The 235,631-nt window shown below is 36.5% G+C and overlaps 11 protein-coding genes and 1 pseudogene across 20 annotated transcripts; 6 read left to right on the top strand and 6 right to left on the bottom strand.

Moving 5' to 3' along the window:
* The first annotated feature begins 8,239 nt into the window (after positions 1–8,239).
* si:dkey-211g8.6 (uncharacterized protein LOC794045 homolog) lies at positions 8,240–9,658 on the top strand. Its single transcript, XM_007258296.3, has one exon. The coding sequence runs from the start codon at positions 8,244–8,246 to the stop codon at positions 9,267–9,269; it is 1,026 nt and encodes a 341-aa protein (XP_007258358.3). The 5' UTR covers positions 8,240–8,243; the 3' UTR covers positions 9,270–9,658.
* Positions 9,659–11,125: 1,467 nt separating this feature from the next.
* si:dkey-211g8.8 (uncharacterized protein LOC108004533 homolog) lies at positions 11,126–13,885 on the bottom strand. The gene is made up of 4 exons (XM_022666128.2): positions 13,756–13,885; positions 13,019–13,070; positions 12,627–12,702; positions 11,126–11,980 (listed from the first exon to the last, which is right to left on the bottom strand). The coding sequence occupies exons 1-4, from the start codon at positions 13,883–13,885 to the stop codon at positions 11,126–11,128; spliced, it is 1,113 nt and encodes a 370-aa protein (XP_022521849.2).
* Positions 13,886–26,112: 12,227 nt separating this feature from the next.
* usf2 (upstream transcription factor 2, c-fos interacting) lies at positions 26,113–41,922 on the bottom strand. The gene is made up of 12 exons (XM_007258266.4): positions 41,446–41,922; positions 38,596–38,639; positions 38,077–38,198; positions 36,370–36,489; positions 35,000–35,162; positions 34,678–34,765; positions 34,323–34,367; positions 32,707–32,765; positions 32,353–32,447; positions 32,059–32,187; positions 27,735–31,528; positions 26,113–26,878 (listed from the first exon to the last, which is right to left on the bottom strand). The coding sequence occupies exons 1-11, from the start codon at positions 41,481–41,483 to the stop codon at positions 31,439–31,441; spliced, it is 993 nt and encodes a 330-aa protein (XP_007258328.1). The 5' UTR covers positions 41,484–41,922; the 3' UTR covers positions 26,113–26,878; positions 27,735–31,438.
* Positions 41,923–46,284: 4,362 nt separating this feature from the next.
* Positions 46,285–50,910, top strand: lim2.4 (lens intrinsic membrane protein 2.4). 2 transcript variants are annotated; one of them, XM_022666150.2, is made up of 5 exons: positions 46,285–46,561; positions 47,045–47,230; positions 47,895–48,044; positions 49,274–49,408; positions 50,390–50,910. In XM_022666150.2, the coding sequence occupies exons 2-5, from the start codon at positions 47,056–47,058 to the stop codon at positions 50,449–50,451; spliced, it is 522 nt and encodes a 173-aa protein (XP_022521871.1). In that variant the 5' UTR covers positions 46,285–46,561; positions 47,045–47,055; the 3' UTR covers positions 50,452–50,910. The 2 variants fall into 2 exon arrangements, with proteins under 2 accessions (XP_022521871.1, XP_007258327.1); XM_007258265.4 differs by having other exon boundaries at positions 46,286–46,561; positions 47,021–47,230.
* A 2,211-nt stretch (positions 50,911–53,121) lies between these two features.
* Positions 53,122–62,937, bottom strand: LOC103032193 (C3a anaphylatoxin chemotactic receptor). 2 transcript variants are annotated; one of them, XM_007258262.4, is made up of 3 exons: positions 62,593–62,937; positions 56,657–57,220; positions 53,122–55,715 (listed from the first exon to the last, which is right to left on the bottom strand). In XM_007258262.4, the coding sequence occupies exons 2-3, from the start codon at positions 57,212–57,214 to the stop codon at positions 55,197–55,199; spliced, it is 1,077 nt and encodes a 358-aa protein (XP_007258324.1). In that variant the 5' UTR covers positions 57,215–57,220; positions 62,593–62,937; the 3' UTR covers positions 53,122–55,196. The 2 variants fall into 2 exon arrangements, with proteins under 2 accessions (XP_007258324.1, XP_007258325.1); XM_007258263.4 differs by having other exon boundaries at positions 56,657–57,215; positions 62,593–62,936.
* A 5,457-nt stretch (positions 62,938–68,394) lies between these two features.
* On the top strand, positions 68,395–71,638 carry LOC125799475 (gastrula zinc finger protein XlCGF49.1-like). Its single transcript, XM_049476310.1, has 2 exons — positions 68,395–68,582; positions 70,610–71,638. Exon 2 carries the CDS (start codon positions 70,650–70,652, stop codon positions 71,343–71,345), a length of 696 nt encoding a protein of 231 aa, XP_049332267.1. The 5' UTR covers positions 68,395–68,582; positions 70,610–70,649; the 3' UTR covers positions 71,346–71,638.
* A 1,103-nt stretch (positions 71,639–72,741) lies between these two features.
* epn1b (epsin 1b) lies at positions 72,742–87,746 on the bottom strand. The gene is made up of 10 exons (XM_007258261.3): positions 87,650–87,746; positions 84,093–84,229; positions 83,713–83,808; positions 82,880–83,035; positions 81,979–82,107; positions 80,938–81,049; positions 80,586–80,749; positions 78,222–78,861; positions 77,374–77,490; positions 72,742–76,696 (listed from the first exon to the last, which is right to left on the bottom strand). The coding sequence occupies exons 3-10, from the start codon at positions 83,779–83,781 to the stop codon at positions 76,542–76,544; spliced, it is 1,542 nt and encodes a 513-aa protein (XP_007258323.2). The 5' UTR covers positions 83,782–83,808; positions 84,093–84,229; positions 87,650–87,746; the 3' UTR covers positions 72,742–76,541.
* Positions 87,747–88,881: 1,135 nt separating this feature from the next.
* On the top strand, positions 88,882–97,901 carry necap1 (NECAP endocytosis associated 1). Its single transcript, XM_007258260.3, has 8 exons — positions 88,882–89,077; positions 92,118–92,218; positions 93,196–93,300; positions 94,968–95,049; positions 95,205–95,313; positions 95,432–95,576; positions 96,070–96,163; positions 97,149–97,901. Exons 1-8 carry the CDS (start codon positions 88,983–88,985, stop codon positions 97,207–97,209), a joined length of 792 nt encoding a protein of 263 aa, XP_007258322.3. The 5' UTR covers positions 88,882–88,982; the 3' UTR covers positions 97,210–97,901.
* Positions 97,902–98,682: 781 nt separating this feature from the next.
* styk1a (serine/threonine/tyrosine kinase 1a) lies at positions 98,683–114,291 on the bottom strand. 2 transcript variants are annotated; one of them, XM_049476304.1, is made up of 11 exons: positions 114,090–114,291; positions 111,230–111,385; positions 109,897–109,952; positions 107,912–108,244; positions 106,418–106,645; positions 103,804–103,985; positions 103,311–103,391; positions 102,083–102,297; positions 101,946–101,986; positions 101,592–101,688; positions 98,683–100,318 (listed from the first exon to the last, which is right to left on the bottom strand). In XM_049476304.1, the coding sequence occupies exons 3-11, from the start codon at positions 109,949–109,951 to the stop codon at positions 100,123–100,125; spliced, it is 1,428 nt and encodes a 475-aa protein (XP_049332261.1). In that variant the 5' UTR covers position 109,952; positions 111,230–111,385; positions 114,090–114,291; the 3' UTR covers positions 98,683–100,122. The 2 variants fall into 2 exon arrangements, with proteins under 2 accessions (XP_049332261.1, XP_007258321.3); XM_007258259.4 differs by lacking the exon at positions 111,230–111,385.
* Positions 114,292–119,448: 5,157 nt separating this feature from the next.
* On the top strand, positions 119,449–157,192 carry clcn1a (chloride channel, voltage-sensitive 1a). Of its 3 annotated transcripts, XM_049476302.1 has the most exons (24): positions 119,449–119,597; positions 120,446–120,567; positions 132,865–133,135; positions 136,377–136,508; positions 136,877–137,005; positions 138,763–138,896; positions 139,003–139,080; positions 139,809–139,887; positions 140,104–140,229; positions 141,275–141,359; positions 143,375–143,476; positions 143,659–143,743; positions 145,264–145,419; positions 146,008–146,077; positions 146,988–147,098; positions 148,967–149,180; positions 149,611–149,744; positions 150,551–150,738; positions 150,918–151,011; positions 151,222–151,307; positions 152,304–152,360; positions 152,472–152,576; positions 153,243–153,329; positions 153,843–157,192. In XM_049476302.1, exons 2-24 carry the CDS (start codon positions 120,517–120,519, stop codon positions 154,317–154,319), a joined length of 3,051 nt encoding a protein of 1,016 aa, XP_049332259.1. In that variant the 5' UTR covers positions 119,449–119,597; positions 120,446–120,516; the 3' UTR covers positions 154,320–157,192. The 3 variants fall into 3 exon arrangements, with proteins under 3 accessions (XP_049332259.1, XP_022521855.2, XP_015463603.3); XM_022666134.2 differs by lacking the exon at positions 136,877–137,005; XM_015608117.3 differs by lacking the exon at positions 119,449–119,597 and having other exon boundaries at positions 119,618–120,567; positions 152,316–152,360.
* A 1,530-nt stretch (positions 157,193–158,722) lies between these two features.
* fam131ba (family with sequence similarity 131 member Ba) lies at positions 158,723–224,823 on the bottom strand. Of its 5 annotated transcripts, none has more exons than XM_022666140.2 (9): positions 224,567–224,823; positions 192,741–192,778; positions 183,505–183,540; positions 178,959–179,061; positions 176,313–176,528; positions 172,915–173,055; positions 165,497–165,798; positions 164,085–164,339; positions 158,723–162,388 (listed from the first exon to the last, which is right to left on the bottom strand). In XM_022666140.2, the coding sequence occupies exons 1-9, from the start codon at positions 224,592–224,594 to the stop codon at positions 162,152–162,154; spliced, it is 1,356 nt and encodes a 451-aa protein (XP_022521861.2). In that variant the 5' UTR covers positions 224,595–224,823; the 3' UTR covers positions 158,723–162,151. The 5 variants fall into 5 exon arrangements, with proteins under 5 accessions (XP_022521861.2, XP_022521862.2, XP_022521863.2 ...); XM_022666141.2 differs by having other exon boundaries at positions 178,968–179,061; positions 224,567–224,822; XM_022666142.2 differs by lacking the exon at positions 183,505–183,540.
* Positions 224,824–228,472: 3,649 nt separating this feature from the next.
* LOC125799524 (U2 spliceosomal RNA) lies at positions 228,473–228,561 on the top strand (annotated as a pseudogene).
* The last annotated feature ends 7,070 nt before the right edge of the window (positions 228,562–235,631 follow it).

Below are 235,631 nucleotides of genomic sequence, written 5' to 3'. Positions count from 1 at the left end.
GAGTTGTATGAGCTGGGTGAAATCAAACATGAGAGAAATGAATTAGAAAATGTTAAAAATATTTATTTTTAGATTTGTCAGATTTTATAATGCAGTATTTTTGTATTTTCTTAATTGACTGAACTGCATAACAAGAAGTAGTCTATAAGTTGCTTGTAGTTTCAATTTGCTTTAATGTATTTATATTTCATTAAAAAACTTTCTTTTTCCTTTTTAATTTTTTTTTTACAGTGAATAGTAGAACATTTACAACAGCCAAGTATTATTTTCCTATTGTTATTACTTTTGTTCTGTAACAGTAGTACTATAGTATCAGTCAATATCAGCTGGGACACAACTTATAATGTAACTTAAGAATTAAAGTTTTAAAATCTGTACTTACAAAGGTAAACATTTGTAATCCTGTCTTTGTAGAAAATCAGGTTACACACCAAAAAGAATGTGTTAAAGAATATTTTAAAATCGTCTTCACTTAGCAGTAGCTGCAGAATGTGCTTCAGTTCTAATATACAGTCTACTCCTTAATAAACTGATAACATCTTATATTAATTATGTGATGGTCAGCTCTGGCGTAACACAGGGATGAAAGCATTCATTGTAGGCAGTGATGCGCAGGTGCGCTTGTGGCTTTCATATTAAAACATTATCCCTGAACTGAAACAAAACAACAAGGAAACATGGGGGGAGTGGGCAGGAAGGGAACAGTAATAATACAGAATTAGATGTGACATAAGTATTATTTTCATCGTGGATGAGAAATTATGTAGGTTTGGTCCTTGTTTTTGTTTTCTGCAGTCGTTTCTCACCCTTCCGGTCATATCTATGTATTTGTAAGTCTATATCTTTTGGGATTATGGCCAACAAAAAGTGATAAATGGGCTATATAAATTATTAACCCTTTTTTGGGAGATATCAGTTATTTTATTTGCCATTATTTGAAATGCCTTCATGAATGAAGTCACTGACATCTGAATAAAGCACAATTCATTTTGTGTAAGTAAAAAAAGGAAATATATATATGTGTATGTATACACATATATATATTTTCTTTCTCTCTTTCAAAAGGAAGAAAAGGCAAATATATTTTCTATAAAAATGTCTGTTATTTTTGATTCTTTACTGGTGATCTTGCTATTATTGTAACTGTTGTGAAACTTAACAACTGCAATGTACAGTGTCGTATAATCTTCTCATATTTTTTTCTGGTAGAAATTCACTTATAACTTACTAATAAATAGTGTAAAAACTTTACACCACACAAGTCTGTTATTATGCACAGGTGTACATAGTTAACCATAGTTGTGATTAGCAGTTGTAATAGTCATGCTAAACCTGCTTTATCGTACATCCACAGCTGTTCTGTGGAAAAGGAATTCATTTTCCTTTTTGTTTTAAAACAAATTGAACACAGGTGACATAAAAAAGCATATACAAATGGCCACTACATTTTATTTATGTAAAACCATTGTCATGTTGTTTATGAATCTATGAAATAAAGGTGTACTGTACTGTAACAATGGCTCCCCCTCCTAGCCTCAGCAGGTACTGCACATGAATGAACCTGCTAAATAAAGTTAGTTAAGGCTTATTCTGGACTGATAGATAGGTAGGTAGGTAGGGAAGGTACTCTATTGATCCCCGAGGGGAAATTTGGGAATTTGATTAAGACTATTTTTAAGCTTTAAAAATGCATAGTATTCCACAGGGTTCATGCTACATTTGTGCATGCAAAAATATATATTTATTTCTCAAAATATTGTAGTGTCATCTGAAATATAATAATAAGGCTAGGCCATAGTCGTATTGAGGAAACTTTACTAGGAGAGAGCCGAATTTGTACTTTTACTCCCATTATTCAAGCAAAACCCCTATCCAAATAAATTTCTCCATCCGGACAGAGTAAATTTGATTGTGGTTGGATGTAGAGAAGTGTAAACATATACCATTCCAACACCCTGTTTATACTCGATCCATCACACTTGCACACGTCACGCCCACACTCCAGCAAGGACATAGCAGACGTATGTAGTCTAGTATGAAGATGATTCGTGCAAAGACTCAACAGAACTCATGTGAAATATCCAAACTAAGCTTCTTTAATATATTTGCATTGTACTAAAATACATTTATTTTCAATAGGCAGATATGTGGCAGAATCAGGGAGCTTAGTTCTCGTTTTCAACATTAACATTTTAAAATAACATTATAGTCATTACAGCTGTTAGAAAAAAAAATTTGTAAAGGGGAGTAGTAAACTATAGTACATTTTGACCTAAGCTCTCAACTGTAATGGCATTTTCCCCTTACTTAAATTTTTTAACTTTTACACTTAAAGTAGTTTTAAAACCAGTACTTTTAAACTTTTACTCGAGTAAAAAGCTTGAGTTGATACTTTAACGTCTACAGAAATATTTTAAACCCTAGTATCTATACTTCTACCTGAGTAATGAATGTGAATACCCCCCCCCCCAATAACCCCAACAAACAGAAAAGGGTGGCACCCTGTCTGCATCACCCCAATATGGACGAAATAAACAAAACATTTGGTCATTGCCGTGACTTAAAATAATCAAACAAATAATTAAGTAAAAATAAGTCAGATCAGTGTATTTATTGTCATTCCAACCGAGTACAAGTGCACAGTGGAGGGAAATCACATTCCTCCAGGACCATGCTGCAACATGGAACCATCTATGTAATGGAACACAACAAAACAGTACTGACTATATAACGTCCAAATATGCAAACATAACATGAGAACAATACAATAAATCTGCTATATATGCCAGACATTAGATAAGGACAGTGCAGAACCAACACAGCACTTATTACTGAATAAGTGTGGTGAGATGTTATGATGTATGCGCAGTGATGCGTCACATTGTGTATGTAATACAAGGGTGAATGTGACTTTATGGACATACAACAGGTTTGTGTTGTGTTTACATTGTGTTATTGCTTGTGATGAGTGCACCATGTTTTAAACCCCTAGACATGCAATGACTGATGGAACTGATGTCAACATCCTGTGCAATGCTAGACTGTTACTCACTTCCTTCTGTACCAGGGGTTTTCAATCCTTTTCCTGGAGTACCACAGCCCTGCTCATCAAAATCTAGGCAGCAGTTGAGGTCAATTCCTCAATTCCTGAGGACTTCCCTATGAAGACTCCGGGCTCTATCATACATCCTGCACAAGGTTTGTTGCGATGCTTATCTTACACCCTGTCAACAGTTTATTTTCATGCCTTGGGCCTGTGCCATTAACATAGCGGTGGAGTGTAGGAATATATCTACGCCGTTGGGCGTGGTGGTCTGGAAGTGTGGTGTGTTCAGGTAAATATCTGGCTTGTTTCTATCAAGGAGGTGAGAAATAACCACTGACTGATTAAAACCCCGACAACAGTCAGCCACAGTCAGTCGTGTACACCCCCGCTCGTTACACACAAAAAAAACACGAATTTTACATAAACGATAATCAGAATAAAAATAAAACAACACAGCAGGTCAGTATCCTCTGCTGAGGCATGCAAAAGAGCCATGCAATCAAGAGATCAGTGTGCCAAAGTCAGAGGACACCTGGCTCTTAAAGGGAATGACAAGTTACATGCTGATTGGTTTATTTCTATTAGTGTCAATCGATTAAAAAAAATTATCTGATTAATCACAAGAATATTCTGTGATTAATTACATTGGTTCTTATTTTGTAGTTGAGGGGTACAATTTTGCATGTAGTTTCAGATTTCCAGGAGCTTTGGGTTGTTGGTTCATTCATCATTCTGGCCACTCTGTGAGAAGCTTAGTCTGTTTCCTTCACGTACTTCAGTTTTTCTCCCGGAAAGGATGGATAGATAAACTCATGGTGTTGCTACAAGGAAATATAAATCCAGGACCAAACTTGATCGAGTTGCAAGTTGGTATTAGGTTAATTTAGTTTTTATGTTGACTCACTGGTCATGCATATTGGGAAACAATGTTACCTCTAGTTTTTCTAGATTTATTTTTATTAGTTTTTTTATTTATAAATTTAATTTCTTGTAAATATAAATGTATCTTGCTGCAGACTGCATGTAATATAAACAGATAAAATTATTAAGTGTGTCTTTAAATGACTGCTTGTAATGAATGTTAATAAAATATTAAATGCATGCACATCTTCTGCCAACTCACAGGGCTGTGCACATAGACACGCACACAGATGATAATGGCATTGATGTTTAGTGGCAAGGTTTATCTCCTGTTTGGGTAAGCTGTTTGCTAAAAGTCATAAAAGAATGTAGATATCAGCTGATTTTCAGCAGAGCAAGACTTACATGTCATTTGCTGATAATTTTCCACAGGTTTGTGGATAAATCATAGTAGCCCTTTTTACACATACAGACATCAAGCATAACATGCATATGACACTCTCCATGTTTCTACATCTCTCATCCATTTTGTCTGCTCTGCAAACTATCAGAGGTGGAAAAAGTACTAAAAAATTGTAATTAAGTAAAAGTACCTTTACTTTGCTAAAAATCTACTCGAGTAAAAGTAAAAAAAAATATTTGAGTAAAAGTTGTATAGTTACTTTTAATTATCTGATATAAAAAAGTACAAATCATAAATTAAATAATTATTAAATTGAATAATTTGGACCTTTCAGGCAGTATTTATTCAGACCACGCCATAAAACATTTTTTAAGAACAAGTGGCATAGGTTTCAATGATCCATTTGTTTTCTTTACTGTTAAAAAGTTATGGTCATATGTGACGATAAAGCTTATTTTTATAGTTTTATAGTTCATTGTTTTTTTGTAACTTTTTCTTTGCTTTAACTGATATTTACATTTACATAGGAATTATCATGAAAAACATACAAAAAAGGGATGTTGGTCGGCGCATGTGCAGTGCTGTAAAGAAGCACATATCTATGGGTAGCATAACTCGACAGAACACCGGTTCCCCCGAGCTGCGCACACAGACCCCAGACTACACAGCTGATTCACACAGCGTCTCTCCCGCTAACCGTAATAAACACTGCATGGAGAAGTTCAGCTGCGCTGCCATGGAAAACAAAACTCTTTTTTTTTAATTCAGACAATTTATTTTTTACTCAGTAAAGGGGAATTTCCCAAAGTAGCGAAGTAAATTACTTGTTTCAAAATGAACTGGAGTAAAAGTAAAATGATCTAATTTAAAAACTACTTTAATTATATTACTCATAAAATTTACTCAATTACAGTAATGTGAGTAAATGTAATTAGTTACTTTCCACCTCTGCTAACTATACAGACTAGTCCTTCTGTATATTATCCTCCTTTTACTCAGATCTTCAATGGTCAGAATCCTACAGGATAGACCACCACAGAGCAGCTATTATTTGGGTGGTGGATTGTTCTCAGCACTGCAGTGACATTGACACTGGTGGTGATGTGCTAGTGTGTGTTGTTCTGGTATGACTGGATCAGACACAGCAGCAGTGCTGCTGGAGTTTTTAAACACTGTTTCCACTCTAATAGACACGCCTATGTAGCTGCTCCGCCTTGTAGATGTAAAGTCATACAGAAGCTTTGAACCTGTTGCTGCAAAGTTTGTTCCTCTAGTCTTTTATTAGTGCAGTCAGTCTAGCAGTGACACTGAGGTGTTTAAAAACTCCAGCAGCACTGCTGTCTCTGCTGTAACACACACTAAAGTTGACTTCCTTGTCTGAAATAAATACATTTTTTACATTGTTATTCTGCCTTTCTGTTGTTGCCTTTGTTGTAACATTTTATAGACAAATCATTTCCTGTGGACACAAGTGACCTTGGTGTCTGATTTACATGGTAGAACTATACGTCGAAGTTACAGCAGTTATTATGCTTACCTATAATATCTGAAATGAGTGCTCTTAGTTTGACCCTTAAATATAATTTCCTTCAATCTTCAATAGACTACTTAATATCCTATAATAACCCCTCAGTGCTACTGCTGTCACATATTTGTTTTTAATTAACACTCACATGCTGAAAAGAACAAACACAGACCTGTAATCTTAGATATATATTCTCTGTTAGCGGATGTGGCCTGTATCATCCCAGGGGTGATCCCATACATTAACAGCAGTTACAACATCCTCCGCTCCTCCTAACACGGACCGTTCTCGGGAGTTGCTGAGCAACTCTGTTTGGTGAGCATTGGACATGTAGATTGTGTCAGAACCTTATTAAATTTCCATGAACTGAAACACTGCATCCAGCATGAGATAACAAAAGCTAATCTGGATGCCAGAGGCAACACTGAGGCTACCGTGCTCCTGTATTTGGTCTCAGTCTGACAGCTGCAAAATGATAACACAAGCTTTTCAGGGTGAGTTTTCCCAAATGCTCTGATTGTCTTATTATCTTACTTTTTGATTGCATTTAAGCTGTAGGCAGACTTTTTCAAATGTTACAGGTTTCTTTGCATTAAGGTCCAGATAATGTATGCTATTTTTCTGTAAGCAAACTTATATTACTGTTATCCTTTATAAAATGACTTAAAAACTTAAAACAACTGTCCACTAACAGGCACTTTTTGGTGTGCTGTAAATGGTCTCAGATTTATAAGTGGTCATTGGGTCCTTTTCAACCAACAAAAAATGATGTTCCAATTCTTTCTAAATGCTTTCAAATCTCAAATCTTTAAAACAATCTTGGGAAAAGTTCCTTATAGTAGGTTTACAGGTTACATGGCTTTCAAAGTCATCAAATTGTTGTACTATTAACACTGTAGGAAAATAATTATTTTCGTTTACTTCTATTTTTCTGTTGCCAGCAGAGGTTAAAATATAGCTCTTGAAAAAAATAGGAGACCACTTAAAAATGATGATCTTTGATTTTACCAAACTGAAAGCCTCTGGGATATAATCAAGAGGAAGATGGATGGTCACAAGCCATTAAACCAAGCTGAACTGCTTGAATTTTTGCACCAGGAGTGGCATAAAGTTATCCAAAAGCAGTGTGTAAGACTGGTGGAGGAGAACATGCAAAGATGCATGAAAACTGTGATTCAAAACCAGGTTTATTCCACCAAATATTGATTTGTGAACTCTTCTGAACTTTATAAATATGAACTTTGCATTTTTTTTCCTTTGCATTATTTGAGGTCTGAAAACTCAGAAAAACTTTTTTGTTATTTTAGCCATTTCTCATTTTCTGCAAATAAATGCTTTAAATTACCATGCTTTTATTTGGAATTTAAGAGAAATGTTGCCTGTAGTTTATAGAATAAAATATCAATGTTAATTTTACTCAAACAAATACCAATAAATAGCAAAATCAGAGCAACTAATTCAGAAACTAAAGTGGTCTCTCAATTTTTTTTCCAGAGCTGTATATCTATGGTTACTACAAACAAAACAAACTCACAAAGAGAAATGTGTGAGCATTAGATGAATTATATTTTTTATGTATGTATCATCCATAAGGATAAGAGTAAACCATCATAAAATAGACTGCAGTTGCTCTCAATTCAATGTTGTTTTTTTATACATGCCCCCAACTCCAACAAAACCCCAACAAAAAGTCAGAGCTTAACAAAAAGGCGAGTCTCCCACCGGTAAATACGAGTTTGTGGTGGATTTCATGTGCAGTCATTTCGTCAATCTAACATTTTTGACATGACTTGAAGGTAGCATAAGTTTCAGTAGTGCTGGACGATATGGAAAAAAAATATATTGCAATATAGTTATTCATTTCGGTCGATAAGATAAATATTTGATATTTCGACACTTTGAAGGCCTCAGAAAACCTACAATGGAAATCTGGACCTACTACTGTCTGAAAATGTAATTTAAGTCTTTGAAGCCTCCTCTCACAAAAAACTATGTAATACTTTAAAAATAAAAATGGTCAAAATAAATCAATGCTCACTTTTATTTGCATAAAGCCTTTATATATAAACAAAAACATGACATCCCTGTCAAACATAAACCTATAACCTATATACATATTACCATAGATAACTTTAAATTACAACAGAGGCAGAGCTTCTTGTTCTTTTGTAAACAAACGTATGATATTAAAACATTAAATTAATAAATAAAAAGTGCTTTAACCAGGATAAAGAATACAAAAAGCCTTTATATACATAAAAGGAACATGATATCCCCAACTGTATAATAAGCCATAGGAAAGAATGCATTTGTAAAGATTGCAATTGACTAATCAATTGTCTTTAACTCTACTCTCTCAAAACAAATGAATGTGTTTGTGTAGATTTGCTGTGATCCACAGATGGTTTATGAAGGACGAGCCCATCATGACGGTACACAGCCAAATGCTCTTGCCTGTCTACATCTTTACCTTCCTAATCGGGCTGCCTGCCAACATCCTTGCGTTCTGCACCTTCTGCCGCAAGATTCACCACAAACCTGCACCCATTGACATCCTTCTGCTCAACCTCACCATCTCTGACCTCGTCTTTCTTGCCTTCTTACCCTTCAAGATGAAGGAGGCTTACGACGGCATGATTTGGCTGATGTTTGAATTCCTTTGTCCCCTTAGCAGCTTCATATTCTACTCTACTATCTACACCAGCACTTTCTTTCTGACGGGAATCGGCTTTGAGCGATATCTCGGCGTTGCTTTCCCGATCCGGTACGCGATGTACCGGCGACCTCGCTATGCGGTGATTGCTAGCGTCTTCTTCTGGCTGGTGGGTACAGGCAACCTGAGCATTGTGTATATTTTGCCACTGTTGCCTTTGAGCGGTGAAAGTGACAATGACCATAGTCAGAACAACAGTTCGACAGACCCTGCACTGATGCAGTGCTATGACAACTTCACCAAGGAGCAGCTGGAGATTCTGCTTCCAGTCCGCCTGGAGCTCTTCCTGGTGCTCTTCTGTGTCCCCTTCCTCATCTGCTGCTTCTGCTACATCAACTTCATACGGATCCTGTCCCGCTTGCCCCACATTGGCCGGCGTCGGAAGCTAAGGGCCATCGGACTGGCACTGGTAACTCTGATAGTGTTCGCAGTGTGTTTTGGGCCCTATAATGCCTCACACGTGGTAGGGTACATCCACGGAGGGAGCGAGGAATGGCGCCCATGGGCTTTAGCATTCAGCACCCTCAACGCCTGCCTGGACCCTATGATCTTCTACTTCTCATCGTCAGCTGTAAGAAAGGCACTCAGCTGCTTTACGAAGGGACTCGGGGAGAAAGTTCACGTCTTGAAATGTAAACAGTCACAGTGCTGTCCTCTGCTCATCCCCAAGACTGAGAAATACAGAGAAAGACCTCCACCTGATGAACTGAGAGGTCCTTAGCTTTGTGTCTGCTAATATAAAAATATGTCTAGCTATGCATCTGCCTACACAAATGTCTAATGCACTTCAAGCCCTAATGAAAAGTCCAGCTCAAGTCTAGCTTTGGCTGGTAATTTGGCTGATAGTTGGTTTCAGATGTTTTCTGTGGTATTTGATTGTCAATGTGGTTGAAAAGCTGGTCATCCAGGTAAAAACTTATATTCCTAATATAATAAGCTAGCTGGTTGATTCGCTATTTATCAGCGCAGTGTTTGTTTCATTTGATTTTGGCCATGCTAATCAATCAGGTCAGGCTGGTCAGGCTGGTTGAACAACATGTTTGTCAGATTGATCATTATTGTGGTCCAGCTACACCATCAAACTCAAACAAAAACATACTATTTTCTGGTCAGGGGCTAAGCTGGCCATATTGTTTTCTTTTTAGCAGGGAAGTGCTGAATCTCATATCGAATAATAATGTTTAATCAAATAAAGGAATGTGTAATTATATTTTATTTAATGCAGTCAGCTGTTTAAATTGTTTCTACAAATCTTTACATCTAAACAAAAACTCTCTGAATGTTGTTACCCACATTAGATTCAGTGCTTATTACAAGACTATAGTAGTAAAAAGACAAATACAAAACCATTAAATAACCTTGAGCTGTAAAATACTTCCCAAATAATTCCGTTTGTATGAAGAGACAATTGTCAAAAATTTTAAGAATTTCATATGATGACTATTAAACAAACAACTCACATGTCTTATGAGCTAGCATCTTATCAGATAATGCATTTGATTTATAATTAAGTGGAAAATGTAGCAATGATGATTTAAATGACTGCTAAAACAAATGTATTCTTTTGAATTCTTTGATCCTCTCTTTTTTCGCATATTGTTTCATTGACTTTACCCTTTGTTCTGTTAGCAAAAAATTTTTTTTTGTCAAACACCCCAATTCATTATGGATTCCAGTTATACAGTAGGTTGTCATAGGATGTACTAAAATACCCTAATTCAGGTTATCAAATGCCATGAGTAATATGTGAAGAGAGTGTGTAGAGAGCTTTATAAATGTGTTTCCATGACCGAGCAGTTTCATCCAAACCTTACATCACCAAACGCAATGCATGTGTGCTAAAACTTTTGGCAGTATAGTGTATCAATCATTGCACTAGCACTAATACATAAATCAATTTTAGATTCTACAACACGGTGTGATATTAGTAAATAAGACTCTGGTTTTACAGACAGGCATTAAGCTTATTTCTGGGCTACAGTGCATTCTGAGTCGAGATTCTTCCCACAAAAACATAGGAGGTGGAAGATGTGCTTTCTCAGTCTCTGCAGGAATTAGAGGCCCTAATGGGCTTGCTTGGTTATGGTGCCGGTGTCAAGTACTACAGGTGCTGGCCGTTTATAACTTTGCCACTGGTTAATAGGAAATAGTTTGATTTGTTTTTGTTATTGATGATTTGTTCTAACTTTATATTTGTTAGGTGACCTCTGGGACAATAGAATAATGAAAAAAGACAAATGTTATTTGCCAAAAATAAGAAATTTACTTAGGACAAGGCATGAATGACACAAGTCTAAATAATTAAAACAGTTGCTGTACACTCATACTGTAATGAAATAAAAACAAATTACACAGCACAATGTGATTTATTTTTTATTTTATAAAAAATGTCAGTATCAATAAATGACAAAATAAATAATATTGCATAGTTAATAAGTTACATAATATAAAATTATTTACATAATAATTACATAAATATAAAAAAATCAGTTAAAAATTGCACTGTACAAATACTATGTAACATGGTCTAAACTCTGATAGGCATCACTCAGCCAGGAATTGCGCTCAAGACTTTTTTCATGAACTCTTCAAGGTTTTTTGTGTTTTCTGTGTGACTTTTTTAGGAGGGTTTTCTCTACTGGCTTTGTCTTTCCAGGAGCCTCCTGTGAGCATAGGATGTTTATAATGAAAGTCATCCCATGATTTTAGTAAGTGCATCAGCACAAAGTTATGGAAAAACATCTCAGGGTTTCTGATGACCTCTGAGAACAGGACTGCTGCAACAGCTATAGCATCCTCTGGACTTCTCACAAAAGAGGACACTTTCTTTTGGTTACCCATGATGTAATTGAACAGTGTTTCACTGTATTTTTTGCTGAAATCTGTTGTTGGCCTTAATTTTGCATAAGACAGTTTCCTTTCATCGAATTGTATGATCTGATGATGCCCATCAGAGTATTCATACAGTGGAACCACATAGAAGTCTTTTTTCTGCAGTCTGAGTACATATTTCCCTATACTTATATGAACATCCTCCTTCTGTGGCCACGTTATTATGAGAAACATGATGTATTGGACGTAGTGATGAAAACCACTGTTTTGATAGACTTTTATACTGGGTCCAGACCGCGGAGTTATAGTTTCCGTAATCTGTCCATCATCTTTTTGGATCTCTTGTCCAAGATCAGCAATGCGCTTGATTTCTGGTATGGCTTTATCTTTCTGCCATGATGTGTACACTTCAGTTCCATCTTGCATGGTGATCGTGTGTGTTGTATTGCTGTCTTCTTGAGCATTTGAGGATCCATCAGATTTGTGTGAAAGTGTGAAAGTGTCTTTCCAATTAGGAGGCCAAAATTCTGTCTTCACCATTTCTTCAGCATTGAGTGACAGGCACATAAGCAGATTGCCTTTATTCTCCTCTTTTCTATCCTGTGGAAATAGTAAAAAAAATGGTTCAGGTTTACAGTTTGTAATTCAATCCCAGAACTCAATTATCAATTTAAGAATTCATTATTTAATTCTTCTGGTATTCTTTTTATTTATTTTCTATTTTCTATATATAACTACAAACAACTTTCATTAATTTGGTTAATGAAATCCCACAGCAAAAAGTTTTGTACATCTAAACATGTACTTCTGTGTTTTGATAAAAAAAAAGCAAAACAATATTTAATTTAAGAGTATGGGATGTTTTACTATATGAACTGAATCAAGGGCACCTTTATTACCTTTATTGTCCCAGATGTGCCACTGGATGCAGTTTTGGCACATTGTAAACTTTGTAAATACTTGATTTTTTTATTTTTAACGAGTCGTTTTAAAACAAGCTCAAAAAAAGGCTGGATGGTTGTGAGAAGTAAAAATTCTCACAACCATACAGCCTTTTTTTGAGCTTGTTTTAAAATGACTCTTTAAAATTAAAAATAAAAAATACTTGACAAAAGTATTAACTCACAAATTTAAATCATTGAACTCCACAGGTACCACAGGTGTATAAAAACAAGCACCTACACATACAGACTGCTTCTTCAGACATTAGTGAAAGAATCGGTCGATCTCAGGGGTACTTTCTCACCTTGTCAAACAAATCTGCAGCTTCAGATCCATTAATGCTGTCCTCAGAATTCTGGACCTTGAGCTCATCGCAGTCACTGTAAAATGTTTCATTTTGATTAATATTTTCTGTGAGCTGTAATTGCAATTATCATCCATACTATCATCAAGTGTGGATAAATGACTGAATAATGGTCTTTTTTAATTGAACAAAACAGTTCAGAGTGCAGTTGGTCTCTGTTTGTTTCATGTTGTTCATAAGCAAAATTATCCTCAGATAATTGCCACAGCTATATATAACAAACAATACTCTCAATGTACTTTTCATTCATTTGTATGTAATCAATAATTCATTTGTTCACATATCATGTATAGGTATGATGAAATTTAACAAAGCAGGTTCTGTCAACTTACTCTGAAAACGATGATGATGACTTAAATCTTTTCCGGCCATTCTCTTCAGTTGCTACAACAGAAAATAGCAAAAAGTATGTCAAGACAAAAAATTAAGTGGTGCACAGATGAATTTGTTGTTTAGGGAAAAGTTGGAGTATGGAGCCAAAAATATACTGTATACTGCATATCTTGCTGTCAAAAATATTTTTGTGTATACATACATTTATCATAAGGATTTAACACAATATTACAGGCAGTTTTATTCTGACAGTTTTGATATACCAATAAAAAGAACTTGTTTGACACAAAATAAGTCAGTAAAGTATAAATATGTTTCACATTAAATGCACTTGGGTGGCACAAGCTAACCACACCTAGCTGCAACCTTAGCCACATACTTCTAAACTATACACACACATTGTGCTATATTTGTATTTTACTTGAATCAATAGTTTTACTGCTTGTGTGCTGTGCACATGAAATTACATCTCTTGAATTTTGAATCTAGTGTCATAGCACATTCAACTTCATGTGTGGCAGCATACCCTTCAAAAAACAATTACTGAAATCAGTCACTGTCTCTGACCATTATGAGTTTCTTACATTTCTTCTATTGGAATTTTTAAAGAGACCACGCAACAACCACAATACCCATATACAATTGCTTAACTTATATGTCATTATGGATGGGTTTAATGTTCAGAACATCCTGCAACACTACTGCAAAATATATATTATATATATTTTTCTTTTACCTTTTGTTTTGCCACCAGTGTCAACATGCTTGTGCTTCTTCACCCACTTTGCATCATCTGTGGTGGTCTTGTTTTTCTGGAACTTTGATGTTTCCTGTAAGAGAGCACCAGTGTTTAGTGGAAGATACATCCAAAAGAACTGTAGGCTGATTTAACAAGTGATCATCATTCAAAGTGAATGTGAAAAGTAGAGCAAAAAAATTATCATAAGTATCTAAACCCTTGTCAAATAAAATGTCTATTTAAGTGTTTCTCTGAGATGGGAGCCCTTTAGATCATATTCTTTTATTTAAAAAATCTTTATCTTCTTATCTTTAATAATTTTGTATCATAGATAATTAAATTTAGTGCTCTGAATAAGTATTTTCCCCCTAACAGTTTTTTTTTGTTTTTGCAATACACACCAATCTTTCCCTATGTGAAAAAATAATTGCCCCATAACTTAATTGTGATTAATTTCATTTTTAAAAAGGTTAGTTTAATTTCACGACCGACAACCAGTTCTGGTTACAAAGTCTTTTCTAAGGTTTTGGGAACTACAGTGAGCTCCATTGTTCACAAATAAATGTAACTTGGAACACTTCATAGAAGTGACTTGCCTCCAATATTACTCCAAAAGGGCATGGACAACTCATCCAGGAGGTCAAAAACAACATCTATAGAACTGCAGGCCTCACTTGACTCAGTTAAGGTCAGTGTTAATAGTTTAATAATAAGAAAGAGACTGGGTCAAAATGGTATTCACTGGAGAGTTTCAAACACTGCTGACCAAAAAGAACAGGCCCATTTTACATTTGCCAACAAACATCTTAATAATCTCCAGTTACTCACATGTTACTCATAATTTGACTGCCAAGCAACTGACAGTTTTGTCTTCAGAATGTATTCAAAATTATGTTTTAACTTTAATATTTTATTAGACTTTATTTTTTTTGCACTGTCCTGTAAATTGCACATAGAGTCAAATAAACATAAACCTCTTATTTTCTCTAAGCATCAAAAAACTCAGCATGACAGGGTTAAAAATAGTAATCTTACTTTATCAAAAATCATGCATTAACTTAAAAATATTTTACTGGCTGTAAAATACACTTACAGTTTAACAAGCATTATCATATGTAAATGCACAGTGCAGAAAGTGACTGGGTTAAATTTTTAGCTTAAAGTTGTAGAAATTACATGTTTTGTAGACAGTAGCATCACATGTTTTTACTACATTATACAATTGTATTTTTGCTCAGAATTATTTTTTTTTTTTCTAAATAATTGTCTGTCCTTGTGTGTGTGGATTCATTTTCTCTTGTGTGGATTCATTTTCTCAATGATGATGTCAGAAGAGCAGATTATTACTATTTTTACAGGGGTACACTGAGTGCTGTGACAAGGTTGAAATAAAACTGGGGGATGTGTGGTAAACTGAAATTAAATATGTAAAAATCATCTTTCTTTTGATAAGAAATATATACATATATAGTAACTGATACTCATTAATGTAATGACAGTCAGTGGGGATATGCAATATGTTTGCTACTACTAGCCAACACATAAAAACTACTTTGTTTCACATCAAAGTTATTTAGTTATTAAATGGTGACTTTAAAAAGCACTTTGTGGTTGTGGTTGATAATCTTTTAAGTACGTTTAAGAGCCTTAATTGGCACCTGATTCAGAGAATCACAATTTTTTTTCACTTTAATTTCACTTTTCTCATTTGGTCTTTGAGAGGCAGAATTTCTACTGGTTGGTTGGTGATACTGATACTTATTTCATGCAATAAATCTCAAATTAATCGTTTTAAAAATTATGCGATTTAATTTAATGGATTTTGTTTTACAGATTTGGTCTTTCCATGCAGCTGCTGGAGCCCTAAGAAAGCACAATACGCTTTATTTAAATACATTACCAATGTCTACCAAAACAAGGCTGAGGGGTACGGAAGTAGCGTTGTATCGCAGGGTATTAGCAATGTCGCCTCATTGCTGCATTTCCAAATGATCAAAAAGAATAAAATCTTATGAAGGTAAAACCTTCCATAGTTTCCCCAAAAATCCCATTAATGAATTCACAGATCAGCCAATCTAGCCAGATGAACATTAACAAAGAGACAGCAAGCTAGTTAAACCCAGTGTTTCACCCTTTTCTAGGACCGTCGGGTTTTGTGACCACAGAGGGCGCTATTTCACAGTTTCTGTACATGAGCACGAGCGCGCTGTGTAGACTCCATAAGCTATGGGGACTTGCTTTATTTTCTCTTTCTGCTGCTGTCGGTCGGCCGGACGATGAGAAATGGTATTTATATTTTATTTTGTCTATAAATAAAATGTTTCATTATTAATTCTCTACATTTTCACTTCATATGAGTAAAGAAGGGGGATGTATCCACTGCAAAATACAAGCTTTTTCCGTAAAGAAACCAAAACGCCAGAACCAGTAAAAGATTAGATAAAACTCTACAAAAGAACTGAGTAAAACTTTTATCCAATTATTTTATGTTGAGGAGAATTGCAAAACAGAAGAAAAGGGATTTATTATCTCATACTCTACATCTGTTCTACCATGCTAAACATATTAAGATAATGTGTGTCATATTTAAACTGGTTTATAATTCATTCAAATGGCAGTTACCTGGTAGGTTCAGAAATGGTTTTGGTTATTTTACCATTGTTTCCTGTTATTGTGGAGGCACACTGGGATGATACATGATGCAACTGCAAAAATGTGCATTTGCCAGGTCCTATCTTAAACATAAGTTTCATATTACAGTTTTTTTGTGAGAGTGATGCAATCACTGGGCTTTACTTATATCTGATATCAGAATATGTGACTTCTTGTCATCTCCACATACAGTCATATAAAAAAAAATTGGGCACCCCTATTAATCTTAATCATTTTAAGTTCTAAATATTTGGGTGTTATGATATATCTAATAACTGATGGACACAGTAATATTTCAGGATTGAAATGTGGTTTATTGTACTAACAAAAAAAGTGCAACAAAAAGTTGTCTCAGAGATTTAACCTGTCAGTTTCCACTGTGAGGAACATAGTAAGGAAATGGAAGACCACAGGGACAGTTCTTGTTAAGCCCAGAAGTTCCAGGCCAAGAAAAATATTAGAAAAGCAGAGAAGAAGAATGGTGAGAACAGTTAAGGACAATCCACAGGTTGCAGGTGGTGTCACTGTGCATCCGTCAGCAATACAGCGCACTTTGCACAAGGAGAAGCTGTATGGGAGAGTGATGCGAAAGAAGCCATTTCTGCAAGCAGAGCCACAAACAGAGTCGCCTGAGGTGTGCAAAAGCACACCTCTTTTCTGCCTTTCTGATATCTTTCTTGGCCTGCCACTTCTGGGCTTAACAAGAACTGTCCCTGTGGTCTTCCATTTCCTTACTATGTTCCTCACAGTGGAAACTGACAGGTTAAATCTCTGAGACAACTTTTTGTATTCTTCCCCTGAACAACTATGTTGAACAATCTTTGTTTTTAGATCATTTGAGATTTGTTTTGATGAGCCCATGATGCCACTCTTCAGAGGAGATTCAAATAGGAGAACAACTTGCAATTGGCCACCTTAAATACCTTTGCTCATGATTGGATACACCTGGCTATGAAGTTCAAAGCTCAATGAGGATACCAAACCAATTTTGTGACCCCTATTCTTAGGCCTACCGGTAAAGTCCAGTAATAAATGTTTTGTAGCTGAAAATGTAAAGGGATGGTGAATAATCAGAGAAGATTTGGTTAGTTTTACACTATTCTATGTAGAGATGACATAGGGTCATATATTCTGATGCCTGCTGTCAGAATCCGTGACCCCTATTTTTAGGCCTACCGGTCAAGTAATAAATGTTTAGTTTGGCTGTAAAGGTGAAGGAATGGTAAATAATCTGAGATGATTTGGTTAGTTTTACACTATTGTATGTAGAGATGGCATAGGGTCACCTATTCTGATGCCAGCTGCCAGATTCAGTGACCCCCATGCCAAGGCTCGCCTGTAAATACTACTCTAGCTGAAAAGCTAAAGGAATGTCTAAGTAAAACCCAGTGATTGCATCACTCTCACAAAAAAAAAAAAATATATATATATATATAATTCATGTTTATGTGGGACCTGGCAAAGGTACATTTTTACGGAAAACAATGACATAATAAGATAAACCATTTATGAAACTACTATGTAACTACCATTTGAATGAATTTTAAATCAGTTCAAACATGACACACATTATCTTAATATGTTTTGCATGATAGAACATATTTAAAGTATGGAATAATCAATCCCTTTTCTTCTGTTTTGCAATTCTCCTTAACATAAAAGTAATTGGATAAACGTTTTACTCAGTTCTTTTGTAGGGTTTTATCTAATCTTTTCTGTTTTTTTTTTTTTTTTTTACAGAAAAGGCTTGTATTTTGCACTGGATACATCACCCTACTTTACTCATATGATGTAAAAATGTAGAGAATTAAGAATGAAACATTTTATTTATAGACAAAATAAAATATAAACACAATTTTTTATTGCCCGGGGACAGACAGCAGCAGAAGGAGAAAATAAAGCAAGTCCGCGTAGCTTACAGAGTCTACTCAGCACGCTCGTGCCCATGTACAGAAAGTGTGAAGTACACTTCATGCTTAGCTGGCTTGTATTTGGCATTTAATGGTGGTGTTTACATTAATTTTATGTCTGATTTGATATTAAAGATTAACATGGACACAAAAGTAAGTTATGGAGGACTGTAGTTAGATGATCTACAAGGTATTTTTCTACAGTCACTAAATTAGTTAGTAACTAACTAGCAAGCTAGCTAGCTAACATGCAAGTTTTCAATACAGCAAACAAAGGCAATTACCTAGCTAGCTACCTTTCATGTCATGCACATAACCCTCAATCCAGTTACTGTAGCATTTTAGTAAAAGCCAGGGAATCTTGACCTTATTTTCTGCTCATTTTTTGACTGCTTTCACCTTTAATTCAGGATGGTTAGGTGTCCACACAGGCGCTGCCATTTAAACTGGAGGATATTCTGCCGTCTCCCTCGCTGACTTGGAATTTCTGATTTAGGAGCCTAACCCCCAGCCTCACTTTCATTTCAAGATGGTCGCAGAGTGAATAAAATGCCTTGGCCTTGCTCTCTCTGGGTGGGTAGATGGCGCTCTCTCCCCACATCACTCCAAAGGGTGATGTCCATCAGCAGAAGGCATCTGTGAGCTGATGTATCAAGAACCAAGACGCTGCGCTTTCCTCCGAGTGCGCTGTGATGCTACCCGGCAATGCTCCATCAGCAACAGTTCAAAAAGAAGCGGAGGCTGACTTTACATGTATCAGGCTGTTCTTTCTATAAAACATTTGAATTATTGATCTCTCAACATTCAGCTGAACCCTTTGACCAGCCTCTGCCAGTGTAAGACCATGATTATTTTATCTAAAACAAGCCCATGAACTTCCCATCAATAACAAATGTCATGATTCACCTGACAGCTAATTATCAAGAGAAAATTATCAGTAAGGTCTAATAGATATGTATAAAACCTCTTTGCCAAACATTCACACAAAGCGATCCAGATTGTTCTCCTACCCAGTTTCCTAATGGTGGAACGAACTTCCATCTTCCACTACCAGAGCAGGAGCTTCTACTATTTTTAAGAAACTCCTAAACACTCAGCTCTTCAAAGAGCGCCTACTCTCCTAACACCCCTAACACACTAACTACTTCTAATCACTAACACTAATTTCCTTCTTCCTCTCCTTTACTACTCTGTCCAACTCTTTCCCTAGGACCTTTAGGCCCTGCCAAAAATGTTTTTGCCTTGAACTTTACTGTATGTACTTAATCCACTACTTTTGTTTTTATTTATTTATTTACTTACTGTGTTTCTGTAATTTCATGTATTTGTCTGCCAGACTGCCAAATACAATTTTCCATTTAATGTAATTTTCATGGACAATAAAGGTTTATCTTATCTTATCTAGCTGAATTTACTACCTCTCCAAAACTTCTAGGTATACGTCCTTACATTCAAATAACAACCAGCTGCCAAGACCTGTAAAACAGGTTTTATTACATTATTATTAACAGACGCTTCTATTCAAAGCAACTAGACACTAATGTGTCTAGATGATGTGCAAGTTCAACAAATTGTTTTGAGAAATGTATTTCTGATCTAAGAAACACTCGTAAAGACCTGTATTCTGGAATAATGTATTAGTATGATTTAGAGCATTCTTGGTGGGCTGTTAGTGTTTTGACCTGCCCACAACAGCCTATTACTGGAAGATAGGAACAGTATGTGCTTTGATTTGTTCTGTTTTTTTTTTTTTTTTGTATATTATTAAGACTCGACTGCTCTCTCTCAGCTGTTCTGTCATGTTATGTTACACTTCCCAAATAGACCAGATACTTTCCATTGGATGTGAGACAAGCTCTTAAGTTCTGAGAGTCTTGTCATGATACACTTTACAGTGGGGCTACATTAACATATGTCTGAAATGTCTAGCCTTCTAGTCTAGGTAATGATGACTTGTGAAATTAGAGAACAGAGTTATTCTTATGGTCTCTGCAGTCATGGCAGAGAGAAGCCAGAGAGAGACTTATAGAGAGATGGCAATACCTTTTGGAGTCTTGCAGGCAGATGAGAAGGTAGGCATGGTAATTGTACACTTAGCTGTTATTGTCTGTGGCTATCAGCATGTGTGTGGTGTTAATGTGCGAGGCTGAGCAGTAAATAGTTCCTTCAATAGTTCCTTCAATGCAGTGGTCTTGAATATGCTAAAAATGGCATCAATATTTCATTTTCACACCCAAATCCCCTTCTTTAACCCTTGTGTGGTGTTCGGGTCTGTGGGACCCGTTTTAATTTTTCATCAAATGATACTAAAAAAATTTTTTTCTAACCCAAACACATTGGCATTGGCTCATTTTTTGTGAAAAACATATATCAAAACACATTTCCGATAAACACACACTGTACACCCATCCCCCCCCCCCCCCAACCATTTATATTACATACAGTATGTTTGGCCAAGGGCTAATAAACATTGCTTTATTTGTAAACATTGCTTTATTTATTTGAAACTAAACAAATTTTCTACTCCTATCTTGAGTTAAATTCATTTTCTTTTACATTTTATTAAAAAACTAATAAAAAAAAGAGTAGCACTTTTTAAAAGAAATGTAACATAAGAAAGGTAAAGGGGAAATATTAACCATGTAAGCTGTTTATAATGCTTGCAATTTAGGTGAAGCAAGCATGTGTAAAGCATTTTAATGTAGAATTGCTTCATTTTGCTGAATTAAATACAAGTAACAAAGTAAACAAGTAACAAAAATATGAACACCACACAAGGGTTAACCACAGTCTGCTTTATAGTGGCAAAAAACTCGGGCATGATAACCTTGCATCCTACATTTTCATTTCAGAGTGTTGGCAACCTGTGTTTGTGTGTGTGTTTGTTGACACCAAAGCTATATTTATTATAGGTCCTGTCTGACTGGACAGGCTAGTGAGGAAAGCTGGTTCTGTGCTGGGAGTAGAGCTGGAGTCCTTAACAAAACTGGCAGAGCGGAGAGCCCTCATCATAGACCATGTTCACCATCACCAAGCAGAGGATCAATCACTCAATCAGTGGCAGACTGCTGTCCCAGACTCTGAAACTCTTTTGTCCTTCAGGCCATAAGGCTCTATCGTTCCTCTCAGCACAGCAAACTGAAGACTCTGTGACAATTTTTCATTCTGGCAGCATACCCTCTGAGATGCCATATTCTTATTATTTAAACCCATTCTGCACTATTAGTTTTTTTATTCATTATCCACTGTTTACATCTTTACAAATATACCTGTGTTCTTGCACTGTCTGTATGGCTGACGTCAGTCCTCTTCTCAATGTACACAGCAACTGGTGTACATTGTTGTTTTACTGTGTTTAACTGCACTTCCTCCATTACACACACACACTAAAAGACAATTCAGTTTGTACAATTCAAATTTTGATGACATCTGGTAGCTGAGATAAGATAAATGTCTTAAGTCTTCTGCATGCAGGTTCTTCTTTTGGATAGGTTTGCCATCAAAACAATGTCTGCAGTTTATTTCCATTTCTATTCTATTTCCATTGTATAGTTCTTTTTTCCCTCGGTCACTGATTCATTTCTCAAATCAACCTTAACATTTGCACAACATTGAGTGTATTTCTCACTTACAACCCTTAGTGAGCATAGCAGAGTCATCAGAATAAAGAGAACCTGTGCCACTGATAACGAACAAGGCAGTCAAAATGATTAGTTGTGTTCATGGATAAGTATACTATGTTTTTTTTTAATGTTAATGTTTTGATGACGTATTTAATCTGCTTTAAACATTATTTTTTTCTTAGTCACATTACTAGTAACAGCTCATCAAAAGCAATCACAGCAAATATTTATGAGATCAAATTAATATTGAGCCAAATTGAGGTGATTTTCTTCGCTTGGCCCAGTGTATTATGTGTTCCCTTCGGGAAATTAATTGCTTACCCCTGATGTAGAATATGATTAAAAAAATATTTACACTATACTTTCCAATTGTATCTGCTTGCCTTTCTTACATTTGGTGATGTGAGGCTTGCAGCAACTTGGCCATGGAAACCCATTCCATGAAGCTCTTTATACGTATTTAGTAGTGAGCAAATTTCATGACTGGGCTTGTTGCACAGGTGCTGCATCCTATCACTGTTCCATGCTAAAATTCACTGAGCTCCTGAAAGTGAATCATTCTTTTAGTGATGTTTGTAGCTGCTTAGTTTTTTCACTGTCTGTCTGTCTGCCTGTCTATCTATCTAGCTAGCTAGCTTTCAGGTAAATCATGACTTTTACTAGTGATTGGAAGTTATGGGCATGTCCACATGAAATAAGGGCAGCTGAATGTTGAAAGATCAATGATTCAAATGTTACATAGAGAGAACACATGTGTGAGCTAACAGTCTACTTTGTACTGTAAAAGTGTACACTTACTATAACATTTTATATCACAGTACAGATACAGAGATAGATACCTACAGTGGCTTGCAAAATTATTCATACATTTTTTCACCTTAAAACCACAAACTTAAATGTATTTTATTGAGAATTTAAGTGATAGATTGACACAAAGCACATAATTGTGAAGTGGAAGAAAAATGATGCATGATTTCCAAAAGTTTAATCCAATAAAAATCTGAAAAGTGTGATGTGCAAAAGTATACAGCCCCAATATTAATGCTTAGTAGAGCCACCTTTTGCAGTTACAGCTGCAGGTCTTTTAATGGGGTGCTTTGTGAAGAACACCACATTCCTCATCGTTCGCATTGCAGAGAACCTCTGCTTGTCCCTCAACACCAGCTCCATAACCAACCAATGCCTCTACCTCCAGCAGAGGCTGAGGAAACGCATCTTCCAACTCCCATTCTCACCATGTTCTACAGAGGGACTGTAGAGAGCATCTTGAGCACCTGCATTACTTTCTGGTTTTGGAACTGTAACATCTCAGATTGCAAGACCCTACAGCGACCCCACCTATCCCTCACATAGTCTCTTCACTTGGATGCCAGTCGGCAGAAGATACCTGACCATTCGAGCCTCCAGAAGAATCTAGGAACATCCGAGCCTCCAGGAAGCTGCAACAGCTTCTTCCACCGGGCAGTCAGACTCCTTAACTCACAGAGACGGAGCTGAACCCCCCGCTCCCACTCACCACACACCAAACACACTTACACAGAACTGAACCCCACCATTCTTTACACTCAAAGACTGTACTGAACCCACCCATCACTCTACACCCATCACTCTACCTACACACACTCTCAGCACACAGAGACTGAAATGTCTCTATTCCTATCAGCAATATTTGCTGCTTTATTCTATAAAAAAACTATAATCCTCCCACCTCAGTAACTGGTGTGATCATGTACTTTATATTCTATATGTTACAGTATGTTACATATTTCTGCACCTTCATTTCACTATGCACATTTCATTGTATCATATCAGTACTGCACTGTCCCATCTGTTAAATTGTCTCTTCTGCTGTGGTTATTGTAGTGTTATAGTTTTATGTTGCACCATGGTTCTGGAGGAACATAATTTTGTTACACCGTGTACCTGTACTCAGATGTAATGACAATAAACGCCTCTTGACTTGACTTGATATGCCTTGACTTGCTGAATACTTACAACATTTTTCTGTTTTTTATATGATTAAAAGTTTGAAAACCATGTATCCTTTTTGGGTAACACTTTGCTTGGATGGTCCATTTGATGGCCTTGTTGGTGCTCAACTGACATTCAACTAACATTTAACTGAATGTCTATTAAATGAAATTGAACTGAAAGCTGAAAGTAAAATAATTATCTATTGAATGTAACCCTACACTCTAAATAACAGAGGTACGATATGAGTACTTGTTTGTACTCAAGGGTACACTCTTCATTATTGTACCCTCAAAGGTACAATATTGGTCTTTACAGGGTCAGATTTGTTCCCTCTGAAGTACAAAGTCATTCCTAACAGCAATAAGTACAAAATTTTACCATTTAACCAGCCAAAAGCTATATTCAGTATTCTGTATCACTGTAATAATAAACAATATATATTTTAATTGCACATTTTTTTATTTGAAAGCCAGACAATTTTGGATCATCAAGTTCTTGACACATATTCAGTTGATGATAATGTTTATAATGTTTATAATGTTTATTGGCACAAAAACCATGTGTACAAAAAAGGACTTTCACTGAAAGGTACCTTTTGTACTTCAATATAAGGTACAGCCCCAGCGACAAGCTTTGTACTCTTTTAAGTACAAATCTGTACTTACTTTTCTTAGAGTGTACATTCATCTCTAACCCAAACTCTAATCTTAATATTTTAGGATTGCGTTTAGGGTTAGATTTTAAGCTTAGGTTAAGGTTAGGGTTAGGGTTAAGTGTACAGTTAGATTTTAGGGTTAATTCATGGTTAAGGTTAGGGTTAGGTGTGGGGTTAGGTTCTATTTTAAATTATTTACATTTAACATAGGGTTAAGTTACATTTAATGGACATTCAATTCAGTGTTAGTTGAATGTCAGTTGAGCATCAATAAGGCCATAAAATGGACCATCCAAGTAAAGTCTTACCCATTTTTGTTCCACTTCACAGTAATGTGCTACTTTGTGTTGTTTTGTCAGTTACAATCTCAATAAAATACATTTCAGTTTGTGGTTATAAGACAAAATATGACAAAATATAATATAATATAAATATAAAAAAATATGAATACTTTTGGAAGGCACACCTGATGGAGCAGCTGAGTATGAGTGTCTAATAAAGTGAATAGTGAGTAAACACAGTGTTTAAATCCTATTTTTGCTATAATTGACCGTGCCTGACGATGTGAAGAAGGGGGGTGAACTCAGATAATGCTTGTGCACAGTTCAGTACTGAGGGAGGGAATGGGGTGGTGGGGGGCACCAGGTTGTTCATCATAAAGGTGAGGTGCGACTGGGAGGTATATATAGGACTAAGAGGTGGAGCTCGTAATTGAGGCGTGCTTCATATCCCAACATTTTGTTAATACCTAACAACACTTTTTAAACTTTTAAAACTTTTAAAGAGTGCTACAGTGTGCTCAGTGGAGATGGAAAATGGATAATGAATGTAGCAGCAAGCAGGTGGTCATAATTTTAAGCTTTATAGGTGTATAATAAGTGACTTTAGAAAGGAACATGCAAAATGTGTACACATTTGTATCCTGTCCAGATTTAAAAATAAACATAATTCATTAAAGATATTTAGTATTCTGGGGTGTAGCACATAATTGAATCGAAATCAAGTGAACCATCTTGTAAATTCTTAAACCTGGAACAGGCTGTCTTCAACCTGACAGAGTGCACAGAGTGCAGTGTTCTAACAGTCTGGTCTGTCTTTTCTGTTACAATGACATGGCCTTTCAATACAACACTGTACAAACAGTAAAATCATAAACATTTCTTGCAGGCAGGCTCTCATAAATAGAATTGTGTAATTCTGTACAGCTGAAACCCATTTATGTAACACAGGAAATAGACTTTTCAAAGTGTCTGTCATGAAAACAGCAAATGAGAAAATCCTTACAGAGTAAACTGATATATGATAACACGGCTAATCATTCTGTCTGTCTCGTCCGTAAATCAGTGACAGTGACTCATACTGATATAAATACTTACCTTTAGAACACAGACTAAAGATTTTGAGTGAGAAATGAGCTTTAGCTGGTCTTCCTTTGTGCAGTTTGTATAAATTGTGAATGTGTGAAAAAAAACTGTAATCATTAAATAATCAAAGCAACAGAAAGAAAAGTGAGACTGCAATGACTGAAACAAAGAAAAGGTTCTGGTAACTGGGTTTTCTATTACTGCCTTTTATTGAGAAAAGTGTAGATTTTATCTAGCCTGCACTGTGGATCTTTAGTCAAGGTGCTTAAAAAACACGAGCTTTAGGTAGATTACAGTTCTTTACAGCTTTAATTAAGATCAAGTACCATCTTTTTTTCTCATTTCTTTTCTTTTCTTTTTTTCTTTTTTGTTGTCTTTTTTTACTTTCTTTTCTTTTTTTTTTTTTTTACTTTTTTCTTGTTTTTTCATTTGTATTTTCTTTTCTCTTTCTTTTTTACTTTCTTTTCTTTCTTTTTTCTTGTTTTTTTTTTTAGTTTTTTCTTTTCTCTTTCTTTTCTTTTTTTCTTTTCTTTTTTTATCTTTTTTTACTTATTTCTTTTTTTTCTTTTTTTCTTTTTTTTTCTTTTTTCTTGTTTTTTTTTGTTTTTTCTTTTCTCTTTCTTTTCTTTTTTTCTTTTCTTTTTTTATCTTTTTTTTACTTATTTCTTTTTTTTCTTTTTTTCTTTTTTTTTGTTTTCATTATTGCTGTGGCTTTAGAGAAGAACATGTAATATGTGTACAAAACTGTAATTGTATCTAAATGTTCTATGCATAACTCCAGTCATCTTCCTGTATTATGTTACTTTCTACGATGTTGCAGTAATGAAAGAGATGAGGACGAATTTGTACCATCAGGTCTTCAGCTTCCTCTCGTGGTGCAGAAATCGGGCCGTCTGAAGCCGCAGCTCTACCTCTCGTTTTGATTGGTTCCATACTCAGAAACTGAAAAGTAAAACATAAGCCCATACTGATTTCTTACTGTCTAACAAATGCACCAAATACACCAGTACAGTAGAGTTTTAAAAGTTAAGAAAGTTTTATCTCTCTCTGGTAAATTTGCTGATTTGGAGATACTTTTTTCACTGAACAGCGACGATAAGCAGGAAGTTGTGATGGCACTAGATCAGAGGCTCAGAATGGTTTAAAACAGGGTGGGGTCATGGGATTTCGATGGTTTAGAGAGAAAAGCTCATTTATTTAACTTACACAATGTACTGGAAGTTTAAATAAACACTGTTAATTATAAAATTACATAAAACATCTTTTAAAAAAAATATGAAAGTACAAAACTGCAATTTTAGTCTATGGTGGAGAACTTCCTGCTTTAAATAATCTAAAATCATCTGCAAGCCTCTTATAGCACTTATATAACTTTAATTGGCTTTAAAATATGTCTTATTCATACCTAGAATATGCAAAACCGTAAACTTCACAACCATTTATAAGCTTTCTTGTGCCCCTACTCCACTAATACGCCAATTATTCCAATAATACCATAATACTAGCACAGAAGTGATTATTGCTGTAATTATAGGCAAGCATGTTCAAAAATTCAACAAAATGAAAACTTTGTGTAGACACTGTAATAGCTAGCATTACTTCAAGTTTACCACCAACCCACATCAAAACTTACATATGTACGGATTTTTTTTTTCATAAAAAAGTACTCCATTAAATTTACATTACTTCATTATTTTTTTTTTACCTCTTTCACAATAATCTTGCCTTTTATTGGTTAAAAATATTACTATTGTAACAATAAAATAGTAATAAACTTTGTGGGATAGAATGCACTCACCTACTCGAAGTTCTACAGTAGAATCAGGAAGTTCTTTGTCAATCCCTCACTTTTTTAGCTCTAGGCACGTGATCCTGTGACGTGTACTGCATTATATACCTGTGCACCTGTATAACACAAACACTATAAGTAATACTACTAATAATAAGAAGAATAAAAAGAATAATAATAATCATCATCATCATTTTTGTTGCCGATAACATTAGTGGTACATTTATACATAAACACCCTCACATCAGACAAACGCTTAAGAAGATTGCATCACACAGGGCTTAAGTTTCTGTTTCTGTAGAAGTGATCATCAGTAACTGAGAAATAAAAGTGAAAGTAAGTTAAGAGATGTGTGAATGATAATCTTCAGGTTCATATACCTGTAGGTCATTTCTATGTTAGTGCATAGGGTATTACAGCCAAGAAACAAGGACTGTTAAAATGTGTGATCACTATAATATAAATGATATTGTATAAACTCCTGACTAAGATAGAGCACCAGCACTGTTTACAATACTATGGTGCTTTAAAATAAGGCTCCTTCGTAAAGGATTTATTCTTAATTAGGTTGTAAATACTTTAGAAACCCTTAATTAGCAGTTTAAACACAAATAGGAAGAGCAACGATGGTCTGTCATTTGCTAAATAGTGAATCGATATTTGTTAGCTGTAAAACAAAAGGAATAATAAGCCATGCCCAGGTCTTAATTATCTCGTTCCCATGCATTAGGAACTCTTTCCCATGCCCTAATTATCTCATTCACCTCAATAAATCGTCGCCACGCCTGACGAGCTCATTCCCATGCCTTAATAAGTTGTGGCCACGCCTAGATATATTCTGAGATATTACATTAATAGCTGAAATATGTTGCTCTGTAATAATAAAATACACCAGCCCCACCTAAAATGCTTTAAGTATTAAATATTAAAAAATCTAGATATTTACTGTATTTGAACAAAATATGGTCCAAATAAAATAAAATGTTCTTTATAGTTTTTAGGATACACTGCCTGGCCAAAAAAGGTTATCACCAAAACAACAAAAAAAAAGGTTTTGGACTTAGCTTTGACTGTGGCATGCATTCGCTGTGGCATTGTTTCAATAAGCTTCTGCAATGTCACAAGATTTAGTTCAATCCAGTGTTGCATTATTTTTTTTACCAAGATCTTGGGTTGATGATGGTAGAGTCTGACCACTGCTAAAAGCCTGCCTATTAATGTAGCTAAATGAATCTGTAAGAACTGAAGGCCACAATCATTAGGACATACAATGTATCTCCAAGTTGGGAGGGACTTCTGAAGAACTGTCTGTGCTGTACAAAAACTGCTGGAGGGCACATGTACATGCACATACTTGCAGAAGGATGCCAGGTAGTGAACATTACACATAACCAGTTAGACACCACATTACATAAAATGTACAAGCAATCAACCTCCAGTAAACACTAGTAATTTGTTCTGGTCAGTGGTATTTCTGAGCATGTTCAACTTAAGACTGTATTTACAGGGGAAAAAAGACTTTTTTTAACATTCTAGATGACAGGCTTTTATGGAGCACTCCAAAAACCCTGTTAATCTACTATTTGATCATTCACATTCGGCAGTTTGAGGTCTGTGTGCACCATATAGACATGTATAGATATATGAAGTGCAATAAGACAGTTACATATCAATGTCAAACATGATAGATTAAGACCCTAAACTAGTTTAAGCCCAATAATAGTTTTTTTGGCACGTGGCACTTTTAACCATGCTAAGACTAGAGCTAGATTAAGGTCAGCAGCGCGACAAGCTCCCTCTGTTGCTGCACACAGGTTACTCCACTTGATTTCACCGTTATTCAAGGCGTTATTGCAGTTCATGTGTTTATCGTAAAAACTCATATTGTGATAATGCAATTAATCATATGGCCCCAGTTTAAAAGAGAGTGAAAATACAGCTGATAGCAGTGAAATGAAAGGTCACACCACTTAGCAAGGAATAAAGTCGATAAACAGGACAAGAACTATAAAATCATAAATCTGATCACAAAAAGAAGCATAAATTGGGTTTGAAAATGAAAAGACTGTTTAGTTATTTTCCAAGGTGACCTAAGGTTTCCACTAAATTTATTAACTTCTATGATGTTACCATGCCAAAGAAATTCTTGCAGTCATTTTAAGGCAGGTACAGGCAGAGGAGGAGATGAGGAATCATTTCTATGCAGTCTAGGAAACAACTCATGGCCAACAATTCACATCCATCGTTTATGTTCTTTTGTAAGTAACGTAGAAGCTTTCACTGGCCCAGTCTCAATGGTTTCTCAAGTCTTTTTACACCGTTCCTCAATTCACTCCAAGAGCTGCACTCCACATGATGTCTGGACACTTGCAGGAAGACGTATTAGGAATAGTGTCAGTAAATAACAGAACACAGTCAGACTAAAAATACAAAAATAAAGTAAAACATTCTCCACTTGGTAAAATTTCAGAAACTCATAAGAATGATCAAAGACAGACCAGAGTGGATATAAATTAAAGACAGAGCAGGCAGGTGTCAACTTCATCACCCTCTGCAATATGAACTGGACTAGTGAACTTTTTTTTTCACATAGGGACTGGTGTCTTGCAGGGGATTGACTCAAGAAAGAGTAATGAGAACATACATTTTTCAGATTCTTATTATTTATCCAGCAGTACTGTGAGCTGTATGTGTGAAAATGTGGGGCAACACATATTACTTCCCTGCCTCTCTCTCTAACCCTGAGCTATTAATATATCTTTCCTTCATCACATACTGACCCTATACAATAAGTAGGCTTCAACTATATAACTTCTGCAGTTTCAAGGTAATTTTTTTTGCCATCTATATCCTACCCACACAGAGTAATAAACAAACAGGTAGTTAAAATTATAACCACATCAGTACTGCAAAAGCATTTGCCCTGATGTAAAACTACCCCTACACCGCAGCTCTCATCTACTTCTTATAACATATTCATCTCAGAAATTGCTAAAAACATCCATCAGATGGGCTCAGCCACACATTTTCTTTTTTAAAAAAATGCTGTCATTCATTTTGAAAATGAAAAAAAAACAACAACAAAAAAAAACAACTGAGCTTTACAACCAAGGTTTTACGTCCTCAGTTGTGCACTTTCATTTCTCTGTATGCTAATAAATAATGCAGACAAAAAGAAACCTCTCATCATGCTGGAAACAGTAGTAACATTTACAATGAAATGCCATAAAGAAAAAAAAAACAGAAAAATAGGAAAAAACAGGAAAAATAAATCTCATAGCTTCAACCAAAAATGATTATGAGGCATAGTTGAGCATTTCAATGGATCAATCTGAAAAAAAAAAACTGAAAGTACAACAAAGTCCTATGCAAGCGAGATTTACTTCAGGTAGCGGGGAGAGACTCCGTGCGTTGCTGAGTCCAGGTAGGTCAAGCTCTTGCAGATGGAAGAGATGATGAGATGAGGAAAGACGTGTGCTTTTTTTTTTTTCCTTTTTTTTCTTCTTCTTTTTTTTTTTTCTTTAAATACAGTGATTATTTTTAAACTACTGTCCAATAGTCTTTCTTGAGCAATGTGTGTTAATATCAAACAAGCATTCTTATTCTACCAAGTTACTTAACATCTCAAGTCTGTGATGGGAGCGTGAGAGTGTGTTTCACTGAGGTGTTCTTTCATCACACAGTTCAGCTGCACAAGTGTGTGTCTCCATCAGTCACTGCGAAGTAGCTTCTCCGCTGATTTCAAGGCCATGCTGTTGAAGTTGGGCTCTGAGCAGTGCATTGTCATTCTTCAGGTCTTCGATCTGTAGCACAAGGACATGCATGTTATGCTTTACAATAAGACAAAGTGTACTCCATTAACATATCCATTCATCACAATTCTATTACAGTTGTCAGAGTTACACGATTAAAATATTTAGAAAGACCAGTCTTTGTTATAAATTGTTTAGTCCCAATTACTCTATAATAGGGGTGTGACAGTTTAGTTTACACCACAGTATAACGCCCATAATTCGGCACAATTTCTACAGTGGGTGGAAAAAAACAAATACTTTAAAAAGTGCATCAAAATAGCTTACTTATAAAAAAAAAATGTAAACAAATGCAAATTGGTAAACCTGGACTGAATTAATGTTAGTTCTATTTTCGTACACGTGTGAGGTAGATAGCAGACTCACCTACAGAGCAAACAATTATGTTTGCTGTCATTTTTTTTTTAAAGCTTGCTGTCTGAATGAAACTTACAAAATTATTTCTCAATAGTTTAATGTCTGGGTCTGGTCAATGTTGTTATACTATACTTTTAGCTTTGCATTTCTCTTTGTTGTAGTACCTGTTGTCGTAGAAGTTCATTGTCGACCTGTATTCTCTCCACCTCCTTGAAACTCTCCTGCAGCCTCTGGTTGTTCTGCCTGAGTTCTCGAATGTAGTCACATGCTTTAGACAGGATACCTCCTTTACTCTGTGAAGGACAATAATAAAAAAACTTTTAACCACAGCATACCAAGCAAAAAGAAGGGAAACAACTTTACATATATCTGGTCTTAGAACTTAGAACTCTGGACTGTAGGGTACAGAGTGTTTTACGGAAAGAGAAACTCTGAAGCTGGCGTTTGTATGTACATACCGCTCCAGTTTTTGTGTTGTCCATGTTACAATCTGGAATGATCTTGGACAGTGTGACTATCCAGTTATTGATCTTGTCTCTTCTTCTTCTTTCCACTGCATAAAAAAACCAAATGTAGTTGTTATCCTTGACCAAAAAAAGAGACAACTACCAAAAAAAGGGGACAGGCAGACCTGTGCCTAATACTGCAACCAGCTAACAGTGGGGCTAGTATACCTAATATGTAACTGAAAGACTAAGCTAATGACTTTTACATCAGTAATAATTACATCAGCGTTATCATTCAGATCTATGACTTGTTGCATCTCTGCCATTTTTTTTATTAACATGTTGATTAAAAAAAAAAAAGTTCACCTTCATTGTGTTGCGCTCTCCTCCTCTCATCACGGGGCGCTCTTGGGCCATCCACCTTCCTGTTTGAGCAAAGAGAAACAGCAAAATGAAAAGTAGGTGATATTTAGCCATAACACGAATAATTTTAATAACACACAAACAAACAAACACACACACAAACTTGTCAATAGCTGAAGTGCCCAAACATAAAATACTGCACAATAGGGGTGGGGTGTAAAGATACGATTATTTGATTCAAATGGATCCTCTTTTAAATGACCCAATATTGTTTCTTACAAACCCGAGATCTGTCTTTAACTGGGTCACCAGTCTGAACTCGCTCTATTAACAGCTTTAAGATGACACAGTGCAGATATATGATTCAAACAGTTCCTGAACGAGTCTTTACCAGTACAGTCTGCATCAAATCAATAGACATAAATTGACTCACTGCTGGAGTCATGAGCCAATGAATAAAGGTGGAATAAGCACTGGTACTGCCTCTCACCTTGTCCGACTAGTGGATTCATGTGTGCATCATTAGCCTCTTCAGTGTAATTGGTGAATTCTGTCTATGTTTTATTTTAAACTTACCAATGGAAACTCAGGAAATCATTAAGGACACGCCCATCACCTCTAAATCTGTCAATCTTCATTAGAAAAATTTGTATAAAGTGCTGACAGCTCGCTGCTCAGGTTTCTGCAGTCTCTTAGAAGGGCAGTAACGAGCATAACAAAGCTTTAGATTCAGTTTGATTCATATGTTGAAGAAACTATAAAAAAAGGATCTATTTGAAAATGGGTAACTGCATTTAAAATAATTTGTTTTCTTATTTCTCAGTAATGTTGGACTAAATGAGACACTGGTTAATTGCTGGGTCTGCACAATTGGTTTGTGATGGACAATAAATATAATATAATATATTTATTTTTTACACATTTATATACTATATCATTACTGAAATATCTAAGATAATTTTTAAAATCTTAATATAAAACATATGGGTACTATACTGTTTATTTAGGCGACTTTTTAAAAGTGAGAAAATGACTTTGGACCCCAGAGGGTTAAAATGAAGCTATTCCTCGAGTACAAGGAATATTTTTAATAATGGTAGGTTTAGTGTTTCTTTTACAATTACCATATTAGTTCTTTGAAAATCGCTTTTCATATTTAAACAAAACCTGTAATTGTAAATAAAATGTCTTTAAATTAATCAATAACGAATCAAATAGGGACCATGCCAATCAGAATCTAATTGATTTGTGAAATCAGTGGTGACACCCAACCCTATTGCACAGTATTTTATGCATTAAGATTTTTTTGCAGAATATGCAGATCTTACTTAATCAGGGCTGATGTCAAATTCAAATTTACACTTTATTTTGTCTTAATTAAACAAAACAAAAAAACAAAAGAAACAAAACAAAAAAACACAACAACAAAGCAAAAAACTAACAAACAAACCAAAGATCACCAACATAAACATCAACCACAGGCTACAGTTGAAGGGCCTCTAGCAGCTAGCTTCTGACCAGAGGCTAGCAGGCTAGCACAGTGCCTACAGGAGAAAGGGTTGGCAGCTGTTTTTGGGTAGGATGAAAGTGAGGGTGGGGATGCAGAAGATGTTCCTCACCAGTTTGAACTGCCATGCTGAAGCATCTCGTTTTCGCCAAAGTCTCTGGGGACGGTAGGTAAGTGGGACACATTTTGGTTTTTCCTGTTTTCTTTGTACTCAATTCAACTAGGTAAAATGTCAATCAATAATGCTGCATATTTTCAAATAAAAATGAAAGTTTTGTAGCTTTTAACCATAATCCAACTTAACACACACACACACACACACACACACATTTTATGCAGTTCTATATAAAAAAATAATACTTCTGGTGGAATAAAACTATTCATGTATTTGAGCAGGGAGATGCAAAGGGTGGTGTGAGCCATCCAACCTTATATTTGACATATTTCAACATAAGGATCATACTCACGTGGAGTAAGTGTGAGTGCGGGGGGCAATAGTCCGTGGTGTGCCGGTTTGTAAAACATCAGGAGGACTCATCATCACGTAAAACTGACCTAGAGTGGGCGATAAAGACATATCATATGATCAATTCTGTTACATTTATTACTCAATAAACATTACAGTAAAGATTGATCTAAATGATTGATGCAGAAAGTCATAATTAATGCTGAGTCACTTTTTAAGGTCTGCACCTCTCATATATTCCCATGCTGAACTGAATGATACATGACCAAGCAATTAGATGAGATTTATTATTTTCATCTCAGTGACTTGGTATGTGAACTGACCTCCAGCTGGCGCGAGGGTGGTATCGGTAGCTGCCTGAACTGAAACAGCGGTAGCCGTACCATCGCTGACAGTCGCTGCTGGAAAATAAGCAAAACGCGTCTCTCCACCAACCGTCTCTCCTGCAGGACTGCCTCCATTACTGAAAGGGTTCTGGATAACTGCCTGAAAGTAAAAGACACATAGCTTGTTTACACTTCCTGCCCCTTTTGCCTCATTTCAAAATAATATCATGGCATTTTAATTGCTTATTAACTGCCTGTTACTTTTAACTTTATCCACAGAAAATTCTGACCTACCCACATAAATGCCTGTTAGACAAATAGAACTCCGTTCTGTGCAGTACAAGGGAGTCATTTACTTTACAAATCTTAAAGTGTAAAAGTTGATGAGCACTGTTTTATGATGCCTTTTTCACTATGATTCATCTTAAACCACTTGGTGAATGTGGCTTCCAGAAGTGTTTTTTGGCAAATCAATATTAATTTTTCTCTAATGCGTTTTGGTTGCCGATACACAGAAAATTATCTGAATTTACAGGACATTGAAATTGGCTGAGTGCAAACAAGCTTAGAGACTCTTAAGTGTTCAAAGTTTGGACTGTATTAAACAACACAGCACACTGTTTCCTAAAAAAGCACATGCAACTACTGTTACAAGTAATAGTGACAAATCTATTAGGCAGTATATGAAGTAAAAGCTAAATAATTTTGTAACTTAGTATTGCGTACATGTGTAACTATAGAGGACATATGTAGTATTTTACTATTGACCACTGGTTAAGGTAAATATTAACTAGAGACGTCCCGAGTCATTTTATTTTGAGTATCTGCCGATACAGTCCTGATCCAATAATTTGGCAATGCAGTAAAAAAAAAAAAGTGTTTGTAAAAGTTTTGTAAATAGCCTCGTCACTTCTTAAATAAAACAATATATTTAAGATTTTTTTTTTTACTTAATTTACTAATTCACTAACAAAAATCATTACATTCACAAACCACAGATAAAACTGCACATGTGTACAGCATGTGGCCTTCCAGATTTTAAGCTTTTAATAATGGGTGTTTTCATGTAAATAAAATAATCAGTGTTAGAAGGTTGACTGTGTTAGAGAGAGAGAGAGAGTGAGAGCGCACATCTGAGAATCTTTGCTGTTTCAACAGTTTGGAGGAAAATTAAGCGTGTATGAAAGTAGCAACTGGCTCGATAAGTAGCTTGCTATCTGCTTTTTAGCCTACCAGGCACCAGCTCACATCTCAGCTCATTGCCACTTAAAACACATAAACAGTACACCCACTCATAGAAATCACGTGATTGGATCAGGAACATCCCAATTAAATACCTCTGATAAAGGAAAGGAAAATACTCTTACCTGTGCAACTGCCTGCGGTGCCCCAGCAAAGGCAGCTGTGGACACCACACTGACTGCAGCACTTCCATCTCCAGCTGCCTCTAACTGGTCTTCTGTTACCTGGACAACACGATATGTCACCTGCAATAAAAGAATAAAACATTTAGATAAGCTGCAGAATCTCATCAAATTATAGTTTCCTTGAGTTTTAGAACAATGTGTAAATTAATTTAGAGGGTTGGAACCAATTTTGTAAAATATGCCTGCTTGGTTGTGTAGTATTGGAAGATCATTACAGGGTGCAAATGCAAAAAGCACAGCCTGTCTAGGGCCTGCAGGAGGAGATAAACATGAACCAGTTGGCACCAAGCCTAATGCCAGCATTTAGTTGTGGAGAAGTGGAACTGAGTTCTCTAAAATACTAGCTCTCCAGACAATATTCTAACCTCAAGAACACTAACTCTTGACACTGAATGCAATCAAATTTTCACAGCAATGCTCCCAGGGTCGGGATCACTACACAGAGGGATGGGTTCATATAGGAAAGTGTTTCCATAAATCCTACAGGTATAAAACCAAGTATAAACACACCCTGTATGACCCTTGGCCAGTCTTAAATGAAGACAAATGATAAGAAACAGAGCATTAGTTTGTAAACCTGAGTTTATAAACATTTCAGTAATTTGGTTCACATTTTCCAAACATGATATCTTGTTACATACTTGCTAAATTATATGCAACTTTTAACTACTGCAGCCACTGAATTGCATGAATGTCAAATTACAGCAGCAACTCATCTGCTTTACATTTTTTAAGCTACGCATCCCCCAGAAAACTATTATTCATAATTAATAGAGATCACACACTCAAACTAGCTTTACAAATATGTTTTTCACTAATTAAGTACAGACCCAAAAGACACATTATTAAAAAGTTTTATGTTACTAATTTAAGTACTTTATTCATTACCTTTCTTTTTTTGGGTATTCATATATAAATGAAAAACTTATTTTGGGGAGTGCTGCTATACTCACAAATGTTGCTTCGAATGTAAAAGCAACTGGACATAAAAGCGGTTAGTAGACACATACTTGTTGAAAGGCTTGCTACAAAGTTTGTAAAATAGCACCTAGCTAGAAAGGCAAACAAGGTCATTTGAAAAATGATGTCATTAGTACTGAGTCTTAAGGTGCTTTCATGGTATTATAAACTCATTTTTCTTCAATATGCTGTTTAATTGGGGGTTTTATCTTCATTTGAAATTCTCAGGTGCACGCATATATTATTTTCTGCAATGTGTTTTATGAAATTGTGACGTTAAGCACATCAGGGTTATATACGTTTCTTACCTAAGACACAAAACTGTGATAGTGTTTTTGTACGCAGAAACATGCTGTGTTGATTTCTCAGTGATTGTAAAATCTTTAGTTTTAACCCAGCTCTTACAGTGAATTTAGAAGCCAAAAGAATTTTATGTCCAAGAATCATCAGTTTTCAGTTATTTAGCTGGGGCTGCTATGATAGTATCTTCTACAAGAGTTAACTGGGTAACAATCAGGGCGTATTTAATTGAATTGCAGGAAAACTGTTCACAGTTAAACAATGCCACGCAAATCAAGCAAAAAAAGGCTAGACATCAAAGGTTTTTAAAGGCAGTGATTATTGATGACCTCTTTCTTGACCCCTGTAAACCTTGCCCCAACCCCCAACATTAAAAGCTGTGCTGACCTGGCCTCCACTGTTTTCTGTGCGGAATTGGTACTGGACATTGTGGTCAGTAGTAAATACTGCAGCTTGCTGGGCATTCGCTATGGTAACTGCTGTCTGCTCCTCCACCCCCACTCCCTCTCCTGAGGGATAGATAAACACACACAGACACACACATTATAAATAACATATTGGACTAACTTATTAACAATTCATTAAAATGGTGCATTGAAAGAGGAAAAGTCAGTGATTTATTAAACTCCAAGTGTGGGTATTGCAGCACTGGTACAAATCCCTCCATCTTTTGCTACCTCTTCCCCCATTATCTCAGGAAGCACAATATTTCTATACACATATTTTATATAATTTGTAAAGAAATATAGAGAAGGAGGGAGGGGTCCCTGGGAGCAACACTTAGTTAGGAATGCTGAGTGTATATATGAGTGCCCATTTATTTACATCAGTCATATTATAAGTGAATTTCATAACAACTGTATTTTGTCTGCAGTGAGGCATCAGGCCCAACATATTTAAACCTACCTTCCTGCAGCTGAACAACCTCCTCAGTTTCCTGTTTCTCGTGACTGAAATAGAAGAAGAAAGAGAAATATTACACCAACGTTAGCAAAGAAAAACTGTCATTGGAGCTGGGGAATGTGACAACATGCTCCTTCATGTAAAATACAATTTCAGGATTATTGTATCAGATTTCATGATATGGTAATTTTGCATGACCACATCTGTGTCGATATCATTACACTGGCATTAGATTAAAAAACAGCATCCTTACGATTGAGGGCTGTATTTTTATGAATTTTGATTTGATTTAAGTTGCTTTAACACCAAACAGATTGCATGTTGCATGCAAATTACATGATTATATTTAACAGGACTTTTTACACTTTTTGTAATGAAATGTACAGTTGGTTCAGTATTCAGGTTTCTTCCTCCTCCTGCAGCTCTGAGGGAGTTTTTCCTTGCCTCCGCGCTCACTGGGGATTCTGTATTCTGTATTTTCTATGTTTAATGTTTTGCCTGATTCTTTGTCCTGTAATCATGTTTCTGTAAAGCTGCTTTGTGCCAACACCTGTTGTAAAAAGCGCTATACAAATAAATTTGATTTGATTTGACTTTAAGCAGTGATGATAACCTTGATAGGCATATTGCCCATAAAATAAGAAAATAATAAAATTAAGCACAAAATACAATAAAATAGATATATTTTCTAGCTCTATCACAAACTAAGGAGTGTGTTCAACTATATCAAGTCACGGCAGCCTAAAAATGACAAAGTTAAGAAGTCAAATTATTACTAGTATTAATATCAAATCTACTGACTACATAGAATTTTGCCTAGCACAAATATTATTTCACACTATCTCTAACATTCTATGGCATGTTGTTGCACTTAAGTTTAGTTATGTCGTCCTGGTAGTTAATATGTCCACTTAGAATGTCTTCCTCTTTACTTAACATACTTTTTTTTTTTAATTAAAATGTGAAAATACTTTTAATGCTCTTAAGTATACGTCATTTTACAAGGGTTTACAGATCTGTTTAGGTTACTAATAAAAGTTCATACTTGTGAAACTACTTTACAAGTTATCCTGAATTTGAGGGTTTTATGTCTAAAAGAATAGAATTCGTTTTAGAATTCTACTGCTGTTGTGTAATTTAGGCATATACATACATACATGTGCTGATTTTTACAACATAGCTAGTTAGCTAACCGCTAGCAAACAGTCCTAAAAGTCCAACACGTCAACCTGCCTTCTGCTCTACAGGCGGAGGAAACTTGCTTGTGCTGATACAGTTAACTAAACTAATAACCTATTAGGTTAGTAAGCAACTTTTTTGCGCAAAATACACGTTTGCTAGGTTAGCTAATATAGATAATTAGCTTAGCTAAAGCTCTGGAAACAATTTCGACCACTTCAGTTTTCGAATCAGATTCTCTGATTTTACTATTTATAGGAAAGTTAACGTTATATGTTTGGGTAAAATGAACATTTCTCAATTTCCAGATAAAAATGTTGTTATTTAGAGCATTTATTTGCAGAAAATGAAAAAAGCTAAAATAACAAAAAATATGCAGAGCTTTCTCAAATAATGCTAAGAAAACAAGTTCATATTCATAAAGTTTTGACAGTTCAGAAATCAATATTTGGTGGAATAACCCTGGTTTGTAATCACTTCTCATGCATCTTGGCATTATCCTCCTCCTCTTACAGACTGTTTTTGGATAACTTTATGCCACTCCTGGTGCAAAAATTCAAGCAGTTTAGCTTGATTCATCTTCCTCCTAACTATATTCCAGAGGTTTTTAATTAGGTAAAATAAAAAAAACCTCATATTTGAAGTGGTCTCTTTTTTTCCAAAGCTGTACATTATGTAACGTTAGGTTAACTGGCTAATTGTTGTTTTTCCCCTCCAGGGTCAATAATCAGTGAACGCCCCTGTACACTGTACACAAACTGTCGGTCGACCTGAGTCGAACCGTTTCGGTTATTTTGCCACAGTTAGCTTAGCTTAGTTAGCAACGGCTAGCTAACTAACGATGAACAAAATAAGTGACTAATCTTTTAGGTTAATTTTTTTTGTAAATATGGGCCTGGAACAAAATTAACTAACTTTTTTACGCATTCAAAGCGTTAGCTATTTAAAGCTAGCAGAAATACACAGACTTAAACAGTTGTTAGCTATATGTAAGCTAGTTAGCTTGCTAACTCGGTACTTGTAGAGGTGGGTAACAAAGTAAAAATCCATCCCAGGGTTTTGTATCAACTGCCTGGGCGGATCTGCTGCAGCTAAGGCTGATCAGGCAGTTGGTACAAAACCCTGGAATGGGTTTAAACTTTCTGGACCTGGGTTACCCACCTCTACTCAGTAGCTAGCCAGATGCTCAGAATTTGCACCCCTTCTACTGCTTCACTCCGCTGGTTTAAGAGTAGCTACAAAATTGACCGCACAGTTAACCAGTAAAAATACATACATAACCCGCAGTGCAGGAGTGTCTGAGTAGCATCCCGCTTCTCTCTGGCAGTGAGAAGCTCTGAGAAAAGTCTGAGATATAACTAAAACACGATCAATGAAACACAGCGGAAAATAAAGCAGCTGGGTTAGTTAACTAGCACTAAAAAGTGTTTCAGCTGCCCGAGCAGAGAGACACACACTGAGACCCCGCCGTCTGTTTAAATATATAAAGACTGAAATAAGTGAGGCTCCAAAGTTGCTTAGCTAACCAAACAGTATCAGTGAGAATAAAGTTGTTGTGAAGTGTGTGCGAATTCCCGCTAAACAGAGTAAAAGAAAAAGAAGAAGAAGATGGTGGTGTTGTCCCAGGCCCGGGAGCCATTAAGCAGCGAGGAGCCGCGCGGGACGAGCTCTCACCTCGTCGGCGCGTCCAGGCTCTGTTCGAGCATATCCATGAAGGTAAGCGATTTAAAACGTGATATTCAGCGACACTGAAATACGGAGATGGAAGTGCTGATCACGGGGACAAACACGCGGGTCATGTGAGAAAGACAGTCCAGGACACGTGAGGCGCAGGCTGGGCGAGGAGTTAAAATGGAGACCGCTGTGGAGACGGAGGTCGCTCGCTCTTCTCCTCCACGCTCTGCTCTCTGGCGCTGTGCGAGCGGCGCTGCTGCCGCCGAATTACTCCCTTATCGAGGACTGCGAGTCAAGCCAGTCAAAACACTTTTTGAGTAGATTTTTGCGTTTGAACTACGAGATAACGCTTTGTTGGCGTCGCCTGTAATGTTGTTCGTGAGTTACAGAAGCGCTCGTGAATTTCCAGCTTCGGATTCTTTGTTTATTTCGACGTCGCCTTATTCAGCGCATTTTCGCTGAATGTATCCATCCGCACGCCTGAAACAAGCAGCCTGTTCACACACAGTGGATGCCGCTGATAAGATATGGAATGGAGTGTGTAGGCTGTGCGTATGCTTGTGGTGCGTTTGTTTACTTATTTAAAATTTGTTGTATATTTCATTATTAAAACGTGCTGAACCCGATGCATGTCTGGGATTATTATTTTTTTTTACAGTTCATGTTTGTTTTGCTTATCATTTGTACCGATTTGGAAGACTGTCGGTGAAGGGTAGTTAATCTAGTGTTACTATATCTGGGTTAGATATAGTTTCTGTATTTTCTTACAGTATTTAAACACAGGAGGAGTCTGAACTGTGTAAAATAATCCTGTTAATGCATAAACACGATTTTGGAGCCCCTCTCTACAACGCTTTAGGAATTACGAATAATGATGAGCTAGTTCTTCTCTCAGGTGACCGAGAAGATCCAATCCGGGATTTCGGTCAGACCACATGACACGGTCATGACTGCCTGCTGCTATGGCTTCTTCCTCTACAGTGTGCTGCTGTCAGAAACATAATGAAGAATATTTATACTATCTAGGTCCTTTATATGTTAATTTATCTGAGTGTTTAAGTGATAATCGTAAAAAGTAATTTAAGCTTCAAACGTTTAAAAAAAAAAAATAGACCCGGAGTTGCGTATGAATACCAGCGGACGCAGCCAGGGTGGAAATCAGGCTTCAGTACTCTAGAGAGCGTAGGCAAGAGCTATAGATTAGAGACTCCTTTTGTAACCTAATTTCATGAAGACGAGCTGACCTACACTTAAATTCAGTAGCTTAGCTAATAATGTAGAGTTTGAAGTTCTCTCAGACCGAGCCAGCCGCACAGAAATACTCAAAATGACGAAATATAGACGTCGTTCATAAATCTACTCACATGCTAACTACTGTAGACAGTCATACACTCTAGTGTTAAACAGTGTATTAACCTTTAACGTTAACTAACTTTACCTGTACAGAGCTTTTAAACTTAGCCACAGCGAATATTACTACTGTTTAGGGGCCATTTCACCGAGTCGGTGGCATTTCTGTCCTCAGGAAATAACATGTGCACACAAAATAACTTTAAAATACATTTTATTATTAAGCATGTCTTGAACATTGACCTAATTGAAAAGTTCGATGTCATTAAAAAACAAATAAAAACTACATAAACAAAAAACATTTGTTACCTGTCCCCACTTTATCTATAAACTTGAACCAAACATAACCATGAAATATAATTATTAAGATCCTTAAGAGATAAACAATTGTGTGTATCCAAATCCCATCTATGCCTTAACAATATTTTTTAGTTAAGTTAAAATACACATTTTAGTTGTGTCTTTGGGTTTTTACTCATTCCTTACCGTAAAACACTATCCCATCTAAAAACAAGAGTGATTTCTTTTTGTCATAAATATCAGTTATTTGAGCATGCAGTCAAACTTTTCTTTAACATAAAGACTTTCTTGAGAGAAAATAATAAAATAGTGAACTTGCTTTTAAACATGCTTTTAAATGCCACATGAGTTTTTTAAGCATCTTCATCTTAAAAACCTTGTAAAAAATTAAGTAAAGCTGCCTGAGATTGACCAGTACATGTTTTAAATAGTTAAATATGTGTTATTAGATTCAGAGTTAAAATCTGGCCCAGTAATTATTAGTACTTTTGGTGGTGTAAGATATTTTGAAACAATTGTTTTTATTAGGTACAACAAACAAGGCAATGATATATAGCTATAATCTGCATTTATAATCTTATCTGTATCTTTCTATCTGTATTATATATGTAGAAAGAATTTGCCATGTTGGGCTGAGCATTACTGAAAAAAATGGCATTGCAATATTTTGTTATTCTGCAATATGTTGCGATATCAAAATAGGCAAGTTTTTATATATATATATATATATATATATATATATATATATATATATATATATATACATATATATATATATATATACGTATATATATATATATATATATATATATATATACGTATATATATATATATATATATATATATATATGTATATATATATATATACATATATATATATATACCAGATTTCTCTAAAAGGTAATGATTCAACATGTTATGATATTCTTAATGCCCCATGGGTACCAAAGATCAAACTTAAATAAGTGAGTTGGACAGCCTCTGGAGGTTGTGAGAACAATGCAGATTTACCTTTTCATCAAGCAGCAAAATTCATGATGTGTGGTTTATTCTGCCCTATGTGTACATTGCAACTTCCTGTGACATGACTATTGCACTTACACAGATTGCGATGACAGTGCTGAAATTATAAATATTATACAACCTTTACACCATACATGTAACACTTTTGTTTGCATGTGGTTTGGGATGGTTTTTTTTGTTTTTGTAGAAATCAGTCTTGCCTTTCAATGTAATAAACTAAATTAATTTGTCATGTTGTGGAATAAAAAGCATATGAAATTATGTGTATAAGTCCCAGAACACATAAGGTGATGGAGAACTATAGACATTTTACATTTCTTTGATGTTTTATTTCACTGCACTTTCTTTATAAACAGGACTTAAGTTTTTTGTCTGTAAAACACTTATTTAATATTCTTTCCTGTTTTTTTTTTATCTTCCCTCCCCTGAGATTTTTAAACCCTTAATAAACCCATTCTTCATATGCAACCTGCCTCAAAGATATTCCTTATTACAGTCTCAAAAGGCTGTTTTTTATTAAATCAGTTGGATTGCTTAGTGTACTTACTAGTTTGGCTAAATTTACATGTTCTGTCATATTATTTTTGAATTGTTAAATAATATGAATTGATCGACCTGTATGTTTCAATAGCAGTATATCAATATTCTGGTGATTTTTCACTATTTCACTATTAAACATAAAACAATCACAGTTGTGCGGGACAGGATATGTGCATTATAAAAAAGTGATATAGCAAACATTCACCACTAGATGACGCCAAACACTCCACCATGGGATATTTGGTTAATTTAAGACAAATTAACATATTGTGGTAGTTTGACATTTAGATGTGATCTCTAAACCTTGAGGAGAAATATTTCTGTAATAGATCTCCAAAATAATGATACAAAGTTTTGGGTTTAATAATAATAAGGGTTGTACAACAAATATTATTTGCATAATAATGTGATAAATGTGTTGATTCACCGAAAGAACTAATGTTTTGGTCATTACGGTTTTGTGAAAAAGCCTCCTAATCATCATATTAAATAATTAAAGAATATACCTGTTATAGTGTCAGCAGGCCTCCATGTGTTTTATCTGATTGGGGAAAGTCACAGTTACAAACTGGGCCCTTAGAGGTCACAAGAACGTTGGTCTGTCCTTTATATCAAAACCACACTCTCACACACTGCACACACACTCACACATTATTTTTAATCATCCTGATCAGAAAGACAGAGCATTCTAGAACAGGGGATTCAAACCATGTCTGGAAAGCCCCGATGTGGCTTCAGGTTTTCAATCCAGCTAAGCAGAAGCACATGTCATCAGTTGTATGAAGACTGACTGAAAATTGGAATCAGGTGTGCTGTTGGATGTTTAGAACATAAATCTGCAGCCACTGCGGCCTGCTGAGGATACAATTTGACACCCGTTCTAGATATGATTATATGTAGACAACCCCAGCTGGCCAACAAGGTCAACAAATGTTAATATCAGGTTGAATGTTGATCATGATGTCAGATGACAAAAAAATTACATCAAGATAACGTCTAATACTGTTATGTGCCTGCAGGGGAACAAGAAGAGTATAGCAAAAGAGGAAACATTGTGATATTCAATGTATACAATCCTTTCTGTCAACAGAACGCTTAAAACCAGCCATGTTTTTTTTTTCAAAGATTTATTTGAGTTGAATAAACCTAGTTAAAGGGTTTTTTTTTTACCGCATTTGTACAGGTTAAACACAGTAATGTTGTATTTGTTTTACAAGTTGTTTTTTTATATTACAAAAAGAAGGTTGTCACTCATCCACTATGGAAATGGATACTTTAGTCTATGTTGGAAAGCCATGTTAAAACATTCTGCAGTTATTTTTTATTTTCACAAGTTTTAGCTATGTAAAACAACTTAATAATCCTGTAATTTACGTAATAGAGAATATGAATGAGATTACAACTTTGTGGATCACATTTAGTCATCAGTTATAACAGTGAGAGAGAGAAAAAAGAGAGAGAGGGGCATTTTAAAGTGTGTGTATGTGAGGGAGGCCTCATTCAAAGAAAGCATGCGCTTCAGCATTTTGCTTTGACGGCTCCATCACTGCAATCCTTTGAATAAGCACAGCTATGGAACCCGACACACTCCTAACAAACAAAAGAAGAACCTGCAGTGCCATATGCGCCCACAGCCACACACTGAAATGGCAGAGACACCAGGGCCCCTAACCTAGTCCACTAAGTGCATTTGTTTAGAGGGCAGGGGTAGCCTTTAAAGGATTTTGCCTCCATCAACAGAAACCAGAAACAGGGGGTAACTTTTTTGGAATTGTGCCGAGGGAGTCTCTCTGACCATTTCTCCTCTGCATCTGAACACCTCTCTCTTTCTCTCGTTCACTCTCTCACTCCCTCTTTACTCCAAAAGCGTAAATAAAGAGGGATTTACTTCAGAGAAAACAAGGTAAGAAATATATTATTAGAGTATAACATAAAGGTTACTTATTTTTTTATCAATTTTAAGTTTTTACATGTATAAACTTTACATGTTTAAGGAGTTCATCCTTTAGAAGTTACTAAGTTATAGTGTACTGTAGTTTAGTAAAACAAGCCATAAATTTGTATTAATCATATTTTGTTTAAGTAACAGATGATGTTTACAAATGTCCTTATATGCTTGATTTATTAAAAAACACCTTTTTTGATTTTTTTCCATGGGTTTATCTTTTAAACATTGCAAACTGAATAGCAGACTCAAACCAACTGATCCAAAAATAAATAATTATTAGCAATGTTGCTTGTCACCTGTTGAGTGGATTAAACATGAAATAAAGTAAATAATAATAATAATAATAGTATAGCAAACTGACATTAATATATCTATACTTGTTTAGATTCATATTTTTTTTTGTTCATTGTTCAGTGTGTATCCCTCTGCCGGCTGCAGTTTTTGTCAGGATGTACAGCTTTATGGGTGGCGGTCTATTCTGTGCCTTTGTGGCCAACATCCTGTTAGTGGTGTCCACCGCAACAGACTACTGGATGCAATACCGGCTGTCAGGCAGTTACGCCCATCAGGGCCTCTGGAGATACTGCATGGCCAACAAATGCTACATGCAGACTGCAAGCATTGGTGAGAAGTGTGAACATGCAGTGTATATATAAGCCCTCAACAAAAAAAAACATGTATTACCCATTTTAGAAATCATGAGAAATCTGTTTGTTTTTCTTTATTTACAATATAAATACTAGAATGTGCTTTATTTTAGATTTCCTAGTAGAATTTCTTATATAAGTCAAATTCACTTAACAAAAAACACTAACAGTAGTACAAAAAATAACAGATTTTACCCAAAAACTTTTATGATGAATAGGTCTATAGAAAACTACTTGAAATTGAATATTTTACATTTACGTTTTACATTAACAGTTTTTTTTTCTCTTCCTGTAAAGTTTACATTTTTGGAGATATATAAAAATATATATTTTTACAGTTTTGCAAGAGGGGTTACTTATGATTTATCCCATTATGGTTGTAATGTCTATTACATCCTAAAGAATACTATTCAGTAAGTACATTGCAAATTAATACAATCTGGCTGTTAAAGCTGTTTATAATTACCGGTAATAATAGTTGGATAAAAGTCATGAACCCCCCTAAAATTTTTTTAAAGGTTTTTTTCACAATTTCTATCTTTATATTTGTGTGAAACTGTGCTAAGGATTTCCTTAACAACCAACCACAAGACACATTTTAAATTATAAAAAGTTGTAAAAGGTTGTCACTATGTGTCCAGCATACTGGAATGCCACACGGGCATTCATGATCCTGTCGAGCATGGCATGTTTCGGGGGCATCATGGCAGGCATCTTGTCCTTTGCACAGTTTTCTGTGTTTGAGAGGTTCAACCGCTCCTTTGCTGCAGGCGTCATGTTCTTCATCTCCAGTGAGTCGCACACAAACAAATACACATTTATTTTTACTTTACACATGCTGTAACTACTAGGGGAGTAAATAGCCAGGGTGTGATTTGATGTACTACAGTATATACAGAAATAAATTCGTTACACATTTTTGTTTTATATTTAGCCCCAAGCTAATATCCTAGTCACAATATGTTAGTATGCGTTTTTTACAATATGATATACTGTATAGTTTTAGCCTTATTACCAATTTATAGATAATAACATTTTTATAAAAACGAAATTCCTTTTTTGTACATTAAACATTATAGAAGTAACCTACAGTATTCAAAACAAAAGCTCCTATGGTACTGCTAAGCTGTTACCCTACTCCTGTGTAACACAATAGCCACAAGCTAACATGCTAGTCACAATATGGAAATGTGCATATTCATACAATATTATATACTGTATTGTTCCATCCTTATTACCAACCTATATGTAATAGCACTTTCAAAGCCTAAATTTTAGTTTATATATTCTTTGAACATTATACACGTAGCTAACAACATATATATATATATATATAAAACTAAAGCTCCTCTGTTAGCCCCAAGCTAATATAATAGCTATAAGCTAACACAATGGCCACAAAGTAACATGCTAGTCACAATACAATAGTATGTGTTTTCATACAATGAAATACAATAATATACTGTATTGATTCATTCTTATCCCCAGACTATATGTAATAGCACTTCTCTAAGCCTAATCATAAAGCAAACACTAATGTTACTGTAAATAAACAAAACCCAAAAAACAGCCTTTTTATAAAAATAATTTTATAAATCCAGGGGCATTTGTTAGCTTTAACATTGTAAATTAGCTTCATTGTAATCAGGTTTTACCTCTGGACTAGTTTTAAGTCAAGACTAGTTATTGCAAAATTTTTAATGTGCATATTTAATTAATCAATCAAATAATATCAATTAATTTCAATCAATAAAAAAACAAAATAAACAAATGTATGAAGAGTTCATTTGCAAAATTCATTTTCTCATAGATTTTGATATCTGGTTTAGAGCAAAAACCTTGAGCATAAGCACACAGGCATGCATATTTTGTTAAATTCCTCTTTAAAAATAGAAACCCATTGACCTGGTTCACACAGTTGTAAACACATGCATTTCCTGCTGAACATCAGAAACTTAACCATTTGCTTTCCAAAAAGTATTTTAACACCATGTACTTTCTTATTTTCCTTGGACACTAGCATTTTTTGTGATGGTGGCTATGGCCATCTACACAGGAGTGACCCTGAGCTTCTTGGGCAAGCGCTTTGGGGACTGGCGTTTCTCTTGGTCCTACATACTGGGCTGGGTGGCCATGCTAATGACCTTCTTTGCAGGTGAGTTCAAATATATATAATTTCACACAACAGTTAAACAGACCAATTGGACTGGTGTTGGTTGATTATGATATAATATAATACATCATGTATTAGCAAGTGACATCATGCTGAGGCCTTCTGATTGGATGTTGATTACACGTTTACATGAGGAAACAAATATCTCTGGAATTAAGTTGGCTTCATTGGAGAAATAGCCTTAAAATATAATAAGCCCTATTTTGTTTTTAGTTTTGCATTAAATAATAAGATTTAACTGTATTCAACTGAACATTAACATGAGCATATATGTACTCAAAATACTATTTACTCAAATCAGTGCGTTCCTGTTTGCATTATTTCCAAAAAGCTCCTATTATGCAACATATATCTTTCATTTTACTTTATCCTATTTTAACTCCTGGTAAAGAGAGTGTTAAATGTTATTTATTAGGGAATTAGGGAAACCTAATAATTTGAATGAACAGGAGAGTTTTGACTTCCAAAACCACTGTACATAATTTGATGTTTAATTCTCATATTCTAATATAATATCATATTGCAGTAAAAAAGAAATATGACTGAAACATAATCAGTTTAATATTCCTTCAACTAAGCCCTTTCACTAATAACCATATATTGAACACGTCTTCCTTGTGGTAGAAATTAGTTTTTTACTACTGAAGCAATTGCTATTGGATGAAGAAATATAAAATTTTTACAGATAAAAAAAATGTTCAACAATTGTTCAATTGTTCTGAATTTTTGCATAATTCAAAACTTGGATTTCCTTACAGTGGTAGTAAGAGTATCGAATTAATGAACAGATATATGTATAGGTAGATAGGTAGGTGTGGTATATATGTATATATTTCCAATATGTAAATTTGAAAGTTACAATAAACCCCCAAATTATTATTATAACAGGTTAACATATGCATGCATTTTACATGGTTACAATGCAATGAATCAAATCAAATGCAGGTATTTTATGTTTTCCAGGGATATTCTATATGTGCGCCCACAGAATGTATGAATCGAGAAGAGTGGTTGGGCCTCGCTAAGCAGAAGCACCAGTTTCTTCACTGCAAACAGAGGACTTTTGTACCAAGAAGCTCAGCTTTCCACTGCAACACTAAATGATTTCAGACACTATCTTGAATGACTTCATGGACATAAAAATATTTCAGTAACTGTTCATACATAATAACAGTGTAAATAACAGAACACATCCTCTACAGAAAACACGAATGAATGTGCAGAAGTGTGTTCTCTGTAGAGGATATGACTTATTTACAATTCATACATTATACAACTCATGTAATTTGACCAGTGGTTTTCAAACCGTTGCATAAAACTGTATGTAAACATTAGATACTGTATGTATTGCTTGGATTAATGCAGTTTTTATCTGGTTCCTTTGGTTTACAATGCTATTTTAATTAAATCAGTTTTCCTCTGATCTTATGCAATTGGGTGAACTGAACTGATTTTTTAAATAAAGAAACTTTTTTGTTTTTAGAGTCTGCTTATTCAGTGTTAAATCTATCACACAACTCATCTATATTTGCATCAGCGTTTGCAGGGGTTAGATGAACTAGTTTTTAGCTTGTAATTAAAGATCAGTTTCTCTTCTACTCACATGTTGTGTTGGGCAGGGTTAAGTTCTTCATTCTAATTCTGCAAGACTTTTATCAGTTTCAGTTTCTCTAGAATTTCCCACTTCTGCACTAGTGGTCTTGATACCCACAGACCACACTTACCCTCCAAGTACATACAGCTGTTTCTTTACTTTTCTCAATGAGCACAGCGTCACATGGAAACACATTCGCTTTCATCATTTCCTAATTTCCACAAATAAAATTGTTACAAAAAACAGTAAGAAAGTTTGTCTAAATCTATCCTGATGACTTGTATCTAGTGCATAGATTTACATGTAAACCAACTGAATATTTAAAGTATTTTATTTGGAATTGTTTGGCTATTTCAGAGAAGGCTGTAAAAAAAACATATGCTCCTCAATCTGATACCCAGTAGACTACTACCAAAAAAAAAAAAAACACACAATTTCTAAAGCCTTGCGGTGCACAGGCTGATTACTGATACTAAGGGTATGTGAGTTGGAGTGTGGTCACCATCAGCTGAATACACAGGAAGTGCATAAGTGGTGTGTTTTCGAGATGAGAGTGCAGGGTTTTTTTTTTAGTACAAGAAGCTACGTGTAAAATAAGCCATTAAAAAAAGCCACACCCCCATCAAAAAAGTAAGGGTTAACATTCTTTTAGATTTGTAAAAATATTTCATTCAGAGGGAATTTTGAAATAAAAATGTATTGTTACACAATGTGTTTTTTCATGTTTAATGTTTTCTTAGGTTACACATTTGCAAATTTATGAGAAATTGAATTATACAGTACTTTTTTTCACACACCTTCTCATTCAATGTTTTTATATTTTTTTCTACACTGTAATTGAATACAGAATTCATTGTCATCCAGACAATGAAGGAACACATAAGGAATCATGTAGTAACTTAAAAGTGTTAATTAAAATTTCTGTGAAGCATTTAGGTACTCTTATCTTACTTATCCTGTACAACAGAGGTAACTCCTGCTCTTCCTTTCCTGGGTGGTCCTGATGAGAGCCAGTTTCATCATAACGTTTGATGGTCTTTGCAATTTCACTTGAGGATGATTTCAAAGTTGACTTTTAAATACTAATAAAAACACACTGATTTAAGGTGTGTCCAGTTGACTGGCACTGTATGTTTCAAACAAACTTTTGAAGAAATTTTAGAATGCATGGAAATTTCATACATCAATCAAATTAATACTTAATATAACAATTAATACAATTAATAATGAATACAACATGTAGTGTGAACTAGCCTCATAAGCATAATAATCCACATACGTCTTCAAAAGCAGACCAGTTTTGGCTTGAGAACCTTGGCTCTGCTCCTGGTGAGGATATTCTTTAAATGAAGTATATGCTGTGTACAGATTAGAGATGAGAGTTTGAAAAAAGTAAAATGTTTGGTTTCAAGAAAGAGTTTAGAAACCTTTCCTTTTAATAAAAAGAGTTTGGCCATTATATATATATATTATATATTTTTAGAGTGAACTGATAAAAATCAATAACACACCTGTGCCTTAGTATGCTTCAGTTCCAGTTTTGCTAGTTGACCACATGCAGTAGATGAAGCAGCGTGATATATCGGGTTAAGCTTAAGAACAAATGCTGTTTCAATTTGGTTTGAATTAAACATTTAAGTGTAGTGAAAGCCATTGATTTAGCAAATGAAGGAAAGGCAACCCTGTATTTGAACTCTGGCCTTTGGCTTTGTTGCAGCAACACAGGAAGAGAGGCAGAGTTATGAACCTTAACATTTATAGACAATATTTAAAGCACGTATTAAAAATGTAAGAAGGAAGTGTTGTGCAAAGAGCCTTAAAGAAGGAACCAAAATTAAAACAGGTTCTGCTTATTTGTCCCTTTCCATTTTAGTCTAAAATCCTTTGGAAGAGGGGACTTATATCTTAAATTAATTATAAAAAAATAATCTCACAAATATTAATTTTAATGTATTGTGTATATTCGAATAATTGTACCTTTAGCATGATGCAATAAGAATACAATAAATAAAAAAGGAATTAGGACTAATGTTAAATCTCTCATGGGTTTAGCAGAAAGTTTATTCTTGAATAAAACGACAAACAATACTCATGGACAGCCTGATAATACTCACTTGCATCTGCTTTAATTAGTTAGTAAAAGAAAAGATCAAATACAAATAATGAGAACTAAATATAACAATAGTCACATAGCTTAGGTATAGTGTGTATGTTTCCAGTCAGCCAAAATAAACTACACGCTCAGGGACCTGCATAGCGGTCTCTTATTAATTAGACGTTTGTATGTGAGCATTGAAAAGATGTAAAACATAAAATTATATTTTAAAGGTAAAATATCTGCATGAAACATTTCAAACCTTTTTTAAAAATATTATTATTCACACAGTTGCATTATTTGCATTGAGAATTATTGAGTGGATTTCAGAATATAGTGTCAAAGCCAGTCCAAAGATAGCACTGAGGAAAAAACAAGCAAAGGAAATAAGTATTCTGGTCAACATGCCACAATGTTAGAGTCACCCTGGGTTAAAAATAGTTTAAATATTTAAAGCATGTTACAAATTGCTTACTAAAATAAAGTCTTATCATTATTTCCCACTGCTTTTAAGGATCTTGTTGCTTCCTTTTCCATATTTATCTTGTGTTTAAGCAAGGCCTGATAGTGCCAGATGAATGCAGCATTCCATTTCTCTATCAAATATAAATCATATTTACCATATATTACCATCCTCAGTGGAACAGGCAGCGTCTGGCTAGAAATGTTTATGCAAACAAAGAAGTGACAGTGGTAGAAATTACAGGCACATTCAAAGCAAAATGCTTCACACACATATGCAACAGGTCAGTACAGCATTCTTTTAGCTTTTAGCTTTTATGAGACATGGCAAAAGTCCTGCTATCCTATCATGTCAGCGTAGTTGATTAGTTTTAGTATATTAGAGCTGAAGATAAAAACTTGAGTTACATGCTGATTGAATACTCCACTCTGACTGCAGCCTTACAAACTGTGAATTTGAGTTTTACCAGAGAACATTAAAAAAAACATTTAGCAAAGTTTTAAAAAGGTTACAGGAAGGTTAGCCTGTAACGTTACAGAAAAAATGTTCCAGGAACGTTCTGAAAATGTGTGACGTAATACGAGTTTGCATCACAATGTCATTCGTTTGTTTCTCACATAACGTTCCCAGCTAGACGAATACTAATTTTATTCGGAAACATTTACAAACATTAATCAAAAAAAATAATTCCAAAAAAATAATAAATCCCAAAAAAAATATTTAAAACATTGACACAAGTGACATTGTAGAAACTTTACCAGAAGGTTTAAAAACAATAAATTAAAACATTCTAAAAAAAAAATCCAAAAAACTTGACATTCTAAAAATGTTAATTGTAACATTCAGAAAATGTTCTACTAGCCAAAATTGTTAGCTGGGTTCTGTCGATAGAGGTTAATTAAGTACTTTGCTTCTGTCCAGAGGATTTTGTATATGACAGATTTTATAATGCAATACTAAACTTTTTTTTTACACCGGAGAATTGAGACTCCACATTTAATTCAGACTTACATAAAGCAACTTGCCATATTACAGTTTAGAACACAGTAGCACTGTTTTTAGTGACATTTTGACAACAATTGATATGTATTGCATGTACATAAAAATAAATGTACAAAAAGAAACATTCTCACAAATCACAAAAATATGCAAAATATGGATACTCAAGGACCAAAACAACCACAGCTCTAGAAGAAGACATATTTGAGCTTGAATGTTGGACTTTTTGTTATAGTTCCATATAGGAAATTTTAATTGGAACGTTCCTACATGTCTGATTTTCTACTAGAAAAGGCGGAAGAGCCTCGCCAACCATGAATTCAGAATCCAAGATGGCTGCACTGCATGCCATCAGCAGTAAACACAGTAGTATTATACAGTTTATTAGCATTTCTATCTGTTTGTGTCTCAGTAAATCAGTTGCACATAATACTGCCCACCTTTTCTCTGTGGACAGGTATTTAACATGTGCAAAATACTGCATAATTCATAGTTATCTACTGATATCACTAGCAATGCTAACCAGAAACAATGCTAACAACTTGGGTGTGAAATTATTCATAGCTTTAACATCCGACATACGAGTTAAATGGAACGCAGCACTAGATTTAACCTTTTTTCAAACATAAGCAGTTCCATCAGCTGTGTGCATCCCTGTCGTTTTGGTTTTTGTTATGCAACTGGAAGTCTCATCTACAGTGCGCTCCTGAGACTGTGACGTCTGCCCGTCCCAGTCCTCAGCTAGAGCTCGACGGTAAACCCCAGACAGGCTTTGTCTGAAGCGCTGCCTCATATCCAGGCCCATGCAGAAATAAAGGAGTGGATTCACACAGCTGTTAAAATAGGCGAAGCCCTTTGCGATGGTTAGGCCCACCTTTATCGCTTGGCTCTTGCTATCCACCATTTTAGCCAAAAGTAGGCCGTGGTATGGAGCCCAGCACAGGAAGAAGGCACAGACCAGAGACACCAGAATTCTGAGGGGTCGTGATTTGCGGGAGATACGTGTTCGCCGTATCCCTATACCAGCAAGTGCATAGCAGGTAAGGATGACCAGGAAGGGCAGCAGAAAACCGCAGGAGAAGCGAATGCTGTACAAGGCAAGCTTAGCTGTGTTGTCGCCTTCAGTTTGTTCCTTGACCTGGGGAAAAAATGTACTGAAGTTTATATTATACCCACCAGATGGAGGACTGTTTTAACCGACACTATACTTTAATTTAGTGATCAGCTTGAGTTATTAATTGAAAAATAAATTATATTTATTTATATTTATGTAAACAGAGAAATAAACAAATGCTACAGTACATTCGAACATACAGTAGAGTTTTTGCTCAGATTGGATTTGGCTTAAATATTCACATTATTATTTCTGTTGTTTTGCTGAATTCTGACTCTCTGTCTGACTCTATCTGCCTTCCTTTAAGCAATGATTTGTTATTTGTTACTGTATGACCAGAGGTGTCAAGTACCAAAGTACAAATACTTAGTTACCTTACTTATGAAGATTTTTTTGTTATCTATACTTTGCTTGAATAATATATATTTTTAATTACTTCTACGTATGTAGCCAAGTATGAAGATGATCAAAAGAAATTGAGTAAAATGTCCCAGCCGAGCTTTTTTAATATATTTGCATTGTACTAAAATGCATTCCTGAAACAGGGAGTCTAGTGCATTCCAAATTGTTCAACATTAATATTTTAATATAACATTATATATTTAGTATGCTTTTAGAAAAATGTGTTTTTGGGAGGGAGTGGATAGGCCCCTGTTTTGCGGCCTAAGCTTTTGTCCTTAATGGGTTTTTTACATTTTACTTTTTTACTTGAAGTAGCTATGAAACCAATAATTTTAGACTTTTACTTGAGTTGATACTTCATCCTCTACAGAGGTATTTTAAACCCTAATGCCTATAATTGTACCTGAATAATGAATGTGAATACTTTTGACAACTTTGAGTCGGATTTGAGTTTGTTAATGTAAATGTAGCTAGTATTAGGGTTTGACATGTAAAACCAACTTTTCTGCTTGCCATTATTTATTAATCCTAAACAAGCACCCAAATAGGAACATATTCCTTACCTCCAAGGAGCACTTGCTCAAGTTGTTCTTTCCGATGTAGACTTGTCGATATACGTAATACGGTGAGCTGAAGAGCCCCGCCACAATCCAGACTCCTAGGCTGACAAGTCGAGCAGCACGCACAGTTCGCCGCTGCCTAGTAAACACAGGGAGCCACACACAAATCGCCCGATCCAGACTGATGACAGCCAAAAGAAAAACACTACAAAACATGTTGGCATACTTGAAGAAACCATTGAACTTGCAGAGGAAGAGTCCAAAGGGCCAGTGATCATAGAAAAGCTTCTTGATCAAAGAAGTGACACGAGTCAGGCAAAAAATCAGGTCGGCCACAGCCAGGTTAACCAGCCACACGTTGGTGACGTTGGCCTTTAGACAGAACCCAGCCATCCAGATGACCACAGAGTTCCCAGTGATGCCAAGTATGATGGTTATGGTGTAGAGGACAATGGTGATGTTGTCCATAATAGCATCAATGTCCACAGTTGTTTTGTCATTTTTGGAAAAGGCAAAGGAATTGTCAGGAAGGGAAAGGATGAGGGTGCCATTGGATGACATTCTGCTCTAAGACAAAAAAAGGGAAAAGAAATGTATAAATAGAGTTCAAATAGACCTGTTTTCAATCTTGTACTAAAAAAAGTTTCTTCACATCCAGTCTGCAGATGTTAAAACACTGTACACTGGGTTAGTAGTTGATTACTTACTCCTAAACACATTTTCCATGTACTGTAGGCGCACTCTGTAGGTTTACAGGCCTCTGCATCATGCCTCATTAAACATAGCACAAAATGTAGGGAGTGTTTGGACGATCATTTCATTGTTGTAACAATGCACCTTGACAATACATATTATACAGTCAGAAAGCTTGGTAATTTACTTTTAACTTGTAAGGAACATTTGTTGGATTAGCAGTAGAGCTGAGTATGTGTGTTGTGCTAATGAACAATTTGCTTAATCCTCTCTGCCAATGCCAAACAGCTTATTCTGCCATTGATATGTTTGGTGTTTGATGATCTTTTTGGGACACCCACTTCTTGTCCTGTCTCTGACATTACCTGGTATATTGGACTTGTTCTTCAGTTTGGAGATTCTGGTACCAGGGCTTACTCCAAATAATCCAAATCAGTGAAACATGGCAATGCAAATACTCGGAGCGGACTCCTACTGACCACTGTAGCAGCTCCTATGCTCTCAGCAACAAGCAAAATAAGCTGTTTGGCATTGGCAGGAAAGATTTTTATTGGTGCAGTCCACATCCTCAGCTCAGTAAATGAATACCTGTAAAATGAGGGGCTTGAGTGTTTTACTACATGTAAAAGAACCAGCAAGGTAATTGCGTCCAAAATGGCAAGTGATTTGTAATTTTACACAGTGTACACAACTCTGGACGCTGGGCACGATGCACATAGATCACCACAACACCCATTAACATGCCATGTTAAAATGGCAACTCAGCATGAGTTGAACTCAAAACATGAATAAATGTTACTTAAGCTGAATTATCAACACACATACAACAAGTTTTAGTTTAGCCTCTACCACTTCATGTTTTTCTTTCCTTTCACATGACCCAAATGAGTTCACTTCCTCAAAAGCTCCCAGTCTCTTACTCAGTGTCTGTTCCTAAATATGTCTGGAAAAGAAGAAAAGATAAAAAATAATCTAACCCTTTCACCCTACAAAAACAGAAGTGAAACAAAGATGGTCAGCACTGTTTTGACAGCATGGCATTTAAGCTTACACAGACAGTGTTAGCTTAATTCAGGCTAGTGATGATTAAGCACCAGGTGGTCAACATTAGGTGGGATAGGTGGGGTTGATGCAGCATTGATGAACTGATTACCCCATGTATGCAAATATATGTCTTTTAAAGCAGAACCTAGATATGTTTTAAGTGTAGGAATATCATTTATTTGTGTCTATTAGGCTTATTTTTTAAATACAATTTATACACATTTATATCACAGTATTTATCGTTTATATTACAAAAAAATATAGAGACAAGAAATGTCCAAAAATCAATCAATAGTTGAGCATAAGAGTGACTGTATCATACATCATTAGGATGCCTAAGCTGGGGTGCAAGAAAATATAAATTTACAGAAATATTGCAATATATATTATTTGCAATATGGTATTGATTTCCAATAACACAGTATTGATATTTACATGTAAAGATTTTTGTCAGACGGTGGTTTATTTTGTGTTTAATCACCAATCACCAGATCAGCAGTGTTGCGATCCCACTGATTTGACTGGAGAAATGAGAACCTATCATTTACTCATATTTAATAAATATGACTGTTGCTTTAAATCACAGCATGACATGATTAAATAATGTCAGTATATCACCTTGCTTACATTATCTCAATATATGTTTGTAACACATATATCTTCAGGTTTTTGCCAATATGCAGCCCTACTATCTTTCTGTGTTAATAAAAATAAACCAAACACATTGGGATTACTTATCTGTTATCTAAAATATTCTCTAAAGACGCGGCATTGTTGGGTAAACTGGGAATTTTTTTGCAAAAAATATTGTTACTATTATTTACATATATATATATATATATATATATATATATATATATATATATATATATATATAATATTATATATATATATATATATATATATATATATATTCCAAAATCATTTTGGGCTTAGTCCAAATGCCATGACAATGTCAGAGTGACTGGTGAACTATAATAAACACAAAATATACTAAAAATAGTACCAGATTATAAGGCGCATTGTGCACCACTAATAAGGGACAGGGGTGCTGCCATGTTTCCCTTCTAATTCAGCAGATCTCGCCACTGGGTGGTGGTGGGTAACTAAGTTAGGGCAAAGCTAAGTTAAGTAAACAAAACTGCAATTCTTAAAAAAAAGTCAAATGAGCGCTGGATGTTAATCTACACAAATTTCTCTTCTGAAAACTATTTGGGTGAGTAAAGCGCTTCTGATTATTCACAGTAAGCTTATATTTCCAGATTTCCTTTAAGGCTGGGTGCAGCAGCATTAATGGCTAATAACTGCCCAACAGAACTACACTGAGGAACCCTGAGTGTTCCAGTAAGCTAGGCCGATATTAGCTAGAGGTTTGTCCCAGGTAGCTTGTTTTTAATACGGTAAACATGCAGACTACAGTCTGATAGACTTCCCTCTGAATGGTGAAAGAGCTAGCGCTTAGCGTGGTTAGCTCCTTACAACCTGACTGGTAAAATTTATACAAAACACACTGGATTAAAAGATGCACTGATGATTTTTGTGAAAATTATAGGATTTTAATTTTAATAGGATTATAGTGTGAAAAATACGGTATGTTTAATTTCATGTGCATGTTTACTCTTATAAACCCTGAATTAAATTGTTTTTGTTTTACTTGTGTGGTCAGTAACCCCACAAACATGTATAAGACTGCATTCAGATATTACACACTGTATCTTCACAGACATAGCAGTTAATCATCTCAAGTCTTGCATCAATCCTTATTTAGCAAATAAAACCTCCATCAGCTTATCTGCAAGATATAATCCATGCAAAAAGAACAACAGTATATTCATCCATCACATTTACTGAGACATGTTTTAGATCTGAAAGTGTTTACACAGACTGGTTGCCAAGCTAATGTCCTCTATGCACTTCACAAAATAAAAGGAATATAATATCTGTTGTCTGGCAACCATCAGGTTTCCTGACTACATAAGTGGTAACATTACTAAAGAGAATTAAAAGTGGCAGATTTAACATTTTACTGTTGCTGATGTGTGAAAGAAGGGGGGTGGTTTCTTTTGATGATTTTACTACCATGTTGCACAAACAAACTTGCCAAGATGGGCAAAAAAAAACAGTTTAAGTTTTCATATTAATTGTATGTGTTGCTGCTGACAAAACTAATTTCACGCATAATGTCTTAAAATTACATTTTCAAATCAACAAAAAAAGAAAATGTTTTTTTTTTTGCACATTGTATGAAAAGTACGTCTTAGCACACTCCTGAAAAATCTTTATTTTTTATATTTTTAATACTTGGATTTTTTTCTAGTTCTGTGAGATTCTTGGGTCATGTTAAATGCATGGCTCTTTTGGCGATTTTTCCACTTTTTTATGATGATGTTTAGGTTGTTGGGCTGTGTGTTTAGGTTGGTGGCATCTATTTGTAGAAGCCATTCTCTTTTCGCCTTAGGTCCCGTTTCACTGGCTGTAACAGAGCTTGAGTGATTTGCCAGTTTTAAATCAGCACTGTTGGTGTTATCACTGTAAGTGAAAAACTTTCACAGTGTTCATTTAACTATGGTGATATGCTGTATGCGTGTAACAGTGGGAGATGTGTTTTCGTTAAAATTCTGCACACTTCTATTATTAAGTGTAGAAAAAAAGGTAGAGTTTAACATTCACAGGATTTCTAAAATGCATCAGACTCATTGAAATGTTCTTATGCGTTTTTTTGTGGTGAAGATGCAAGGTGGGTTTTATGAAATCTCTTACAGGAGCCTTTTTGCAATCTAACTCTGATTTTCCTTTCTAATAAACTTGCCAACAGTTTCCGCATAAAATCTGGAACTTGTACTTAAATTTATGTACACATAAAGAAATGGAACAAAAGAGTAACAACAGCTGGTGTTTTAGAGTGTATGTTTCCTAAACGTATGGTGTAACTTCTCTGTATGAAACAGTACATACACAATACACAATAATGTTTTTCTGATACTTAAACGTAAAAATGTACAGCACCAAAAAAGGACAAGCAGGAACAAGACAGTAACAGTTTCGTAACTGACATTGCCATGCAATTTCCCAAAACCTTTGGTGTCAATTTCTTGCATTTTCATTGCTTTCTGTCAGGCTGGTGTAGTAAAAAAACCTTACCTCCAGAGTGGATGGTTATGAAAGGCTTGCAATGTCATGAAATTACATGGTAAATGTCAAAAAGTTACCCAGGTAAGATCTGGTAATTATATTGTGCGTACTGGTTCATATAGAGTGGTTAAGGGAACCATAAGTTACCATAAGTTAAGGGAACACTATAAACCACAGGTTGTATTATAAAGTGTTACCAAAGTAATCTAAGAGTTTAAAGCTATGTTCAGACTGCAGGCAAACCAATCTGATCACTTGCAAAATACAGTGCAGATAGTAATCTCAGATTTGGTGAGATGCCTATTCAAACAGATTCCTGCAAGTGATCAGAACAGATTTTTATACCTACATGGAGTGCTCCGATAATGTCATAAGAATCTGTAACTAATGAGCCAGGTAGTAAGATCCCTGCACTTCTTTCATTCTGGATTTGATGAGTTTATTGTTTGCTGGGTTGCGTTTTGGGTTGCGTGCAATAGACATGTTGAAACCTGATTTAAGTGACCAGACCATCCAGACTGAGACACAGCTGTACAAATCTGTGCTTGCATTTCAAACAACCTCTAAATGTGGTTTAATTACAATTAGCAAACATTTCATGTGGTTTCTGGCTGTCAATCTGGATATGCCCAAAATTTGGACTGGCAGTCTGAACATTGCCCAAATTTAGCATGGCACTCCTTTCATTTTTTAACAAGTTTACAAAACAAAACTTTTAGCTACATTGTAGAATCTATAATAACAATACCTGGTTGTATGACACTGTTATATTAAGTGGATGCAATCTGTCAAAACAGTACATGATGGCATATGATATCTTTCAAGGCATATTCATGAAACGTATATGTCAAGGTTATGAAGCAAGGCTTAGGTTAAGATTTACCGAAATGCACCAAATAATTATATTGTGAAATTGGACAATAAAACATAAAATAAGCATAATCCAACTAAAATATACATTACATCTTAACAATATCACTTTAAATCACACTATCCCATGCATACCATGCAACACAGCATCATGAAATGTGTGTATAACTGCAATTAAATTTTTCAACAGGCATGCTTACCTGAATTTATATGAGGATGAGTCTTCCACTTAATTTATATCTATATGAAAATCATTACTGTAAATTCCAGATGTAATATTATGTAATGTATTGATATGGAATAAAATATGTGATCTAATATTTAAATTTAAAGTATTATAAATATAAATATGTAAACTCAATGTAAATCTAAATAGCTCTGTCTCCCAGTTGTTTGTTCCTTCTCTTCGCTCTCTGTCTCAGTCAGTCTGGTCACTGAAGTGTCTTTAGCTCAAAAAGAAAAAAAAAAAAAACAGTAAAGGGGTGGTGACACACTTGTGTGTACATACACTCTCTCTCTCTTTCTCTCTTTCTCTCTCTCAAACACATACACACACAATCTACATGTGGTGACAGGACACAGAAGTCTTACGAGTTTAATGACTCTTCAATTATTTACTGCTTCATGTCTGAGACACTTTTTTTATCATACTTTTGAGAATGTTTTGGCCCAACATTCATTTTTGATGCCATTTTTAATCCAGTCATTTTGCTAAATGAAGGCAATGATTAACCCCTAACCCCTGATTTTATTACACCCTTAAGGATTAGTGTTTAACTTATACAATTTTATACCAGTGAAGAAAAATGTACAGGAGCCACCCATGGTCCAGATATGTTTAAGACATTAAAACTTAGAATAGCACCCAATGTTTTGGGTGGTAAATATGGCTATATATTGTATTCATTCTTTATATGTTTAATACTGGCTTAACCTTTTTTTTTTAATGATGTGTTTAGACATTACTTAACTATTTAACTGTTCAAATGTTTATTACTGTGTTAAATAATGTTTTTTGAGACCCTTAACATGTAATATTTTACCAATGTTATGAATGTTAAGAATCTTGTGATGTGAATTTAAACCTCACCACCACCCAGCCTCTTATTCTCTTATATTTATGCCTCATGCTTGACCTTTTTTATCCAGAGGATGGGTCATCCAGGACTCCAGCCCAAGTTTTTTTTAGAGTTCCTCTTCCTTGTCTCAGCTCACAGTAATTGTAGTCTGCAGTTCACAAAATCAGGACATGCAGAATTTCATTCATTTCGCCACTTTTTTCACCACTGAATAATTTCAATAGCCTGAATGTATTTTGTGTTGATTGTCAAGGACAAAGCAAAAAAATAAAAAGAAGTGGACCATAAAAACTGATCTTTCTACAACTTCAAACTCTTTTCAGAATGATGTTAATAAACAGTTTATAGAAGAAGCATAGGCCTGTTATGTAAGAAACTGTATAAGAATTGAACTCCAGGGTGTACTTTGGGTGAGTAGAGGAGCTGGCATGTGCACACTGCACAGGCCTGTGCTGCGTGATTATAACATGAGAATTGGTGCAACTTTTTTATAATCACAGTGTGATTTGTTACTTTGCGATATTGTGATTACACATTGCAATGATTTAAGGTACAAATTACCAACATAGACAACTGTGTATATACCTACCTGTTTCAATCTTGCACTGTTAATACTTACCCGCGGGGTCCTAGAAGAGTAACAGGGGTCTTACTCCTGAACTATACTTACTTACCTGGGTGAGTCCCTCCTCTGTAGAAGGGGAGGGGAGAGAAAAAGCCTGAAAAAGAAAATATGTTAATAATGTTACAATGTGCACACTGTAAATATGAATGAGTGATGGCTATTATATGTTTTGGGCATGTATTGTGTCTCATTATGTGCCATACTTACTGCTTCTGTAACTTTTTATCATGTTTAATGACATTTCTCTTACCTGTAACTAGGTTTGGTATGTTCTAGGGGAGGGGCTACCTGTATACCGTACCAAGGGGCACTTAAAAGTCTTTAATTTTCCCCAAAATTTGTCAGGGTGTCTTTTAATCCAGTGCGCCTTCTGTATAATAAACAGTCAGGTTGTAAGAAGCAGTAAAGCCACTCTGCTGAAGTGCAGCGTTATAAAAAGTTTCAGTGACGTTTCTCCAGCACCAGAAATGGAGCAGTATTAGCATTAGCTGCTAACCAGAGGGGAGTATATTTAGTCTGTGTATATGTAGTCTGCATGTTTACCATGTTGAAACAAGCCATGTGGGATGCACCGATAGCTATAGCGCCCTGCCTTACCAAAAGCGATGTTGGGTGGTGCTTACTAGCGCTAAGCACTGCTGCTAAATGCGCTGTTAAAAATATTGTGAATCTAGGCTTACTGTAAATAAATAGAAATGCTTTACTCACCCTAACAGTTTTTTTTTTTTTTTTATAATCCAGTGCAACTTGTGCATGAAAATAGACCAGAAAACAGAAGTTCGTTAATAGTGCGCCTTATAAGACTAGTACTAGTAATAATATGTTAAGCTACACCTGTGGGATAGGATGTTTGTGTTTTATGCCTAGACTTAGATGACTTTTTCTTCTTTTTTTCCATTAGTGCACTTGTAAGTATTCTGCACTGTTGTGGCTAAAAATAAAAGTGACGGGAAAAGGAGAAACTTCTGCTGTTTTTTTTTTTTTTAAATCTAGTGCCCAACACTACCCGTAAAGATTGTACTGCTATTTTTTTGGAACACCCATTAGTAGTTTTTATAACACCCATAGATTTATTTAAAATAAAAAATAGCAGTAAAATACATAGGCCTCTGTCACAGACCATTTTCTTGAACCTGGCCCGACAGGACCCAAGGAAAGTGGTGGGAAATCGTTTGGGTTGGGCTCTGGCTTGGGCAGAGAATATAAATCTTTTAATCACTCAGCAGTGGTATTTCAGTCATATATTTACAACAGAAATGTACACAGAGGAATGTAACCACTCTTGCTAGCTAGTTAGGTTAGCTAAGGTGGCTGCCTCAGCTAATGTAGTTAAATATCTTTGCTCTGTTCAGCTTGTAGCTTATGAAGATGCAGTAAACAGATGCCAAAATGTGATATATGATAATGAATGCTTTAATCTATTGACTTATATAAATTTTAAAGAGCATAAAATGTACTTAAGCTTTGTGTTTATCAAAAAAAAAATACAAATTTGAAAAACGAAGGACTCAACTCTGAAACTGTGCAGTTTGGGTGTGTAAGGCTATTGCTTTTGCATTATTATTATTAGCCAGACAAAGTATTCTCTTTAGCTGGAGGTCAGATGCCCCCCTTCATTCTTGTTGTGGCTAAAGGACGTTTCCTTTTTTTCTGTGTGGAAAAGATTAAGCTTAGTCTGAGGGGCTAATATTTTATATTATATACTAATATTTTTTATTTAGAGATGGCAACCTTTAATGACTTTTTTCAGCATCTTTCTGAGTTAACAATTGAGGGGGAGGAGGGTTATTTATTTATAATATATAATTTTTTGTGATTTTTACTTTTACTTTATTTTGAGTTTTATCATTTTGTTTTATATTATGTGGATATTTCTTTGTTAAATATGAAATAGAATGACTCCTGTAAAAATGTTTTGACTGTATGGTGGACTGCTTTTTCCTTGATGTTGAGACATCAATAAAAAATCCATTGAACTTTACATGCAGTTAATTCCATTATATGCAGTGAATTTGGTATAAATGTCTAATATAATTGCAAAATATTTCATTTGCTGACATATACAGTCACTCTTACAATATTACAGTACTGTAGTAGTGTTAAATATTGCTGCATTAGCAACACTGTGTGAAGGGTCTGCAACATATGTTGTGCTGCTGCCCACTACTGGTAAATTAAAGAATTACAAAATGGTCCAAAATGGTTTAGCATACCCTGCTAAAATAAACTCAGCTTGTCATCGAGAGAAAACACAACCTATGCTGGTCAAGAACTAGTTAATGAGCTAGCCTACCAGGGTAGGATGGTTCACTTTTACAGTTTTTTTTTTAACATATTTAATCGATTCGGATTATAAGGTGCATCGAGTTATAAGGCACACTATTAATGAACATCTATTTTCTGGTCTATTTTTATACATTAGACACACTGAATTATAAGGCGCATTTTAAGCGACAATAGTAAGGAACAAGGTGTTGCCATGTTTCTCTTCAAATTCAGCAGTTTATTTGGATGAGGAAAATGCTTTTGTTTATTTACCGTTTGCCACTGCACTTTAGCGGAGTGGCTTTACTGCTACTTACAACTAGTAAAATTCACACATGAGGTGCACCGACGTTTATAGGAAAATTTAGGGATTTTAAGTGCGCTTTATAGTGTGAACAATACAGTATTGTTTTTAAATGGCTAAAAAACAAACAATCATGAGAAGGCTGACAAAAGGCTTTAAAGGCCTGCAGTGGTGAGACAGTGGCCAGTGCTGCAATATACAGTATGAGCAAACAGGATACTGTATAGGAAGCTTCGGGTTTATTTTTTCAAAGAATGTGTGACTTACAAATATGTGTATGGCATTTGAAGCATGGCAAAATGAACAAACAAACAACAACAGCACAAAAATCTTCCAGAAGTCTGCAGCCAGTCAGTGTGTGGATTTCTTCAGTTCCATGAGCAGCTTTATTAGATTTGTACCATATCTATCTCTGCCAACTTCTTCTTGCTATCATGTAAAAAAATGTTCATTATATTCTGGTATCAACATTGATTTCATGCATTAAACATCAAGGGTGCTGTTTAGGGCACTCACCGTAAAGTAAGTGACTAGCGAGTTTAGTCACTTGGTTCTGTGGGTAGCTTATTTGATAGGAATGGTTTTAGCTCTCCTAGTCTTGTTAAAGGCTGTAAGTGAGTGGCAAGCCTGTTAAATAAAGGAGCTATTGAGCAGTCAGCATGAGTCTCACGGGTCTTCCTTCCTCTTCCACGCCACAATATGGCGCATATGGGCAAAATCATAATTTATAAATGTTTAATATTTTTCATACTGAAGAATTTTATATTTTTTTATAACACAGAACAGTAGTAACTCAGCAATAAGTGTCAGTATTGCACACATTATTAGATAAAAGCTTTTAAACTCTAATTTTAAGCCTTTTTGATGTGCTCTGGCTTTAACTTAAGCCTCAGATCACCAACGGGTCAGCTCAGTAGTTTGCTGTAGACAAATTGACGAATATATAGATACGTTTCTTTTATTTGCAGCAAATTACTTCATTCTTTAAAATTAATGTAATATCATGGCCATGTGGATATTTACTATTTTAATTTAAACAGTTTTTAGCTATTTAGTTCAATTTGTCCCTATTCATTTTGGTCTCACTCGCGGGCTCCCCCTAGCGGGGTGCAGTCATTTTTAGGTATAACGGCGGAGATAGGTAGCGCCTGTATCTGTCTGTATCGCAATTGTTTATAAAACAAATATGGTTCTTATATTAACAATTCTCTGAGAGAGTTTTTAGTTAATAGCAATTACAAATTTGACTAAATATTACATACACATGGGCCATTTTTTGAAAACTTCTCCGAATTGGCCAGCATTTAACAATTGTTTGGTTCTGTACTTCAATTCTAAAATTTGAATGGGTAGTAAAAATGCCATTAAATAGTGCTCATTACTAAATGTGTTTTTTTTACGGATACCTTGCCAGTTTTTTCTCTTGTAATATTTATACAAATGTATTTATTGTTGTTTTTTATATATTATTATTTTTTCGTTGTGTGGTTTATTTATACGCTAATTAATATTATTTAGGTATCTGTAGCTGTGAAACGTAGCTGTAGCTGTGAAGTTTGTAGGCTGCTTAGTCTATTAGAGCTATTGTAAATATGATTGTTTTTGTAAAGCTTTTATATTCCTGTATAATAAAAATAATTAAAAACTGTGTATCCCAATTGGCTCATTGGCTCATGAGCGGAACTAGAGTTCTGCGATTTGATTGGCTCCTCGGCGGAACTCCGGAAGTCTGGCGTCTTCTGCACATAAACACAGCGGACTGTAGCGGAACCCGGAGCTTCAGTGGTGTTTTATATCTTATCAGAATCAAGTGACAATGTATTACACTGCTGTCCAGTAAAACAGAAGATCCAGATGTGATCAGCAGTTCAACGTCTCTGTGTTCAGACTTTTCTGGAGGAACAGCCTTAGCTGAAGGTAACGTTATGGAGATGATCCACTAATAACACACTGCTCTATATTTAATCTTATAAACACACAGAAACACATCTATAGAAACACATCTAAAATAAGCAACATGTAGAAAAACACACAAGCTGCTTCGCCCAAGAGCTGGTTTTATTTACTTTATCTTATTCATTATTGATGAACAGGTTCTTTCTGCTCTATTTAAGGTGTACAGGCTATTTAGGAACATTGATGTTGATTAATTTGAGTAATTGTTCCCTTTTATGGGAGGTTAAACTGTTATTTTGGTGCTATTGATTATAAACTCTGCTAATTCTATAGATATATCCAATATATTTGCAGAACTAATACAACTGCTTGAAATATCCTGAAATAATTTTAACTAAGGTACTAAAACCAGACATCAAATAGGTCAATCAATGAAAACAGTAGTATGTTGTGGTATAATGAACACTGTGAGTGGTTCCCAAAAAACAACAGACAAATACATCACAAATAGGCTTTACTAGGCAAAGATTAATTAATGAATGTATTATTATTGTTACATTACATTACATTGCATTTGGCAGACGCTTTTGTCCAAAGCGACTTACAATAATGAAGTACAAAAGTAATAGGAATTAAGATAAACCATTTTAGATAGGGCTCAAAGGAGGTCGAAGGGAAATAAAGGGATAGAGAAGTGAAGGAGGGGAAAAAGGAAATGGGGTTAGAAGTAGTTAGTGTGTTAGAGGTGTTAGGAGAGTAAGTGCTCTTTGAAGAGCTCTGTCTTCAGGAGTCTCTTAAAGAGATTCTCCTGATCTGGTAGTGGAAGGTAGTTTGTTCCACCATTGGGGAACTCTGTATGAGAACAGTCTGGATTGCTTTGTGTGAATGTTTGGCAAAGCGAGGCGACGTTCATTGGAGGAGCGCAGCGGCCGGGAGGTAGCGTAAGCCTTCAGGAGCGAGTGCAGGTAGGAGGGAGCCTGTTCTGTCATCACCTTGTAGGCGATTGTAAGAGTTTAGAATTTGATGCGAGCATCAACTGGTAGCCAGTGGAGCTCAATGAGCAGCGGGGTGACATGTGCCCATTTTGGCTGGTTGAAGACCAGACGTGCTGCTGCATTCTGAATCATCTGTAGTGGTTTTACTACACAGGCCGGGAGGCCAGTTAGCAGGGCATTGCAGTAGTCGAGGCGTGAGATGACGACTGCTTGTACCAGGAGTCTAGGTCATCAGGTCTAATTTTCCTGATGTTATAAAGCGTGAAGCAGCAGGATCGAGCAACTGAGGCCACATGGTGCGTGAAGGAGAGCTGGTCATCGACCATAACACCCAGGTTCCTAGCAACCTTTGTCGGTGAGAGAGAGAGAGTCGATGCTTATAGAGAGGTTGTGTTGAAAAGATGGTTTTGCTGGTATGACCAGAAGTTCAGTCTTTGTTATTATCAGTCTTTGTCTTTTATTATTATTATTATTATTATTATTATTATAGCATAGTAATAGTATTAATATTAGTGCTGGGCGATTATGGCCAAAGATATGATTCAAAACTGGATTGGAACTTTTTTCAGTACGAGCTCAGTCCTTGGTGGAATGTTTAGTAAATATGCGCCCATTAATCTTTGGGAGGTGCCGGTAACCAAGGTTAGACAGATAAACACTTCAGAAATGAGTAGCATTTTTTTTATATTTTAGATTAAAAACATTAAAAGTCTGTATTGTATAATCACGATTACTTCATTGTGAAAAAGCATTAAAACTGTTATTTGAATTCATCATGAAAACCACTCAGCACTAATTAATAAAAAGGCCAGATTAAAATTTGTAAAGAAATGCTGGCATTAACATGTAGATTTACATTTCATATTACAGATTTGTAAAAATTGTACTTATGATAATATCAGCTGAATGAATTCAAAAGTGTTCAGATACATGATCATATGCTTTTCTTATGCTTATCTTAGAATTCTGTAATTCAATTCAGTAAATTTAATACTAAATCTTACTCATTTTTTTTACTGATTTTACCTTTTCTTTTTTTATTGTTTCTTCCAGCAATGAATGTCATGCTGTTTCAAGTCTTCTCCTGCTCCTAATGTTGACAATAAGAAGGTTTCACAAAGAACAAATGGACTCTTCTACATCTTGCAGTCAAATGCAGAAAAATACAGAAGAGCAGAAATCTTACCACTGCTCAGACTGTGGGAAGAGTTTTAATCATCATGGTCATCTCCAACAACACAAGCTCATTCACACTGGAGAGAAACCTTATCTCTGTTTAGATTGTGGAAAGAGTTTTAATAATCCTGGGACTCTTCGAACACACCAGCGTATTCACACTGGAGAAAAGCCATATAAGTGCTCAGACTGTGGAAAGAGTTTTCTTCATCAAAGTTCTTTCCAACAACACCAGCGCATTCACACAGGTGAGAAGCCGTACCATTGCTCAGAGTGTGGGAAGAGCTTTAATAAGCAGAATCATCTTCAGCAACATCAGCGCACTCACACAGGAGAGAAACCGTATCTCTGCTCAGTGTGTGGGAAGAGTTTTACTCAGCAGAGTCATTTTAACACACACCAGCGCATTCACACTGGAGAAAAACCATATCAGTGCCCAGAGTGTGGGAAGAGTTTTAATAATCAGGGTGATCTCCAAAAACACCAGCGCATTCACACTGGAGAGAAACCGTATTACTGCTCAGACTGTGAGAAAAGCTTCCAATATTCAAAAACTTTTAAGAGTCACAAATGCATAAGGAGTGCTCACACAAATGGGGAGTTACATATTTAAAACCATTCCATGTCTCAACACAGATAAAAAAATGTGTTACCTGTTTATAGAGAGGGAAAAATGCAAAGAAATTGCAAAGGCTTTTCTAAAGATATCCCACTATCTACAATACATAGTGTCATCAAGAGGTTCAGAAAATCTGAAGATATTCCTATCCGTGAGGGCAAGGCATTAAAAATGGGCATGATTCTCTGCTGGACTGTTGACATATGGCTTTATCTGAGCTCTATAAGATAATATATGTTGTGATATGATTTAATGTTTTTCATTAAATGGTAAAATGTGTCACTTTTCACCATGTGAAACGTATGGTATGTTTGATTGTGAATTAAATATGGAAATATGCATGTAAAACATTTGCAAATTATTGCATTTTCTGTATATATCAATTGCAAATTTATTTTTGGCACAGCAAAATCCACATTTCTTCTTTGTATACAAACACATATAAAAAATGTGTTTATGGGTATTGTATTGTATATTGGTTTTGCATTTAGATACACTGCCTAGCCCCCAAAAAAAAATCCTGTTTATGAAATGACTCAACTTAGGACTTTTTTTGGGAGGGAAAGGTCACCAACGTCTTAAATTAATTATCTGAGGAAAAACTATATAGATTTCTTCTCATATTTCTTTTGTTTATTTGTAATGTGCACATTCACAGGATACACCACACTTAAGCATAATGGTTCAATGAATAGTGTGAGAAACAAGCATTGGAACAGTGAAGTACCATGTAATATGATTTCTTATTTAGGAAGTCTGCATTATATATATATATATATATATATATATTATTTATATATATATATATATAAAATACATTTGTATTCTTGACTAAATGCAACAAATACCAACGAATAATATTACTCAGAAATCAAGGCTGATGTTAAATACTTCAGTCTCATACTTGGACTGTGACAGAAAATGGAAAATTTATGAGTTTGCGGTCCTAAAAAGCAACTGGATAATATGTTAAACTGTTACTTCATTGCCCCACTAAAGCTTCTCAGCATATATCTATCAAGCTATCTATCTGTATACTCAGACAAACTAGTATGACACTGAATAAAAAGATCAGGCTGTTTATCCAGATGTGATGAGTTTTCCTGTTTTAGTACAGTCCCATTCTTCTTCAGTGCAACATCGATGACAGGAATGATCTGAAAAAGCAAGTATAAAATGCATATATACTCAAAGGACACTCTGCAGCCTCTCCATCGCTGTATGTATCAGGCTGATATACGTAAGGTGTCAGTGTATTGAAATAATGTACAAATACCAAGTGTTACATCACCGGTATGGCCAAAAAGGGTTAAAGTGCAAACCACACAACACACCACATGTTAAACATGGATTCAAATGGCTTTCACTGAGTAGCAAAGCAGTTTACATGTTTAAATGTACAGTTCACCTGTGTTATTTATTCTTCACATAATATTCATATACCTTTTTATTTCATAAATATGTACTGCTCAAATAAGTTACTATACAAAACATCTGATGAATGCCATAACAGGATACAAGATTACATTACAGCAAAAAAAAACAAAAAAAAAACCTTAGTCCAACTTCCTGGGATTAGTTCAGGATATTTATACTTTTGTCCCCGAAAAACAAGAAAGATATACAGCAAAATACAGCATATTGTTCTTATGGATTTTCACACTCATATACACACACACACACAACATGGGCTCAAAGAGGGCATACGTAACAGAGAAGGGAAATATATAACTTAAATATATAACTCAAAAACAAACCTGAGGTGTCTCTGCTCTGAAGTTGCGTTTCAGTTAAGGATGCTGATTAAAGGCAGCTCTGAAGCCTCCAGAGCAGTATCTGACACTCCCAGTGGAGGATCATCTTTCTGGCAAAATGCAATGAGAAAGTCTGCCACATAGGTGCCCCTAAGCATCCTGCAAGAGATCGAGACACAATAACTGTGGCCTTAGGACCATAAGGTCACTTCCTTATGGGAGTGAAGGAACAGCAGTAATATGTGTTCACTGCCATGGATTGGTTGAATGTGGAGGTTAAGTTCCATTGCACTGGGTTGTAGAGCCATACAAGTACTATAGAGCATAAAACAAAACTCAAGACCAACATCTTCTGAACACCAGTGTTCCAATACTGAAACTCAAGAACCATACTTACTTTCCTAGTGATTCTTTAAGTGGATTGTTATTAAAAACTTAAGAGAATATAAGATAAGGGAATATGAATAACCTTTTTTCAGAGGTTATTAATCTCTATACCAATTTTTTTTTTTTTATTGAAATACTTTTTGATGTATTTTTTTAAAAAGAGTGTAGACATTTAGAACTGAGAGTTTCTTGTGGTCTTTTCTTGTGCTATTAAGTTTGCATGCTGGGGTTAGTCATTGAAAAAAAAGTTTAACAAGAAGTTAAACTAGAGAGTGCTTTTTCTACTGCAGATGGTTTCGGACCTAAGCTTATAGAGTAGTGAAATATCTCTGAATCAAAAAGAAAGCACAAGAGGGGAAAAAAAAAGAAAATGGAGGGATTACAGCAGGTAATATTAGGTTAGGAATGTTACACCTAGGGCTGGGTTTTTATTATATTTTGTTTCAGAATCAATATTAAAACAATACTTCAATACTTTAATATGTTCACTGCACAAAAAGAGATGTCCTTTGAAATGGGCTCTGTATACAACCTAGCCTTATGGACCATTAATGTAATCTCTGTACCCTGAAGTCCTGACAATAAAGAAGAAAATAAGTGGTCCCAGTACCTCTTTTTTGTTTTTTGTCCTCTGATCAAAAGAAACCATGTCAAAAAGAAACAAATGATATTCTACCCTTTTCTGTATTCAATTTCAGAGTTGAAAAATAATGAATCGCAAATGGCAGCAAACTTGGTATGACCACAGTATTTAAAATCAAAATGGTGTATCGATATTGATGTGAACCTGTATTAGAAAGCAATAGATAATCCTGGATCAAATACTAAGCAGCACTTACACTATGTGATCTTGTTGATGTCAGTTTTGGAGTTTTGAAATTAAAATTAATTAAAAATCTTAAATTCAAATATAGTGTATGTGAAATCAAATTTATATTTTTGGACGAGTTAAATGAGATTTTAAATAATTGAACAATCACATTTTCCCAGACTCATTAGGGTCACTTGTTTGCCTGTTACTGTAAAAAAAATTGCAGCCAGACTTTGGCCCTATTTGACTGTTCACCTTCCTTGGTCTGTATTTGCTGTTAAAATTAATCAAATAAGGGCTTAAAGCAGGGGTCTCAAACTTCCATCCCATGGGCAGCTTCATACAGCCCCTCACACGTTAAAAAACAAGGCTCCAGAGATGCACATTACCAAATTAGAACTACTAAACCACTGTACTAAGTACTGTACTAAGTACTACAATGCTGTATTCTGTATCTACTATATAATTATTTTTTCACCTACTTTCACTTTAGTGTGGTGCTCAAGGAACAGTTCAACCTCTACTTAAGTCACTTTTTGATGGAGCATTTTTCCTCAAGTCTGTGTCTCTGGTACTTTAAACTCTTTAAATCTCTGCTTAAAATCAACACACAAGTTAGTATTTATACATTATCCGAAGTCTAAATCCTTTTCTTCCTTTTTTGTCTTTTTTATCTTTATTTATGATAGGATTTGTTTCTATTTTTTTCCAATTACCTAGTGATTTTTATTAGCTGGGGAACAGGTTGGCTAGACCCAGCCAGCTGTTAGCACATCTTATGCTATGCGCAGGTGTGCTTGCTCATTAATCACAGCAGAAACATCTCAAATTCTGTAACACAAATATGTAGCTTAGTATTCTAAGGTTTTAGTCACATATTTTTTGTTGTTGTGTCTGCCATATAATGAGCCAACTTACTTTAGAAAAAAAACAACAACACCCACATATTAGCCAGCTTAGCTTAGTTAGCTTAGATTAGCTGGGGTGTTCTATGTGCTGCTTAGCGGCTCTGTGCTTGCACAAAATCACATCATTTAAAGTTTTCATGTGATAATTGTTTTTTCCCTTTTAAGCTTATTGATATCTAAGCTTACTGTCAAGGGAACACAAGTCAACAGAACTCCCTAGCTAACACAATGCTGCCCATTCCAACAGTAGAGAAATTATATTAGCAGTTATATTAGAGAAACTTAACAGCATATCAGCTTTTTAATAAAAAACGTCTTGTCATATGTGTATTTCGTTAGCTTAGCTACCCAGCTAACAATTAATGCAATTCCATCAACGGAGAACTCACAAAGCTTAGCTAAGCTTTCCATTTAGGACTGTGCACAGCACGCTAGCCAGTCCCTGATTCAGCCCTGGAAATGGTGGCTATATTATACGATCATGTCACATGAAACCCTAGAATGTTAGGTAGAGGAGAGAGAGGAGCTGATTAGCTTTGATCAGTTGGTAAGTTGTGAAAAAGCTCATCATTTCAATGTGGAAGGCTTTTAAATAAGGGACCGTTTCTGAAATATTTATAAGCTTCAGCCTGCTCACATCCTCTACCCTGAAAAGGCAAGTTTATATAAAACCCATGTCTTTGATATACACCAAAATATGAGAGTTCAGTGCATAAATTACTAATCTGAGGTGACTAAAAACTACTATTATAATACACATTATTTCCAATAGTCCAGGATCTTTGCGATGTTGTTTGTACACAGTAAAGTCAGTTTCATAGTGAAGAAGATTATTTCAAAGAGAGATTTAAGTTACTTTCAAACGACTCACCCAAGCAAGTTTGATAGCTTTAGCCTCACTATGAGGATACAGCCTAGCTGGTGAGATTGAGACCCCTGCCTTAAAGAATACCAAATGGTTGTTAAGCCACTGATTTACCTTACAATTTCAGTAGGTTATGCTACCAGTGTTAACTTATATACACATACATATTTGTCTGTATGTACATGTGAATAAATGAATGAATAAATAAATAAATATTTGTCATACATTTCAGTGTTTGATTGCACCCATACAATTTGACCAGTGTCATTTAGGAAGCAATTATTATCACCCAGCCCTATCTACATCTTCACAGGAAACAAAAAACACAAGGTCAAAATCTAAAATGACTACATCTATTCATTAACAATACATATAACCTCTATGCTTCATGATCACAGACACTCATACATAAACGCATAATCTGATATCTAATTCTCTCTCATTTTCTCAGTCACTCTCTCTGGATCAGTTTTCTTTCTGGCCAGAGGATGGAATGGATTTAAGCGGAGGCTGTTTTGGTTTGGGCTTGACGGACATGAGCGAGTCGAGGTCCACCAGTGAGGCTCCCGCTCCCTCCAGGAAACTAGCTGGCCTTTTGGAGTCCTCAGCTGAGGCAGCACCTATGAACGAAAGGGTAAAAAGTGGATAAGTTTGCAGCTGAAAAGCCACCACAGCTGGTGACGTGATTTATGAGACAGACAGACTGAGACATGCTGATGGAATAGGGTGATTGAAAATGCTGATGTAGCCAAGACTGCAAGAAAAGGACAAGGTAAGACAAGGCAACCATATACTGTGCTGTGGACAGAGGAATTTGGCCTCCGCCTTTAACCCATCTGTGCAGTGAACACACATACAGAAGGCACACACAGTGATTTTGTAAGGACATGTGCCAGGAGCGGTGGGCAGCCATTGCTCAACAGTGGCGGCCTGCCAATCGAACCCCCAGTCTTGTCGTTGGTGGCCTAGTGCTCTAACCACTAAACCACCAATGCTTATATAACAAGTAAAATAAGCTTTTTGCTTTGATTTATGGTTAACCATGTTTGCTTTTTGTCTACACCATCTAATTAAAAATATATCAATGAATACATATATAAAAGGTTTACAGAAAGTGTACTGTATAAACCAATGATAAAAATAAAGATAAAAATAACTATAATTTTATTTATCTCAGTCTTTTCTGAGCTGAGGCTTTAGTACAAGAATTAGAAAGCAGTTCTGTAAGAACAAATAATGACAGAAAGTGGTGGAATTGTGAGGGAAATAAACTTTTTGGATAAATTTTTGGTCCTACTATTTGCAGGAGTTCCCCAGGCATCTAAACTTCCTCCATCACCAAAGGGGTCTGCTGCACTGCTAACAGCAGGAGCTGCTGGAGCACCCCAAGGATCATTAGCAGGGAGTGGTGAATCTGAAGGTACAAAAACAAACAAACAAATGCATACTCCTAATACCGGTACTCATATTTACATCAGAAAACTCCTCCCAAAAATACAAAGAGGGATGAGCATTTTAACTTGTGATTAATCTAGTGCTGTCAATCGATTAAAAAAAATTGATTGATGACAATATTCTGTTATTAATCCTTATTAAACTTCTTCTTCTTCTTAAGACTTAAGCGTTTAAAAATTGATACATAAAAGAAAATCACTTATATTGGACAATTGAATTATATTTAGATTAGTAGTGTCAATCTCTTAAAAAATTATTGCACTAAAAACAACAATATTATGTGATTAATTATGATAAAAAATGGAAATGCTGGTAGTTCTCTGTATTTTTGGGAGGGAAACAAAAATAATTGTGCATTGTGGAATGGAAAACTAGAGCAGACTATATATTTTACTATACTAAGTATAATAATAATAAAGTATAATGTAGAGAACTATATATTAAGTGTTCTACATGACAGTGCTACACGTTTTTTAGCATGTGTTAACATGTTTACATTGACAGTACTAGATAATCATGGTTAATCTCAGAATATTGTTGTTATTAATGTGATTAAATGTGACTTTAATTGATCAGTCTCCCAGAAGTTGCGGGAGTCCTCCCTGAAATTAATTTTTGCAACTTGGGATGTCTGAATTTATTGTAAAATGAAATTCGGGAAATAAATAAGTTCATGTTTATATTACATACCTGTTGCACCCCAAGGGTCGTTAGCAGCTTTAGTTCCATTGCCGAACGGATCAGTGGGTGAAACTGCTGAGGTTCCGAGATCACTTCCCCATGGGTCTGGTTTGGCTCCAGTTGTTTCTGACGATGTTCCCGATGGCGCAGAGGATGCTGGAGCCGATCCTTCTGCAAAATCTGATGGTGAACCCCAGGGGTCTGAATTTGCTGGTTGTGTATCTGCTGCAAAGTTATTGGATGAACCCCAGGGGTCATTAGTAGGTGGACTTTTGTCCTCTTTGGGACTTGTAGTGTCACCCCAAGGATCGTTATTGGTAGGAGGTGACTGTTTTCCAGTATCTGCAGAACCACCCCAAGGATCATTGGAGGCGACACTTGAGTCTTTTGCTCCATCGGCTGACCCGCCCCAAGGATCACTGGAGGCAACGTCGGAGTCCTTTGCTCCATCCGCTGACCTGCCCCAGGGATCACTGGATGCCAAATTTGAATCTTCTTTGTTGTTGGACTCTGTTGAAGCCCCCCAGGGGTCGTTGGAGGCAGGGCCTGTATCCTTCAGAGCATCAGATGGAGCTCCCCATGGATCAGAGCCTGATGGAGGGGCAGAGGTGGCTGCCTGTTCCCACAGGTCAGGATCACCTTCTTTTGCCTGAGAAATATTTTTAAACTTTTAATACATAACAATAAGAATAATGCACATTCCTTTTAACGTCTTTAAATACTGAATAAATATACAATGTACTGCATGATAACTACACTTAATATTAGGCTGCAACAACATATTTAGAAACATAAAATCATATAAAATGATTTAAATATAAAATCACATAAAATCGACTATTATTTGTATTTATTATATGCATTATTATTGTGGGGACTGGACAAATGTTTGAATAAATGGTATCATTTTACTGGCATGGACATTCCTGCAATGTCTAAAATATTCATTTTAAAAGCAGAGTGTCCTTGTAGGTTTTCTGGCATCATCCCATCTTTACCTACATCACATGCACAGCATCTGAAAGAAAATCCAGCACATTTTGCTAGTTCTCTAAGCAACAGCAGCACTGCTAATTGTGCTGATACAAGAGCTACTGTGAACACTGAGATATCAGCCTGGCAAACTCAGTCTTTATCTGCTCATTAGCTTGTTGACTGAAGAAAGTTATCTATATAAGTGAACACTTATATAGCTACTCAACATATGCTCACCAACAGCTATACTCTTACAGCCAAATATTTTATGTCAGAACACAACTGTTTATTTTGCTATAGAGCACCAGTAAGCTGGAATTTACTACAGGAAACATTAAAACTAAATCATTTTAAACTTTTCATTTCTAACCAGACTCAGACAGCCTGTAACTGTTTTATATTAGCTTTTCTTTAACCTTTTTATTTATTTTGTCCTTTCAATATTTTATTTTCTGTTTTACAGATTTGCCCTTTTTATTTTTACTGTTTATTTCTTCTTTTATAATCTCACTGTTATTTTTAGTTACTCAAGTATTAGTCTACTATAATTTTTTATTGTTCTAATTATGTATCGTTTAATTTGACTGCTTTAATTTTAGCCTGTCCACTTATCCTTTTAAGTTGAATCATTTTATTTCTTGTTAATTAAATCTCATTATATTTATGCTTTTGCCATTCATTTTTATTTTGTTGTTTATGAAGTTCCTTACGTTAGTTTAACCTGATTAAAACTGTAAATTTTTTCAGTCCCTTTAATGTATAAATGCTTGGCTCCATTAAAAATGAGGGTAACCCGTTTAATGTGTAAAACGATTCAGAGAAGCTACAAGCTGTCAATCATGATCACTAACAGAAAGTTAAGAGGCCATGGCAAATTAAACAACACTGCCTCTGTTTGACTCTGTTCATTTCACAAAAGTCCATAAAAACTGTAAAATTTGCAGCAAAGTCCTTGTTGTTTTTTCTGTTAAAGATGTTGGTTTTACACTCAATTGTCCCAACGGTTCAGATTAGTTGGGCGTCTAGTGTTGATTTCCAGACTCACTCCATTTTAATAAACATACTAAAATAAAGTCAAGTTTTCAGGTTTTTGTTGCATCATTTAGTTTACTGCTGGAGGTTCACTGCTCAGTATTGCACTATGAGGTTTAGTGAGAGGCAGAGAAACTCACCAACACAAAAACATCTGAGATGGTGGGAAAAAAATAGGTAAGATTGTGACAATACAGTAGTTTGGCAATATTTTTAATAATCAAAGTGGCAGCTGCAGCCAATAAGTTAAAAATAATTTGACTGAAACAAATAAAAATGCTAAAATGCTAACTGAGTTGCCAACAAAATCTTATAATCGATAATAAGACAATGATTGAATATCTCATCAAATAAATCTGAACTCACCCTCCTCTCTTCTTCTCTTCTCTTCTCCTCCAGTTTTCTCTGCTCCTCCTTCTTCTTTGCCATGCTGGCAGTTAGATCAGCCACAGAGGGGATGTTGTCCAGAGATGGCAGCCCTGTATACGGAGGAATCTCAGCCTTTGCTTTTTCATTTGGGTCAACAGCAGCTGTGTAAAGCAATCAAAGATAAAGAGAAGAGTGATATTAAACAAAGGATCATTTCAGGATTATTCGAATGTAAAAAGTCTAATTTCAAAATAAATGAATATATTATTGAATTATAAAAGAATTAAAGCTGTAAAGGTTACAAGGTTTATAGACTGAAATTCTGTATTGTTAGTGAAACAAATCTTACCATTCGCTAGCTTGTCCTTAGTCTTCATAGCAAACTCCCGTTCCTCTTTCCGTTTTTCCTCATCCTCAATTAGCATCATCACGATCTTGGCTTTCTCCCTGACGTTCACTCCCTATATAGAGCAAGCTGCTTTTAAAACTGCCCTGACAGATCTGACAACATACTACTGTAATTAAGTTCCTTAACAGTGAGTAGAGCTCCTTTTCTTATTTACTAAGCTTTATGTTTACTGGGAGTAAACTTTAAACCAGATAGTATTAGTTGGTGTGTACTACAATGCATTTGTACAGGGGTTGGACAATGAAACTGAAACACCTGGTTGTAGACCACAATAATTTATTTGACAGTTCTGGTGGAAACAGGAAAGTTGAGGTGCACATTGAATTCTGCCGTGATTTGGGCAGCCGTGGTTTTATGTTTTTTTGGATACAATCCGGGTTAGCACCTGAACATCCCTTTGAGACAGCTTCCTCTACCCTTACCATTAACCTGGATACTGTGGCTCTTGATACATCACAAAGGCTTGCTGTCTTGGCACAGATGCGCCAGCAAGACGTGCACCAACAATTTGTCCTCTTTTGAACTCTGGGATGTCACCCATAATGTTGTGTGCATTGCAATATTTTGAGCAAAACTGTGCTCAAAATTGAACCTTCACACTCTGCTCTTACTGGTGCAATGTGTAGTTAATGAAGATTGGCCACCAGGCTGCTCCAATTTAGCCATGAAACCTCCCACACTAAAATGACAGATGTTTCAGTTTCATTGTCCAAACCCTGTATGTGCTAATGAAGTTGTTAATTTGCTATTAAATGTAATATGTTGAGAGTGTAGAAAATTACTGTAATTAATGCTGTAGAAACAACAACAGTCAAAAACAACAATGACAAATGTACAATGACACACTAGCATGCTATCCAAAACTGTTTGTCCTGGGTAATAATGGTAGGATGCAATCTGTCACTAATAGAGAGTTTGTAGTTGTGATGGATAACAATAATAAAAAAAACACATTTTATATAAACTTCATTATTTAAATACCTGGTCTTTCCCATCCTTATCAATGAAGCGATACTCTACTAGAGGTTTGACAACATGAATATTTTCTTGACTCTGCTTAGGAATACGGTCAGAACCAGTTTTCAGCAGATACTCCAGCAAGGTTAAAGACTGTAAAAAAAGAGAGAAAGTGTTAATTATTAATACAGACATTAGATTGTAGCCATTTGTAGTTTAATGGCCGGTTTAATAATATATTTTATTTTATTTCTATTAGAGACTCCCCCTTTTTCCTTTTTTTCTTTTTTAAAGCTCTTCTAGCATTGGTAGTCTCATTTAATAAGGTGGAACTGTATCTAAACTGTATCCAAATTGGAAATTGCAATTTGATTTATGTTTTTTTTTTAGCTTTCTGCCTTTTCCCTCCCAAATAAAGTGCTATATCAAAAATATAGGGTATTAGCATAACTACTCTTCCATAATCATACTAGCAGCTTTCAAACACAGCTGCATATGCTCTTATTTGCGGATTCCTACACAAGTGTAATAATGCCCACAATGGCCCTTAATCATCAATGTTTTTTTTACAGGTCAATTTGATCTCAAAATAAGTGCACAGTTGTCTTCATCTGTGCCATTTTTAGGGTATATATATACAATCAAGCTTACAGTAATATGCCAAGCGTGATAAGTGATGCTGAATAGAGCGTTAAAATAAACTTAGTTTCGCTTAGGCTTTTGCCATCTGACAATACTGTTTTTTTTATTTTTTACTTTTGTGCACTGGGTAATTGAGCTTCCTTGATATTGTTCTGAATGCAGCCTACTTCTGCTGCACCTAGGCTAAGGAACACAGGTTATACTAGAGGTGTTTACTCACCATTTGGACAGAACATATTGACTATTAATGCATCTTTTTCTATTTTTCTCCACCTCTCCTTACCTTGTAGACGTGCCTCCAGTTCTTGTCATCATTAAGCCGCTTCCACAACATGGCCATGATCTCGTTGCATGCCACCACATTGTATGTTAGGTCTGAGATATCAGACATTTGTGAGCTGGATGGCCCCCATGGGTCATTGGAGGTTGCCTCCCTCACCTAGAAAAGAAAGAGGCATCAGAAGTGTCCAGTGCTCCAGTCATTAAAAGTTAACCCCCTCCCACTTTGCTACCCCCAATGTTGTTCCTCACAACAAATGTGTTTTATAGGGGGTGTTCATATTTAAAGGGGTATTTAAAGCTAAAACTGACTGTTGTGAACATGCAGTTATTTCAAAACAATAATTTGCATACTGATGTCCTGGACATGCCTTTGTGTGGTAATTACATTTTCTAATTTCTGATAAAACTCAAGTTGAGTTGCTGGCCATGATCCCAGCATAAAGACATGGGGACAGCTCCTGTCTCCACTGCACATGGCCTGGCTTAAGTTTTCCTTCCATTTCAGCACTCTTTGGCTTTAAAATATAGTAACATGAGTGAACAGGGATGTACTGTCCACTAATTTGACCAGTCTATGGTCACTAGCAGGGATGCACTAAATATTTGGCAACCAAAAATATTCTGCTGAAAATGCCAAAAATGTGAGTGAAATGAGAAGACTGATTAATTATAATTATAACAAATTATAATTTGTACATTTAGTATAATACAGCAAAATTCTCAACATTTAGAATTATTCAGTATAACTTTTCAGAAGTACAAATTACTGTGGATGAAATTACCATCTATAGTAAATATCTATCTATCTATCTAAAAAGCAGCTTAAATCCTCACCTTGACCTCAGCTTCAGAGAAGTTCTGAACAAGGTTCTTCAGTGTTCTGCGTAGCATTGACTGAGTCATGGTGCCAGATGTGTTGTCTACAACGAGCTGATCAGAAAAGGCAAAAAGATCATAAACAAAAAGTCAAAGAAAGCAATATTTTTCTCCCTTACACAACCAGTATATCCATCGATCAGTCACTAAACATGATGCTGAGTAGTACTGAAAATAGACATAAATGTGTGCAGACATGCAAGTCAGCAGAATGCTTTGAGAATGCTGTTTTGTCCAAAACAAAAAGCAGGAAGCTTTTCTAAAATGAAAACAATGTAAAAACTAAACATCAAATATTATGAATTATAAGTTCTCATAAAGCCATTATTTTTCCTCACCTTTTAAGAAAGGTCTTATGGTAGCTTTGACTGTGAAAAGCTTTAGCTGCAATTCTTCCTTTTACAGCCTGTTCACTCCATGTGCTTCTCTTTATTACAATGCCTTCTCTTTACATCAGAGATACAGTAGTAATGCCCTGTTAAACAAACAAAAATTATATCTACCAACATTTGCCATTATAACATATAAAAGTACAGGTTTTAATTATAAATAAATGCATTCAGGCACCACTGCTTATGTATACCACTAATTTAGGTTACATTATTTTCAATTAATTTTGTAATTAATGCAGGCACAGTCAATCACAACTTTCAAATGATTAAATTTATGCTGACAAAGAGGACAAGATTCCTCTTTAAACCAATTTTTTTCATATTCAAATAGTTTGTCTTTGACTTACTCTAGCTGGAGTAGGAACATCAGACTTGTCCTATGTTTCGGATGCGTCATGCTGGCAATTTATTCAGACTGGGGAATTGTTGGGACAGGTGTTTATGTTTTTAGGAGGCTAAACGCTCTAATAAGAACATTCTTGCTGTTATTTTAGAATTCCTGTTAGACAGAACGTCAGTGAAGAATAACTGAAGAGTAAGGAGAATATACAAGACATCCAGCAATCTGAGTCACATGCTAATAATGTCTCCTCTAGATTGCACATTCCAGTTCTACAAGACATAAAGACACATACAGTGCATACAGATTCTTTGATGTATACACACAACGTGTTTGTTATAGAAGAAGCTGTTATAGGAGTCAAGGGTAAAGACTTTTAAGGATATCATTTAACAGAAACAAGATACAAAATGCTGTTCACAAAGCCCTGTCGACAGATGCCGCCCAATGGTTTTACAGTTAATTATCAGTAGGGGTGGAACAAAAAAACAATATTACAATGAAACGTATTGTTTCCATTTGCGTTACATTATAGATATGTGGCATCAAATATTGATTTTGTTATTGAAAAATATGCGCTCTAAACTTCTTAAGACTCACTTCCCAATTTGACTTACTAAAGTTACTCCATCTGGTGGCGCTAATTAGTTGAATAGGGCAAACCTGCAGTAGTTTTTCAGTGAAACTGACAACAATAAATCCTTTAAGCCTTTATCTGTGTAATTTAAGAAGCTTTGTAAATTATCCTCTTCAGTAAGAGGATTGTTTTGTGATATTTCGAGAATCGCAGTATATTATTGTTGTTGTGGACAATAAATCGTGATAAGATCATATTATGAGATGCCCTGTGATTTCCACCACTAGTCATTAGCAGTAAGTTGTGATAGCCTGCTAAAAAATCCAGCTGGTCATCCATAGACAACATACCAGTCAAAAGCAAGTTAATGAGCTTGCCTTTTTAGCACAGAGTATGTTTTTCTCTGATTGTTCAGCTGGAGGCCAATTATAAAATGATATATTTTTTGGAAACAATTAGTCTGATTTACATGTGATCAGCTTTAAAAAAAATTGTCATTAGTTTAAACTAATGACAGCCTTCTTTTCAGTCCATCCTTTTTTGTGCCTAAATCTGATTTTTTTTTCTGATTTCTAAATAATTCTGCTGCTGTGGTACATTTCTCAATATTTACTAGTCATTAGTTTAATATATTTTAGTACTGGCAATGCATCTAATATATTTTAATTCAATCAAAATTAGATTTATCAAAAACTGATGTGTTTGATCACCTTTGATCAGAAGTAAGACTGGTAGAAGCTGTTTGTGGCCTATTCTAGTATTGTGAATACCGTGGAAATATTTGACCCAGCACTCAACTCTGGTATCATTACACTGTTTAAACTATTTAAACCACCAATACATGTGACATTTTACAGCATTTGGTGCCATAACTGTGTGTGCTAACCTTAAGTTAGATTCCTTACTGAGCGTCTACAACTCAAAAACATATTGAAGTATTTTTAATTTATTATAAAAAAAGAATGGAAAATTCACTCAATATGATATTAAAAGATCTGACCAATAATTAACATACTATTGGTGTATCCTCAACATTTGAAATATAATAACAAGATTGGGAGGTTAGAGACATATAGACATCATTTAGACATCTCACTGCTTTTCAAGGTTCAGGACATATTTTCTTTATTAGCATTGTTTGCAGCAACTTAGACATAACAAAGTTGACCATCCTATGAGAATAGACATAAAAATATATATGAATATGAATTACTTAAACTGTATATTTTACAGAAAGATTGTATGACTGTAAACAGAGTAAACATAAAAACTGAATTAGCCCTCTATGGCATTGTGTTGCCCTCAGCCAACAAAACACTTTTTTGATAATTACAGAATTGTTTTAATGTTATTTTAAATATGTCACAAGACAAGCCTCCATTAAATAAAATAAGAGGGAGGAGTTTGCTTTATCATTCTACCTGGAATGAAATCATATGTTTAGCAAACAAAGCCACATAGAATGCAATAGCAGTAATTGATAAGATGAATATCATGTTCTAGCATGTTTAAATTTAAATACTTTAAGATAAAATAATAAAACTAATATATATGTGCATTAATATATAATTAAATATATTGAGGGTTTAAATTATATTTTTGGTTTTATTTAGTGTTTTTCAAGTGTTGCCTCAGGACAACATTATGCATTCAGACCTTTTTTTATGCAGTGTTTTTTCCACTCTAAATAAAATAAAAAATGAATGCCAGTAAAAGGTTAGACTTTTAGATATTGGTTAATGTTTTCATTTATTGTAATAATGTATGAATCAGGAAGCAAAACAGTCAGTAACGTGTGAGCTGGGGGTCATTATTTCATATATTGTATATTAACTTCGTCTAAAATGCACATTAAGTGTTATTTTAGTGAATATTGAATGTAATCAGTTTGGTTATTTGATACTGAATAAAAAAATGAATGTTTTATTTTAAAAAAGACAAAAGGTTAATCTGCAGCTCTAATTGTAGGCTAATACAAATTAGGCCTTCTTATTTTTTATCTAATTCCAGTATAATATGAGTGATTTATGAAGGTGTGCGGTTAATAACCATATCAAACATTCCTCTTTTTAAATATTGGTTATTTGTCGACTGCTCTCCCCGCAGCCTTCACCTTTTCTTGATAAAACCTAAAGCTAAGCTAGCCTGGCTAACCGGATAGAATTACAGTAGACTGCTCAGCTCAGCTCTGCGGGTGAACACCGGGGCTGCGGTACAGGACAGACTGTAAACGGCTGATTTAAGCGTTAAATTGCTGTTTATTTTCTGCGTGTTTAACACTGACACTAAGACCCATCCACAGCCGTACTCTTGAACTCATCAGCTGCGCGACATCACTGAACATTACCCGCCTGTTAGCTCGCTAAATAACGTTCATCTGATCCCAGGATTCACCACTGATACCCAACCAGGCAGGCAGGCAGGCTAGCATCAGCTCTACACACAAACCCCCCACACAGAGACACACAGCAGGCTAACGGACTCCGATCCTCTTCTATATGATTCATCTGTTCACACCCTTTAATAACAAAAACAAAAACACATTTATAATCACATTTATAAAGGACTGAAATATTCAGCACCCACCTCGGACTGTAGAGATGGAGAGGCGTGAGGAGAGGCTCTTCCTCAGGCTTTCCGCTTCCGTTACCTGTCAACAACAATGAGCCCTCTCATTGAATATGGATAAGGAAGGCGTGGTCAAGGGTTTTTACTTTAGTGAAATAAAGCTAGTTTAACAATGTCACCAATGTCACCAGCAGTAAGCAGTTTTCTGCTTACTGCTTTACTGCAGATGAAGGCTTTGTAAATGTATTTTTTATTCAATTTCCAAATCTCAATTTATTTACATTTCTACTAGTTGTAAGCTGTTAACCAATACATTGTTTGCTAACCCCCCCCCCCCCCCCCCCCCCGCCTTTTAAAATAATATATGTTTTTTTATTCTTCCTTAATTTAAGTTGCATTTGTTTTCCCTGAAGACCATGACAGGTAGGATACTGGACAGATATAATCTGTCTCTAGTAGATTTAAAAATGTTGGCGATATTATTGCTTATGATATGATATGGCACACCCCTACTGGCAGGTTACTGAAAAATTACACACACTGGATTTTCGATAATTTCTGGTTATTGACTGGACCTGAAGAACTTAATTGGTTTCCATTAATGAGCAAATGGCTTATTTTGGTTTAATTGATGATACCATGAAGCTTATAGCCCTACTAGGAAACATTTCATTTATACAAATTCAGAATTACTTTAAAACTTTCAATTCATTTAATATTTTTTTTGTCCTTGAGTTGTGAAATGCGCTATATAAGATTATTATTATTATTTATTATTATTATTATTATTATTATTATTATTATTATTATTATTATTTTATTTTTTTATTTTATTATTATTATTATTATTATTATTGTTGTTGTTGTTGTTGTTTTTGTTATATTTTTTCACATTTGCGAGTCCTTGCTTATTTTTCCTTATAACAAAAAATGCATTTTTGCTTCTTTAAAACATATTAGCTATGTATAATATATTTTATGTAATTAATTATTTTTAACCGCGTACTGTTGTTGTATAATTGTGGTATTTGTAAATTGTGTAAATGTTAAGACTAAGTAAAGACAAATGGAAAAGTGGGAAAAGATCGTGCCATAATAATCGTGCTGCATCTGATAGAGCTGAGCGCGCGTGGAGGCGCTGATCTGTAAATCACCCCCTCGGCCCGGGACCCCCGCTCTGAGGCCGGTCCGCGCGCTTGTAGATCGGGGGCTGCGTGCTGCGTCGCATTAAAGCTGGAGGTTTTCCAGTGTCGTCAGCGTCACTGACGTCGCTGCTGCAGGCGGATGGCCAGTAAAAGCAGAGTCGGATGAAGGCTGATAAATGAGCCGCGTCCAATAGGTTTCTTCCAAGATGACGACCGAGGGGGAATACGAGTCCGTGCTGTGCGTTAAACCCGATGTCAACGTTTACCGCATCCCGCCGCGGGCCACCAACCGCGGGTACAGGTAAGCCGCTGAATCATCAGCGGGGCTGTGCGGGCCTCCTCCTCCTCCGCCGGCGGCGGCGCCAGGTGTCCGCATTAATACCGTAAATCACGCTCTGCTCCGGGATCAGCGCAGGCTGTGCCCCGCTGCCCCCCGCTCTCTCTGAGCTGTTTGTTTGTTGGGGGTCACAGTCTCGGGCTGTTGGGGGGGTCTGTGTTTAAGCTCTGTGCTCGACCTGATCGTGTCCTCACTGCTTGTTTTTATCATTTTTTCATATTGGATGAGAGACACCCCTCTCTCCTGAGGAGCAGCAGCATCACTCAGACCCCCTGTTTTCCGCTCTGTCCGCGGTTTTTATTCTGCAGGTAGCTGTGATGAGGAGGAGGATGATGATGATGATGATGATGATGGAGGCCTCGGGCCACTGAAAAGTGTAATTCCTCCGACCGTCGAGTAATCTACCGGTTAGAAAATTTAGCTACAAGGTCAGGTTAACATTTAGCAGCTTAATTTTCTGACCGTATCAACTTCGAAAATAGAAAATTGGGTATAAAACTTCCCAGCGGGCATTTCAACGTTGAATCAAGGTTGATTTTGAAAGTGAATCAACGTTAATATGGTTAACAATAAACTTGCATCACTGCAGTAAATCTGAGAATAAAGAAAGTTACCCACCAGTACCAATCTGATTAAACTCAAAACAAATAGATCATGAATATGGTGTTAAATTAAAAAGCAGTTACTGCAAATAGAAGTAAAACCACTTTTTTATCCCTCCATCCAACCATCTTTTAGAAATTATATGGTGATGAAATGTAAAATGCTAATTCAAAAGGCAGAAGGTTGAGAATATTCTGTTGTTTCATGGTTAAAATGTCAACGTTTGCACAACCATTTAACATTTAATGTTGATTCAATGTTGTTTCAACCTTGAAAAAAACAAGCACATTACTTTAGTCATATTTCAACCACATTTCATCGTTGAAGGTCGGTTATGTGCCAGCTGAGTAATTCGTTTCGGCCTTTCACAAACAGAATAAAAAAAATGAAAATTTGAATCTTCTCTGCAGTTTCAGACTTGTCCATTTTTGTATCTTGCAACACAAATCTAATGGTATAATCCAACTTGCAAAATGCAAAAAATTAAATCTGAAAATAAAGAAAAAAAAAATTTCCCTCTAAAATTTCGATGGTGGGGCAGAAATGAGAAAACTAAAAATGGATGAAAACTTATTTCTTGTACACTGCACTAAAATAAAAAAAAAGTTTTTACATAAAATTTTCTATTTTTGCGTTTAGCCTAAAACCGTCAAATTTAATTAATAATCGTTACACTGACCCCACATGTTTATCAGTTCCTCCTATAATAAAATTGATGTTCCTTTTTTTCATCAGTAATGGACTGAAACAACGTTGATCTCTGATCACTGATTCAACACTATTTTAAACATTCAAATAAACTTTGATTCAAAGTCAGAATTTCAACACTAACCTCAGGCAATGTTAAGTAATGATTGTTTAAAGGTTGCTTTACCCCATTATCAACCATAAAACATATAATGCAACCCAAAAAGCAACCTTTTTTTAATGTTCTTTGCTATCAGCCCAGATAGTAAAATGAAAAAACTGGATTGTCCCTGCTGAAAAATCCAGCTCTAAACCAGATTTTGCTGGTAGTTGGTATCAAATCTAATCTCTGCTGTTCCTTGATGGGCAATATGTTTAAAGAGCTGTTCATCTAGAAGAATGCATACCCTATACTGGTAATCCTCCCTGATAGCAAAGAACATTGAATAAACATTGTGTTTTTGAAGGTTTATTATGGAAAAAAAAAAAACCCTTAAACATAGTTTACTTGACACTGGTTAATGTTCAAATTCTGACATATAATCAGCGTTCATTTAAAGGTTTTAAATGTTTGGGCCGAGCTCCTCTACACTACACAATGCTTCAGTGCTTCCCAAAAATATATATCATTTACTATTATTCAAATGTCCCTTAATACACTGCAGGACCACAAAACATACAAGCAAGATGTACATTTAATGTAGGTAAAGTATAATACAAACCATACATATAAAACCATAATGTTGATTCAGAGCTGAATAAAAGTAAAATTGATGGGCACAAATAAATCAATTCTGATGATGTTTGATGGAAAGTGTTTTTTTTTTTTGCTGCATTCCATCTTTTAAGGTTGATAATGGAAAACAACCTCTTAATGACCTTTATTTAACATTGCCTAATTGGCACCATTTAGTATTGAAATTCTGACACTGAAGCAATGTTCATTTAAAGGATTTAAATGTTTGGGACTCTGAATCTACCCTCACAATGCTTATAGGTAAAATATGCTACCCACAAGTAATAGTATTATATTAATAATTATAATTTAAATGCCCCTTTCTAAACTGTAAGACCACAGTGCAGGCTAAAAGAATAGGATACAAACAAGATATACATGTTCAATGTAAAACCATAATGTTTAATCACTGTAAAACAGATGTGCACAAAAAAAATAAGTGCTGACGTCAAGTATCCACTTTATTTCAGTACATTAATGATGAAATTATCCTTTTGCTGATAGCAAAGAACATTAAAAAAAACATTGCTAGTCATTATCCATTGCCTGTTTGGTTGCATTACATGTTACAAGGTTGATGGTTCTTTGGACAAATAATAATAATGATAATGTTATACTGTGCCGTTCTGCACTGCAAGAGCCCAGTACACACAATAAAAAAGGAATTAAAGTAGGATATACATATTTAACCCCCAGTCAGTGGATTAAAGTGAAATGTATTTGTACAGCAGTGTTTACAACCTGATGCTGACACACTGCAGTTTTATAGAAATCCAGAAGTAACACAAGAAATTGGCACAGAAAATGTCAGACATGAAAGTGACTCAATTTTGATTTGACATGAGAAAAAAGTACGAGAAGAAATTTGAGTCATGCCAGCTGGGTACTGTGAGTGTGTTGCTGGTTGCTAAGACACAAAGTGAACAAAATGCACCAATCATTGCTAAGGCCTAAATTCTGACATTATGTTATTGGTAGGGCGGCTGACTGGAAATTGGACACGCCTGACTGGACAGGCCGCATGAGAATAACAGCGAAGGGGAAGGTAGCGTATATAAAACTAGAGGACAAAGTCTCAGGTGAGGAAGAATGGAAAATTATCTATTGTACCATTTAATGTTTGTAATAATAGGAAATGTCTAGACTACTCTGAGTCTAAGGAGAATTTATGAATTCTGAAATTAATGTTTTTTATTTATTTATTTATTTTTAAATCTCTCACCCTGTAGTAAACAAAAGTGTCTCAAATCCGACTGTTTCTAAATATAAGCTAATGGTGCTGCACACAGAACTGACATTATAAGACAACCTATAAAATAGTTTGCATTGTTTAATGAGATTATCATTTTTATAATATTGTACTATATAAAGTAAGTGTATCTAGTAATGTTCAGTAGTTGACTTACATTTGTAAAATGTCATTTTTTAATGTGAAATCTATGAAGCTGTTAGCCTGCTTATAGCAAAAAATCTTCACAGGACCAGACACATTGTGGACATTTTTGTTTGCCGCAGGATGCGACAGCACTGCCTTATGTTTTGCAAATCAGCAGTTGAGCTAGACTTAACAGAGATCAATAGCTCAAACAGAATAGAGGTTGTTTTTAGACCTCACACATCTGACCTAAATAAGCACTTTAAATAAAATGTAATTTGCGTACATTGCAACCAATAGTTTTGTTTGTAACTAGGGTTGGGGAATAATTTAATATCAATAGATATTGTGATATACAATGTTTTAATAATGGTGATATGATTTTTTTATACATATTTCAATATGCATTATCTACAGCAACTGTCAATGGCTGATGTTAATTACTAGATGCATAGATGAGAATGAATTTCTCAGTTGTTTTGAGCATTATTGGCTATTTTTCTGTGGCTCAATTAAATGTAATTTGATTGTATCCATTAAAATTAAGAAATGTATTGTGATACATATTTTTGGCCATATAATCCATGTCTACTTGTATAGTAAATAGATTTTCACTTATCTTTTAAACCTGCATCACCATGTTAGTCATAAACACACTCTTTTTGTCCTTCTGTTTTTCAGGCGAGCTGTTTGCTCAGGCACCCATTCAGGAATATCCTGGTATTGCTGTGGAGACAGTCAGCGATTCCAGTCGGTACTTCGTGCTTCGAATACAGGATGACAACGGTGTTTATCCACTTATGTTTATTTATGAAACCTGAAATATTTACTCTTGATATCTGTGCAGTTTTGTATAGGGTTACTGAAGTAAAATTAATTAAATACACTTACTTTTTAGAAATATATAGTTCTATAATTACAGACTGTAATCCTCTGTTTCTCTGCATGTTTTATTATTTTTTATTTTGCCCTGTTTTCAATGGTAAGAACCACACAGGACCACAACAGAACAGGTATTATTTGGGTTGACATGGTGGCAGTGTGTTAGTGTGTGTTGCAGTTGTATGAGTGGATCAGACACAACAGTGCTGCTGGAGATTTTAAACACACCAATATTTTTCGCACTATAAGGCGCACTTTACTTTAATAATACTTTAATTTCCCCAAAAATCGTCAGTGCGCCTCATAATCTGGTGCATCTTATGTATGAATTTTACCGGTCAGGTTGTAAGGAGCAATGAAACCACTCTACTGAAGTGCAGCATAATACAGAAGTTTTAGTTCAGTTCTCCAGCAGTATTAGCATTACTTGCTAATAATAAAATCAGTGATAACCATTTGGCCGTTCAGAGGTGAGTATTATCGGCCTGTAGCCTGCTGCTGACCTTGACTAGCACTGCTGGAACAGCATTAGAATACCCGCTAATCGTGCTAGCCATTTGGCCGTTCAGAGATGAGTATATTGGACTGTAGCCTGCATATTTACTGTGTTAAAACAAGCTACATGGGACAAACCGCTAGCTAATATCACCCTGGTTTACCAGATCACTCAGGGATCCTCCTTAGTGTAGCGCTGTCAGGCAGCAGTTAGGTGGCATTAGCGGTTAGACGCTAATGCTAATGCTCCAGCCTTAGTGGAAATTTGAAAATCTAAGCTTACTGTAAATAAATGGAAGCGTTCACAAAAAAAAAAAAAAACAGTTTTCAGGAGAGAAATCTGTGTAGATTAATATCCAGTGCTGGTTTGACTTGTCGGACTGAATTAGAAGGTAAACATGACAACATCCCTGTTCCTAAAAGTGCCGCTTAAAATGCGCCCTATAATCCGGTGTGTCTTGTGTATGAAAATAGACTAGAACATAGACATTTATTGATCATGTGCCTTATGATCCAGTACACCTTATAGTGTAAAAAAATATGGTTTATTCTCTCAGTAAACACTCTATTAGACACTCTTACCAAGCTGCTCTATCTTGTAGATGAAGGTTCAATCCCATTTCACCCCTTGGCCCTTCCACTTAGCCCTCACACCTAGGGGTAGGGTGTCCTGATTCTTGTTAGGCTGGAGGAGTAGAAGGAATGCCCACAGGATGCTATTCTCAGGCTAACTCTGCTATGTCTGATCCACTTGTACTAACACACCACCACTGTATAACCATTTTTTGTAACCATGGGATTTGACCATTGAAAGACAAGGTGGCTAAATAGACAAATGAGTGTTAAAACTTAAAATCACTATGTATTCCTTCACATATTACTTTTTTTTCTTTAATTTATTAGTTTCTTCATTATGTTTGTTTTCATTTATTTAATGATTTCTCACTTTGATGATTTTAAAGGTATTTTTTATATAGTACTACTTCATATAATATTTAGACTGTAATAGATTGTATATTTGTCTATTTTGGCTGTATGATAATGTGATCAGTTACTTAACTTTACATATATTTCAGGTCGCAGTGCTTTCATTGGAGTTGGGTTTGCAGATAGGGGTGATGCATTTGATTTTAATGTTGCTTTGCAAGACCACTTCAAGTAAGTATGCCTCTCTCTCTCTCTCTCTCTCTCTCTCTCTGTCTCGCTCACATTTTTAATACATATAAATGGTCATATAATTATCAAAACAGCTCATGTACCGCAGACTGCTTTTAAGTATGTTCACTTCTGTATGTTTTTTTTTTTTTTTAAAGGTGGGTAAAACAGGAGAATGAAATAATCAAAAATGCTTCGGCTGCAGACTCTGGACCCAAGCTAGATTTAGGCTTTAAAGAAGGACAGACCATTACACTCAACATTGGGGTATAACAGTTTACGCCAGTGGATACTATTTTATTAATATTAATAGATTAGTATTAGCTTGTGCATTGTACAGCTGTACAGTAAATAACTTTTTTAATATATTGTTTATTTATTTCAGCAAGGCAAAAAGAGGGATAAGCCTCGTCCTCAGAGCTCCGGGGGCCTTGGTCTTCTCCCGCCTCCCCCTGGAGGCAAAATAGCCCCTCCTCCTTCCTCCTCCAATCACAACACAGTACAGCCCACAGGAGGGGTATCGCAGATTGGTGTGTTATTTATTTATTTATGTATTTATTTATTCAATCATATTTTGGTCAGTCTCTTGTCAGAATTGTAAGAGTTTATACTCGTAAAAATCCAAGTGTCTAAATACTGATTAATTTTAATCATCATCATCAATGCATGCTGACTCTCCTGCAGCACAACTTCAGTTCTGTAATTTGTTGGAACGTTAATCATTTTGTGATAAAATTCATAAACTGCACTTTACTGTGTAATCAGTCGATGCACTAAGTATTTGGTGACTGACATTTGTCCAAAAATGTCAGAAAAAGACACTTTTACGGTTAGAATAAGTAAAAAGATTTATTTGAAACAATTACTTGTTTATTAAGTCCTGTTTCAGTGTTTCCTGGAATGGGGGTCCAATTGAATAACATCATAGTGAATTAATTTAGTATTTGGTATCTATAATAGAATTTATGGGGAGTACACCATTTTTATTCATGTCTTACACTTTCTGCTCTTTCTTTTCATCAGGCTGTCTGTTAGAACTGGACAGTAATAACTCTAATACAGTGGTCCAGTCAAATCCCAGTTCTGACCTCTGGGGGGACTTCTCAGCTCCTGCAAGGTAACAACTTTTTTTTTTAAGCTGTCTGTTGTGTGACTGCTGTTCTTTCTTTTACCGCATACTGCAAAAATGGAAACAAAAACAGACTTCCAAAACATGTCCACCATTGATAAATCAATGTTCCTTCTTTTATTTTATATATTAATGCACATTAGAGAGAGTTTTGGTATTTTACAGTGAAATGATATTAGTGTGTGTCTTATGTTTTTGGAACATATGTTAGTATTCTCAAGAGCTTCTTCCCATTGGTCAATGGAAATCTTTACACAATGTTCTTCCTTCTATATTATTGATCAAAAGTATCAAACTCTTCCAATCAATATCAAAATCACTTCCATTATTTGAGTAAAATATAGATAGTAGGGTTTAAAATACTTCTGTAGAAGTTGATGCATCAACTCATGTTTTTTTACTCAAGTAAAAGTGTAAAGTACTGATTTCAAAACTACCTAAAGTATAAAAGTTAAAGTAATATAAGGGGAAAAAATGCCATTAAGGACAAATGCCGTGCCACAGGAGCCTAAAGTGCACTACCCCACCTCCCCAAAACACATTCTTACACATCCTTATATTAAAATGTTAATGTTAAATTTGGGATGCATTAGGCTCCCTGTTTCAGCTGCATATATGCTTATTTAAAAACTAATGCATTTAAATACAATGCAAATATATTAAGAAGCTTAGATGGGACATTTCGCTTGAGATCTCTTGAGTCTCTGCCACACATCATCTTGACGTGACGTGTGCATCTGTGATGGATCGTGTATAAACCATTAGGGGGTCAGAATGGTGTATGTTTATGTTTCTCATCCAACCACAATCAGATTCACTCTATCTGGATGGAGAGATTTATCTGGACAGGGGTTTTTTTGAACGATGAGAAGCCAGAATGAAAACAAGCTAAAATTCCGAAAAGTAAGGTAACAAAATATTTGTACTTCATTACTTGACACCTCTGTTATTTATCCTCTGATTTGTATTGCAGCTCTATTCCTCCTCCTGCACCAAGACAAGAACCTACTTCTGGGAACTGGGTGCAGTTTTGAGGCCACCTCAGCATTCTGTCTGTTCACATTATTTCCTGAGAAACTTCATAAGTCTGTCATTGACAAAACATTGTACATACAAATATCAGAAGCACACGAGGAAGGGTGGAGAGAACCTCGGTGTTAAGATTGTTTTGTCACCAGCTTATTTTACTGAGCTAAAAGCCATTCAATGAAAAGAATAATCCAGTGACCTCTAGTGGACAACATCTTGCTTGAAATGTTAAAATTTTTAGGTGGCAAACGGCCACTGAAGATACCCGTGTCAGTCGTATGTACATGTGTTTGTGAGAAAGAAAATGGAAGAAAATGCGTGTGCACCTGTCTGTTATTTATGGTCTATTTATCATAAGACAATACATGGAAATCCAATATATTTGCAATACATAATAAATATAATGTGCTTAAACAAGGGAATTCAAACAACAGTAATAAATCTAACCCATAGGGATGGTTTCTTAGAAGGGGATTAGGCCTAGTCTTGGACAAAATAGCATTTCGATTAAAAGGAAAATATAGTCTACGACTAGGCTTAACACCTGTCCTGGAAACTGATCCCTAAAGTGGTAGGGACAGAATGTCAACTCTATAATCTGTACTCATTTCATGCTCATTATAAGTCCATCATGCATTTATGACGAATAATCAGTGGTCACTTATATATTAAACCAGAATAAAGTATTCCAAAATAATTGTGTAAAAGTTTTCTGAATATTTGCGTAGTAACAAAAATATGTTTTATAATAATTAAGAATGTCTTAATCCACTGCAGTAACTATAAGAACAGAAAATACAAATGCAGAATTGTCTTTGTGTCCTCTTACACTTATATCCTCTTAATGAGCTTTTAGAGACAAACTAGGCCATTTCTTCACTGGGATATTAATTAGACCGAGGTTGATTAAGAATGTGGGGCAGATGAGCGTAACAGGTGCCTTGGGGTTTAATAGTTTAATACAGCCTATTCTAAAATATGCTATGTGTCCAAAAGATTGTGGACATTCTAATGCATATATTCTAATGAAGACATTTTCCTGAAGACCGAGCTCTTCAAAGAGCACTTAACACGTAACACTTAACACCTCTAACAAACTAATGACTTCTAACCTAATTTTCTTCTTCTCCCCCATTCCTCCCCTATCCCACTATTCCTTTATGCCCTGTATAATTTTTTTCCCCTTGAAATTCTACACCTGCCAAATGCAATGTAATGTAATGCTAATTTAATTAATGTATTGATCTACTGACACAGACATGTGAGCATGCACACATGCAGAATTCTAAAAGGTTGTAAAGCTTTTGAAGGTGCTCCTTTGCGAGTTAAGGAACCATCACTGAAGAGTCTTGAAACAGAATTCAATTAATTAATGCATGACTTACAGCACTAATTCCAATTTGAAGTTAGTACTTTATAATAGTGCTTTGGTATTATACTATTATAATTAGATCTTGAGACAATAATGACACAAACACTGATTAATGACAAAGTTTATTTCCATTCCAAAACATATAAATATGCATATAAATATTATTTTAACGGACGTGACCATGACTGATATCACAGTACAGCTTAGGGTCCCACTACAATATCAGAGAGAAAATTGTAATTATTTACATTTAATTGCATTCTCCCCCATGTGAAGTTTCAGGAATGGTGTATAAAATTATGCCTTAACACAGATGAAGTACAAACTTTGCATCTTGTGACATTTTGGCACTTTGACACGTTGCAAGAGGTTCTACTTCATTTAATGTACACAAAGATGCCTGTTCAAGTTCGTAGATGGGGAAACTGGTTTAGCTTAATCCAACCAGAGCAACAGAAGCCTGTACAATAAGTCCTGGCAGCCAGCTTAACAGGCTTCCAAGTGAACAGTAGATATAAAATACAAAAATGACCACATGTTTACAGTAATCAATGGAGGAAAAAAGAATAGCTAAAGCTTTAGAAATATCCAGTAAATTAGTCGTCAGCATAAATGACAATAGGTATCCCTTCTCTCTTTCACAATTTATTTATATAGTGCCTTTCCTAAAAACTCAAAGTGTTTAACAACACAGGCATAAACAAAAGGTAAAATGCATAAAGACAAGCTTGCATACAAGCACAAGAACAGCGCAGGTAAAAAAAAAAAAACACCTGTACAACAAGTACCTGTGCAGGTGAAAGACATGTACAACAAATAAAAGGACAAAAGTAACATACATAAGGGTATCCAAGTATATTAGCAGCCATAAACTCTTCCCTAAAAAGATAACTTATAAATAAAGATAAAAAAAGACTTTATACTGCCTGCAGCTCGGATATTTCCGTGGAACTGATTTTTTGGTTTAACAAGTTAGCCAGAGCTCGGTGAGCACAAGCATCGGGGCGGGAAATATGGAGTTAAAGGTTCTGAAAGGTAAACCGGTGCAGTGTAGGGCCTTATAAGTAATTAAATATGATACAGGGATGTTTTTATTGTATGTTTTTAGGTATGGGTGAGATATGTTGCAGCTGCATTCTGCACAATCTGCAGTTTGTTAAAGGTACGTGATGGTAGACCAAGTAAGTGCTATATTTTTGAGGTGAAAGAATGGTAACTGGTAACAGGTCCTGGGAGACCCTTGTTGTGTGTGGGTAAGCATCATCCTGCAGAAAATGCCATTTGGAATCCCTGCCATGAACACAACACATGGCTTATGTATTTCTCTGTCCCCTGTGCCTTTAGCCTTGTTATTCCTCTCTGGTGCAGCTTTACTGAGCTTTACTAATACAGACACAGGGAAGTTCCATGAATATCTGTGTTGTTCACTCTCTAAGTTTTGTAAGATGTTGCTTGGTAGTAGCAGCAGAAACATAAGCTGTCCATGTGCAAATCAAGTGCATTAAGAATATAAAGAAGAAGAAGATAAAGAAATCCCAAGATGTTGTTAGACAACTGCATAGTTGTAGGATTCTCCATAGCCTGCTTCTCGCATGTACGTCCCAATGTCCAGTGCCTCAGGCACACGGAGAACCACCGTGTCATTAGCATTTCTCTCACCTGACTTTAGCTTTGAAATCACTTCAGTCAGCGAGAGCCGTTCCTGTGGCCTCCACTGGCAACAGTCCTTCATGATGGAGTATCTGAGAAGTGAGGAAATAATGTAGATATAAAAACTGACTGCAAAACATTATTAATTATTATTAATGTTAAGTCAAAAGTTGCAGGACACCAATTTATTTTAGAAACAAAAGGGAGAAAGATGTATCTGAATTCCCCACTAAATAATGGGTAGAACAACCTATATTTAAGAACATGGAAAATATGGCCATCATCTTGAAAGCCACCATATTCTGTTTCAAAATTAAAAGGGTGTCCTGCGACTTAATTTTTATTTAATACATAAATACACTCATAGACAAAATGAACAACGCAACAAGGGTGCTGTTGGAATCGAATAAAACTTAATATAAATATATACAGCTCCGAGAGGCCACTTAAAAATGATTAGTTTCTTTGATTTTACCTAATTAAAAACCTCTGGAATATAACCAAGAGGAAGATAGAAAGCTGAACTGATTGGATTTTTGCACCAGGAGTGGCATAAAGTTATCCAAAAGCAGTGTGTAAGACTGGTGGAGGAGAACATGCCAAGATGCATAAAAACTGTGGTGAGAAAACAGGGTTATTCCACCAATTATTGATTTCTGAACTATTAAAACTTGTTTTCTTTGCATTATTTAAGGTCTGAAAGCTCTGCATCTATTTTTGTTATTTCAGCCATTTCTCATTTTCTGAAAATAAATGCTCTAAATGACAATGTATTTATTTGGAATTTGGGAGAAACGTTGTTTATAGTTTATAGAATAAAACAACAATATACATTTTACTCAAACATATACCTATAAATAGCAATGAATCAGAGAAACTGATTCAGAAACTGAAGTGGTCTCCTAATTTAATATAATTTTTTTCTCTTTTTGAGAAGAGTTCTTATCCATAAAAAAATTAAGAAAAGTCAGTCAATCTGAAAAAATCAAGAATTTTGAAAGTATCCTTAAGTGCAGTAGCTAAACAATCAAAATGTTATAATGAAACTCACCGTGAGTTACACTACCCAAATGTAGCCTCTAAAAGCCTTTTTATATAAGGCACATGGGAAAGCACTTTTTCACCATCTAGTGGCAAGGAATCATTTACATATCTTCCTGAGAGGAATCTGGGGTACGTATTTTTGTCAATAAGTGTATAATTTCATGGCTTTATTGTACACTGAACAGCAGTACTACAAAATGTTTACAGTGGGTTAAAAACATTATTCTAAAAAGCTTTCTGTTCAGTGGTTATGATAGGGACCAGGTATTTTAATGTCTACTAAATACATACTCATTTTATGAACTATCCAAAATTACGTACAGTGAGTTGGAGCAGTTTGGTGGTCTCCTTAAGGTTTTCCCCCTCTGTAGGTACTGCAAGAGTTCACTTGCCATTATTCTAGGGAACGGAGGATCTCCTTGGGAACAGAAAAAGGGAGAAGTAAAATTAAATTTTAAAGGTTAACCAAATAAGAAATTTATTGTTATTTATTCTAGGACAAGGTCTGAGCAATAATGGATTTCTGTGGTCTGTTTTCTTTTCCTTTAATATTCCAGTACAGACTAATTTACACATAGTGAGCTGCTGTTTCTTTATGAATCTTTTCACAGGAATTCACTGGATACACTTTATTGAAGGCTGGTAAGTTAAAAAAAAAAAAACTTTAACACTTACCTAAAGTTACCATTTCAAACAGCAAGATACCAAATGACCATCTGGAATTGAAAATTAAATTGACATGAAACTTTTATTCCTTCACAACATCAAATTTTCTAAAGCCAATAAATGAGCAATAAACAAGCTCTGCTCACATATCACTGCTGTAACTGACAGGTCGACGTGCTAACACCTCTGGAGCTTGCCACTTCCTCAACTCCATTTCCTCCACTTCCTCCGCTGTGCCAGTCTCTGTACTCATACGGAAAGCTGGGCCTAAACCCCACAGCTTCACTGAGAGATCTCGACCAACCAGGACACTCCGAGCCCCAACGTTACCATGGATGCAGTTCTTACTGTGCAGATACTCCTACATATTTAAAGTTACAATTCAAAGTTAGTGAGGATTATTGTGACCACATTGTAGTATTATAATAGTATGTGATGTCATTTTGTTAAACACAGTCAAAGAATATGAATTAACATTGATGTTGGGAAATTGTTGACCTTAATATCAATTGCGTTTACTATAGGTAAATCTTTTTAACAGGTTAATCTTATTCCACAGACCTACAAGTAAACACATCTTAACTATACTTTTATCTATGAATAGCCTATGTATTGATTTAAGAAACATGATCAAACAAAGGCCTGCCATCAGGGGTGTCAGAAGAATTATTATTTCCTGCATTCTAATGTATTTTAAAAGGTTGTTAAACACCTAATTTTACCTACAAAAGTGACTCAATTAAAAAAAGAGAGTGACTATTTAGAGAGAGATTCAACACTACTGCTCATTCAACTAGTTCACATATTCATCATCCTGTTTTTAAACCCACTGCTATTGCTAATTAAAGTAATGAAACAACAATAATTATTTTAGGAATACCCTACTCTGAATAATAAATAAGGCAAAACTTACTTAAATTTCAATGTTTAATTGAACATTCTTTTAAATAACTTTGGGGGCATATAACAAATAAAAAGGTTTTAGCAAAAGCTGGACATTGTGAGATGGCAATGGGGCTGGTGGTACTGGATTTTTAGTGGTATATGTATTTTCCTATAGATCAGGTGGAATTGATTCCTTCACAAAGCAATAGAAACAGTGCTGGGTAAACCAATATAATATAATAATTATGAAATGTGAAGGAGTCACACCCCCTTTCAGCTTTAGTAGCGGCAATGCCTATGCCATGTGTCAAAAACTGAACAGAAAACCATGAATAGGAAAGTAATTTGAATATCATTTGCATTTTACTGTTTTTTTTATTTATTTATAGGCTCTATTAAGAGTTTCACTAATCATTTTGTCTTTGGTTTTTGCTTTAAAACAGGCCTTTATGCATTTCATTAATTTCTGAGATTTTAGGTAGTACTCACCAGAGCAGAGGCGACCTGTCCTCCCATTGTGAAAATCCGTTTCTCTGTTAGGTCACATGGTAATCCCACAGTGTGGTGGTCCTAAAAAAAATGTATGTAAACCATTTTAATTTAAATATATATCAACCTACAGCATACATGACAGTAAAACATTTTTTTATACAGTAGGAAGTGTGTCTCGCTAAAACACATATTTCAGAAATAGTTTGTTACTATTTGGTTCTTGCAAAATAGAGTTTTTATCATTTTATCAGGCACATCCTCATATGGGACCTATATGGATAGCCCATCTGAGAACCAGAAATGTTTGTGCACAGGTTCCATGTTGGCCAGTGATAGGACCAGGAGGGGTTTTACATGGGTCCATTATCTGAAATAATACACTGCACATGGGCCTACATGGGGACCATGTGAGATTGAGGTGAGCTGTTATCAAGAGGCCCGTTTGGGAAATCCAACTAGTGACAAAGTGTTCAGGAATTGTATGAAGCACCTGTCTGCATCTCCATAAGAACGCCAGCAGGTCTCTGTTTTCCAGGTCTTCTATCACTGTGATCAGTGGTGAACTCACAGTCACCACACCCAGCAGGGCAGGCAGGCATGGATGAGGTCCAAGCTCTGAGAGGAAGCGAGCAAAGCCCAGAAACGACTGCCGCTCTCTGGCATTTGCTGTTTCTGCAAATGGAGAAATTACAAATGACAAAACGCTGCATACCCTGGAAAAAAAAAACATTTTATTGGACGTATGATTTATACATCTACATACTGAGCTATATGACCCATGAAAAGTGTTTCTTTCTATTTAACTAAGTTTTCAAAATTACAGTTTTTGTTAAGAGCAAACACTGTACTTAAATAAACAATATATTATTTGGCGTACAGCCAGAGGTATTCAAACCATAGACTGTATATAGCTGGACAGAGCATCGTCTCTCAAAAGTGAAGCCACCACAGGTCGGGCGCCCCATGCTGTTTGGTTTCAGAAAGCTGTGTAACCCCACCCATCCCCATAGGTTTCAATGGCAAAACAGACAACTTTCAATCACATTTTTTTTCAATATACTGTAATTCTACCTCCATTATTTAAATGCAACAGCTAGTGTAACCTCTGCTTATATTGTCATATTTTATATCACCATATAATTCGTTTTTAAAAACGTTATTGAGCTCTATTCAAAAAAGGTGTGGTTATTGTAAAAGGGCTGGTTATGGGCGGGACCAATAACAGACCGTCAGCTCCGCTCCACCCCGCTCTGCAGTCTGTGACCGCGAGGCAGCCCTCCGGGGCGGGTTTATTTAAATGAGTAGGCTGTCTCTCCACAGTCTTTCTCCCTACTCTGGTCTCTACTGCGCAGACTCGGCTTTCAGGATCACCAACATGGCGAAAGATTTTGGCTTCATTTTCAATGAATGAATGGGAACGACGACACAGCGTCCATCTTTTTTTACAGTATCTGATTCAAACTGTGACAATGGAATTGCAGTCGGACATAAAAATATAAAAATAGATAAAATAAAAACATTTAACAACTCTTTTTATTTTTGTTATCTAATTATTTCAGATTTTACAATAGTTACAATAGTTATTTGTTGCTTTATTTAATTTTTATGATGATAAATGGCCAATGTTTTGTCACGTGAGTAATTTAGCACGTTGTCAACTTGCGATAGGTTAAAATTATAGACCCCATTCACTCTCATTTTGGCCTTTTTAAGCTAAAAGATGGCCGAAATGGAAACTGCCTTATTGCGTGCGCTTGCGCAGTAAAGTGAAGCCAGGACAGGAGCAGCAGAGGTGGGAGGCGACATAGAAATCTTGTATCTTATATCTTATACGTGTATAATGTTTATGGGAGGCGAGGCCGGGTAACTGCCCAAACCCCGCCCACATGTCTAAGACCCAGTCCACCCGCACGCGCACAGCCAACGTCTCAATCACCACATCACCACACTCCTTTAAATATCACTAAATAACACCTATAAAACACATTAACTGTAAAGAAAAACACTGGGGGTATTTACATAGGAGGAGGCTTGCAGAATGTACAGAATCCAACTTCCAAAAAAATACTGGATGTGTAATTTTAGATTAGAAAATTAAGTAATCTCCCATTCAAATAAATAGAAATAGGCGGGGTTAAAAGTTGTACTGGAGCCACCAGAGGGCGTAAGAGACGTAGTGGCTTCACTCTTCAACCGCTGTCGTCCTGTCCATACTTATATACAGTGTGTTAAATATGGTTACTGGAACTGCACCCAGAGCAACAACATTTAAATTACCATCCAGCTGGACGAGCCTATAGACACAAAACAGCACATCCTGACATGAGTAAGCTAAATATAAAATAAGGTAGCGAGAGAGAGAGAAAAAATAATATGGTTCATTGCTGCTTTTTCTTTTTAGCACTGAAATGCTATTTAGGTTTTTAAGGACTGTTTTGTGAGTGCATTTCTGTTATTGTGTGCTAATTAGAAGCTGATTTTACTTCATTTTTTGAGCCAAATTCAAGGACAAATTGTATAACTTGAGCTGAGTTTTTAGACATATGATATAGCTTGTAGTTTACATCTTGACACACGTTTTAGTTGGGGGGAGGGCAGATTCTCAAAAAAGTGCCAAGTGGGTCTCAGGTTGAAAAGGTTTAAATATCATTATTGCACAAACTGTGTTTGCTTGTTTACAACCTAACAACCTAAAATTTATAAAATAAATAAATAAATATAAAAAAGTAATAATGTAAGTTTTCACTATTTATTGATCAACCTAAAGTAGATAGATAAATATTTACACAGTTTATTGTTGTGCATGTTTTTTCTATTGGGTAGGACAGTAAGATAAGCTAAATGTTTTTTTAATTGTAGTAGTCCTTTATTTCATGAATAAATATTTACAATAAATTCCAGCACTATAAATACATAATTTCATATTAGTTTAAAATAGTGTATAAATCTAAATTTGTCCAATGTCAAATTTATTGATATCCCCCTCTCTCTCTCTCTCTCTCTCTCTCTCTCTCTCTCTCTCTCTCTCTCTCTCTCAATCTGTCTCTCTCTCTCTTTGTCTCTGTCTCTCTCTCTCTCTCTGTAGTAAATAGAGTCAGTCTTACCGCTCAGAACTCGTAGGACCACAGGTCTGCGGTCCATGCTGGCTCTGTACAGAGTCACGTTATTATTGGGCTTCACCGCAAAGGATAGAGGCAGCGGGGTGATGAGCTGGAAGGAGCCCTGCTGCCTCTCTGTGGTCAGCGGCGGTACTGCAGGCTGAGGGCGCCGGTTCAGGGTTTGCTCAGTCATAGGGACAGCCTCAAACTCCAGCGGGTTAAACTCTGGAGGAGCTGTGGGGAAGTGAGGAAGAGAGTGAGGAGTGATACGGTAAAAATATTGTATTATACTATATAAATACATTTTCACAATACAGACATGTACTGGAATATTTTGACACACATAATAAATAGACCAGTAGCAGAAAATTCTAATTAAAACTGCTATTTAACCCCTATTGTGACACCAAAAAAACAAACAAAAAAGCACAGGTGCACCGGATTATAAAGCACACAATCAATAACTGTTCCTTTTCTTGTCTATTTTTATAAATAAGGCACACTGGATTATAAAGTGCATTTTAAGCAACAATAGTAAGGAACTTCTTATTCAGCAGGTGTAGCTGAGTGATGGTGGGGGTCGTAAACAAAACTGTAATCTTTTCTTTTAAAGTCAAACGAGCGCAGAATGTTAATCTTCACAGATTTCTCTGCTGAAAACTGTTTATTTGGGTGAGTAAAACGCTTCCGTTTATTTACAGTAAGCTTAGATTCCCAAGTTTCTCCAGCACTATACCTAGAGCATTAGCGGCTAACTGCTAGCACTTAGCCGCTAATAGCACCAGACAGAAACAAAAAAAAAACAGTAGTTTTAGCTTTCTGTCTGTCTTAATTGTTCTTGTTAAATTGTTTAAAAAGTGGTATTTCAGTTACTCAGTTCTGTATGCTAACTAGGCTAATGATAACCAGCTTTGTAATGGCCAGGCTGAGAGTTAAACATTTTTTACATTTTTTAAAACAAATGTGTACACAATGTCCACCTAGTCTGTTATCCTGTAAATAAACAGAACTCTGCATTAGATTGATTTGTTTTGAAAACCCTGACAAAGCTTGGTTACAGTACGAAAGCAACAGTGTACAATATTCCCCACCGCATGTATGAGTTCAAAGTATAATCATGCCCTAAACCATGGGTCACCAGTCTTATACACAAAGTTACACACCTGATTCTACTTGTTTAATCAGCTAAACTCTAATTATACTGGGTGTGCTTCTGTTTGGTTGGAATGAAAGCATGCAGTCACACTGGCTCTTTACGGATTACATTGATGACCCCTGTCCTAAACAATAAAGCCAGGTCAATAGGAGAAAAAATGTCTTTCATCCTGTTTATGATAATTACATTGGCTCTTGACCCCTTGACCAATACAGAATGAAGCTTTGTCCAACTTTACGTTTGTTAAACTCACCCTTATGCAGTTTCAGGGATAATAAAACAACAGCAGCCTGATTTTAAACATAATTACACACACAGACACTCACACACAAACACAAACTTACCATCAATGCCCTGCAGGTGCTGCCTGCTTGTGCGGTGGTGTCTGCTGCTTTGATGCTGAGTGTTGCTGTGGTGGTGTGTGTTGCTGTGATTGTGTGTGTTGCTTTGATGCTGAGTGTTGCTGTGGTGGTGTGTGTTGCTGTGATGGTGTGTGTTGCTTTGATGGTGTGTGTTGCTTTGATGCTGTCGTGTGTGATGATGACTGTATGTTTTATCTGTGTCGTCCTCGTTTTTGGCACAAAGGCGCAAACAACACAATGCTAAAAGTGTGCCCAGGGTAATTGCCAGTAGCAGCGCAGGAACCACAATGACCTCTTGTTCATATACCCATGCCACTGAGAGAGAGAGAGAGAGAGAGAGAGAGAGAGATTCAATAAACACTAATTTAAGTTTCATTAAGTCATTGAAACTTAATTTCATTGAGTCAAAAAAGTAAATTAGTTCAGTCATATTGAATGTAGTCTGGTTTAATACAAAGTAATAGACTCCATCATCCAATCAGGAACAGTTCCACATCTTACACCTGTAGCAGCATTAGCTGTTATTTTGAACAAAATGCTGTCCGTTTGAAATATGCTAATGTAGAAATGCCAAAGAGCAAGAGAGTTACTTGTAATGGAAGTAAAGTTAACATGCTGCATTAAGCTGTTCGCTTGTTTGTTTGGCGATGTTTTAGTCTCTAAATCAAGGCGATAGAGATATGCTTGCATCATGCAATTAATGTTTAACAAACAGCTGCATTGGTTTCAGGTAGTAGTCGCGGTTTAAATAAACACACTAAACTTTAGTAGGTGATTCAAAGTCTAAGAGAAACTGCAAAATATATTAATAATAATTATTCTTAATTACCAGCCACAAATTTTTTTTCACAGCCTGTTGGAGCAATTAAGAGTCTTATGTATATTCCTTTCATAAATAAAATGCTTTGTTTGAATGAACATTGATTGAATTTGTGTATATTTATTGCTTTTATAATAGGACGTGCTTTGTCGTTGGTTTCAGACTCATGCTGTAAGCACAATAGCAACAACAATAGTGATAATATTCAAAACAATTGTTAAATAAGTAAAACATAAATGTAATTATTTAAAAGAAAAAAACTCTTTATATCAGAATGTGTGTATCGGAATCACAACTGCACTGAAAATATCGAGATCGGCCCATCACTGCTTGCAACTAGTGGCCCTACATTCTAAACACTCAAGGCAATGGGCAGTTTCAAAAAGACAGCGCTTATCCGTATACTGCTGTCATTTCAAGAGCTTGCCTTGAAAACACAAATGCTGTGCCAGGACCAACTGCATTGGCAGATTTATCTATGATTGAAAATGTGTGAGATGCTATTGGACGTGCCACCAACACTTTACACCACCACAAAAACTGCAGGGACTGTGAGAATATTCAAACTGAATGGGATGGAATCCCTACAACTCCATGTCGAGACATTATGCTACTTCTGTATACCATATCAATCTAAATGATAATAAATAATTTATTGTTCTTGGTAACCTATATTTTTCTTTAGTATAGTATTTGACATTTCATTCTGGGTGCAACTATTTTTACAACAATTTTTTTGACAAGGATTTTATACTTTAGGGGCACTGAAGACACATTACTTTCTGTAGAATAGCCCAACTATCTTTCAGAAGTTGAAAGTAAAGAAGACATGACAGGTGACAGTTTTTTTGACCTAGAAAACTTATACACATCATTAAAATCGATACGCAATTCTTGTAAGAAATTTGTAAAAGGGTGTGAATGGAATGGTACAGAGTGAGACAATAAAACAGAAATAGAATTAATTAAAATAGCAACAGGATCATACTTATATAACTTAATATATTCTGTTTTTGTTTATTAGTGAATAGAACACATAATCATATTAAATTATACATTATTAAGCAGATCTTAGTTCGTTTCTGATTTGATCAAAAAATCAAATGATAGAAAACAACAATATGAGAACAGAGAAAGTGCTACTTACCACACAGTCTGTCGGAGAGATCACACAGGCTGGTCACATTAGATGAATTAGACATGCTGTGTGAAGAAAACAAGTGTCAGTATCACCAGCTGATAATGAGATTGTGCCACAAATGTCTAAGCAACCTCTGCCAAATACTGCATTATAATTAGATACAGGCATTGTCCAGACATTGTTTTTTATGTGTGTTGTAATGACACCGCTGGCACAGACAAGGCAAGCACAGGCAGTATGGCAGGCATTTGGGAGCCCTCTCTGAAAAAGCCAGGTGTAAAAGCTTGGAGAGACTGCACATAGCACGCATTGATCTAACACTGCTGCGGCTTAGGCCTGACGCTCCGGCTTTTACAAGGGCCCTCAGACACGCAACTGTCCTACAGTGCATAATTAAATTTGCTGGGCTGAACACGAATTTCATTTTCTCTAAGCTTTAAAAGATGTTTAAACAGTTGCACTTGATATTTTTGTTGCTTGGGAAATTAACAGAAATGAAAAAAATGAGATTTGCAAATGCTGATGCAGTACCAGCACTTGTACAAAGTTTACAATGCAGTCAGCAGTTTTGGAAAAGAGAGTAATCATTTGTGGATTGTCAAATGTATTTAAAACTCAAAGTTCCTTTTTATTTTAAAGTTATTGAATCATGAAGAAATATCTTTATTAATTAAATCTGTGAATTTTGTTTTGTAAACGAAGATACAAGGTCTTGCATGACAGCAACAAAAGTCAATGGATAGTCGACGTAGTGTGAATGTTTAATTTGGGTGTGAGGGTATAAGAGGAATATGAATTGGCTTGATACTGATGATAATGTGATGTGTATAATACTGTAATTGTAATAAAGCCATTGTGGTATGCAAGACAAATTTTAGAGAACTCTGATAATAAAAGTGTATTGTAGCACAGAAACAGTGCAAACTATGTAGCTTGTTAATGTCCCTAAAAACATTCTATGCTGATTAGGGTTGCATGATATATATCGTTTAAGCATTGTCATTGCGATGTGTGCATGCGCAATAGTCACATTGCAGGATGTTCAGTGTCACTTAAAGCAATTGAATTAAACACTCCATGTTTTGATTCTTGACACAGGAAGTAGATACACAGCGATGTCTCTGTGTCTGTGTGAGTGACGGGCTGCTGCTGCCTGGGAAGTGCGAGGAGGAGGGGGGCGCATGGGCAGGGGGGCTGGATAAAACACAAGGTAGCCTCCATCCACATGGTTGGGCATGTGTCGAAAGCTGTGCACCTCAGTCCAGCACAGCTTTGTGCAAATATTTTCAGTTACAGCTGAATTCACACTTTTAATTTCAGAAAAAACACTCTTATTTACCTTTTAAAAAGCCATTACAGTGCCTGATTAAAGGGCCGATTACTGTTGTTTTGCTGTTTTCCTCAGGTTTTGAGTGCTCAGCGCAGACTCAGCCCTTGATTGGTCCAGACGCGAGACAGCACGTTGGTGGGGGAGGGGCAGGTGAAGTCATGGGCCCTGCATTGTTTAATATTGCGATATATATCGTCGAAAAAAAAGAACATTTGCAATGTAAAATATTTCCTAGATCATGCAGCCCTAATGCTGACTAAGTAACCAGGATTCGTGTAACATTAATGGGTATCACAGCAAATGTTCCCATGTGTCTTCTCACTCACCTAAAATTACATACCAAAATCTAATCCAGTCAGTTGAATGACTCATGTTTCCAATATAGCAGGGTTTGATGTTCATGCCACTGTTCTCGCTATTGTTCAAAGAATCTACCAGCAACACGCCTTTGATACATTACCTATTGTATCAACAAAGAAAATTATGTAATAGATACAACTATGTGTCAAACCAGGCCTCTGTTAGTTGTTCAAACGTTGCTTAATTTGAGTGATCTAATCTGATTTAATCTACCTAACTTTCAACATCTCTAAACCATTTTATTTGCACCTTTCCATTGTACCACATGGGTGGTACATGGGCTAGGTGGGTTTCAGGTAGTCATGGATTCTGAATGGATTTGTGGCAATGTGTGTTTTTACTGGGACCCAGATGAGCTTCCCTAATGGGCCTGATCTGTATGGCACACATTGATCTCACATTCCTCTAGGCTTCATCATCATCTTGATTAACCATGCTTTAATCTTTAATCCAGTACCAGTCAAAAGTTTGAAAACACCTTGTCATTCAATGTTTATCTTGATTTCATTATAACATTTATTTTCTACATTGTAGATTCATATTTAATTCAGTAGATTTAGACTGGCCTCCACAATTCCCTGACCTAAACCCAATTAAAATGTGTGATTTGGGAAGAGCTGGAGCACAGTGTGAAGAAAAGCAGGAACTCTGGGAACTTAGTTGAATCTACCTCATAATGCCACTGTGTGAAAATCTGTCATCAAAGCTAAATGTGACTACTTAGAATAATCTAAAGTATAAAACATATTCTGTTTTTTTTTATTATTTTTAATTTTTAATTATTTTTTGATGATGTATAGCTGCATAGCTTTAATCATAAAAAAAGAAAACACATTAAATAAGAAATTGCTGTTTTTTTGACTGATACGGTATGTGTGTCAGTGTTTGGGCTCATCATTTTCAGTGATAGGCCCAAGAGGATCTAAACCTAGCCCCCATCTTGGTTCTACACTGCTGAGAATAAAGTTGACTGTAACAATGAAATGCGCCAATTTGTGAAGCTTAGCTGGGTTCCAGTAAACACAGCTACAAACCTACTCAGAACACATGCCCACCTGAACCCCACCTAGCCCACGTAACACCTTTGTGATCCCCACATGAGTATGTTACCTGGGTGGATATAGGAAACAAAATGAAGAGGATAATAAGCACTATGACGCTATTTTGTGATACTTTGCCAGTACATTTGAAAGTGACTCATTAAATTTGCCTATCAAATGAGAGAGCTACAAGCTAGTGGTTTGATATCACATGCTTGTAAAACTGTAGACCATTTTTTGTTCTGATGTTTTAGCCGGTAACAGCACATTTATTATCAGCTTTGAATGACAAATGATTGTGTCTTTACAAGTTTTTCTAGTTTCTATCTGTTTTAAGAGGCCAAAGACATACATTGCACATTATAGTATGTGCAACTAATTTGGTTTCACGTTATTTAAATGATCGAAACCACTATCTGTATACAGTGAAACATGTTACATCATCATCTTTTTACTTAGCATACCGAAAGGCATTCCAAGCTTGTTTTACTGCCACACCTCTCACCTGTGCTGCACAGTCATTCTGAGACACATTATTAAAAATCTCCTTTACAGTTCTTCCATAACCTGTTTGTCTGCATTGTTCCTTTAAGCACATGCTGTCACTATGACATTGTGTTGTGTGTTCACTCAGTAAATTACTGTACAGAAGAACTACTGAATAGAAACTCACAAAAACTACACATGCTATAGATAATACATGGAGTCAGAAGGGAACATTAATAGATCGAAGCTGATGAGGAAAAATATGTATGGAGAATTACATTTACATTTACATTTAAGTTATTTAGCAGACGCTCTTATCCAGAGCGACTTACAACAGTGCATTTAAGATCAAAGTTCAAGATCAAATGGGATCAAGATCAAATGGGACAGTTTAAATGTACAAGATTTATTTTCTTGTGTAAGGAAAACAGAAAAAAGCAATACAGAAATGGACTACATTATTGTTAAAGGGATATTCTGTGCTATCTAATTTTTTTATTATTTCCCATACAGGGATTAAGCCATAGACAATATTTATCTTTAACCAGACTGAATCCCCTTTTTTTGGAAAACTGCCCCATAATAAGTAATGCTATAATTAATTACATTATCAGCTAATTATACAATACATGGACAGAATTTTTTTAAGTTTTAACTGAGCCAGGAGAGCCAATATATATTTATATTTAAGATATTTAAACTCTTTCTTTAACTGTAATGCCTGAATATTTTTAATAATTAAAACATCATTGCTATTTAAAAGTTATCCAGTTATTTTGAATTACATAAGTGACATATGATGGTTTAAAAAAATGAAAATAATAGTTGTTAGTTAATAATGATTTTTAGATGCAAAGCTAGGGCACATTATCAGTAATGTTAACTGAGGTCATTGTGTGTTTTAGGTATTTTGTATAAAGTTAGACACCCTCGCTCAGTGTGTTTGCGTGTGTGTGAAATGGCAGAATCAGAAGTGAACTTACTTGGCAGGCTCTGTAGTAAAGAAGCACACTGCAGACTTGTCTTCTTATCCTGATTTACTGTAAGCCTTGGATTGGTTCATAATATTAAAGTCCAGTGTGAAATCCATGCTGCAGTAGTATCTGTGTAGCCTTTCTCTCTAATACTCACTATCTTGTGTTTTGAAAGCCTTTCTAGTTGTCACATATTTTCCTCTCGCAGTGTAAGCCCTGCCCATGCCTTTGCTTCCTCCTCACCACACCTGCCTTATCTGATTGGATCACACACACAGGAGTCTGTTTGGAATTTCACTTTTTTTTTTTTTGTGTATCTTAGAATATTATGAATGACTTTAAATCTACATGGATGAGCCTCCATCAAGCCATTAAGATGGTGTAAGGCTATGCGTGGTGGAGATCAGATTCATTTATTTATAGGTTTCACCTGTCAACACTGATCTGACCTGGAACTGTCAAGATGAACCAAACAATTTGCATCTAACACCCCATGCTCCCTCTGTTTTTGTTAAAATCATTAAATATATACAGAGTGAAATAAGCCCGTCATAGTCAGTCAGATCATGCTGGGTTATTTGTTGTTCACAACAAAATTGACAGTGTTTAATCAACTAAATAAAATATGGTTCCATTCACTACAGTGGAAAAACTCCTCCACAAGAGGTAATATTACAACGCGTAAGTTTTTCACTGTATGGAGTCATATACAGCACTGGAAGAAATTAAGAGACCACTTCAGTTTCTGAATCATTTTTTTCTGATTTGGCTATATATATGTTTGAGTAAAATGAACATTGTTGTTTTATTCTATAAACTACAGACAATATTTCTCCCAAATTCCAAATAAATATATTGTCATTTAGAGTTTTGTTTTTTTTTTTTTTTTACAGAAAATGGAAAAAATAACTGAAATAACAAAATAACGGAAATAACAAAAAATGCAGAGCTTTCAGACTTCAAATAATGCAAAGAAAACAAGTTCATATTCATAAAGATTTAAGAGTTCAGAAATCAATATTTGGTTGAATAACCCTGTGTTCTTATTACAGTTTTCATGCATCTCTGCATGTTCTCCTCCACCAGTCCTACACACTGCTTTTGGATAACTTTATGCCTCTCCTGGTGCAACAATTCTAGCAGTTCAGCTTGGTTTGATGGCTTGTGATCATCCATCTTCCTCTTGATTATATTCCAGAGGTTTTTAATTAGCTAAAATTAAAGAAACCCATCATTTTTAAGTGGTCTCCTTTTTTCCAGAGCTGTATGACTTTATGCAAAAGTATTTACCCATTTTGACTTACAAAAGTGTTAATTTAAAATTATACTGTTTTTATTCTTACCACTCCCTACAGTGTTTTTTTAAATTGACTCATTTTATTTGTGGACTTGCGCATTGCTATTTTGTTATTAAAAATATAATATTTAGTACATATAGTAAACAAAAGAAACATGTTGCACTTGTTTAATTTAACCAAAAATGGAAGGTTCAGGACAACAGGCTGTACAAATTGAGAGACTGTAAAATAAATTAACAAACTTAATTTAGAATAGGAGAGTATTAAAGAGTGCCAAAGAAACATAAAATGTATCTCTAAGTGGAGACCCTTAATTATCCTCCACCACAACACCAAGAGGGTCCATCACAACTAAATCCCATTTATATAAACAAAACTCCCTCATAACCCCAAACAAAAAAGAAAACTTGCCGCAGAGCATGCTGGGAGCTCACCTGAGACCTTCTAAACCCCACTCATACTCAAAAATACAAAATAAAAATGTACACTTTAAAAAGTACACTAAAGCATAACAAAGTATATTATAACAGCATTTATGTCAGTATTTTTTTAATCGAAGAGAACAAGCAAAACACACCACCTATTGAAATCAGACAATCACAAGTCTACACTTTGATTTTAACACTTTACAATATATTTAACTGTGCAGCATGTGAGCTACACTAATCTAATTCTTCATTGTTTGTCAAAAAAAAAGTACATTTAACAACACTTTTTCTACCCCTCTTAAAACCCTTGAAAATAGAGAATTTGCAGTAAAATCTAGTGCAAGCCCACACACTTAACCCCTATTCATAGTGGGAAAGTTTCAGTCCGAGATAATAATCAAAACAAATGTGTCTGGTCATGCATGACTGTCAGGCCTTGATACAACTGTGTGTCTAGAAACTGCGTCATGTGGGTGTTTGTTATGTGGGTAAGCTACTAAACATGTATTCACACTGCGCCCTGTTCACTTGTTCCACAAACATTTAAACATAGCCTGAGGGTGGGTTGGATATTATTTTTTTAACATGGTCCCTGTTATAAATTAATGGATTAGTTTTGAACATTTAGTTTCAAAAAACAATGTCTAACAACCAATTCACATGTTTCTTTCTTAATATGATGCACAATGAGTTTTTTAAACTGTACATTGAAATGAGGAAGCCCATCCTGTGTTTACATAGGATTTTGCATGTTTGAATATTCAAGCATATTTGGCTTAACACTTGTTTAACTTAAACTAATAATTCATAGGAATTGAGTCTTTCTAAGAGACGGATGCCATTTGGGTTTGTTTATTGAGATGCATGAAGCATATCAACTGTGCCAAAGTATGTTTACAAAGCTTAAATCTATTAAAAGTGTTCTTGTTACCGTGGCATATAAGAAAATAATATCTCTTGAGTAAATAGTACATTTCTAGTCATTTTTGTATGTCCTTCATTGACTAACTTGTCTTGTGCAATTAAAAGCAATACTTTTAATTTAAAATTAAACAAAAATATATTTCCACAGTGCTTTTTAAAATGAATGTTGTAACAAATCAGCTTTATAGAGAGCTGGATCTGAGTTAAGGAAGAAACCTTAAGGGAAACCAACACTCAAGTAGGAAACCAACCTATCTGCTACTGGTCAACACCTTTTACATGATTTTATATTGTAAATAATGTATATAATACATATGTATATATGTATATATATATATATCAGGATTATATACTTAAAGTAATTTATACTCAAAGAAATGGTTGCAAAAAAAGTTACACCTATTTCATTCAACAGTATACCTCACATTTTCATTCAGGAATAGATCTGGCATTGTGGCTACAAAAAGTGCACCACAAACTTGACAGCAAGCCTTCTGGACATGTGATGAAACACGATGATCTTGGAGCTGATCACTATGTCTCTACACACAAATTTGTTGATCATGTGGTGTATGTGTGTATTTTGTTTTTTTTTTCCAACACAAAATGTGTGCATCACTCAGTTTTACATCATGAAAGATAAAACTAGTTTCAAAATTTACTAAAGAAGTCTAATGATTCAACTAATGTGACTCCAACCTGTCTGGTCTGCTAGACAGTCTGGGAACAAAGAGCCAACCAACTTGATGTGTCCATCATTAATTGTTAAATAATTGTTTATTAATCTGAATTGAGGTCAAATGATTAATTAATCATGATATTGATTTGAGATTATAGTGCCTAGAAGTACAACAAGGTACTTGTTTGTTTAACAGCACCACACACACACACACACACACGCACAGTAGCTCAACTGAAATACTTTATCAAAGGACTGATTAGATAAACTAGGTGATCTATAGGAAGTGTAAACACTGTCTTTTCTTAAGGAGAGATTTAGAAATGGTTGTGCAACACATTTACACTCTCACACAAATCACTTTACTTTAACATTTAAAAAAAAACTTACTCATATGACTGTAAATACTAATCTCATTAGTTATGTCCCGATCACATTTTTTTGCCCCCAGATTTTGACTATCAATTGATACCAAGTTCCGATTCGATACATTGGCAATGCAGTAATAAAGAAAAAAAAGAACACATGCAAATTGTTGGTTAAGGTTTTTTTTCCCCCTCATTTTATTTACTGGTTTTATATTATTATTGAAACTGTATCAAAGCATACCATTTTATAAAAAAAAGTGTTTGTGAACGTCTTATATTGTTCTAGTCCGCACTTCTTAAAGGAAACAATAAAGGAAACAATATTTTTAAGGCATATTTAAGGCATTTACTTAAAACAAACAGTAACATTAAAATCACCAGTGCAAATACCAAACAGTGCACATATGTGTGATCTATTTGACCTACCAGATTTAAGCTCTTAATATTTTTATGATGGATATTTAAATGTAAATAAAAGAATCAGCATTAGATTGGCAAAAGCTATATTTATATTAGTGGTGTCAGCACGTATAAAATATATTGTATTAATCACCACAATAATAAAATAATGTTTTCTCTGTGTGGGAGGAAGACAGTATATTAGTAGTGTAGTGATGAGGAAACGTGCAATCAGCAGTATGCGTGTGGTGTAAGTGTGTTTGTGTGAGAGAGCCTCAGAGTCCACACTGTGCCAACAGTTTGGAGGAAAATGAAGTGTGGATGGCTTAATTTTCATAGCTGAATAGAACACCCACTCAAAGGAACAATATACATCAGTGATCTGGATTTTTTTTCCCACCCAATTCCAGTCCTTTGAAAATGACGTTATTTTACAACCTAACAACCTACCTTAGAACCTTGCATACTACAACTTTTAAGTAATAATTTTACTAAACATCATGTGTCTCCTCCTTTGTCTCTGCCTGGCACTTTGGCTCCTCCTGCTGTTTCATGCTGCTTAAGTCTCCACTGCTCTAATCACGTGCAGGCCAAACCCTGCAAGCACCACCCATCACAGGTGGACCTCACCTGCTTAACTGATTACCTGCATCTGATCACAGCTTATCAGCACAGGCCTGAAGGCTAAGTGCACATTACCAGGCTGAAGTGACTAAAATCTGATTTTTGTTGTAATGTGACTCCAATGTGACATGACTTGGAACCATGAGAATTCATCACACTGCAAAAAAACTAAATCTTAGCAAGTGAAAATTTCAAAATTTAAGGCAATAAATCTTATTTTCTTCTCTGATAAGACTTTTTGTCTTACTAAGCATGTTAGATTATTTTGCTTATTTTAGGGATAATTATCTTAATCATTCTTACTTAGAATTTGTACCTTATTTTAAGTAATTTAAACTCAAAATAAGCACAATCAAGTTATTCTGATTCTTTTGTCCAAAACAGTGACTTTTTTGCTTGATTTAGGTGTTACTTCACTCATTTTGAGACCTTACCATTGCTTTTTGTAAGAAATCTTACTAAGAAAATTTTGCTTACCCCATTGGCAGATTTGTCTGCTTAATATACATATATTTGTCTTAATTTGCATCGATTGTGTCTAGTTTTTGCAGTGCAACTTCCATCTGTCTTTTAAAAGAACTTTATTTACACACATGCTATGCTGCTTTTTATATGGTGATTTTTCCTTCCATTCTCCCCACAGGCACCATGATTATCCTGGCCAGTTGCCTGGAAGGCTGGTTCCGCACCTTCCTTCCGTGTAAAGCAGGATCTTTGAAGGTCCAGAAGCTACAAGACCTGGGTCTACAAAGGGACCCACGCCAAAGATTTTGCATGCTTACCTTTGGAGTTCACAGGTAGCAATAGACAGGATTAGTTTCTCAGGGGGTCCTGGGTTAATTTTCTCTTTTACGGGGGACCTCTGAGAAAATTACTGGCTGAATTATCTACTGTTTTTTGCTGTGCTCTGTGGTCCTCTGGTAGTTTTAGTCCCGTCCGGACTCATATCTCTAAGTTTCAGCATCTCGTGTTTAATAAAATAACTATTTGTCCACTGCCATGCACTGCATTTACACTTTGGGCGAGAGATCCACTTAAACACAACAGTGAGCTACTTGAACCATTTCCTCATTGTAGGAAATACAAATTCATCTCCAGATAGCTTGGAAAACAATATCAGGAAGAGAATTTTAAAACGTTTCTCTGCTTCAGTGTCTTTTAGAGACCATCATGCTGATATCATGTGACACTGTGATGTCACCTGACCGAGAAAGCCACAAAACTCACTGGTCCTCCTGTTTTTTCAATTGCAGTCTGGATGCAAGTGTTTTTCACAGACGTCCCCCTGAGAAACTAATCCTGTCTGGATAGGGATTTGACTTTGTATTGTCCTGTCTTTTCTGTAGTTTAACGAAGGGTGTGCAATACTGTGATAAAACATTTTCAAAAAGATGCTGAAGCTGAACAAATTAACAAGTGATCGGTGGCTCAAAGTGTTGCCAGAGGCAACTGCACAGGCTTCTACTGGAACTCCAGTGATTAAAACTTTTGTAGTGTTTTGTGTTTGTGGTATCTTGTTATCCAGGTACTGAGAACGTTTCTGTTTTAGACACTTCAAACTCTGGTGTATATTCAGCTGAAGGATGACCGTGTCCAGTGGTGTGTGTGTGTGTGTGTGTGTGCTCACCCTCTCTCTCTCTCCCAGTCTGCGCCACCCCTGGGTCAGAATGCTGAGGCAGACATGCAGTTTATTTTTGGGTCAGTGACAGTGTGTCAATGGCCGCAGATGCGTCGCAAAGAAAGGCTCTGAGATACCAACAGACCCTGGTTAGTCCTGGCTTTGCTCTCTCTCTCTCTCGCTGCACTTGCTCTCCCTATCCTTTCCATTCTTTCCCTCCTTTGACCTTCCATGCCTACACTTTGCTCTCATATCTTTTGCGCCTTCACTTCACTCAGCTTGTAGTTTTCTCCTTCACTTCACTCTTCTTTCTTGTTTTAATCTTGCACAATCTCTGCACGATATACACATGCATGTCTGAAGCTGCAGTGGGACGGCCACTGCACAAGTAAGTGAGGTCTGAGGGCAGCGTGGGAAAGCTTACAGCTGACACTGTTACTCTGCTTACTGTGAGCTGTGTTTTACACACCTTTTACACTAGTGTGACATTGGGGCTGGCTGTGGGAATGGATTTATTATTTTTTTTCACACTGGTTTTAATTGAGATTTGTTTTGGAAACTTCTGGTTTGCCAGAATAAGATGATGCTTGATTGTCTTGACCAGTGTGTTTTTTGTTGACTGAGTCTCAACTCAATGAAGGGATGACACTAATTGCACTATTCAAACATTTAAGCCCTTCCAAAGAATAACCACACAGCAGCAGTTTTTCCCTCATTTTATTTACTGGTGTAAGTTATTGTATTTCAAAGTTTTTCATGAATAAAGAAATGAGAATTTATTAATTTTGTCCAAATTAAATGTATTTATTAATTTTTCCCAGATTTAAATGGTTTATACTTTTTTTATTCATTGGAATCAATCAAATATGACAAGCATGTCTATGTCCTTAATTTAAATTCATTTCAGTCTCTAAACCAAAATTAAAATACCTCATCTTTTTTTTACCTGAATGCATTTAATTCACCTTAATAATTAGCTGTTAATTTGCCATTTTTCAGATACAATTTTTTTCTGTGACAGTGACAATAAAATGTTTTGTGTTGTTTGATCTACATACAGTACAATTTATTTACACTGTTTATTAAACTGCCTTGGTTATCTGTACTTTCAGAAATAAATAGTATAAAACTATAATTACGGTGGTTCCCTTAAGATTATGTCGTCGTTATCTTAAGTTAAGTAAAATATTTGTACAGTTTTATTTACAGTTGATTTTAAGAGACTGTTGGACCTGAAAGATCATATTCTACTTTTGAGGATTGTAATTTTTACACTGTTTGTACTTTGATGAACAAAACGTACATGTACATAAAAAAGGGAAATAATAGTGAAATGCTGTTAGTGGGTAGAAGATGAGTTATTGAGATGTTATTTTTTTTCTATTCAGGATACTAAAGTACTTTTACTTTACATCTCATTTGTTAAAAGTATATTCCAAATGCTTTAGAATTTTACATTTGGCTGATATTTGTGTTTTGGATTACTGGATGCTGTTTTTTTTATTCTGGCTTTGGAACGGAAAAAAGTGGAGTGTAGTTCACAGTGGAGTGCCACTTTATACGTGTGGATAAATATAAACATACATCGATGTGTGAGGGGGGAAACCCGATCGTACATTTCAGTTATATTTGTTAATCTGTGGCAGTCACATGAGGGGATCGTCCTAACACTGGGTGCTCCAAAACATCTGGAAAGAGTGTGTGAGTTGTTTTGACTAGAGAGAGAGTAGAAATAAGGAAATATTTAATTGCAAATTGGTAAAAGGAAATGTATTTTTTTAATGAATATATGTTTGTCTTTATGAATAGGCCACTGTAACACTGATAACATATTCTGAGTAATAAAATGAAGAGAAATAATTTCTTGTGACTACCAAATTTATCAAAAAAACATTTCACATAGAAATAACATGTTTAATAAAATAATATGTACAAGACAAATTTCTGCATTTTATTTAATTTAGTGCATTTGTAACATACTATAGATAAGTATTGCATTTAACTGTAATGCAAATCAATAATCAATAATATTAATTTTATTATTTATTTCTACTACCATAAAGCATAAGCTGGCTTCCCGTCTCTTTTCTGTTGTTCTAGCAGCTATGGCTCAATTTATTTGTCTTCCAGAAAATATTTTTTTATATATAAAATCCAATTTATCTAGAAACTTATACAAATGAATCATGTTACCAATTTTAGCCCCAGTATGCTCCTGTTATTCACACTTTTTATAGAACCTGATTGATGAGACATTGGCCGTTTTAAAGGTATTTGGTGAAGTAAACACAGCATTGCTTCTGCTTAGTTTATAAGGCAGATTACTTTTTATTTATTTTGAAATATGGATTAAATCTCAACTAACCTTCTTTATCTTACTTTTCTCTCCCTCCTCCTCTCTCTCTCTCTCTCTCTCTCTCTCTCTCTCATTTACACACACACATGCACGTAGCATTAATTTCCTCCATTGAAGCTTCCACCACAAAAATAAACTGGTGTGTCTCAGTAACTGTCTGAATGTAAAGGCGATTTAAGCTAAATCCATTACTACAGACAGAATAATTATTTTTTATTTATCTGGTACTTACAAGTTATGAGTTATGAGTTAAGATGCAATTAAACAGACATATGTGAATATTCCATTCTTAAAAGTTTTTATTCCTCATGATTATTCACAGCACTAATTTGATTATATATATATTTTTGAACAATTCTAATAAAGTGTATAAGAAAAAAATATATATACAGTGAATTTGCCGATGTTGCATCAATACTGTTAGTATGAAGGATAAAATTTGACACAGAGTGGATTTATCAGTTGCAAATTTGCTATGGGGGGTTATATATTTGATTATGTGTAGGATCCTGTTTATATGGAGAAAAGCAATGCATCCAATTTTGAAGTGAATATGTATTTTACAGCGGATGAAGGGGTTTGAATTCGATTAATTAAATGCACCTTCTTGAGTAAAGAGTATCATCTATATGCATTTGTTTGAATTTTGATTTAATTTGTCATTAAAAAAACAAGCATTTTCATATTTGGCATTTTGCTTATGGGATTACTAAACTGGCTGTGCGGTTTAAGACTCTGTAATGTAGTACATACACCCATCAGATTCGACATTAGCACTTACTGATCTGACTATTTTAGACATGCACTCTATAAGATCTCTGAAGGTGTTCTGTGGTATGTGGCACCAAGATGTTCGCAACACATCCTTTAAGCCCTATAAAATGTAAGGCCAGGACTTAATGGAAGGCATCACTGAGCCTTAGGTTTCCATGGCTTTGTTGCTGATTTACTGGTTTACTGTTTGCAGTAGGTGCTGACCATTACATAGCAGAAAACCCCACAAGACCTGCCTAATGTTTTAAAAATAATATGACCTAGCCTGGTCTTTGTGAAAGTGGCTCAGATCCTTATTCTTGCTAATTTTTCATGCTTTAACACGTCACATTCAGGAACTGAACAAACTGTCTGCCTATCTATCTATAATGTGATTTGTGCTGTAGTACATATAATGCATACAAAGCCCTCAAGGCTCTTAAGGAAAGAGCCAGGTTGGACAGGCAGTCAAGCAAAGACACAGTTTAAGAATTACATCTGACGTTGTGTCATTGTGTGGTGACAGTGCGTCAGTTTGGCTGTTCCTCATTTAGCGTATTGCCATCAGCAGTGACACGCAATAGAGTATCCGCTGCTGTTGTTTATGTCCTCTCTTTTCACATACTGACATACCCCTGTCAGGAATACCTGCAGCGCGGTTGTACTTCACATGACGAATGAGTTTTAACTCTGCTCGGCTTCTGTAGTGGTCATAGTGGCCTCTAAATGTTTAAATGTAGTTGCTGAATATGTTATTATTGTATTTAAATAATCTATTGGATTTATAATTCATTGTTTTATTTGTAATCATTTATTGCAATTAATGATTTTCTTGTAATTACTGATAAAGTATGTGTTTATATGCAATACTTTATTGTAGTTAAAGTGGCAGTCTGTACTTTTTAGAGATTTGGGGATTTAGAGACCTCTCTGGTAAGAATGTGGAATTGGAGCGAGCATGCAGAAGAAAACTTTTAAATGTTTACTTTGTGTTTTGGTGTGGTCCTTGTTGCAGTGATTGTTTGGGTAACCAGCAAACAAATCGGGATCCTCTTTCTGAGGTTGTGAATGTGACTTAGGTATGTAAAGACACGTGACGTCGCCAGAAAAACTCCCACCCAAAACCTACCAGAGCACTGGTAGTTTTTTTTAGAATATACAAAAAAAATTCTTTGATTTTACCAAATTGAAAACCTTTGGATTATAATCAAGAGAAAGCCATCAAACCAAGCTGAACTGCTTGAATTCTTGTAACCAGGAGTGGCATAAGGTTATCCAAAAGCGGTGTGTAAGACTGGTGGAGGATAACATGCCAAGAGGCATGAAAACTGTGGTTATTCCACCAAATATTGATTTCTGAACTCTTAAAACTTTATGAATATGAACTTGTTGTCTTTGTATTATTTGAGGTCTGAAAGCTCTGCGTCTTTTTTTGTTATTTCAGACATTTTCTCATTTTCTGCAAATAAATGCTCTCAATGACAATATTTTTATTTGGAATTTTGGAGAAATGATGTTTGAAGTTTATAGAATAAAACAACAATGTTCATTATACTCAAACGTATACCTACACATAGCAAAAAAAAACTTAAAAACTGATTCATTAAATTTTTTTCAGAGCTCTGTATGTGGCTCTGCAGGGATGGTCGCACCAGGACTCTGTGACCATTAATTAGAATATTTTGCATTAATACATAATTTTCTATTGACCAATTTTTAATAATTATTAATAGTCAATTATTTTGGCTGTTACTGAATAATTCATAGATTGCATTGTATCATTTACTGTAGTTAGGAGAATTCAGTAGGAAATGAGAGTGAGCATGTGAAATGGCTGCAGCAGTCCAATTTCAAAACACCGGAGAGATGTTAACCCCGCCCACCTCTCCACTCACTCGGGTTTCCAAACTGAACCTACACGAAGGAGTGCAAGACGAGTTCAATCACTTCTACCAATCAACGCTATGAATCAACTCATGTGGTTTTTATATTACTTTATTCACAGTACACTAGCGAGCTTTTTTCACTTCTAGTTGCCTTTATACCTTAAAATGCCCATTGCTTCTAGTTAGCGTCTAAGAATAGCCATGAGTAACATTTACCATTGCTCATTTTTTGGACATGAGAAATCACTTAACATATAATCACGTTCATAGCTAAACTGAGGCAATATAGGGTTGAACTTTCGGTTTCAAATGAATATTTTGGGCGTACTGGTCACTGCTGAGGTAGTAATCAGAAAGGACACATCTGCTCCTCCATTGTGACTGACTGCAGTTCATGTTAGCATGTGTAGCATGCCTGCATTAGCTAGCATAGTCCAGATCACTTTAGCTAACTTTGCTAACCTAACATTGGGTAACTCAAGTACCGTCTGCCTTGCTGTTCCTCAGCTGTACTGATATGAATGCCAATACTTAATGAATTAAAATGCCCATACAGGTTGTGATAAATGAAAAATATATAAAGTAGTAGCTTAGCTTACCTGTTTAGGAGAAAATTAGCAGCTTAGTATCTTGTAGTTATTCTAAGCTAGTAAGTGCCAATATTTACTCCCATTTTATTTAATATTTTTTCATTGCGCTTTTTCATAGTTGTTACTAAATTATTAATTGTACTTACAACCTACGGTATTAATTGTACTGTAGGTTGTAAGGAGCAGTAAAGTCACTTTGCTGAAGTACAGCTTCATAAAGAAGTTTTTCAGTTTCTCCAGCACCAGGGCTGGAGCAGTATTAGCATTAGCTGCTAAACACAATAAACACTCGCTTATTCGCCGTTCAGAGGTGTGTATATCAGACTGTAGCCTGGTGCTATCCCTGACTAGCACTTCTGGAGCAGTATTAGCATTAGCCGCTAACCACACTAAGCGCTGGCTCTTTCACCATTCAGAAGTCAGTATTACTGGTCTGTAGCCTTCTAATAACCCCGGCTAGCACTTCTGGAGCAGCATTAGCATTACTCGCTAATTGCGCTAGGTCGTTTGCTATTCAGAGTTGAGTATTATCGGGCTGTAGCCTGCTGCTAAACCCAGCTCGCACTTCTGGAGCAGCATTAGCATTAACCCGCGCTAGCTCTTTCACAGTTCAGAGGCAAGTATTATGGACTGTAGTCTGCATGTTTACAGTGTTAAAACAAGCTACGTGGGACGAACCGCTAGCTGATAGTGACCTGGCATACCGGAACACGCAGGGTTCCTCAGTGTAGTGCTGTCAGGCGGCATTTGCTAGAGCTATCAGTTAGCCGCTAATGCTAATGCCAATGCTAACGCTGATGCACGAAGTCTTAGTGGAAATCTGGAAATCTAAGCGTACTGTTAATAAATGGAAGCACGCTACTCAACCAAATACACAGTTTGACTTTAAAAGAAAATGTTTTTTTTAAGATTTACAGTTTTGTTTACTAAACTTACCTGCTAAATTAGAGGGAAAACATGGTGACACCCCTGGTCCCTGCTAGTGTCGCATAATGAGTCTCATAATCCAGTGCGCTTTATGTATAAAAATAGACCAGAAAATAGATAGTATAGATAATATAGTATAGTAATAGATGTATAGTGCACCTTATAATCCTGTGCAATTTATAGTGCAATAAATCTAAGATGAATCCTTCATAGTATATTCTGAATGAATGCATTTTATCTTCTGGATAATTAAAAGCAATAAATTGACTAAATACTGAATAATTCACAATAATGATTAATGAACATTAAGCTTTGTATTTGAATGAGTGTAGATGCTCTTAAGGTTAACCTTGATTGATAATCTGTTTAGATTATATATATTTTTAGTAAATCAGGCATTATGGGTATAGTGTAAACAGAATGAATGCTGGAAAATAGAATATAGTGAATTTCTGTATGAACGTGCAGTGATTAATAAAGCCAGAGAGGCAGATGAACGCAGAGGGATAGAGAGGGTGAAAGATGGATGAAAGAGGTGGGGAAGTGAACATTGGGTCAGACAGAGTCTATAAATAGTCCAGCGGGTTGTGTTACAGAGAGAGTGGGAGTACAGGGGTAACTCCAGTGCCGGGTGGGAGAGGGGGTTAAAGGGGTGTCCGGATAGAGGTTTGGGGCCAGACGGAGGCGGAGGGAGAGCTGAGAGGCGGGGGTGAAATATGGAGAAAGATAGGGATTAAATGTACTGTGGGAACGGATGAAAGTAAGAGGATAGACTAAAGGAATGAAGTGAGAGAGATATGTAATGAGTGAGAGAGATACATGATAAACCTATCAGCAGCCCAGTTACAATTCCAGAGCTGAAAACTGAGCAGCTTAATCAAATGTAACATGGAAATGCAGATGCTTACAAGTATTAAAATAGGTTGGATTTAACAGTTGCTAATTTAACGAGATTTTGATATTTTTTCTCAGAATTTCGCCTGACTTGGAGAATTCTTATTATATTTTCATTAAATTAATATCAAGAAAATATGAATGATTTTAAATCAAATATAAAATATATACAGTGAGTCCAAGAAGTATTTGATCCCTTGCTGATTTTCTTCGTTGGCCCACTAATAAAGACATGATCATTCTATACTTTTAATGGTAGATGTATTCTTACATGGAGAGACAGAATATTAAAAAGAAAATCCAGAAAATAAATCTAAGGAATATATATTAATTGATTTGTATTTCATGGAGTGAAATAAGTATTTGATCCCTTAGTATTCATTAGCAGTTCTGGCTTTTACAGACCAGTTAGACACTCCCAATCAACTTGTTACCTGACATGAAGCCACCTGTTCTCACTAATCACTTGTGTGAAAAACACCTGTCCACAGAATCAGACAGATCACACAGATTTCAAGTCTCCAACATGGGTAAAACCAAAGAGCTGTCACAGGACCTCAGAGTCAGAATTGTTGACCTTCACAAAGCTGGAATGGGCTACAAAAAGATTAGTAAGTTGTTGGATGTGAAAGTAACAACTATTGGTGCAATTATCAGAAAGTTTAAAGAGTATAACATGACAATCAACAGACCTCGGCCCGGTGCTCCAAAGAAGATTTCGCCTCGTGGGGTGGCAATGATGCTGAGAACGGTCAGAAATCGTCCTGCAACCACTCGGCAGGAGTTAGCAAATGACCTGAAGGCAGCTGGGACCACAGTTTGCAAGGAAACAATTGGCAACACTTTGCGCAACAATGGATTCACATCCTGCAGTGCCCGAAAGGTACCCCTGCTGAAGAGAGCACATGTGGAGGCGCGCCTCAAGTATGCCAATGATCATTTGAAAGATGAACCAAGTTATTGGGAGAAGGTTTTGTGGTCAGACGAGACCAAAATTGAACTTTTTGGCCTCAACTCCACCCGCCATGTGTGGAGGAAGAAAAATGCTGCCTATGACCCCAAGAACACTGTGCCCACCGTCAAGCATGGAGGTGGAAGCATAATGTTTTGGGGGTGTTTCTCTGCCAAGGGTACAGGGCTACTTCACCGCATCACTGGGAAGATGGATGGAGCCATGTACCGCACAATCCTGAGGGACAACCTCCTCCCCTCTGCCAGGGATCTGAAAATGGGCCGTGGTTGGGTCTTCCAACATGATAACGACCCTAAACATACAGCAAAGGCAACAAAGGATTGGCTCAAGAAAAATCACATTAAGGTCATGGAGTGGCCCAGCCAGTCGCCAGACCTCAATCCGATCGAAAATCTATGGAGGGAGCTGAAGGTCAGAGTTGCCAAGCGACAGCCCACCAACCTTCATGATTTAGAGAGGATCTGCAAAGAAGAGTGGGCCAAAATTCCCCCTGGTGTGTGTGCTAAACTTGTGGTTAACTACAACAAACGTCTCACCGCTGTGCTTGCAAACAAAGGCTTTGCCACTAAGTATTGAGTGTGTTTGGCAAGAGGGATCAAATACTTATTTTCCTCATTGAAATACAAATTAATTAAAATATATTCTTTAAAATTATATTCTGGATTTTTGTCTTGATATTCTGTCTCTCCATGTTAGAATATATCTACCATTAAAAGTGCAGAAGGATAGTGTCTTTATTAGTGGGCAAACAAAGAAAATCAGCAAGGGATCAAATACTTCTTGGACTCACTGTATATTTAATTTTTTATATATATATTTTTTTTAGGATTTGTTGGACCTTCATGTAAAAAAGAGTATTTGGTCACTAATACAAAAACATTTTCACAGTGCTTTGACAGTGTACGTGTCTCCCTGGTGATGTTCATATTTAGCCTTGCCCAGCATAGCACAGCTTATGGAATCAGCCACATAATGTGAACATAATCACCACTGATGCTGCTAATGAAAGATCAGTGACTCCTCTGTGTGAGGCCAATGAAAACAATGCAAGAAACAAACATTAAACAGAAATGTGTATATGTGTGTCCACTTTGCATGACCAGATCCAAAATAAAATAGAGAATTATTAATTTAAGGAGATTGGAATTGGCCTGCTAGGTGGGAAAAGCAACTGTATCTGTCATGTAGACTCTTAAAATAAATTAGTTAAAATCATTTTGAAAAATTCTGAAATGTTGTTTTAATTTAATAGACATTTTTCATGTATATAGTTTTATAGATGTTTTTTGTTAAAAGTTTTTATTTATAAAATACTCAAAGCAAAAAAAAAAATAAACACATGTTCTATAGCACATAAACAAGTATACTATTTGCTGCACAAAAGCTGAAATAATATGTATATAATAATATATAATATTATGTAATATATATATATATATATATATATATATATATTACATTCATTTTATATATATATATATATATATATATATATACACACACACACACACACATATATATATATATATATATATATATATATATATATATATATATATATATATATATATATATATAAAATGAATGTAATATATATATATATATATATATATATTAGAATCATGTTATCATTCTGTTGTAGATGCCATTCTGTTTTTTATCTTAAGCTTTAACAGTATTTACAGATGGTGTGGTCCTTGCTTTTAATTAAATAACACTGTACCAGACCGTTTCATACCACAGCAATGCCCTTTGGAAAATAGTTTACCACCTACTTACCTAACCATTCACTATTAATGTCCCAAAGTTGGCAGAAATCTGCTTATCTTGTATAATATTAATCAGAGTCTCTCCTTCAGTGCAAGAAATGTACATTAGATATTGACTGTGTTGAACAGAAATAGATATTGACTTTCAGCTTTTACCTGAAGCATTAATAAGCTCAGTGAATATACACTAGTAATTACACACACAGCCATCAGTGGGCCCAGATAGCAGAGATGGTTAGGGATGTTGCTGAAGGGCCTAGCAGTGGCAGTTTGCTGAACCTGGGTATCAAACAAACGTCAGAAAAAGAAATGTTAGTAAAGTACAGAAACACTTTTCAATAAGTTAATTAACATTAATTTACAGTACTTACAGCAGAACGTCTAACGTCTAACTAATTATTAACTAAAACTAGTTAAGACGTTATTAATCTTGATTTATTATTATCTTCAGCATTCTCAAACATTACAATTTAGTAATGTTTAGTATTCAATTCAAAATTCAATAAAATTTTATTTATGTAGCGATTTTTACAGCAAAAGTTGTCACAAAGCAGCTTTACAGAGAAAAACAGGTCCATGCCTCTTATGAGCTGCACCACAGAGATTCCAATTATTGCAGTGACAACAGAGGCAAGGAAAAACTCTCTTATGTTAAGAGAAAGAAACTTTAGGAATTAATCAATTTAAAATAATTTAAAATAATACATTTATGAAAGTGAAAAGGTGATTGGTGAGTGTGAGTAGGTAGTACATTTGTAAATTACATTTGTAATTAGTTATTAGTCGAGACATTATTTATCACTAAAATAAAATAAAAAAAAAAAACCTAAATAGTGTTCTCACTGATTGGAGGAAATGTTTTTATCTGTGGACTAGTTCGTTTTTGGAAATTGCACCAAAATATCCCACAACCAAAAATGTCATTTAACTACACTCAGTTGGAACCTGCCATCGTGTTATCTAAAGTGATTAGTCCTGTGGCGTGTGTGAATGAGTGTATGAGAAGCGAGAGTGTGAAGTGACAGGGGATCTGTTTCCCAGATGTCTGAATCTGTTCCAGAAGCGTAAACTAAATGTAGAGAGACACTCTTCTGCTCGCCGCACATTTTCAAATAGCTTTTACCCTTTACTTAGTTTTGTAATAACTGTAGTTTTTTTTTTTAATACAGCAAGTTATATCCAGACTCTTGAGGGGCTGTGTAAACATTTTAATATTTAAATTGTGCATGATGAAGATACATAAATTACTGGTGTTGTGCATAGACATGTGATTGATGGTGTATAACAATTCCTATGAATCCTGTATTCATGGTGTATTATGAATGTATTTATTATGCACCTTATGCCATACATAATATCTTATAATCTTTGTGAAGTATTTACAGCAACATACATAACATGTTATACAAGCATATGATGGATACTATAAGGTACTGTGTGTTCCATGTAATGCATTATAAATAAATAAAAACTTTTTGACAGTACCAGTCAAAAGTGTGGACACACATTCCCATTTAGTGTTTTTATTTTTTCTTACATTGCAAATAAATATCTAGGTCATCCAGACTATGAAGGAACACAAAAGGAATCATGTAGAAACTTGTTAAACAAACCAAAATTCTCTGTGAAGCATTTAGGTGGTTCTTATCTGGGGTGCTGTTTACTTGTGGTTTCTGAGGCTGGTAACTCTTGGTCTTCCTTTCCTGAGGCAGTCCTGATTAGAGCCAGTTTCATCATAATATTTTAATGGAGTTTGCAACTGCACTTGAGGATACTTTCAAACTTCTTAAAATTTTTCATTTTTCATTGACTAACCTTCATTTCTTAAAGTATTTTTTTTTACTTTGTTGAGTATTTCCATTTGTCATAATATAGATTCAAATATTACTTATTCACTGTATACCAACTCTCTTCCCAACACAACTGATGCTCCCAAACACATTAAGAGGGCAAAAGTCATTACCTTAGCACAAAATAAGTTCAGCACAACTGTTAACTGAAAGCCATACCAGGGGAAATGACAGAAAATGCCAAGATGTGCAAAGCTGCCATCTAAGCAAGAGATGCTACTTTGAAGAATTTAAAATATAAAACATATTTAAAATATATTTTGGTTTCTTTAACATGATTCCTAAGTAATTCATAGTTCAAAGACCTAAGAGAATATATACATTAGGAATACATACAGTAAGAAATCTATATATTAATAACAGTAAGAAATCTATATATTAATAACTGAATGAGGAATTAGTGTCAGAATTATTTCCAGTGAGTCATTCTGTTCTTATTTTTGCGTAGCTGTATGGGGAGTACAGAGAGCACCCTGGAGGATCCCAACGGCGAGAGGCCACCCGTCTGCTGACGGAGAGGCAACTACGGAAGCATGGGCATCATCATCATCATCATGGACATCATCACCACAGACACCACGGACACCATGGGCACCACAGCCGGAGCCACAGCCGCCACCGCCACCACCTGGAGCAGGAGATAGGAAGTGATGGAGAAAAACCTGAGGAGATCCACACATCCTCCATAAAGAAACAACGCTCCTACTCCAAGTGCAGAGGTTTGAATCTGTCATTTCAAAGGGTGCAGAAACAGTTTGTAACCAAACTATAAGTGTTTCCAGTTTAGGGACAGTAAGGTTTCCATCATGCTAACTAATGAAACTGAAATAAATAACAAACTTTGTACAAGAAAGTAAAACTCTTTATGGGCCCTATTTTAGCAAGGTATAGTGAAGCTGGTAACCACACACCATTTAGGTGTGATTTAGGGAGTGTCAGTGTATTTGGTATCGTAAGGACATGCAAAAAAAAACTTTTTGCGGCTCGAAATGCGCAAAAGGCATCTAATAATTCTATTAATAAATCGTGGCTGTGTTTCAGGCGTAACGTCAAAAAAAAGATCAGTGTGTCACTTGCCATTCCCTTGCCATGTGCTCTGATTTTAGGGATTGCTATTTAAACAGTGTAGCACTTCTGCACTTCTCGGCAGAGGACACTGACCTGCGTGTGACCTGCTGTGAAAATATGTGAGCAGGCAATTTTGTTTTTTTATTGTGTATTCTGCTTATTGTTAATGAGTCTGTGCACTGCTGTGCATTCTTGTGTGTGTGTGTGTGTGTGTGTGTGTAACAAGCAGGGGCACAAGTGAAGCATATGTGTAGCCAAGATATGAGTGCAGGTTTGATGGTTAAATGTTGTCAGGGTTCCAATCAGTCAGTGGCACGCCTGTGTATTTCATTGCTAAGATAGCACTATGCCAGAAATGTACCTAAACACACCTCACTTCCAGACCATCACGCCCATAGATTTATTTCTAAGCTTCGTTGTTATTTTAATTTGAAAGGTTTTTGGGAAGTAATTTTAAGACTATTCTTAGGCAAAAGGTTACGAATTGCATAGCTTTTGAAACGTTTAAAAAAAAAGTTGTTCCTGATCCGTAGTGTCATTCCAGTCGGAAATTATTTCTTCCAGAGCACATAGTAAGTTCTAGAACCTGTTTATCCAGGTGTGTTTACCTGAGAGGATTATTTATATTAAGGAGTTTTACATTGAGATGTCAATAGTGAGATGTCACTGTGAATGCTTTATAGCTGTTTCTCAGTGAGTGTACCAGCTCTAACTAAATATGACAAAATAACAGTGACTTCATTATTGTAATTGCTATTAGCAAATCAAATTGCAGAATGAATTGGAGAGGCTAAATAGTTGAGGTGAAATGGGAATACATCTAACTTTTTATAAATTACAGAAGTTTTAAAGAAATTGGCCATGGAAATACTAGCATCTTTGATTTATAGACGTGTTGGGTTTATTATTGAGGGCAAGTTTGATTTTAGAAAAAAACGTAGGCAGTTTTTCAACGCACTTGGCAAAGAACAATCGTGGCTGTTTTAACTCTTTTAGGCCTTCACAAAGAATTATTTCAACATGTTAAATATACTGATACAGACAAATTACCAACTGCTAAAGTAAATTAGATTTGTATTGTAATTTCTTTGTGGTGATGACTTTATAATTAGTTTTTATTTTTTAAGGCTGAAACGAGTTCTGGCTTGGGTGCTGTACAGGTTGCATGTACTCAAACAATAATCAAACAAGCACTGAAAATGTCTACTAGGCTGGTCAAAAAAATTGTGTAAGCAGGGCCAGGCCCAGCTTTTCATCACTTTCTATGTGCTACATATTTACCTGTCCCCAGAAAACATTCAGCATTTTCAGAAAATGTAAAAATGTATTTCCCCTTTAAACACAATTGCAAAGTAAAAAATAGAGAAAAGCCTAGGTGGTTTCTTTCTGTTACAACCGTGGCTTGAAGGCTTAAAGCTAATGGCAGCAACAGCCTGAGCAAACAACAGGTTGAAAATGTGAAAAAAAAAGACTTCAGCCAGCTCCCTTGTGCGGACCCTCAGTACTCAACTTAGGATGCCATCCAGACCAGCAGAAATCTGCACACTGACCCTGCTCAGTGTGGAATATACTGCATGTTATATTGGAGAATAACAGTGGTTGTCAGAAGGGACCTCATTTGTGTATTTTTTCACGGAGGACATCTCTGGCTGAGGGTTTAATGAGTGTATGAATGTGGGCTTGTAGTCTGTATAAGCCTGGTCATTATATCATGAAAAAGTTAATTACAGTAACATTGAACAAATAACTATAACATCACAGTAGTTTTCTTATTTAGAAAACTTGGAGTATACTGTGTATCCATTAGTGTGCACTGTTAAATCTTTCTCAGCTGTAATCCATGGCTTCAAACCAGAGGTTGGCCAGTATGCATAGAGATAATCCCCCTTCAGTCATTCAGTAAACAACCACAAACCTCCTTTGGCAGCTGACACACCCCAAAGTTAGATCTTATTGATTTTGCATGCAGAGCTAGCCTTTAGCACTGCACACACTGTAAATTATAATAGTGTACTTTAAAAACAACCACAACACAGAGGGAACATGACTGTGTATTTGTATGACTGTAATATACACAGTGAATACAGTTGTACACACTAGTGAACAAACACAATGGACATTGACCACACATATCCAGAAAAGTTGGCAGCCTCTTCTGCAAAGATGTTCAAGGGCCTTGCTCAAGGGCCCAACAGTGTCAGCTTGGCAAACCTACAAGCCTGTCATTAATAATTCAGTGCTCCAACTGCTGAGCCTTAAGGCTTTAAGCAAGTTGCCCAATTGTACTTGAACAGACTAATATTTTAAGCAAATAAATGACATAAAATAAATAAATAAATTGCACATTTCTAGCAAATGTTCCTTGGAAAAGCCTACTTTTGGAGCTGAGCTCTAAAATGTATGTACAACGTCACTAAATATAAACATCAGTTTGATTAAAGGAACACACATTTGATTAGCACTCCCAGGTCATGCTGCTTATCATCAGCAGCCAGAGTCTGAGAGAGCACAATTGGTTCTGCTCTCTAAGGGGTAGGTAGGTTGTGTTCTCTCCCTACATCACTTCCAGTCAGATGTTGGTCTGTTAGTTGGTTCTTCAGCCTCTTGGTGTTGGGGCATTACTACTATTAGGGGGAGTTAATTGAATGAAGACAGGGTATTTTAAATGATATATATTAAAAAACATAGTAGAATCAGTGTATGATGCTTGTACACAGTACATTTGCCAGTGTTGAGTGAGAGTATTGAAATAAAAAAATTATACTCACTGTGTTCATTTCCACTACATTGTTAGCGTTGATTTAACACTGGCCAATATATTGTGTACAAGCAGAATAAACCACCATTTTGCAAAATATTATCATTTGACATGGATTGTTTCTATTCATACAGACTGTGTGGCTCGTGTACAGAGGTTCCTAGTAACGAAACTTGGAGAGGACTGGATCTTCCTTGTGCTCCTGGGTATTTCCATGGCACTAGTCAGTTGGTCTATGGACTACGCCAGCGCCAAGAGTCTCCAAGGTACCACAACAGTTGTTTTCTCCAGAGTTATTTCACCTTCTGCTGTGTCAACTTCAGCAGTCGAGTACTGCAGAACAAGTTTAATGAAACGGGTGTGTTCCATACACTCCTATTAAGCAAACAAATATCTTTTATTAAACTGAACTCAGATAAATTTCTGCACCGTGTCACTGCCAGTTCAAGATTGTGTTTTTAGTTGATTTTTTCTTTCTCTTTCCTTATCTATTTATTTTTATGCAAAAAATTTCAAAATAATTTTCCCTTAGCTATTTCCATGTTTTAATTTTCACTCCTTCCTCACTTTTTTCCTCCTCTGCCATCACTTTCTTCCCATCACCACCGCTGCCCCCACTTCTCCCCTTTCTCAGCTTATAAATGGTTGTATGGTGAGCTGAGTTGGAATGTGCCTTTGCAGTACTTGGTCTGGGTCACGTATCCGATGATTCTCATCATGTTTGCTTCCTTATTTTGCCACCTGGTTGCTCCTCAGGCCATTGGTGTGTACACTTTGCCTTTTCCTATACCTTTGTCCCGAACCCCCTGCATGGCTTGTGCTTTTTTTTGCATTCTTCCTCTGTTATTCCTTTAACTACATTTAATAATAGGTATATATTTAATAGAAATTAGGATTTTTGCAATCAGTACAATGTCAAGATCTATAATTTCACTGTACCTGCTAAAGTGACAATAAAAACAGGATTTCAATAAAGAAAAAAAAAACACAGTCAAAAATACATACAATGCTGTGTAAAATAATTTACTTATTATCATACTTACTTTTTTTATTTTAATATCAGACAAATATAACTTGAGTAAAGATAAAAAGCTGTTTTAATGATTATTTAATTTATTAAGGGAAACAATGTATCCAAACCACCTGCTGCAGAACCCAAGTACGCCTGAGCTTAAGGTCCCCAACTGACATTCTTGTCTGGTAAACAGCAGAATTCCAGCTAGTAGTCCAGGCCCTGAAAAAGCAAAGCAGCCCCAGACTTCACACTACCACCACCATGTTTTACATTCAGTATGATGTTCTTTTCCTGAAATTATGTGTTAGTTTTACGCCAGATGTAATGGGACACACACCTTCCAAAAAGTTCCACTTTTGTCTCATCAGTGCACAGAATATTTTCCCAAAGTCAGTGGGAGTAATTGTGGTAAACTGATATAAAAGTTTGTTTGATAATCCGAAAATGTAAGTATGACAAAAAAAAGCAAAAACAACAAAAATCTGTATTTGTACATAATGCATTGTACATAAAGTCCACCTAATATTTTTGAACATGCAGCTTGACTGTAAGATTTTGGTAGCCATTAATTTAATAGTAAATAATAGTAATAGTAGATAAATGAATGATGTATTTCAGCATGGACTTACAGTGCTTTACAGTGAAATTGGTTGAACATTTTGTAGTATTTCCTTACAAATAAAGTACTTTGGGTTTTGCATTTAGCAGAAAAGCTCTCCTCCTCTTGCTCTCTCCTCTAGCAGATTGACTAGTCAAGGAGTGCAAACCCTAGTGTACCGTACATTTCGCACTATAAGCTGCACCGTATTTTAAGGCGCACTATCAATAAACGTCTATTTTAAGGTTATGCATTGTAAGAGACACTATAAGGAACTTAATTCAGCAGGTCTTGATGCTGGGTGGTGGTGGGGGTAGCTAACTGTGTTAAGTAAAGCTAAGCTAAGTAAACAAAACTGCAGTAAAAAAAAGACTTAATTTTTTTAAAGATTTCTCTCCTAAAAAACTGTTTATTTGAGTGAGTAAAGTGCTTCAGATTATTTACAGTAAGCTTAGACTAGCAAATTTCTGCAGCACTAGGCTGGAGCATTAGCATTAGCGGCTAACCACTCCAGCAGTGCTAGCCAGGGTTAGCTGCAGGCTACAGGCCGGTAATACTCCCTCTGAATGGGGAAACAGCGGTTAGCGGCTAATCCTACTCCAGTCCCGGTGCTGAAAAACTAAACTGAAACTCCTGTATAACACTGCACTACATCAGAAGGGCTTTACTGCTCCTTACAACCTGACTGGTAAAATATATTATTATTAGGCACACTGACAACTTTAAATTAAAGGATTTTAAGTCCGCCTTATAGTGCGAAAAATACTGCGTGACTTGTTTTACTCACAACAACTTGGCTTGTTTGTTTGTTTGTTTGTTTCAGACGTGGAATTAACACGATATGAAACCTGTTTATTGTTTTTTTGTGTGTCCTCTTCACACATTCATCTTCCACTCATACCTTCAGGTTCTGGAATCCCTGAGCTGAAGACCATCCTTAGAGGGGTTGTGCTGAAGGAATATCTCACACTCAAAGCTTTCGCTGCCAAGGTGGTGGGGCTCACTGCTGGCCTGGGAAGCGGAATGCCAGTAGGCAAAGAGGTAAAGTATGTCTGTATACTTTATATGCTTTTGTATTGTTTTTAAGCTCATTTTGTTCAGAAAGGATGAAGGTGTAGCATCACATGTTTTATCTTTATGTGCTCAGGGTCCTTTTGTACACATAGCCAGTATCTGTGCTGCTGTGCTCAGCAAGGTTATGACCTTCTTTTCCGGCGTTTATCAGGTAAGCAAAAGATAGTGATTAATGGAGATTTATTGCAGTTGCAGAGTTCCATGAAGTTTCAGATTTCAAGTAACGTTAGCTGTATAGTTTATAATAAAAAACATGAGAAATGAGTTCAGGACTCAGGAATATAAACAGCTACTGTATGTGATGTATTGAGTTTGTTTAATTACTTTTCACCACTTGAGGAGAGTAATAAAGTTCTGCATATGTTCTTCTACATGTGCATAAAAGAAATGTTCAGGCATACTATATACAAATGACCATTCGAAATATAGTAAGTGTGTCAGGTCATAAAACATTGGATACATTGGATCTATTTCTCTTTACTACAGTTAATATCTTGTTACACTTTTAAAAATAAAAGTGCTTTAAATAATGCCAACCATGAACCGTGTTTGTAAGGGAACCTTTACCAAAAGGACTGTATTACCATTCATTAAATGAATGATATAACAGTTAACATTTCCCAATACTGTTTCTATCCACTTTATTTATTTATTTTTTATTTACTTTTAAGTAACAGTTTGATTTATAGGTAATTTTACATCAACATCATACCAATGCATAGTAATGTACGTACTAATGTATAGTATATTAGTATATGAATATCTAGGCCTTAAAAATAATTAAAATAAACTTTCATTCCAACGTAATATATGCCAGCCAGCATCATCCCTGTTTTATCTATACACTCACTCTCTCTGTCTGCCCTTCTGTGCCAGTAGAGCCCATACTGCTACACAGATATCCTCACCGTCGGTTGTGCTGTGGGAGTAGGCTGCTGTTTTGGCACCCCTCTCGGAGGTAAAGTAAGAATTTGCTTAATTCAAATATACATAATTTCCACATCACTTTTTAATGGCATATATAGGATTTTATTTGAGCAAATTCAGTGAACAATTGTTTTAGTGTGAACAATTTTTATTGTTTTTTTTAAAGTGGTATTGGCACTAATTATTTAATATGACATTATACTCTATTTTGTAATATCTTTGGCATTTTTGACTATATTTCCTCTAGGGGTTCTGTTCAGCATTGAGGTCACATCAACCTACTTCGCAGTGCGCAACTACTGGAGAGGTTATTTTGCTGCAACATTTAGTGCCTTCATATTCCGTGTGCTTTCAGTATTTAATAAAGATGCAGGTAAGATAAACAACAGTTTCTGCATTTTATTAAATTCATATTTGTTTCTGTGTGCTTAATTTTAATTTATGTTTTTTATTGGAGAAGTCCATCCAAGAAAAACAGATACTACAAAAACTTTCATTATGCTTACAATGTCCATACATCTCAGACAGCTGTCTCAATAATGTTATAAAAAATACAATAACAATCATAATGCAATTCTTGTTTCAAGTTCAATACAATATGGAGAAAATATTTCTTTTACAGTTAAACAGTCTAATTTCTGACTTTCCCAGGATGTAAATCACAATTTTTTATTGTTAACGAATTACTTATTTATTTTAAGGCAAAGAACTATTAACAATAAAAGTGGGGTAACTTCTTCAGTACAAAGAGGAGAAAATAAAAGATCCAAGTCAGAGGTTATAGGGTCTGCAAGAAATCTAGTCATTGGGGTCTTAAACTAGCCATTTAGACCAGGTCTGATTAAATTGATCAATTTGAATTCTTAGTGAACAAGTATAAGTTTTTCCATAATAATAAAAATAATGTTGTTCATAAACAACATTATACCCCTATTGAATTTTAACAAGGCTTAGTAGATTTCAGAGTGATTACTTTTTTACTTGCATCAAGCAGGATACTCAGTATTTTTTTTATTATAGAGACACAAGCAAAGCAAAAAGGGTATACTTAGCTGAAATATAGTACAGACAGCCTGATAAATAGCGCTCCAATATTTAGTCAATACAGTACAAACCCAAAACATATGAAAATGACCTGCACCGTCTCGGCCACATAATCTCCAGCAGCTAGATCTGGAACCTTGATACCGTTTCTTCATCTATGGATGTTTTTCCAGCGAAATTCTCTCCAGTTTAAGGAACTTGTTGTTGCCCACTGCATCTGACATATTTTTCCTTAATCCTTTTCTGACAGTGAGACCCCCCTCTCTTTTTCCTATTTTCTTTAATATAAAATGTTTTGTCATCTTTAAGAGTACTGAACTCTCTGCATTTTTTCATCCCCTTGTTCCACACTTTTATCCTGTTATCTCTTGCAGTCACGATCACTGCTCTCTTTCGTACCAAGTTCCGCATGGACTTTCCCTTTGACCTGCAGGAGCTGCCAGCGTTCGCCATCATTGGGTGAGAGCTCTGGGCAAGAGCGTGCCGTTTGTGGTGAGGGCACAGTCCTGGAGCTATGTGTGCTGTAGTGAAATTCTATATCAGTGTATATATTTAAATATATCACAAACCCATTTGTAAAGTACACAGCACCACTTTTCATTTCATTGCATTGTCATTAAACTAACATTTGGTAGTACAGTATTACAAAACACTACAACACTAAATAAAAACTCAAAAACACTGATGCAAAGACAAGAACAAGATAATGACAACAGCATTTAGGGATTAAGTATACATAAGCTGTAAACGATAGAATTTACAATGCATTATTTATAGTTTCTTTTTATGCAACACGTATTTAGTTCCACAGCCCAGGCAGTTAGCATTACATAGTAACCTTAGGTAGGTAATAAGGAAAGTAAATAATAAGGTCAGGTGTATAAATCATATTAACAGATAACCCAGATTAACCGCAAATCAAGTCAACGAGCATTAGCATTAGCATTAATGTTCAATTATTGTAGCCTCAGTGTTAAAGTATTAAATAACTGTTTCTGAGTCTTCTGGTTTTAGCTTGAATGATCTGGGTCTTCTTTATAGAAAGCATAGGTTAAAACTGACTGTGGTAGATTTGTTGGAGGTCTCCTGCCCCCTAAGGCATTTCTAGTTGTAGATGTCCTGTAGGTGTGGAACTAAAGTAGAGGTATTGTGCTGTTTTAATCAACCTCTGGTGGATCCGAAAGTGATTAGTTTCTCTGGGGGTCCTGGGATAATTTTCTCTTTAATGGGGGAGTCCTTGGTGATTTTATTCCTGTCTGGAACGACCATGTGTGTGTTCTCAGATGTCCTCTGAGAAAATTACAGGCTGAAATACCTACTGTTTTTGCTGTCCTCCGGTAATTTTAGTCCAGTCCGGTCGCACATCTCTGAGTTTCGCCACCTCGTGTTTAATAAAACAGCTATTTGTCCACTGCTACGCACCGTAATTACACTTTGGGCAAGTGTTTCCATAGAGATCCACGTGAACATAACGGCTGGTGGAAATGGAGGAGCAACTGAATGTGATGTCATGTGACCGAGAAAGCCCTCCTGTTTTTTTCATTGCAGTTCTGATTTTAGCACTGAGTAGAAGTGTAAAAAAATTTTTTCACAGATGTCCCACTGAGAAACTAATCCCATCCGTATAGGGCTTTAGAAAGGTGTTAAGTAAATAATAGCGGAAATTGGGTTAGTGGACGTATTGGTTCTAAAAAGTTTTACATTACTAAATGAAAGCTAGTGGAAGTGTAATGTAATTTATAATAAATATGTGAATAAAATGGTAATTGATGCCTATATGTATATATAACTGAAACATTTGCATTAGGTTTATCAGTGACTCTCATAGCGCTTTTCCACCAATGCGGAACCGGCACCTTTCTGGTTCGATAACCTAAGAAGAAGGCTAGGTTCTTCAATGCGCACTGTGACAACATCTGTGGGCGTTTCTATTTGTACAGAGCAAAACGGCGGCCCCCAAGAGTGCACAGTGGTCTGCTAAGGAAAACAACATTTATTATCTATTTGGTATTCTCCGAAGTTTCAGGAGAAACTTGATGGGAGCACTAGGAAGGAGAAACTGTACGGTGAACTAGTGGAGGATTTAGCTTGGGAAGGATATGTTCGCACAAAAGAGCAAGTCATAAACAAGCTAAAAAAGCTTAAAAAAGACTTTGTATGATGTGATGTATTGATGGTTCCACTAAAACTGGTGGAAATGCAGGCTGATTTGCTGAAAAGCACCACAGTTCTTGTAACCCTAATCCAATTTTTTTTTGGTGGAAGAGCGCTTTCAGTAGCCCACACAATTCTGATTATTTGTCATTTATTAATATGTAACTTTTTTCAGACTATTGGTATGACTTGATTTCTATTAGTGCAATTAAAGGTTCTGGGGTAGATCATTAGGTCACTTTGGATTTTAATGGACGCTTAAAGTACAGTATACGATCAATAACTAATCAAATGTTTGTTTCTGTGTCTCACATTCACAGCATTTCCTGCGGGTTTCTTGGAGCTTTCTTTGTCTACTTGAACCGACAGGTTGTCCTGTTTATGAGAAAACCCAACGCCCTCACACGCTTCCTTACCAGACAGTAAGAGAGAGGAAGAGAGATGATTTATATGTTGGTAATATGAAGTGGATTTGGTCATAGATTTACCCTATTTAAATTAATAATTCTAAATTATAATAAAATATTGCCCTTCTGTTTGGAATTTATAAAATCAGTGCACAAAGCTTTTTGGGAAAATGACCGTCTGATTTGTCTTTTCACAGCCGACTGATTTTTCCTGCTGTTGTTACTTTTGTGGTCACGACTCTGACGTTCCCCCCAGGATTTGGACAGTTCATGGCAGGAGAGGTTAGAAAAAGACCATATGATAATTTCTACTTTTCAGCATCAGATGTTTTATGTGGGTTTTTTTTATTGCTCTGACCTTTACCTGACCTTAAATGATAAACCATGTCTAGTTTATCATTTGCTATTTATGTGGCAGATCACTGGACAGGGATTAAGCCTAGTTCTTTTCCTTTAAATGGAAAATATCCATTCAGAATGCTGTGTAGTCCAAGACTAGGCCTAATCCCTGCCTGGCAACCAAATATGTGGTAGTATTGTAACAGGAAAATAAGTTATTGTATGACAATTGTTGTAATTAATATTACATTATTACTTTTTTACTTGTAAAGTTTAGATTTTTGAGCCATTTTACCCAGATGAGCCAACTATTATTATAGTCCTCCATGCGCTGCCAAAACAGTATGAACTCTATAAGGCCTCTAAAGGTGCACTGTGGTAACTGGTGGCAAGAATATTTTAGAGTTGGAGCTGCAGCAAACTTGTTGTTCCACGTAAGTTCAAGCTTTCAGAAGCCAGAATAGCACCTAAGATAATTTGTCAGGTTCCTTAAACTATGCTAGAACAGTGTGCAGTAAATCAGTTGCTGAAAGAGGTTACTGCCATCGCAGAGTATACTTAGTCTAGATGTTGTTTAGGTAGTGTGGCATGAGGAGGCGGGGGGAGCCGTGGGTCCACCCCATGCCGGGACGCACAGTCCTACCAGCTGGTCTGCATCCGGACTGATTAAGCAGCCAGCTGGGACAGGTATAAAAAACGCAGCCTTAGCCCACACTCGAGAGGAGCACTATGGGCAAGAAGGAGGCTGATACAAAACAGACCTTAAAAGACACCAAAGTACGCGACTAGAGCCCCATTGGGCCGCATTATGTTTCTTTGAGTTTATTTTGGGTGTGGTGGAGGGTGTTTAAAGCCAAATAAAGGTCATTTTTAAGTTTCATTTAGTCCCTGTGTCTGTGGTTCTCTGAGCTTCCTAACTACCGGGTCACAGTGGCCATGCCCCTAACCCCAGGGGCCGGTCACAGTAGGTTGAGGTATGTTGCTAGCTTTTCTGTTGGTCCGGATCAGGTGAAATAACCATTTAGTACTTTTGTGCATCAATTGTCTTTAGTTGCGTTTACGCAAGATGCAAGTAACAGGGGTCTAAGATGCCATGAACTCTGTCATCATGTTGTCCCTCCTCAGAAAATTGCTTATAGTTATTCACCACTGCCTACCAGTAGCACCTCACTTATTTCCTTTTCCAGCCTCTTTCTTCCGCATTTAACACATTGCCTATGAATTCCAGTTTTTTTTTAGTTATAACAAATCCCAGATAATCAATATTGTTTACTTCATCTCTGAGTATTCATAATGTTTTGCCTAATTTAATGTAAATTCTGAACATAACTGAAATATCCTAACTTTGTACAGGATAATTATATTATAATTTGCAACTTAATTATTTTAATATTGTTAAAAACACTGATGAAGGCTTTTTCAATGACTAATTGTGTATATTTACCAATTCACTCATAACACAGCTAATGCCACGGGAGGCCATCAATTCCTTGTTTGATAATTTTACCTGGACTAAGATTTGGGGCTCAGCTTCTCCGCCTGGTCTGGGAAGATCTTCTGCTTGGTTTCATCCCGATGTTAATGTCTTCATCGTCCTACTTCTCTTCTTCATCATGAAGGTAATTTGCGTTCACATTTCTTATTGTTACTCGTCTCTGGTCATTTTCACTTCTGGTTATACTGCACTGGATATTCTGTAATTATGAAAAATATTAGGCACCAAACAGTTATATTTTTTTCCCTTTTGGATCTTTGATTTTCTGTGGACACACTGTGTGCCCTCTGCTTTTCTTTCCTGCATGCCTTAGGTTTAAGCCTCTTGGTTCAACTCAAATAACAAAAGTTTAAAATGACTGTGTTTGACAGACACAGGCCTATGCTACGATGGATACTGCAGGATTATATGATCCTGGGCAGACAGCAGATATCATGCTTCAGGAGACTTGCTGAGACGTGCACATAGAGGATTACTGCATGCAGTAGCTACTGCCCTTCATAAATGACTAGGAGCAGACTTAGTAAGCTACCTGAGACGCTCTGCCATATCAGAGTCTCTAGGCGTAAGCTGCAGCCTATAAAACGTATCAGTTAGCAGCTTACAAATCAGATACTGACCCAGACCTAGAAAAAAACAAATGCAGATCAAGACATTTGACATTTTGAACAAACTGTTAAAATGTTTTGACAAAACTTATTTTGTCTTGCAGTTCTGGATGTCTGCGGTTTCAACGACGATGCCCATCCCCTCTGGGGCATTCATGCCTGTATTTGTACTTGGTAAGTATATGGTCCAATCCTATTTCCCCCCTTGCTCCTACCACTTAGTAACTTTTATATGTTCATGCCTTGGGTTAGGGTGTCCTGAATCTTGTTGGGATAGAGGGGTAGGGTGATGTGTTAGAGCTGCATGGCCTCCAAACTGGGATTTATCAGAGGCAAGAATATCATTATATCATATAACTTTAGCTCATTGTCACAAAGCTATTAGAGGTGAACAATTATAAATATTTTTAGGTAAAAAAAATAATAATACAAATGTAATTCTCAATATTTGTATTAAAAAATATAGTGTGTATTACACAAAAAAGGAAACTATTAAATATTTTGAGAATAGTTTACTGAGGGAGACTTTCAGAGAATCAAACTACTACTTAGTTTGGAATAAAAAAATGCAACATTATATTTATTTAAAAAATATAAAAGTTGTCAGCATTGTATTTAGTTCATCATGATAATTAATAATTGTCCATAAAGGAAACATGTATGCAATAAAATATGTAATTGTAAACAGTGACACCAGTGATCAAATCTGGAAACTATAAACTGGTTATAGAACATCATAGTAATTGGAAATATATTATGAAAAATATCTAAGATCTAACCATTCTGTTTTTACAAAAGTAAGAAAATATAATGAAACAATATTACAATATTCTATTTTATTCTTAATGCTAAAAAGCATGACATGTTTCTTGATGGAGAGAAAAAGGATTTTCAACATGCATATAATTATATAATTTCATATTCAATAATTAATTAAATTAGAATTTACCTGAAGAATTTACTTTAGCTCAAACAATTGATCTTACAGTTGACTACACTCTGCACAAGTATTTCCCAGCGTGTTTGCAGGGAAGCCTTTTTACTGGTGTTTAATAATAATCACTGTAAATGTTTTATTCTGCAGGTGCATCATTTGGACGTTTAGTGGGGGAGATCATGGCCGCTCTGTTCCCTCATGGCATTTTGTTTGATGGAATACTCTACCAAATCATCCCTGGAGGGTATGCTGTTATTGGTCAGTTTTTCCTATTATATCTTCCCTTCTTTTTAGTTGTTATATTTTTGGATACAGACAGAGCTGGAGGCTCAGAAATCCACTTCACTGTTTCTGTACAGTGTGCTAGGCTAGGCTAACACTAACAAGCTTATTTGGCATTAGCTTTAGCTGCCAGCAGAATCCTACCTACCTTCAGCTTCTTACAGTATGCATTCACCACAGGGAGAGCCTTCTGTATTCTGTATTATTACTGCAATATATAACTGTACTGTCTGTTTCTTTAGCGCTTAGTTGCATTGTAGTGTAGGTTAGCTCACTAAGGTTATATTTGTCTGGCATTTTTAGGAGACCTTTGAGTAACTGTTAACTGTTTAATTCAAACAAGCCCTTTCAGAGTTCTGCAGTTTTATTACACAAAAAATATATAATATTATCTAATGGTTCAATTTATTTGAATTGCATTTTAAACATTTAAACATTCTTATTATAACGTGTAATGTGTTAGAGATACATAGCCCTCGAAACAGATAAAAAAAAAATGTAATGCTAGTTTCCTAAAATTACAGTAGACATCTTTAAGTTTAATGTGCTTTAGTGTATTATGGCTGTAAATTGCTACGAGGGTGTATTGGTATCTAGGTTACCTAGCTAGCTAGCTAAATATCCTATTCCACCTTAAATTTTGTAGCAGTGACTTTTTGACTTTTCTGAGGCTGTTGCTTGGTTTAATGTGACTAGCTAACAAGTGTCTCTGTGTCTGTTGCTCTTAGTTGCAGCGTAATTTAGCTGGCTAACCTAATTTTATTAAGTTATTTTTGTCAGCTTTTTTTGAAAAGGATACCTCCTGCAACAATTTTGACTTTTAAGTGACCAATCAGTTTAAACAAGCCCTTTTGGAGGCTGTTACATTATTTAAGGTGGAATTGATAGTTCAAACAGGAAGCTATGGAATAGCTAACAAGTGTCTCTGTATCTGTTGCCCCCCAGATGCAGTGTAATTTAGTTAGCTAGATATAACTTCGCACTATAAGACCCAAAAATCGTTGGTGCGCCTTATGTAATAATTTTACCAGTCAGATTGTAAGAAGCAGTTAAGTCACACCGCTGTTGTCCAGCATTATACAGGAGTTTCAGTGAAGTTTCTCCAGCTTTTTACCGCTCAGAGATGAATATAATGCACTGTAGTCTGCATGTTTATCGTGTTAAAAGAAGGTAAGTGGGACAAACCGCTAGCTAATATCGCCCTGGCTCACTGGAACACTCAGGGTTCCTCAGTGTAGCGCTGTCGGGCAGCATTTACTAGCGCTAACTGCTGCTAGTGGTTAGCCGCTAATGCTAATGCTGCTGCACCCAGCCCAGTTTTATTACCCAAAATGTGTCATGATACTGCATTAAAAAGTAATATTAATATTAATAAGTAGTGAATTATCAGTTTATGTATTTGTGTATTTTAATGTATGTATTTATGTATTTTTATGTTAAAAAGTTTAAAAAGATTTGGGTTGATATATTTTCTTATTTTTATGGCTGTATTCGGGGTATATTTACTTCATAACTGATGTCCACACTGGCCTAAATATAGAGCAATATTAAACATACTAAATATAGGCAGATTTTCAGAAATTCTTTTTGGGCTAAATTCGGTGCATAAAGAAATATTAATAAGTTACATTTTAGTTTGTTTAATGGAAAAACTTTTTATTTTGTTAAAAATAAAAACATTAAAATAACAGAGTTCCATTCTCCACATAGAGGATATAGTTGATATGTTTTTCATGGAAAGGGCTATATTCATAATTTAACTTTTTTTTTTTTTTTTCCTCCATAACATTTTATCCTTTTTACGTTTATTTTATTTTCTTGTGTTTTACCTGGTTCACTCACAGGTGCAGCTGCGTTAACAGGGGCAGTCACTCATACAGTTTCCACAGCAGTAATCTGTTTTGAGCTGACTGGTCAGATCTCCCACATTTTGCCCATGATGGTAGCAGTTATCCTGGCCAACATGGTAGCCCAGGGGCTTCAGCCTTCACTATATGACTCCATAATCCAGGTCAAGAAACTGCCCTACCTGCCTGAACTGGGGTTTGGACATATCAGGTGAGATAAAGCTCCATAAATACTAAACCTGCAGTACTGTGCAGAAATCATAGGAGGTCACAGATTTGTCTAAAGCTGTATTGATGTGTCTACACATCTCAAAATGAGGATTTATAAAAATAAATACCATGGTTTAGAAATTATGCTACATTTACTTAATATGCTAATTTCTAATTAGAATACATTTGTTTTGTTTATTCATTACACTTAGGGTCACTTTACAAATACAACCATATCAGAATCATATTAGATGAGTAAAGTATTGATTAATAACTTATAATAAATATTCGATCTAAAGCCTGAATAATGTCTGGCTGTATAAACTAGTGACTGTTTTAACTGTGTGATGTTAAATGTTCCATGTAAAATTTTAAATAACAAATTTTGCCTTTTCAAACAGAAGTGTTGTTTGTTCTTTTCTTTGTCACAGTCAGTACAACATCTTTGTTGAAGACATCATGGTGAGAAAAGTGAAGTTCCTTTGCTCGCAGTCCACATACAGAGAACTGCTGTATCTGCTAGACTCTACCTCCCTCAAAACTATACCACTGGTGGATTCAAAAGGTGAGATGTTAGCGTAAGGCTTAATGAATTGTGCGGTTATATCCAAAAAGGTTTTCACATTTCTGTTGCATTTACATAAGATTATTTCTTGGGCCTAACCTTAAACCCTTTGCAATGCGTGTCACAATGCTCATTGCTATTTTGCACCCCACCAACTCTATTTTCACACCATCTGTGTACGTCATTTAAATAGTATTGGTGCTTGTGAATATATCTTCGCTGGTGGTTGTAATAATCCCAATGAGATGTGTTCAGGTACATTTCTGGCATATTGCTATCTTGGCATTCTAGCTCTTGGCACAAAATACACCCAAAATTAATTAGGAGAATTGGTACATGCCTTTTGCACATTTCGAGCCAAGTAAACATACTTTTCCTGTCATTAAAATAACAAAGACACACTGACACTCCCTAAATTAAGGTGCACGGTGCGCGGCTTACAACTTAATGATGGCTAAAATAGGCCCCATTATCTCCTTGTCTTAACCTCTTACAGAACTGAACTGGACACTATTTCTCTAATTTAATCTACTTTTCTCATTTAAAAACAAAGGCATCTTACTAATATCCTTGCATTTAACTGTAATGAGCATGATCTAACAAAACTAAAATAAAAAAAAGTTTCGTACCAGTCTCATTTTAGCATTAGTAAATAAATAACAGATATCAATTAAATTGGATTATAAGATATTAAACTAACATTATACATAAATATCAGTATAGTAATATCACATCATATTTGAATGAATAGGGCAGATGTAAAGGGATGCTGACCTAGCTCCTCCTCACCTTTCTCTCACCCTCAGAGTCAATGATCCTGTTGGGCAGCATAGATCGATCTGAGCTTCTTGCACTCTGTGACTGGTGGCTGTCAGCAGAGAGGCGGATCCTGATGCATGGACAGGATTTACAAGGTCAAGGGTCATGTGCCAAGGTCAGCTGGGAATCTTTTGCCTTTGTGGATGAAGAAGGTGAAGAAAATGGAGGCGAAAAGGTGTGTCCTGTATTACTTTTATAGCTGACATTTACAAAAATATTCAAGTTAAAGTACTGTGTATCCCTACTGTGTACTGTGTACTTGCTACATTTAGATTTTACATGTAATAAATAAATTAGCCAATAGTAAAATGTTGAGCAGAAAGTAGGCATTATTTGTTTAACTCTCTGCTCTAGTCAACATCTCAGACTGCGCCCATACAAGAGGAAAGAAATGGTCCTATACCTTCACCCAAACCTCCAGAACCTTCTACAAATCACACCACTCCAGGTGAGTCAAGATTATCCTCAGAAAATTATCAGACAAGAAATGGTATAATGGTATAATATCTGTCAGATACACATTCTTGTTCAGATTGAAGTAATTCTGTACAATTTTAAACGACAGACTATGTGAGCCTAGCCATTTATTTGTTGTTGTTCCTGTCAAATACTGCGACATAAGTATTTTCTTTGTCTTTTACATTTACTTTTCCTCCAGATAAAGGCCCCCTCCAGTCTTTCAGAAGGACATTACACAACCTGTTCTCTTCCTCTTCAGAAACACATACAGAGGGTCAGGCACAGGTGCATACTTATACATGTGATTTGTCTAGACATCTTTGCAACTTATAAAACCTAAATTATTCAGGAACACCATAGGCTGTTAAAAAGTATTTTCTTACATGAATGAAAAATAAGTGAACCTTTATATATTGATTACTAAAAAACACAGTATAACTTAACTAATAACAAAGAAACAAACAAACACGCACATTGAGAAAACTTCTATAAGGGCAGGCTAGAAAAATAAAATCAGAGGTTATATTTAATAACCTGTAGATCCCCTTTTAACAGCAAACACATCAAACATTTCATCATTCAATCATTAAAGAAGCATTGTGGAATATTTAGATAGTCTTAGTCTAACTTCAGACTGGATTATTTTTTTATTGGACAGCAGCAACTTCCTTCCCAGTGTCCTTCCATGAACAGCAATCTTATTAAGTGGTTTTCTGATAGCTGACATATTTTCACAGATTATAGATTCGTCTGTATGTTTTGCTGTTACCTGTTTAAGAATCTCTTAACATCTTACTTACTATTAGAAAGAGTAGCAACTTGATTGAACTTTTTGAAGTTATGTAATTAAATGATGTGATTGTCTTTGCTCAGGACTTGTGCTTGTGTAGACTTCGTGTATCTTTGACAAATTTCTTTAGATTTTCTAAAGGTTAGTTAAGCCATTTTTTGTTCATCTTTATTAAATGGGCAAAGCACACAAAAACTACAGTTCCTATTCACTCTTAGCTCTTTGAATGCCATAAACACATATTTTCATTAACTTTTACTAGCCTGCACTGTAGATGTTTACTGAAATGGGTCAATAAAAGACTCAATTCCAAAGGGTTTCACACACTTTTCTTGTTACTTCAAATGCGTTATTATTTACACATTTAAACATATTCTAAGAATATAAATAGTAAAAATCCAGTAAATAGATATTTTAAGTAATTGCTGTATTATATTTACAAATATAATAATCACTAATGGTTATAAACTTCTGAACAATGCTACATCTAGCTTTCTCCACAGGAGCCGACTCCTCCACCCCTCACAGATACAATGACACCTGAAGAGGTTAGACTCAATTATGATTAATAATTATGATGATACCTTTGAAACAAAACTTTAATATAAATTGCACATGGGTGCAGGTTCACAGAGCTCATATAGTATTGTCTAAAACAGATAAAATCCTGGGAGGAAGCAGAGATGGATAAACCACTAGAGCTCGACCAGATACGAATAGACCCATCTCCGTTCCAGCTAGTAGAGAGAACATCGCTACACAAGGTAAGCTAAGGGTAGATTTCTTATCTTGAACTGCAGCAATTCTTACTTTAATAGATAATAGACAGGTAGTGAATTAGCATGAACTGGGAAAGAATTGCAGATCAGCACATGAAAAGAGAAATGAGCAAAAAGCATTATTCTTCAGAATACACATGCATATGCCTTTCACAAAAAAAATCGACTGGATTCAATTGGAGGATACAGTATGTGGTCCCAGAATTAACTGCAATAATAATAACATAATATAATTATTTTATTCAGCTAAAAAAATGATTTTAATGATGCATTAACAGATTACTTTTAAAGAGGATTGACTGTTTAATTATTAAGAATATTTAGACATTTGTATTAAAATATGAACAATAATATTATATTGTATAAAACCATTTTTTTTATACATTGTCTACATATGGTCATAATTCATGTTAATCCACTCTCCTTTCTCTCCTTAAACAATGGGCAGGTTGAGGTCAGCATTAAGTATTGTAATAATGTCCATATATTTACCAATAAGTCAACGTAACTATTGTGGCAGGCCTTTAAATTCTGAATAAGCTTAAATGCCAGTTAAAGTGGATTTTTCTTTTGTAAATATGTGGATTATTTTAATCTTACTTTTATCTCTTATGAAAGGTGTGACCTTTTAACCTTTCCTTTTCTCCACAGACTCATACATTGTTCTCCCTTCTGGGTCTCAGTCAGGCTTATGTGACCAGCATAGGCAAGCTAGTTGGAGTCGTAGCACTAAAGGAGGTAATCAGATATGTTCATCCTTTCTTCCTTTCCTTCAAGCATGTACAGGTCCAATCAAAACATATAAAGAAGGTTTACTCATTATAGGAAAAAAATGTAATTGAAAGTGCAGATCTTTCCACTTAATTAAACAAAAAATATTTTAGTTTAATTAACTAAACATTTGGACACATTATATCCAAATGTGTTCATTTTAGTAAAAAACTACATGTAATGTTTATATTTTACAGAAACTCATTTAGATATAAAATACGTACTTTCTAGTGTAAGTATGTATTTTATACCCAACTGTACAGTATCCAATCAAACTTACATTTTTGTGCTTTGTAACATTAAGTCTATAACAATGTTGGGCCAAAATATGATTTTTTATATAAAAGTGGGGTATAAAAGTGTTTTTGATGCCAACTGTCATTTGCATGTTAACTGTCACGTCATATAAAACACTTTGTAGATTACCTACATTAATGTTTTGTAGTTTTTTCTAACATTCCTATCCTCTGCTTCCCTCAGCTTCAGAAAGCCATCGAAGGCTCCACACGGAGCGGCGTCCGCCTGCGCCCCCCTCTGGCCAGTTTCCGCGACACCATACGAAAATCTTCAAAGCCATCGAAGACTTCGCCCGCCCTGTCTTCCCCCGTCTCTCCCCCAGGCTCCCCCCCTGCTTTTGTCCCGCCTACAGTGATACCCCCACACTCCCCTACCCCTGCTCCCGTGGCCACGCCCCGACATCAGGAGGAAATGGAGGTATGGATTGAAGGAGTAAGCCGGGATGTGGTAGTGCAGAACACAAGCAGCTCCACGACAGGGAGCAGCAGCAGCAGCAGTAGCAGTGGGACAGGAAGTAGCAGCAGTGAGGAAGGAAATCCCAACAACAGCCCGCCCCTGCCTAAATCCTCTCCTCCCTCCATCCCTCTCTCCACTCTGCAACCCACCCCTGAGAAGACGGAGGACACGGTGGAGGACAGCGATGATGAGGAACTCATTTAAGAGCTGTGAAAAGTGATGCTTTATTTTCTGTTTTATTTTTATATCACATGTTTTTTTATTCACGTTGTTTGTGAACGTGTGATGTCTGTCTGGGGTTTTTATTTAGTCTGTCTCCTTTCACTGAGCTTTTGAAAATCTGTAAAATATGTTTTTTTTTATTCATTCTGCTTTATTTTGTTGGCTGCTTTCTTGTTGTCACTGACAAAACTAAGATTTTTTTTTTGTCTCCTCCTGCTGAAATAGAAATATGTATGCACTTTCTTCCTCCTTAAATATTTAACTACCGTAAAATATAATTCATTACTTCTACAAAAATAATAATAATAAAATAAAAAATAGTACTTCAGTAGCACAAAAAATATAATTAGGCAGCTTTCAGTAATCAATGCATGTGCAACATAAATCTAAGAAAATTATACAAAATTTAAAAAAATATACACACAGTACACATAATGTTTAGTTAAACATCCCATAACCAGTTGCACCTTAATCTGACACTTTTGGTAGCAATTAAAAGGTTCAGGCAGAATTCTGTTTGGAATTTTGAGCATTCTGATGTGGACTCAGTCCATATACATTATATGATGTCAGTTTTTTTTTTTTAACTACTGTCAAAGCTTAATATTAGCCTGCTTTATCCATTAGACCACCACTTGTCCTGTCAATTTGACACTGTCCTGTCACTGACCAAGGGCCCTTTCCTACACCCTGCAAAAGGTGTGTCACGTTATTTGTTGCTACCTTACACCCTGTGAAGAGTATATTTTTCATGCCTTGCTCCAGCGTCGTTTAAATAGCAAAAGTGCTTTTGCATATATCTTTGCTGATATGTGTAGTGGTCTGATAGATCAACTTTATTGATCCCAGAGAAAAAAATCTACACATCCAGTAACAAATGTACAAAGTGCACAAAAGATACAAAAGAAGGATAAGATACAATTATGCAGATAAATAAAGAAAAAAATTCAGGAAAACACACAATATGGACAGAGCTACTGGAATAGGCCGCCACTTACCTCGGCACCGGCTGTGATACACTATGGAAGTGAGGTGTGTTCAGGAAAATTTCGTCAGCAGTTAGATGCTAAACATCCATTGCTATCTTGGCAATGCAGGCACGCCATGTACCTTAATTAAGAGAATTATTACATGCCTTTTGTTTGTTTCGAGTCGTGCAAGAAGTGTGTTCTGGCTTCGATGGATTAAAAACCTGCAGTCAATCTGGATCTCTACAGATAACAGTGGTGACCCCTAGCCTATCTTATGGTTTGAAGTTAAGTTCCTCATTTATTTTTTTGTTCACTTTGTGCAATGTCGCAGTTCTAAAACAGTCCCAGATTAGAGCTTAGATTATCTGCCCGAACTCGACCCAACCAAAGGCCCGACCAGAACTCTGCCATGCAGAGATTTCCCAACACGTAGCTGTCTGATTTGAATGCTATTTTAATTTTATATAAAGCTATGGTGTGATATCACAATTAACAAATCAAACAAGTTAAAATGTTATGATCAAGCAGCTCTGGGGTTTACGCACAGGTGAGCTCCTCCACTTGTCCACATTTGACTTGCAGCACTGTGTGGCTGGTCTTAAAAAAACTTTTTTCATAAATAATGTGTTGCAATGTTAATTAACAAAATACTGAACAGATTTTGCTCATTCAAACAGCCCAAAATGTTATTTTTTTTAAGTTTTAAAGCTCTACTCACAAAAAAATGTCAGGTTTAAATCGGGCTTGGTCTCATATTGACGGTGTATGGGGCGGAGCGGGGCGGGCTCTACCCCAGATGTTGCTACCAATGTTGGTACCACCACCATGCTTACCAGTTGGTTCAGTAGAACAGTACAACAAGATAAGCTGGAAATCTTGTTCCAAACCATTTTCACTGGGTATACATTTAAATAGGTCTATAAATATACTCTCCAGTATTTACATATGTGCTATCACAGCCCTTTAAACATGAGAATATTGTTATACACATCTGTTTATCAGATCCTTTTAGGAACATTTTTCCCCTCACACATTAAAAAGATTGCTCAGCAATCTTTATCCAGCAGATGGTGCCCTAAGAATACTCAGCACAGAAATTGCAGCTTATATTTAGGGTGTGCTGCAGCTGCACTGCAGAGCCCACAGTTTCCATACGATACACATGGAGCATTTGTTTCTCATATTATTTACCTGTCAGTCAGCTCATCTGTGCATGAAATGTGCATTGTTTAAATTCAGCCTCCTCATACTTGCTCTTTTTATTTTAGCTTGTCATTTCCTGTGCTGGTACTGTTACCATATAGTCTCATTTGAAACAACATACAAATTCCTCATATTTACACACACTCCAACTCCCTTGTTTCTTTTATCTCTCCGTGTTTTGTCATCTCTCAGTCTCTCAGGTGGCTCTTATGTCTTTAAACCAAGGACTCTAATCAATATTGAACAGTCTATATGTGTATGTCATGTTGAAGTGTTGGGATATTTATACTACTATTGTTATTATTTTGGCTATATAATAGCTCCTAGCTAATAGGCTGAAGGGTGTAGTTTATTTTGAAGGGTACAGGGGTGAACTGGAATAATGTAACAAGCACTTGTTTGATCTGTCATTGTCGATGTCCGGTCTTTATGTATTTATTTATTTATTTGTCTCTTTGACCTGCTCTCTGTGTGGACAGGGTAATGTATAAATCATGCAAGTTTAGCGTTAGTCATTGATTCGCAGATATGTAGTTTATCTAATGTAATCTGCGTACTTATTTATGGTAATAATAATTAAACGTGATCATTAGAATGTGATGTTTTAGTTTACATTAAAAAATGATGATTGGATTTAGGTGGTGGCAGTTTATGCAATAAATGATGACTGGTAAACCTTCAGGAGTTTGTTGTTAGGGATTCAAGCTTTTTCATTTTTGTTTTGTTGGTATTTCTCCCTTTCTATTATTTGTCATTTACTTTACATTTTAATCATTTATGTATATACACAGTCCAGTCAGAATATTATGACCACGTCATAATAAGGTAAACCCAAGAAGAAAGGAAAAAAATAAATATGCCGGTTCGACCTGTGTCGTCAAGATTGCAGTTCAATACACTACCACTGCCCTGGCTAGTGAATTGGGACATGGCCAGGAAAAACTGGGGTCTAAGAGGCTCAGGTCAATGAAAAAAATTAAGCTGCAGAGATCAACAGGGGACTCTTTTCGGCGCAACACCAGCGAATTCGGAACGCGGTTTGGATTATTATTCCTCTTCACAGAGGATCAATAAAGTATTTAAACAGATGAAAACTCTATCTGTATGGTGACGTTAAGCAGTGTAGTCTGTGTTAGAACTTTAAAAGGCAGATAATTCGAGAAAGTGAACTATTACTGTTCAGGAACAGCACTTTCCCACAAGGGTTTATTATTTAGTTATGGTCATTAGTTTATTACAGCACACCTCACCCAAATAATCAACTGACAACTAACTAATCAACTAACTATCTGTCCTCGCTGTGGCGAGCTGAGTGATGCAGCAGGAAAACTAGAAGGCAGTGTTACTCCAAAACCACAGAGCTAACCCAGCTATTTAAAGACATTAAAACACTTAATATAAAAAGGCTTAATGTGTGTTTTTTCCACTGAAACCTGTCATAAGGACAAATCCTAATGTGGCTTTAATGTAATAAAACATTGAGCCAGAAAAACACCAAACATCTAAACATATTGGATCAGCTGTGTGTAATATGCAGTCAACATACAGCCGGAGTTCACTGGCCGAAAACAGTCCCCTTCCGATCTCTGCGGCTGCGCTGTAGCATTAGCTTTAAGCTAACATTTTTCTTATTACGACTCCTAATCTATCTCGTAATTCAGAGGATCCAATGTTTTTTAGAGGTAAATGTGCACAGAATAAAACGAGCAGGGTTCAGAACATATTTATTCACCACAGAATGTGATAGAGGCAGGTTTTTTGAAAAGCCCATTCAAATTCACCATTCACTTGAACCACTTAGACACAAGGCCATACGAGGACTACAGAATGACACACAACTTCAGTAATCTACAACAATAAAACATTTTAAGAACAGGGCTTATGGTTCAGAAATTATGGATCAAAATGTATAATGCTTTACTATAGCACCACCATCAGGCCAGTGAATGTTATCTTTGGTGATTGAGTCAGCTCACACTTCCTGTACCTTGTGACCAAGTTTGGTGCTTCTGTTACATACGGTCTTAATAATAGAATAAAAAGAAGAAGAAGAGAAAAAAAAAACTTTTTTTGTTAATTATGTAGAGAAACAGTGTTATAAGGAGAATAGACACTGGAAACAATAAAATGGTCATGATATTGTGAGAGGACTGTGTAAGGTTGCTTCTGGATTCATTTTAGTCTGGTTTGAAGACTTCCAACCATACAGGGTTCGTCCTCACAATAAGATTTTTATTTACACACAACACATGAAAATACACACATACTGGATATGAGGCTACAACTCAGTATAACAGCTCAACCCATATCACTTCTCCACTTGACTGCAGATTCCTTTTGCATCTTATTTTTACTGCTCATATTCCAACTTGATGCTGAATTACAGCAAATAAACTGTAATGTGGTGTTTTAATTAAATGGTCTGTTATACCAGAGCAATGTCCCAGACAACTCTCTATAAAAGCACTGCTAAATACCCCCATTCTATAGCAAACCAAAACCAAATAAACAAACAGTGGCAAGACAATGATTTAACGTGGAAATGCTAATGATCATATGATAAATGCTAGCCATCATTTTAACATTTAATAATAAAAAAAATAAAATACTGATGAAAAACTGGGCATTTTCAGCAGTTTTTAACTTCAGTGTACTCACTACTGAAGAGTAATGTACCAATGAAAAGTACAGTGGCTTGCAAAAGTATTTATACCCCTTGAATATTTTTCATTTTGTTATCTTATAACCACAAACTTAAATGTATTTTATTGAGAAGTGACAGACCAACACAAAGTAGCACACTTTGTGGAGGAGCTGCAGAAATCCACAGTTCAGGTGGGGGAATGTGTTGACAGGACAGAGAACTCCACAAATTAGGCCTTCATGGAAAAGTGGCAAGAAGAAAACCATTACTGAAAGAAAGACATAATGATGTTTGACATGTATGGGGCACAGCAAACATGTGGAAGAAGGTGCTGTGGTCAGATCAGAAGTTGATTTTTTGGCTTAAATGCAAACTGGTATGTGTGGCAAAAAAGTAAAACGCCTTATCACCTTGAACACTCTCTCCTCCCTATGAAACATGGTGGTGGCAGCATCATGCAATACATTTAATTTTTGGTTGTAAGGCGACAATATATGAAAAAAGTTTAAAGGTTATGAATACATTTGCAAGCCACTGCACGTGATACCGTTTTAAACAGCGTAATTAGATGAGTTACAACTAAACTGGAAGTTTTTTTTTACTCACTGGAACAATGGAAATGCGTCTCTTTTAATGAAAATGCGCCTTTCTTTTCACAGTAAGGATATTCTCACATTTCACCAGCTTTTTCAACATTTAAATATCACAGAATATATTAGTTATAAAAAATAAATGTTGCTCCAGTTGCATAATGGGTTTCAGCACTAAAAACTCGCCACAAATTCTCCACAAAGAGAATTAAATCATTAAAAAGGAAATCATATGCAAATTCGAATAAATGCAACCTCACACACTGACTACACTATCTGCTTTTCTCTTTTCTTCCCTCATCAACTAATAAGGAGCATCTGTACAAAATATTCAGAAGAAATTCAGCAATCAATAATATGATAAGCACCTTCTTTTCTTCTAGTTCAGCCGTCATGTCCACAGTCATATGGTCCGACATGGCTACATAAATTAAAAAAAAAAACAGTACAGTGATCAAAACTCTGAAAAAACTCTTTTCAAGATTGAGAAATTTGAATCTTGATATAGATTTTTGATTTTGCTGTGATACATACTATTCGCCCACCGGCGTGCATGCAATATGTCCAAAAAGAAACTTACTATGGTATCCAATAAATCATTGTACATATTATCAGCTCCACTGACCACATATAGAGGCTTTGTAGTTCTATAATAACACTAATTAGATTGTAGGTCTTCTTTTTCTCTGCATACTTTATAAATCCTCTTTTCAGTCTGTTCTTCAATGGTCTGGACTCCGCAGAACCACCTCAGAGATAACATTATTAGCTTTAGTTTGGGTGGTGGGTCATTCTCAGCACTGCAGTGACATTGTGAGACATGGTGGTGGTGTGTGTTAGTAGTGTGTGTTGTGCTGGTACGAATAGTGGATCAGACACAGCTGTGCTGCTGGAGTTCTTAAACACCTCAGTGTCACTGCTGAACTGAGAAGCGTTCACCAACCAGAAATATCCAGACTACACCTTCATGTAGGCAGCATCCTGTGGGCATCGTCCTCCACCATCCATCTGCTTTGTGGGATCACCCTTGAACATGGAAGAACGGGTAATAATGTATGCAGAGGAACAGATGGCGGAGCGTCTGTAATTATAGAACTGCAAAGTGCTCCTCTATGATCAGCTGAGCTCATGAGATGGACACAGAATGTAGAAACAAGGAGGTGGTCATAATATTCTGACTGGACTCTGTATATTGCACATAATCTGTAAAAAAAAAAAAAAAAAAACATCTGGTTTAGTGAAGCTCTCATAATACAGGTGTTAAAACTTCCAGTTTATACTCCCACTGTCTTGTGCTATTCTGCAAACAAAACAAAACAAAACAAAAATATATATATATATATATATATATATATAAAAACAGCATGTAGCATGTTGAGACACATGTTGAGAATGCAGTAAATGAATACAGAGACAGACTGGGGAAAAAGCTGATAGAACAAGAAATGAAATCATCACAGATACATTCTTTTATGTCCATAATAGTGCATAAGTTTTATAAATAGCAGTTCAGTATGGATGTTGAACAGGGCAGCACTGTTTCCAGTTGGGCAGTATTGTGCTTGATTATATAAAGAAGAAAAATAGATTTGTTGTGTGTGTGTGTCTGTGTGTCTTCGTACGTGTCTGTGTGTGTACATTTGCTTTTGCCTCTGTGTGCGTTTGTCTGTCTGTGTGTCTGAGTGTGTGTGTGTGTGTGTGTGTGTAGATGCTGGAGGTAAAATACATAGGAGACACTTCACACAACATTATTGCCAAATGGCGAATTGATAATATGTTTCTTTTTGTTCCAGAATATATCTTTGTACATACATACTTACATACACACATTCTTACACTCACACATACATACATACATACACACATACAAACTCACTTACATACATACATATTGTATGTACATACAAATACATAGCATTTTATTGGCTTTTCGTTTTATTACAAAAATCAATGTATTTCTTATTACTATTATTGATTACTGGTAGTTCAGTCACTTAAATATTCAAAATGCATGCACGTTCTTTTGGTTGTCTTAGTATCTTGGTATTGCACTCGTTATTTTCTTTTTGCAAGTGTCCTCCGTGTCTTCTCCCGCCTCGCTTTCGTCCCCCATAAAACTCCAACCTTCTCTAGAACCCTGCCACAAATCACCTCCACTTCACTGGAGCCCATTCAGATATATTGTCCTCCATCCCTCATTAATAATGTATAAGTCTGTGCCCCGCTTGCTGACAGAGTCCTGCGCCAGGTTTATCGTGGGACAAAAAGAGAATGAATACACCTCGGGGTGGGAGCTGGGTATACGTTAGCTTAATTAGTTGATTATTTCGGTAAAGAGAGTTTCGTCTGTCTGTTTTTTATTGTTTGTTTGTTCATGTTCCACCTTCCATGGTCCTAGCTGTCGTGTCAGTTGGTCACCGCAACAACCACAGACCCATCCTCCACCACCTCCTCCCTCTCCTCCAGCAATTGGACGACGCAAGATGTGACCTCGAAGGCCATGTGCTCAGCCCTTGGCTCTGCTGGTGCCTGTGCCGGACTCACGCTGCCGGGCGGGGTGGGCTCCTCTCTCGGAGGTGGAGGGGTCAGGACGGGGGTTAGGGACGTTGGCTCAGGTTCAAGCGTTAATGTGATGTCATCCTCCTTGAGAAAGAGAAGAAAAGACATGACATCATCCTTTTGCAAGCAGGCAAGAATCTAATTTACTCTGGTTTACATTTTACTCCTACCTAGTATGAACCTGATATAAACCTCACAAGAAAAGAAATGTTTGCTTCTATTTTCTTGCACTGGTGATACAAGAGTAATGTAGCTTACAGGCTAGCTGTAACCTTTTCTGGAAATATTAGAGTTCACCAGGCAGATCAACTAAGCCCTTTCAACAAATAACCATTTATCAACCTTTTGTGAAAAATATATAATTTAATTATTATTTAAAGGAATTTTATTTTAAGTGCCTTGATGAAGAAATATAAGTCTAAAAAAGCCCATTTTAGTGTTTTATTGCAAAAAAAGAGAACAACAGATTCCTCCCAAAAGGAACAAATGGTTGACATATGGTTATTTTCTGGAAGGGTTAAACAAATAAAGATTAGTATATGTCTATAGAGTTCTTATTGACTGGCTATCAATGTTTTGTGATAATGAAGGTAAAAAATATATAGGGCCCTATCTTACACCCTGTGCAATGCGCACTGCGATGCTTATGCTATCTTACACCCATAAACAGTATATTATTTTATTTATTTATTTATCGAATTTTCACGCCTTACATCTGCACATTTAAAGCAACGGAAAATGTACTTATGGATATCTATGCCAATGGGCGTGGTGATATGGAAATAAGGTGTGTTCAGGTAAAGTTCTGGCCTATTGCCATCTTGGCAAAGGAAAACACAGGTGCGCCACTGACTGATTAAAACCCTGGCAACAGTCAACTGTCAGACATTCATTGCTATCTTGCTATCTGTGCTTGTTACACACTCAAGGTTAAGCAGCAGTGTACAAAGACAACTTTTACATTAACAATAAATATTAAATAAAATAACAATGTTGTTCCTGTAAATGACACGCTTGCGCACCTTCACAGCCTAAAAGTTGCGTGTTGTTAAAATATGAGCACACCTGACTTTTTTAAAAGGAATGATAAGTGACAAGCTGATTGGTTTATTTCATGTTAAGCCAAAAAATAGTACATGCCTTTTGCGCATGTCAAGGCATACTTTTCCTGTCGTTATGATAGCAAAGACACACTAATACACCTAAATCAATCTGTGCAGTGCGCTGGTAAAGTCTCCCCTATAAAATATGGCAAACAATTCTTGTATTTGGTTTAACTTTTAGTTACTTTTTAAATGTAATTATTCAGGTATTAATGCTAATGATGTGATTTTTATTACAATGGAAAAGGCACATTGTAGCCAATCAAAATGTGAATATTTTCTGTACTGATGCCCAATTTATGAGTTATGCTAGTTTGGAACATGACATAAGGAGGAGATTAAAGTTAAGGGGGAGAACTGGGGGAAGCCGGCCCTCCCTCTCTGATGAGTGACGTCAGGAAGAAGAGATAAGAGTTAGGTGGAGGAGATAGGTAGATGGTATTTATAGGATGCTAGGTGGGAGAAGTGTCCTGAGGCATGCTCCTCCTCCCAAACCTTTGATATTTGAGAACACCATTTAGACAGCATTTAGACAAGTCTTCATCTATATTTGTAGGAAGAAAAAATGTAGATTGGGCTAGAAAAACAAAAGAAACAACTTCACATTTTTGTAACAATATTTTATGTAACTAATAAAGTAAATAAAAGTGGTAAATGTAACAAACACATACACACACCTTGAATTCCTCCTCTTCTTGCTGCTCTAGAATGCATTCGTTTTCTATAACTAAATCATCCTCATACGATTCGGGCATCCCCATTTCTGCCAAGGTTATACCCATGTGTCCCATCTCCACCTGATGAGGCTCCACCTGAGCCGCTGCCCATAAATCGGCCAATCGCGGGTGAGTGGGTGGGCCCAGGCTGTGAATGGTGCTGTTGGGCGTGGCTTGCAGGGAATGGGAGGCGCTATGCAGTCGATGTTCCAGCGACTTAAAGAAACATAGTTTAAAAACACAGAAAACATCATTATTTCCAAAGGATTTTTTTTTTTGTTAATTTATTGTTTTTCCTTTTATCGTGCTTTATCCTACAGCAAGATTCACATCCCAAACACACTGCTGAGGCAAGCTGAAGATCATCACAAACGTCAAGCAGTCGTTGCATGCAAGAGGTATGCAACAAACTACTAAACATAACTGCTTTAATGTACCTATTATTGTTCCAAGCATTATGGCGCCCTGAAATGAGGGGAACAGTGTTAAAAAGTGTTGTAATTTGGTAAAACAAAATGGTGAAACCGTTTGCATTGTATGCAAATGACCCTAAATTAAATTCTGCACTGTGAAATTTAGGCTACGTTCACATTAACAGGCTGAAGTGGCTCAAATCAGATTTTTTGCTCAACGTGAATCAGATATGATTTTTTCATGGCTGTGTGAAAGTGTCAAATCAGATTTTTTCCAATCAGATTTGAGTCACTTTCATATGTGGTCTTAAATTGAATACATATTGTCTATGGACATGTGGTATGAATGTGAACGGTCAAATCAGAATTCATACATCTTTTTCCCTTTACGCATGCGCTACGTGCTCCTCTCTTGTACCCACACATCTCTTGGTGCAGCTGTGCATCTATAGCTGCAAAAACAGCAAAAGCAAACCGCCTGGCCTTTTTTCTCTTTCTTGACCTAAGCATGTACTTCAGACCAGCTGTTTGCTCTCCACTCCAGCCAAAGATGCTCCACATATGAGCTGCTAACACATCCATTTCCCTTTATAAAGCTACAAGTCGTCTCTCAAATATGCCGTTTTTTGTTGTTGGTGTAGAAAGCAACGTTTATACACGTATCAATGTGCACATGTAATGTTAGGAGTTTCAGGGACAGATTCGTTCACGTTACACACAGATGCAGGTCCCTTACATTTGTGAATGTAAGCCGTCAAGATAGCCAAATCCGATCTTAGCAAAAAATATCTGATTTGATCAATGTGGCTTGTAATGTGAATGTAGCCTTAGTCACATCTGATTGGTTTGATTTGAAATGCTAAACAATTAAGCATATGGAGATATACAAAATATATGTCTTTATCCCAAATATTATGGACAGTACTGTATGGTGTGTGTGTGTGTTTGCACTGTTCAGACCTGCTGCTGGTACTGCAGTAGCTGCTGCTGCTGGTACTGCTGGAGCTGCTGCAGCTGCTGTAGATGGTTCTGCTGCTGCAGTGTCAGCTGCTGCTGCTGCTGGGACAGATAGTGTGCAGAGCCATCGTAGCCCTCTCCAGAAGCCCCGCCTGCCATTATGTAGGAGCCAGCGGCTGGAGAGGCCATGCCTGACGGCTCATTGCTGATTGGTTCCCAGGCGTCGGAGGAGGAGAGGCAGTAGAGGCCCTGCGAGACGTACGTGTGAGGCCACACTTCTGCAGAGGAGTGATGCAATGGCTGATCTACAGTACAAGGAGGAAATTATAACGTAAGAAACGGGAATGACAGTGAAAAGATAAACATTATAAACATTCTGATCCCAAAAAGAAGCAACATTATTCCAGACTAGTGGTTTGATTTAAATATGTACAATAATTCAGCATGAATACAAAAAATACACTGTATAAAAATATTTTTTAGAAGATAAAGGCAAAAAATATACAGTATTTTCCCCCTTCATTTTTGCATCTGTGAAAAAAATCACAATAAAATCATAAGAATACACTGTTGATGCACTGTTTTATTTTTTTTTTTACATTTTATGAAGAAAATCTTATTAAGTTGAATACAAAATCATCTGTTTTTCTGAGCTTATTTTAAACTCTTTTTAAAATTAGAATTTTATATATAAATTTAAAAATAAAAATAAAATAATATATATATATATTGTGGCGTGAGGAGGCGGGGGAGTTGGGGTCCGCCCCACGCCGGAGCGCACAGCCCTATCTGTCCCAGCTGGTCCGCATCCGGACTGATTGAGCCAGCAGCTGGGACAGGTATATAAACTCAGCATCAGCTCACTCAAGGGGAGGACTCTTGACTGGGGAGCTTAGAGCTGAGGCTGCACGGACCTAAAAACAAACACTAAGTGAACTAGTGAACTCTAGAGCCCCACTGGGCCGTATTTATGTTCTTTTAAGTTCTTTTGGGTGTGGTGGAGGGCATTTATTACAAATAAAGGTACGTTTGAGTACATTTACTCCCCGTGTCTGTGTATCTCTCTGCGCTTCCTACTTCCGGGTCACAGTGATCACGCCCCTAACCCCAGGGGCCAATCACAATATATGTATATATATATTGTAATTTTCCATAAAATTACTGTTGTTATGTGGATATTACTGTCGAATACTGGTCTAAACACCCCTGCTGCCTGAAAGTTGCTGTTGCTTTACAGGCTTGTTCTGTCTGTTAAAAAAAGGAACACTGTAATATTATTGTACTTTCAATTAATTTTCTGGTGTATTTCTGGTCTATTTTCATACATAACGCACAGGTGTCACTGCTGGGTGGCGGTGGGGGGTAGCTTAATTAAGTTAAGAAAAGCTAAACTAAATAAACAAAACTATAAAAAAAGACTTTCTTTCAAAGTCAGATGAGCACTGGATGTTAATCTACATGGATTTCTCTCCTTAAAATGTTTTATTTGGGTGAGTAAAGCGTTTCTGTTTATTTACAGTAAGCTTACATTCCTAAATTAACACTCCAGCACTAAGCTGGAGCATTAGCATTAGCAGCTAACCGCTAGCTGCCAGACAGAGCTACACTGAGGAACCCTGAGTATTCCGGTAAGCCAAGGCGATATTAGCTAGCAGTTCATCCCACGTAGTTTGTTTCAAACAAGCAGACTACAGTCTGATAATACTCACCTCTGAACAAAGAAAGAGCTAGTGTGGTTAGCGGGTAATGATAATGCTGCTTCAGGAGTGCTAGCCAGGGTTAACAGCAGGCAACAGGTCGATAATACTCACCTCTGAACTGGGAAATAGCGGATAGCGGCTATTGCTACTCCAGCCCCAGAGCTATAAAGCTGTACTTCAGCAGAGTGGCTTTACTGCTTCTTACAACCTGACTGTCAAAAGTCTTTTTAGAATACTTTTCTCACCCACGCAATACTAAAGACACACTGATATGCTCTAAACCAAGCAGCACAGTGTACGGTTGATAGCTTGCCTATAGATCACTAAAATAGGGCCCAATGTCAATTTATTTTTAAATAAATAAATGTCTTAAGAGGCGTCCAAAATGTATTTTATGCTACTGTTATTTTTAGACTTAGAACACAAGTACTACTGACAATAGCGAGTATGTCCATTAGCAGCTAAAGAAAGCAGGAGAACAACAATTCTATTTCTTCATGCAATTAGCCAAATAATTACTGCAGAATTAATAACTAGAATGTTTAGAATGTTTTATCAGTCTCAATACACTCTGTATGAACTGTGACTCTTGATGCCTCTCCACGCTGCCCCATTCTGACCTCCTGTCCTAAGCCCTGCAGCTGCCATTTTCCACTTTTTGGCTGTGCTACGTTTCCATGCACTAAATAAAGCCATGTCGAACAGTGTCACACCTGTCAAACGGGCTGGATGCAGCATCAGTCAAAGCAGGGTAAAGAGTATAAATCACGACAGCAGATACATGAAACCCCTCACAGCGGTAAAATATGGAAGTGTGGTTATGAGTTTGCTGACAGTGGTGTCAGGCATTGATCAGAGTTATAGTGCCTAAGGCTTTGTTTACTACATAATGAGATTTTGGGCTCTGAGAGCTAAATCAATACATTGAACTTTGAATCACTGGAAGTATTACTGGGATATATGTAAGCTTTATTTAGTTTAAGTTGTGAAGCAACAGGTTCTTGTTAGGATTTTGAAACTTAGGTTTAAAACTTTGGTAATCTTTTTTGGCCTGATGTTCACACATGATGGTGCAGTTCCAGAACAGACGCCGTAAGGAACATCCAGTCAGTGACTATCCAATCACTCTCATGCTTAAATTTCTAAATTAACGTTAGGGACTGTGTTCACAATATTTTGCTACTGCTCATGTCCTTAAACTCATTACTTCTTCTGTCTGATCCTAAAAGAACGTGGAGGAGATAAGTGGAGGTGAGGAGCGGGAGAAATGGAGTGAACAAACAGTAACTGGGGAAAAAGGACAGAATATAAACTATAAAGTATTCGAAATCTTGGCTGTCATAATGGTTTAGTATAACTACAGCGTGTGCCGGACCCTGAGCTTAATGTATTCCCTGCAGATCTTACCCGATTTGTTATGTAGGCCAAATCTTTATCAGGAGAAGTACATCAGAATAAATAAAAAAGTATTCTAAAAACTATTACAGACGCATCATGTGTTTAATAAATGTATAAAATGAACAGAGATGTATAGTAACGAAGAAGAGCTATTCTACTACTGTACTTAAGTACTAAGATTTTGTATCTGTCTCTACTAGAGTATTATTTTTTTCTCCTACTTCCACTTTTACTTCAGTAAATATTTTAGTTGAGTTTTATACTTTTACACTGATACATTTCTTATATGCTGCATTGTTACTCGCAACAATTATAAAAATGTTAGGAGTCATTCCAAACTCACATTATCACTACAGCCAGAGCGGTAGATGCTCTGCACTGTCACCGGGTTTGGTGAAGCTCCTCATCACTGAATGAATCAAGCAATCAAGCTGATCTTATAGTGCCTTTTACTCTGCTGTCTGCCTGCAATTGGTCGTTGACAGTCACGTGTGTTTACTATGTATGTCGTAACCAGAGTGCCATATTACTTTGAGTCATACAGTAGAAATACTAGAAACGAAAACATTTTTATAATCATGATTTAAAGCAATAAAACTTCAGAAACAGAAGTAAAGCGTAAAAGTGAGCGAGAATGCCAATGAATTTTCTTTGGACTAATTATTATCTGTTAACAGCACTGATAAATTACGACAAGCTGGATCGCTATTTCTGCTGCATCTAACCTTAAAATGTTACCTGGATACTGCAGATATTATCTTATTTTCAGCACCAGTGTTTACACCTGTAAACACTTTAGAATCTAGCATTATATAGCATTATAAATAGCCTTATACACTAAACATGAGATATTTTGATAAATAGTAATGTCTTTTTTCTAAATCAGCAACTGGTCTGTGCAGCAGCAGATTTAGAACAAGCCTAGAATCTCTGAGCCAATCACAGTCAGGTGGAGATTAGGGCCAATCAATGACAGGTGGAGATTAGGGCCAATCACAGACAGGTAGAGATTAGGGCCAATCGCAGTCACATGGAGATTAGGGCCAATCGCAGTCAGGTGGAGATTAGGGCCAATCTCAGTCACATGGAGATTAGGGCCAATCGCAGTCAGTTGGAGATTAGGGCCAATCGCAGTCAGGTGGAGATTAGGGCCGATTACAGTCAGGTGCAGATTAGGGCCAATCGCAGTCAAGTGGAGATTAGGGCCGATCACAGTCAGGTGGAGATTAGTGCCAATCGCAGTCAGGTGGAGATTAGGGCCAATCGCAGTCAGTTGGAGATTAGGGCCAATCGCAGTCAGGTGGAGATTAGGGCCAATCGCAGTCAGGTAGAGATTAGGGCCGATTACAGTCAGGTGCAGATTAGGGCCAATCGCAGTCAAATGTAGATTAGGGCCGATCACAGTGAGGTGCAGATTAGGGCCAATCACAGTAAGGTGGAGATTAGGGCCAATCGCAGTGAAGTGGAGGAGATTAGGGGCCAATCGCACTCAGGTAGAGATTAGGGCCAATCACAGTCAGGTGGAGATTAGGGCCAATCACAGACAGGTGGAGCTCTCTGAACAAACCATGTAGGGATTAGGACCAATCACAGTTGGAGGGAGCTCAGAGAGCACAAGCAGAATTTCAAAAATCCATTTGTAATCATGTCAATTAAGAAGATCTCACCATACTCACCTGGTCTCACTACACATTGCTTTGGGCTAATGTTGTTCTAGTTAACTGGTTCTAATAGTACAATTTTACTAAATCTGAGAAAGTTTTTATCATTTGTTTCACTTGATGTTTTGTTCTTTCATCCTCCAACATTTGATCCAGCATTGTTGCTGATGAGCCTGATGCCAGTATAGATAAGAGTCCAGAAATAAAATGTAAAGTATTTTGGAATGCAGGAATGATACAGAAATGTATCACAAAGCAACTCAACAAATTCTGAATCTGGCCAGGCTCAGCTAGCCTCACTAAATAACACATTTCCCCATCACACTTAATCAGTGTCATGAAGGCAGATACTAATTAGTCAAGCCAGCTCAGGCTTTAGCACAGTACATGCCTTTCTTCCTGGCAGAGAAGATTCATGTGCTGAAACCTTAGTAGCGTGCCAACAAACTGCTCCACAACAGCTGCTTGAGAAAACACATGGATTAATGGGCTGCTTGTTTATTATTTCATATCTTACATGTTAAGATTTGTATTACTTATGTACAATAAAGTAACAGTCTGTACGTTTTTGGTGGAAATATGTTATATAATTGCACAGAGCATGCTAAAAAATACATTTAAAACAGTGCTGTCTCTTTTCAGAATGGATAAACCTGTGTAAAAAGCTCTCTTCAGTTCTAATTCTGCATTTTTTTTTATGTATTGATGCATGAAGACTGTGTTTGCTGTTCTGATATGTCTATGTGTGCAGTCTCTCTTGTATCAGCACCATTAGCAGCACAGTGGCTGCTCAGGTAACCAGCAAAAGCTGTTGTAGCCAGAAAAATGTCCTATTCATTTTTTATAAATGAATATATTTGCGTTTGCAGGGATGGTACCAAGTGTTTATTAATGCCTTAATAATATTATTATTTATTTATACATTATATATAATATTTAAATTAGCCTTTTTATGAATGAATCTAACTTTATTAAGGTGCACCCACTGTGAACACAGGTGTTTAACTACACAAATACAGCTGTGATCTCTGTGAACTCCATTACCAAGCATTGGATGGAAGGATATACTGTATATCTCCCCAGTATTCATGAGATGTGAAGCAGAGAAACATTTTTACGAATCTTATACTTGTGGGATAAGTTGAAATAACAGAACACCAGTTTCTGACCTCAGTCTTGCTGTGACTAAATGCAAGCTGCCTTTATTACTCCTGACTTTGAAATAATGGCTCAGCAGGTGTTCACAAACTATAATATAGTTTTCATATACCAATATACAATATATTCAGCTGTTTTTTGCTGTAACATAAGCAATTTCTTTAAGAACATAATTAATTATTGTTATTATAATTATTGTTGGCAGCAACAATAAAAAGGAGAATGCTGCACATTCTTACTCAGAAACTATTGAAGTGCAGTGAACAGTAAAATCGCTTTTAGCAGATTCACCTTTACAGCCATTGGCAATCTGTTGTTTAGAATTCCAAGATGTCGGGCATGACAAGTAGTGGCCAATTTAATGAGAGCTGATACCTCAGTGTCACCGTGATGACATCCGCCGTACATCGATAAACGCAAGCAGATTCGGCATTTCAGAATGTCAAACGCAGCATTTAAAAAGCTCGTGTCGTGATCACATCATCCATAGGGCCATTCACCAGATTCCCATGACAACAGATCATCATTTATTAGAAAAACAAACCTTTTCCATCACTTTTTGCACATTTTGGCTTCAGTAGCATTCTAAACACCTTTTCTTAGCATGAAATTCTTTAAAGATTTTTTATTTATTTATTTTTTTTGTAGGTGTTTTTCCATTCAGTTTTTTGAACGTTTTAAAACCTGCTGTAGAAAGTAATGCAAATGCACCTCGACTACGGGTGAAGATTTAAGTTACAGTGAACCTAAGGTGGGAGCATCTGAATATCTGGTATTACCACTGGTAGGTTAACGATATCAACTGTAAGTTTAAAATGCATGTACTATATTTTTCGCACTATAAGGCACACTTAAAATCCTTTCATTTTCCCAAGAAAACATCAGTGCACCTTATAATGCGGTGCGCTTTATGTATGAATTTTACCATTCAGGTTGTAAGGAACAGTAAAGCCACTCCACAGAAAAAACAGGAGTTAAACTCCGCTGAGTTATACAGGAGTTCCAGATTAGCTCTCCAGCACCAACACTCAAACCTGAAGCAGTATTAGAATTATCCACTAACCACACTAACCGCTAGCTCTTCTGCCGTTCAGAGGTGAATATTATCGGCCTGTAGCTCCTTTTCCTCAGAGTTTCCTAAACTGGCAGCTCAAGTAATTTATCTACTTTCCCCTTTTAATATAACAGCTTTACTCTCGTGACTTTTCCTGGTAGGCTACTTAAAAAAAAAAAAAGTAACCATATTGCAGCACTGATTGTGGTACGTAATTTTATTTGTGTACATAGCCTATTTAATCAAAAGTGCGGCTAAGAGTCAGGTGCGGCCTGTACACATTTTTTCAATTAGTGGGTGTGGCTTACATTCAGGTACACTCAATAGCCCAGAAATTACAGAAATATGCATATTATAACTTGATTGGAATGAGAAAATGAGAAAAGATATATAATTTTGAATTTAAAGTATGTCTGCTCAGCACGTGGTTGATGTACTTGTTCAGTTTACCTCTGCTGGTGATGCTTTCTTGGTTAACTTCGCTGAGGTGGGCCACACTGCCCTGGTTGGAGTCAGCACACAGACTCTCTCCATCCATGAAGTTCCATGCCAGCAGTGTAGCCTCAGAGATAGCGAACTGCTGCATCACTCCTGTTAAAAGAAGAAGCAAGGGGTAAATCTTCACCACCTAATCAAGACAAAGATTATCCTCTTAAATTATACTTTTAATGAGGGAAAATGGGAAAAGATGCCCTTAAGATAATATTTTAATTTCTCTTCTGACCAAACAATGGGGCCAAATCTTAACACATTAACTGAATAGTGAAGGTCTGGCTAATTCTGTGTTTCACATGGATTTCCTGCAGAATATACAGCCCTCAATCAGAAAAGGTCAAAATGGTACTTTTGGTAATGGTTATTTTTATTGTGATTTTATTTCATCTCAGACAGTATAAACCAAACAATTCATGTCAATTTCGTTTAATTTATGAAAATACATTCATTTCTACATTTCAAGCCTGAAACACTTTAGAAAAAGTGTGTTCTTAGGAGCAACAAATAATCTACCTCTTTGTAATGTTGCAATTCCTTCTCAAAAAAAAATTTAAAGGCAGCATTTTGGCACTAAAGACCAATCAATGAATTGCTCCAGATATTATTGGTCCCATTTTGCTTGCAAAATGTCTGCAACACTGTGATGTTGTTTTTATTAAAAAATTCTGCACATATTGTCTTCTGAGGACAGGTTTAAACTGCAGGCAAGCCAGTCCAGTACTTGTACCCTCTACTTCTGCAGCCATGCCTTTGTAATGTATGTAATGCATCTTCTTATTGAAAAATGACTGGATGTATCTCGTAAAGATGTTGTCTTGAAGGCAGCGTATGATCTTAAAGTTAATTTCTGCATTAATGCTGCAATCTTAAAAATGCATCAGGGTCTATCATACTATTACTATTACTGACTGAATTTTAGCCATTGCTGATAACAATCTGGATTGTCCTTTTCTGGAAGTCAATGGCGTCTAAAAATGTTTGAAAATGCGGGTTTTTCTGACCGCAGTACACATTTCAAACACATTTAAACCTGGTTTAATGGTTTAACCTGGTTAATATGAGGCTTCTGTTTTGCACACTAAAGTTTAAGTGGCATTTGTGACTGTAACTCAGTATTGTAGTGTTTGACAAAGGTCTAACAAGGTAATTCATTGCCCATGTGATTCTATCAGCTATTGCTGAATGATGATTTCTGAGGATCTGAGGAATTAGAGATCATAGATAATCATCTTAGGTTTGTGCCCTTCTATACATTGAAACTCCTCAGATTCCCAATATATTTACCTCTTAAAATCACCTGTTTAAAATTACATACTTTTTTTTTACCTTATTATTAACATTTTGGGAATGTTTTATGGTCAACTAATAAGGGTTTTGGCATTGTTAGCTAAGCATTGATGTTTTTCAATATACTAAAAGAGCATCATAAAAATATGTATTATACAAACTATAACATTTTATTGGAGACTGAGCATGCACTGTTGATTTCCCTTATTCCAGTCTGCCTTACTAAACACAATAGTGCAGGCAGAAACTGTGTTCCTTCAGATCCACACGAATTAAAACGCAATGACGCAATGTTTGCAATTTTGTGTCTACACATCACCTCAATGGATTGTAAATGAAGCAATTAAGATGTGACTGAGGAGTACATTTTCCGCTTAATTCAAGGGTTTAACAAAAAATATTACTTCAACTGCTCAGGAATTACATCCATTTTTAACACAGTCCCTCGATTTTACAGACTCAAAAGTAAATGGACAATTAACTGATAAGCAGTTTCATGGCCAGATATACCGTATTACCTTGTTATTTTGTGGTTAATTAGGAAGATTAAAGGTGTGGAACTGATTAAAGTTAAATTGTGTTGAATTCAAAATTGGTATCCATTCACAAGAACTCTCTATATAAAGCCTCAAAACATGTCAATGAAAACCAATATTAGGCAGTAAAAAAAGAGAGCTCAGCAACAACAACAAAAAAACTGGAAGATAGTCTTCCTCTTTTTATAAAGGAATTAGAAACTATTTATTTATAGTCCAATTTTAAAACCAATGCTTCACACTGAGCACTTTCTCTCTATGTTAAGATGTTCTTAATCTTAAGATGCTTTTGGAAACCCGGTCCTGGTTAGATTTTTGTCTTGCTATCAGTAGCTCATGTATTCAGTTTTATTTAGTGTTAGTGTTTTTACCGTTTTTTTAATGCTTCACCATATGTTGAGTTTTTGTGTTATTTTAACTAGTTATTTTGCCACTTGTACAGCACATTATCTGACACTGGTTGTCTAAAGATTAAAGATGGCTTGACTTGATATGAGTAAATTATTAACTTGTTCTAGATCTAAAAGAGTGGTCTGTAATTTGTGTAAAACCGCGCTAAGTGCTAGCTCTTTAGCCGTTCACAGTTCAGTATATATATCAGACTATAGTCTGCATGTTTACTGTGTTAAAACAAGCTATGTGGGACGAACCACTCGCTATTATCGCCCTGGCTTACCAGAACACTCAGGGTTCCTCAGTGTAGCAATGCTAATGCTGCTGCACCCAGCCTTAGAGGAATTCTGGAAATCTAAGCTTACTGTAAATAAACAGAAGTGCTTTACTCACCCAAATAAACAGTTTTCTAGAATGAACTCTGTGTAGATCTGTGTAGATTAACATCCAGCACTCATTTGATTTAAAAATTAATGTTTTTTTTAAGAATTGCAGTTTTGTTTACTTAGCTTAGCTTCACTTAACTTAGTTACCCCCACCACCATCCAGTGTTGAGACCAGCTTAATTACAAGGAAAAAACAATGGCGACACCCCTGTTCATTATTAGTGTCACATAATGCACCTTATAATCCAGTGTGCCTTAAAAAATGTTTGAAAATAGACTAGAAAATAGTCTTTTATTGATAGTGTGCCTTATATTCCAATTATAGTGCAAAAAATATGGTAAATTTCCTTCACACAATGTTCTCCAAAATTTAGTCAAATTCCACTACTAATAACTATATAATACCCCACCTACTGCACAATGCTGCCATGGCTGATAGGTAAAGGTTAGTATGTACAACCTTTGAGTTATATACAGACAGTCAACAGCATCTTACCAAATTGCCAGTAATACAAACTGGCTGTACAGTTAAACATGCTTGGAGGAGAGTGCTAATTGCCAGTCTTTTTACATCAGCTAACAGACACTTGGTGAGTTGGCTGGGGGTTTTTTGGGGGGGGGGGGTCGTGGTTGGGGTATTTGGGGGTTGGGGGTCGGATTGGACAGGATAGAACAGGCTAACCTACCTATCCCGAGGGAACAAGACCACTTGTGGTTGAGAGCAACAGAATTTCATTGAAAGTATTTTTACCGGCTGCCATTCGTGCCTCCTTCTCGCCGTCACTCAAGTCACTGTAGGCGTCATTCTCCAGTCTCCGTTCTCTCTCGCGGTGCAGGTTGTGACCTGATCTTCCTATTGGTCCAGCAGACGGTTTGCCCCAACTCTGCCACTCAATCATATGGGCCACACGTCCTTGAGCCATAGCAGTGGGTTTAGTTACCTTGTCCTTCATAGATCTGGTCACGCCTACAGGGAGAAACAATCAGGGTCTCAGTACAGCTACAGGTAGAGGCTGTGTCTGAATTTTTTACTGCATACTGATTCCTAGTAGTGTATAATTCTCGGTGGCCGTGCTAAATTTGGCATATTAAAGTATGCATACAAATATAATTTTCCTGAGAAAAGCCAACTAGTAGGATACACTGCAGTATGAAGAATTCAGACACAGCCAGCATTTCTGCATGCAGGTGCAGAATGGCAGGCAATGAGGGTAGCAAGGCAATGCATTCAAGAAATAATGTAGCTTCTACAGTCATACAGTTACAGGCATATTCATAATGCATATATGTGAATAGAGGGGGATTCAATATTCATAATATTTCAACAAAGTTAGGAAAACTGTTTATTTTAGTAGTTTAGTGTTTATTCTACTACTTAAACTGCATTTATGTTTATGTTAATAGTAAATATTCATTAGTACAATACATTGAGTATGATGCTTCATAAAATTGTTATTAATGTCTATAAAAGTTTGGCTTGGGTTGAATTTTATTATGAGTATTATGTCATTTACTATTTGACATAGTATTGAGTATATCTGGTGTAGAGTAGATGATAAAACTGCTGCCTTTTACACAGCAGAGTGGGGTTCAATTCCTTGACAATAAGAGTCATCTTTCAGGGCTTCTAAAGTAACATTCTCTGATTTCTGTAACATGATCACATTGTAAATCAGTCTAGCTTAGAGCATCACTAACAAGCCATAAACGTAATTTCTGCCATATACTGTTTAAAGCGGTGGTGATAGGTAATAGGTTTCTGGAGCACTTAAATCCCCTAGGAGTTACTTTACATTAAGTTATTGTATGGAATGTTTTGCATAGGTTGCCTAGTGGCTAATATATTGTATTAGGACTATATATACACTAGCTTTTGGTCTAAATTTTTATTTTTAGATGTATTCATAGAAAATATGCGCCTGTACTGTGTTTTAAGGAAATTGGGGAGGAACTCTTAAGGTAAGCTCCCAGCATGCTCTGCTGCCACAGTTTCTTCTTTGTTGGGATATTTGGGGTGCTTTATGTTCTTTTGGAGAGTTGGGCTGGGGAGGTTATGGGTGTTTACATGTTTGTTTAGATAGGTGGGATTTAGTTGTGGCAGTTCTAGTGTTGTAGAATTGTTTAACATCTTGGTGTTGGGTTGGAAAGTGTAAAGGGTCTCCATCGGTAGGCTTTCATTTGTGAAACAACCACTGCTTGTTGAGAGGCTTCTACACTCATTCCTGATCTAAATAAAGTATGCTCAACCGGCCTATGGCCTGGCCTTGTTACTCCACCCTTGCTGACGCTACAGTATTCAAAGAAATTACCATTACTCACTACAATTGTGAATTTAGGCTGAAAAGGTTAACACTATTAATTACTACATTCTCTATGCATCTCTATACAGCTAAAATATATATTTTTTGTTTTACAAGCAGCAAGGAAACACTGATGTTAGATGTTTTATACAAATTCTGATCATTTCAAAGAATAATTAGGTTTGCAACATCCCTTAGACTATAAGCAGTATTAGATTTTGGGGGGAAACATCTAAATATTAAAAAAAAGCAAATATTTAGTCAGGAAAAATCTGATTAAAATACTTGCACATTAGTCTAAAGCTTAACATAAAGAAAAAAAAAAACAAAACAAAACGTGAGTAAACATAATAACAATTTTTGCCTTGTTTCTATCATACAGTTTATAAAAAATACAGCAATCACAAATGCAACCTTTTATTTTGTATGTAGTTTATGGATATATGATGAAATATTTATGATGATATAAAAAAAACCTGTGTCGTCACAGACTAAAAGAAAAAAGAATAAATTACTGAAAGCTACAAAAAATATATACCTACTGTTCCACGCAACCTGTTATGGCAATGAGTGATCATTATTATTACAGCAGTATATATATACAGAATAATATATATATATATATATATATATATATATATATATATATATATATATATATATATATATATACAAACACACTCACAAACATGTATATAAATACTTATAACACAAACACACACCACAAGGTTCACCAACAATTTACTGAGCACAACACTGCAGATTTCATACTGGCACACTGCACAAAACCCACAACGGTATTACAGTTACACTGTTCACCACATGAACCACTGAACACCCAAACGAATCCCAGCAGCAAGCCTGTGGTGATGGGTTGTGCACTTACGTCAACTACTTGTTTGTGCTCTTGTTGGATCTGATTGGTCTTTCATCAATGGCAGCAGTGGCCATTGACAGGCACTAATTAATGGTGGCAGGAAGTGAAACTGGAAGGGAGGGGGGGGGACCCACAGGGGCGGCCATGTTGGCTCCAATCTCCATCTCCTCCTCTGGAGCCAACATGGGGGCGTTTACCAGCTACCGGGACAGACACACACCTGACACACCTGTCAGAGAGGACTTAGCCAAAGCTCCTATTCCGTAGGCGTTGGAGTTCCGCTTCAGACGAGGCAAGATGGAGGTGGTGTCCTCCATAGACAGCTGAGAGACACGATGTGAAGACAAAATAAAGATAGAAAGAAAAAGGGAAGAGAGAAAGAACATGAACTAATGTGTTAATAAGCATCTATATCTATTAGCAGCTTGGATGGCAGCAGTATTAGTATAAATTTCAATGAATCTCTAAGATTTTTCATTTACATATATTTAAAAGCTAAATATCTTTGATGGATTTAATTTACAGATCAATATAACATTTATTTCTATAAGGTAACCAATGTAGTACAATACATAAAATGTATTTAAATAATGTTACAATAAAGTCACTATGATAAATGCATCATCAAATATTGTTTTGGATTATCAAGCAAATCTAAACAATGGTGATATCATTGTATATTCCTAATTCACAACAAAACCAGCAAATAGTATATGCCCCATTGTCATATTAACCAAATTAGACATACTTTTACACATTCATGTATTGTGACTAACAAAAAAAAAACTAAAAGTAAATTGAACAATTCTGGATTTGCAAATAAAAGTTTATAATGCGACAAGACATGAGCTGAAATGGCCAGTCTCCTGTGCTTAACACACACAACACCACCTTTCATTTTTTCACAACATTTTTGTGCTTTATATATAAATATATAAGCATATTCTAACCCAGTGACACACAATTAGTTTAAAGTCAAATAAATTATATCTCAAAAGATGTTTTTACATAAAAGTGGATATTTCCTAACATCACACCACTAGTAAAATATTTGTGTCCACATATACATCCAAACGGACATCATCATTGACCGCTTTTTCTCTATTGGCTTCTGGCACTGACTATTTGCTCACTGGATGTGTACCGCAGTTTCTGACACTCACCATCAGTAATGATACCCCCCAGGCTACCTTAGGAAACTTGTAGATCATATATGTTGTAGGCTGTAAGAGCAAGCATCATCTGAGCTTCTGACTCTGTGTTGACTTTTCATTCTATATCATTTTCTTTCTCCATCTAATTTTCAAATCTTAATAAAAAAATTAAATCTATTTTTTACACCTAACCATACAATTCAAAGTACAATTAATATGCAAAATATTGGTATAGCAAAAAATATATATTTCTCTATCTCTTTCTATCTTTGTGTTTGAGCAGATGTCACATGCATCACATTGTATATTTATTCTGACTGCAGAGTTTCATAAAAGCCACAAAATAGGGAGGATGGCAGATAACATAACATGATCTTCTAAGAGGCCTTTGATCACTAGCTTAAAAGCTAGCAAAAACAACTATTTGTTGTTTGGAAGTATTTGGCCAGTGGATTTGAATGGATTTGAAATGTAGCAATCAAGATGTAATTGAAACAAAGATTCCAGGTTTAATTCAAGCCGGAAGGCCTCTAGGTCTAAAATATTATTGGGTCTACTTGTATGTACAGATTGTTAAAGTCACATTTAAAAAGATGGATTTTGAAGTATGTTCAGGATCAATATTCCTGTTGTTTTATGCTTTAGGCTTTTAACCAATGGTTTGAAATCTGCTTCCAGGATATGTTGATTATGTATGGAATCCTTATTGACTCCATCTGTGCAATACTGCCAATGTCAACCGCAGCAAAACAACCCCAAAGTATTATGGATCCACCCCCATGTTTCAAATGTTGCATTTTGAGAAAATGTGTGTGCAAGCAATGTTGCACAGTAGAATGGGGCACCACCCTCTTATCATTGTAAGTTGAGAGTTAAAGCCATCAGACAAAAGGCAAAAATGTAAGATGTGTGACACATAAAATGTATGCCCACATTTAGTTTTTGTTTTGGGTTAGTTTAATTCCAGGTGCGGACAACTGAAAGCCATTAATGATGTAATAATCATTGCTTCATTTTTGTTTTGGATTCCCAATCAGCAGGTAGTTTTCCCCTTGTCCCAAAAAATGCTTCCACACTGGGAGGGTGAAGGCTAGAGAATTTTTCCACCAAGTTTCATGAAGTCAACTAGCAATAAAACGTCATTGAAAATTCAATGCAGTGTAGCCTCCAACGCTAATTTGTCTGTTAACAACTGGCCACTTTGGTACTAAGTGATGAGGGAGGATCTTTTAATGCACCTAGAAAAAGAAAGGCCAATATGGATCTCTTGGACTCCTGGCCATAGCGGCTGTAATATCACTTCAAATTAAAAATGTCCTAAGTGTAGGGCCCTATATATTGTCGCTGTCCAATAAAAAACAAGTATATTCATTTTTATCGATTTTAAGTTTACTACATCATTTGAACATACAAATTTGTTGATGAACAGACCAATAGAAAAACTTAAAAATTACCTAAAATAAACTCTTTTTACACTGACTTCCATTGAAATTTCAGAAGGTTTTATCTCTCCTGTAAAGTTGCTGTTTTTGTAGATACTTGTTTTTCATTGGACAGCAACGATATCCAATTTTTATGACAAACAATGTATTACACAGGTTTACGCATGACAGAAAGTGAAAAAATAGACCTTAAAACAGCCAAAATGTTTTTGTTTTTTTGCAGCCATGCAGTAAAATAATCACATTAGGCTTTCCAAAAGATTTCATCTCTTGGGAAATACTGTAGTACTTTTTTTCAACCTTCTTACTATTTCTATACCTATTCATTCAAAACACATCAAATTGACTCCTCCTATATTGACTAGCTATTTATTGGATTAGTCTTTTTCAATGCCAAAAAGTCAAATGGACAGGACATGGTTGGCTACAGAAACTGCAAATCCAAATGTCTATTAATGGGTCACAAATCAGGCTTAAGTGTCCAGCAGTCCTGCAAAAGAACCGCCGTGTTTTTTTACTACGCTAATGCATGGCAGATATTGAATTGGGTCTCCATCTATCTTTAGGACAAATGGAGTTGGGGTATTCCCTAATCTCACTGACAACAGGAGGTGAGTGTGAGAGCCAAGGCTAATTAGCATGAAATTGATAATGTGCTAGCACACATAAGCAACAGCTCACAGCCAAATACGAACAAGCTCTTTTTCAGGTTGACTGACAAAGAGGTGCTCCCCGCTGCCAAACAACAATTTACCAGTTGTGGTTGTTATCAAACAAACCATCTTACGTGTTTAATTCAATCAAAAATGTCAACACTGTTAACGACGACAGAAAGTAAACAGATTACTGCCTAGCTATTATGTTACTGCTAGTGTTTTTTTTTATCCTTAGTCATGTTAGCATGTTTAGTCAAGCTACTTTAATAATCTTCAACTGCTTATCAGTGGTTGTAGAACTTTGGGTACTTTATTTGTTGCTGTGTCCTTACATTTAACAGCTCAGGCTGGCACGCTGTTAATCGTCATTTAAAAAAAAGTTTTGCACATGTTTGTGGTTCATTTTAGTATCCAGAAACAGCACTTTGAAAAGTTAATGGTGGTTATTGGCAATAGGAATTTGTGCTTGTAAACAATCTAAAAGAATCTGTTTAGGAGAACACACGCGTTTGGTTGCTGAACTTCTCTGTGGACTAGGGAGAACCGAGAAACAGCAAGTCTGAATCAATTTCCATGCCATTTATCTACTCACACAAATGGAAACAAATAAAGCCCTCAGCATCACATATCATGCTTGGTTTCAGTTTACAGATAGTTAGCTGTTTCCTAACGTATCTTTTCACAAACTGGCTATTTTTAGGATGAAAGATCCAAAATGTAACCTACAGGGCTGGAGCAGTTAGCATTAACTAGCTAGCTGAGCTAAATTAGCCTATGTTTTTGTTTGTTTACCAAAAGTCTGACAGACTTTGTGTGTGTGTGTAAACGAAATGACATGTGACTTGAATAGAACTGCATAGGTAATATTATGATTAGAAAAACACTATTAAGGTAGCTTTAGGACTAATGTTGCACTGCTAATGTGATTAGCTAGTTAGCTAACTAGCTAGCCAGCTAATTAACTAACTATAAAAGCACTGCAGAAATAAACTGAATGCAGCTTAAATAAAATGATAAGAGCTAGCACTACGGAGGTAATGTGTTGTGATTTGTTGTGGTTTATTCAACCATACAGAATCAGTGTTTTAAAGGCTTAAGGAAGCTTCACTTGATGTAAAAGTTCTGTACCAAGTTATAGATACTTCTCACTGACACAACTATTTAACAAAAGTTATTTTTCTATGGTATTTCTCAAAACACTCCAGCACTAACCCTTATATTTGAGAGGTAAATACAGCTTTACACATTATTTTGTCAGATGCTATACTTTCTCACTGTATATCTTATAAATAAGCTCATTGCACATTCCCCAATGTGTTTGTATTGTATTTCTCAGTGCCTGGCATTTGTTCAAGTACCTCCAGAAGAAATTTTATGATTCACAAAAGAATGATATTTATATTGATGAAGCTTTTATGAGCACTTGCTAGGAAACAAAAGGACAAAAGAGTCACGAAGACCGAACAAAAAGAAAGCAGATGGGTGGTGAATATATAATTCAGATCCTCACTTACATTGATTCCTTCCCAGGAAAACTCGGCACGTCCTTGCTGAGGAGACGGTGGGCAACGAGAGGAGACGGAGGAGATGATGTCAGAGGCACCGTGACATGATAGAAGAACGGAGTGAGAGATTTCAGTTAATACAGTGAAAATAGGGAAGAATATTGAAGATAGCTGTAACTTAACTCTAAATGACTGAAACTGGTATGCTGAAACTTGGCCACTGGTGTTCTAATATAAAGAATTTCTTTAAAAAAAGTTCACGTTTTGCTTTGGAAATAGTCAACATTAAACCAGATTTACTATGTTTTAGTGTGGGTAATTAACACCATGTTTAATTTAGTGATGTTACAAAACAGAGCAAAGATCTAGCTAATACAAGAATTTGTTATAGAAGCCTGCCTCCATAATTTGTTTTTATTTTTATTCTTTTGCAGAAGATCTATAGGTAACTTAACCATATATGCTCACAGATTTTAATCGGTAACTACATGCAAAGCAGAGCACTGGCTGAGGAAAAGCTAGAATACACCAGTGGTGGAGTTTAAGAGTTTTGTTATGAATACTGAATAATCAATTATTTGTTGATTAATTCACTTGAATAATGAAAAATCAAAACACTGTCTTGTTGGCCTGTTTTAGCCTTTGCCCTTTTCTCTAATTTGTATTCTAATAATACTGTCTTTGAATAGTGTTATATTTTTATATTTTTTATTTAATGTAATAAAAACTGGTAGAAATTGAGGAGAAATAAAGGAATCTCATAATATGAGCTACAGATTAATAAATAATACAAGTGCAAAGACATTATAGACAAACAGTTAACTGGAAGAGAACTGTTTTTTCTGTGGTTTGGTAGCATCTTCGTTGTAAGATAACTGGTTTTACTTGACCACTTTGGTACTTATCTTCAGTACTAAGGTTGCTTTGGTAAGAAATGTACAAAAAGAGACCACTGAGTTTTGCTGATTTTCCCAAATTTAAAACCTCTGAAATATAATCAAGAGGAATATGGATGACCACAAGCCATCAAAGCAAGCTGAACTGCTTGAATTTTTGCACCAGGAGTGGCATAAAGCAGTGTGTAAGACTGGTGGAGGAGAACATGCCAAGATGCATGAAAACTCCCCTAAATATTGATTTCTGAACTCTTACAACTTTATAAAAATATATTGTTTTCTTTGCATTATTTAAGGTTTGAAAGCTCTGAATCTTTTTGCTATTTTAGACATTTCTCATTTTCTGCAAATAAATGCTCTAAATGACAATATTATTATTTGGAATTCGGGAGAAATGCTTTCTGTAGTTTTTAGAATAAAACAACATTGTTCGTTTTACTCAAACATAAACCTATAAATAGCAAAATCAGAGAAACTTATTCAGAAATTGAAGTGGTCTCTTAATTTTTTCAGAGCTATACATGAGCTTGCTGACAATACAAAGCCATTTTGATTGACTTATGGAAGAAAGCACACTGTTAATCACGACTACAACATTATTGCCACTGAGGTTTATGAATCTGGCATTTGGGTTTTGACAAATTTTGGCCAATGAAAAGACATGAAATAGACCAATTCTCCTATTTTAAGTGAATGTTTAGGTGAACAATTTTTAGCAAAAGAGAAAAGGTAGAGAACATTAGAATATTATAGACAGAGAGGCATTCAAGCTACAAAAAGATGATTTATGGTACAATCATTTAGCATATGCATATATACATTAAAGCAAAGGCTATAAGCTTGAAAACAAGGTCAAATGTCTGGGGGGGTTCTTGAGGAAAGAACTGGACAAATACTGTACAACTTCAAGGCAACAGCAGCGAGGCTGAAGTGGCTTTACTTTGGAGTGCTGCCCTAGCATCAATACGAGATGACAACCTAAACAAACAGTTAGCTATCGATTGCTTATATATTTGTACCTCCAGCAGCGGAAAAAACACTGTTGCCAGTAGAAACAGCAAGAGCCTCTCAGTGTTCATTAGGATGGATCGATAGGAAAGGTCAAACAGAGGTCAGCTTCACAGCAGCAGAGGTGTGGATAAGGCACTCACTCTGAACATGGTCAGATTCTCAGGGTCCATCGATCAGACGCTTTATTTCATCTTTAGCCCTGACACTGCTTTCCTGTAACATATAAATTTGCCTTGAACCCTAAAAGTCCTCAGAGGCATTACAGCCCAACAGTGCCGTACTAATAATTACTGCAGCTGCCCAGAGGGAACAGTGAGCAGAACATTTACAGCAGAGCATTAGTACAGCCTACACGTAATGCAATTCATGCTAAGGTTACAAAAAAGAAAAATGCGTGGTCACGGCAGCAACGGAGCAAGCAATGATTTATTGCATTATTATTATTTTTTGTTTAGTGCACATATTTGTAAGGAAGGTAAAGGGACATGAAGTCAAGCCTCCTTGGAATTTACTTACAATTGCTAACATGGCAGTGACTCAACTGGACAAGCAAAAAACTGCATATCGCATTGCATTGATAGTTTTTGCATTGGTAGATTTCTAGCTATCCCTTTACACACTTCACACTTAAGATATAAATGACTGTTTTATTGCTGACTACTTTTTAAATAAGACACAGCACACAACAGCCAAAACCCAAGAACGTAGATTAGCATTATAGTTACACTAATAAATAAAGACCATTTATTTCTGAATTTAAAAGACCACAGTAAACAACATCCAATCAATATAGAGACAGTCTTATGTCAGTCTTATGTAAAAAATTATAAAAAGTATATATGTTTAAATGAGTCTCAGTAAATAAACCAATCAGAGTAGTAATAATTTTCATAATTTAGATATATCTGACACACAGTGGGGTAAAGCCACCAGAGAGGTCTGTAATTTTCATCATTGGTACACTTCAACTACGAGAGACCAAATGGAGAAGCAAATTCCAGGAAATCACATTGTAGGGATTTTAAATAATTTATTTGTAAATTACGGTGGAAAATATGTTTTTGGTCAGTAACAAAAGTTTAACTTAATACTTTTTTTTTTACATAACCGTGCCTTGAACCCCAACATAACTTAACCACCAAACCATCACTTCTTTAAACTGTGCCATATCTTTATTTTTTAGCTCCACTTATCATATATATTATTCTGCTTTAAATCTCTCAGCTCGTCCAATATCTTTAAGTGCGTCATAGAAACAATCTCTCACCAAGAGGTACACTACCCCAAAAGTAACCTTTTTATAAATGCACCTTTATTTATAGGAACATGCTCTGTTGTGGGAAGATCCATTGTCTAATCAGACCACACCTGTAGCCATTTACATATCTGCCTGTGAAAACTGCTAAGTTTTGCAGCAATTTGATGTGCATTGTTTTGTTGGTCAGTAAGTTTACACAGATTTAGGATAATTTTGCAAACGGAGGCTGAAGCCAGCAGTGGCAACCAATACAATTCCAAGCTTTATAGGATTCTACTAGTTATTATTTAAAGAAACACATGGGCATGCTCTAGCCAGACCCCACTTTTCTTTCTGGAGACTTTAAGATGTTTTATATCAGCTATAGACTGTGCAATGTCCCACATACACAAAGACAAACACTAATCTAAGTTACTAATCTGAGCCCCTTGTTTTTCTCTATTCTTGCTGCTACAAATCTTCTGCCTCAGCAGCAGCCATTGATGACATCACTCGCTGGCACTTTATCTTTCGCAGCAGCCACTTGGAAGGGTATCAGGATCCAAAATGGCAGATTTTGAGCCAATCTCATCTATGTGTGAGGGAGCCAATGGAGCCTGGAGCTGTTGCCCTTGTGCAGGGAAGGTAGAGAGGTGGCGGAGAAGGAAGATGGATGGGCTTGTGTCTCCCAGGAGAGAACAGACCGTTTATATGGCTGTACTGTACTGTAATGGAGGGCCTCTGGAGGCCGGCTCCTGTGGCCTTGGTAAAACATTCAATTGTCTTCCTCCCCTGGAGAAGTATTGCTGCATGTTATCTAGGTGTTGGCTGGTAAATGGTGCAGGTGATTTGTTTGATATTGACTGGTAAATTTTAGCTTCACTAGCCTACGTATTTTTCTGACTTCTGCATATTACCAATAAAAATGTACAGAAAAGAGATTATTGCCTTGCACGAAAAACAACAAAGCCAATGAATGTCTTCCCAGTAGGACAGTGATCATAAGCAATTATTAAAGTCCAATCATACCACTAAGGACAGGTTTTAGAAGTAGTCTTGGAGTTTCTGTGGCTGTCACAGTCGCCTGACTTGAACCACATAGAAAATCTTTGGCGGGATGTGAGGAAGACGTTTCAGCAGCAGCAAACCCAAGAAAATGAGTGAACTGGAGGCCATTACCCATGAGAAATAGTTTAAGGTGCATCTTATTTGCAGGAAGTCACAACAGAAAAAGGACTGTCTACTGAGTACTTAAGATGTTTGTTATGAGTGGAAGTGTGAGTCTGTCAATAAAGGGTCATTTCTTCTTAAATTTGGAGAAACAACTTGATTTTGACTGATATCTGATAAAATTTGATCAACTTTTCCATCACTGTATGATGCATAAATGAATCCTAAATTAATGTGTTGCCTGCCAAGTTGTACATTTTATACAGATTGTACCAGTTTAACCTAAACGCAAACTATGCAAGTTGCACAGGGTCCCTTAACAGCAGAAGTCAGGGGCTGAGAAACAAACAACAACAAAAAAAAATCAATGCCAACAAGATGTAGACAGCTAACTATAGGATTTATTGCACTACAGCACAGTCTCCATGCATCTATATTAGATTTGTAGTAATATAAAATGGTTTTGGAATTACAGTCACTTTAACATAGTCACAGAACGTTACAGGTTCAAGGAAAATTAAAGATGATTTTTTTTATACTTGGAAGCAAATCTTTTGCAGTCAATGAGTGCCTGAAATCTGGAACTGCTGGACACCACCTAAAATGTTGAATATCCTACCTTAAGATGCTTTTCCATGCCTTAACAGCAGTTTTAATTTCAGGTACTGCTTATTTATGGGTGTTTCTTTCAGTTTTGTGTTCAGTAAGTATAATGCATGCTCAGTTGGGTTGAGGTCAGGTGACTGACTTTAAAAGAACATTCTGTCTCTTTGCCATAAAAAGTTCTTGGGAGGATTTTATGATACATTTTGGTTCATTATCCAGCTGTACTGTAGATTCAATCTAACCAGAAAGTCAAGCTCTGTACATTTTAGAATTCAACCTGCTACTTCTGTCAGCAGTCACATCATCAGTAAGCACCAGAGACCCAGTTCTGTTGGAGGCCACGCATGCCCTACTATAACTGTGCCTTGACCCTGTTTGACAGATGATTCTTTGTGGTGAGCTTTGAGTCAAGAACCCTTTATTTCCTTCTCTATACTGTTGGTTATATTGTCCAAAAAATGTAGGAAGGCTTTTTGTTTTCTAGCAGTCTAATCTGGCCTTTCTGTTTTTTTAAACCTTTAACTTCAGCTGTTTGGTAGGGCACATTTAAGACACTATGTTTTATTAAAAAAGACAAAGTACTATAAGCTTCAGCGCTAGCTCTAGCAGGAAATTCCAATGCTCAACACTCATCATATCTCAACCAATCACCAGGTTCTACCTGTTCTTATAAGACCTCCCCTTATGCTCTTTTGTTTGCTGCATCGACAATTCAGTCACATCTTTATTGCTTTATTTTAAATGGAAGCAGAGGCAAAGTTTTACACATAGCCTATACTGATCTTTCCATTACGCAGAAAAATGGCTAATCAATGCTAAAGTCCTTACCAAATAGGGTGAATGGAGCTAAATGACTAAAAAGGGTAATAAAATATCTGTCTTGTCTTTCAGGCAAGAATTATTTGGCATTACATAAAAATCAATGGCAACTTCCAAGATCAATAAAAGCATCTATTTGTGAGAACTGATGTCTTGCATAAATGTAAGTTTAAAAAATATATTATAGTAGTAAAATTGGGACCAAGACACTGAATAATGTTTCAAATGAGGGGTTTGTTCGAATGCTCAATATGAAGTCATTGATTTCAGAGACACTCTGGAGAAAAGAGCCCCAAAAGGACATAAGGGATACAAACTTGCAGTTTTTTTATAAGGGTGAAACAAAAAACTCAACAATTAACAATTAACATAATTCAAGAATATGAGAAACTATCATAATTTGAAATATGACATTCAGGACTCTGTACAGGATCACCCTGAACAAACAACCAGACAATGTAACAAGCAATCAAACCAAGCTGAACTGCTTTACTTTTGGCACCAGGAGTAAAGGCATAAAGTTATCCAAAAGCAGTATGTAAGACTGGTAGAGGAAAACATACCAAGATGCATGAAAACTGTAATTAAAAGTCAGGGTTATTCCACCAAATATTGATTTCTGAACTCTTAAAACTTTATGAACATTAACTTGTTTTCTTTGCATTGTTTGATACGGAGTCCCTAAAGGGACGTGGTGTTTCTTTTTTTTTTTACATAGAAAGTGGTGAGCACCACTTACTAAGTCGTGAGAACCACATACTAAGTCGTGAGAATGACTTACTAAGTCGTGAGCACCACATACTAAGTCGTGAGCACCACATACTAAGTCGTGAGCACCAGATAATGGTAGCTAGCAAGCTATAGTTTAAACTGGCACATGTTCCACAGTGTAATGTGATTAACTATCTAGGTTAGCTAATATTATCTATATTTCAGTGGGAAATGTTTTAGCTAACATTAGCTTGGTTAGCTAATATTAACTACTTTATTTCAATGTGAAATGTTTTAGCTAACATTAGCTTGGTTAGCTAATATTAACTACTTTATTTCAATGTGAAATGTTTTAGCTAGGGTTAGCTAACGTTAGCTAAACGTTAGCTAAAACATTTCCCACTGAAATAAAGTAGTTAATATTAGCTAACCAAGCTAACGTAATCTAAAACATTCCTCACTGAAATAAAGTAGTTACCATTAGCTAACCAAGCTAATGTTAGCTAAAACATTCCTCACTGAAATAAAGTAGTTACCATTAGCTAACCAAGCTAATGTTAGCTAAAACATTCCTCACTGAAATAAAGTAGTTACCATAAGCTAACCAAGCTAACGTTAGATAAAACATTTCACAATGAAATATAGATAACATTAGCTAATCTAGCTAGTTAATCACATTACACTGTGGAACATATGCCAGTTTAAACTATAGCTTGCTAGCTACTATTATCTGGTGCTCACGACTGAGTATGTGGTGCTCACAACTTAGTATGTGGTGCTCACGACTTAGCATGTGGTGCTCACGACTTAGCATGTGGTGCTCACGACTTAGTAAGTCGTGCTCACGACTTAGTATGTGGTGTTCACGACTTAGTAAGTCGTGCTCACGACTTAGTATGTGGTGTTCACGACTTAGTATGTGGTGCTCACGACTTAGTAAGCGGTGCTCACCACTTTCTCCGTAGTTTGACGTCTGAAGCTCTGCATCTTTTTTTATTTCAGCCATTTTTCATCTTCTGCAAATTAATGCTCTAAATGACAATATTTTTATTTGGAATTTGGGAGAAATGTTGTCTGTAGTTTATAGAATAAAACAACAATGTTCATTTTACTCAAACATATACCTATAAACAGAGAAACTGATTGTCTCTTATATGTTTTCAGAGCTGTATCTTCCACAGTTGCCACTGCTCCACTGGACCAGTCCAACACCCTGGACCAGTACAACTAGCCTTCAAATGTGTGCATGAAGTATACGGTGTACACTAACTGTCTAGTCACTCACGGCCCAATCATGTGTGCATTTAATCAGTGCATGCAGGCTGGTGTCCATAGCAACAGTAATATTAAAACTATGAGGGACATCTGCTGAACTACAAATCCCTCCTGATATGAGCAAACTGAATGCAGTGAGAGAGATTAGATAACCTTCAATAAAGACTCACCAAATGGCTGAGAACTCTAAACTAGGAAAAGTAGGATCTATAATAGTGAGCAAGTACAATTGAATTATATACATATACACACACACACACTGCGGCACCCACCACGGTTCAGTATGTATCCTGAGCAGAGTAATAAATCCCGGGTTTGCAGCTAAACAGGGTTTCAGGTTTTGTGACCTTGCCAGGCTGTGTGTACGTGTGTATAAGCTATGCTTAGTGAGTCACTGCTTAATGAATCAATTGCTCCTTGATTTATGTAGCAACTCAATGAGATGTTCTGCCTCAATTGCTAATAAAAGAGCTTCTTGTTTTCCATCCAAGATTACTTCCCAGTTCTTCTAAGCTGACACCACAATAGATACACAGTCAGGGTCTTTAGTAGGTTGGACAGTGACAGAAATGTTGTAATTGGGTATGTACATCTTCAATCTGAAACTAAGGAATAAAGATTGAAGTGTAAAGCAACAACTTGTAAGTTGTAAGTCACAGAGACAGCTCTGGTGAGAACATATAATAACATTAAGCATGTGGTACAGTACTCTTAAAATGTGCATTGTGGTGTGGTGTCCTATTATTTTTATTTATCTTGTCAGAAGTGAATGATTAGATAAAGACTGAGTTTTCTGTTGTGATACCCCCATGTTCACAGTAGCTCTTGTATCAGTGCCATTAGCAGTACTGCAGTGGCTCAGGTAACAAGTAAAAGCTGTCAGAAAGAAACATGGCTACTTTGTTTTAAGACTGAGAATGAGTTCTCTTTCTAAATGTAAAAGATCTTTGCAGCCTTTTTTCACTTTTATAGAGAGGTTCTCACTTACACTTATTCCAGAAAATGGTGAAATGTTTTTTCCTGTACTCAAAGCTTGGAATACTGTCATTAGCTTTTCTTTTGTATTGTATATGTCAATATATATATTTAATGTATATATATATATGTATGTGTGAGTTTTAGAATGATGGTATGGTCGTCTGAAAACAGTAAAACAGTGTTTAATATGTATGTATACTATGCAAATTCTCAATTACACTTTGAAAGTCTAATCAGGGAAAGTAGTTCTTAGTTACCTATTTGGCAACCATTTTACTAACATGCTAGCATTGTGTAGCATGGCGACTGATCAATAAAATCACCATTGTGGATCCAGTGGACACCTTGTAGTATGCTCTACTTTACAAAATGCTAACAGGACCTTGTTAACTTTATTTAATTAGCAGCTTATAAGTTTGGCAGTGAAATATGGACAATCTTCAAAATGTAATTGGCCAGATCGAAGCTAAACTATAACATACTACAATACGTGAAGTTTAAAAAGCCTAAGCAAATGGAAATTGTTTAAGAGGATTTCTTACCTGCTCTCCATCTTTCCTCACGGGAACTGCGTCTGCCGCTGGAAGACAAAGAGGGGGAAGGGGAAGATGAATTAGGAGGACAAGCTTACATAACCTCTCTGACTCAAGCTAAGTTGAGCTGACAGGCTCACGCTGCAATTTTGCTGACATTCACACAAAGAGCTAAAATTAGGTTAATTATCTTCGCCAAACTGCCAGCCCTCCGAGAGGAATGAGGTTTCTGACATCACGGTAAAATATATCGGGCCAGGGTAGAAATGATGAAAAGATTAGGCAATTAGACTGACTGACATGATTAGTTTCAAGAGATACTGAGTGAGAACTTAGCAAAATGATTCTGAGATTAAAGAAGAATTTCACATCCTGTGTGGTCCTGGGAATTATTTACAAGTGGTTGCTTTTACCAACAGCAAAACGAGAAGAAACCTATCAACACAGCGTGCTCTCAAAGTCAGCCTGAATGACAAACGTATTGCGACACAGATTTTGGCAGAATTTCTGACTGATATGCATATGAATTTGTCACATGCCATTAGCGAGTTCTCACAATCATGACAGGGTGGACACGTTGTGATGCTCTAGTGGTGCTGCTATTTGAATAATGCAACAGCTGTTCGATCCGTTCAGTTTTACTGCTAAACCTTACTGTGATTATATTCTGCAAAATATATCACTGATGCTTTTTTATATTTTTGTATTCTGGAAGAGAATTATTTTAATTATAAACTTCAGTTAATATAAAAACACCAACTGCACATTTCAGCAATCAGTAAGAGGCTTCTCAAGAATAAGGGTTCATAAACTTTTTAACCAATACATTTCCATTACTTTTCCATTTCTTTTAGGCATATTTAAAAAATTTTAATGACCATACGATCTTTAAAACATCAGTGCAGACATGGACAAAAAAACTAAAAATCAACTAAAACTATAATTGCTAAGGAATGTTAACACAATCTTTAATAATAATAAAATGTGTGTCATATCCTGAAAGCTCCTTAGTGTATGGCTATATTACTGAGCTAAATCTGAGCTGATGATTTTTAGCTCAAAATTGCTTTTCTCAGTCGATAAATGGAAACACATTTTTTGACTGCAAATTTCCATGACTTCACCAAAACTTTCTGGGTATTTTTATTTTTTCAAAACTTATCCAGCCCTGGGAATTGTTTTTTTCAAACTACATGACTGTTCCAGGTTTTTCATGACCATATGAACCCTGCGAGAGAGACATACATTGAAATGTCAAAACTCAGGGGACAAGAACTAGTACCATGTTTCATGTTTTTTGTCATGTCCATGTACCAGTGGAAGCTAAAAAACAACGCATTGACCTGTGTGACAATCAGTAATAAATGCGAGCATGTGTGTGAAATGTCTACAGGGGTCAAATTTCCAAACACTGGATAGAGTTTTCAGCCCCACCAGATGCAAAGCTCATGCTCATGGGTTGCCAGATTGACACACAGTGACAAGCGAAGATGATATATATACACGACTGCAATGTCCAAAATGCTCGTCTCTACTACGCTAGTGGCAGTGGTAAATTACTATGGTGAGCAACCTTACTGAAGGTCAGTGATTACCTGTTCAGCAAAAAAAAAAAGCTTAAACATACTGGACAGTGTTTAAAACAATTGAATAATATGATTTAAAAATGATTACCATATAATCTTACAATAATTTAGAAACAAAAAGTTGTTAATCAGTAGAAAAAAAATGTAAAATTAACTTATGTAATCAATTGTTAAAAAAACAAATGAAAATATGCTTCCCTTCCATTCCCTCTCTCCCTCTCAATTTCTCTTTCTCTAAAACTAATGTGGACCTATCTGAACGCTTAATTGCTGTTCTGAGTCTGTGTGTGTGTGTGTGTGTGTATGTGTGTGTGTGTTAATTGCTGGGCTCTTTCTCTGTAAGTACAGTGGAGCCTCTGAGCCTCAATCAGCTTCTTTCACCCTGGAGAGAAAGAGAGAGCACCGAGCTCAGGAGAAGAGGAATGAAGAACCAAGTGAAGAATGAACCACAGACAGTCAGATGGGTAATGGGTGCAGAAACGTGAACAACGAGCGAGGACAGCAGTGCATCTGTCAGCTCCTTACAGAACACAATCTGACTCGCCCTCTTTCTCTCTCTCTCTCTCTCTCTCTCTCTTTCTTTCTCTCTCTCTCTCTCTCTCTTTCTTTCTCTCTCTCTCTCTCTCTTTCTCTCTCTCTCACTCACACTCTCGGGCAGCTTTGTGTGTGTTTGTGTAGAGTATTTAACTTTGACAAAGACTGTTTAGCCAAAGAACTGCCAAATACAGCAGATTAGCTGAATAGATGGCTGTTGTTGCTGATGATGACACACATTTTATCAGTGTGATATCAGTGATAACAGTTTGGAAGCTCTGGACATAAAGACAATATAAAGTCTTTTGAGGTTCTTGCCTTTGTGTAACAAGAAGTCCAGAATTATGAATTGAGACGATTTTATATAAATATAGATATATAATAAATAACCACACATAATCTGTGCACTGGTAATTCTAGAGAATAATATTAAATATTCTTGCACTATTGGGTGAGTCAGTACTCTGTTTGCCTCGTACGGCTTTATCATATTGGATTTCCTGAAAAGATCTAACAAGATCTCATTGGTGTTTAAAGACTACACTTTATGTAAACACATGCACTTTCTGAACATAAACACATTTTACTTTATTACTTTATGAGCAGTACAGCATCTTCAATATTTTTTGCCATTTTCCAACAAAAAAGAAGAAACAGATTTTAAATATACTGACAGCTGTCAGTATTCAACTGACGTTGAATAAACGTTGAATAAACGCTGAATCAACGTTGATCAACGTTGATGTTAAGGTTGAATCTACGTTGATTCTGAAAAGTGAATCAACATTGATATATTTGTTCAACCTTTGAAAAACCATAGCTCACTTTTTCATTCCTTCATGCAATAGTTTTTTAAAAATTATATGGTGATGAAATGTAAAATGCTGATTCAAAAGGAAGAAGGTTGAGGACATTATGTTGATTCAATGTTAACATTTCAACGTTAACACAACAATTTAACATTAAATGTTGATTCAATAAAAAAACTCTGGTTTTTGATCACAGTTTTTTATGCATCTTGGCATGTTCTCCATCTATCTTCCTCTTGATTATATTTCAGAGGTTTTCAATTTGGTAAAATCAAAGGAACTAATCATTTTTAAGTGGTCTATTATTTTGTTTCAAGAAATTTATTTCATATGTTCTATAAAACAAATATGTTTTCTTCATAGTTTGGATAACTTTAGTATTAATCTACAAAATTTAAGGCGTGTCTGAACTTTAAAATAGTTTAAAAAAGTTCAACTGTGTATAAACTGGGTATGAACATAAAGTTTAATTCCATTGCAGAAACTACTTATTTGTGTGTTATTTTTTGGCATTAAATGTAATACTTCGCTTGTTCTTGATAGCAAACTTGTGGTATCTGGTAAAAACCTAATATCAAGGTGTTTCATCCATTTATTATACATTTTAGCATTACAAAAAGATCTAAGGTGACTTACTTCAACACTGTTTACACGTATTCATTGTGTTCCCTATAAAGAACAGAAGAAGAGAGAGGAGGAGAGAAGGGAAAAATACAAAGAGAAAACGTGTAGTGAAGAAAACAGCATCTTGGTAGGTCTGAGAAAACACTGCGTTCCTCATGCGAGGCATGTGCCGTGTTCCTGCGTGCCGAGGCAGAATGCAGGATAGCCATGTGCCACTGCCAGGAACCACATGGAAGAACAAATGGGCCACATGACAATTGGACCTGACACATCTTGTGGCCCAGAATGCACGGGAGCCATCCTCCACCTTTGTGCCACAGCCCTGCGGCAAAGGAGCGTGAGAGAGAGAGAGAGAGAGAGAGAGAGAGAGCAAGGGGAATGTCTCTCACAGGCAGGAATGTGTCACACACTGAAGCTCACAGTGACTCTGATTAAGAGCGAAGTCCAAGAGGCTGACTCACCTCCAGCACAGAGAAAGCCAGCAAACACGGAGGCAAACAGAGGGGCATGTTCTAACCGTACTGAAGCAGAGGTGAGATATACAACAGAAATGAGAGTGAAGGCAGGAAAAAAATGCATGGATGAAGATGTATACAGTCACACTACAGACGATTGCTGACTGTCACCTCTGCCTTGTCCTGTCATGAAAAGGGACCACCACTAATACGACACTCGTCAAAGCTGTTCCTAAAAAAACCTAGGCCTAGCTTTCCAGTTGACTATTGTCAAATCTCCTTAGCCGGCTGTGTGGACAAAGTGTATAAAGGGATCGTAAGAGATGTTCTTTTGGAGGACACAGCTTCCAAAGTTGCCCCTTACCAGCAGGTTCCTATGACAACAAGATCAACTGTGACTTTCCTGATTCAGATTCTGCAAAGCTGGCATTAAGCAATTAATAAATCAACCCAAGATGGATGTTCATGCAGAGTTTGTTGATTTCTCATGTGCATCTAATACAATAAAGCACTGTTAGTTGTTTCATACACTCGCCAATAAGGTCATCAGACGTCCATTGGTTCACTGTCACCTAATTTTAAAACGGTTCAACGCATTTCCACCAACAAAAGTAGGTTCCAGAACCACAGCAGGAACCGTAGAATATATACTATATATTATATAATATAATATAATTTGGGTAGTGGATCATTTCAGCACTACAGTGCCACTGGCATGGTGGTAGTATGTTTGTGCATGTTGTGCTGGTATGTGTGGATCAGACACAGCAGTGCTGCTGGAGTTTTTAAACCCCGTGTGCACTCACTGTCCACTATTAGATACTCCTGCCTAGCTGGCCGACCTGGTCTTTATCAGTGGTCACTGGATGATGCTGCCAACTGGATGCTGTTGGCTGAATGTTTCTGGTTGGAGTATTATTCTCAGTTTAACATTAACACCATAGTGTTTAAAAACTCCAGCAGCACTGCTGTGTTTGATCCACACATACCAGAACAACATACACAAACTTGTACACAAACCACCATGTCAGTGGCACTGCCGTGATGAAATGCTCCACTACCCAAATCATACCTGCTATACGTGGGGTCCTGTGGGGTCCAGACCATTTAAGAACAGGGTGAAAGGAGGATAATAATATTAAGGCATGCAGAGAAACAGGAGGACTACAATCTGTAATATAGAACTACAAAGTGTTCCTGTATAATCCATAGAGCTTACAATGAGTGTAGAAGCAGGAACGATGTTGCTGTAATATTTCTATTATATTTATGTATAAATATGTACAGAATAATATTAAGCAGCACTCACTATTCAGCTTGGATGTTTGTGTAATTTAATTAATTTACTCTACAAATAGCTGTTTTTAATCTGTGCATGTGCTGTTTTGATATGTTTGTATGCTTTAAAATGAGTCCAACACTTAACATTTCTGCAGACACTAGTGCGGAAGTGTAGAATAGTAACAGCTATGATGAATGTGTTTACATTTTGCAGGCCATACTGAGTGCTGTATGCTGTAGGAATAAAGACACAGACTACAAGAACATCTAACATTATTACCAACAAAGATACACACTCTATTTGTACAGGCATGTAGGAATTTCTGAGTTTTATGTAGGAAACTTGCACTGGAACATCTCCACAAATTCAAGATTAACTTGGAGAATCTGAAATGTTAACAGTAGTAAAAGCAGTAGTATTATACTATATCTCCATATTTGTTGATTGTTAGTTTTCTTACATAATTTGCTTTACACTGTTTCTAACATTCTTAATAAATGGACCAATAGTAAACACATGCACTTTCTAAACATAAATACATTTTTAATCCACTCTTTTTTCTTCATGAGCAGTACAGCATCTTCAATATTGTTTGCCATTGTCCACCAAAAAAGAAGAAACAGATAACGTCAACATTGATGTTATGGTTGAATCAACATTGATATAGCAACGTTGTTTCAACTTCATCCGGTCAACCTTTAATAAACCATAGCTCACTTTTTCATTCCTCCATCCAACCGTTTTTACAAATGATATGGTGATGAAATGTAAAATGCTGACTCAAAAGGAAGAAGGTTGAGGACATTATGTTGATTCAATGTTAACATTTCAACATCAGCACAACAATTTAACATTAAATGTTGGTTCAATATTTGGTGGAATAACCCTGGTTTTTGATCACAGTTTTTATGCATCTTGGCATGTTCTCCTCCACTAGTCTTATACACTGCTTTTGGATAACTTTATGCTGCTTTACTCCTGGTGCAAAAATTCAAGCAGTTCAGCTTGGTTTGATGGCTTGTGATCATCCATCCTCCTCTTGATTACATTCTAGAAGTTTTCAATTTGGTAAAATCAAAGAAACTAATAGAAATTCTCCAAAATGACCTGAAGTAAACGCTTTTTACATTGATTTTCCTTGAGAGGTAAGATGGTTTCTCTCTCTCTTATAAAGTTGCTGTTTTTAAAACACTTGTTTTTTATTGACAGCGATAAAATTAAATCATAATGGCATAATCTAAATTGTACTGCTACTGCCATCAAGATATGCTGGGAAGAAATGCTCCTAAAAATGAATTTAAACTACAGATTTTAAAGATTAAAAAAACATAATAAACCAACAAACAAACAAACCAAATAAATAAATAAGAAATAAATAAAGTATTTTGCTGAGTGTTATCAAAAGGTGCTTCAAAAAGAAGAAAAGAAAGAAGAAACTGTTTTTTCTGGGACCAAATGGCCAAACCAGGCGTCATTTATTAGCCTTTATTTTGAGGTTATGGAAAGCTAATGTTTTAAGCTTTAAAAGCTACAATGACCAATTTTCACACCTTGTCCGTTACACATTACAATACTCACATAATCACTGTTATTTATTGGTGTGTATTTGTGCAGTTTGCACTGACATTTAATCACTGAGGAAACATCACAAACCCATCTGTCAGTCAACATAAGGCATATGTGTTGGTGTGCAGGAGTTAATCATTCAAATGCCAATATTTTCTTGTTGCTCTGGAATTATGATAGAAAAAAGCAATAGCAATTATCCCAAAGGCCACTATTTGTCATGTAGCAAATGGCACCACAGAAGCAGCCCAGTACAAGCACAAAGAGCTAAAAAGCTACACCAGTAAGACTTCTTTAATAAAGCCAGTGTTTATATATCGAACCAAGACAGGTCACCCCAGAGAGAAAGAGAGATGCTATGCTAGATTGGATTTGGAATCCTTCAGTACATCAATTTTAAAATACATCAATCAGTGCTTTCAAATTAACTCCACAAAGAGTTAAGTCTGATCAGACATTACATAATGTATGGATTTTAGACTGGCCTTGGGGATCCTGATGAATCATGGTGGACCTTGCATGTAAACGCAGGCTTAAGCTCTGAAAAATTGAGACCACTTAAAAATTATGAGTTTCTTTGATTTTACCAAATTAAAAAACCTCTGGAATATAATCAAGAAGAAGATCACAAGCTATTAAACCAAGCTGAACTGCTTGAATTTTTGCACCAGGAGTGGCATAAAGTTATCCAAAAGCAGTGTGTAAGACTGGTGGAGGAGAACATGCCAAGATGCATGAAAACTGTGATTATAAACCAGGGTTATTTCACCAAATATTGATTTCTGAACTCTTAAACCTTTATGAACAATAACCTGTTTTCTTTGCATAATTTGAGGTCTGAAAGTTCTGCATCTTTTTTGTTATTTCAGCCATTTTTATTTTCTGCAAATAAATGCTCTAAATGACAATATTTTTATTTGAAATTTTGGAGAAATGTTGTCTGTAGTTTTTAATAATATTTTTAAGAATAAAACGACATGTCTTCAATGGTCATTTCACTCAAACATATACCTATAAATAGCAAAATCTGAGAAACTGATTAATTTTTTCAGAGCTGTATTTAGAATCACACATTACACTGTAAATACAATCAGTGAGATGTGATTCAGACACTATTGAGTTTTAACAAAGTTTACCCAGCATAGCCCAAAATGTTCAAGCCCAGTACTCACAGAACTTCTCTACTAAGTGAGAAAATGTTGTTGCTATCTGCTACTGTGAAGGTCCTTGTGGGAGGTGTTAACCACAGTGTTTTAGCTGCTGGGTAGAGCAATTTAACAGAGGCAAACTGTGCTGAAACACATTTTGTCCTTGCCCAGCTTTAGGCTCAGCGGTATGCACCGTTTTCCGTCTCCTGGCTATGCATCACGGAGGCCATTCATTTCTGTTGTCCAGCACATTCATTACTCAGTTACACAGACAGGTGGACTAAAGCTCTGTTCTAGCAGGATTGATGTTACCCAGGGTGGGAGACCATTTGAACAATTAACAAATACAGCTGTGATCATCATCCACTGTGAATCAGCAATGCTCATAGTTTTTACAGTCTGACTAGACCTTTACTTTTTCCGTCTATCTGATCATACCTATTCATATTACCTCACCTCGTCACCTCAAAGTCTTAAATTTTGCCTTCTAACTACTTAATGTTGCACATATTCGTTTTTTTTTTACTACTACAAAATTAATTATCGTATTTTTCACACTATAAGGCGCTCTTTAAAACTTTTAATTTTCCCAAATATCATCAGTGCACCTTTTAATCCAGTGCTTCTTATGTATACATTTTACCAGTCAAGTTGTAAGAAGCATTAAAGCCACTCAGCTGAAAAACAGCATTATACAGGACTTTCAGTTTAGTTCTCCAGCACCAGGGCTGGAGTAGCATTAGCATTAGCCGCTAACCCCTATTTCCCCATTCAGAGGTGAGTATTATCAGCCTGTAGCCTGCTGCTAACCCCGGCTAGCACTGCTGGAGCAGTATAGCATTACCCACTAATGGTTAGCCACTAATGCTAATGCTCCAGCCTTAGCACTGAAAATTTTTGGGAATCTAAGTTCATTGTAAATAAACTGAAGTGCTTTACTCACCCAAATAAACACTTTTCAGGAGAGAAATCTGAGTGGATTAACATTCAGTACTCGTTTGACTTAAAAAGAAAGTCTTTTTTAATTACGGTTTTGTTTACATTACATTACATTACATTACATTACATTTGGCAGACGCTTTTGTCCAAAGCGACTTACAATAGTCAAGTACAATGTAAAATAGTTTAAAGGTAAAACATCTTTGGATAGGGATAAAAGGAGGGCAAGGGGAATAATAGGATAGAGGAGTGAAGGAGGGGAAGAAGGAAATTAGGTTAGAAGTAGTTAGTGTGTTAGAGGTGTTAAGAGAGTAAGTGCTCTTTGAAGAGCTCTGTCTTCAGGAGTTTCTTAAAGATAGCGAGAGATTCTCCTGATCTGGTAGTGGAAGGTAGTTTGTTCCACCATTGGGGAACTCTGTATGAGAACAGTCTGGATTGCTTTGTGTGAATGTTTGGCAAAGCAAGGCGACGTTCATTGGAGGAGCGCAGCGGCCGGGAGGTAGCGTAAGCCTTCAGGAGCGAGTGCAGATAGGAAAGAGCCTGTTCTGTCATCACCTTGTAGGCGATTGTAAGAGCTTTGAATTTGATGCGAGCATCAACTGGTAGCCAATGGAGCTCAATGAGCAGCGGGGTGACATGTGCCCGTTTTGGCTGGTTGAAGACCAGACGTGCTGCTGCGTTCTGGATCATTTGGAGTGGTTTTACTACACAGGCCGGGAGGCCAGTTAGCAGGGCATTGCAGTAGTCGAGGCGTGAGATGACGACCGCTTGCACCAGGAGTTGGGTGGCCTGTTGTGTCAGGAACGGTCTAATTTTTCGGATGTTATAGAGCGCAAAGCGGCAGGACCGAGCAACTGAGGCCACATGGTGCGTGAAGGAGAGTTGGTCATCAACCAGAACACCCAGGTTCCTAGCAACCTTTGTCGGTGAGAGAGAGAGAGAGAGTCGATACTTATAGAGAAGTTGTGTTGAAAAGATGGTTTTGCTGGTATAACCAGAAGTTCAGTCTTTGAGAGATTTAATTGAAGGTGATGCTCCTTCATCCATGAGGATATGTCAGAGAGACACTGCGATATCCGTGCAGAGATTGAGTGATCTTCAGGTGAGAATGACAGGTATAGCTGGGTGTCATCCGCAAAGCAATGGTAGGAAAATCCGTGTGAGCGGACAACCTGACCAAGAGAGGTGGTGTATATGGAGAAGAGAAGGGGTCCCAGTACCGAACCTTGGGGAACCCCAGTGGATAAGGAGCGGGCTGAGGACAGCTGTCCTTGCCACGACACCTTGAACGAGCGCCCAGTGAGGTACGATCTGAACCATGACAGCACATTGTCTGCGATCCCCATGTTTACTTATCTTAGCTTAACTTAACTTAGTTAACTAATACTGGGACTCATACACACACAACGGTGAGAAGCAGCAGCCAATTGCGCACAGCGCAACCAGAAACTACCGTCTAGCTGGAGGCTCTTTGGCATTTACCCAGGACAGCGAGGCAATCTATATCTGGGCATAGAGATATAACGTTACACACATTGACACACATACATCAGTGCAATTAGAATATCCAATTTCTTTGGACAATTTAGATTACCCAATTTACCTGATCTCCATGTTTTTTGACTGTGGAAGGAAACAGAAGTCCACTTTTCTTTTACTCAAATTTTATAAATAGGACAGTGTGTTTTTATACTATGACAGTTTTCCTGAAATTTCCTAAAGCCTTGAATATATGATATTTTGAATAATATCCCCATATTGTGATATGTATCATATTGGCAAGTTCCTAATAATGCTCAGCCCCCCTGTGTTAGACACTGGTCAGTCCTCTCGGTGTGTGCTCCGGGCTTTAGTGCTGTGTGTGACGCTGAATTGATTATTGAAACCTGACGCTTCTGGACCCTGTCAGAATATTTGGATCACTTGATTCTATTTCTGATGTGTTTACCTTCCTGTTTAGACATTTTTAGACTTCTGTCAATCACCATCTCCCTCTTTTATGTTGCAAACTCTGACATGTGTTTGATGCGAAATCCTGGACATTTGGCATATTTCGTTCTGCAGTGGCAGCTTGTAAGAATTTCTGGAATGCAGGAAAAAGTCATCGTATGCAAATGGCTAAAATGTAGAAGCAATTTGAGCAATGGTCATACTCCTTGTCTTACTTTTTCTAGTGCATCTACATTCTGTCGCCTATTTAATTTATTCCTTCTGTAATATAGTCATTGAGACTGAATTTCACGTGCTATTCACTGTTAGTCATAAAAGTGATATTTTCTAAGCAATCATAACAGTTCGGAAAACAGAATACAACACTGCTATCTAGTGGGCGGGTTTAAACACAACACAAAATGAACCACTGTTTGGTTAATCTTTAAGTAAAAATGTGTACAATGCAAGGCTCTGAGTGATCGAGCAGGCTAAGCGCTGCCACTATGATTGGGAGATTGTTGGTTTGAATCCCATTTATGTAGCTTGCCATCAGCTGCCAGAGCCCTGAGAACGTACAATAGGCTTTGCTCTCTCTGGGTGGGTATATATCGCTCTTTCCTCACATTCCACTCCGAAGGGTGATGTCGCTCAGCACAAGGCGCCTGTGAGCTGATGTATCTGAGCCAAGTTGCTGTGCTTTCCTACGATCGCGCTGTGATGCTACTCAGCAACACTGAATCAGCAGCAGTTCAAAAAGAACCAGTGGCTGACTTCACATGTATCAGAGGAGGCATGTGATAGTCTTCACCCTCCTGGAGTCCTAATGAGTGGGTTGGGTAATTGGCCTTGTAAACTTAGGAGAAAATGGGATAAATATTTGAAATAAATTATTTTTAAAAAAGTATACTGTGCATTTTTGAGAATCTATACAGTATTACAAAACTACATATTGTAAAACATTAATATATCAATACTTTCTTTTAGGGGTGAAGCGATTACTCGAGTAATTCGAGTTACTCGATTTAAAAAAATCATAGAGTAATTTTCTGTGCCTCGAGTGATCGTATATATGTAATTAAAAAACTCAGCGCACTGCAATTCGCGCTCAGCGTTACGTCACCCGAGTACAGGAAGAAGGAGCAGGTGGCGGAGGTTTTAGCTAAGAAGAGGGTATTTTGAAGCGGCGAGGTAAAAGAACGACAACTTGCGAGAATAAAGGGCAAAGGGCAGCATTTCAGGCTGGACAGCGTGTATTCGCTCCTGCCTCCACAACGGCACGTTTTAATGCTGCACCGCCTCAACCGAGGACACGTTAGCGGTGAAGCCGAGAGAAGGTTAATATAACTTATGATAAATAAATGAGATTAACATTAATTTAGCTTAATAACAGAACAACAGCGCTTATTAGGAATACTGTCTAATATGTGTTTAGTTTATAAAAACAGACAATAAAAACTGGACTTAATACAGGCTTTATGTAAGTGAACACAGCGCTGAGGAGTTTATAAACTGATACATGTCCCTGTTTTGGTGAGACGAACTGGCAACATCTCTGCAATTCAGAAGCTAAGATGCACAACATAAAAAATGCCTTTTTATTAATTAATTCCCTACAGTTTTGATACATACAAGAAATCCTTGTTGAAAATAATTTAACTTAATTTATTAAAGTAGTAATTATCAAAGTATTATTACTACTTTATTTATTGTGAATTTAAAAATATAACTTATCTAAAAAAGGAAATCAATTGGTAATTTATTATTAAGTAAAATGTCTTGTTTTCTCTTGTGTATTTTTAATTACTCTTAAAACAAATATGTTTTATCCAATTATTCGATTAATCAAATCGATTTTTCAGTCGAGTACTCGATTATTAAAATAATCAATAGCTGCAGCCCTACTTTCTTTCACCTCTATTAGAATATAAGATATAAGTGCTTTTTCTGAAAGCTATACATATACTAATTATTACATCCCTGATTGAAGACAAAAGGTTTCTGCTCAGTAAGGAAGCTACATATGCACACATAAGCTACATAAGCTTTATTAAGTTTAATAAAACATGTATCTCTAATATTTCATGTTACCCCTGTCTTACCATCTGCTGATAAGGGCAGCACTGGTCAGTTCATGTACAGTTCATCAAGTACAGTGACCCATATATCCTCTCAGATCTAATATTAGCCAGATTATTGGAACATACATCCATTGAAAAGGCAAATAGTGCGAGATAATGTCAACTGTACAATTTTATACCATATAATGCCATTAAATTCTGAATTAAGGATACAGTTGTTGTTATATTGCCCTTTCAAATTATTTACATCTGCTGAATGATAATACTACTAATAATAGTAATAATGATTACAATTACTGTGCAGTGCTGTGTTTAATTCTATAGCTGTCTGTTCCATATAAAAGAGGGAACATCTGTAACAGTAACAGACTGTAAGATCCACCTTTAAACCAACACTGTCAGAACTGACCCACCACTCAAACCTAGATCTAGTATCTGGCCCACTTCTCAGCCACTGTTCCAAGTGGAATGTGGGCATCTGGAAATACCAGACGAGGACAAGGTTTGGGTCATGTCAACACTGCTCTCTGAGATGCATAACCTGTGTGATTTTTCTTTACTTTTTGGCGAATATAGTTACTACATCACTTAAATTAATGCCATTCGTTTAGATTAATTACAGCACATTGTGTAATCAATTACACATTTTTGAATTGCCCAACAGCACTACTAAAAATCAAAAAATCTAAAATATGATGGAATAAATTATAAAAATATAATACAGTAACTTCATAGGGCCCTAGTTAAGTAATATTGTCTTAAAGTTAAAATCTTTAATGAATAAGTTAATTAATTAGACTTATTAAAATTGCAGATAGCGCTACTAAAAACCTGAAAGAAATATAATGGAAAAAACATATAAAAACAGAAAACAAAAAAAAGTAATTTCATAGGGCCCTAGTTAAGGAATATTTAATTAAAGTTATTTTTTTTGTCATTTGGACATTTCAGTTGTTCACTTGTACAAGAATGTCCTGTCCACTTTGTTATTTTGAGTAACCAAACAAATTTTGGATGGCCTTGAAAATAAAACTCTCTTTTATTTTCAAGGAACTGAAGACACTTACTGCATAATCAGCAATTAATAATCTATAATAATAACCTAATATTTTCATATTTTCCCTATATGCAAATTAAGGTAAAGCTTAATATGCCCAACTTGGTAAAATATAATTTTGTTTAAATCGAGTTTTGTGAGCCAAAAGGCACAGTATTCTGATGATGATGCTTTTATTGCCTAGATTTATATTAAAATATGTTTATATAGGGTTCTGAGTAATCCAGCGGGCCAAATCCCGTTCATGTAGTTTAACAATGGCTGCCAGAGCCCTGAGAGAGCACAATTGGCCTTGCTATCTCTGGGTGGGTAGATGTCACTCCAAAGGGTGATGTTGATCAGCACAGGGCGTCTGTGAGCTGATGTATCAGAGCCGAGACGCTGCGCTGTCCTCCGAGTGTGCTGTGATGCTACTCAGCAATGCTGCATCAGCAGCAGCTCGAAAAGAGGTGGTGTCTCTGACTTCACATGTATCGGAGGAAGCATGTGCTGGTCCTCACCCTCCTGGTGTGTTGGGGCATCACTAGGGATAGGGGGAGTCCTAATGATCGAGTTGGGTAATTGGCCTTATAATTCGGGGAGAAAATGGGATAAAAATGAGAAATACTTGAGAAAAATAAAAAAAACCTGTTTATATAAAGTCGTTCATAAAACAGCACCACAAGAAACATTGTTTACATGTTACCCAAAAATACGTAATGGAACCTGTAATCAAAAATGATCACTCTCTCTCACATACTTGGAAAATGACAGGTACTTTAAAGCATTTTTTTAAATAGTGCATTATACGTAGTGAATGATTTAGGATGCAACTGAGCTCTAGAGGATGATCTTGTAACTCACCTTCGGCTCACACACTTATCAATATTCTGTATTCTGATCAACTTCTTGCGACTCACTTTTGCTCCTTCCTTATTCATTTCTCCAATCTAACATCCTGTCTTTCAGTATCAGCTTCTACATCTCTCTCTTTCAGCTTCCCTCCCACTCTCCCTCCTCTGACTCATTCTTTTCAGTCCTCCCCCTCCCTCTCTCTCTCTCTCTCGCTGTCTCTCGGTCCTCTTATACCCCTCCTTGTTTTAGATCAGGCGCTCAATAGAAACATGCCGGTCAATCACAGTATCAAGCAGTCACCTTGGGCCGTGTCAGTCACACTATGTGCTGGATCATGCAATAAGAACCCTCTCACATGCACACACACACACATACACATACACACACAGAGGGGAGTGTGGGGTGATAGGGGTGTATGCATGTATGCTTGGTAAAGAGACAAAGAGAACAAGCAGGGAGAAAAAGAGAGAAAGAGAGAAAAAGAGAGATATCTGTCCGTCCGTTCGTCTGTCCGTCACACTACCTGTATCACACAGTATCCCTGAATACAATGAAAAACGCACTGCAGTCAGAAATCCAGCTGGGCCTTGTAAACCTCCATCAGACCTCAGGCTTTCTAACACCCTCTCTCTCTCTCTCTCTCTCTCTCTCTCACACACACACAAACACACACACACACACACTCACAGCCTGTATTCAGGAAATATGATCAATGCGTTTGGCAGACAGCTAAAAGGACACAGTTTACACCGGCATCTTCACGAGTCAACATGTTAATCAATGCAGGGCTGTGTAACATTGCCTGCCATAGTGTCTGCCTCTCTGTTACATTACAACTTTGTGTTATACAGCCTAGAATCAAATCAAACCACTACTTCTATATAGTTTTTGCTTTTGTATACCACCACAATGGACTGGAACCCAACATGTGATTTTTACCCATTTTCCCTTTTATATTCACAGGCTCAAAAACTACTGTAAAATTGACTGTTAGGAGTTTTATTACTAGATTTAGCACTTTCAAGTGTTATACTGATCTACATTTGGTAGCTGTCCTCAAACACTTTACAGCCATAAAACTAAATGAGATTTGGTTGTGGTGTTCTTAGGTGCAAAGTGCAGTCGCAGAATGTGTCCCAATTGTGTACCAATTACTAGTACTTACTAACCACAACATATGCTCAGTGTTCAGGTGTGGTAGTGAAGGACACTATTAATCCCACAAAGCAATGTAAAGTGGAAAGGGAGGAGCTACTGACTTATGAAACAATATTTGAAATATTAGAAGTTAATTCCAAATAAGTGCAAGAGGCAGCTGGAAAACCACCTGTTCTATATCATTACTGTATTAGCAACATATACAAACATTGTCATTCCATATTGCACTACTGTCTTCTGTCTTAAGTTTGTCTATTTGTGTAATTGTTGTATTGTACATATAGTGTCTCCCATTCTTTTATATTATATATCTATTTCTGTACTTGCTGTAATTTTTGAGAAGGAGTGTAACGTAACTTCAGTTCTCTGTATGTCCTGTACATATGTAGTACTGACAATAAAACTACTTGACTTGACTTGAAACATACAAAATCTGAACGTAATCTCATCATATACACTACAGCTAAAAAAGTTTAAGAACACCCATATTTTTAGCTGTCCAGTAACAGTGCTGTATGGCTCAGAGAAGCTCCTTTTTTATTTTCTCATCTTAGCAATAACTTTTTTTCTGCACCTTACCTGTCAGACCTCTAATTCTACTCTTCAATGCTGAATCTGAGACTTATTCCAATCTTAAGCAGAGCTAAAGATGTTATTGCCATGTGGGTCCGCCAAACCTCGTTCTATACCAGTATTTTCTAGTTTCCAAGTTTCACACATCATGAATTATAGGATACAGTACTCACCACTCTCTGGCTTCATCTGTAATTTTTCTAAAAGAAAGACTTTATATAACTTTTTTTTATATAGTTGCATGAAAAAGTATTTGCCACCCTACATATTTCTTTTATTTTTGCTTTTTTTGTCATTCTGATATGTTTCTGATTTGTAAACAAACTTTAATATCAGACAGCGATAACCTGATTTAATATAAAAAGTACTTTTTAAATTATCATTTTATTTATTAAAGAAAAAAACAATCTAGCCCTGTGTGGAAAAAGTGCTTGCCCCCTAAACCTAAAAAGGGTAATGAAACTTAACCTAGCTTTCCAAAAAGTGTGTTTAAACCTAGTTAATTAATGGAGGGCAAACACTTTTTCATAAATGGCTAGATTGATTTGGATAGGTTTTTTAAATAAATTAAATAATAATTTATCACACCATGTGTGCAACATTTTAAAACATATATTTTTCATATTATTCATCTTTAAACAAAATAGCAAATTGAGAATTAAGAAAAACTAGGTTGCTTTTTAAAATGACTATTGTTTGCCAAAAGGTTAAAAAAGAATGCCTGAAAGAACACACAAGTTAACAAAAAACAGATGAACACAGTATTCTTATCTTGATAACAAAAAAATCTCCACTCTAGGTAAGACAGTTTGTAAGTAAACAAAGAGGTAAACATTCACAAGATTAATCAATAATTGTAAAATAATAAAGAAATTATCAAGAAAACGTCCAAAACTGTATGAAGAAGAGAAGAAAAGGCTTAAAATCTAAATCAAAGCACATCCTCAAACATGGAGGTGTTATGAAATGGCAATTTGTCCAAGTGACCAGAGTAACTGGATCACTGGTAGTTATGGATTATGTTACTGCTGGTAGAAAGGAGGAGAATGACTTCTGAAATGTATAGACTAGAGCTATACTATTCTCTTAGATGCAAAGAAATGTAATGTTCTGAAATGTCAGAATAAGTCTCTTGATTTCAGCCTAATTCAGCAGCTTTCCATTCACTGAGCACAAAACTCAAGACAGAAAGACTCGCAAACAAGCAGCAAATGAAGGCCTGGCAATGGCTGGCTTTTGGCAGTCATTGATTATAAAGGATTTGCTTTAATGTATGAAACATAATCCATATATTCAGAGTTATGTAAATTTGTTAAATTACATTGGAGCCTGTGAAAATTGAGAGACAGTGTAAAAATGTAATTATTCAAGCAATCATGTTTTACATTGCCTATAGCTTAGTGTTAACATACCACCTGAATTCTATAGGGACACCTGAATTTCCATTTTTTATGGCCTAAACCAAAGAGATGTGTTTAGGAATCACAGCGCAAATCCTTTGCATGCATGTTTTGTTCTATTGTTCTGTTTAGTTTGTGCCCTGAGTGTTTATTGTCCCATAAGGTTACTATCATGTGTTCACAGTGTTGTGTAGTACACGCTGTGTTGTTTTCTATAATATTCTTTAAAGTTTTTTGGTGTGAATGTATTTGCTTAATCCTAAAATAAAAATAAGGCACAGAAGGTGGTGTTTGACCTCAGGGCAGCAGGTGCACACAGGCCAGTAATGATGCTTGACCTGCTTATTCAGATTATTTTGTGGTACTCATGCTAAATGTGTTTGTTTTGGACTATGTACAACAGCACATGCTTTTTTGTTTAGCAAAAACCTTTCGTGTTGTTAGAGGCTTTTAGAACTTGTCCAGAGAATATAATTTAGGGTATATGCAGGTTTAAGTAATTTTTAAAACCTCTAATACCATTGCCAAGTACATTTTCACAATAACAAAATGGCAAGAAGCACAACACTTTAGAATTACGGTAAGTGTAACATTGAGGTATTCCAATTAGTTTTTGTAAATAACAATAACCCTCTTCCTACAATACCATTTTCACTAGCTAAAAGCAGGTAGTGAACTTACCTGAAAATAGCACCTTTAAGAGCCATGTCTATTGGCGTTGTTTCCTGTTAGGCGCAGAGTCCGTTTGTTTATTCATGTGCTCTCTCTCTCTTTTTTTTCCTCTCTCTCCTTTACTCTTACCGTCTGCGCTCCCTCCATTCTGACTATCTAACAGTCTACAGGTGTGCTTGGCTGAGCTGAACTAAACTGTGTTCTGATTGGATGGATTGGAGTTGGAGGATGGGATAAAATCAAGATGGCTGCCTACCTCTGGGCTCCTCCTCCTTTTCCCTTGCCGTTATCTAGACTATGAAGTGGAGTAATGTGGCCTGCTTTCCGTGTGTTTCTGAATTTTTGTGAGTTAACTCTTTCTCTGCAGTGGTATGTAAACTGTTTAGGCCTTTTAGCTTTAAAGCTGTAGGGAGTGTAGCCTATTTCTTTTGAGGTTTTGTCTCTGTTTTTTTGTTAGGGAGTTAGGTTCTGTTTTTGTATTTCCTTTTTCTTTATTTTCTTAAGTAAGTTAGTTTGGGGAGGAATTTGGGAAGTATATATTTTAGGCTGGGACCATCCCTGAAGTCTTGTGCTTTCATAAACTCAAAATAAAATATCTGAGGCTAGTATCTTGTCTGTTTGGTCTGGTGGGTTGAATATTTGGGAAGGTTGGGGAGTGGGAGACAGTTCTTTTTTTTTATGTTGCAGCCTAACCCTAGACTGGCTGTAACAGTTCTGCTTCATTCAGTATGCTGTTAAATCGGCAAGCTAACTCTCATATGGAATTTTGAAATGTTTGTGGTATTTTTAAGACTTTTTGGAAATTGAATTTTGAATTTGTTTTTTATTTTTTACAGCTGCATGAATTTAAGACTTTTCAATGGTCATAAGAAATTTGACCCCTATGTTCATGTACATGTTGACGTTTGTTAATGTTTAGAGTTTACAATAATTCATACTGTGCTTAAAACCCACATTGATTACTCTGTGCAATCTGGATCCTGGTTAAAAAAAATTAGAGAAACAGTTGAACTCTAAGCTGTACAGGACTGGCATAGTAATGTTAGCTAAGCTGTCTGCCTCACGTTCTTAATTTTAATTGTGTAGCACTACTGAGGTAACTTTATGACTAGAGTCTCACTGCTAAAGTAAATTTATGATTAGAATAATTGCATGATCGTCTGATGGAATATTAAATTGTTTAGTGTTTGATGCATGTCTTTAAACTATTTAACTTGATTTAATTTATTTTAAAAGTGGTAAAAACATCTCATGTTTTCAGTTCTCAGCATTACTCAGGTTAATATTTCATCTGCACGTGTTTCAAAGTCTGTGGCAGCTTTTGATCCTCTCCGGTTTGCAGCACTTTCTGTTCTTACACCACCAACCATGCTGCTGACACTTATTCTGGAGCTGTTTGGCGAATTGTCTCTTGACTGAGCTCCTTCCTCTGCTGTGTAACACTGTCAGTTATGCTGCTGAGGATTAGTTCTGCCCTCTCTGCTTCAGTGGTAGTCGCATGGATGGTAGTAAGCTGTGAGTTGTACGGGCTGGCCTAACACCTCTGCTAGAAGCTTGTATAAGAAGTAATCTGGTGCAAGCTCTGCCTGTTGAGCTTTTTTGCACGTCAGATGGGCTGGCTGAACCATTGTTTTTAGTTCTGCTGTCAGTATGTCTGCTCTTTTAGAATTTCAGACAGTAATGGGTGCTAAACATTTGTAATGTTAGACACACTGGGTGTAGGACACCAAAAAATCAGGCATGTAAAAATATATAACATATTTACAATAATAGGTAAAGCATATTAATACAGACATAAGCAATACAAATGTCAAGCAATACGCTATCAAACATTTTTTCATACATAAGGTGCACCAGATTACTAGGTGCACCATCCTTACTAGTGCATTATGCAGCACTAGTAAGGAACAGGGGTTTCTCCATGTTTTCTTCCTAATTCAGCAGGTCTAGGCGCTGGGTGGCGAGTCCTGTAAATCTAAGCTAAGTAATAAAAAGAACAAACAAGTGCTGGATGTTAAACTACACAGATTTTTCTCCCGAAAACTGCTTGTGGGCAAGTAAAGCGCTTTCATTTATTTAGAGCAGGGGTCCTCAAACTTTTAAACTAAAGGGCCAGCTCACTGTTTTTCAGTCTTCTGGGGGGCCGGACTAAAAATAAACATTAAAAACTATTTATCATGTGATACTGGTTGCATAATATATGCGATATGTGTAATTCACAATGCAGACATTTTAATGATTTATTAAGTAATAATTTCCATTATCCTACCTCATACAGTGCTTTTCCATAAGTTAATGTGAACTGTGAGCCTGCTTCTGGCTGAAAGACTGTCAATGTCAGGTTCCATGTTTGTTACTGTCAGTCGTAACAAGTGATGCAAATGTTCATCAGAGAGTCTGGATCTCGTTCGACACTTGAGCTGTTTCATCCTGGAAAAAGTCTGCTCACACATGTAGGTGCTCCCAAAAATTGTTGTCATTTTGAGTGCGTGTTTTTTTAGATTTGGGTACGTCTCACATAGAAATCAACCAAAGTGCTGGACTTGAATGCGTCTTTAAGGTTGTCAAAATTTTGTAGTTCAGCCAGTTCCAGCTGGTAAATTGGATCGATGCAGTCAATGTCTGCAGCAAAGGGACTCTGGAAAAGACGAATGTCTTTGGCGTGGGCATGAAGCTCTTGAAATCTCACCTGAAATTCGCGTTGCAAAATTTCCAAGGCCTTTCCGCACATTTTTCAGTCGGGAATCCAAGTGAAGGCACCTCAGCTGCTCGTTTCTGTGTAGTGGGAAAATGGCAGAAATTTTTCTCCTTCACATGTTTAAGGAGGAGACCCAGTTTTACTTCAAACGCCTTTACATACGAATGCATGTCACTGATGAGTCTTCCCTTGCCTTGGAGCTGCACATTAAGACTGTTGAGTAGGTCGGTTACATCTGTTAAGAAAGCAAGGTGCCATTTCCATTCTTCATCGGTGAGTTCTGGCACAGCTTTGTTTTTGGACAGCATAAACGTGTTGATCTCGGGGAGCAGGTCGTTGAAACGTTTCAAAACTCGCCCTCGACTCAACCAGCGGACCTCAGTGTGGTACAGCACATCTTCGTAATCAGCATTTAGCTCAGACAAAAAATCCTGAAACTGCCTGTGGTTAAGAGCATGAGCTCTGATGAAATTAACACAGGACACCACAATTTTCATGACAGAATCCCACTTAACTGCTTTGCAACAGAGTGCTTGTTGATGGATCAAGCAGTGTATGGCGATCGGACGAGGATGGCCGCGTTCACTCATTTTTCTGTTGATACGCGCTATCACTCCTTTCATAGAACCCACCATGCTCGGCGCACCATCCGTGGTCACACTCACTTATTTAGCCCAGTCCAGATCTAAATCCGCCACCGTTTGGTGAACTTTCCTGTAGATGTCCTCTCCTGTTGTCGTTCCCTTGATGCTTTGTAGTCCAGCAAGCTCCTCTGTGACTTCGAACTTATCATTAGTTCCGCGGATGAAAATCAACAGTTGCGCCGTGTCACGCACATCGTTGCTTTCGTCAAGAGCCAGTGAAAAGGAGCAAAGTCTTTTTGTCTGAGTTTGCAGCTGAAGGTGCAAATTGTCGCCCATTTCTTCTACTCTCCGTGTAACTGTGGGTGCGGATAGACTCACCGCGCTGAACAGGTCCGCCTCCTTGACAACCGCCGTCAGGCACTGTTTTACAAACTCTCCGTCGGTGAACAGCTTTCCACTGCTAGCTATTAGCTTGGCCACTTGAAAGCTAGCTCGAACTGATGATATATTTAGGTGTTTTTGCTTTATAAAAGAATTTTGCTGAGTCTCCAACACATGTTTCAGTTTTGCTATTTTGTCTGTCCTCACCTGCCCCGTCAGACAGCCGAACTTGTCTTTATGGCGCGATTCATAATGGCGGCGCAGGTTGTATTCCTTAAACACGGCGACTGACTCCTGGCATATGAGACAAACAGCCTTTTCTTTACATTGCACAAAAAGGTAGTCAGAGGTCCACTGTTGATTAAATACTCTGCACTCAGAGTCGATTTTTCTTTTCCTCGACATTCCGTCAGATGTGAGTCTCAGAGCTCATGCGAACAGCACAGAGCGAGTGGTAGTATGTTGTCTGATTACCGTGGGAAATAGCCTTCTGTTTTTTTTCATCTGTCTATGGAGACTCTCGATGGCCAATTGTCATTTTTTTTACTTTTTTTTCCCCGTATAGCTAATGCTGCTTGCGCGAGGGGCCAGGGAGCAGGTACTGCTGTTGTAGCTAAAGGGGCCGGTCAAATGAGCGCAGGGGGCCGTATGTGGCCCGCGGGCCGTAGTTTGAGGACCCCTGATTTAGAGTAAGCTTAGATTTCCAGACTTCAGACTAGTCTGTTAATACTTACTTCTGAACGGCTAATGCTAATACTGCTGAAGAGCTAAAATGAAACTCCTGTGTAACGCAGAACTTCAGTGGAGATACTTTACTGCTACTTACAACCTGACTGGTTAAATCATGGAACTGAGGAACCCTGAGTGTTCCGGTAAGCCAGGGCCATATTAACTAGCGTTTGTCCCACGTAGCTTGTTTAAACACTGTAAACACACCGACTACAGGGCGATAATACCTCTGAACAGCAAAAGAGCTAGCTAAATAAAATGTGTTTTCAAGTTAAGTCCACTATATGTGGCCACAAAGTCTTATTAAAGAAGAAAATCAAAGTGTCATTAAGTTTTAGCACAAAGCATTTGTGCTTAGGGTTCCAAATGGCTGGCATCGGCCCTGGTTAGGCAACAACTTTGGGTAATGTTGGTTACTGTGTGACGTACAGTCTCAGTCAGTGGATGGGCATCACAATGTGAAACACAAACTAGGATCATAAACTAAAGCTTCCCCTGTTTCTGTATGTGGGTAATGCAGTTTGAGTTATTCACAATGTTGTCACATCACTTTTGTGTGTTCACAATATGTTTATCATAACATATATATATATATATATATATGTGTATGTGTGTATGTGTGTATGTATGTGTGTATGTATGTGTGTATGTATGTATGTATGTATTTTTATTTATTTATTTATAAATAAATTGTACGGCCCTAGGCTCTGTGTTCCATGCGAGCACTGACATTACACTATTGATGCCCACATTCTCTCTCTAGCCTTCTTCCAGCTCTCATCCAGCCAGGCCTCACCTTGTTCTTTGCGAGTTTTTATGAGTTCATTGATGCACTGTGTGTCGTCTTCCAGCTCATCAGTATGTCACTTTTTACATTGTAGTGTTATTATACAGGAAGTTGACAATGGAAAAATCTTAGTTTAAAACAAAGAAGCTATTTGTCATGAAGCTCACACAAGCCCACTTGTGAATGAAAAGGGTTCAATCAAATCAAGTCCGTAACCACAAGAGGCTTTCTACACATGGAGGCCTATAACTGACCCATAATGATAAACATGACTATCGTTTCAAAACAGCACTACCTACTAGGGGTGGGCAATATTCTATCGTATACAATATATCGTGACACAGAAATATCATATTAAAAATCCATATCGTGACAATAGGGATGGTTTGTCTTAAAAGTAGTCCATTATTTACAGAGAAGCTTTAAGTTTATTTATTGTATAATTTAGTTTATAGTTTTTGTTAGCAGTTTATATGCATGAAAATAAATATTCAATATTTTTTGCTGCATTTCATTATTTTATGCTATATTATTTATTTTGCCACATTATGATTATACTGTTTTACTATTATACTATATTCCTGAAATTAATAAATAATTTTTCTGTTTTCCTATATTGCCAAGTATATCGTTTCGCAAAAATACCCTGAAATATCGTGATATTATTTTAGAGCCATATCGTCTACCCCTACTACCTACAGTATGATAACATTAACCATGTGTGCACACATTACAGGGCAACTGTGCAGATACAATTCTTGAAATTAATCATAAAGGCCCACTACCCAGAGTTCCTCTGCAGCCTCCACGGTTTGCATAAACATTTCCAATTATGGCCACAATATTAGGCCTGGGGGTTCCACTCTCCATCTCCAAAGGACACTCTCTCCTCATTATTAAAGGACACTTACACACCCGGGGTGCATTCAATTTCAAAATGTTATTCACTGTTATATAAAACAGTGAATAAAACTGAATAGGATGGCATGTTTCATCGAGTCAGTGCGAAAACAGTGTGAAACAAGATCTGAGGTAATACGTTTTCCATTGCTTTGATACATTAGATGTGTCACCTAATCACCAGCAAGACAAAAAGCATACAGTGCATTCTAAAAAAAAAATTGCCATGTCCAATGGAAGCTAAGCTAGCTGCACTGACCGATGAAATATGTGTTGGGCCTCCTGCATTTAATCTGGATTAAGGTTTAGCCAGACACCAGTCACATTCATTACCAGTCCCTGCACTGTCCACCGGTGGTGGTAATGCTTTCTGAGATTACAATCCCGGTACACACGTGATGCTGTAGATCAAGGAGTGTTAAATACCCAAGCAACCTCGTTTAAATACTGATAATTTACACAGCCTTGCCATGAGCAAAAAGAACAGCGTTCAACCACACTCATATGATAACACTTCACACCATGTGTGGGCTTTTTCCCTTGGGGTAATACTCGATAATCAATCTACATAATGCTATCCCATGACTTTTGACATTACCAAATCACTACCTTAAACAATCTAAACTGTCCAGTTTGAGGTGTTACAGAAACATTAAATCAGTCATGGAATTCACATAGTGTTTATTACAGATGTATGTTTGCAATAACCGTAAGTAGTAGGGGTCACCTTGCTCCCAGAATAAGTAATCATTTTCACAGCAACAAATAAGAGCTTTCAGCAGTGTGATATGAATCTTGTCCCCTGGTATGGTGAACTCAGAGTAAAATGTGTATATGTGTTTATATCTATACCAGTAATAGCACCTGCACTTGTTTGTGTCTGTGTCAGTGTGTGGCTCTCAAATAATAGGTCCACTTGCTTGTCAATGTCATCATTATACAAGTGTCAGTATCCAAGTCCAGGGGCGTTCTGTCTGCCACGGCGGCAAACAATCACATTCTGTATTATTCAGGATTTGCTGTCTGCGTCAGTGGCTCACAAACTGTCTCCAGGGCCCCTACATTTTAGCTCCAGCCCAATTCTTAACCCACAAGATATGAGCTCTATAGACTATTTGGGGTGCCCTAAGGAACGCTTTCAAAACCACTGATCTGTGTTGTGTGCTGTATATTCAGTAGGAGACCTCTAGGGTTTGCATTCCCGTTTAAAAATGAAAAATAAAATACTCTCTTACTCTACTCATCATTAAGGGGCTAACAAACCTGAAATACAACTATTAACATGTTACACAAATGCATAGCACAAGTCATCAGTGAGAGAATCCCAGAGTGACACACGTATCTGCACATTTTGCCACATTTTCCAACATGAATGCTAATGCTAATGCAGTCAATATGTCATGTTTGTGTAATAGGATTGTAGACTGTAGCAATTATACCCACCAATATCAGTAGAACAGTAAGTAATTATACTTATTTGTATAGTATACTTACAGTAAATACTTAATACCTAATTACTAAATAAAAACACATGATGTTGCACCATAAACATAGGAATTTACTTAGCAACTAGTAGTATGTATTGTTTGTTGGCTATGTGCTAGTAGGCTAATCTTGCTAATAGCCAGTCATAGTAAAGGTTATGTGCTATTTCAAACTACACCACTGTACACCACTTGTGAACTGTATGCATTGCACAAGTGCGATAATCATTGATTAAGAGAATTTTCACATCTGCCTTGTTTGGTGTGGACTTTTCGGTTTGGTCTGAACCAAAGTAGCAGAAGTAGTCTGGTCCAAAGGACCAGAGTTTGGTCCAACCAAAGAAGGGGTTCTCGGTCCAGAGCGACTGAACCATGGTCCGCTTAGTCTGCAGTGTGAAAACACTTTTCTAGATGGTTTGGACTTTCAGACCAATTACAGGAAGTTGAGACAGACTTTAAACAAACCAGAGAAAAATAATTTGTTTATCAATTACAATTAAAAAATTCTATATGCTTAATTAAATGGTGGATCACAGCTTCTGAATTGTATTGTATTTCAGCCTTCACTAAGGTTCGATTAAGTACATACTGTATGTATGCTGTTCAGTATATACACTGGTATAGGGTAAGCTTTTCTGAATGTGTTCAAAGGAGTCTATCACTTCATTGTGGTGGATTAACAAGAAATGACTTGATATGCCAACAAAACAATGCAAGATGCCACACCAATGAGCTCTTTATGTGGCAACATTGCACATAAAGTTCAGTACCATAAGACTAAAATGTATTAGAGAACACCTAGACAAAAAATAGGACAACTTGAACAGCTCCTTGCACTCCTCCCACGCAAATCAAATGTGTGCAGTCTCCTTCTAATAGAACATACTGTACTTTGACAACTGTGGCAAAAGCTACCTGTAGGTCCCCTGATTATATTTTAGGTAGATTTTTGGTGACTGCTTTTGGACACAGCTTTTGGTCTGCTCTTTGGTATAACTTGCTATGTTGCCTAACCTGATCATGTTGAAAGTAGTTTTAATCATTCTCCATTTTTGAAGTATTTTGGAATGACACTGAAATTGCTGATTTCTAATTGTTCTGAGATCTTTTTAAACCCCTTCTCAGACTCACTGTATTTATACCCTTCTTTCTGAAGGCCCACGAGAGCTAAGGTAATCCACCTAATTACAACAGTCAGGAGCAAACCAAACCAATGTTTGAGGTTTAAATAAGACAGACTCTTATTTACTCCAAAATCCTCTCTAACGATTGTCTTATCATCTCCAGCTGTTGTGCTGCACCTAATTCTAATTTTAGACATATTAAGTAGTAACAAAAATGGGGATGTCCTAACTTTTACTCACAAGAAAACTGATTTTCTGTTAAATGTATAATTGTACTTGTAATATAAAATATAAAATATATCAAGTAAATCTGCTAATGTCAAAATATAAAATCATAAAATTGGCTCTTATCTGAAGTTCATTTTAAAATCAGTATTTTCTTGAATACAAATCAAACAGTTCATGTCCTCCAAACCTTCAGTTTCAATATGTTTTTCTAGTTTTTGTCTATTTTCAAACATTCAGAATTTGGGTTGATTTCTGTTACTGATCTGGAATTATTAAGTGAAGTAGAGAGATAACAGGCAGCTTCTCCAAGTGTCCTGTAGAATATTTCAAAGCCCTCATTTTTTCTGAATCTAAATAAGTCAATTATTTTGCAGAAAACGGGTTTTGGTATCACCTACACCTGTAGCCTATATACGGGACAAGTCATGTTTAGGGGTTAAAATATTTTTTAAAGAAAATGTACAGATACAAACAACGTATATCTTTTTCAATGGTGCTAAAAGTAGAATACACTGACATGCCAAACATCACAGGATAGCATGGCCAGAACTCTAAATCAGAAATCAAATCAGCATTCAGTGCAGAAGGCCTCTTACATGTCGGAGCAGTGTTATTTAGCTTCCATGGGACATTGAAACAGCAATACATCAACTAGTTCCTGTCTAATGACACGTGGAGTATCAGTGTGAGTATTCATTATTAGCATATAATTACTTTTCCAGTCAGGGTTGCTGCTACTGTTACACTTAGTGTTAATGTAGAGTAAGTAGTAGTAGTAGTTTTTTATATTGTTTGGAATAAACAAGCACACAATTGTCTTTTACTTAGTTTTGACCATTTTGCAGGAGGCATGGAATTCTTCACGTCAAAAAGCTCTAGCAAAATGTATAAGAAAGTGGATTAAAACTGATTAATATGCTGGTTGGAGCCTTGCTGGGCCTGGTTTCACACGGGAAGACTATATTGCTCTCTCAACATACCAGACAGTTTGGACTTTCGGACAGAAAGCACTTGACCCATATTGCACACATCTCGACTCCACTCTCCTTCATGGTCAGTGTAAACCAGATTCTATTATTAGCAACTGAGCTAAATATGACAGCCAGGCTCCTCTATAAAATACAGCAAACCAATTTCCTAATAATTCCAGATCCATGTGGGAAGCTATGTTCATACTGTTCAGGAATGCCATGTTTCTTAAGGGGGTTGAGATTTAGAAATAAATACAGTTCTTTCAGTCTAAAAGTATCCTGTATTTATGATACAGAACTATGTATATAATACAATGTTGTATAAAACATAAGGCTAGATAAGTTGTCTTAAAATCATGCTATTATTAGGGATGAACTGATGTGTGTATTCTAAGCTGATTCCTATCCAATATTGCACATGTATTTATCCCAACTTACAGAGAGACTTGATACCCTGGTATAGCTTCATTATGTTTAAACTAATAAAAATAAATAAAAAAATATCAATAAATGTAAAAGTAGTACAGCCAGTGTTGGCCAATTATAGTAGTGCAGACAATGTCGCTTGGTCATTTTCTGGCATACATTAAATACATCAGCATGTATCGGTTTGAAATATAGGCCATGTTGGCCAAAGCCAATGATTCTAAAAAAGCAATAAGATGCCAATACTGATATAATTGCAATATCATCGTTCATCCCATATTAGCATCTCAGACCAAAACAAATGATTCTGACTGGTATTGTGGTTAACTTGCTGTGCTGAGCCTGATTTCTGTCTATACCTGGCAAACCTGAGTAAAGAATTAGAACTGGGGGAATGGTGGTGGGCAGATTTGGAGTCTACATCCCGCACAGATTTCCATGACATACTACACAGTTTAAAGGCTAAGAACCACATAAAGGACCTTCCTAAAGATTTCACAATATTTTAGCTTCTAAAAATGTAAACATTAAGTAAAAATAACAATTATATATTTAATTTACTTTAAAATCTAAAAGTTTACAGATTTTGTCCACATTTTGGATATTCTGGGGTCTTTGGGCCATTTGTGCATGGTGTCCCACTGTACACTAAATTACTGCAGCCAAAAACAACACACCTTTTTGTCATTTTGCATCATCTTCAGTTCATCTAGTTCAACTTCTTGGATTGTTTCCCACCACCTATGTCACGTAGGACGTGTGTGACAGACAGCGAAGACAGCAGGCATTGCCAAAAAGAAGTCTTTTAAGCTGTATTCCTTGAATTTGTGGGAGCAAATGTTTTCTAACCATCAATAATCACAAGTAAAGAAATCAGCTTAGGCTGTATTTATGTGTTTGACAATTTCATATTAGCTGGTCCTTAGCCTTTAAATAAGAAAATACTGGCTGAAGCTCTGCTGGCAAGAGCTGCCAGTGCTTAAACTCAGTATGTTTTTCTTAATATCTGATGATCCATCCTGGTCAGGTCATGAGTTGCTACAAAAAAAATTAAATATAATTCTTAATGGTTCTTTACACATCAGATTTAGCACCTAAACTAAATACACATACCTATTTCAGTTTGCTCATTTTGAGCAGCTGTGTGAGCTAGGAGCTGAGCAGTATAACATATTCCATCCAGGTGGGTATTAGTTTTGGCCGGTTTTAACTTTAAAGGGACGTTCAATTCATATCTTCAATTTTCTGCCCCACTTTTACCACTTTCCCCGCTGTAGGGTTTTGGCTGTGTCCTGTTTCTTTTTTCTTTTCTGCTCTGCCTGAGCAGGAACACCCACTCTTTCTCCGCTGTGCTGTCTCTGAGCCTCTCACGGCTGGCTCAATGACAATCAAAGGTCAAATACGGAGCCAATTATTTATTTAATTCCTAGCCCGGCTTTTGTTTTGATAGGCTGCTGCACTCACTGTCTGGGTCCAGCATGTGAAACGTTCCTGCTACTAAAGAGCATCACATTTTCAGTGTAAAGGACGTCACTGCTCTCTGTGCACTCATGTTGTGAAGACATTCAGATAAGAGGCTTCGAAAAACGATATTATCAGATTATCGTATTTTGAGCTCACACTGCTTTTAGCCTACACCGTAAAACGATGTACTGGTGGACGTGCCGCATTTTGCACTGTGTTTGACCGGGCTGGGCACGCGGTGACCCTCCTCGCTTCATTAGACATAAACTGCACGGGTTGGGTTTTTTTCTGAGGGGATTCTTTCTGTGTTTAATCAGAAATGACCATCTCTCGCGTGTCGTGTCGGAACCCTCGTCAGGCGGGCGGCGTGTGACCACCGGCAGTGTTGACTTAGCACTATTTGACCTACTGTAGTGAACATAGCTATAGCTCACTCCCTCCGGCTCTGTGTCACACCTGAACACACACTCACACTTCACACTTGTGTTTATGTGGTGTGTATGAGGGGGTATATGTGGGTCTGCCAGGATGCATGACAGACCACAGGTGTGTATGTGTGTGTGTGTGTGTGTGTGTGTGTGACACTGTATGTGTTTGTTCGTTTTTTTCGCCTAGACTCGGTTTTATACCACTTAACCTGAAATGCACCGCGCGCCCCCTGAGCAGCATCTTTGTGACGCATGCACACGTGCGCGCACCCCAGACACACGCGCACGCACGCACGCGCGCGCGCGCCCGCTCAATGCAGATCCTTGAACGGCCGCTTTTTGGCTAATTTTACCCACAATACACAGAAAAACAAACAGAAAACAGCAAAAAAACAGAACATATCTTCACCCTAGTGTTTTACACTCAATTCTGGCGAGATGTTCACAAACATAGACACACACCCTCACATACACACATACAGTCTATTCTTTATCTACTCCCATTCTCCACCACTTCCACCATCACCTCACACCACAGCTCCACCAGCACTAAAGATTCTCTTTCATCCGCCCTTCTGCTCTTCCTTTCATCACCCCCCAACACCACCACCCACCACTAGACCCCCCTTTGCCACCGTTCACGTCAGTCTGTAGCGGGTTAACCCCTTATAGTCTATCCATCCACAGTTCGTCCCTTCCCTCCCTCCTTCCACCTCCAGTAGCCCCTTGTAGCGACCACAATGCTGGAGATGCGCGCACACACACACAGGCACACATACATATACATACAAATGCATGCACACACACACACACACACGTCCCAAGTCAGCCTGCCTAGTAGAAGGATGGTAAGGGTGGTGGGTGAGTTGTGGGGTCTCAGAGCACAGAGCATCGTCCTTACAGACACACACACACACGCCCACTCCGCTCCCTCTCCCCCCCCACCCCCATTAAACAGACAGATGCATAAAACGCTGCTCTTACTGATGGTGCGGGAGCCGATACAGCCCATGGTGTTTCAGCGAGGGCCGGTCAGTGCACGAGGAAGAAGTACAGGCGCCCCTTCAGCAGACATTGCGCTTTTCCTTCACACACACGCGGGCGCGCTCGCGCACACATACATACATACACACGCACACACACGCTCCCTCTTGCTCTGTCTATCTCTCTCTGCGAGACTCTGTGTGTGAGTGAGGGAGTGTGTTGCCTCGCTCTCGCGCTCGCTCGCTCGTTTGTTCGCCCGCGCGCTCGCTCTCTCTCTCTCTCTCTCTCTCTCTCTCCGTCATCCTCTCTTCTCTCTCTCTCTCTCACTCTCTCTCTCTCTCACACACACACACAAACGAGACTTGCACACTCGGTGGCATGCTGTGAGATTTGAGTCAGTCAGTCAGTAAGTCAGTGTGTCTGAGAAAGAGATGTGTCTGTGTTTTGCTCTGATTCTGATTCGGCTTACTTCTCCATAACATATGTGTCTTTAATCACAGTGAATCATTCTTATTTTTAAGTCAAATTATTGATCGCTTTCGATAAATGGGCTCTCAGAGCCTACTTTAGGTGGTGCAGCTCATAGTGAGAGATCAGTTGAAATAGTTTGTGAGAGAAACACATTGGCACATCAAGGGACTGAAAAAGCTGGATGGTCGTTAAAAAATTGTCAGCAGTCCAAGCCTAAATCTTAACCATATTGTCTTAAGACTACGTTCACATTACAATCCAAATTGCTCAAATCCGATTTTTTTGCTTAGATCGGATTTTGACAGTTCACCTTTTACAAATGTAAGTGACCTGTATCTGTGTGTAATGTAAACGAATCTGTCCCTGAAACGCCTCACATCCGCACATTGATACGTGTATAAACATCGCCTTCTCTCAAATGTCATTTGAGAGACGACTTGTAGCTTTATAAGGCTGAAATAAATGAAGTACATGCTCAGGTCGAGGAGGAGAAAAAAGGCCAGGCAGGTTGCTTTTGCTGTTTTTGCAGCTATAGCTGCACAGCTGCACCAAGAGATGTGTGGGTACGAGAGAGAAGCACGTAGCGCATGTGTAAAAGCAAAAAGATGCATTAATTTGACCAGTTACAAATTATGTCGCATGTCCATGGATCGGATACGTATCCAATTTAGGACCACATATGAAAGTGGCTCAAATGACACACTGCCCCAAACACTGGAGTGGTGATTTAACCAGGATTATAATAAACAAGGCACATAAACATGATACAAGGAACATTAACAGCTCTGTGATATGTGCAGAACACCCTGCAGCCTCATGCAGCCATGAGTTTCCTCTCATGGCAGGTGTTCCATCTGGCAGGTTTAGCAGCATAATGCTCACCCACACACAGCAAGAGTTTTTCATTAATGTTATCCTAAAAGTTTAGATTTTCAAAAATTGCAATACTTGCTTATTGTCTCACTATGTATATATATATATATATATATATATATATATATATATATATATATATAACGAATTGAAACCCTTGTAACATAATACAAGTACATGTATCATTGTTTTTTTTTCAGCATCACAATCTGGCCACCATTTTGAGAGCTGGCTGGTCACCCCATCTGTAGATGAACAAAGTCTTGGTGTAGTTGTGGATGACTAGTTGTCATTTGTGACTGCAGACCTGACTCACTCGTTCAGAATTGTACTTTGCTTTCTAGAAAGACCACCACTGTGTTTATTTAGTCCCTCATTATCTCAGGGCTTGACTATGGCCCCCCTTACCATGCTTGTCTTCTGAATACCACAAATCATTCTCCATCTTATAACCGATTCAAAACTAAGAGGCAATACTCAATCTTTCTTAGCTGCATTCTTTTTACTGGCTTTCCTGTCCCTGACACTAAGGTACTGTATAAAGGAAAAAAACTGACCAGCCCCTGCCTACGTGGAGAAAATGGTTACAACTTAATTTGTACAGGGGTTCCAAGAGTTACAGAGAACTAAGCTGCTGTTACCATGATCTGAGAATCTACTAGATCCTAGATAATACTGCACACAATCAGCAGCCGGAGTCCAAGAGAGCAAAGTTGGATTTGCTCTCTCCCCATACCACTCCTAATTTAATGTTGGTCAGCAGAGGTTGGCTGATGTATCAGACCTGGAGATCCAGTACTTTCCTCTGAAATCATTGGCTACCCAGTGATTCTGCCCCAGTGGCAGGTTGAGAAAAAAAAAACTGTGTGTCAGGGAGATACATGCCAATCTTCTCTTTTCTACTGTTGTTGGCATTACTAGTGAATAAATAAATAAATGTTGAATAATTATGTGTGTCTTGGCAGGATGTGTGCATGGCTGAAAGCTGAGGATATTGGCCACTGTATTCTACGGTTTTCTTGATGGTTCTCTACGGTTTTCTTGACTGTTTTCTACTGTTTTCTTGACGGTTCTCTACTGTTTTGTTAATGCTTCTCTACTGTTTTTGATGGTCCATTTATTGTTTTTTTTTTGGATAGTTTCTGTATTGCTTTCTTTATAATTTCTTTACTGATTGCTTTAGTTTTCTGCAGTTTCTTTGTTTTGTTAGATTTTTTTGGTACTTTATTTTTTCATAGTTTTCTGGCTATGATTATCTGCATAATTGTAGTTAAGTTTTGTTTAATTTTGTAATTCTTAGTTTTTTTCGGTTATATTTAATTAGTTTAATTTCTTTTTTTCATTGGTTTCAGTAACTTTGTTGGTTTTGTATTTATATATATATATATATATATATATATATATATATATATATATATATATATATATATATTTATATATATATCACAAGTGTGGCAGAGTATTAATAAAAAAAATATAATATATGTATAATGTATATATATATATATATATATATATATATATATATATTTTTTTTTTTTTATAAATGAATACTCTGTCACACTTGTGAGTTTCTTTCAACTAGTGTGTTTTGTTGAACATTATTTTTGAAGTTACCAAAGAAAGAATCCAAGCTAGTCCTCCCCATTATGGTTTGTTTGGTGTGGTGTGCAGTGTAGTGTTAAGCTGTGGGGTTTGTGGATCCTTTATTTTTGGTTTGCTTTGTTCCATCCAAAACTGGTGTCCATTGTGTTTTTTTATATGTTTGTGTTTTGATGATTGTGAATAAAAGTATTTTTGATATCAAACTCTGCCTCTATAGACTGTTTTAGTACAGTCGGGATCTGTGAAGGGGAAGGGCTTCACATTCCTTTTGGGTTTCCTCCCACCTTTTAACGGGAGTGGCGTAGTCAGTATATAAGTGCATGGGTGAAAATGGCTAACTAATAGAAGCCACCACTCGCAAGTGTCACACTAGTATGAGATGGAGTTCATATAAATGTGGAATGGGTAATTGGCCATTTTTAATTGGTAAAATTAAAAATAAATAAATAAAAACCCAACCTGCAAGCTTCAAGTATGACTCCACATCCTCCAACATCCCTGTATGGATGTATAGAAGATAAGCCTCTAGAGTTTTCTTTCTTCATGGCAAAATGGGTGGTCTGAACTTCCCCAGGGTTTCTGGATGTCAGAGTTCCTCGCTGAAGAAACATCCCTTTCAGGAACTCTTAAATCTGCACTAATCTTGCACTTAAAGCTTGTTTTTGCACTCATGACTTATTATGATTTTTATTTGACATTCAGACATAGTGTACTCCATGTACTATATCTAGCTGTTAAGCCTTGTGCATCTTTTGTATCTAAATATCTATGCTGACATTTGACATTTGGAAGCATCTATGCTTGGAAGTAGATGTGGACACTATAGCACTTTTATAGGTCACTCTTGATATGAGCATTTGCTACATGTTGTACATGTAAATGTAAATGTCATATTAACTCATAAACCTAAATCTGAAAATCACATTATTTCTGTGCAGTCGTGTCACCAACACTTAGATTGCTTCTCTGCATTTTGGCTAAGATCAAGTGTAGTATGTGTTCTTGAACAAATTATTGAATAAAGCTAGACTTATATAGTAGCTTTTATCCGGAAACGTCCATCGATCTGCATCGAGCAGGACTGCATCATACAAGTGGTTTACCCAGGACTGTGAGTGCCAATCCATATCTGGGCATCCAGACATACACACATTTACACACACACACACACACACATATATATATATAAAGACACATGCCAGAAGGGCAAATTATAATAACTGTGGGAGCCAAAATCCCTGGAGGAAGCCAATGCAGACACAGGGAGAACCCAAGATAAGGGACTTGAACCCAAGACCCCAGTACTGAAAGGCAAACGTGCTTACCACCAACCACCGTGCCGCACAGTGTCATATCACTGTAATATCTGATAAGTTCTTTATATGAGGACTAAATATTAAATATAATTTTGAACAGGCAACTGGAAGTGAAGCTTCCACTCCTCCTCACATCAACCTGTGGTGTTGCAGTACCTCTAGGAATGGTGCACCTTGTTTAAAGATTCCAAGATCGCACATATGAGGTCGGCTGCCGTCACAATGGCTCTGATCACACTGCCTATTTTTAGATTTTTTTTACTTTTTTTTCCAGGTCTAAGCTCTTTTTCTTTACACCATGGATCTGCTTAGTTATTATAACCCTTGATCCAAACTGGCCAAATGAGATTTTGAAGAAGAAGAACAAGTTTGCGTTTTGCAAATTTCACTTAGCCACTTTAACTTTAGATAGAGTTATCCATAACTGATCTGAGCCATGGTGAAAAGAAAAAAGAGCTTAGACCTGTAAAAAGTGTGAAAAATAGGGAAAAGGAAAAGTTCAAAGGCTCAAGCACACCCAGCTACCCTATCTAGAATCATGTCTGTTCTATGTGGAACAAGCTCAGGGATCTCAGGGCCAAGATCAAGTTCAATAGAGACTTTAAGGACTGCAACCTTGTCTGATTTATACTGGTCAGGTTATTTTTTGTGGTGTCAGGAGGAAGTAAAAAGGACTGTGGAGTGTGTGTGAAGGTGAACAGCAACCAACAAGTAGTAGAAACATCACCATTGTTTATGGGGAACATGGATAAAGCATTGTGTGAACTTCACAATGCTCTTTCACAGTTTCAGACACTCCACAAGGATGATCTGTTGATTGTGGTTGAGGACTGAGACACTGTCTGTCTTAAGCATATATACAGTGCCTAATTTTAAATTTAAATTTAGATAGCTGAATCTGGAATTTCCGATTCAAACTAAGGTTGCACTCTGTAAAGGCCAATCAGTGACTGCCCAGTGTTTAGGAATATAGCTGTAGATTTGTTGGGAAACTGGTGGATGATTTGACTGAAAAAACATTGTCAAGACATTTTCCAACCATTAACTGTGGGTGAATAAAACCGCTACCTATGATGTAGGGACAACAGGAGATACTAGAGTCACCTGTCCAGTTGAATGGCTCTAGACCCTGTGGCAAGGATTGAGAATTATACCAGACTACAAAAGCACATCCTGCAGACTGAGGAGTGTGGATGCCTCTCTGGTGAACAAGACTACAACAGAAAGCGCTACTGGCGTTAGCAGGGCTAACTGTGCTAACAATGCAGCCAGCCATACTCACACAGAGCTCGTCAGAGGAGAGAATGCTTTTACCATCACAGAGAGAGACTTCAGTAAATCATTCATCTGGAATCCGTAGTCGAGTCTTCAAAGCCAGTGTCTCAGTGATGCTGGGCATTGTACCAGCCTGCTTTAAACAATCCGTTCTTGTTCCAAAGAAAGCCCAGCCAGCATGCCTCAGTGACTATCACCCAGTAGCCATGACATCAGTCATGATGAAGTGCTTTGAAAAGCTGGTCACTTCTTTGATGCCGGACTCCATGGACCCATTAAAGGCCTACCCCCTCATGCGCTCTAAGGATGATACCATCACACATCTGCTCACTTCTCTCTTCAATAACGGAGCTCATCTCTATGTAACACTTTCTCTGTAATAATAAAATATACCAGCCATGCTTAAATTGCTTAAAAATGAGATGCAAATATTAATAGAATTTAGATATTTGACCATATTTTGCTACAAGGTCCAAATAAACCAAAATAAATTTTGTTAATTTACATCTTTTTATTAATATGATCTGAAATAGAGGGTTAGCACCAATGACTAACCTGTTATGCTAATTGTTTGCTGAACATGAAATGACTGCTATGTGGTAACAGATGGTTGATACTGTGTGCAAATCATAGCAATATATAATTTAAAGCAACAGGCCTTAATATTTGTTTTTTTAAATTAAAAGAAAAATAAAAAAATATTGTAAAAATATTACAATACATAGCATCAATATGCTTCTGCCACCATTACAAAACCACAAACCATGCGAAGCCACATATATTTATTTTAAAACAAAGGTGGTAGGTCCTGGGACCTTTTTCAGGATATAACAGCTTTTCCTGGTTACAGGAAATGCAACACTGCTAATGGTATCGATACAAGACTTACTGCAAACATGTAGAAACTCACCCTTTATCTGCTCATTCACTTATTGTTAGACTAAAAAAACACTTAATTAGAACTGAAGAGAGCTGGCCAGCTAAAGCTAAAATGCAACAGATCCATAGCATATCCAATTAAAAGTACTTTTTAGCATGCTCAGTGCAATTACAGATTCTCACCAAAAACTTAAGGACTGTCACTTTAACTAAAGCTACTGAAGGCATACCCTTGAGGATACTCCTTCAGTGACAGTTTTGTGCCATTTTGTTTTAAAAGAAAGTATAGAGTAGCAAGTGCTGGTCTTCACTCTCAGAAAAAAAGGATACCAAACTGTCACTGGTTCCACAGGTGTGGAACATTACTATTTTTTAATGAATGGTCTTCATACCCTCCATATACCATCTATTGGGTTCTCTTATAACAGATGAAGACCATTCTCAATTCAATTCAATTCAATTCAATTCAATTCAATTCAATCTTTATTGTCATTCAGCACCACATCACAAATGCATTGCAGAACGAAATTACGTTGCATCAAGTCACAAATAGATAGCCACTATAGAGAGAGAAGAAGAAGTAGGAAGCAGAGGGGGGGAAAAAAATAAAAATAAATAATAATAATAATAATAATAATAATTTGCACTAATATATTGCACCTTAGATAGTGCTTAAAGTTTAGTAGTGTTCAGCAGCCTAATGGCCATGGGATAAAAACTGTCCCGGAATCTTGTTGTTCTACATGTCAGGCTACGGTATCTTCTTCCTGAGGGCAGAAGAGAGAACAGTCCATGGGAGGGGTGGGTTTGGTCTTTAATGATGTTAGTTGCTCTCATCAGGCAGCGTTGTTTTGCCAGGTCTCCAAGGGGTCTCAACGTGGCCCCAACAATCCTTTCTGCTATCCTCACCACTCTCCTCAGTGCTTTTTTATCAGAGGTGCTGCTGCTCTCATACCACAGAGAGATGCTGCTGGTTAGCACACTCTCAATGGCCCCCCTATAGAAGGTAGTGAGAACTGATGGACTAAGATTAGACCTCTTTAGCCTCCGCAAGAAGTGGAGGCGCTGATGTGCCTTTTTGACAACAGAGGAAATGTGCAAGGACCAGGTGAGATTGTTTGCCATGTGAACCCCTAAAAATTTCATATCAGGGACGATCTCTACAGCAGTGTCCCTAATGTAGACTGGAGTGAGCATGGCCGCTTTTTTCCTGAAGTCAATCACTAATTCTTTTGTTTTCTTCACATTCAGGATCAGGTTGTTCTTACTGCACCAGTCTGCAAAAAGGTCCACCTCTTCCCTGTAGTGTTGCTCCTTGCCATCCTGAATGAGACCCACCAGTATCATCCGCATATTTTATGATGTAATTTTTGCTGTGCTTTGCACAACAGTCATGAGTCATCAGGGTGTACAGTAGGGGGCTGAGAACACATCCCTGTGGGGAGCCTGTGCTTAAAGTAACGGTGTCTGATCTGTTGCTTCCTCCCTGTACAAACTGAGGCCTGTCTGTCAGAAAGTCCAGTATCCAGTTTTTCAGTGGTGTGTTCAGACCTAAAGAGCCCAGTTTATTGATAAGGTTTTGTGGAATTATTGTATTAAAGGCTGAACTGAAGTCAACAAATAGTATCCGGACCAGTGCATTCTTGTGCTCCAGATGTTCCAGGGTCAGATGGAGGGCGGTGGATATAGCATCCTCTGTGGAGCGGTTTGGGCGATATGCAAATTGAAGAGGGTCGAGTAAGGGGGATAAGATGGAGGTGATATGGTCTTTAACCAGCCTCTCAAAGCACTTCATTATTATTGAAGTAAGTGCCACAGGGCGATAGTCATCTAGGGTGTCAACTGTAGATTTCTTTGGAACTGGGATGATGGCTGAGACCTTATAGCAGGAAGGAACCACCGCTTGACACAAAGAGATATTAAATATGTCTGTCAGGACATACGTCAGTTGTTCTGCACACCTTTTAAGTACGCTACCTGGTATTTGGTCGGGGCCAGGTGATTTTCTTATATTTATCCTCTTCAAGGTGTTCTGGACATCTGCTGGATCCAGACGCAGCACTTGTTCCCCTGGGTGTGGTGTAGTCTTCTTTGCAGGTGTGTTGTTAAGAGCCTCAAACCGAGCAAAGTGATTGTTTAATTGATTTAAGAGCTCAATGTTAATATCCCGGGGCCTAGGGGTGGTCTTATAATCTGTAATAGTACCAATCCCCTGCCACAGTTTCCTGGTGTCCCTGTGGTCCTGAAAATGTTTTTGTATTTTGTGTCCATGGTCCCTCTTTGCCAGTCTGATGGCTTTGTTTAGCCTGGCTCTTGCTGTTCTGAGGGCAACTAGATCTCCAGATCTAAAAGCAGAGTCTCTTGCTTTTAGCAACTTTCGCAACTCAGAAGTCATCCATGGTTTCTCATTCGCCCTAGATATGATGTGTTTGGTGGTTTGTACATCCTCTATGCACTTTTGAATATAGGCTGATACAGTCTCAGCATATTCCCCAATGTCAATTACTTTACCATATGAGGCAGCCTCTTTAAACACCGACCAATCAGTGCAATCAAAACATCCCTGCAGTGTTGTCATGGCTCCCTCTGGCCACACTCTGGCTAGCTTTGAAGTGGGTCTGCCCTTGGTAAGCACAGGCCTATATGCTGGTGTCAGCATCACTGAAATGTGATCTGATGATCCCAAGTGTGGACGAGAGGTTGCTTTAAATGCAGTTTTGATATTGGAATATGCATGGTCTAGTGTGTTGTCACCCCTGGTTGCGAAATGTACATATTGATAGAAATGTGGGAGAACTTTCTTCATGCTTGCCCTGTTAAAATCCCCAGCAACAATGAGTGCTCCACCAGGATGTTTATTTTGTAGACCACTGATGTAGTGACAGAGGATATCCAAGGCAACATTTGTGTCAGCATCAGGAGGAATATAAACAGCAATGATAAATATTACTGATAATTCCCGTGGAAGATAGAAGGGTCTGCATTTTACTGACAAGAATTCAATGTCCGGTGTACAGTGAGAAGAGGCCATTTTAGAGTCTGTACACCACCTGTTGTTGATGTAAATGCATAAACCACCTCCGCGTGATTTACCACTGAGAATGCTGCTCCTATCAGCCCGATATGTTGTTAGCCCTGCTAAGCTAATAGCACTGTCCGTAATTGTGGTGTTCAACCAAGTTTCACTAAACACAAAAGCACAGCAGTCTCTCACCTCCCTTTTTGATGCGATATCCAGCCGTATATAGTCCAATTTGTTTTCCAGGGAGCGAACATTTGCCAGCAGAATCGATGGTAGCGGTGTTCTGCAGGAGTTTGCTTTAGCCCGTGCGCTAACTCCAGCGCGAGCTCCTCGCTTCTGCCTCCGCATACAACGCCGCCGCCGACGCCCCGGGAAGCGGCCAAACTTCCTGTAGAGTGTCGGCACTGAGTGGTCCTCCCCCTCTGAGTGCAGCAGTCCGAGACTTTTCAGAAGATCTTTCGTGTTTACATCCACCAGGTCCATATCCCGTGGTATATTTAAGGACAGCAGGATTTGTCTGTCGTAAAACATTCCTTCACAAAAAGGAATAGCATTTTCTCCAGTATCTTTTGTGACTTCTCCGTGAGCATGAGCAGCCGCTGCCTGCAAGGGCGCCGCCATTGTATAAAAAAAAAAAAAAAAAAAAAAAAAAAAAAAAACTGTGGGATGTCAATGTAGCGATTCAGTATGGAATGGAATGTTTTTAGATCATATTGTACCTTTACCAGTACATGTACTTTCTTTTTAGCTTTGTACCTTCGGACCTACATTGTCTGTTTTCCAGACAGTGTAAGCATGCATAAGATTTTGAGTGGTTAATTGTCGTTGAGCTTATTTTGTATGCAGCTAGAGCATGTAGTCTAGACTGTGGGGATGTCTTGCGCTAATAGCTCTCACAGTTAGAAGCCAAAACACTCTATGGCTTTCCATTTTCCTCTGACAATGCAGTAAATCTCCTCTCCCCTCCCTCTTTGCCCCTCCCTGTGAACCGTGCACATAAACACATGTCTGTCTTTTTCTGTCTTTCTCCTATCTGTCTTTCTCTCTTATCTTTCTTTCATCCTTATATTGCTATCACATCATACTGATGGAGGTGGTGTTGGTTGGGTTTATGTGTGTGTGTGTGTGAGCGTGTGCATCTGTAAATCTTGTGTTTGTGTGTCGTGTCCAGTCTGTCCGCATGGCTCCGTAACCTTGAACGCACCCAGGCGTGTGCTCGAATCTGACCGCATCAATGTGCACGCGCCCACTGCCTCCAGCTAGAGGAGGATCCACTGTTTTAGTCTCAGACTGCACTGAAGGAGGCAGGGGGGGTACGAGTGAGGGTGGGTAAATTAGTATTCTGGAAGAAGGTGGGAGAAAGAGGCAGAGAGACAGGGTGAGAGAGAGAGAGAGAGAGAGAGAGATACTTGAGTGTGTGTGTGGGTGTTTGTGTGTGTATCTGTGGGTGTGTGTTGGGTGTGAGAGAATGTATTGGTATTTCAGGGAAGCCGTCCAAACAACATCAGGCTTGGTTGCCCATTCGCTGGGAACACACAGATTTTTCCATTCCTGTCTCCTCTCAACCGCACACTTTCCAAACCAGCATAATTATGTTTTACATCCTCGCTAATACCACAAGAAG

Source organism: Astyanax mexicanus, chromosome 3 (assembly GCF_023375975.1).
Source record: "Astyanax mexicanus isolate ESR-SI-001 chromosome 3, AstMex3_surface, whole genome shotgun sequence".
Lineage (NCBI taxonomy): Eukaryota > Metazoa > Chordata > Actinopteri > Characiformes > Acestrorhamphidae > Astyanax > Astyanax mexicanus.
Note: the sequence above shows the minus strand (reverse complement) of the source record. Positions and strands in the feature narration are given on the sequence as shown.

Coding starts and splice junctions, on each gene's coding strand:
- fam131ba (XM_022666140.2), bottom strand. CDS start 224,594: ATGGGCTGTATCGGCTCCCGCACCATCA. Junction 176,529..178,958: donor CTCTCTGACAGGTGTGTCAG/GTGTGTGTCTGT, acceptor TTCTCCCTGTAG/GCGTGACCAGATCTATGAAG. Junction 173,056..176,312: donor GGAGGCACGAATGGCAGCCG/GTAAAAATACTT, acceptor TTCTTTTAACAG/GAGTGATGCAGCAGTTCGCT.
- necap1 (XM_007258260.3), top strand. CDS start 88,983: ATGACGACCGAGGGGGAATACGAGTCCGTGCTGTGCGTTAAACCCGAT. Junction 89,078..92,117: donor GCCACCAACCGCGGGTACAG/GTAAGCCGCTGA, acceptor TGTTATTGGTAG/GGCGGCTGACTGGAAATTGG. Junction 96,164..97,148: donor GACTTCTCAGCTCCTGCAAG/GTAACAACTTTT, acceptor TTTGTATTGCAG/CTCTATTCCTCCTCCTGCAC.
- LOC103032193 (XM_007258262.4), bottom strand. CDS start 57,214: ATGTCATCCAATGGCACCCTCATCCTTTCCCTTCCTGACAATTCCTTT. Junction 55,716..56,656: donor TGAGCAAGTGCTCCTTGGAG/GTAAGGAATATG, acceptor TTTTTTCCCCAG/GTCAAGGAACAAACTGAAGG.
- LOC125799475 (XM_049476310.1), top strand. CDS start 70,650: ATGTTGACAATAAGAAGGTTTCACAAAGAACAAATGGACTCTTCTACA.
- si:dkey-211g8.6 (XM_007258296.3), top strand. CDS start 8,244: ATGAAGGACGAGCCCATCATGACGGTACACAGCCAAATGCTCTTGCCT.
- styk1a (XM_049476304.1), bottom strand. CDS start 109,951: ATGTCTAATTCATCTAATGTGACCAGCCTGTGTGATCTCTCCGACAGA. Junction 103,392..103,803: donor TCTTATGGAGATGCAGACAG/GTGCTTCATACA, acceptor CATTTTTTTTAG/GACCACCACACTGTGGGATT. Junction 100,319..101,591: donor CCAAACTGCTCCAACTCACT/GTACGTAATTTT, acceptor CTCACTTCTCAG/ATACTCCATCATGAAGGACT.
- lim2.4 (XM_022666150.2), top strand. CDS start 47,056: ATGTACAGCTTTATGGGTGGCGGTCTATTCTGTGCCTTTGTGGCCAAC. Junction 48,045..49,273: donor CGTCATGTTCTTCATCTCCA/GTGAGTCGCACA, acceptor CTTGGACACTAG/CATTTTTTGTGATGGTGGCT. Junction 49,409..50,389: donor GCTAATGACCTTCTTTGCAG/GTGAGTTCAAAT, acceptor TATGTTTTCCAG/GGATATTCTATATGTGCGCC.
- usf2 (XM_007258266.4), bottom strand. CDS start 41,483: ATGGATATGCTCGAACAGAGCCTGGACGCGCCGACGAG. Junction 34,368..34,677: donor CGCACTCACACTTACTCCAC/GTGAGTATGATC, acceptor TACCGTCCCCAG/AGACTTTGGCGAAAACGAGA. Junction 32,766..34,322: donor CAGCATGGCAGTTCAAACTG/GTGAGGAACATC, acceptor TTGCTCAAACAG/GAAGGTGGATGGCCCAAGAG.
- si:dkey-211g8.8 (XM_022666128.2), bottom strand. CDS start 13,885: ATGTATCTTCCACTAAACACTGGTGCTCTCTTACAGGAAACATCAAAG. Junction 13,071..13,755: donor CACTGGTGGCAAAACAAAAG/GTAAAAGAAAAA, acceptor TTTCTGTTGTAG/CAACTGAAGAGAATGGCCGG. Junction 11,981..12,626: donor CTGCAGATTTGTTTGACAAG/GTGAGAAAGTAC, acceptor CTATTTCCACAG/GATAGAAAAGAGGAGAATAA.
- epn1b (XM_007258261.3), bottom strand. CDS start 83,781: ATGACTCAGTCAATGCTACGCAGAACACTGAAGAACCTTGTTCAGAAC. Junction 78,862..80,585: donor GAAGAGAAGAAGAGAGGAGG/GTGAGTTCAGAT, acceptor AATATTTCTCAG/GCAAAAGAAGGTGATCCTGA. Junction 76,697..77,373: donor CTGGGGAACTCCTGCAAATA/GTAGGACCAAAA, acceptor TTTCGTTCATAG/GTGCTGCCTCAGCTGAGGAC.
- clcn1a (XM_049476302.1), top strand. CDS start 120,517: ATGGCCGCAGATGCGTCGCAAAGAAAGGCTCTGAGATACCAACAGACC. Junction 120,568..132,864: donor TGAGATACCAACAGACCCTG/GTTAGTCCTGGC, acceptor ATTTTTGCGTAG/CTGTATGGGGAGTACAGAGA. Junction 143,744..145,263: donor GACAGTTCATGGCAGGAGAG/GTTAGAAAAAGA, acceptor CTCATAACACAG/CTAATGCCACGGGAGGCCAT.